The sequence below is a fragment of the Lissotriton helveticus genome, chromosome 1_1 (genome assembly GCF_964261635.1).
Source record: "Lissotriton helveticus chromosome 1_1, aLisHel1.1, whole genome shotgun sequence".
Classification (NCBI taxonomy): Eukaryota; Metazoa; Chordata; class Amphibia; order Caudata; family Salamandridae; genus Lissotriton; species Lissotriton helveticus.
This window is the reverse complement of record NC_136057.1, coordinates 126,031,167-126,296,652: the sequence shown is the minus strand read 5'-3', so window position 1 is coordinate 126,296,652 and position 265,486 is coordinate 126,031,167. Positions and strand designations below refer to the sequence as shown.

The following is a 265,486-nucleotide window of genomic DNA, read 5'->3' as shown; positions in this document are numbered from 1 at the left end:
ACAATGCCCACCCAGATCCACCAGGTACAATCTTCGACCCAGAAAAAAAGACTGAAGAGACAAATGTCTCTGCCCTCTACCTCACCTGGCCTGACATTCGCTGCAGGGCTGTGATATTTGCTGGCAGATATATGAGGTGGTACTTCCCTGGGGGATTCACACTGTCACATACGCGGATGACACTCAATTAGTGGTGGGCCTTAACCGGCAAGATATTTCAAACTCAGGTTTGGAGGGCTGCCTTGTGAAGGTCGCTGAGTGGATGGATCTTTACCCCACAATCTGGATTCTTTGTGGCCTGCCTGCCTCGGCACGCCTCCGGTCCCTAAGGCACAAATTAAGAGTCTTGGGGTGTGGTTGGACTGTAAATTGAATCTCAAAGTGCAGGCAAGTAAGGTGGCTGCTAATTGTTATGGCCTGATCAGGACAATGCGGAAGATTCTTCCCCTTCTGCCATCTGAAGCCAGGCGCATGGTGGTTCAATCCCTGGTTCTTTCATGGACTACACAAATGTAGTCTACCTGGGTGCGCCACAGGGAACTATTGGGAAATTGCAGATAGCACAGAATTGTGCGGCTCGTCTTTTGACGGGTATCCCTAGGCATAAGTCAGTTAAACTAGCCCTCAGATGACTTCATTGGCTGCCCGTTGTGGATAGGGTTAGGTTCAAAGCACTGTGTATCGTCCATAAGTGTATCTCGGGTAAAGGGCCAGCTTTGTTGCAGCCCTTGGTGCAGCTATGTGACACAAAGAGGACTTTGAGATCGAGCAATAAACAACTGCTGTCAGTTCCAAAGGTTAAACGGTCTCGGACCGGAGGACGGCTGTTCTCCTAAAACGCATCCGGGCTTTGGAATCAGCTTCCTGATCCAATTCGCCTGGAAGGTGATCATCTTAGGTTTAGGAAACAGTAGAAGACATTTCTTTTTGCTTGATTACTGTTGAATGAGTATGGTGACAAGATGCGCTGGGATGCCCTATGGGTAGCCATGCGCTATATAAGTGCGTATTCATTCATTCATTCATTCATATATCTGACCGGTGCCGGTGCAGCGGACCAGAGTGTGTCAATAGGACTGCTGGAATCACTGTCCAGTGAAGCAACCACCAATCACAGGCAGCAACTAGGGAAGACTGGGTGAGGCATGACAGTGACAAAAATGAACGCAGGATTTTATAACAATACTTTCATTCAGATGTTACACCAGCACCAGCTTGTGGTGAATACAACAAACTGTTGAGTATGTGGATTGCTGCCCCATACTGTGGGCACAGGGATGCCCCTGATACCTGCTCCCTTTTCTTGAGCCGGTTCAGCCTATGGATGGTATACAGTATTCTTTGACGCCATCTATTCAGGTAACACATCTACACGATCCCCAGGGAAGAATAGTAGCAAGCAAGCATTTACCCACATTATGGCTAAGGAGTGGCCAAATATGAATAAGGCTTCATCCGAAAAGGATGAATATGAGAACAACCACGGTTCTTTCTATCCGCTGAGCCTCATCAACAGTGGAGGAAGACGATGGCTGCCGCCCCTTAGGGACCTCCCTGTCTACCCACATTCTGGACGATACTGCATCGAGAGCAGTGGAACAGTATGGGTGGGGGAGAGTGACTGCGCCTACACGCTCCAGCTTAATGGCTCGACTCACCCAGGTCTGGTGGCTTCGCTCAATACCTATGTTGTGTGCGGGAGCAAGGCCTACACCTGGCTGCCCAAGTCATGGGCTGGCACCTGGTATATCACTTGGTTGCTTCCCCCAAACTACACAGCCAATGCAACACACCACATCCAGAAGAGAGGTGTAATTGATGCTGAAGACACAGCTGGCTAAGAATTTGGAGACTTTGCTAAAGGGTTCCTCCCCTTTTGGGGCCCTATGGTCAATAGTCGCAATATTCAACATCTTACAAGAGTGGTAGAGGCCACCATCAACGTGACTGCTGGTGCTCTCAGTAACATCACTGCTGAACTTCAAGCGGACCGCCTCATGACTTTGCAGAGCCGGATGGTTCTTGACATAATCCTAGCGGACCGTGGGGGAGTCTGTAGATTGATTGGAACCAGCTGCTGTGTATATATACCTGATAATGCAGCAAAGGTTTATCAAGCAATCCAGAATATCCATAAGATTACTTCCGACATCCATCAGGATGAGGGTTCATGGTCCCTAACCGGTTGGTTTTGGGGCCTGGTCTCTCAGTGGGGATGGAAGATATTAATTTTCGTTGCCATCATTGCAGCCGCATTCTTTTCTTGCTGCCTCTGTGTTCAATGTATACCCGCGCTATGTGGCCTCTGTAACACCTCTTTAGCACCCAAACCAGTGAATGCACACCACCAGAATGCCATGATGATGCTTCAGAAGGAGGTCCAGAATATGATGGACATTGACCTAGGTGATGACTGATAGTTGCCTCTGCATGGCAAAAGGAGGGACTGCTGAACTGTGCTTAAAATGGCCGCTGAGACTCATTGTCTCTGCAACCTGGTGAAGGATTGCTTTCTGTGTCCCAGTTAGAACTTGCTTAGCCTTTCCCGCTCCTTGTGGTTGAGCCGATTCCAAGAAGCTGCTTGTGCACCTAGCCCCCGGTTGTGCCAGAGACTTAGCCACATCCTGTGAACTGTCGGTAAATCAGCCTCTGTCACAACCCGGCTCACCTTAGTATCCTGACAGTTCTGGTGAAGTCTGAAGACAGTCCGTACCCACCCTGAAACTGCTTTCTCCAGCACACTAGTTGTACACAATGTGCAAAGAACCAAAAGCTCCAGGGAAGGGGGAAGTGGATAAAATATAAAAAGAGAGAGACAACACTGCTCTTGTGTTCTCCACGGCTGCTGAATTGCTATAACCTGTAGCTCAGTCAGACTACTCGTGAAACTCGTGCCTAATGAAACATAAACAAAGAACAGGTAAGTACATCCTATCCCTAACCTTGTACCTAACTTTCCCTTGAGCTACTAGACTCTTACTCTACTAAGTACCTCTCTATTCCTGGTCTCTGGCTTCCAGGCTGGGCTGTTTCTGTTTAATGTGATGTGCCTCTCTACTAGCGTGAGCGTTTCTAAAGAGATAGAAAAGATACCGCTGTCAGGATTACGAATGTCATGCATAAACAATAAACTAACTGAATACTGGATGTTTGCATTCACCAACTCACTTATGCCCAGAATCTTCATAAAAAGTGTACTATACTCTTAAGTCAAAATACAGTAATGTACTTAGTGCAAGTCTTTGTTTAACTGCATGCCTTGCAGTTACCAGTTCCACAGTTCGACAATGAACTGCTTGCAAAACAATGTTCAATTCACAAAGTTCCACAATGCACTGCTTGCAAATCAATGTTCGATTCACAACGTTTCTTAAAGAAATACCTGAAAACTATGTCCGTACAAATCCTTGGGCCGTCGTCAGGAATGGCCTTGAAGAGTATAAATGATTACACACTTACTTGTTGAGCGGGGGGGGGGGGTTCATGCTCAGTCTAACCTTTGTCCTTTTCCTATTTTGCAGATCGTTCCAGCAGGGCAGGAGAGGGGCCGGGATCAAGATGCACCGGAAACAGGAAGGAGGGAGTGCTACCGGCTGCGCTCCTGAAGCAGATGCAGGTCCGGGGAAGAGCGAGGTCCGGAGAGGAGAGCCAGCACCGAACACCAGGTGGGAAGCAGAGGATCGGATCTCAGGTAAGCGGGTGAAAGACGAGCACAAGCACCGGGTGGCGCTCAGGGCTGCCTTTTATAGACAGTACTGGGTGTGGTTCTTATGCGCTGCACGTTGTTCTTGGAAGACGTGCAGCGCTTCAGTTATTATGTAAATGGAGAGGAGAACACGGGAGGAAATAGCACGTGGTAAAGGAAAGATAGACAAGAAGGAAGCCTTGGTAAAAGCAAACTCCAGCATTCATGACAAAACAATACTAATGCCTAATAAAGCAAACTCCAGTATTCCTAACAGTATACAAAGAGTATCTAGGGGCTGAGACAGTGTACCTATAACACAGTGTAGTGCAAAGCAGAGCTATCAAGGAGGCTACTACTGCAATGAGAGGGGACAAGCTCTTTGCTGTGCACAAACCCTAACAGCCTCCCACGACCAACGGCTGTGCTCCGTGACCACACCATCTCGGCACGGAAGCCAGAGTCTGTGTACATTGTGCAATCAGAGACAGACGCTCCCTGGCCACGATTACGCCACCTGAGACTGGTAAGGAACTTGTATTCTGATTGGATGTGTAAATGGTATGGCTAGTGCTATAATTGTGTGTGCGCTGCGGAGTGAAGCAGCAGTCTCTGTAGAATTGTCTTTGTACCATTCTGGGACCCTGTCCTTAGTTCGAGCTAATAAAGTAACTAACTTTCCTCCACAACTAAGTTGTCCTGGTCTCTTTGGTAATGTATGAGTAAGGAAGGTGAACCCGTAGATTCTAGGTGTCCCCTGCCCCACTGGCTTTGATCCTCCAGTGGGGAGGGGTCTCCAAAAGCTGGTTCTACATCTCCACAGCTAGCCTCTCTTTCACTTCACTGACTCAAAAGCATACGTTTTAAAATATATCTTTTTATTAAATGTTTAAACATTTCTCCATATACAAGAAAAGTACAAGAAAAAACTAAATAGTGGCAGTTCCATTTATAAATGTAAATATAAGGAGTGACAGCCAAAGTTTTAAGAAAGGTATCCAACTTTTCATCCCACTTAATACATCTGTCAGTTTCCCAAGTCAGCCTGGAGTATCAGGTTGGTAGTTTTCTTCTTCAGGGACAGGTGTGGAGCAGCAGCCAGAGCAGCTGACTCCGGCGCGCAGGGTTTACTGCTCGAGCCCCAGCATTGGCCGCAGCTCAGCATCATGTGACTCTGGGCAACAGCTCACTTCATCTCCCCGACGGCCCCAGCGCCTGGATACCCTTTGGGGTGATAAGTCACACTTTATAAATCTGCAATTTATGGACATGCTTGAGTAAAGTAGGAGTTTACTGAATTCTTTCATTTTTAGACGCTTTTATTTAATCTTGAGCGAAATTGCTTCTGTATTTAATGTTACTGGTGTTTCTTTTTCCTAGGCTGTTGATCTTTATAGGGAGTGGGTGCTGATGGATTCTTCCACTTATCTTCTAGGGATCAGAGAGTTTGCCTTTCTGTATTTAAAGTAGTTGAAATATATTGTTTGTTGATTCTGTTTTTCACTTTCGTTTTGAATTTAGGTGAAAGACTTTTCATGATGTTGCACCAGGGAGGAGGCATTTTCAAGTATCAGCCGTGCCAAGTGCCACGCACCAGGTGTTAGTACCTATTGATGGTCTTCCGACGGATAGAGTGGTGCCTCCTATCCCCTGAGCCACTGCCAGGTGAGGTGAAGTATTCTCCTCATGCATGTCAGATACCGTCAGCTGTACGGGTATTGCCGAGGAAGGATTGTACATTCCTGATTACAGGTGATCCGGTTGTATAGTTTCCAATCGTTTCAAGTGTACTTGTATCTATTTACTTTTTCACTTTTTCACTGTTGTCACATTTGCAGTAGCAATTTTATAGTGGTCCTGAAGAAGGCATAAGATAGAAAGTTGTCCGGATGTGCTGAAACATGTTGACCTTTTTTACTAACACCAGACAGTTATTTGGTACACACTCTCATTTGTACTGTTTTTAGTTTGGACTGTGTGAGACATTAAAAAAGTAGGGTTTCTCATGGTTCAATTTTAGATTCACATATCACATTGTCCTTTTGCACTGCATCTACTTCCCACATAATTCATTTGCTCTCTTCTGGTGAGGTAGACTTGATTATAGTTGCTTCTTCTGTCTATTAATAAAACATCCTCGGGCTCCCGATCCTGCTGATGGGGTTGTAGCCCTTAGTGTCACTAGAGTGACGTCAAGAGGATACCCAGATGATGAAGCTTGTCACCATTTTGTGAGTGATGGGAATCCGTTTATTCAATTAGGATTTTTGATTGTAGTAGTCTTACTTGAGAGATTGGGCACACACATTAATATTCATGCTCCATAGTTCACAATGTTCAGAACTGTATTGTTATAGATTTCAGACCCTTGAATATTTATGGTATATAAGTCCTGACAGTTGGGGCAAGATATCCAGGAAGGTCTTTAAAGCTTGCCTCAGACCCTATCTAAAATTGTGTATGTTCTGATATATTTTTACCCCCGTCATACCGAAGTGCATGTAGAAAGACCAAACACCCCTGGTTTAAGGACAGCTGTCGGATTGCTAAGTGAGCATTGATAGGGCCAATCAAAACAAGAGATAGGCCCCTAATCAGAGACAAGAGGGCACTGTACGGAGCTAACATCACCAAAGCAGAAAAACTGTGGGAGCTGGACAAGTGGGATTCTTTGAAACAGGCCCTATCCACCCATGACATGAAGGCTGTAGCAGGTAAAGGGAAGCAGGCCATCGAACCAAACATTGCAGCCGATGTCTGGAAACAACAGTTTTAGGCCCTGTATCTTATTATTTAAATTGCCCCTTCCAAAGCTCCAGGTCCTGACAAGATCCCAGGAGAACTTTTTCACACCGAGCCTACTATCTGGGGCCCCTATTTGTGGACCTTGTTTAACACCGTACTGCAGGGAATGGCAATCCCAGCAACGTGGACTGGCGAGGAAGTTTTGCCAGTTCACAAGAAGGGCTCACCACTCCCCCCCACCCAACTACAGACCAATAAGTTTAATTAACGTTAGCCAGAAAATCTTTCCCCGGGGACTGTTGGATCGTCTCCAGACCTGGATGGACGAATTTAAAATATTGAGCCCATTACAAGCTGGCTTTAGGAAAACACGTCCACAATAGACCAAATGTTCAGGCTCTAACTCCAATACTGGAAAACAATGACCATAGGGGCATCTATCTGATCTTTGTAGACCTAAAATCCACGTTCGATCTGGTACCACAAAATAAACTGTGGGCTGTCTTAAGGGATCTGAGAGTGGCGTCCTATCTTTGTTATATGCTTAGGTGTTTGCACAAAGGTAATTAAGCCCAAATCAAGTTCAGCAAACATGGTGAACTTACCGCTCCCATAGCTATCGATGGAGGGGTAAGACAGGGATGTGTGCTAGCGCCCACCCATTTTTGTCTATTTATAAATGCACTTGTAAAATCCATTGAATGCGAGGAAGGATAATGCTTCACCCAAGATAGCGAACTACAAAGTACCTTCCATGATGTTTGCCGACGCCACTCTCCTGCTCTCAAAGTCACCGTTGGGTACACAGATTCCTCGACAACTTCAAGGCTTTCTGTGACAGTAGAGGTCTTGTGATTAACTGCCAAAAGACCAAACTTATGGTCTTTAATCCCATTAGCTCAACTTGCACTAATTCCAGCTTGCACAGTATCCCACTGGATAGGGCCTCTGTATTTGAGTAACTTGGGGTCACTTTAACGGAAAAAATGGACTGGGGGCCCTAATCGATAAAAGAAGTCTGAAGCTAGCGCAGAACACAGGAGGGTTGATGAAGATATTCAGGAGCTCCTTCCATAAGCCTATAGGACCACTTTTGGAAATTTATAAAGTGAAAACAAGAGGCGCTGCAATGTACGGGCTGAACTCTGGAGATATAGTTCTCTCAGAAATATCACCAAGCCCGAGAACACTTTTATCAGGCACTCATTTGGACTACCCCTCAGCTCTCCCCTTACACCGCTTCGTTTGGACTTGGGGGTTAAGCCAATTGCAGACAAAATTGCCCTTAGACCCCTGATATATTGGCGCCACATATGGGTAAACCTGGAATTGGCTGTGTATAGGGACGAGTTAAAGGAGATACTGTGCCTGCAGGGCGCAGGGAAACTACAGTGGCTAGCGTATGTCAGTAACTCATTTTTGGAGCTGGGCGGAGCGAGGTTAAGGCATAACTCTGAGGAAGCTTGTACTACAATCGCTAGAAAGGAACTGGTTTGGAGCTACAGGGAGGGCAAACTTGCCTGTTTACAGGGGCGTGGCTTAGCAATCCATCATGGCGGACATGTGCTGAGCGAGCTCAATCTAGCACGCTTTTCATCCTGCAATTATCCTGGTTCCTCTGACCCGCCTCGTGAGGGATACGGCCTGGTTGCCGGCAGAGGAGCCGGGGAGTTGCGTGGTGATCTCCAGGGGGTGCTGAGTGCCGTCTGCCTATCTGGGTACCACCTGCAGGCGGAGTCGACTATCTTGCGGGCCTAAAGACATCGGGGGACGGCGGCGGTGGTGGGAAGATTGCCTGCCATCCTGTGGCCTTGAAGTGAGGCCGGCGGCCAGACTACGGGGAAACGGACGGCGGCCGGATCGGGCCGTGCTGGTGAGGAGAGCCGTAGCGAGGTCGGACCAGCAGCTGTGGCCTGGACCCCTGATTTTCGGAGCACTTTTCAGCGGTTGGCACCTTATTCCGCAGCGACCCTCATAGGCACCAAACGAGGATTCAGATCGGACTGCGTGGCCTGCCCTGAAGAAGATTTTCGTGTTTGTTCCTGGCCAGGCTCTTCCCAGGTCTGCGAGAGGACCCATGGGGCAGCTATGACAAGGGACAAGTGTGGCAGCGGCTCGACCAAACATGGGCCCATTGACAAATTCACCGTTCTGGGAGCGGCGGCTGGTGCTGCCGGGGGGGGGTTCAACCGGAGGCTGTTCCGGACAATGCAGCCCTCAAGGCGGCTATCACCCAATCCAGGGAAATGCTGGATGCTAAAATCGGGGCAGTAGGGTCGGATGTTATGCTGCTGTGACAGGACTTGCGTTATGCAGTGTCCCGTATCACTGAAACTGACACTCGCATCTCGGAAGTGGAAGACGAAGTTACGATTCTAAAGCAGAAATTGGCGAATATGGAGACGGCTCAGAAGGGTCTAGCGCTCCGCATCGAGGAACCAAAGGGGTGGGCCCGGCGTAATAACCTGAGATTTGTGGGATTTCTGTAGGGCTGTGAAGACGGCAATATGGAACGCTTCCTCACACAGTGGTTGGAAAGTTGGCTCCCTCCAGAAGTTATGTCACTGTGTTTTGTCGTGGAGCGGGCCCACAGAGCACTCATGCAGAGAAGTCCACCGAGGGCTCACCCACGGCCAGTGATAGCAAAGCTCCTGAACTATCTTGACTGTGATGCCATACTGAAGCAGGCCCGGGCCAAGGACCCTCCGCTCTATGAAAATGTGCACATTTTAATTTTTCCTGACTACATGTGGTAAGTGCAACAACAGCGCCAATCGTTCATGGCCGCGAAGGCCCGCTTAAGAGACCTTAAGTTCCCATACACCCTTTTGTTTCCTGCTCGCCTGCGGGTGGTATACCGTTCTCGCACCCACTTCTTTGACACCCCGGAGGAAGTCTTCAAATTGACGGAGGAAACAGTACGAGTGAGGGCGCACATGCCGCCCGGGAGAGAGTCAGATTACTCCTCCAGGGAGGTTGCCCGGAGGGGTCCCTGGGGACAGCAGCAGAGGGGCATTAGACGGAAGCGATCCCTGAGGCGCTCCTTGTCCTGCGGGGGCTCCTCTAGGGGGGCCCTACTCCTGGGCGCCAGACATTGGAACCCTGACATCCGGGGCCGATGTAGTGCTGTGGAGGGACAGAGGCTCTGCTGATTGACTTTGGGATCATTGGGTTCCGTCTGGGGTGTCTCCCAGTTGTACTCCCTATGTGGAACGGGACAAACAGGAGAACAAATGTAACCGAATGGTATGGGGTATCCATTTCATAATCACCATGGAGGGGGGAGAGATGAAAGAGAGTGTACCCCCTATTTTCTTCGGTTAGTCTAGGTTAAAGGGCGACAAGCACTCTGCTTAGTTGGTAACAAGGGCAGTTAGGAGCCCTGGGTGCAGGAGAGCAGGGAGTGGGGCAGTTGGGCGGGGTTCATGTTTAGTTATTTGTTTTTAAGGAATCATCCAGGCACCGCAATCCGGCGACTTAAACACATAGGTGATATGTGAATGTCAGGAATGGCGCAATGGGATAAAGGGTTCAGAATGATGAGCTGGAATTTTAACGGCTTAGGGGACAAAGTCAAGAGAACGGTGGTGCTACAACACATCAAAAGGCACGCCCCTGACATAGTACTCCTACAGGAGACACACTTGGTGGGTAATTCCTGCAAGGCCCTCAACAGGTGGGGTATAACCTGGCAGCACACGCGGGCTTCACCTCAGGATCGAGAGGCACGGGCATACTATTGAGAAACTCCTTTCCCCTCACGATCAAATCGACATGGGTGGACACGGGGGAGATACGCAGGCATCACGGGCCAATGGGAGGGGAAAGTACTCACTCTCATGTCGGTCTACGTACCGCCAGCCCTCCAGGAACTAGCATTCAAGGACCTAGGATCTATCCTGATGACGATCCCGGAGGGACTGTTGAGAGTGGGAGGGGACCTGAACGCAGTGGTAGATGGCACACAAGACAGACACCCGCCTAGAAGACTTCGCCCATCTAACAGCTGGTTGCCTAACTTTTTGGGGGCGCTGGAGCTACAGGATGCATGGCGCTCACTTCACCCAAGCACCACCCAGTACACTTTTTATTCAGGTGCCCACAACTCACAATCCAGATTGGACTACATGTTGGTCCCCCCTGACCAGATAAAATATGTCCAAGAGGTCAAACACAAGGCGAGAGGCATATCTGACCATTCCCCGTTGTGGATGCAACTAGTGGTGGGCCAACAGAGAGTGGGTAGAGTGGCACCCATCAACCCCTGGCATCTCCGTAACCCAGTAGTTCCTAAAGCGGTCCATGCCTCCATCAAGCACTACTTGAGAATGAGGGATCGGTAAGTTCACACCGACACTGTGGGAGGCGTTTAAGACTGTGGTCCCAAATAGCCGGGGTGATGAAGGAAAGGGTCAAGGAGGTGGAAGCACTAGAAACGGAAATCTGCAGACTAGAGGAAGAACAGGCGGATCGACCTAAACCAGACACCTTATACACCTTTCAATTAAAACAGGATAGCTACAGGGCCCTGGTAACTGATAGGGCCAAAGATCTGGGGAGAGACATGTTGGGTAGAATCTACGATCAAGGAGACAAAGCCGGGAAACTACTTGCTTGGCTCGAAAAACAAAAACTGGCAAATAGACTGGTTCCAGAGCTAATAGATAAAGACGAACACATAATTACAGACCCCCAAGACATAGCAAACACATTTGCCCTACACTTCTAGGAGATATATGCTTCCCACAACCCATACTCAACGCCGGACTCTATTACCCTTCTACGAGATGTAACACTTCCTAAACTCTTGGAGTCAGAGCTTGAGTATCTGGAGGGGGTACTCACACCAGATGAGGTAGCGTTAGCAATCAGAGGTTTCAACTCAGGGAAAGCGTCGGAGCCCAACGGGCTACCGATTGAGCTCTACAAAATTGGGACAGATATTGTCGTCCCCCCACCTCTGCAATATGTTCAAGGAGAGTAGGGAAATAGGGGAAATGCCAAGGGACCAAAGACTAGCCACTCTGGTGATGTTCCACAAAGAAGGTAAAAGCCGGACAGATTGCTCCTCCTATAGGCCGATCTCCCTATTGAACGCCGAACCAAAGATCCGAGCAAAACTCCTTGCTAATAGGTTAATTAAGGTCATCAATTACCTCGTACACCCAGATCAATCGGGCTTCATGCCTCAGCGCAACACGGCGCTGAATTTGCGCAGGGTACATGGAGCAATGGGGAGGACGACTACAATCCAAGAAGGGGCGGTCCTGGTCTCGCTGGACGCCTCTATGGCGTTCGACATGCTTGAAAGGAAATACCTATTTGCAGTGCTAGAGAAAATGGGTCTTGGACCCCAATTTATCCAGTGGGTGCGACTCCTTTACACGAAACCACTAGCCCAGACATGTTTGAACTAGGCAGAGGCACGAGGCAGGGTTGCCAGCTCTCCCCCCTCCTGTTCGCCTTAGCCCTGGAGCCCCTGGCGTCCTGAAACGGAGGGATCCGATGATCCGCAGATTCAGATGGGCAGAATCCTGGAGGTCCTGCTCATGGCAGTACTTGACATCTTTGCCACCTTTGGCAGATACTCAGGTTACACCCTAAACTGGCTCAAGTTAGTTCTATGTGTCCTCAAGGGGCCCCTCACAGGCTTATCCAGGGGCTTCCGATACAAATCAGCACTCAAGGCTTCAAATACCTTAGCATCTATATCACCACCAACCTTGTGGAAAGATACACGAGGAATCTGCTCCCACCTCTGCTGCGACTTAAAAGAGACTCTCACTCTCACTGCTAGGTAGAGCCTCCCTGTTCAAAATGAGGTCCCTGCCCCGATTCCTATATGGCCTACAAAACTTGCTAGATTTGGTTCCCACCAGCTATTTTAAGGAGATCGAAACCCTACAACGCCGTCTGCTATGGAATAGGAAACCGCGCATTATGCTATTCAAACTCAACCTCACCTGATACGACGGAGGGATCGCTCTCCCTGATCTCAAAAAGTACTATTGGGCTGCCCATATGGCAGCTATCAAGCATGGCACATATAGGCAAGCTGGTGACCCAGGCTATTCAATGGATCGCTGGATGCTACCGGGAGGGAAATATACCCGGGCGCTTTATTCAAAGACCGGGGGGCACCTTCTAACCGGGCCGACTATCAGTACTGGTGTGGAGAGAAGCCTCCAGGAGCATGGGATGGGACAATAAAGTAACCCTTGCAACGCCACTGTGGGACTTCCAAAGACTGGGGAACCTATGGTCCACTAAAGGCTTTGACAAATGGGACCTCATAGGCATCTCGAAAGTAGGCGACCCATGGGTGAAAGGGGAGGTCAAGTAATTTTCCACGTTACAGCGAGAGTATGAGCTTGCCGCCACAGAACATTTTAGGTACGTGCAAGTCCGCCATGCCCTGTACTCCTGTCTTCAGAGGGGAGATGCCCCTCCAGATGCGGCACCCCTCGAAGATAGGCTCCTTGATGGATACTAACCGACAAAGGCAATCTCGCTCACATACAAAAAGCTTGCGAATCACACAGGAGACCCCTTAGTGAAATTGCGAGAGAAATGTGAAGGGGACGGCACAATTCTAGATGATGAGGACTGGGTGACGGCACTGTCTTCGCCAAAAGAGGTAGCCATCGCAGCAAAGTTGAGGCTAGTACAACTTAAAATATTGCACCACATCTACATCACGGGAACTGGGCTGGTGCTCATGGGTAGGGCAGCTGATGGTAAATGCAGAAGGGGTTGTGGAGGCGAAGGTACGTTCCTTCATATACTATGGGACTGCCCGTACGTCCAGAGGTACTGGAAGTCAATGCATGAGACTCTGAGAGAAGTGTTAGATCAGACACTTACTGCACATGTTACTGTTGACTAAAAATATCAGAAAATTGCGGTACACTTTGATTTGGCTGTGTGAATGCTGCACTTGTCACTTGGATGTTGTTGGTTTGCGAGCTTATGTTCGCATTGATAAAAAATATGCTCATGGTTGTCATTTATATATGAATGGATAGCGGCCAGCCTCCGGGTTGTAGGCGTGACGCTGTGTAATCCTGACAGTGCTGAATAAATGTTTTGCAAAAAAAAAAAAAAAAGTGTTAGATCAGACACTCCCCCTGGAGGCCAAGAGATGTCTGCTGAACATGTGGGAACCAACAGACCTGAACAACTATCGTGTCACCTGGGTTACATTGGGGCTTATGATCTCTAAACATAACATAGCCCAGAAGTTGGGGGCAGCGCGGACACCGGCTGTGATTGGAAAAGGATATGGACTGGTGCATGTTTCGAGAGAAATATGTCTATGGGGCCAGGGGATGTCCCAGGAAGTGGTCCAGAATCTGGGAGGGCTGGAATGAATATAGGGGGAATCTCTGTACCCCACCGCTGGTGACAGCTCAAGATAAATCATTGTAGATATGACATGTATCACCAATAACTACATTGGGTATTTGTAAACGTCAGAAAACCTTGATTCAGATAAGCAAAGCCATTGTACTATATATACTGCCTAGTGATTGATTCCTATGGTTAAAATAAAAGAATAAAAAATAAAAAAACTGCACTACGTATGTGCTGTTATGTACCGTGCTTATTTATTGGGGTGCGGGATAACTTGCAATAGTAATATAGGACCCTGGGACATTGAGTTTAGGCCCTGGTGGATAATTGTATGTATTATCATTTTTATGCACTTGCGTTTTTATGGTCTAATGACCGCAATGAAATATTTGAATGGAATTGAATAGCAAGTTTCTACTAATTCACCGAATGTTTCACCAACGTTCTGTTTTTCTTGCCTGAAAATATATTGCTCATAATAAAAAATTTGGCATTGGATTGAATTTTATATTTAGCCCCTCTTTGATTTGATGGTACGAAGCCTCTTTAGTTTGTAGTATTTTCTTTATCAGTTGCTTCACTCCTTCACCTGCAAGGTTCTTGAGGTATTTGATTATCCTTTTGTTATCTACTTCTTCCAGCGCATCAATGAAATCATCAAACGTTTCATTGCAGGCAGTCCACAATGCGCCAATATTTTGTTTCTTGGCTGTATGAAATGGAAGCAGTGGTTTTAGGAATGCAGATGCTGTTCAGTGTAACCTGGGACTGCCGGATAAACTAATAATAAACATTGAGGTTGGAGGTAGACGGATATGGAACCAAGATGATGAAAATCACACAAGTACCAGTCAAAATGACAATGTATGGTTGTGGTTACCAAACAATTTAAATGGACGCACACAAGAAAAGACTGCCAAGCTTCCTTTTTTTTTTTTTTTTATATTTATTTTCACAGTAGTACAGTGAACACAGCTTGGCGCCTACAACCATTGGGGCCGGCAGCATTTTAAAGCATCTTCAAACTCGTCGTACACAGCCGTTTTGCCGACATCCCTGAGGCTCAGCGGCAGTTCAGCCCTCCTAACATTTGAGGATCTACATAACATGCAATTTAATAGTTTCTCTGAGTCACTTCCACTGTAACTAACTTATTATCTCAACAACCCCATAGTAACCTACCTTACCCTGTCCTCCTGATATTTCAAATTTCCTACTGATGCTACCTGCCCACCTATCAATCTCCATACGTGCACTGTAAACTTCCTGTATATGTCAGTGTATAGTCCTCTGCCCTCACAGTTAACTGGGTCAGTTTGGCCATTCCCCCTGCGATCATCCTGTCCACCCCCAATTTGTGTACTTTGTTTTTAAATAGCGTTCTATAGGTCTGCGCCCCCGGATTGCAACCACCTTGCAAACGGTTCCCATATATCTACCGGTCTAGATCTTACTGGCGTTAGTTCCCAATAATTCGTCTGCTGATCTCTGCAGTACATGGCTGCATGTAGCCATCCCGCTATCGTGGGGAACCGGTGCCTCTTCCAGTGCATAGCCACCTGCATTTTGCCAGCAACAGCAACACCGCAAGCTTTTTGGTGTTTCCGCTACAAAGCCCAACAATGCAATCAATGGGGTGAGGTGTAATTGTGTCTCAGTTATCTCTCCAATGTGCCTGCCAACCTCCTCCCAATAATTCGCAATCGGCACGCACATCCAGGCTAGATGGAGGAACGTAGCCTCCTGCACCCCACATCTCCAGCATCTTGTGGCAGCCTGTAAACCCATTCGGTGTAGCTGTATCGGTGTTCTGTATATCCTGTTTAAAAACTTGAAGTGTATAAGTCGCAACCTGTAATTTGGTGATAAATGTTATAGTTGCGAGCAACAAAATTGCAACTGTTTTTCGGTTATAGGGGTCTCCGTGTCAGCCTACCCCTTCCCTTTAGATGTGCTCGTAGTGATAGGGGACGAATTCTGGGTGGTACTATATATACAGGTCATCAATTTGTAAGGAGATGCATTTGATAGTACGTCTTCTAGTGCTGCCAGAGTGGGGGGCGCCTGCGGAAAGCTTTCATATCTGGCTCTACTTGCCGCCCTTAGTTGATAATATAACAGCATGTCTGATGCCGATGGTGTCTGTTGTTTGCACATCTGTTGTAGCTCAAGAAATGCATTGTCTGTATATAGGCCCCCCCCCCTTCGTCAAGTCATGTGCCTTTGCTCTTAGTGTGGTGGCTCGGTCAGTTAGTGGCGCCAATAGTGGGTTGCCTATCCAGCGGCATTGATGGTGCGTACAGTTCGCTATAACTTGCCCTTTTAGCTATGTTTCTCCAGGCCCATCTCGTTACTTCTACCATGTTAATTTCATCATGAGGCCTCTTGTATGGCTGGTATACCGCCGTGTTTAGCGGGGTAGGCGCAACTCTGTCAAGTTCTATCGATACATGTGGTTGGTATGGGGTAGGACGTTGCCAAAAATGGAGGTATTGTGCCTGTGCTCTAAATGCATAAAGCTCAAATTCCGGTGCCGCCAGACCCCCCTGAGCAAATGGCAATGTCAACAAGTTCCACGATACCCCGAGTTGTCTACCCGCCCAGATTAGCTCGATGTTATTGGTATGCAGCCTTTTAAAAAAGTGTACATTTAGCGGCATACGTATGTTTACAAAGAGGTATAGGAGTTTGGGGAGTATTATCATTTTCGCTATAGCTATGCGGCCCATTAATGACAGTGGGAGTCCCTTCCAACACTGGACTCTTCTTTCGTTCCAGTCTATCACCTTCCCATAGTTAGCCAACCATATCTCCTGTATGGATCTACTTATCCATATGCCGAGATACATTGTAGTGCCTTCCGCCCACTGAATGGGTAATTCCGTCTCACACGGGGTAGTGCCGTCAGTGAGTGGTAACATTACCAACTTCTCTCAGTTTATCCGTATTTCCGTTAAGCCTCCAAATCGCACCAGTTCTCTCATAATTACATCAAAGTTTTCACTTGGGTTCACGAGATATATCGTCGTATCATCAGCGTACATAGAAATTAGTAAGCCCTGAGACATAAACCCTATGCTCCGTTGGGTGTGATGTTGGCGGAGTCTGGCAGCCAGTGGCTCAGTGGCGATCGCAAATAATAGTGGCGAGAGTGGGCACCCCTGACGTGTCTCTCTCGTGATATCAAATGAGCCCGACATTCACCCATTCACCTTTACGCCTGCCATCGGGTTGCAGTAAATTACCTGTATCTGCTTTACAAACGTAGGGCTGAACCCTAACCGGGGCAACAGAGTGAAAAGATACTTCCACTCCAGTGAGTCGAACGCTTTGGTTGCGTCCAGTAAAGCAGCCACTGCCTTCACATGGGGGGCCAGGTAGTGCAATAAACCAAATATAGTTCGTAAGTTGTGCGCCGTTGACCGGCCTGTGATAAAACCGGATTGATCTGGCTACGCTATTTGTGGCAGCATTGGCTGTAGTCTGTTTGCAAGCAATTTGGCGTATATTTTGGCATCTATATTAATCAATGATAGTGGCCTGTAGGAGTCCGGTCTAGTGCGGTCTTTGCCAGGTTTCAATATCGTAACTATTGTGGCTTCCCTAAGGGTGGATGGCAGCACACCTGTTTCCATTGCCTCCATATATACCCGCAATAGATGCGGGGCCAGTACCTCTGCGTATTCCTTATAAAAGGCTGCTGTCAATCCGTCTGCCCCAGGGGATTTATCTGCTGGCATTCCACTTATCACCTGCCTCACATCTTCAACCATTATCGATAAATCCATATATTCCCGGGCTCCCCTATTAAACCATGCTAGCGCCACTGTATCTAGGTATTCTACAATGGTGGAGTGGGCGGGATTCGTCTGCGAAGTGTACAGTTGTTTATAGAATGTGGTCTGCTCTCCGTCTGCAGCTCAGTGATATAGTTAACTCCTCTTGGGCCTCTTAGCAGACAAGCCAAGGTTTTGCCTGCCCTTTCTCCCTCACTATATCATCTCACTTGTGTATATTTACACATGTACGCGGTTTCTCGTTCTGCCTCTGTCTGATATTCTGTTAGTTTGGTTCTCAGGTGAGCGAGGGCGCCGGGAGACGGGGCTTGTCGGATTAATTTCTCAGTTTTGCCTATGTTTCGCTCTAGCCTATGCATTGTGTTGCGTATGTCCCTAAGTACACCTGTTTTAAGTGCCATACAGTTCTCTCTGATAACCACCTTAAATGCCTCCCGCAGGGTACCCGGAGCATCTACTGTTCCCTCTTTCAGTGTGAAGTATTTGTGTATTTTCTCTCTTAGCTCCTCACGAAAAAACCTGATCAAGGAGCGCTCTTGAAAGGGAAACGCAAGCTAAAGGGTTGGCGATATGGTGTTGGTATTTGCAGTGTTATCAGTGTGGGTGTATGATCAGAGAGAGTTCGGGGGCAGTGTACAGCATCCAGTAACCATGCGTGTATGTCTCTTGACGCAAGCCAGAAATCCAGTCTAGACCAGGCATTACGATGATACGCCATGCACGTGCCTTCCCTATCTGTCGGATGTAACCTTCTCCAGACGTCCACTAAACAGTGTTCTTCTATAAGTCCCAACAGAACTTCAGTTGCTTTCGGGTGATGTTCCCGCAGTGCTCCCTGCCTGTCCACACCCGGTGAGAGTACCAGGTTAAAGTCACCTCCCCATAGGATCGCCGTGTCGCCTAAAATCCTTATCTTTTGTCCCAGCTCGTTAAAGAAAAGTGGATCGTCTGTGTTTGGCCCATAGGTATTTATCATCACTACTGGGGTGTTATACAGTGTGCCTTGTAATAATATCTACCTCCATTCTCTGTCAATATATTTGTGATGTGTCCGCCACTGTAGCCCTCTGCGAATCAGTATCACCACCCCCCTTGAATAATTTGAATACCCAGCTTCCACTACCTCCCCCATCTTGTGGGTTTAAGTGCAGTAGCTGCTGTAGTCGTCAGATGGGTCTATTGCAGCAGGCATATGTCTTTTTCGTGTCTTACTAAGTATGAGTGGACCAGCCTGACCTTTCTACAGTCATTCAGACCCCGCACATTCCAGGAGAGGCATTTTAACACTGACATATTAAACCCCTGATATCAATATCTAACCAACAGGAGGCATGCATCATACATTTGTGTTCCATTAGCAGTGACAGTTGTCTATGCAGGAAGAAATTGTCGAACGTTACCCCCGTACTCCCCCCAACCCACACCAACCCCCCAAACAGGTTGTGTACTACCCTCCCCCTTCCCCCAAAACTGTAAACAAATGGTCCACAGTAGTGAACACACAGGAATCATCCCAGTGGGGTGCATGAGTGTGCCGGTAATACTCCCCTGTACTCATGACAGGGTTGCCGGTGTAACACGGTCCTAATATGTACACTATTGTATACAATGATTATCGACCGTCAGGGAACCTATATTGTACAATAGTGTCCCAGCCATTCTGCCGATCTTCCAAGTCTACCTTCGTTATCAACACCCCGCCACTGCCTAACCTTTGCCCCAGAGTTCAGGACTCAATACTTATCTACGTGATCTGCTCCAGTTGTCCGCTCTCAGTCGTTATTGCTCATATTGTTCACAGTCTGCAGGCAGCTCGTCCCTTCCTGTTGCTTGTGGTCTTTTGCCATTTGCTTAGCATACTGTAGCGCTGCTTTTGCATCTGTAAAAAAGGTGGGGTTTCCCGGCCCCTGGACTCTCAGTTCTGCAAGGTAAATTAAAGAGTATTTAGTATCAATTTGTTGGAAGATCTTCCTGGCCGGTACAAATTCCCTCCGTGCCGCCTGAACCTGCAATGTGAAGTCTGGGTATAGCGCGATGTTGTTGCCTTGGTATTGTATTTCTCCTCTTTCCCTTGCCTTTCGCAAAATAGTGTCTCGATCCCTGTAGTTTAACACGCGCGCCACGATGGGCCGTGACGGCGCTCCTGGTCTTGGTCGTGGTCCCAGAGTGCGATGGGCACGTTCTATAAGAAACATAGGAGATAGATCTTGTCCAAATAAGTCCTTCCTCATCAACTCTATATATTGCTACATATTTTGAATGTCCGTGGTTTCCGCAATCCCTGTAATTCGTACGTTGTTGTGCCTAGACCTGGCTTCCAAATCCTCATTCTTCTGTTGCATCGCGTACAAGACTCCGTCCATACTTCGAATCGTCTTGTCCATTTCTGTTTGGCCCTCTTCCGTTTCAGTGACCCTTGTCTCTAACACGCTCACGTGGCTCTTCTGCTTGTCCATACTTTGTGTGATCCTGTCTATCCTGTCCGCCAATGAGTCCATCTTAGTGTCGAGGCCCTGGAGGTTGGATTTGAGATCCCAAAACATTTCACGGATGTCTTCGTACGGAGGTTGCTGCGACGCGGTGTCCCCCGCTTGGTCTTGATGGCTAATATCCATATCCATTCCCTTAGCGTTTCTTTTAGCAAATGAAATCTTTGGTTGTCTAGTGTCCGGCTTTCCCATCTTGCTGTTTCAGCTCTGTGAAGTATCTACGTCACCAAAAAACTAGCTTATACTTAATGACCCAGTCGAAGCACTCTTCTATGTGCACTGACCCGGATCTGCAACAGGACACAGCTCACTCCATGTCACGACTCCCAAGGGCTGTATCTTGTCGTATGCCTCTGATGGATTTTCCGCTGCCTCCGTAGGCTGCCCACTTGTCACTTCTGTGAAGTCCAATGTGGCCGCTCTGCATCTGTATATAGATTTCCAGTGTACTTCCGTGCTCCGCGAGGTGTTGTAGCCTGGGCAGTTGTCGCGTCCTAGAGTGCTTCTACAGGTGAGCAGCCCGCAATCCGGCTCTCTACCACTATGCTGCTTTCTTTACACGGTGTTCTGCACTGCCGCCTCCTCCTCCCTGTCACAACCACAGGGCGAGTGCATAACTGTCCTCTCTGGCCACTTCTCAATGCCTCAAAGTTACAGGAATGGCTCACGCACTCCCTCACCTTCCGCTTGAGTCACCCACTTCTCTCTGCGCGGAGGCTTCCTAGTCCTGCCTTCACAACTCTGTGCCTCCCAGGTTGCAGATCGCCCTCCAGTGCTCCCCGCTGTACTCCTCCTCGAACACCGCGTTTGGTCCAAGGGTGCTGCCACCAATAGCCAATATTCTACCCCCGGTGGCCATCTATCGTTCAAAACACTTATGGGGGTATCACCAACATCAAATGTTCTATCTCCGGTGACCGTCTGTTGTACCAAATACTCAGGAGGGTGTTTCCCACAGCCAATATTTTACCCCCTGTCTCCTTCTGCCGTCCCAAACACTCAGGTGGGGGTGTTCTGTGTCCAGACTGCCGGTAGGGGGCGCCGCACACCGCCAGCGCCCCAAATAACTGAAAATGGCGGCCCCCACTCCTTAATTGCCTCGTCTCTCTCCCACAGACCGCCGCGCCTCGGGGGGCTCCGCACAACTCCACTGTCTCCCGGAGCACTTCCACCTCTCCCACGTATCCCCGCAGCTCACCTCTACTCAGCCGGGACCGCCTGGGCACCTCCGATCACAATCTCGCGGCTCCAGCGGCGGTCTCTCCAGTCAGCGCTGCCTCCGATATGCCTTCAATTAGCGAGTCTCACAAGGAGCCGATCCAGTCTCCTGGTCTCCGGCGTCTCTCTCCAGCAGTGCCACCAGCTCCCACCTTCCAATGCTCCGATGCGCCCTCTCACAGATGCGCCACATGGGCGGCATAGGAATCCAGTCCCTGGCCTCAAGCAAGCACATCGCGTCCAGGCCCCACAGCAAAGCGCGAGTCAGCCAGTCTTCGTTCGGCCGTTTCTCCCGGCAGTCGGGTCACCAATTACTGCTGGGCAGGTCCCGAGACGGTTCACAGCTGGCGGACGTCATTTGCATGTGTTCTTACGGATGGTGTAGCACATTAATTGACTCGGCCGGCGGAGCCACTCTTCAATGCGGCCATTCCGCTGCTCGGCCAAGCCACGACCCCCGCAAGCTTCCTTTTTAGCAACAGCTCCACTATCGTCTCGTGGAACATAACCAGTTTAAAATTTGATAAAATATCTTGGTTGCTAGGTATCCAACCTTCAGTAGTATGCCTACAGGAAACTTGGTTAGTCGATAATTTTGACCAAAAAAAAAATACTTCGTCTTCAGACGAGGACATGCAAAGGGAGGCCTTGCTATCCTGTTATCAGAAGAATTAAGCTGGGGCCAAGAAATAATTCACCTAACTAGCCCTAATGTACAATGACTTAACCTAAAGCACTTAGATAAAAATGCTCGTACTAAGTCAATATTTCTGTTTAACATTTTTGTTCCTCCTGGGTTTGAACATGATACAATACTCAAACATATTCAACCAAATAAATATCACCCTAGATTTAAAAGAGAATGCACAGATACTCCTAACGGGTGATTTTAAAGCAAAAATATCTAGTTCTTTACTGCATGCATTTTGGAATTCCGTCCTGCTCTATCCCAGCGGCAGTTTTCCCAGACCATATCAAAACAAATAAAAGAAGGAAAATCATATTGGAACGAATCAATGAAATCAACCGGATAATTTTAAACGGAAGAACGAGAGGAGATGTGCCAGGTTCATATATGCGGAAGGGTCCATCAGGGCTATCTAGACTGGACTATATTATCTGCAGTTACGACGTATTCAATACATTTTTCAGTTTATCAACACAATTTGTCCAAAGCAGTGACCACGCAATACTTTGTCTGGAAATAGACCTCCGTCTTCAGCCATTTTCTAAATGGTCTCTAATACATGGTAAAGGAGAGGTATTAGTTAAAGCCAGCCCGAATATTTTGGAGCAGCGAGAATTTGAACCAAATTAGCAAAGAAATGAATAGGATAATTGAGTTCCTGTCGCTTGAGCAAACCAACAAGAGAGCCAAATCAATCTCCTAGTTTGAAAGCACTAAAATCTTTATATCAAGTACTATGCGGAGGAAGACTCTTCCCATTAAAAATAGTCCCTTAAAAAGAAAGACTGTATGTTCGGGAACCAGGCAAGAATCTTACGCCTATGCTAAGAGAAGTGGTACAATTTGGGAGTCTTTCAGGACTGAAGGTTAACTGGGATAAGTCCATCATTTTTCCACTTACCCCATCCACAACGCCACCAGTATTGGAATTCCCCTTGCGATGGAACACAGAAGCAGAACGATATTTGGGAATACAGATTCATACAGATCCAGCAATAGTCATACTTGAGAATTACGGTAAGGCAATACAAATGTTAGAAGATGTGAAGCACTGGGTCTAACCACCACTCTCTCTCATTGGGCGCATAGCTCTTATGAAAATGGTAGTCCTCCCTAGGTTTCTGTTTCTGAACATTCCTATTCTCCTGCCTAAAGGAATTTTTGCGACATTATGCAGTTTTCTGACAAAATTAGCATGGGCCTGAAAGCAGCCAAAGGTTCGGTGGGAGGTCCTCACTCTACCTTATGATAGGGGGGTCTTAATGCACCAGAACTAGAATTGTACTATAAAGTGGTGCAAAGCTCCTTCGCCTACTACTGGATTCATGGCCCACACGATCTGCCTAATCAGTGCTTGGAGAGAGACGCCGCACACCCCCACACACTCCCACAGAAACTTTCAAGGCTCCAACCCGCCAAATTGGAGTCTTTGATCTACTGAACACTACATCACATGCAAGGTGGAGCTTGTGAGATAAACAAGGGGCACACTCTTGTATTCCCACATGTGAAACTGGAGCGGTGCACCTGGCTCTCCTTAGTACTGGTAAGAAATATGAGAACTGCCCTGCAAACGCAAGGGGTAACAAAGATGGGAGGTCTTTTTCACAAAGTAAAGGTTGGGAATTTTAGGAATATCCCTGAGCAAGGTACCCACCATCAGCCCTGACTCGATATCACTGCCATGAATTGAGAGAACTATTAGGACAAGACTTGCAAGAGCCACCAGACATGCCGGCACGTTCTGCCGTGATACAGAAGAAGCCCCAGACAAGTTAGTAAGAGTGCTCTATGCTTACGCACAGGCAGGCGCAGACCTAGTGTGACTAAAGCATTCATTCAAGCAAGATTTATTCGACAAATGTCATAAAGGCATAAAATATTTAAATTCATCTCAAATGTTAAAAAGCTTAAAATACATAATATCTAAAGTGCAATTCATCTTAAAATTCGGCATATAATTCATAATAGCTAAAATATACAATATACCACAAAATACCACATAAGCACAATATGGCCAAATTACCCCTTCAACATTTTACTCCTAATAGTCCAAGACCACCCTAGAAACTTTGCCACTGCTATATATACAGGAGGGTTAGTACTTGCACAAATAATCCTAGTAGCTGCCATACCACTCCTGGTACCCAATAGTTTACACATTGGGCGCAGCCATGCCCTGCGTGGGGCAGAATACGCAGGGCACCCAAATAGCATGTGGCCGATTGACTCCAAGGGGTCCGGACAACAGGGACAAGATGCCTTTCCACCATTTGACCACCTAGATGTGAATGCTCTGATTGGTAAACTACCAATTCTAAGCTGGAAATAGAGCTTTCTATTCAGTGGTTTGGTTATGTCATCCCAGAATGTTTCTAAAATATTCTCATCTTTGAAATCCCGGAAGATCCCTGTGAGCGAAAGTGAAGCAGTAGTCCTAAAAGCTTTTGAGACCACTAACTCCCAGTACATACCCTTTAAGATCTTCTTCGGTGGAAACCTAGCATTGAGCGGATCCTCCCACGGCTCTTGCATTCCTTACTCTACAAGGATCCCACCAACGCCAGATAACCATTTAATTTTGTGAAAGGTATCAGTTTTAATTATATCCATGAGTCCTGCAGCAAATATTCTTAGTTCAGGGGTTGACCATAAGCGCCTCCAATACAATATTGGTCCCAAGTTAGCAATAAGTTCAATTGGTCTCATTCCTAAATCATAAAAACGAGGACACATAGGGGTACTCTGGGGTAAATTAATAAGATTGCGTAGGAACCTATTTTCAGATATAGTAATTTTACCTAAATTCTCAAATCCCCAGATCTCTACGCCGTAAAGGGCTGAGCTAACCACCTTTGCGTCGTAAACACGTAGAGTAGGGGCAACTGGTTTTGTTAATGACTTAGCATGCTCCAAGCTCAAGGCTCCAGCCAGTTGGCGATGCTTGAGCCTTGCCAACTCAACCTGTTGGTTCCATCGCAAATCATGGTGAATACTAACACCCAAATAGTTAAATGCCTTGACTTGCTCAAGGGGTAATACATTCATGAATATTTTGCCCTTATAGGATTTATGTTGATTAAAAGTCATAAATTTGTATTTTAAAACATTTACTTCTAGACCTCGGTTGGTGCAAACGTTTTCAAAAATACCTAGAGCTTTTTGCAATCCACTCAGGGACTTAGCAATAATTAGACAATCGTCAGCAAACATTAAAATGGGTACTTTCGCACCTGCTAGAGTTGAGGCATCAACATTAGCTTCAATCAGTAGTTTGGCCACATCATTAATGTATAGACAAAACAGGGTTGGCGCTAGCACACAGCCTTGTCGCACCCCTCTCTCTACTGGAAACTGGCTGGTAATGCTTCCAGGAGAACCCCATCTTATCTGCGCATAATTATGCTCATGGAGTCTCATAATTAGCGAAAGAAGGGCACGAGGCATACCCATATCATGTAGAACAGACCACAGAATCGAGCGTGGAACAAGATCAAGGCTGCCCTTAGATCAATGAAGGCAGCATATAAACTACCCCAACCTAATTGCACAGTCTTCCAATGAAGCATTGCAAAATGCAATATTTGGTCGACTGTGCTAATACAGGCTCTAAGTCCTGCTTAGAGGTGGGATAAAATATTCTGCTCGCGCTCCCATTCTTGCACATTGTTCAAAATCAGTCTACCAAAGATCTTTTGCATGGTATCAATCAGACTGATTGGGCGGTAATTACCGGGGAGTGACTTATCCCCCTTCGTAAAAACTGGTATAATTTCCGCACCATTCCACGATTCGGGTATAGGTGCTCCGTTTGCTATTAGATTTGCCAACAATAATATATACCTCCCCCAAGATTCTCTATCATGCAAAAAGGTATCAGCTGGTACACCGTCTATACCTGGCGCCCTACTAGGTACCACAGAATCTAGGGCCAATTTATATCCCCAATAGTGAATGGATGTTCCGAAAAGGGTGTGCGTATAACCTCTACACTTGTACTTGGTTCCACACTTTTTGCATATTGCGGCTTAAAATAAGCCACCCACTCTTCTTGGGCTACCCCGTTTTGTGGCTTTTCAGGTTGGTCCTAACAACCCCACTTAAGTATATTCCAAAAACATTTGGAATTCTTTGTGGCGCTAGCTTCCTTGAGCTCTTGCCACCTCTTCTCATCCCAGGCTCGCTTTGATTTGGATATTACACTTTTATAGGCTGCCCTTGCAAGGCGTACAGCGATACTAGATCCAAACTTTATAGCCTGACCCAAATAATGACGTGCTTGCCTACATTCTTTGGAATACCAGCATGGAGAGCGGTTAGTTTGTGCCTTATTCACCTAGCATGGTCTAACAAACAAACCCTTTAATTGGTTAAACAATGTTTTGTGTGTCCTAGTACCAGATTCTAAATCTAAGTCCGTACCACCACTACTGGCATGTACCCCCAACTCCCTTGTTGCTTGCTCTAGCTAGCTTGAAATAAAATCTATATCCTCCTGGCATTCTAGCAATTTTGCCCATTTTATGTGGCGCATATCATTCGCAAGAACTATATTTGGGGGGGGGGGACACTTCATTCGATCCCCTGGCAGCCGTAGGCGCCTTCCAATAAGACAAGAACATACATAGAGGATTGTGATCATTCTCCAACCGATCAACAACCATCATATCCTCTATGTATTCCCACATTCCAAGACTCACTAAAATGTAGTCAATTCTACTTTCCCGTAGGCCGCTCTTGAAAGTAGTAGCACCCAGCTTATCCTGTGATGTCCTGCCATTGGTTGCCCTCAACCCCTTATTCATGCAAATTTAATTAATCTGAATTGCCAACTCAGACCACCTCTTTACAGGCTACAATTCTAATTTAGGAACTCCTCACTGCTTATCTTCTTCATCTGTGAGGTTCCAGTCGGCACTTAACAACGGCTCAAAAGTCGTATTAAAATCGCCTGCTACAATTATATATGATTGCGTGGAGTATCTTTCTATAAGTTCTTCTAGGGCGGCAATGGTCTCTGATTTTTTGCCCCATGTACTCCTCGCATATACATTGTAGATATCTACAGGTTTAGCCTGTCTATACTTAAGGGTAACAATCTGTATATCCCTGTGGTTTGAGGGGAGCACTTTTACACTAACTTCTAAGTCCTGCCTAATTCAGATAACTAAACCCCCAGAAGGTCACCCTCTTTCGCCCTTTTCTGCGGGTACGATAAAATTTAAAAAAAACGGGAAATACTGTGCTTCAAGTAGCCAGGTTTCTTGGAATAGACAGATTTTATACACATTAATAAACGAGACCCATTCCAGGGTTTGAATCTTCGTGTTTAATCCTGCGACGTTCCAAGATAAGATTGAACCAAATTTCTCAAGGCCATCAGGGAGGTTAGGGTTCATATTTAAATTTGGGCCTTCTAGGACGCGACCTGACATGGGGTTATTGAGATCTTCCAACAACCACGAGGTTACTGGTGTGCAAAGAATGCCTGGATTAAGATCTACATGCAGGCTCGGACTTTCCGCTACGATAGAGACTGAGAGGCCTGATTGGTCACCTTTATCTGGTAGTCAATCATTAGACTCTAAGCCCGAACAGCCTTGTTCACTTTTGAGTGCTCGCTTTCCTGTTTCAGCCAAGCAATGTTGGGGGGGGGGAAGATCTCATTTGTATGGCAGAATAATCCGGGGAGCAACTTCTAAATTCCAACAGTATTAAATTCTCTGCCATATTTGCCTGTTTAAAAACTAGTTCAATACAGTCGGTTTTTCCCCCTTGGGTAGAAAGCCTTTGTGCCCTAACAATATCATCGCTTCTCACTGATTGACAACCCCTGGTGTGCCTAATCCAATGAATAGCCTTGTTAGTTAGAGATTCGCTTGATTCTCGATCCCTGCCAGGGCCCAATTTTGGAACATTCACCAAATAAACTTTTGGTGTTTCATTCATATCGGCATGGTGTTGTTGTTTACCTCTGTCCATTGGTAGGAATTTTATTGTTAATTTGTTTGGACATGCTAGCTTGGTCACGATGTCTACTGCTCACTTTGGAATCACCACTTCTTTCCCTTTGCTGTGTTTCCCCTAACGTTGCAATTGTTTGTTTGCCAACATTAGTGTAAGGGACTTGCGACAACCCTTTCCTTGCCCTAGCCGCTTCGCTATACAAAGCACCAGCCTGGATCAAAACACTATCTCTGCTTGGGTGAGACACAATGCGTTGAGTTGCCACATTGCCCTGATCTATAGGCATACCATTTGTTTTCTTATTTGCTATGCAAGTAGAACAGGGACCTCAGCCTAATATAGTTTTATTTACTGAAGCGGTAAGGCTTTCGATCTTACCCTGCATGCCCTCAACCAGTTTCCATAATTGTTTGACAACAATGGTCAGGGCGGTGCTGTCTTCCTTAGTGGGAACGAGAAAGTCAAGAAGCCCCCCCAGTGTTGATTCACTAGCTCCTTGGGGAACAACAATCTCACATGTACTGGGTTGGGCTCCTTTACCATCAATCGTAGAACTACAGCTATCAGTATTTGCTAGGGCTGAAAACCTATTTTTACAAATGATAATTGGATCAACCACAAGGGGGCATATTGCCCTATGTTCTATACCAGAATTACTGATCTCATTTCCCCCCTCAGAATTCCCTTGATCTAGAACTCTGTCACCTTGTTTTCTCCCTAGGAACATGTCGCGGACCACTATTGGGCCTTGTTTAATCCCCCACGTAGTACTTCCATGGGGCTCTTACATCCACTTTCTGGCTTCTGATTAGGGAGGTGGTTGGTTGTAAGTAGTGCTTCACATTCCTCGATTAGCTCGTCAATACGGTCCATAACACAGTTCCCCCCTGCATGCGTTGTTACTTTCTTAGACTTTTTTGACTTCTTCCTCTTTGTCAGTACACTTGGGCCCTCACCCCCTCCCTCCATAAATTTTCTCTTCCCCATTACTTAGGTTCTCATGCTATTAAGGCACTTATACGTCAACAGTACCTTCTTGAGGCGATAACAAGGGGGGTGGCCCAGCCCAGCCTCCTTCGACCCCCGACGGCCACAGACAGTCCGCCCTTTGCCCGGGCTTAGCCCGGCGCCCGCCCGCGCGCTTCCCGCGCAGTGGGAGGGACCAGACGCTTATGTCCTTCCGATGGCTAGGGGGAGGGGCAAGCTGTCCTCCGGTGTGTCCACTGCCTTCTGGACCTCGCAGTTCCCGGCTGGAGCCTTCTGCAGTCGCGAGCGTCTCGGCGGAGCGGGAGACGCGAGAGGTCTATGTAGCCCTCGGTGGCTAGGGGGAGGGGCAAGCTGTCCTCCGGTGTGCCCACTGCCTTCTGGACCTCACAGTTCTCAGCTGGAGCCTTCTGCAGTCGCGAGTGTCTCCCGCGGGAGACGCGAGAGGTCAATGTAGCCCCCGGTGGCTAGGGGGAGGGGCAAGCTGTCCTCCGGTGTGCCCACTGCCTTCTGGGCCTCGCAGTTCCCAGCTGGAGCCTTCTGCAGTCGCGAGCGTCTCCCGCGGAGAGGGAGACACGAGAGGTCTATGTAGCTCCCGGTGGCTAGGGGGAGGGGCAAGCTGTCCTCCGGTGTGCCCACTGCCTTCTGGACCTCACAGTTCTCAGCTGGAGCCTTCTGCAGTCGCGAGCGTCTCCCGCGGAGAGGGAGACGCGAGAGGTCTATGTGGCCCCTGGTGGCTAAGGGGAGGGGCAAGCTGTCCTCCGGTGTGCCCACTGTCTTCTGGGCCTCGCAGTTCCCAGCTGGAGCCTTCTGCAGACGCGAGAGGTCTATGTAGCCCCCGGTGGCTAAGGAGAGGGGCAAGCTGTCCTCCGGTGTGCCCACTGCCTTCTGGGCCTCGCAGTTCCCAGCTGGAGCATTCTGCAGTCGCGAGCGTCTCCCGCGGAGCGGAAGGCGCGAGAGGTCTATGTAGCCCCCGGTGGCTAGGGGGAGGGGCAATCTGTCCTCCGGTGTGCCCACTGCCTTCAGGGCCTCGCAGTTCCCAGCTGGAGCCTTCTGCAGTCGCGAGCGTGTGACTAAAGCAAGATCGGACTAGCCGAGAGACTTGGGTAGGCCCGTAGAAGATAAGGTACGGCAGTCCTGCTGCGCTAGAACTAAGGAGGGATCTGTAAATGGGGACACCAGTTGATACACTTTAAGTACATAAACCGTGTGTATTATACGCTGGAAAGATTGAACCGATATGGCCTACGGGAATCTGCAAACTGCCTGCGATGCAGTGAGCAGGAAGAAGGGTTTATACATGCTGCTTGGTACTGTCCAGCGATACTTCAATTCTGGGAGGGAGTTTTTGAGGCATTGACGGCTAGAACAGCCTCACAATACAGATGGAACCAATGCTAGCTTTATTGTGATACGATAAGGACCTAGGAAAATCGGTCAGGAAGCTAGTAGTTATTGGACTACTATTAGCTAAGCACAGAGTAGCGATGCTCTGAGCAAGGGGCCCTGCCCCAAAATTGGGGGATCGGCACTCGGACATGGCATACTGTAATGAGTAGTTGGACACTTCTAATGATCTTCAGTCTGTGCAGAACCACCCTAGGGACTACTGGGCCCTTTATAAGGCATACTTAGTGGAAAATTGCAAAATGCCGAGGAGGAAGGGCACGCAGAGGGGCGATGCTGGACACAGGATACTAAAAGAGGATTGCAGGCTGCAGCGTGGTGGGCTATGGAATGGGGCTGCGGTAACACCAGACCCCTGCAAAAGACTAAGAATGTATGCAGTTGAAGAATGTACGGACGACAGGTCCTCTGGGGCAGATGTGTGGGGAGAGGTCTATCAAATGACTGTCAGCAGCAGAAAGGTATACTGAAGGAAGCTAGTAGCTATTGGACTACTATTAGCTAAGCGCAGAGAAATTGCCCTGCCCCAAAATTGGGGGATCGGCACTCGGACATGGCATACTGTAATGAGTAGTTGGACACTTCTAATGAGCTTCAGTCTGTGCAGAACCGCCCTAGGGACTACTGGCCCCTTTATAAGGCATACTTAGTGGACAAAGGCGAAAATGCCGAGGAGGAAGGACACGCAGAGGGGCGATGCTGGACACAGGATACTAAAAGAGGATTGCAGGCTGCAGCGTGGTGGGCTATGGAATGGGGCTGCGGTAACACCAGACATCTGCAAAGGACGAACAAATGTATGCAGTTGAAGAATGTACGGGCAACAGGTCCTCTGGGGCAGATGTGTGGGGAGAGGTCTATAGAATGTCTGTCAGCAGTAGAAAGGTATACTGAAGAGCGCCACTTACCACTGAATGCTTTGTGCTACTTTCTGTATGATACAAGAACTATGTTGTACAGTGGGACTACGAGGTGGTCAAATGTGCACGTGTGATCTTTAAAATGTTAATAAAAAAAGAATTTAAAAAAACCAGCAGAGAGGAGTTGGACAAGAAAAGAAAGGAATCCCCTGAGAGTGTGAAAGATGTTTCTGGACTATACAGCTATTTCTGATATTTCAGGAATTGCCTTAAATAAATGGAAGATCCAAACTACCTGCTTGTGGAACGGTGGAGGATGAGTGGAGCCTGCAACCCGCAACCTGCAACCAATTATCAATTGCATTTTGTTTTCGGTGGACTGGTAATTGTGAGCCGCAGCACAGTGAACATGAAATGCAAAGTGACACAGAAAGAAAGTGATTGTAGCTACGAAACAAAAAGGTTTAGGCGATCCTCTAAACCAAAATGCTTGTTGATCCTCAATTACAATTGACATACATACACAGTTGTTCCTGTGTCTTAGTAAGCATGTAAGGTAGCGCAGATGGTTAAGGCATCTACTGCGGACATCTGCAGCACGCAGAGCACAGGCTTGAAGCCTTTCAATATGCAACACGTCCTCGACCCTTCTTTTTTGAAGGCGTCCCCTCCCTATGATGGGGAATGCTATACAACACGTGGATTGGAGTATAATGGACATAAGGTGTGGATATTCTTAAAAGGGTTGATGCGTGTGTGTGTGTCTGTTTTGTATTTCCAAAATGCTTGCAGGTATAATCCTATGTACTGTTCATCCCACTAAAATGTAAGGGGCAGATTTACAATAACTGGCGCAACCCCAGGGATGCGCCAGTTATTGTGCGCCACAGCTCCGCCACCCATGGTGCGCCGCATTTACAATGCGGCACTCCATGGGGCAAAAACGGCACAGATGCATGACACATCTGTGCCGTAAAGGCGGCACATTGCTGGAGTTGCGTCGCAAGCAAGACGCAACTTCAGCAATGCTCTGGGGGGCCCTATCTGTCCAATGCTGCGTCAAGCCTTATGCCTGCTTCATGCAGGCTCAGGGTTTTGACGCAGCATTGGCCTAAAAGTGACTGAGTGAAATCTTGTAGATTTCACTCAGCCACTTTTAGGAGGCGTTCCTGCGCAGGAACGACCTCCCCTACGCCGGAACGCCTCCTTATGGCGCAGGGCTTTACAACGTGACGCATCTCCCAGATGCGTCACGTTGTAAATACCCCGCACCATGGCGCATCTTTTGCGCCACCGCTGCGTCACAAAAGTAACGCAATGACGGCGTAAAAGAGGCGCATGGGGCTTGTAAATCTGCCCCGATCGTTTCAGTTGCATTTAGGAACCAAACTGTGTTGTTAAATGAAACATACGGGAACCTTACTTAGGTAGAATGAAGTCATGCATGAACCAAGAAGAGGTAGACGAAGGGTTCGCTGCTGCTCAGGCGTCGGCAGTGCAGTGACTCGTAATAATGATCATTTTATCTGAGCATGGTCCTGGAGAGATCGACTCTCCTTCCAAAGCGTACAGCCGTCCTGCTCGGGTTTATGCATATTTGTGAAAAGACCAGGATGCCATGAGCTCAGGTGCAAGCAAAGGAAATCAGCAATTTGACTGTTGTTGGGCTGCTAATATACAGTAATTTACAGGGTCAACGGGCCCTCACAGTCCTGGGACCCTGTGCCACTGCACCTGCTGCACCATTGATAAAGTGCACAGAAGCATGAAGAGTCAGCACGCACCAGCAGGAGTGTGTGATGAATGGACCGAGAACAGCAGGAGCTTCTGCCGTCCGCTGGGAAAACACGAACATGGACTTCAAACAAAATATTAGCTCCAATCCTAAGGCTGAAAGAGATATCTGCAATCACGAGGAGCACAAATAAATGAATGCTTGCAGTGATTCATTTGTTTTAAAAAAAACAACATGTACCGGGACTCAGGCCACTGCTGTTGCTGCACACGTGCAAAGCTGGCGCTGCACCATTAGTGTAGTGCCCTATTGACTAGTTCTCCTGCTGGGGGAGTAAATCATTAGGGGCCACTTGTACAAAGCATTTTTGCAGTCGGAAACGCCCAACCACAAAAATGCTTTTACAAATGCACCAAATACAAATTGTGATTCAGTAACACGCTACATACTTGCAATTAGTGTTTGTGATTTGGTATTTAAAAGGGGCGTGCTAACGGCATTTATTCCAATTACTGAATCTGAATGGGCTGTATGAATGTTTTGCGACCGAATTAAGGTCACATTTTACTGACTCCCTGAAGGAGGTGGTAACCCATTTGCAAATAGGTACGGGTCCTTTGAAGAATGGAAAACAAATATTTTTAAGAGCAGCTGCTGTCCCACGGACCCCACTGTCTACTCTTAAAAAATTAAACGAAAAAGCTTATTTTCTTTCTTTTTAAATGCATCCCATTATCCTTTCAGGAAAACGGGCTGCATAAAAAAAAAACAGACTGCTTTATTAAAAACCAATCATATACATGGTGGTCTGCTGTCCTCAGCAGGCTGCCATCTCTGTGATGGCTATGATTCCTAATGGGTCTCAAATTGCGACCTACCACAATAATATGCATGAGGTAGGTCTATTTGAATCTCGCTAGCAATCGCTAATGAAACTCAAAAGAGTTTCATACATTAGGAATTCCGATTTCCAAATTACAACTCAGAGAGAATTACAATTAGGAAATCGGTATTCCTGATGCTAGTACATCCTGCCCTAAGTCTTGTTGTATTTTGCATTCTTCGAATGAGGAAAGCAAAAAAGGGCTGGGATGAAAAAAATCAATTAAAAAATCAGTCTGGACACAGTACTAACTCCTTACAAGAGGTAAATCAAGTTATACCTGGCGGCACACATAGATACGAGCTGCTTGGTGGGTTCGCTGCTTTCCAGTTGGTTGCGGCAGCACTCTTCACTACCGAAGCCTGAGTGCTGTAGAGCTTACAGAGCGACAAAAAAAGAAATGTGCGCCCTATAGGAGGGGATCTTAAATGAACAGAATGCTGACTCGAACCCATTGAAATGAAAGATACAGCAGGATTTATTTAGGAAAAGATGTCTACATACATCTGCAATAAACACAGTTCAACTACTAACTCTTAAACATATGTGGTAAAAGGTATGATGGGAAGGGAAAAGAGCCCACGTTTCTTTCTGCAGCTCCAACGTTAATCACGCACCACAAAGAGCGAACAGCACCTGGGCTGAAGATGGAAGCAAGTCCGTTCCATGAGGCGAGTACCTCTGTGCGCTGCAGAGGGGCTACGGGCTTCGATTTGTTAGGACTTTGGCATCTGCAAATAGGGGGCTGTGCTGAGAGCCCTAGCTGGGAGCTCAAAGTTGTTGTGACGTGTAAGTAGTAGTTTAGTGTGTGTTTTGTAAGGCAGTGTGAGAGCGTTGAGGCTGTGCCCTCATGTAATGCATGAGAGAGGTGGTAAATGAATCCTATATTCGATTGGTACAATAGAATCAACTAGCAGTGAGAAACGCTCAGCACATTTATAAAGAAATTAGATTAGTTGGTGCGTTTGTAGATTTGCCTTTTGATTGAAGCTCTTCTCGCACACAGTACAGCGCAAAGGCTTTTCTCCTGTGTGTGTTCCCTTATAAGCAAAGCGCTGGGAACACTCAATGCAGTGATAAAGCTTCTTTCCTGTGTGTACGATTTGATGCCGTACAAGGGATCCCTTATCAGCATAGCGCTTGGAACACAGAGTGCAGTGATAAGGCCACTCTCCTGTGTGTGCTCTTTGATGCCGTACGAGGCCTCCCTTTTGCGAAAAGCGCTTTGAACACACAGTGCAATGATAAGGTTTCTCCCTGGTGTGTTTTGTTTGGTGCTGTAGTAGATCTGCCTTTTGATTGAAGCTCTTCTCACACATGGTGAAGTGATGAGGTCTCTCTCTGGTGTGTATTAGTTTGTGCTTTAGTAGAGTTGTCCTTCGCTTGAAGCTCTTCTCACACAAGGTGCAGCGATAAGGCTTTTCTCCTGTGTGTATGCGTTGATGCTCTACAAGGCTTCCCTTATAAGCAAAGCGCTTTGAACACACAGTGCAGTGATACGGCTTCTCTCCTGTGTGTGTTCTTTGATGCAACACAAGGTGTGCCTTCTGAGAAAAGCGCTTTGAACACACAGTGCAGTGATACGGCTTCTCTCCAGTGTGTGTTCTTTGATGCACCACAAGGCTTTCCTTATAAGCAAAGTGCTTTGAACACACAATGCAGTGATACGGCTTCTCTCCTGTGTGTGTTCTTTGATGCAACACAAGGGTTGCCTTCCGAGAAAAGCACTTTGAACACACAGTGCAATGATAAGGTTTCTCCCCTGTGTGTTTTCTTTGGTGCCGAGGTAGATTTGCCTTTTGATTGAAGCTCTTCTCACACATGGTGCAGCGATAATGCTTTTCTCCTGTGTGTGTGCGTTGATGCTCATGGAGAATTTGCTTTTGAGTGAAGCTCTTTGCACATACAGTACAGTGATAAGGTCTCTCTCCTGTGTGAACGCGTTGATGCCGTACAAGGGTTGCCTTCTGAGAAAAGCGCTTGGAACACACTGTACAGTGATGAGGCATCTCTCCTGTGTGTACGCTTTGATGAGGCATCTCTCCTGAGTGTACGCTTTGATGAGGTCTCTCTCCTGTGTGTACGCTTTGATGCCGTACAAGGCCTTTCTTTTGAGCAAAGCGCTTGGAACACACAGTGCAGTGATACGGCCTCTCTCCAGTGTGTGTTCTTTGATGCTGTAAAAAAGTTGCCTTTTGAGTATAACACTTTTTACACGTTTCGCAGGGATATGGCCTGAGGCTGGTGTGTCCTTTTTTGTGTCTCACAAGAAGTGTCTCATTGATAAATCCTTTGTCACACACATTACAAGCAAAGCATCTCTCCCTCCTGTGCATTCTGTGACGTTTATTTAAGTAGATATGTTGAGTAAAATTAATCTTGCCTCCGGAACCTTTATGGCTTTCTTTCCCATTCATATTTTCTAGATGTGATTGTTGTTCTGCAAAATAGAAAAACATTGAAAATTGCATGAAGAAAATATTTCTTGAAAAAGCTGCATTGTTATAATATGGAGAGGTGAACAGTTACAATGCAGAGAAAATAATGTATGTTCTAAGAAGAAGAGTCACACTTCCCTTTGAGACACAAATGGAGGCTAGTCCTCCTACACAAAGTGTGTTGACCTGGTCCTGCAGCAGGAGCATGCTGGGAAATCAAGTGATTCACAAAAACCACTGTTCGACATGGGGTTTCTGGTTGGCTAGGGTAGGCACCTAAGCCAGGCAGAATCCACCACTCTAGTCAGGGTAAGCCAGATACACACCTAAGATAACCTGCGCTCACCCTCTGGTAGCTTGGGGCAGAGCAGTCAGGCTAGTTTAAAGAGGCAATGTGCAAAGCATTTGAGCAACACACTCGCGCAGCAACACAGTGAGTAAACCACAAAAGGGAATCCACGCAGGATTAAGTAAAAATAGATTCTATATTGTACATCAAACAAGACCATAATGACTTAAATCACACCCTTAGTGCAAATAAGACAGGTTTGACAGAGAAAAACACACATTACTATGAAAACATAGGTCACAGCGAACCTGTGCTCCTATTACACGTCATATGGTAACTGTAGTAAACGTGGTTGAAGTGACTGCATTTAGAAACCAAACTTAGGGCGCAGGAGCACCTACTAAACGCTAAACAGTAACTGAGCTTGAGTCTTACAGCTGTTCTCCTCTATGGACGGCCTGCGCCATTCTTGAGGTCATCTCCAGAGCAGAGACAATGCTGTGAAGGAGAGCAGGGCGGCTTTACCACTCTTCTGGACCCAACCCACCTCACAGTACCTTTGTGGGTGCAGGGTCACTGTCCTCAGGGCATCTGTAACTTGCTAAAAATGTTGTCATGTCTCGGGAGTGGGACCCGATGTTGTGAGCTTCGTGCCGTATACACGTTAAAACCAGAGGGCGAGGCCGGCTGGAATTTGCCTCAGAATGCAGGCCCGCCAAATGTTACAGAACAACGTGCCGTTGAAAGGCCTGCCTTGAAGGCTTTGTGCAGCTCCAGTAGCTCTGCAGCCTTAGACTCTGCACTGTACCACCTCAGAGCAGTACAAGTCTTCAGGACCACGACCAGAGGGGCCACACTAGTTTGTTCTTGGTGGCATCTGACGATGGCGATATCTTGCCAGACTCCGGGGGTGAGGTTCACAATACAATTCAGCTGCAGTGAGCACGCTGGCTCAAGGACGTGTTTGTTTCTATGGTAATGCCTCCAGGGGAAACAACGCTGTGCTCACTGGAGAAAAAACGCTCACCACATGCTGGTTTGTAAAATATGGAGCACTTCCCTAGAATGCACAAAGGCACTCCCCTGGTCAGAGCGCTGCACTGTAGGCCCATGGTGCACTGTCCTGTAATGCACAAAGTTTTACCTTGTGCAGAAGGGAGCAATATATACTATTCAGTTTGTGTCTATCCTTACCTTGATCCCCCAAACTACTAGGGTCCACTGTTTTTTGTAATAAGTTAACGCCCAAGGTCCCTAGTGTACTACCTTTGGGACCCTTGTTTCTCATAACTATATGTAGCGCAATCCCACGATTGCAAGGGATTGTGAATCCTCACCCCTGTCTCAAGGGGTTTTTCCCAGCACCACCCTTTTGTTCCCTCCTTCCGCCCTTCACACACACTCTTGCGTTTCTTGTTGCTTAGGCTAGGCATGTCTGACCACCCACCTCTTTACACTCTTGACTATATTAACAAAATCCTAGAGGGCCCCTCCCTTCTGACAGACTCAGTAGATACCCCAAACGAACCCATGTACCTCACTGGTTGAAGAACTGAAAAAAATAATAAAAAAAGAAATAAGACTATCTCTCCTGATAAAACTCTTGACAGATTACCTAAAGGCTAATACCATCCCAGTTGGCCTGCAAGTTCGCAATATTCTGGGTGTCTTCACAGATAACTTGAAATACCTTCACGGCTTCAGCTATATCAGCACAACATGCTCCCGGCACTGGATGGTGCTGTAGTGTAGTTCCTATATTCCCAATAGGCTCTGCGCATTGGAATAACATAAACGATAGTTTAGATCTAGGACTGAGGTCGACTAGGTCTCTATTGAATATGTTAGACTTAATTATGAATGCCAGCTAGCTCGGAGGTCACTAGAAACTTTCTCGGGTGAACAGGAGGAGTTAACTTTCCTGAATAGACAAGAAGGGATTAGTTTCTGACAACCGCATACACATGACAACTTTGCTCCCTCCAGAATAAGGAGTATATCTCCAGAATCGTGTGAAAACAATAGACAGCTATTTCACTCAGTCAATCGTGCATGCTTAGTTTCACCAGAGTGCAGAGAAATAGAGAGACAGGCGTTTTCAATACAAGGTGTTATTTATTGAGCAGTCTTCTTTCTCATGCAAGAGAAATGAATTGCCACAATTGCAATACTTTTCATAAAGTAAAGTGCGTTCAGTAAAAAGAGTATTATGAAATAATACTGTAAAAGCATTGATATGGTTTCTGAGCCATATGATACTTAAAATGGATAAAATGCATAAATTACATACAATGATAAAAGGTTGACTAAACGTGCTCAACTGGTGTTTCTAAAATACGCCTACCTCGGTGTACCTGACCTAAGCCTAATACGTGGGAAGGAGTAAGTAAGTTAAGATAGTTTTGCCAAGAATCTGCATCAAGAATTCTCTAAGGATCTAATGAGCTCCGTACCTTGTTTATAGAATGAAGGAGGTCTTGCATCTCTTTCTCAGGACTCGATCTCCCAGCAACCCGCAAGGGTGACTGGAAACACTGGAGCTAAATTTCTCGGCAGGAGAAAAGACAGCGCCTCTCTCAGTGAGTCAAATGGGAGGGTCGGCTTCCTTGAGCACTCGCATCAGCTGGGCGTCGGGCAAGTAGATACCCGCTCTGCTCCAAACCACCGTGTGTTTGCTTAAGGCAAATGCTGGTATATTTATACCTGAAAGGTGCAGAGTTTGACGTAAGGTTGGACATAAGACGTCACTAAGAACTTACAGTTCTTTCTGGACTCCAGGAGTTCTTGCACAAATCAAAACAAAAGCAGGGGGAATTCCCGGGCTGCTGGAGGCTTGGTTTGTTTATAGAACGCGTTGTACTTTCTAGGAGTCTATGGGAGTAGCCTTGCCGTATTTGGACTGCATTGGCTATGGCTAAATATGGATATGATTCTTATGCCTTTATAAGGATATTATTTGTTATAACCACATAAGGGCATGAATCGGAAATATTTAATTAGGGTCCTAGATACGTTTACAACATTGCTGGGGATTGATATTGCCACAGAAGAGCTACAAAAAGTAATTACTGAAATACGCGAACTTGAGAAACAACTCAAGGATAAAACCACTAACACTGAGGCCAAAAAACTTCTTGAACAAATACAGAAAAACTATTGAGGACTTCCATAAATTTGAACTCAATAAAAAAACTATAAAAGTTCAAAAGGATATTAAAAGCTTCTCCCAAGAGAGAACATATCCATACCTCAGTAAAGACTATTACATCAACCGCTCCTACAGTGGACCTCAGAACCAAAGACCCTGGGATCGGTTCAACCGACGCCAAAACTTTGTGGGACTCTCCGATAGCTCGGTAGATTCATCTGACCAGAGCGATAGCCCAGGCCCTTCCCACAGGAATTTTTTAGGCCGAGGCAGAGTCCAGCACAAACCTCTAGGAGTCGGGAGAGGAAAACAACCACAGAGATGGCCAAACCCTCCCAACCCCCCAGGCGAACGCTTTACCCGTCGGCAACACTACCGATGGTAACCAATGAACCTGTCAGTCTCAGTAATATAACTGAACAAGATAATGCACTTCTCCCTATTTTCAATCTTACCCAGCACACACTGTCCAGTGGTGAAATGTCACTGCTCAACAAAGGACTCTCATTTGTTCCTACCATTCGCCCGAACTACCTTGATACCCAAACCGAGCTACTTAGATTTTTCAGAAAAATCAGGCTTCACAGCTTTTTTCTTCTGAACCCATCACACTTGAAGCATGCCAACACTCCCTTCAAACCACCCTCGAAATTTTCTCCCACTGGAGGAATGATTCCACCTGAAATTCCCACCTTCGAGAAACTGGTTCTGAATGACTTCACCACCCTGGAAAAACAGAAATCATTCATTCCATATAACATTTCCATGAATGACAAAAACGCCCTTGCATCTCTTAAAAACAACCCATCCCTTGTTATTAAAGCGGCTGACAAGGGGGGTGGAATTGTGATCCAAGAACTAGACAACTACCGGAACGAAATCTTCCGTCAGCTCAAGAACACCAAACATTACTGTAAACTTCCAAGCAACCCGACAGAGGAAATACAAAAGATGATTCATGATGTCACTAACGAGGCACTCGAATCAGGATATCTATCCAAAAAGGAACATGAATTCCATAACACAAGAGCCCCCAGAATACAGGTGATTTACTGCCTCCCCAAAATTCATTAAAATTCCGACAGTCCACCTGGTCGTCCGATTGTCTCGGGGTGTGGCTCCGTGTTAGAGCCCCTCGGACATTACATTGACTTCTTCATTAAACAGTTTGTCCCGGACACCCAATGCTACATAAAAGATAGCATGTCCATGATAAACATGATTGAGGACCATCCGTTTGACCCCACACCCAGCACCATGTGCACGCTGGATGTGGAGTCATTATATACCAACATCCCTCAATTTGAGTCTCTTCGGGTAATTGAAAAAGTTCTGAATACACGACCGCGCCCACATAATAACCCCTCACTATTCATTTTGCAACTACTGGAAATGTGTTTAACTAAGAATTTCTTTCTTTTTGAGGGACAATTCTATGGCCAGGTACGTGGAACTTCTATGGGAGCTATTTTTGCTCCCAACCTGGCCATTCTGCACATGGACCACATCGAAACATCATGTATCCTGACCCCTCGAATCCTTTCCACAGTGGCATAGCCCTGTGGAAACGGTACATAGACGATATCTTTCTACTATGGATAGATTCTACAGATTATCTCATCCACCTACTACACTGGCTCAACGACAGTGGTGGGCTAAAATACATGCTCTCCATGAGTAAAGACTCGATACCATTCCTTGATCTTGACATTAAACACACAGATTGCCGCCTGACCACTACTCTCCATCGTAAACCGACTGAGCGTAATAATCTGTTAACCTACAACAGCCATCATCCCCGTGCCTTGAGAGACTCCCAACCTTACTCTCAGTTCCTGCGTATCCGAAGGAATTGTTACTTTAAGGAAGATTATTTTAAGAAGGCTAACATTCTCAGCAATAAACTCAGGAACAGAGGGTACTTGCTAGAAGCCCAAGCCCAAAAAGATCCAAGACAGACTCATTTGCGTAACTACTTTCTCACCAGCCTCAAACTCTCTAAGGAACAGCATACTGAAGCACTGGCCAGTACTGAATGCAGGGGAACTACAATTAGAACGCCCCATGTTCGCTTTTAAACGGGCCAAAAATATCAAAGACCACCTGGTACGAGCGTCCCTCCCACAACCCACACCCAAAGTTACATTAAATGATGTATGGGGACAACCCGCACTAACTGGCCACACGAAATGTGGCAACTGTGTAGCCTGTGACTCCACTATTGAAGGCAAAACCTTTTCATTTGACTCAATCAAGTTCGAAAGAAAACAATTTACTAATTGTAATTCATCAAATGTTGTGTATGCAATCTTTTGCCCATGTATGAAAATATATATAGGTCGAACCACCCAGAAAATAAAGCTTCACATTGGGCAGCACCGGAGCAGAATAAGATGCAACACGGAAAACGCCCCCTTGGTGGAACACTTTATGGAAAAGGCACACAATGAAAGAGACTTGACTTGGACAATTATCACACAGATCAAACCACCACCACGTGTTGCGGATGTGTCACAACTTCTAAACAAGGAGGAGCTCCATTGGATACTAAGGACTAACAGTATCCGCATGGGACTCAACCGCCTTGAGGATTGGACAACACTCCTCTAACTGAATGTGCAAACATCCCCACGATATGTCTGGTTAGAAATCACTGTGTCAAAGAAATGTTCTGTCTCCATCTATGGATAGAAAATATTCTCTCAATGCGATCATCTGTCTCCATTTCCTAATAGTTGAATTGCTTTTGAATGTACATTGTTAATACATTTTTGAATTTTTCACTGTAACTCACGTCACCACCACTACCACTTCACAACCTCTTATTTCTCCACTCCAAGATGGCCACTGTGTCCTAGGTACCCGATTCCCAATCCAAAATGGCCGCCACACAGTTATCGTGAGTCCCTCCTCTATTTTCCTAGACCACATGCCCAGTGCTAGCTTTTTTAACCGGCTCTCCCAGTACAGTTTAACAGCGATCCCCGCCAGAGATGCCGTGCCCTGCGATCCTGCAACCGGTACAACTGTGCAACATGCTAGCCCTTGTAAAATGGGCTCACCCAGCAGAAGTCTTGGAGAAAAGAGGCAACAAGGTCTTTGATGGCGCTGAGATCTCGAAAGAACAGGGGGCAAGCAAACAAGCCCTTGGAGAGCACTTCGGGGCACAAAATGAGGTGGCAGGGAGCAGACAGCACATACAGTTAGGTTGCAAATTGGCAGTCCCTTCTGCAGCCCAGCAGCAGCAGGCCAACACAACAAGGCAGTTAGTCGTAATGGTGGTTGCTCCTGACAGCACAGCAGTCCTCATGGCAATGAGCAGTTTGTAGAGCCAACAGTGTCTGTCTACAAGTCCCAAGCAGCGTCTAAAAACATGGGATCAGAGCTCCAGTACATATACTCAAAAATTTCTTTGATGAACGGGTGTTTTCAAATGAACCCTCAGAAGTGTGCAACAGTCCCTTGCAGCCCATTCCTGGCTCCGGACGGTCTGTAGGGGGTAAATCAGCACTTTGAGTGAGGGCAGGACACAACCCATTCAAATGAAAGTGTGAATCACCTCTCCCCCAGCCCAAGAAGACTATCAGCATGCAGATGAATGCAGATATATCCCCTGTCACACCCAGCTCCTCCCATTTGGAAACCTTGGTTGTCATGACTCTTCCAAACATGATAGTTGCAGGGGTTTCTTTGTGGTTGAGCACTTTATACTCCTTTTCATCTATTGCATCTATGAACTCTTCAAAAGTCTCTATCCATCCATCTATCGCCAATATTCTGTTTTTTTGCAATATCAAACGCAGTTGGCGGTTTTAAGAATGCAGTAGCCGTGTATACATTAGAGGACAGTAGTGGTCTCTCAGGCACCTTCTGTGGAACTTGATCAGACAGAGTTTCTCTAGCGCCTCGTGATGCGCTGGCTTCGGGGTCAGCCTCAATGACTTTTGGAGCTTGGATCTCGTCCTGGATCTCCATCGGAGCTGTGTATGTTATGGCTTTCTAAGGAGTTGTTCTGGGCCCCTTATGCAGCAGCTTTGGTGGTGGGCCGCTTCGTCTGGGGAAACTCGGCAAACCCAACCCGGCCCTCTTTCTGGGACTGCTCTCCAGCATGTTGAGAGACAATGATTTGTTGATGGTTTCGGGAAGGAGATAAATCTTTGTACTTTACAAGTACATGAAAGCAGATAACGTTGGTAGATTGTGTGCTTAAATATTTTTTCCCAAACACTTGGTTAATCTCGGCTTCATAGCATGTGAATTTCAGTGTAATGTGTACTGAACTATTTCTGTGTGCTTTCCTTGTCCACCTTTAGTTTTCTTACTCCGCATAGCATAATAGTATTACTTTGCGTAATGTCGCCATATATTCCATTAGAAGCTGTTTCATTCAGTTCCTGTCCAGCGATATGTAGACTTTCAGTATCGCTGTCATTATCTTTAAACATTTTAAGCAGGCTGGCACTGCGCTGAGACTCCACCAGTGCCAGCATCGATTCGGCACTTAAACTGAGGCACACGTGGCACGCACGAGCAGTGTGCTGGCCCACAGCAAACTTTCTGGAAGAGCGCTTTCAGTGTACGGGCTTCGTATCCCCTATCTTGTCACCAGTTATAGCTTCCAGCCAGCCCAAGTACTCGCCAATAACCAAGCCACACATGGATAGTAGTTGAACACGTCTTGATTACACTGCGTGTACGTCAGAACTCTACATTCTACGCCGGCATTTATCTCATCTCTACAGGGCTTACGTGCTTACCGATGATATACCTTGGAAGTCACTCATGAAGGATCGAATTTGTTTCAGTTAGGACACCAACCTGTTCTACGCCACTGTGAACCCATGTGGTACCCTTTGTAAAAGCTTTCAGGACCAACTAAGCTACCCCACTGGTACTCCATAGCTGTCTAACTAGGCTACCCCACTGGTACTCCATAGCTGTCTAACTAGGCTACCCCACTGGTACTCCCCAGCAGTCCGCGGCCAGGACCAGGCCCTAGACCACCCAGATGCCACTGGTCCTTGCCCATCCAGAGAGTGGGGGTAGTTACCCCTGGCACATAGTAGCCATTCTCCACTCTTCCCCTCATCAGGGCAGTTCTGGACAGCCACTGATCCTCCAGCCTAGGGCCCGCACCCTCAGACTGACCAGAAGTCACGGGCGAGGCTCTTCCCCCATACCTCTCTTCCTAGGGTTCAGCACTCTCCTCCTTTGAGAGGCCCCCCAGAACACAACTCTCCCACCAGTTCAGGAACTCTCTACAGCAACTGGTCTCCCAACCTAGGGTCTAAACCCTCAGGTTGCACCGGGGTCAGAGGTGAGGGCTCCCTCCCTCTGCACCCCCTTCCAGAGTTCTGCACCCTCCCACCTGAAGTGGTACCCCTGGAAGCCAAACTGGTCAGGACACTGGTTACAGATGTCCCTCCCTCCAGGTCAGGCAGATCCTGAACCTGTTCTCCCAACCCAGGGACCAACCCCTGCGGTTGAACACTTGTTGTGTACGCAAGGACTTCTGGGGATGCACACAGCCTCAACCCCATGAGGGTAACACATGACTCATGGGTCATGTGAAAGTCTGCCTGGCGCAGATCTCCCGACCCCTGTTCATCTGACAGCACGTGAAGATCCCCCGGGACAGTAGTGGTGTCACCATTGCCATTCATCGGTTACTCAGCCCTTTTGACTGGCCCCTGACCCACTGGTTCTTCCACTGGAGAACACATCCTTTTCTCAACCCTCAATCCAGACTTCTGCACCCTCCCAACTGGAGCGGGACTGCCAGACACGAGAACCAATGGAGCTCCGTTTACAGACGCTCCAGGGTCTCCTGACACTAGGAGATCCCCCTCAAATGGCTTCCTAGTACAGCCTAGGTCCTCAACCTGGTGTTCCCTTAGGGATCCCTCCAGGCCCTGAGACTGGGTTTCGGGCACCTGGGGACACACAGTCCCACACTCACTCCTACTCCACTGAGACAGGATGTGAGCCCCTACACCCCTCCCACTACACTGGGTCCTAGCTGGGTTTACACTGAACCTCTTCCCCCACACAGGACGGGAAGATACGCAAGCCACTACTTTTGGAATAACTCTCCAATGCCTTGGCAGAACTTCGGGCCCTTACCCAGAAGTCTTCCTCCTGTGCAAGTTCCCAAGGATTAATGGACTCACACTCCAACAGGTGTTGGCACAACCTCGGCAAACAACGACTGAGCATGTGCTCTTTGATAATTATATTGATCAGTCCCTCAAAATCATGTTCCGGGTAAACCGTCGCCCAATCAACCAGTGCATCATAACATTCATCCGCAAACTCCCCCCAAGACTGGTGAGACAGTTTTCTTACTGCCCCTGAACTTAAACCTGTACTCCTCTTCTTGGGAACAAGGTACTATACTTTGGGAACTGGGAATGGGGTTTCCTGCACTGGACTCCATATCGCTGCCACCACTGGATCCCACCCTCACTGGTGAATCCAGAAAACCACAGCTGCCCTCGGGATAATCTACCCTCCAGAGCTAATCTCTCCCTGGTGAAGGCCCTCTCAGCCTCCGCCATCTTCTCCTGCGCTAAGACCCTTTCAGTCTCTAGTTTTTTCTCCTCCACCCTAAGCTGCGCTATCTCCTTGGCATGCTCTAACCTGAGCTTCTCCAAAGCCAGCTGATGATCCATTTCTTCCTTCCTATCTACCCACTCCTCTGGGGATAGGGAAAGGGATGGGGCACTGCCCCCGACACTGGACCCAGCTAGAGACTCCCTATCTATGGGGTCCTCACTTTCTACTAGCGTCCTTGTGCTGTCATTTTCTTCCTCCCCTTCAGACTCCACAGGGCCCCCCTCAGACCCACCACCCTCTTAGTGTGCGGCCAGGGTCCTCATCTCCTCATTGCTCTCACGTTCCCATTCGTCCTTTTGCCATTGGATCCGGTTTTCCCGAAGTTTTGACGTGGTGTCTGACCCATTCACTGCTATGTCTCTCTCCTCACAGAACCCCACCAACTCCCACATACTGTATCTAACCAGACCATAGATATTAAAGGCAGACTCCATTTTGGCAGGACGCTCAGAGACACATGCAACACAGGAGACCTAGGTGCAAGAGCTGCAACAGGGGTACGTAATTCAAAAATGACACTTTTAGGAGAAAAAATCAAATAAAACTCGGAAACAATAATCCCCAAACACGTGATTATCTAAATGCAGGGATTGTAGTGCAACCAGTTGTCGCTGTGGTACTGCGCAAATGCAAATCCTATCCTCAACGCTGATCACCAATGTTAGAAATGGGATCTCTTGTTGGCTAAGGCTTGCGCCAAAGCCAGGCAGAGACCACCACTCTAGTCAGGGCAAGGGAGTTACACGCCAAAGATAACCTCTGCTCATCCCCTTGGTAGCTTGGCACGAGCAGTCAGGCTTATCCCAGAGGCAATGTGTAAAGCGTTTGCGCAACACACATACACACAGCAGCAACACCCTAGGCACACCACAAAAGGAACTCCACACAAGGTTATATAATAAATATCGTTTGTATTGTCATAAACACATTAGAAGCATAATCACATAATATACACTGTGCCAACTGGCACTAGGCAATATTCACAGGGGATTATATACAGGACCATGCCAATCAGGCCCTGGTCATAACCATCAGTACAGGTAAGTAAACCACAAGTAATGAAACAACCAGTAACTACTGATACCATGATGATCTCAGCATTATCACCTGTAGTAAGCACATTATGTCTGCATCACTTTGGGCATTCACACATTACACTATCTCATTAGGCATAAACACATTAGGATAGACCTCATACTCATTAATCACCTTAGGGTCTGGCACCCTACAAACCTATTAGTCCCCCTGGCCAACTGGCCTTCTCAGGGGCTCAAATGCCCTATGTCCCAAATGTCAGGGCAGAGGAATGCATCTCACTCCTACCTCACTCAGAAATGCCCCCAAAGGAATGCTGGCCTAAACGTGGCAGCTGCCCACTACTTGCTGGGCAGCTGTGAAATCCAAAAAGATGGGCACTGGCACCCTCTGTCCTCCACTAGGACTCTAACAAAATAAATGGGCCCAAACATTGCAGCTGCCTGCACTTCGCAGGGCAGCTGTGGGAATGCACTGGCAGTCCTGGCACTCACTGTGCCTCTGGCGCCCAAAACATTGCCCCACAAGCAATGAGGATGGGCACTGTGCACATAGGAGTCCCGCCCTGGGACCCAAATGTTGCAGTTGCCCACTGTCACGCGGGGCAACTGTAATGAAATCTTGCCAACACGGGAAATAGCACGGGTCTCTTATTGGAGATTAGACTGGAGAAGGGCCCAAAATGTTGCAGCTGCCTTTTTCTGCAGCGCAGCTGAGAAAATGCCACAAGCACCGACAATGTGCCTCGAGCAGCATCAACAAGGCGGTGCATTCAGCTTCCCCTCAATCACTGGGGGCGCACCGGCAGTTTTCTCTGGGTTCTGGCGGGTGGGGGCAGGCACCAACAATGTTCATCGTCTCTCTCCCACCCCTGGGCCCCTCCTCACCTGGCGGTCTCTTCCTTCTTTTGGTCCAAGGAGCGCGGGGTAGGCTCCCGTCTGCTTCCTTTCTCCTTTTTCTACAGGAGCACGGGGTAGGCTCTCGTCTGCTTCCGTGTTCTTGCGGAGCGCCACGCCCACAACCAGGCTGCTCTGCCTGGCATCCAGGTCCACGAAGGGCAGCGCGGCGGCCCCTCTTGTAGATCCTCTGTGTTCTCGGCAGCGGCCTCACGCGGGGGCCAGAACTGGCAGGGTGGGCTCCCGCTTCGGTTTTAAAAAAAAGTACTGGGTTGGAGGAGCTTCGCGAGCATACAAGATGGTCGTGTGAGCGAGGAGCTCCCGAGACCCGCGCCGCCCTTGGTATTTATCCTTACTATATCCTGACTTTGAAGATGGGCTTTTGAAGGCGAACTTTGGCTGACTTCAACATTCTTTGAAAAATCGAAATCGGATTCTTGGGTCCACTTTTACATCGTCTGTAACTTTCACGGCCCGCCCCGAGGTGAGACCGGGGGCTCAGTTGATTTGCAGGCCGGGGAGTAGTTGAACAACAACGGCCTAAGGGGGTTCTCCCCCTGGACGGCCCCTGCCTAACTTTCGGTTTCGCTTCCTACTCCCGGCGCAGATGGACTGAAACACCGCTCAGATCGACTCCTGATCCTGCTTTGTTTCGCTACACTGCGGATTGCCATCTCATCTGATCACCGTGTCTTCAACATTGTTGGCATTTGCGTTCATTTGGTCCAGTTTCGTTGCTTTTTGCCCACAACACGCCCGGCCATTTTCACCAGGTCGTGTCGACCCCTCCGGGGTCCCTATTCCAATATGGCCGCCAGACACGAGATGGAGAAACGCAAGACCAAGACACCTCTCCGTGGAGGCCCATCCCAGACTAACATTATGGACCACTATTCTCAACTAAAGGGATCCCCCAGCAGTGCTTGCCGTTCGCCTGACGATCCTAAGGCTGCTTCTGCCGCAACAGAATTATCGTTGCAGGATGTCATGAGTGCCATCACCGGTCTGAAGACCTCCATGGGACAGCAATATGAGGCTCTTGCCTCCAAGATAGACACGGTGGCCGTGGACGTCACGCTGATTAGAGCTGACCTGGCGAAGACTAATGAGAGGGTTAAGGAGTTGGATCTGAAGGCTTCCAGCCTGACTGCTGATGTTACGGAAGTCCAAACTGAGGTTGGGAACCTGCGCTCCTCACATGATATGATGGCCCGTGGGCTGGAGGATTATGAAAATCGGTCCCAAAGCAATAACGTGCGCATTATTGGTGTTCCTGAAAATCCCGACCTCTCTGCTACTGACCTCCTAGTGGAAGATCTGGTCTCGAACTATCTTGCTCCCCCCGGGCTTACCAAATTCTTCGCGGTTGAGCGAGCACATCGGGTTCCTGGAGAAAAGGCTAAGCCCCCCCCCCGAGACCCATCGTTGCTAGGTTGTTCCACTTTAGGGACAGGGACGCTATCCTACAAGCTTCCCGGGACAAAGGCCCTGTGAAGTTCGAAAATACCTCTGTGAACTTTTATCCCGACTTTACCCCTTTCGTTCAAAGGCAGAGGATGGGATTTCAGGGAGTCAAGAGACGGCTGCGGGACCTGGGACTCAAGTATGCCATGCTGTTTCCGGCCAGACTTCGTATAGAATATGGAGAACGAACGTTTTTCTTTGATCGCCCGGACAGTGTTAGTGACTGGTTTGAGTCATTGCCAAAAAGGGATGATCGAACTGAGCACCCCGGCGGTGCCGACGGTCGCTTGTGGGAGCAGGAATGACACTGTGGATCCTGATGTCTGAACTTTCCTTCTTTCTCAGCTGAGTCTGGACATTGGTTCTCTCGTTCTTATTTTGATTGGGCCTGAGGGTGGCGGGGGTTACTGGGGACTCTTTCTCCTCCTGGGTTCTTTGTGTAGAGTAGTTTCACTATGGGGCGACAGGCACACTGCAAGTTGGGGTGGCTTCTAAGTCTTACGCAGGGGTGCAGGGTGGGGGGTGTTGTAACGGGTGTCTGTTGGGGGGCGGTGGGGGGGATTGTGTGTGGTTTTTTCTTTTCAAAAGGCTTCGTATTGTTCTTACTTCCTGCTCATGTCGTTTGGGTTCGTGTGTGGGGTGCTCTGCTTCCCTCTTGGGGATGGGGGTGGTGAGTTGAGACTGATGTCCTGGAATGTTAATGGGTTGGGAGACAGGATAATGCGAGGGGTGGTGCTGCAGTTCCTCAGACGCCATTCTCCCGATATCGCTCTCCTACAGGAGACACATCTGATCGGTAACGTATGTCATGCTTTGAACAGACGCGGATACCGATTAGTCGCTCACTCTGGTTTCACTTCTGGCTCTCGGGGGTGGGCATCCTCATCCGGTCATCTCTCCCCTTTGAGATCGATGAGGTGATACTCGACGATAGAGGGTGCTATGCTGCCCTCACAGGTAGATGGGAGGGGAAGACGCTCTCCATACTCTCGATATATGTCCCTCCGGGCCTACGGGCCCCCACTTATGCTGATCTGGGTAGGGTTATACTGGGGCTACCTGAGGGACTTTAACTCTGTTGTTTCTGGTACTGCTGACCGTTTTCCCCCCCCCGGGATTTGGTCCAATCTCAAATGTAGCTGAGTGATCTACTGGAAACTTTTGGGTTCATAGATAGCTGGAGATTGATGCACCCAACGCAGCGTCAATACACCTTCCATTCCGGGGCGCATGGCAGCCTCTCCCGGCTAGACTATTTCTTATTGCCATCAGCCCAATCCTCCTTCATTAGTGAGGTTCATCATTTTCCATGGGGTATTTCTGACCATTCTCCTTTGTGGCTCCGGTTTCGGGTTGGTGTGGGCAGTGCGGGTAGAGTGGCCCCCATCAACCCTTGGTATTTCTGTAATCCTAAGACCCTTTCCGAACTTGTGAAAGCTATTGACCATTATTTCAATGACAATGTGGGGACGGTTTCTTCTTCTGTCTCTCTGTGGGAGGCTTTCAAGGCGGTCATCCGTGGGCAGTCACTGTCACTTATTGCTGCTGCCAAGAAGGCTAAAAATGAGGAACTTGTGCGCATTGAAACTGATATAACTGCACTTGAGAACGATCTCGATTCTGGAGTGCCACGTTTAGCATTGCATTCCCTCAGCTTGAAGCAGGCTGATTACAGAGCCCTCGTCACCGATGCGGCGAAGGGGATGTACAGAGAGCAACAGGGCCGGTTGTATGATGTGGGGGACAAGGCTGGTAAATTGATTGCGTGGCTGGACAAGAAAGAGAGAGAGAATCGTGTTGTCCCTGTGATTGAGAGGCCGGATGGCGAGTGTGTTACTGATCCAGTTGGGATTGTTGATTGTTTCGTCGACCACTTTCAAACAGTGTATGCCTCGGTCTCTGCTAGAGACGAGGATGACTCCCGGTTACTGCTTCGGGACATCGCGTTGCCCTGCCTCTCAGCGGACGACAGAGACCTCATGGACGCGCCCATTACGGTAGACGAAGTCGCGGTTGCCATACGTTCTCTCCGCTCTGGCAAAGCAATGGGCCCCAATGGCTTACCCATTGAACTGTATAAGCTGCGGCCCGACGAAATAGCGCCCTATTTAAAGGGGATGTTCCTGGAGGCTTTGGATTCTGGTTCCCTTCCCGCTGATCAGCGGCTCGCCACCATCGTGGTTATACACAAGGAGGGTAAGCCGCGTGATCGCTGTGCCTCGTATAGACCCATTTCATTGCTTAATGCCGAACCCAAAATTCTAGCTAAGTTGTTGGCTAATCGCATGATTTAGGTGATCGGGGACTTGGTCCATCCGGACCAGTCCGGTTTCATTCCCCATCGGAACACCGCCCTTAATCTTCGGAGACTCCACAGAGTTCTCGCGACGGCTGCGACTCTCACTGAGTCAGCCATTTTAGTTTCCCTTGACGCTACTATGGCTTTGGATACCATTGAATGGCCCTACCTTTGGGCGGCCCTCTCAAAGTTTGGATTCGGCCTGGGATTCATCGCTTGGGTTAAACTTCTTTATGAGAAGCCCCTGGCTCAGGTGGTGGTTAATGGGAAGGTGTCCGGTACCTTTACTCTTGGGCGGGGCACCCGGGAGGGCTGCCCGCTGTCTCCGTTGCTCTTTGCCTTCGCTTTGGAACCCCTGGCTGAATGGCTCCGTTGGGAGCCTTCTATGAAGGGCATTCGGTGGACTCCCGATTTTGAGGATCGTATCTCGCTTTACGCGGATGACATCCTCCTGTACTTTACTTCCCCTCAGAAATCTCTTAATGTGCTCTTCGATGTTCTGACCTCCTTCGGAAGGAACTCGGGTCTCATTATAAATTGGACTAAATCCTGTGTCTACGTTTTGGCTGGAGGTCTTCCCCCTTTGCCTTGTAGATTTCCAATTCAAGTGACTGAGACCGGCTTTAAATATCTGGGGATCTATGTCTCCTTGGAATCCACCGTTCGCTATGAACGTAATCTGCTGCCTCCTCTTCAAAGGCTGAAGCTTGATGTCGCACGATGGCGTCAGTTGCCATTGTCACCGCTCGGTCGTGCGGCTCTTTTCAAAATGATGTCGCTGCCCAGATTTTTGTACGCTCTCCAGAACTCACTTGACCCTGTTCCCTCTAGATACTTTCGGGAGGTGGAGAGTCTACAGAGGCGACTAGTCTGGGATGGACGTGTGCGCATCGCTCTGTCTAAACTCACGCTTCCGTGGTACGACGGAGGCATCGCCCTCCCTGACATTAGGCGCTACTATTGGGCTTCTCAATTGAGTGCGGTTAACCACGCAACATATGCTCCAGGTCCGACCCCAATGGATAAACACCTTCTGCCGGGAGGAAATTTCAATAGGGCACTTTACTCCAAGAGGCTCTGTGAAACACTAACAGGACCCACTAAGATTGCTGTACGAGTGTGGCGCGATGCGACTGCGGCTCTTGGATGGAATGACAGACTTACCCGTGCAACCCCCTTGTATGACTCTGAATGTTTGGGGAATCTGTGGCGAACGAAAGGGTTTGATAAATGGAATATGATTGGTATTAGCACGGTGGGGGATCTCTGGTCTAAAGGCAACGTTAAGTCCTTTGCGGTGCTAAAGACTGAGTACGAACTCGGGGATAGAGAATACTTCAGGTATGTCCAAGTCCGACATGCCCTATTGTCGGTTTTCGCTGTGGGTACAGACATTCCTGAGTCCTCACCTCTTGAGGATCGTATCCTTGACGGACATGTTCCCGATAGCACGATTTTCTTGATTTATAAGAAGCTAATAAATAATAGAGCTGATCTGCTTGTGCACCTACGGGCCTCGTGGACCGCTGATGGTCTAGAACTGGATGATGAGGACTGGCAATCCGCCTTGTCCTCGCCCAAGGAAGTCGCCATACCAGCTCGCCTTCGATTCGTTCAACTCAAGATCCTCCATCGTGTGTATGTCACTGGTCCGAGTCTGGTTCGCATGGGCTACTCTATGGATGATCAGTGTAAGCGCGGCTGCGGCATGATTGGTTCCTTCCTTCATATTCTGTGGGAATGCCCGGTGGTGTGTGAGTTTTGGTCCCGTGTGCATGTTGTGATGGAAAGGGTTACTGGTGTTCCGCTACTGCCCGAAGCCAGGCTTTGTCTCCTTAATGTCTGGGAACCCAATGATTATAGCACGGCACAGATCATCTGGGCGACCCTGGGCAATATGATTGCAAAGAGAGATATTGAACAGCTGTGGGGTTCCAATAGGCCGCCCACGGTATCATCATGGAAGGAAAACATGGACTGGTGCATGTTCAGGGAGAAAACTGTCTATCTGTCACGGGGTCGACCCAAGAAATGGAGTAGAATTTGGTCACAATGGAACTCCTATCGTGGCAATATCTGCACCCCCCCCACATGCTTTGCTTCCCGATGTTGCTTTGTCCCCATGATTGACGTTCCACGCATTGACTTTTCATGTGTTATTGCTGGTCTCCTCGCTACCCCCCCTCACTATTGATATTGAATATATTGTATATTCTGTTACGATGGAGCGCCGTCCGCATGGACCAATGACCACCTGTTTGATCGTCATTATGCCTTGTGATGTTTGTTGTGTTTCTTGTTATTATTTCAATAAAAAAAATTTAAATAAATAAAAAAAGTACTAATACGTGGAAACAGCGGCAATGCGGGGTGGGCACCGCTCTTTCTACAAAGATTATTGTGGGGTGGGCACCCGCTGGCAGCACACACAAATGCGGGGCTGCGCCCGCTTCAATAAGGAGCTCAGGAGGGAATCCCACATGCCCTGATTCCCTCGCAGTCTTGCGCTGCAGCAGGGCCTGCTCCTCTCCCCTTAGGCAACCCACAAACAGCGCTCACGAGGTGCTAGACCACAAAAGTCCTCAGAAAGGCAGAAATAAGAGAGTCCTTGGTGCTGGGGAGACCCCAGCAAAGTGCGGCCAGGCAGGCCAGCACAGAGGGACCCCCAGGAAACAGCAGCTAGGTCCCGTTGCGGTTCCTCCTGGCAGAGTGTCCTCCCAAAGTAAGAACAAGCACAACACTTTCATGGGGTCACAGCCCCTACATTTATAGGACAATTTCCTTTGTGTTACAGCACTGGGCTTGGGAAACCAGATGCAACTGGTTTTGGAGCACTCTGTTTACCAGGCTCCTCTTCCCTATTGTTAGGTGGGGGCTCAGTGATCAGACGCACCACATGAGGCGGAGCCAGCAATGTGGAGGGAAGGCACAGCCCTATTCAGGTCCCAGGTGCAACTCCTCCCTCCCATCTGCATGCAGATCTCTCTATTCATCACTGGGCTGACTCACCCTGTCTCCTGGAGCCACCCACACCATCCAGCCCCTGTCACTCACAAGCCAGACATGCAATTCACATCAGGCAGGCAGACACACACAACACAGAAATGCCAATTTCTAAAGCGGTTTTTCTCCACAAGTCATCATAAATCTGTGCATGCCATTGCGCAGCATTTATTCTCACGAGTTCATACATACTAAACTCGACCCTGCACTCCTCTCCTACCAGGAATTACCATGGACACACATTTCCCCCATGCATTCCTATGGGAGGGCAGGCCAATTTCACCACACGCACTCCGAGAGCGCACTTACTCTACACTGGGCCACAGTGCTAAAGTGCACAGGGGTCTAAAATCACTACCACCATGTCAGAGCTTAAGGCAAAAAGTTCAGGGGTGAACTTGCCAAAAGGGCCAAGTCCAACACAGATGAAAAGTGGGTGGAATCTATGGAAGAGCGAGCGCCGCACTCAGCTTTAAAGTTACAAAATAAACATTAAATGGCATGGCTGAAGGGGCGAAAGGAGAGGGGGTTATTTGTAGTGTAGCCTCTGGAGTATGCGGCAGAAGGGGTAGGGTTGATGAAGCAATTAGAAAAAATGTAGACTGACAGCAACATACTGGTTACCTTGGACTTCTGCACATTATATACTAGTATCCCCAAATCTGGGGAGATCGCCGCCACACAGCATTTTTTGGAAATCGGAGACGCCAATCTACTTGAGCATTTTGAAATGCTAATAGATTTGATTACTGTTGTTTTGGCTAACAATGACTTTATCCGGGGAGTAGTATGATTTTATAGCAAGTTGCAATAACTTAGCATGGTCAGATTAACAGGCAGAATCTGTTTTAGGATTTCACCCGATGCACTTGGCTCTTCACCGGGTATCGTTCAGGATCACAACGGTGTTCTTCTTGTTCTATCTGGTGGCGGTGAGTTAACTGAAGCATTTCTTATCCCTATGTCATAGTTAGAATTGTGTAAGATACTTTGTATATCCTCTTGCAGCCTTGAAAAAGTCTCCATGACAAAACACGTGACGGCTGCCTGTCTGTAATGGATTTTACGTCTCCAACGCAAGAAAGGTGAATAATTGTGGAAACAATAAATCACGACAAACATCTCTGATCTTGCAGTACTTCTTTACGGGCCACAAGGCATGGCCATTGGACTTCGCTGAGTGCTTCAGTATTCCTCTGCTCATTTGGAAGCGAGGTGTTGGCAGGATAGGCCTCTTTGACTTAACGAGGGGGAGAAGCTGTCACTTATCACTGTTTCACATATCAAAGGCTCTGTATGAGCACTCTCACAAAGGAGTTATCACTGGTCTTTTGTGACTCCAGACAATCTGGACCCAGGGCAAGGAGGAAGCGGATGCCTGACAGGTTATGGCGGTGGAAGCCTCTAGAAACTCCAGGTGTAAATATTGGACTCCAGACCGCAGAAGAATAAATGAGGTCCCAGTGTCATCTACTGTCCCTTCTAATACTTCATGCCAGTAAAAACAACTCTCAACAAAGTCCCACAAAATTATAGTGTCAAAAACAATTTGCATCACTGACACCTAGTGACCCCTCCTAACATATCTCACCATTAAAATGAACTATCAACGAACTCCCACAATGCTCAAGTGCAAGATGTTCTCTTGTGAGTATACTGTGTCTTTATAACTACACTGTTATTCTAAGCCTACATGGTGATTGTTTTGTGCATATACTGTTATCTGAAGTTGATGCTGCTTCCTATCCTACCATGTGCCTATAGCAGTGACCCATCATTTGTGATGCCTACTAGTCTATGCTGATCTTTATTTATTTTATTTATTTATGACGTTTTCTATAGCGCTGTCAAGACCCAGAGGTAACAGAGCACTTTACAGTAGAGAATAGCATATAATCAACAAAAGCATGACATATGAAGGGTTTTCGACAATCCACGAGTGTCACAATGAGCGCTGCATATGTGTACTGCAGAGCTTCTTTGGTATCAAGGGTTCAATACACTTTACAGAGGCATATAATCACCAAAGGCATGACATAGGAAAGGTATTGACAATCCACGAGTAATAGTAGGAGCTGCATAAATGTACTGCAGAGCTTCTTTGGTATCAAGGTTCCATGCGGGCAAAAAGTTTTGGTGTTGCACTCTGTTACATCTTATCCACAGCCAAGAGAACGGATGAGGAACAAGGACTTGAGTTGTGTTTTAAATTCAACAAAGGACGGTATGGTTCTGATGTGCGCGGGGATGGAGTTCTAAATTTTATGGGCGCTTCCCGTGAAAGAGCAGTCCGCTGTTCTTTTCTTTCTGGTTTTAGGTATGATGAGCAGGAACGAGTTAGAGCTTCTCAGGATCCTGGCTTGACCAGCTTTTTTAAAAAAATTTGCCAGGTATTCGGGTTTGCCGGTATGGAGGGCTTTGTGGGTTAGGCAGGCCGTCCTGAAGCTACTTCGCATTTCTACTGGTAGCTGTTAGACGGGGACCCTGAGGGTCGGCCGGATACCGAGGGAGAGATCCCCGAGGGGGACCGTCTCCAGCGATCGTACAGACAAGTACCCTCCCTCCCCACAAACAGGCACCACACCAAGTCGAGTTCAAGGCTTTATATAAGGTTCTTAAGGCAAGGATATCAGCGATACAGGATAACTTGGACCCGGGGGTCCTCTCACTTCTAGTCTCTGTAGGGAAAGGGGGTAGCGGGACAGTCTTAGTACCGGATCGGTACAGGTAGTGGTAAAAGGCGAGCTCACAATCCTCGAGCTGGAGGGTCTGTGGATCGGGCCGCGGCAGCGCCAGCAGGCCAAGGTGATAGTCTCATAAAGCAGAGGGCCGCGGCAGCGCCAGCAGGCCAAGTCGATGGTTTCACGAGGCAGAGGGCCGCGGCAGCGCCAGCAGGCCAAGACGATGGTTTCACGAGGCAGAGGGCCGCGGCAGCGCCAGCAGGCCAAGACGATGGTTTCACGAGGCAGAGGGCCGCGGCAGCGCCAGCAGGCCAAGACGATGGTTTCACGAGGCAGAGGGCCGCGGCAGCGCCAGCAGGCCAAGACGATGGTTTCACGAGGCAGAGGGCCGCGGCAGCGCCAGCAGGCCAAGACGATGGTTTCACGAATGAGTTCTTCTCGGGTCTCTCGACTCCAGGATACAACTGCCTTCCTGGTCTGGCCCTGCCCCAGTTATAGGTCTGGTCCCCTTTGATGTCCGGACCCTCGCGCCTGGGGGCCGGGAGGTCCGGGATGAGGGAGTCCAGACACCCAGCAGGGGGGTGGAGCCAGCGCCCAGGCGGCCTGGGGTGATCGACACCTGGCGGAGGAGAGCCGTTGACGATTCCTTCTCCCATTGACTCGCCAAGTGGTCACTCTGCCTCCTGGGAGGATGGTGGGGCCTCGATGTCGGGGCCGGCCGGGCCCGGGGTTAGGGTCGAGTTGAGGCCACGCGGCCTCGTGCTGCAGTGCCCCAAGATGGCGGCCGGGTCGATGTCGTGGGGTAGATGGTGACCCGGGCCAGCTGGGTCCGGAGCTGGTGTCTTGTAGTGGAGGGATTGCAGGGTACTTCGGGTGGTCGTTTGTGGACTCTGGCTGGGGATGCAGGGAGAGCCAGGGTCCTGGTCCCATTGCGGGGAGGGGGGACAGCTCGAACATGCGGCCTGTCCAACATGCGTCCCCCCCAGCTGAAGGCGGGGAGAGTCAGCCATCTTCCTGGGGACTCTCCTCGCTGAGGCGGAAAAAGCGTGACAGGCCGTCGGCGTTGGCGTGGTCCTGGCCTAGACGATGTTCCACCGTGAAGTCCATCCCCTGCAGGGAGATGGACCAGCGCAACAGCTTCGGGTTCTCCCCCCGCATTTGCATCAGCCATTGCAGGGGTCGGTGGTCTGTTTGCACCCGGAAGTGGGTGCCGAAGAGGTATGGCCGGAGCTTCTTGAGTGCCCAGACTACGGCGAAGGCCTCCCTCTCAATGGTGCTCCAGCGCTGTTCTCGGGGCAAGAGGCGTCTGCTGATGAAGACCACCGGATGGTCGACCCCTTCGGTGTTGAGTTGGGAGAGGACGGCCCCCACACCATGATCGGAGGCGTCCGTCTGCACAATGAATTCCCGGCTGTAGTCGGGAGCCTGGAGCACGGGGGCCGTGCACATGGCGGTCTTTAGCTTCTCGAAGGCTGATTGGCAGTCCGGGGTCCAGTTGACGGTTTTGGGGCTCTTTTTGGAGGTGAGCTCTGTGAGGGGCCCCACGATGCTGCCATAGTCCTTCACGAACCGCCGGTAGTATCCGGTGAGCCCCAGGAAGGCCCGGACCTCCGTTTGGCTCGTAGGGGGTTGCCAGGCCTGGATGGCAGCAATCTTGAGTTGGAGAGGGGCCACCAGCCCGCTTCCCACTTGGTGTCCCAGGTAGGTCACGGACCCTTGGCCAACTTGGCACTTGCTGGCCTTGATGGTGAGCCCGGCTTGCTGGAGGGCGTGTAGAACCTCCCGCAGGTGGCGGAGGTGGTCGGTCCACTGGTGGCTGTACACAGCAATGTCGTCCAGGTAGGCGGCGCTGAAGTCTTCCAGGCCCGCCAGTACCTGGTTTACCAGCCGTTGGAACGTTGCCGGGGCGTTTTTCATGCCGAAGGGCATGACTTTAAAGTGGTAGTGCCCGTCTGGGGTAGAGAAGGCGGATCGTTCTTGGGCCCTAGGGGTGAGGCCGATCTGCCAGTAACCCGCTGTTAGGTCGAAGATGCTCAGGTAGCGGGCGGCCCCCATCCGGTCAATTAGCTCGTCTGCCCGGGGGATGGGATGAGCGTCGGTCCGGGTAACTGCATTCAGCCCTCGATAGTCCACGCAGAACCGGAGCTCAGGGGCAACGCCCGGGGCAGCTGCCTTGGGAACCAGGACGACCGGGCTCGCCCAGGGACTGTCTGAGGGTTCGATCACTCCTAGGGTCAGCATCTTGGACACCTCGGTCTGGATGCAGGCTCGTACCCGGTCTGGTACGCGGTATGCTCGGTGTCGAATAGGAGGGCTGTCCCCGGTGTCCACATCGTGGAGGCACCAGGGGGTGACTCCGGGGGTGAGAGAGAACAGGGAGGCGAACTGCCTCAGGAGCGTTTGGCAGTCTTGGCGTTGCTCCGGGGACAGGGCCTCGGAGAGCTGGACCCCTTCCACTGAGCCATCCTGCTCGAGGGCCCTCAGTAAGTCCGGAAGGGGTTCGGAGTCTTCTTCTGTCCCAGTATCGGTAGCCATCAGGAGGCTGAGTTCGGATCGCACAAAATGGGGTTTGAGCCTGTTGGCATGGAGGACCCGTAGGGGGTTCCGGGCAGTCTCCATGTCGATTAAATAGGTGACGGGCCCCTTGCGTTCGATTACCTTGAAGGGCCCGGACCATCTGTCTTGGAGGGCACAGGGCTCAACCGGGGACATCACCCAGACCTGTTGTCCAGGTTCGAACTCAATGGAGGACGTGTGCTGATCGTACCACCTCTTCATGTCCTCCTGACTGGCCTCGAGGTTGGCTTTGGCGGTGTCTCGGAACCGCCGGGTCTGGTTGCGGAGAGCCAGGAGATACCGGTAGATGTCCGGGGGAGTTTTCTGGGGAGGCTGCTCCCAACCTTCCTTGACTAGGCTGAGGGGGCCCCGGACGGGGTGCCCGTACAGTAGTTCAAAGGGGCTGAAGCCGAGGGACTTCTGCGGGACCTCCCGATAGGCAAACAGGAGGCATGGAAGCAGTACGTCCCACTGGCGTCGAAGGGGTTCTTCTAGACCCATAATCATCCCCTTGAGGGTGCGGTTGAATCTCTCGACCAGTCCGTTTCCTTGCGGGTGATAGGGGGTCGTGAATTTGTAGGTGACCCCGCATTGCTGCCAGAGGGACTTCATATATCTGGAGATAAAGTTCGTGCCCCTGTCACTGACGACCTCCCGGGGGAACCCCACCCGGGAGAAGATCCCCATCAGGGCCCGGCCCACCACGGGGGCCGTCACAGTCCGAAGAGGGATGGCCTCGGGATAGCGGGTGGCGTGGTCTACAAGGACCAGGATGAACCGGTGTCCTTGGGCTGTTCGAGGGTCGAGGGGCCCCACAATGTCTATTCCCACTCGTTCAAACGGGGTGGTGACGACAGGAAAGGGTTGTAATGGTGCTTTGATTTTTCGGCCACTTTTTCCGCTGGCCTGGCAGGTGGGGCAGGCCTTGCAGTGGTTGGTGACATCCTTCCGCATGTGGGGCCAGAAAAAATGGGTCACCAGGCGGTCGTAGGTTTTATCCTGCCCCAGGTGTCCGGCAAGGGGGACATCGTGGGCTAAGTTCAGGAGGAAGTCTCGGAAGCGAAGGGGCACCACCAGCACCCGACTGGCCCCTAGTTCTGCAATTTTCTGCTCGCTGTAGAGCAGGTCTTGGTCCCAGTAGATCCAGTGGGCCCCCGAGGTATCCCCGGTGCTCTGGGCCAGGGCTTGCTGCCGGAGTCCTTCGAGAGAGGGACATGTTTTCTGTTCGGCCCGGAATTGTTCCTGCGTGGGGCCTCCCTCCTGCCGCCATTGTGCCAGGTCAGGGACGTCCCGAAGCTGGTCGGGTCCTTCTTCGGTTTGGGTCAAGGGAATGGCTTCTGGGGCGGCCTCCTCTGGGATGAGCGCGGGAGGAGGTTCTGGCCACTCGGGCTCTTCTGGGCTGGGGACCGCGCGGGCGGTCATGGACCGGGTCGTGACGCAGACCCATTCGGGGAGGCCAAGCATCCCCAGGTGCTCCCTCCGTTCGACAGCTGCCCAGGGAGAGCTTTCAAGGTCGTTTCCTAGGAGGCAGTCCACGGGGGCATCATCGCGGACAGTTACTTTTAACATCCCTGTTACTCCTCCCCACTCGAAGGGGACGCAGGCCATGTGGCATAGGCTTTCGGAGTTGTCGGCTGATCGAACAGGGCAAAGAATGTTCGGCAAGATTTGGTCTGGAGTGACGAGGTGGCGTCGGACCGCCGTTACACTGGCCCCGGTGTCGCGGAGGGCTTCCGCCCGGCGACCATTGATGTTAACCCATTGACCGTACTTCTGTGTGTTGGCGGGAAGGGGGGCCCGCGGAATCATGTCTCTCTCCCCTAAGCAGACCAGTGCCATGGCGGCGGGTGCCCATTCCGAGGGATCGGTCTCGTACTCCTCTTGGTCTTCCGGGATTATTTCTTCCCCTAGGGCCGCCGCTGCAACTTGGCGGGGAGTCGTGTTCGGATTCTTTGGGCAGTTGGGATCACTGGCGTAGTGGCCGGGTCGCTGGCACCTGTGGCACGTAATGTTGGCCCGGAAACCGGCCCGGACGGCAGGGCTTCCCCGGCCAACCGGGGTCGAGGGGTTTCTGGGGGGTGACGAGGGGCCGGGGTCTCTCCCCCGACCCTGACTTCCTCCTCCCCCTCGGGGGCGATACGATCTGGATACTTCGCTGGGTGCGCTCCGGCCAACTCGGGTGCTTTCCCACCGGTCGGCTTCGACGGCGAGTTGTCGAGGGTCGGTTAGCTTGCTGTCCAGGAGGTGTTGCCGGAGCTCCACGAAGCAGTTGTTCGACAGGTGTTCCCATACGATAAGGTCAAAGAGTTGTTCGTAGGTGGTTACTTTGTTGCCCTTGATCCACCCCTCGAAGGCTCGGCTAAAAAAGTTCACGTACTCCACCCAAGTTGTACCCGGAATCCGTTTGCAGTCGCGGAACCGTTGGCGGTACATCTCAGGTGTGAGCCCGTATCGAGTGAGGAGGGCGGCCTTCATGTGGTCGTAGGAGGTCATTAGCTGGTCCGGGAGTTGCAGCAGGGCGTCCCGCCCTTCGTTGACAAACCTCCCCCATAATCCGGCTCCCCAATCGCTTCGGGGAATCCGGTGGGAGGTCATTGCCACCTCATAGGCTTTAAACCACTGCTGGATATCATCGTTCTTGTGGTATTCCCGGATGACATCTTTGGGGATGTGAACCTTGGGCTCGGTCGAGGCAGACGGGGTCGGTCGTTCGGGGAGCCCGAGGTCTTTATTCTGTTTCTGAATCTCCAGTGCTTTGAGATTGCGCTCATGTTCGTACTCTAGTCTCTTTTCCTCTAGCTCCCTCTGTCTTTGCTTGTCTTCCCGCTCTTCCCTGAGCCGTAAGTGTTCCAGGGTTATTTTTTGTTCTGCCAGCTTGAGTTCCCCATCCAAGCGAAGTCGGGCAAGTTCTAATTCGTGGAGTCTGGTTTTTTCTCTTTCTCGGATCTCTTCCAGGGAGAGATCCGCTCTTTCTTTAGTTGGTGCGGGGCTCGTTTCGGTTGTTTGTGTTCGGGGTACGGCCGTACCCGTTTCTGCCCAAGCTTCTAGGGCTCGTTTGAAGTCTTCCTTTGTGCTAAGACCTGTGGTTGGAAGTCCAAGTTCTATGCAATATTGCTTCAGTTCCCGGTGGTTGTAGTCTTCCAATTTTTCCATCTGAAATTTTTCCGTTGTTCCGCTCTCTATTGACATGGTTGTTGTGTGTGGTGGGGCGAGTGACTTTCTGTACGATTATGCGTAGGTTCGGATCCCGTCGCTGGCCACCAATGTTAGACGGGGACCCTGAGGGTCGGCCGGATACCGAGGGAGAGATCCCCGAGGGGGACCGTCTCCAGCGATCGTACAGACAAGTACCCTCCCTCCCCACAAACAGGCACCACACCAAGTCGAGTTCAAGGCTTTATATAAGGTTCTTAAGGCAAGGATATCAGCGATACAGGATAACTTGGACCCGGGGGTCCTCTCACTTCTAGTCTCTGTAGGGAAAGGGGGTAGCGGGACAGTCTTGGTACCGGATCGGTACAGGTAGTGGTAAAAGGCGAGCTCACAATCCTCGAGCTGGAGGGTCTGTGGATCGGGCCGCGGCAGCGCCAGCAGGCCAAGGTGATAGTCTCATAAAGCAGAGGGCCGCGGCAGCGCCAGCAGGCCAAGTCGATGGTTTCACGAGGCAGAGGGCCGCGGCAGCGCCAGCAGGCCAAGACGATGGTTTCACGAGGCAGAGGGCCGCGGCAGCGCCAGCAGGCCAAGACGATGGTTTCACGAGGCAGAGGGCCGCGGCAGCGCCAGCAGGCCAAGACGATGGTTTCACGAGGCAGAGGGCCGCGGCAGCGCCAGCAGGCCAAGACGATGGTTTCACGAGGCAGAGGGCCGCGGCAGCGCCAGCAGGCCAAGACGATGGTTTCACGAGGCAGAGGGCCGCGGCAGCGCCAGCAGGCCAAGACGATGGTTTCACGAATGAGTTCTTCTCGGGTCTCTCGACTCCAGGATACAACTGCCTTCCTGGTCTGGCCCTGCCCCAGTTATAGGTCTGGTCCCCTTTGATGTCCGGACCCTCGCGCCTGGGGGCCGGGAGGTCCGGGATGAGGGAGTCCAGACACCCAGCAGGGGGGTGGAGCCAGCGCCCAGGCGGCCTGGGGTGATCGACACCTGGCGGAGGAGAGCCGTTGACGATTCCTTCTCCCATTGACTCGCCAAGTGGTCACTCTGCCTCCTGGGAGGATGGTGGGGCCTCGATGTCGGGGCCGGCCGGGCCCGGGGTTAGGGTCGAGTTGAGGCCACGCGGCCTCGTGCTGCAGTGCCCCAAGATGGCGGCCGGGTCGATGTCGTGGGGTAGATGGTGACCCGGGCCAGCTGGGTCCGGAGCTGGTGTCTTGTAGTGGAGGGATTGCAGGGTACTTCGGGTGGTCGTTTGTGGACTCTGGCTGGGGATGCAGGGAGAGCCAGGGTCCTGGTCCCATTGCGGGGAGGGGGGACAGCTCGAACATGCGGCCTGTCCAACAGTAGCCATTTGAGTTCTTTGAGTGCCGGGGAGATGTGATCAGATTTTTTGATGCCAGTGATCATTCTGGCTTCCGCATGTAATGTTCTTTTGATCGGTGTCAGGTGTGATTTAGGAATACCTGTTAGAATTGCGTTCCCATAGTCCAGTCTTGATAGTACCAGGGATTGAGTGGCCAGTTTGAGATGCTTGTTATGAATGTAGGGTTTGATTGTAGAAGACCGACTTAGATGGCACACAGAAGTGGTGGGAATTTGGGGAGGGGCGATGGGGGTGGGGAAGCCTCACTGAGAGCACTAAGAGACTATACATCATATAGCACTGCCCCTCATGCACATTGTAGAATGTAACCCTTAGACCACGACACATGACTTTATGAGATCGACGAGGGACACTCTTCCGAAGTGTTACGAACGTTGTTCCACTTGACCGGGAGGAGGGAGTTTCATATAGGGCATAGCCACCTGCTGAAGGGCACGCAAGATTAGGGGGCGAAGTGCCAGGGCAAGCTGCATTAAGGCGCATACAGCTGCTTATGATGGTTTCCTAAAGTTGCTAAAGAGTGGGGAGTTGTTGGGAGGGGGGGTAGTTTTCTGAAGAGGGGTTGTTCATAAATAGAAAAGCGGACTTGAGATATTTCCACTGGATGGCTGCGATCGACTCTTACTTTGAGCCCTTTATTTTCTCATGGTTAACGCCGCCCGACCTCCGGGATGTGGGCACACGGGCTGTGTAACGAGATTCTGGAAGAGGGGTAATTGGCAACCACTAGGTTTGGAAACGTAAAAAGTGGTTACATGTAACTTTCTATTGTCTGCAATAAAAACAAAATTAAAAAATAAATAAATAAATAAATGTAGGGTTTGATTTTGTTCAGAAGTTTGAGGTTAAAGAATGCGCTTTTGGCAGAGCTCTTAATGTGTTTCATCATGTTTAGTTTTGGGTCCAGGGTGACACCAAGAGATTTAACAGAGTCTGCTAGAGTAAGATTCCCTTTGAGCGCATCGATTGCCTTTAGCCATTCAGTGATTTGAGGGTTGTCATCCTTGTTCGAGATGAGGAGTGTCTCGGTCTTGGCTGGATTTAGTTTCAGATGGTTGTTTGTTAGCCATTCTTGAACATCTTTCAGGACATCATTTAGTCTTTGGATGTCAGTGGAGAGGAGGTTTCCAGGTAGATCTGCGTGTCATCCACGTAGAAGTGGAAGCGGATGTTGGTTTTATTGAGTAGTTTGGCGAGCGGTTCCATATAGATGTTAAAAAGCTGTGGCGAGAGCACCGATCCTTGGGGGACGCCCTTGTTAACTTGCTGGGTTTCGGAGGTGAAGTTCTTGATTTTTATTAATTTTTATTTATGCGGTTGTGTATAAAGGAGGAGAACCACTTAAGAACTACCTCGCCATGGGGTTCTTCGTTACTGTTATACCGTTATATAGTGTGGAAATGTAACATAAGAAAATTGGCGTAGACATTGATACTGTTTTTCTGATATTTGAAGCACAAATGCAATTTTCTCTACTCGTACATGGGTTCACTCTGACGCCGCCCTGCCTCCGGGATGTGGGCCGTAATTGGCTGTGTATTTACTTTGGGGCTAACCTCCCTGTTCTCTACATATCAACTGGCTTGATAACTGTACAATTTGTGCCTTTTTACTATCTTCGCCGTAATAAACATATTAAAAAAAAAAAAGAACTACCTCGCCGACGCCAGCTCTTGATGAGGAGTTTGTGGTCCACTGTGTCAAATGCTGCCGAGAGGTCAAGGAGAATGAGGAGGCAGCATTTGTCTGAGTCTAGAGAACCATGGATGTCATCTATGATGTTCAGCATCGCGGTTTCTGTGCTGCAGCCCTTTCTAAAGCCAGACTGGTGGGGGTCTAGAAGGTTGATGTTGTCCAGGTGCTGTGTCAGTTGATGAAGAACGCAGCGTTCAAGTGTTTTTGAGAGCCAGGGGAGGTTGGATATAGGTCTGAAATTGTTCAGATCTGTCGAGTCTAGACCGGGTTTTTCAGCAGGGGGGTGACTTGTCCCATTTTTAGGCAATCAGGGACCACTCCATTTTTTAAGGAGCTGTTTATGATTTTGCCCCAAATAGGTGCAAAAGCGTGTTTCAATTTCTTGATTAGTAGGGGAGGAATGGGATCAGAGATGTGGGCTGATTTTTTGGAGGACGCGATCAGCGAGATTATCTTTGTTTCTAGAACGGGACGAAAGCTGAGCCAGTGGGTGAGAGAAGAGCCAGGAGAGAGGGCATGGGGTACAGCCGAGCTGCTCTTCTTAGGGAGTGATTCATTGATGTCTAGTGATAGTTCAATTCTTGCTATCTTATCGTTGAAGAAATGAGCAAAGTTATCACAGAGTTCTTTGGACGCCTGTACAGAAGAGGACACTGGTTTGGAGGTTTGTTGTCTGATGATGCTGTAGAGTTCCTTCGGTCTGTTTTTGGCCTTGTCCAGTGCCTCGCGGAAGAAGTTGGATTTCTTATTTTTGATGTGGTTGTTGTACTTCCTACGGGCTGATTTCAGTTGGTCACGAAGGATGGCAGTCAGGTTATTTCTCCATTTTCTTTCTTTGGCTCATAGGATTCTCCTTTCTGTGTTGAGGTCATCGTTGAACCAAGTTCTAGAAGGAGTGGTTCTGCTTCTTTTGAGCTTTAGTGGAGCTAGCTTGTCGAGAATGGACCCTAGCTCGGAATTGTACCGATCAGTGAGATCTTTGGTGGAGAGGTGGGCTTTGTTGTCCGGGAGGAGTGAGCTTAACTGCACTGCCAGGGTATCCAGGGGTACATGGGAGATGTTTCTCATCCATTTTGGGGGGTCGTGTGGAGGTTGGTATGAGATAGTGGGGTGATTGATATGAAATAGGATCATGTGGTGGTCTGACCAGTCGACGGGAAGTATGTGGTTGATCGTGATAGAGTTCTTTTGCGAAATGATGGCATCTAATGTGGCTCCTTTGTAATGAGTTTCCTCAATGCAGTGTTGTTTAAGGTTGTTATCCTCGAGGAGGCTAGATAGCGATTGGATTAGAGGGTTGTGTGTCTCGTTCCATCGTAGATTCAGGTCCCCAAGAATTAGGCTATTGGAGTCGCCGAGTGCACCTTGTGTTATCAGGTCGGATAGTTGTTCTCCAAAAGCGTTGTTTCTGCCTGGGGGGTGGTAGAGCAGGTGACATGGTAGAGAATCATTGTCTTTAGTCTTGAAGATGGTGGATAGACATTCAAAGGAATCGTAGTCGAACGAGGTGGTTTCCGAGATGGCCTAACTATCCTTGTGGATGATAGCTACCCCTCCTCCTCACTGCTCTATCCTGTCTTTGGTGATGAGGGACAAGCCAGGTGGTACGAGCATGTCTAGACAGGGAGAAGATAACTTATTCAACCAGGTCTCCATGAGGAACGCAATGTCAATATCATCAATGAGGATAGCCTCGGCTAGTTCCATTCCATGTAGTGAGGCCGATCTGCAGTTGATTAGTACGCAGTTAGTGAAAGGTATCCGATTTCTGGTAGTTCTATCTTTAGTCGCCCTCGGTATGGCGGTCAGGACAGGATGTCTCAGTGGTTTGGTGCAGGGAAGGTCTTTCCGGTGTCCTGTGATCACTTGAATTTCGGATTTAGGAGAGTCTGAGGCGGGAGTGTGGTATGCAGCAGCTAGAAGGGCTGCTTCACAGTCTGACATTGGTGCTTCTGTTCTGGAGGGCCTTGAGGTCGGGAGTTTTGTATCTGATAGAGTATGGATCTTGGTCTTAGGGAAGGGGGCTCCATCGCACTCCACTTGCTACCACTGACCGAACCGCCACTCAACTGATCCCTACAACAGCCCAGCTTGAACTCACAATCAACACTATTCTGGATCAAATCTCGTCACTGCGTAAGAACGCAAAGATTACCTACTTCCTGCCCCAGCTTCACGCATCTATAGCGAACACTGATCCTGCCACAAACTATCCCCTATATCCATCACCAACTCAATCATATATGCACCATGACTGAAATTATGCAACGGGAAGCTGAAATGCTGAGCAACACGTATGACAATGCCCCGAGCAAGCCTTGCCGCCGCAAGACCCCGGTCATCCTTGCCACGAACACCACTCACCCTCCCAGGCGGCCTACCCAAATAACAACCATCTAACCCTGTCAGCCTGGTCCAAGATCACTACCTAGGCGTTGATGCATGCTACTAAACTGTCAGTCAGCAGTCAAGCATGCCACTCAAATAGCCAAAACCATCCTAGGACGCAAAATTGACTTCTGCTTTCCAACTGAAACCCGGCTGAACGAACACTCATCCTCTTTTATCAATTATCTCAACCCACAGGGCTTCTCAATCATCCGCACGACCGCTAGGATTGTATTGGCCGTGGATTAACCATTATACACAAAAACTATCTGTGCTTAGCTCCATTCCTCAACACGAAATACCCTACCTTTGAATATGTAGGAGTTCAACTCTCGTCCAAAGACCCGAACTATATCAAAATTCATGTCATCTATCACCCTCCAGGTGAAAAATGACAAATCTTTGGAGGACTAAACAAACCTATTAACGCAAAACTACCTTAAAGTCAGCGCAGACGTTCTACTAAGAGACCTGAACCTGCACTTGAACAATGCCGATGATCAGTACAAGCCCTATCCACCCTCCTGGAAGCGAACGATCTCACCCAACACTGCAATAAACAAACTCATACCAAGGGCTCTACCCTTGATGCAATCATCTCTAAGCAGAATACCTTATTCCTCCGTTCTATCCTACCCACCGGCTGGACACCTCACCACCTAATTCTTTTCAATCTCAATGCCATCCAACCAAAGGCCCACCCCCAATGTTCCCAGCCCAAGCACTGGGCGGGGAACATAAATTGAATCTCCCAGGCAGAGTTAGAAACGTTAGTCAGTTCCCAAATTCCAAGGTGATGATCTCACCACCCACTACACAGAAAAATGGGAGAACTACTTGACATAGACGCCCCTTTGAAACTCAAGAAATCAAGAAGTAACCCTTCCAGATCTTGGTTTAACAAAGACCATAACAAAGAGGCAACAACTCCGGTTGGCTGAAAGAAACTGGAGAGAACAACTCTTGTTAACACATCTTGCGATACCGGGAGCTAGACGCATAAAATACAAAAAAAATATCTTCAGAGAAGAATCCCCCTTCTTCTGAGCCCAACTTGACCCTTCTAGGAACCTAAAGGCCTTCTCAACATCATCAAACAGCAAACCTACTCTTTCCATCAACAATTAATAAATGACTCTACCATGCGCTGCGAAGAGTTTGCAACATTCTTCTCTGAAAAAATATCTAATATTAAAATCTCTCTTGACCCACTCATCTCTCCGTCCTCCACCAAAGATGTCCCCCCTAGCAAAGAGGGTCTACCCAAGGACCTACCTCACACTAATGGTTGTCTCACCAAACTCACCCTATGCCAGATGGACTGAATTCGACTATGTATTTTAAGAAGAAGTGCTCCAATTACTAGCTTGCATGAAACCAACATCGCACATTTCCGATCCCCTCCCTCCTGAGCGTGTCAAGAATCTCAGTCACATCATATCTCGCCTGCATGGACCAAAATCATCAACTTCTCCTTTTCGAGAAGCTCCATGCCAACCTTCCTCATACTCAGCCAAGTCACCCCCCTCATCAAACAACACAGACGCCGACTAGAACAACCTTAACAATTACAGACCTATATTTATTCTCATTTACCTTCAAAAGCATGTCTCATCAAAGCACAAGAGTGCCTGACGAACTTAGAAGTCCATACGCTGGTACTTTTCAGACTGGATTATTGGAACTCTTTCCTGTCTGGCCTTCCCAGAGAAAATTAGCATCACTGAGAGAAATGCTTCATACAGTTATCCACTTTGTGACAGGTCACAACATTTTTTAATCACGTTTCTTCTATACTTCGCATCCTACAATGGCTTCCAATTGAAGCAACAGACCAATGTAACACTGAATGCATCACCCACAAAGCCCTCCACAACTCCACACCCTCCTACTTGGTAGAAAAAGTCAAAATCTCTGGATCTGAACAAGATCGAGAATTCGTAAAGTCCTCCTGCTGGAACAAGCGACATTCAGGCAAGAACGCTTTATAAAGCTCGCCTTCTCTGCCAGCGCTACAAGGATCTGGAACTCCCTCTGAGGAAAATTGAATTTTGCCTTATCATGTGTGCCTACGTGTTCCCCATCCTATGTTATATGTGCAGGATTAATATGCATATGTTCCCCCTATGATCTAATAAAGACGCACTTATAGTTGTGTCCAACGTTTAGTATGCCAGTTATCCAGTCCTCCTGAAAGCAACAAGTATTAGGCCTATGTTGCCAACGTTTTACATTGTGCACGTTAATTTATCGAATTGTCCCCGTTTCTAGGCCTCATGAGGGCCCGGACACCAGATTCGAGTCTCAAAGCCTCCTGAACCACTCCGAGGAGCGATGCAGCCCCTCCCGCATCCCTGACCCTTCACTTACTTCCTGCCGAGCAGCGCGGTGCCCGGCCTGGCTCTGCCTGCCTGCCAAAATTATGTTATGTCCACAGTTATCAGTTCAGCTGCTCGTCTTCACATTCCTAAGCTAACGAACCGCATAAACATCTTCAGCCATAGTCTAGTCTTTCTGTCTCCATGCAAGTGAATTACTGTATTAATATCCATAGAAGATTCATAGCACACGCAATACATGAAGAATATATGCATGCACCAGTCTTAGTGTCAAGTAGCCTTTGCTCTGATGACTTTTAGATTCTATCAACATGTACTCCAAACACAAGATACCAGATATGCTATAGGTACATGTCGTCCTGACATCCCAGACTTTAGTCTCCTCTTCTAGTGCAGAAGTCAGAGCCCCCAGCTCTCCCTGGTTACACGACATGGCCCGTTTGCGCGCACCACTAGGTTAAAGGTTCCGGCTGCCCAGGTAGCCCCCTCCATGTATCCACCCATTTCATGACACTTCTGTGACGTCTACATCACATGTCTTCGTGCACGCCCTGTGCACGCCTTCTTTTCACGGCCATGTGTTCTTATCTTACGTTTGTCACTTGTTACGCCTACTGTATTCAATGCAATTGTAATGTTTTCCTATATATACCATGTACTGTTAATAAGACGTTGCAGCTGCCATTCCATTCTGTTCCAGGCTATTCTGATCCTGTCCCTTCCCTTGTGCCTGATTAAAGCCTGTTCAACTCAGATACCTCGAATCCTGCCTCTTATTTATTGAGCTATCTGTTTTATTTAATGCATAGAAAAATAGTACCGGTAATTAATTATTTATTTACCACATAATGGCGCCCGAACAGGGACTTACCTCTTCCCCACGCGCCGGCGATGTAACGCAGGCCCCCTGACCCTTCTACAGCCGTGACGGAACATTACAGTGCACGTGCAGATATTTCTGCTTCAAGTCTCCCTCAGGCCCACGGAGGAGACGGAGACTGCGGTCCGGCATCCAGACGAGGCGGTGAGGAAGGCGGTTCGTCCCGACCAGAGCCCAAGCCGAGAGAGCAAGGTCCGAGGTATCCGGAGGCCCACCTGTAACTGAAGCCCGAAGTTCGAAGCGCATGCGTAGTAACCAGACGTCGTAGCAGTCCAGTCCAGTCCGAGGCCTTCAGTTTCTGCTTCCCGGTGAGTACCGTTGCGGGGGAAGTATCTAGACAGGTTCATTAGTTTGTCCCTGGTCCGATGGGTTTGGGTACACAGATCCAGTCCGAAGTATTCACCTAGGTGGATACGGTATGACGTGTCTCTTTATGAGACCTGTATGTTCTGTACTGTTTTAACAGTGCATCTAGTAATTCTAGTAAGTCTGTTCTCGAGAAATTCAAGTGTTATGTTTTCAGTGTATCAGGTAGTATTCTGTTCGAACTGTTATTAGTGTGTATTTTTATGTCGTGGTATGAGTGATTTGTTTGCCGTTTCATTACTGTGTTTATTATGTATTGTGTTTAAGTTCAAGTACAAGTTCAAGATGCCGCTGTTTTCGAAATTGCGTCAGATAAAGACCAGAAAAGGGTTACTCGAAGAATCAGTTCCTGTCCCTCCCAGGGACAGTCCTGGACATTTCATGTATCATAAGCATGGCTTAGATGCCATATTGTATCTAGACTTATGGGTGGATTATACAAAGAATCTTGAAGAGAAATATAGATGGCCTGTATCAGGAACATGGAAGTATTATGGAAAAAGAAAGCCAGACAGTCCCAGAAAGATGCCATAGAATTATGGCGTAAAGAATCGCATAGGAGATCAGAAAAATAATTCAGAAAAGCAGAATTAAGTAGGGAATCCTCAGAAAAAGCCCAAGAAAGGGAACTTCTAGAAGAAGGTGAACGAGTTAGAGCAGAACAGTCAGACAGACAGAGAAATGCCCTTATTAAAGGTATGTATCCTCTTCTTGCCGAGGGCTTGCCGAAGGCAACCCCGGAAGCATCCCGTAATTTACCGCCACCCTTGGTCCCGATTAAGCTGCGTCACAAACCGACTGCAGCTGAAATTTTCCTTTCTTCCTATTTAGACGACACTGTCCCCGAATATGCTAATGCAAATCCTATTCCGCCTGCTCAACCTCAGCACCCTGTTAATAATGTAATTCCTGTTCCTCCAGTCACTGGTCCCGGGAACCCTGTCCATGTGCCAGTACCCCCGGACCAGTCCGCACCACGTGTTTTGCCAGTCACTTTACCAGCACATTCAGTATTAATTGACGATTCTAGTTCAGGAGGAGCGGGAGGAGGTGCTCCTACCACCCTGCCTCAAGTAAAACGACTGACGCTGAGAGACGCAGCGTTACAGCGCACGCCAAAACTGACTACATACGCAGACCTCAAGAGACACCTTACTGACTGCATATATGATTCAGTGCCAGGCGAAGATCATATGATATTATATTCAGTACGTTTAAGACGAGTTGCCAACTTTTTGGCCACCCTGCCTGACATGAAAGAACATCTAGACAGAATATATCATTTTATCCGTACAGGGGAGAATTCAGAAAGTATTCACGAAGCTATGGCACACAGAAAGGTCGAGATTCAAAGTATGATTTTACAGTTCCTGATTAACTGTTTAATAAGAGAACAAGATCAACCTGATAAAGACAAAGACGAGATGAAAGTCCTGACAAGATGGAGTGACAATATAGCCGAGGGAAAACACAAGACACAGAACAGTATAGAAAGTATGTACAGGAAAATCCGTAAAGAAATTCTAAGTATACACGAGAAGGAGAAAGCAATAAGAGGAGCCGAGAAAGAGAATGACTCTTCAAGTGAAGAGGTAGACAGCGAGAATCCCGACAGAATAGCGTATGTAGGTAGAACTAGACTTTCCGACAGACATTCACGTCTAGATTACAAGAAAGTTTTTCCTCCTCCCGTACCAGAACAGTGTTCTTTGGAACAAATATTCCAGGCTACAGATAAAATTCTGAAACTACGAATAGGTTATAGTGAGCTTAGTACCATGCATGAACAAGAACTAGCCCGATCAGCAGTCCGATGGACTAGTGATTCTACCACGTTTCCAGACGAAATAGTGGCCCAAATGTTCCTGAAGCTGCCCCCAGCCGAACAGCGTCTGGTGGGTATGTATATGATCCAGCACCTCATCACACTGTATGAGGATCAGCATTCTGATCCAGGTCCCTTGTATGATGTACTGAACGAGTTACTCCTAAACAGATGGAAAGGTCTAGGTACCGATTTAATTAGTGTCGTTTTAGAACAACGCCATAAATACAGAACGTTCCTGAATCCGCATTTTGTTCCTGTTCCACCCCCAGTAAGAAAATCATTCTACATAGACAGACAGAATCCGTTGCGAGAAGTACATCCAGTTAAGGGAGAGGGGGGTGATCTAGAACGAGTATTTGTTTACACCCCTATCACGAAAATAGAACTCTTAGAAATTAAAAAGTTGATACCCTGTCACGATAAAGACCCAGCAGGGTTCCATCGAGAATTAAAGGACATGCTCCGTATGGGAGAGTATACGTATCCTGATATCATCAAAATGTTAAAGGTCCTGTTGCCTGCAGGCATATATGAAAAACTCAAAGAAAAAGAATGGGAGGTGGGAGAGAAAAAGATAGATTGGACCGCATTAGAGACTGAAGATAACACACGAGTCCCAGGTACCGGTCTTGGGGAAAAAGCTAAAGCATTGCCCGAATTATTAATACAAGTCTTGCCAAGATTACTAGCCACGAAAAAGGAAGACTGGGATGCCATCTCAGCCTGTAAACAGAAACAAGATGAAGACACTAGTGATTTTTATTCTAGATTTGAGAAATGTTTCATTATTAATAGCGGTCTGAAAACAAGTAGTGAATCGTATCCACATCTTTTTGTTACTAAACTAGTTGAGAATTCTTTGCCGCAAGTTAAAAATCGAGTATTGAAAGTCGAGAGTACTTGGCAAGCTAATTCTCCGTCACAAATGCTCCAGATGCTACAGTACCACCAGAACAGAATCAGGGAAGAGCAAGAACACGAAAGGAGACGTATGAAAGACACGAAAATGAAAGTACTAGTTGCACAGTCTGTTCCACAAGATAGTCAGAAGAGGGGTACGAATCAAACCAGTCATCCTGCAGCTCCCGTTAAAGGGACATGCAATTACTGTAAGCAGCCAGGTCATTATATAAACGAATGTGCAGTTCTGAAACATAACATAGCTACTGGTAAGACGAAAGAGAGACCACGTCCTCCTAGACAAGAACATGTTCCGCAGAACACGCAAGCACCGCAGAACGCACAACAGACAGTAACAGTACCGCAGCCTATAGCTGCCACACAACACGTTACACAACAGATGTATCAGTATGCACAGTCAGATTATCCAGAATATCAGCAGTATTCATGAAACAGCCTAGAGAGGGAGGTTGGCTTGCCTCTCATCGAGATTCCTGTAGATCAAGAGGGTCCCTATGTACACAGTCAAGTATTAGGGAAAGACAGAAAGTTTCTGATTGATACAGGGGCAAGTAGGACTACCATCAGTCATGACGAGGTTCCAGGGGCTCCACTCTCAGGCTCAAGAAATGTTTCCCTTGGATTTTCAGGAAAGCCTATTGTTAATGAAATATCGAAACCAGTTTCCCTAGAAGTTGGTCCATTGTCCCGAACTACAGACTTGTTACTCACGAAATCATGTCCTGAAAATGTATTAGGTATTAAGACCCTGAAAGAATTAGGAGCAGTAATATGTTGCTCCCCAGAAGGAGTAAGACTGTTTTTACGAGATTTTAAAGGTCATTATGTGTTGCGAGATTTTGATCCAAGATTACTGAATGTACCACAGCATTTATGGGCGCAAGGTCCAACTGATGTAGGTTGTATGCACATTACACCCTATCGTGTCACTCTGAAACAAGGTGTTGTATTACCACGAATCCGACAGTACAAATTGCCACCTGAGGCTGTAGCAGCCTTATCCAAAATCATTGACGAGCTCATTGCTCAGGGAGTAGTTGTAGAAACTGACTCCAATGTATGTAATTCTCCTATCATTCCAATTCTTAAACGTACTGATCCAAATGCACCTCCAGTTTATCGATTAGTGATTGATCTCCGAGAACTTAATAAATGTATCATACCCCAGTACCCAGTGGTTCCAGATATCTCTTCCCTATTGACAGCCATTGATTCCGAAGCTACGTTCTTTACTGTTATTGATCTCAAGAACGCATTCTTTAGTGTCCCCATTCATCCAGACAGTCAGTTCCTTTTCGGTTTCTGTTTAAATGGAAAAAGCTATAAATTCACACGAGCTCCTCAAGGTTTCACAGAAAGTCCTAGTATTTACAGTCAAGCACTTAAGAGACAACTAGACAGTATTCACATGCCAACTGACACTGCCCTGCTCCAGTATGTCGATGATCTGTTGATCACAGCCCGTTCTGAACGTGACTGCGAACGTGCGTCACTGACAGTCTTGTATTTTCTGGCCGAATGGGGCACAAGGTGTCCCCTTCGAAACTGCAATTTTGTGTCCAGCAAGTGGTATACCTTGGACACTTACTGTCCAAGAGGGGTAGGCAGTTGACACCAGACCGTATCCAGTTAATAGCACATCTTCCCCAGCCCAAGACTCAGAAGGAGGTACGAGCTTTTATCGGCCTCACTTCTTACTGCAGACAATGGATCCCTCAGTACGCATATCTAGCCAAGCCACTGATACAGTTAACGACACAGGAGGCAGCCACATTGACTGTCCTCCCTTGGACCCAAGAACATACACTTGTTTTCAATGAGTTAAAGAAAGCCTTATGCCAAGCACCTGTGTTAGCAACACCGAACTACAGTAAGCCTTTTACACTTTTTGTTACTGAACGCGATGGTACAGCATTATCTGTTCTTACACAAGATCAAGCAGGACAATACAAGCCCTGTGCTTATTTTTCTAGCACATTAGATCCAGTAGCCCAGGCTTTGCCTGCGTGCCTCAAGTCAGTTGCAGCCACAGCTCTAGCTATCAGACAAAGTGATTCCATAGTGTTAGGACACTCCCTGACAGTACAAGTTCCACACTCCGTGGAAGTTCTTTTAAACCGAACACAGACTCAGCACTTGACAATTGCACGTTTAACAGGATATGAACTGACACTGTTTCAGCCACACATAGAAATCAGACGCTGCAACATTTTAAATCCCGCTACACTGTTACCCTCAGTTACTTCAAATCCTGCCACACATGATTGTGTGGAAGTTGTTAACACCATGACGAAGCCAAGACAAGACTTGACTGACATTGCATTACCTGACCCAGACCTGACACTTTACGTGGATGGTTCATGTATGAGAACAAGTACAGGAGAACTAGTAGCTGCGTATGCAGTGACTAATGAGACTGAAGTTATAGAAACACATCGTATTGACACCCTGTCTGCTCAAGCAGCAGAGCTCATCGCTCTGACCCAAGCCTGCATACGAGCCAAGAACCTGAAAGTAAACATATATACAGATTCACGTTATGCATTCGGAGTCGTACACGACTTTGGAGTACTCTGGCAAGAGAGAGGTTTCATGACTTCTCATGGAACCAAGATTCAGCATGGCCCCCTCATTCAAGCTCTGTTAGATGCAATACATTTACCGACAGCTATCGCTATCATGAAGTGCAAGGCACATACGAAAGTCACTGACATCATTTCCCAAGGTAACGATCTAGCAGATCGAACAGCCAAGCTTACAGCTCAGACTCCAGACATTCCAGTTAACACGACACAGACAGACGTTCTAGTCCCGACAACTTGTATGACAGTTAGGGACCCTACACAAGACGTACTAGATATACAGTCACATGCTACCCCCGACGAAATCAAGAAATGGTCTGAACAAGGAGGGGTCCAGACAGATCAGGGATGGTTGACGAAGGGAAAAGCCACATGGTTTCTCCCCGACTCTGTGGTTCAAGTCATTATTAACACCGCACATAGTCCAGCACACTTAGGAGAAAAAGCCATGTTAGACAGTATTCAGAACCTCTGGTTTAACAAGCATTTATGAGCAGCAGCCAAGCAGAAAGTACGTACCTGCATGATATGTTGTCAGTTCAATCCAGGTAAAGGTGTCCCGGTGGAACAAGGTGGATTCCATCCTCCTGACCACCCTTTTGAAGTCCTCCAGATGGATTATATTCAGATGGATCGATGTCGAGGTTTCAAGTATGTTCTCGTAGTTGTATGCGCTTTGTCCAGATGGACAGAAGCATATCCAGTCCCAGATTACACTGCCGCGACCACTGCCAGGCAGTTGGTTCGTGAGTATTTTCCCCGCTATGGTTTGCCGAGGGTCGTGTATTCAGACAACGGCCAGCCATTCTCATCCGAACTCATGAAACAAGTATCTCTTCTGTTAGGGTACCAGTGGAAGTTCCACTGTGTACGGCATCCCGAGGCAGCTGGCCTCGTCGAGAGACACAATCAGACTTTAAAAATCCGCATTGCCAAGGTTTGCGCAGAGAAAGGCGTAGATTGGTTGGTAGCTCTGCCAGTCGCCCTTTTTTACATGAGAATGGTCGCTCACTCCCGTTCAGGTCTGTCCTCTTTTGAGGTAGTTTTCGGTCGTCCCCCAAACATGTGGGGTACACCTCGGCCCCGTAAATTAACAGATGTTGACAGTAATATGCTGACAGATTACCTAGCTTCCTTGATGTCTGCACTACTCTCTTGTCGTTCAGAGGTCGCTGCTGCCTTTCCAGACAACACCCAGGTGAAACCGCACGAGGTCGTTCCAGGTGACTTCGTCCTCGTGAGAAATTTTGATCGTTCAAGTCCGCTGGAGCCCCGCTGGCGAGAACCAAAACTCGTCCTGATGACCACAAAGACCGCCGTCAAGATTGAGGGCCGAAAAGGCTGGTTGCATTCCAGTCACGTGAAGCGATTTCATGGACTCCGTCCAAAGACTTTTTTCAAAGACTGCCCCGTTCTCAAGGACTGCCCAGATACTGACTCTAAACTTCCCCTGTTAGAGAAAACTCCACAGCAGGAGTATAAAGAAAAATTAAGGTCTAGTAAGTCAGCCAGTTTAATTGTCTAAGTCCCTCTCGGGTGAAGCGGTTAGACAGGTTTCTGACATGTATAAGATAGACCCACATAGTGAGAGAGTTAGTCGAAACTCTCAGAAAATACGTTATCACAAAGCTCTCCGAAGCCGATGCATTGTTACTCTTTTAATTTTATTATTTCTGAGTTTTACGATTACAGGCATAAGTTATGTTTTACACATGTATTTTCCTCCTATTGTTTCACATGTACATTTTTCTTCTAATGTTACAGTAGAGCACACGTTTAGTGAACTGCCTCCTCACGAGTTATCCTATCGTCTTGCCATGCGCAATAATACTTTTATCCGAATGTTACACTATTCACACCAGACCAGCAATGCCACTAATTGTTGGGTGTGTGGTCGACTCCCCCCTTTCCAGACACCGAAGGGAGTTCTGCCACTCTTTCCCTATCCATTTTCACACAGTGGTTCGTGTGGAGCATGGTCCACGTTAACGTCATCCTCAAACGATATGTCCCTTCTGAATAGAACATGTTTCCCAGACAAGGAAGGTCTTTCCCATAGAATAGGGTTAGATCTAGAAAATGAAGTATATGATCTAGGTAATTACTCCTCGAATTTCATGGTTTTGAATGTTCAGTCCGAGACTACTCCAGATTTGCCTGCTATTACAGTTCTACCAGTGAAAGGCGAACTATGTGTCAGAAAGAATGGTTCAGTACACCTAGGACACAGTGATTGTACTACTGTGATCGAGTATAGTGACAGTGGGAAATCTAATTTCAAAGCCTCACGTCATTCTTATTTTATATGTGGTCAGACCGCATATGTACGTCTGCCCCTCGATTGGGATGGAACATGTTACATTGCTTTCCTACTGCCACCAGTTTTCCTAGCCCCATCCGATTATCACAGAAACACACATCTAGTACACTTCAGACATAGAAGGGAGATCGAGTCCCCAATTGTCGATCAAACTGAAACTGCCTTAGAACAGTATCAAGACTTCAATAAAGGTTTCTTTTTCTTCATAGGTCCTGTTCAGAATAGTAAGCTAATACGTAGGCTAACCAGAACCCTTGAAGCAGTAGTGAATGAGACTACTTCCGCTCTAGGTAACTTAACTGAAGAACAATCTGCTATTAGATTTGTCGTGCTTCAAAATCGCCTCGTCCTTGACGTCATACTGGCCGATAGGGGCGGAGCTTGTAGAGTCATCGGATCTAGTTGCTGCATTTTCATTCCTAATAACGCGCCGTCTGTATATTCAGCTATAACTAGACTTCATAAAATAGCCCATCAGTTGCACCAGAATCCAGGCACCTGGACATGGTCCGGTTGGCTCTGGAGTATAATATCTGCCTGGGGATGGAAAGTATTGTCATTCCTGGGTATAGCAGTAATGATCATATTCAGTTGCTGTCTCTGTTTACAATGTGGCCCTGCGATTTGCGGCTTGTGCGCTACATCCTGTATTCCAAGTCCAAAGTCCCGTTCCAAGAAGATTCGAGACGAGCAAATGATGCTATATGAAATGATAGATGGTATCATGAATATTGATGTTTCCTGATGGAAACGTAGGGCACAAGGAGGGAATGAGGAAAATTGAATTTTGCCTTATCATGTGTGCCTACGTGTTCCCCATCCTATGTTATATGTGCATGATTAATATGCATATGTTCCCCCTATGATCTAATAAAGACGCACTTATAGTTGTGTCCAACGTTTAGTATGCCAGTTATCCAGTCCTCCTGAAAGCAACAAGTATTAGGCCTATGTTGCCAACGTTTTACATTGTGCACGTTAATTTATCGAATTGTCCCCGTTTCTAGGCCTCATGAGGGCCCGGACACCAGATTCGAGTCTCAAAGCCTCCTGAACCACTCCGAGGAGCGATGCAGCCCCTCCCGCATCCCTGACCCTTCACTTACTTCCTGCCGAGCAGCGCGGTGCCCGGCCTGGCTCTGCCTGCCTGCCAAAATTATGTTATGTCCACAGTTATCAGTTCAGCTCCTCGTCTTCACATTCCTAAGCTAACGAACCGCATAAACATCTTCAGCCATAGTCTAGTCTTTCTGTCTCCATGCAAGTGAATTACTGTATTAATATCCATAGAAGATTCATAGCACACGCAATACATGAAGAATATATGCATGCACCAGTCTTAGTGTCAAGTAGCCTTTGCTCTGATGACTTTTAGATTCTATCAACATGTACTCCAAACACAAGATACCAGATATGCTATAGGTACATGTCGTCCTGACATCCCAGACTTTAGTCTCCTCTTCTAGTGCAGAAGTCAGAGCCCCCAGCTCTCCCTGGTTACACGTCATGGCCCGTTTGCGCGCACCACTAGGTTAAAGGTTCCGGCTGCCCAGGTAGCCCCCTCCATGTATCCACCCATTTCATGACACTTCTGTGACGTCTACATCACATGTCTTCGTGCACGCCCTGTGCACGCCTTCTTTTCACGCCCATGTGTTCTTATCTTACGTTTGTCACTTGTTACGCCTACTGTATTCAATGCAATTGTAATGTTTTCCTATATATACCATGTACTGTTAATAAGACGTTGCAGCTGCCATTCCATTCTGTTCCAGGCTATTCTGATCCTGTCCCTTCCCTTGTGCCTGATTAAAGCCTGTTCAACTCAGATAGCTCAATAAATAAGAGGCAGGATTCGAGGTATCTGTTTTATTTAATGCATAGAAAAATAGTACCGGTAATTAATTATTTATTTACCACAACCACCTTGAACAACCACAAGTCTTGCCACAATTAAAAAGGAACTCAAAATCCTCCTATTTGAGAGAAGCTCTAAATAATAAATCTGTGATCGCTTTTCTGCATCCACTTTTCCCCTATGGGGATTCAAAGGACGCTGGACAACTTTAGTGCCTTCTGCAAGCATCAGGGCCTGGAAATTAATCTGCAAAAGACCAAATATATGTCCTTCAGTCCTGGCAATACTACTCGCCCAAATCCGAGTTTAGATGGGCAGTTACTAGAAAAGGTGAACATCTTTGATTATTTGGGTATTACATTAACAGAGGGAATGGATTGGGGTTCCTAGATTACTATAGCTAGCTTGAAATTTTCCCAGGTAGCCGGAGGCATTCAAAATTTTTACAGGAGTGCTGCAAATCAAGTTGTCAGCCCTGCATTAGAGTTATATAAAGTACAGGCAAGGAGTGCCTCTTTACATGGGGCAGAAATATGGGCCCATTGTGTGTTAAATAGGTTAACGTGTACCGAAAATAGCTTTATTAGACAACCCTTGATGCTTCCATCCAGCACCCCTTTAGTTCCTCTGCGTATGGACCTTGGTGTTAGACCCATCGCAGAGGAAGCTTCCTTACGATCATTATTGTATTGGCGACGTTTGTGGAGCTCCTTAGAGTTAGTGCATTATAGGGAGGAGCTTTCAGAACTAATGGGGCTTCTGGGTGCTCAAAAACTTGCTTGGCTCAAACACATAAAAACCATGTGTGAGGCACTCGGTAGGTCCATCCTCTGCAGCAACCCTGAAGTAAGTTCCATGATGATAACCAAGAAGGGTTTGGCTAAGAGTTTTATAGATTTTAAGCTTATGGTTCTTTACACAAGCACCTCTCTGGGCCGATTAACATCTGAATTCTTATTAGTGAAGGATGTTTATTCCACAGAATTGGTGTTAGATGACATCCAGCCATTCCTGGCAAATAAACTTTATTTACAGTTCAGATATGGGGTACTGCCATTACGTACATTTACAAAGAAATGGGCAAGCTCTGAATCAGAGAATTGCCCTTTATGTAATACTGCAGTAGAAACGGTCCTACATGTAAATTGTAAATGTAAATGTGGGTGTACTTGTAAAGCGCACTACGACTCCAAGGAGTATCTAGGCGCTGAAGACCGCTGGGGAACCCGTCCTGGTTTTCCCTGTGAGATTGTCCCTTTCTGGGTGTCTCCAAGGTGAAACCAAGCATCCCCGGCGTCTGTGGGGGGCCGTTGTAGAGATGAGGCAAGCTTAATGCCCAGAGTTGCCGAGTGTGTTCCCTGGTTAGAGTAGGCACCGAGGCGAGAATTATCGAGTCGCTGACCCTGGTCCACCCTGGTCCTGTGCTATTCTTTTGTCAAGCTTACAAACGCCATAGATCCCGTTGGTTAAAACAACTTATAATAAATTTGGGATCTGGCCATTGCGAGGTATTTAGGATTCTCAAATCTGATACACAATTACCGATTGTTTTCTCTGTATCCCGATTTTTGTTCTCCATGTGGTGTACCCGTAATGCTATTCTCAAAAAGGGCCTCTGATAAGTTCAAACTAATGATATTGTATTTTAGTTAATCAATTTTTTAACTCCCCAGTGACCAAAATTGGATTGGTTCTCTTTGTGTCCATAGAAAGGATAGGGATTCCTGTGATCTGCTTTTATTTGTAAGTAAATTTGTTAGAACTTATATATGATCAATGCATTGTATTTGTATTTTAACTCAACGGCCAATCAGGCATTGCCTTTTTTATCTGTGTTTTTATATGGAAGTTATGATGTATTTTATACAGAATGCAACTATTTATTTTATTTGTATTTAAACAATTTTATGCTGTATTCTAAACAATGCTTTTATGGCTGTTCGCCGAAATACAGTTTTTCAAGCAAGCAAGCATCCACTTTTCCAATGTATCCGGATAGTGACTTTTGAACTCTCTCCCCTGGCGTGATCTGTGGGATTAGTCTATTGCTTATCTGTTATTTTATGGCACATCTAATCTGCATTTTGGTCTTTCTTCTTTAGAAAAGTACTTCAATGCCCTTTAGCCAAGATTGTACTATGTAAAACCATAAAAATAAACACATTTGGTATGACAAAGAGAAACCAGAACAAACATCTTTTTGAAAAGTTTGTGCAGATTTGTCAAAAGATTCCAAAGTTATTAGCAAAGAAATAATTGCTTTTCAATAGAAACTCTTATAACCACAAACTACGTGGGAGTGAAGGACTGGAGAGCGGGAGGGAGAGAGAGAGAGAGAGAGAGAGAGAGAGAAAGAGAAATAGAAAGAGAAAAATAAAGAAAGAAAGAGAAAGTGAAAGAGAGAGAGAGAGAGAGAGAGAGTGAGAGTGAGAGTGAGAGAGAGAGAGAATATGGTTTAAGTGAGTTTCAAATAATTTTTAAACATAAATTAAGATGTTAAAAGCAATCCCAATAATAACTTCATTGTGACCTTTGCGTTTTTGATCCAAGACTACCAGACAGCACTAAAGACATCGTGGGGATATTCAGAAAACATCCCTGGGAATACATTCCTCACATCCGCCCCTCCCGCTGCCCAAACCTAGTTTACTGTATTCTTCCACAAACACGCTTTATGTAAAAAGGCCTTTAAATCTTGTTTTTATCTGGTCATATTTGCTATGCATTCAAAGACAGGGGTTAAATGTCAAGCTCTCTCTTTGAGGGAGCTTGATGTTTACTTTTCTTCCTATGACTTCAAAATTAGAGAATTTATGTGACAATTCTGCTGATTATCCATACAAGAGGAGAAGGTGTAAGATTGTTTTCCTAGCACACAACATAAAAACAAGCACTGGCAAAGCCAATTGGTCTTGCCTTGCGAACCTACTGACTTTGCAAATGACTTTTAGAAGTGTCCCACACCATCAGTTGAAAAATAAATATCATACTGCATTTTGCCGGGTTACAAAGATTGACACGTAGTTACTGAGGCCTAACCCTTTAAATTTCAATCAAATGTGGTGGATATGATAAATAAAAATAGAATGCCGGGAACGGAGAGTTATTACTGTGCCATCAATAAGCTTCTTAGGTGCTGCACCTAAAAATGTTGATTTTTTTTTCTTCTAAACCCCGGGAAAGGGGACTATTAGTCTCATAAGAAGCTAGATATGGTTGCTCTCTGTTGCAGGAAATGCCAGCCCACAATCAGAGCCTGAGAAGTCTCTCCCCAGTGTAAGTATGTTATTTTTTAAAAGTAGTTTGGCCACGCCGCCGTACTTTATTTGACTATTTTCCTCAAGATACCACTAGCAAAGCGCCCAATAATTTCTAAATCAGCCTACGGGCTTGCCGTCTTTCACGGTATTGGGTGTAAATGCCTGAGATGTCCTGATGGTGTTCTGCTTCAATATGGCCACCACGCAGGCAGCATCGAGGGCGCTGGCCTTGCAGGGTGTGAAGGTAATTTTTCTGCCCTCACACACCTTCTTCACAGAAGGCACCAGGTGTGTGTGTGGGGGGTCTCCCTGCACTCAGGTGTTTTATTCATTTATTAATTCGGTGTTTTATATAGCGTGAACATGACCCAACTGGGTATCAGAGTGCATCACAATTCTATAGCACTGTACTTCTGACATTTGGTTTGATTAGTCCTTTAAACAAACTACCAAGTATATATATTCAATTTTAAGTGAAAGCATTTCTACTTTACAAATAATACATGTCCTAAACACTACTAGAGATCAACTTCCATTACAATAGTATGTGTCCTAAATATTACAACATGTGACATTTTAGAAATACATGTACTAAGAATACCTCATATCATTTAGTACAGTGGATTGTATGTAGCAAACAGACTGTGTAGGAAGGTGGCTACCTGACTATGGTTACCCCAGATGTTTTGCCTAGTGTTTAGCTGGTTTTTTACTTAGTTGGCCTGGTTCCCTGCTAATCAGGGCCCCAGGCTATCTGCTCTCTCTGTAAAATGGATTCCATGTACCCTAGGTACATACCACAATTGGAAATGGACTCCTTGTCAGCCCCTGTACCATGCACTATAGGTGCCCAGGGCATAGGAGCCACCAAGGCCTACCAGGGGCTGCAGCATTTCTTTTGCCACCCCTGGCTGGTTCTTAAATTGACACAGCTGGCTGATCACTCAGCTGGGGTAAGGTGGTGTAATCACCCCTTACTTAGATATAGTATACCTATATCTAAACCTATATCTGGACACATATAAACCTGTGAGCCACTCCTATGGAAGGCCTCATCAATCTTGGAGGCAGAGTGCGTGATTTAATGTGAGATGGAGCTCTAGCATGAGCTGAGCCTGTCTGCAGCTGTCGGGAACAACTCCCTAAGCTGTTTCAGGATAATGCCATACCATATACTCTTAAGTGCATTATAATCCTCGCGGTTATATAGCAACTTTGGTTTGGCTTTATCAAAACATGTCGTGTAAGGTGTCATGCGATCTGGAATACTATCCCCTCGCCAGTCCTGGTGACGGGGATAGCATTCCACCCCTCTAGAGGGAGAAGACATGTTACTTTACTGAAATGCGGTTAATTTTAAAAGAGCCTCAGATCCACAAAATGGATGCTTCTGCCACAGACACAGGTCTGACCCCCTGCAGCTGACCGAAACTCAGCCAAGGGGGCCTGGACAAAGGGTTTCCTGTCGCAGGGAGGTGTCACACCCCCCCAGACAGGAGATAGTGGATTGTAGCAGGGAGGTTTGAAAGAAACCAGACAGTGCTGGGGGCGCACAAGTCTGCCCCTTGCATAATCCGGCCAAACCGGTTCTGGGACACTCCAGCCCTCGTGCCAGCGCGGCCTGGATCAAAGGAAGGGGGTGTATCCACCCACTTCCTGGGTCCCACCCATAGGAGGGGACCTAGCAGGTAATCCAGCCCCCTAGATTGGTATAAGAATGGGAGCAGTGCCAATGCACTTCAGATTATCCTGATGAAACATAAGAAACGAAACTCTGGACCCTTCGACATCCTACTCGACGTAGAAGACTGAAGAATCTCCCTTGTGGTCAAGGAGTGACCACCCTGTGCAAACAGGCACCATCCAGCCCTCGACGTCTACTTTGTTGCAGTTCCCGCCGGAACACGAGCGACAGAGATCGACGAGATCAAGCTTGCCTGCCTTCTAACAGCCCGATCCACAGTCCCTGCAGAGCTGAGACCCGTGGAGGCGACCGGAAGCGTGGGGCACGCCATCTTGAAAAGACCACGAGACGCTGACCGTGCAGCCCACGAGTGACCCTCGAAACTGTACACCGGGGTTTGAGAAGCCCCAACCCTGAGCCACTCTTGCACCGAAGCTCAACCCTCTACACTCACCGAGTGCTGCGTGGGGCCCTTCTGCTTCTTTTGGCTCAACAGGATGGCCCGGTCACTTGCCAGCTGGCTGGTGGCCCCTGTGCCGACGAAACTTGAAAATCGACTTGTGATTCTGGTTGCTCCAGACTTACACCAGCTCCCCTGAAAAGGAGCCCCCACTCTGACCCTCCTGGTTCGAGTGAGAAGCAATCTCCCGGTTCCGCGTGGATTGCTCTTGCCAAGTGTTGTTTGCTCCAATCTTGAAGCCGACAGCGCCGACGGTGAGAGCCTTCGTGGGACAGATCGTGACCCGCTCCTGGACGTCGCAGATGCCCCAGAGCCCACGTGACAGCGGAGAGAAGCTCCTCGACAACCACCTGATTGCGCCCGACATTGCCTGGTTCCGTCCTGGTTCCACCCTGGTCACTGCTGAGTGACCCAGACTCTGTCCCCTCTGCTTTCAGGTACTTTTCGACATGAGTCCACCCTTGGACTCCACCGGACACTTCTCCTTCACCTCTCCTGCAGCCCTTTCAGCTTCAAGCACCAAGAACCTGCGTGACGAAACCCGACTCAACTTCGACTCTGTGCACCCGCTTCCTGTGGGTGAGGTAACATTGCAACGCCGGTGTTCCCATACTGGTACACACCTCTAGGGTCTGTGTCTTAAGTTTTGTTCCTCTAGGTTCAGCGGAAGTGTCCTTAAATTCTATTTGTGTAACTTTTACGCACCATTGACTTACCATTGATGCATGCTTGTGCTTTCAGCACTGCACCCGAATCCCGCGGGCTTTTCCCGACTTCAGCATTGCTTGTCCCGACTGCTCCCAGCGATTCCCTAGGCCCTAGGCCTAACCACTGATCGAATGGTCTCTCTTATACCATTTTTTTTAGTTTATGGTTTGAGTGGCCCCTCGGCCTCATCCAAAATTGTGCAACTTTGTATGTTATACTGTGCTTTTGGTTTAACGCTTGTGCCCCTTTCTTCATAATGAATACTGGGGATTGTTTTTAGTAATAAATACATATATTTTTATAATATATACTTGTGTGGTGTCCTTTCATTTGATATTACAGGATTGTAGTGGAGAAGTGTGGCTCACTGGTTAGAGGAGGCAGACCTGGAAGCAGAGGTCAGCCCGGGACCAGGGTTCAATTCCCTGCTCGGCGGGGTCTTGAGTCCTAAAATGTCCATGGACTTGACAATTCTCGCTCCGGTGCCTACTCGATTCACGGGTTCACTCTCTGCGACCCTGGGCAATAGCTTGCTTAATCTCCACAACGGCCCCTCGCGGCGGGATGCCTGGCTTTCACCTTGCGGATACCCTGCCGGGGTTATCTCACAGGGGAATACCAGGACGGGTTCCCTAAGCAAGCTCTTAGAAACCGCTTGGTGATTTGCGCTATATAAATTCCTGTACATTTACATTTACATTGTATGTGGTAAAACAGCTCGCTTAACACGACCTCTTAAGTTAAGCCTTTAGGCTGCTTAGTCCATGCTACCCCTAGGATAGCTTGTCTAATAAGGTTGACTTACAACCAGACACCATAAGGGTTGTTTGGACTGATACAAGGTGGTTCCAGAATTGGAAACATCATATATCAGGCCAACTTCTCACAGACTGGTTACAGAATATATAACTATTATCCTATACTGCTTTCGGCCCGGAAACGTTGTACAGATGTGGCATGGTCGCGTCATAATGCTGCTGGTGAGAGCTGCCAGAAGAAGCTTCAATAAGAAAATAAGGTGCCAGGGCTCGGGTTTGAACCACCAAAGCTTGTTTATTCAGCTGGTGTAAGCCTTCCTTTCAATGATTCAAGAAGGTATGCGTTTGTCATATATTAAACATTTCAAAACATATTTACATTTTCATTCAATCCTCATAGGAAGAAACCTTCCTTAAGCTGTGGATGCAGTTTAAGGGCTTTTTACATACATTACAATGTTTTCAAAGCATTTAAAACGAAAAAACAAATAGAAAGAATTCACAAACAGTTGTACTTTGACTTTCAAATGTAAACAACATCTGTGAGTTATGTACACCTAAGCTTGTTCAGGTACATATGTTCTTAAATACATTGCCCTATGCTATTATGCGTCTCTTTCCAACAGCCAAATAGCCGACGCGTTTCCAAACCCTTCTCTTAATCAATGGGGTTCTTCATCAGGGCTGGGCTGTGTACCTATGGTGCAAAATTAAGGGACATTTAGTATCTCCTTTTCCCTATACTTTGTGAAAATTGGTATACAGGCTAAACCTCTAGAAAGTTTTACCTTGTTTCACGTTAATGCAGGACGCTGTTTTCAGAACGGGGCATCGAGTAAACTTGGGTTTTCACCACTATCTAAATGAGGGTGAAGAATAACGAATCTTGTAAGTATTTCCGCATTGATGTTTGCTTATTATTAAGTTCCGGTTAATAAGGGGCGCTGACACTTACTTGTATGTTATTTTCATCTAGTTCTTCACTACATCAGTGCGATCTTGGTTAAAAGACTGCAGCGTGTTCCGCGGTGGTTGTTGTTCTGAGCAATTAAAAAATTAAATGTCAGTTCGTGTGCAGTGTTCTTGCTCAAATTTTATGTGCGTTAGAATTATAACATGCTTACTTGTGCGAGGTGCGGCGGGGGACCCAGGTGCTGCTACAATTATTTCAGCTGCCACACTATTTCCAATTGTGCGAACGAGTTATTCAGGGATGAATCGATATTCTGTTAGGGAAGATTCACAACGGAAAATTCCGTTACCTGTTTAGTCACGTTCTTTCTTTGACTGGCGCTTAGATTCATTTCCAGGGCCCAACCTTACCTTGCTCTGTTACTTCAGAGGCCGTCCTCGGGGGTCTGTCTACCGCATGACTCTCACTCCGTTTGGCAATGTTCTGGGCGAGTTTCTACACCAGCGGAGTACGATCTCCTATTTAAATATGCCGCTCGGCATTGTGGGATTTGTAGTTTGAAGCATGATTTGCGCTTAACCAAAACATATCTGACAATTTGTGATTTTAAGTGCAGCGCTATGGTTCACATATCCGTAGTATATATATTCTGCAACAGTGGTGGGGGTCACAGGGGGCTCAATAGTTCAATCTTTGTAATTCGGACATTTCGTTCAGGCCATCCATCACGCAATTAAATTTGAGAATTAAATAAGATTCTTTTTGAAGTAGCATGGCATCGATGTTTCCTCCTCTAGGGGGAACTTTCATGGCTTGTAATATTGTCCACATGAAATCTGTCTCATTATGTTTGTGTTCAACAAAGTGCTGTACCATGGGCGCAGACAGCACTTTGTTTTTGATCCTAGATCTGTGTTGAGCTATTCGTTGATTAGCTCTTTGTGTGGTTTTCCCTATATACAACTTGGGACAAGGGCACATGATTGCATATATGACGTTAGTCGTTTTACAATTTGAGAATCCTTTGTGCGTCCATCTCACAGTATTGAATACAAATTCATCACCTTCTATTGTATTTGGGCAGGAAGCACACGTGCCGCATTTGTGATGGCCTATTATGGGTGGTAATTTCCATAATGTGCGTAAGTCAGTTCTTGCTTGGCTGATACCTAGATCAGCTCTTACTATCTGCTGTGCTATGCTTCTGTTCTTCTTTAGGGCAAACAATGGCTCCTCCATTGGAACATCTGAATTCTTAATCAAATGCCAGTTCTTTCGAATGATGGCTTTCAACTTATTCGTGTATGGCCCGAATGTGGTGACACATACCGGCCTTTCGAGGGGTTTAGTTTCTTTTTTCGAGGCCAACAGTTCCTCTCTTGGGGTGTGCCATGCCCGTATGGTGGAATGTTTTAGTAGTTTATGAGGGTATCCTCTCTGTCGCAATTGGTCACTTAGTATTTGGGAATGGATCAAAAAGTCTTCCTTCCTGGAGCAATTCCGTCGGATTCTCAACATTTGTCCGTACGGCAAGTTAGATTTTAAGCTTTTGGGGTGGTAGCTTGCGTAGTGCAAGATCGTATTCTTGTCTGTATCTTTGCGGTGTAAAGTGGTTGTTAATTTGTTTTCATAGGGAAAAACCACCACATCAAGAAAAGTGAGAGATATTCTACTAGATGTTATTGTGAATTTTATATCTGGGTGTCTGGTGTTGAGCCACTGATGGAATTGGGCAAGCATTTCTTCAGACCCTTTCCATTGACACCAGATATCGTCAATGAAACGATACCATTTTGTAATGTTCTGCAAAAATGGATTGTTGTGGTAGATGAAACGCTCCTCGTACAGGGCCATGAAAAGCACCGCCATTTCTGGGGCATAAGGACACCCCATGGCGGTGCCCTTCACCTGCACGTAGAAGGTGTCCATGAACCGAAAATAGTTCCTTTGGAGTGCTATTCTCGCCAAGTCAATAATAAAGTCTGTGGGGACTCTGTGTGGTCTGGGTCGTGTATTGAGGTAATATTCCATTGCTTCTAAACTCTCCTGTTGGGGAATTTGGGTGTATAGAGAGGTGACATCAAAGGATACCATCAACTCTTGTTCTCCATCAAATGGGATCCCTTCGATCTTATTAATAAAATCCCTTGTATCTTTGAGGTATGATGTTACTTCGGGTAGAAAGGGTTTTAAAAACACGTCCACATACTTTGCTAGTGGTTCCAACAGTGAATCACACCCGGAGACTATGGGTCTTCCGGGGGGTTCAGTCAAGCTTTTATGAATTTTCGGTAGAAAATAAATCACGGGGATGCGTGGACTCTTTTTGTCTAAATATTGAAACTCTTTAGTTCCTAATATCCCCATGTCACGACCCTCCGCGAGTTTTATCTGGATCTCAGCTTTTATCTGTGGAGTTGGATCCTCTTTGACTTCTCTGTACCATTCCGTGTTTTTAATCTGGCTATTGGCCTCATCAATATATTTTTGTCTATCCCAGACCACCAGTGCACCCCCTTTGTCAGCGGGTTTTAACACTATGGAATCATCTTTGCATAAGTTGTTGAGAGCCATTTGTTGATCTCTACTAATGTTCCTCTTGAGGAACATTTTTTGTTTGCTTAATTGCGTGATGGAGGATAGAACGACCTGTTCAAAGGCTATTATTTCCTTAGGGATTGTGTATGTAGGAGGAACAAATGTGGATTTATTGGATAGGTTAGAGGGTTCGTCAGCTCTATTATCTTCTCTATTGTGAAAAAAGGCCTTGAGTCTTAATTTTCGACAAAACTCCAAAGCTTCAATTTTTAGATTAGTAAGGTCAGTATGTGCTGTTGGCACGAATTTTAATCCTAATTCCAATACAGATCTTTCATGGGCAGTTAATTCCTTATTGGAAATATTCACTATTGAGGTCGGGCTTACGTTTTGTACTGGGTTCTTCGTGTTCGCATTTCCCATGGTTGGGGCTGTGGTTTGAACCTTACTCTTCCTCTGCCTTCGCCCTTTTCTAAAAAAGGATTCTGATGATGAACTCTCTGAAAAGGTTGTAAACCTGTTTTTAGACCTCCCCTGATATTGTGATAACACTCGTCGGGATTCTGTTTGAGTATAGTAATCCTCCTTGAGGTATGGGTAAACTGATTCTATCTTGAATGCTTTGACGTCTTTGTCGAATTTGTTGGACCTAAAGTTGATGGTGTTATCTCTAAATGTTGCAATTTCTTTGTTGATTTTTTCTAGTAGAGCTTTCGCTTCGTCTACAGTATGATTGTCCTCTATGGCCTTGATCAACGCCTCTATCTCTTCCTTTTCTTTTTCACAAATTCTCTTAGCAGTTTCAACAGTGTGGACCATAAGGTCTCTACTGCATTTTGTTGCTATGTAACTAAAGCCCTTTTTGTATAGAGGGTCCTCTGTGAACACCACCGGAACGTTTTTAACTTGAAGGCCCCAAGGGATGGTGCCTGCCTTGAGGTGTTCAAACAAAAAATGCCCGTGCAATTCAGTGCGTGTATGTTTCTTGTGTAGTCTTAACAGTTTATCGCTTTCGTTCTGTTGTTGTGCATTTGTACTGAGTTTTATTGCGGAAAACGGAGATGGTCCCGAAATCAAATTTTTGATGTGTGCCTCAGAAAAGGACAGGGTTTCATCCTCTGACATGTTACAACAGGTTATATTCAATAACCCGTTGCCGAAGTTACTGAGGAAGAAGCTTCAATGGCACTGCCCTCTGTACATGCCAATGTCCCCTCCACCCCAAGCCATCCTTCCATTACCTTAGCTGCCAACTTTACAGTCGACAGTGAAGTTTCTGGTCGGCAGCAGTAGACATGAGCACTTTAGTTGAAACGGCTGCTACCATTATGCGAAGGGGAGGTGGGGAAGACAAGAAAATGAAGTAATTTGCTTTTATAAATAACTAGCAAGGAGAGGCAAGCAGCGATGAGTGAGACGGTGAGGAACTGGCTCTCTTACTTCGAAGTCAGAGAAAGAACAGGCTGTTTAGGGGAAACAGCATTTGACATTTGATCTCGGTCTGTGAATGAACAGTAAATGTGACGCGATATGAACAAGAATTACAGCCATTTACAAAAAAGCTTCGAGCGAGTGAAAAAAGTGCGCATAGTAAGTGCTCTCAGAATATATAAGAATTAGTACAAATGAAGCACATTTGTTTTGTATTACTGAAGTGTGGAGAAAAATATTTGAATAAGATTGAAACACATTAATACACTAGGGGATGACATCTGCAAACATTATCATTTATGTTCAGTAAAACCATATTAAGGTGTAAATGTAATGATCATTTCAATTGAAAATGTTTTGTCTGTAATGGCAGTGCGCTACCACACCAAGAATACTCCACACTACGCCACTCAACTCCACACCACTCCACTCCAATCTATGCCACTCACTCCATGAAACAACACTCCACTCCACACTCCTCTACTCCACACCACTTACCCCACACCAATCTATCCCACTCCGCTCCAAAGTACCCCAATCCATCCCACTCCAATTCACCCCATTCCAATCTATCCATTCCAAATTTACCCACCGCAATCTAGCCCACTCTAACTCAATCTACCCCATCCCACTCCAATCTACCCTAATACACTCAATCTACCCCACTCCACTTGATTTACCCCACTCTGCTTCAATATACCCGTCTACCCCACTCCACTTCAATCTACCCCAACTGTAATCTACTCCAATCTAACTGACTTCACACCAATCTACCTCACTCTACTTCAGTCCAATTTACCCAACTCCATTTCAATTTACCCCACTGCAATCTATCCAACTCATTTACACTCCTACCACAATCTACCCACTCCACACTACCTCAATCTACTCACTCCAAACTACCACAATCTACCCAAATCCAATCTACTACACTCCACTGTAATCTACCCCACTCCACCCAAACTATCCCTCTCCGCTTCATCCAAACCACCCCACTACAATCTGCCCAATCTACCCCATTTCACTCCAACCTAATCTACCCCACAACACTCCACTCCAATCTATCTAATTCCACTCCACCCCACTCTACCCAAACCTACCTCATTCCAGTCGAATCTAATCCATTCCACCCTACTCCAATCCACCCTACCCCACTCCACCCCAAACGTACCTATCCCAATCTACCCCATCCAAACTACCCCACTCAAATCTACTCCAATCAATTCCACCACACTCTACCCCACCCCAAGCCAATCTACCCTACACCACTCTATATAACTCCACCCCATTCTACTCCAGTCCAATGCACAGCAATCCAAACTACCCCAATATATTGTACTCTAATCTACTCCACTCCAGTCTTCCCCACTCTACTCCAATCTATCCCACTCCAATCCACCCTAATCCATCCTACTCCAGCTCAATCTACTCCATTCCACCCAAATCCACCCCAATTCCACTTGACTCCAACCTACCCCATTCCACTCTACCCCAATTTATCCCCTTCTATCTACCCCACCCGGCCCCGTGCCACTAACTTTTAGCCATGCCGAACAGCAGTCACACTGGTGTACATAATGGTTAAAACTTGTTGCCAAAGCCAATAGCTTTCGGATAGGAGACACCTATTTGTTTTGCCAATGCTTGTTTTCAGTGGGTTTTTCTTCATCATATACACACGCAACAGTTACCTGCAGCCAATTCCAAGGAGGCACAGGTGTTCAACGGTGCCTGGGCACAGCAGGGGATTCCCTAAAGGGCCTGGCTTATGTTTTTTTATTTTTTATTTTTAAGGGTTCCTGGACACTTTCTTGGGGTTCTCGGACCCCTGCAAACTTGTGTATCCTTATTGGACATCGATAGAGTTTCAGACAGAGCAGCAGGTCTCCGAACATCACAAATGTCCACCAACGTACAAGGCCAATTACGGTGCCTGCGCAGACTCCTGCCTAAGGTTTGCGGACCTCAAGGGTCATGATGTGGAATCCAACCTCTGTCTCAAAATCAGCAATTTCATTCTACATTTTAACATTAGGCAGCCCCTGTGCCAGGGAGAGACAGGATGGCACCACGGCTCTTTATGGCTTCTTTAGTATTCTTACAGGATGCGGGGAACAAGTCTCTTCATCATGTAATGGTTCAAGATGTAGCCAGCCAATCAGGGAGCTTCAGGTCCGCAGACCCAACTTTGGGTTTACGTATATATATATATATATATATATATATATATATATATATATATATATATATATATATATATATATATATATATATATATATATATATATATATATATATATATATATATATATATATATATATATATAAATATAAATATAAATATATATATATATATACATATGTAATTATATTACGTGGGATTCTGTAATCCCTGTATATATGGCGGTCTCTAATTTCTTTATAATCAGGAATTTGCGACACACCAAGTCAGTCATTATGAAGAAAAGACGTCAGAACTCGGCTTTTATAAGTTATTACAGTCGAGTCCTGAGGGCACAATGCCTGCTGCCAGAGCCAGCAGCTGATGTGAAAGGAAGGTCAAGTCACGAAGCATAATTGAAGCAGCTGTTTAAAGCAACAGACAGAACTTTGCTTTTATTACTTCTGCTGTGTGTTACTAGCTTACTATGAGAAGCAGAGGGAATATGTTTATTAGTTTCCTTAGATAAAGGAAGGGTGGAATCTTTCTGCAAGTTTCTACACGTTCCGAGCTACTGCAGCTTTTTTTTTTAAATGGACTTTTATGAACTGTTTCTAACATCTTTTTGCAACAAATATATAACAGTTTTTATTTTTACTTTTGCACAAGAGGTTGTAAATTCATTTTTCATGTTGGCAAACATGTTAGCTGCTGCATATGTCGGAGCTATGCACCAAGGTTTGTGAGAAAGGTGATGGTGTGACCATGTATTATACAGGATAAAGTACCACCTGGTGCATATAATAAGATTATTGCAAGTAACCTCAGAGTTCCAAAACCTTTGTGTATCTGTCTATCATGAGATGGTGTGCACTCCTGGAGAACCCTGTAGTGACAGCAACATCCCTGGTCAGCCCTGCTGTTGAGGCCGAATACAGACTAGGATTTTTATATCAGGAACTGGGGACGACTGTGTCTTACCCAATGTAACTGTGCAACTAGAAAAACAGTTCCCTCTCTAGACTGCGCATGTCTGCTATTCTCAATGAACACCACATCACTTGCATCTGACTATTACGTGTGGTTTTGGCCAGTAATTCCTCCAATGAATAGTGCTATTTACAGTTCCTCAGCCTGGAATGAGGACGAACAAGGAACGACAAGAGCTACTGGCCTATTTGTCTCATTCAACATCCCATTACCAGGCTTGTTTCTGCACAGGAAGGATGCAGTCCTGTGTGGAACCTGAGGAGGGGAAAGCAGGGAAACATCTCCACTATGTGTACTTGTACTCTGGGGGTCAGTATTGCTCAGTGGGTTCCATACAAACCATAATCCTCCCCTCAGAGATTTTCTCAAATCTGCCCATACGCATTTTGAAGAGTTACATGTGTTAGTATGCACTCCGAGAGTCCATTTATACTGAAACACATACCTGGGGTAGCTTCGAACAGCAATAAATGTGATTTTGTATTTCCTCTCTCCATTGAGTCTTCATCTGCAGTATTTGTATCCAGTCCTAGGAATGATGGAGGCACACACTGACCCCGCTCATCAGGACAGTGCAGTTCTGTCTTGCAGTTCTGATGTTGATGCTGTGAATCAGGGTGCAGTGGTTCGAGTATGTAGTTCTGATCTGAACCCTCTGCATCAGTACAGGGAGGTTCTAGCTTGTACTTTTGATCTGAACCATGTGCATCTGCACAGGTCTGTTCTAGCTTGTCGTTCTGATCTGGTTCCTGTGCTTCAGGGCGCATGGATTCCAGCTCGTAGTTCACGTTTGGATCCGGTGCATAAGGAAGTTCCTGCTTCAGGCATAGGTGCTGCTGTAGGCCCTGGGTTTGTTGTGACCCCAATTCATCAAAGGACAACAGCCCAGACTCTAAGTTTTCATCTGGTGCCTTCCCATCAGGTGACACGGGTTGTAGGAACTGGCTCTCCTGGGGATCTTGGAAATCAAAACACATCAATTCTTCCTCCAAAGGATCACCAGCTTCCTTCCCATCTGGCAGCGCGGGTTGTATACAGTGGTTTTGCTGTCGTTCGTGTCCTTCAGGAAATAGTGGGTGTGGGCAGAGGGTCTGCTGCTGGTCCCATCTATTAGCAGACAATGGGGATGGTTCTTGCTTCAGGGGCTCATCTGGCTCCCACTCTTCTGGGAACGCCGTCTGTCCGTTCTGGTCTTGCTGTGGTGTCTGCCCATCAACAAATTCTGAGGGAAGACACAGGTTTGCCTCCAGTGATCTGCCTGGAGGATCCGTCTGAGGGCACCGGGATAGAGGACAATCCTGCTGTACTCCATTTCCATCTGGAAACCCAGGATGCATGCACTCATCCTGCTGCGACTTGTTTACATCTGGAAACCCAGGTTGCATGCACTGGTCCTGCTGCGACTTGTTTACATCTGGAAACCCAGGTTCCACGCACTGGTCCTGCTGTGGGTCACATCGATGTAGAAACATTGGCTGTAGACAAAGGTTTGGCTCCTCTGGACGCCCTTGAACATCAGTTGGTGAGGAGAGCGTACAGTCCTGCTTTGGTGCATGCCCATCAAAAAACACTGTCTGAAGACACAAGCTCGGTTCCTCTGACCTGTCCAGTTGAGGTGTCAGAGGAGACCGGCTAACAGCACAATCTCTAATGCTCGCAGGACAGACCACTTTCAACGTCACTCCAGCATTATCTAGGGAACCTTGATCCTTTTCTATCCAGATTTTCTTAATCAGCTCTGTGACTCTAGAAGGTACGTCCTCCACAGTGTTCAGCAAGTTCTCCAGTTTGGCTTCCAACTCCTCCAGCATGGATAGAAGGATAATGTGAGGCAGGTTCTCTGAAAGTGGTTCCAGGTCCTGGTCCCTCTGAGCATCATTTTGAGATCCCGAAGCGGAGACGTTATGAAGAGGTAAAGATGGGGCTGTGGCTCTTACGGATTCACATGAACACTGCGCTGTCACTTTCTTTCCTGGAGCCCGTCTTCTGCCCATTCCGGTAAATTGATGTTCACGTCTCAAGTGTCTGCAGAGGAGAGGAAAAGAGAAAAGACAACACGTTATCACAGGACAGTTGGGTCAAAATACTCATTCCTATCACACTAACCCCAGTGTGATCAGAGAACATCGCTCATTTCTAAAACCAGAAAAAAATTAATCATTAAAATGTCACAATACCCACAACATAGTTCATATATTATGAAAGGCACGGATTTGAAACGTGTTTCCAACACTATGTCTGTTCCTTGGTCTGCTCAAATTGTACACTGTGCTACCACAAAAAGAGAATATTGTAACTGCCTTGCAGCAATCGAAGGATTATACTACCCTGGCAGACAAGACTGCGCTATCATCCTCACTTGCACTGTACAGCTCTCTTTTGCAATATTCAGTTCAGTGACTGAAGGACGCGCCAACATACCAAACCTCTACAGGATCTACAAAACGCTTGTTATGTCATTGCATATATAGAGAGCATGTTCAACATGGGGTTTCTTGGAACTGAATCAGAAATACATAAAAGAGGAGATAACAAATCAGACCAGGGAAGAATCTAGTCTGAATAGGCTTGTGGGCTGTCAGATTTCTGGATGAAAGGAGCTTGTACCAAAGCTGCGTCCACCTGATCTGATCTTCTATAATTTTGCAATAGCAAGTAAATTCTAGTGAGGCGATCTCTGGTTTTGTACGGGTGTACGCATTTCCACCTGGTTTGCAATGAAGTGAGTGGCAAGACCTCTCGAACCTTTAGGGCTGAGGCAGAGGGTCTGATAGTGGATTTGTTATTTCTATATAGGTGTGACGCGTGCCCACCTGTGAAGATGATGAGGTAAACAAGCTGCGTCGCTGTGAATTACTTGTAGTCCATGAATGGTGATACTGGGTATTCTTACATATACTCGGTTGGCATGATGAGATCTAGATAGGAATGCGGCCACCACTATTGCTTTTCTTGTCTAAAGTGGGAGGAGTGGGGTTAGTTTCTGAAGCAGTTTCAGCAGAAATCTGTATTTAGATCCTACTGCTCCAGCAGCTGGGTCTTTCTAAGATTGCTATCGATTATCACTCAGAGGCTTTTAGCTGTGGGTTTAGACTCCGGTAACAATCTCATTTTTGTAGGAGAGTAAAGTTGGTTCTAAAGATTGGTCTTATTCTTTCGAATTATTATTATTATTATTATAGACATTTGTAAAGCGCGACTGTCACCGTTGCAGGCATCCTGGCGCTGAAAGATCAGAGGAGATGGAAGAGAAACACACAGGGAGTGAGAGCGGGCTAACCAGGGAATAGCCAAGTTTTAATCTTTTTTCTGAACAAGAGGAGTTCATTGATGTGCCTAATCTCGCTAGGGAGAGTGTTCCATAATCTGGCAGCTGCCACCTCGAAAGATCTACCTCCGGCTCTGACTTTCCTGAATCTAGGTACGACTACCAGTTTGGCATCAGAGGATCGGAGCTGTCTGGTTGGAGTGTACCATGCAAATTTAGATTGTAAGGGAGCTGGGCCAGATCCATGGAGAGCCCTAAAGACTATACAAAGGGCCTTGAATTGAATCCTCTGTTTTATGGGAAGCCAGTGCAATTTTGTCAAAGCGAACGCACCATGAGATCTTCTCGGCAGCCCCAGAGCCAGTTTAGCAGCTGCTGATTGGACCCTCTGGAGCCTGTCCAGCAGGAACTCAGGGGACCCGAGCAGGAGGGCATTACAATAGTCCAACCTGCTAAGTATGGTACATCTAACCACTTGGGCGCGGGCATGGGTAGGTAAGAGGGGCAAAACTTTCCTTAGGGAGTGAAGGATGGCAAAGCAACAGGCAGACGTTTTTAGAACATGCATCTCCATGCTCAGTCTATGATCCAACATGACCCCTAGGTTGCGGACTGATTCCACCGGCTGTACATTGGACCCTGTTTCCGGGGGCCAAAAATTGATTGGAAATGGTTGGGGAATCCTAGTACCGGCACTGAAGAGCACCTCCGTCTTCCCTGCGTTAAACTGAAGGGAGTTATCCTTCAGCCACCGAGACGTGTCACGCAAACAATTGTGTAGGATCTCCACAGAAGTTGAGTCCTCTCCTTCCAGGGAGGGGATCATCTGCGTGTCGTCGGCGTAGTTAATAATCCTGATGCCGAAGCTTTTGATGAGGGAGATCAGAGGTCTGAGGTATAAATTAAAGAGTATAGGGCTGATTGCCAAGCCCTGAGGGACTCCATGTGTTACCCGGGAAAAAGCTGACTGGAACGGTGGCATGGATACTGCCTGCTGCCTATCCTGCAGAAATAAATGAAACCATTGCAGCGCGGTGTCTCTCACTCCCGCCTCCCAGAGCCGCCTCATTAGAATCTTATGGTTCACTGTGTCAAAGGCGGCAGACATGTCGAGCAGGATCAGGAACGCTGCCTGTCTTCTGTCACAGTTTGGTCAATATTCAGTTTTAGCTGATTCAACCTCATCAAGAAATTATCAAATTGCATCATTTTTTGAACCTGGAGTGGTGAGGCTGACATTCCATTGATAAGAATTATCTGAGAGCTGGTGTATTTATAAAGCCTGTATTAATGTATCGCCATGTGTGTATGGTTTCATTTCCTGCTTGTGGATCAAGTTAGAAAAATCTACTGGAATACAAACGCTGATCAAATACTGATTGGACCGTATGCAAGGAAGGATGATTATATTCAGTCAATTTGAATTATACGCCCAGATCAGATCTTTGGGATTTCATTGTATGTGATCTGAGCATGTAATGTGTTAGTGTAAATTCAACATCATTAAATCAGCAAATTCATTATCTTTAGGGACCGAGTTGTCGTCATCAATTCGAAACTTGAGAAAGGAAAGCAGATCTACCCCTTCAGTTTGAGTAATTTGTAAAAGAGATGTGTGGATCCACAGGAGAATAATTGCTGATATCTCATCTCCTTTCTCTGAGTTTGTTCTCTTTTGGTTATCTTCGGGTACGGCTTCTGGAGATCTGGAGTAGATTTCCCTGACAACCAGGTTTCAGTTAAGAACAGGATATCCGGCTTAGGAGATTCTAATAACTTGAGTATTTCCACCTTATCTTTGTCTAGGGAGGGTGGGTTTAGTAAAGCCGCTTTTAATGACTCCTCAGTCTGAGGATGTAGAAGAGTCTTATTGTTTGTTGGTCCAAAGTGAGGGCTGTTGAATACTAGATTACTCTATATATGTGGCTGGCATGCACACCATTTGCCTCTAAAAACGAGACAAACATGGGGGAGATACTAAAATCTGTGTAGCTGAAAGACTTTAGATCTTATGCAGAATATGAGAATTATTGAGTATACTACCTGACTTCTGGTCCCAGCGGTGGCGGCCAGGTGTGCCTGGGAGCAGACAGGCTTGTCTTTGGCAAAATGCTTGCAACACACACACCAAATGTTTGCAACAAACACGCACACAAAAAAAATTGCTCTTTAAAAAGTCCATTCAATTCTGTACTCACGGATGTGACACAAACTCCAGCTCTCACTTGTACAGTCACACACCTCATGTATAAATGGATTAATGTAACAAACCAGATATCTCATAACCACATCTTCAATGCTGCACAATTACACAGGCATTGTGCTCTCCTGCGCGCACACACACGTGAAACACAATTCATCCCCAGGAACAAAGACCTACACACTGGAAATAAGTAATCAGACGGATCAGTCACTTACACGCTCATATATAATGTATCCACCCAAGATGACCAATCACAAACAAGCACATACACAATGTCTCACACACACAAATCACTTCCATACATTTTGAAGTGAAAGGTTAGGCTTTGTCCAAGCCATTCACGGGCATCAACTACTCCAAGAGACCTACACACAGGGTGGGCACAGATCTGCACAATCACATGTAAGACCTCAAATAATCACGGCTCACTCTTCACACAAATTCTTGCAGTCTCTTCAACAGAGCTGTGACATCCCAGAGTCTCTGAGGCAACACTGCATGTGGAATGATGTTGAGGGAGTTGGAAGGTATCAGTATCTGAGGAGGAAGCAGATCTGTGGGTGGAGCATTCTGTGAGAAATAAACTCCTCCTTTCTATCACCTCCATGGACACGCAATAATTCATATATTAGCGACACGCGGAAATATGGAAAAATGTATAACGCTTCAATATCGCATTGTGAGAGTACTGAGGATCTGTGAATTTTAGGTTAAAAAACCCTTGAATCAGGTGATAACACAGAGAAACGTCACTTCTTCAAACACTCCACACATTGCATGTGTGCTGCACTTTACAGCACAAACACAACCTGCCCTGCACTTCACAGCACAAACACAACCTTCCCTGCACATCACAACACAAACACAACCTGACCTGCACTCCACAGCACAAACACAACCTGCCCTGCACTCCACAGCACAAACACAACCTGCCCTGCACTTTACAACACAAACACAACCTGAGCAGCACTTTACAGCACAAACACAACCTGTGCAGCACTTTACAGCACAAACACAAACTCTGGAGTGTTTAAGAATTACTCTATGTATAGGATTTTATACTTGAATGGTGTGCTTCCAGTACGAATCCTATGCTAGACAGCACACGCACCTCTGGCCTATGGTGTAAAGGTTTTGTGTGGCACTAGGTAGACTGTGTTCTAGTGCAGGGGTAGTGAGCAGCAGCGTGCTGTATTTCATAAATCTGGCTCAGCACGGCTCTCTCCCCCTCGCACATCACAGCGCTGCACCTAACTGCTGAACTATGCTGCACTAAAAAATAATAAATCTGCTCCGTAGTGTGCATGCTTGGTCTGCTCAGCCTCAACCCTCACATTCTCTTGTGCATGCTTGGTCTGCCAGCCTAAACCCTCACACTGTCTTGTGCATGCTTGGTCTGCTCAGCCTCAACCCTCAAATTCTCTTGTGCATGCTTGGTCTGCCCAGTCTCAACCCTCACATTCTCTTGTGCATGCTTGGTCTGCCCAGTCTCAACCCTCACATTCTCTTGTGCATGCTTGGTCTGCCCAGTCTCAACCCTCACATTCTCTTGTGCACGCTTGGTCTGCCCAGATTTAACCCTCACATTCTCTTGCGCATTCTTGATCTGCCCATCCTCAACCCTCAAATTCTCTTGTGCATGATTGGTCTGCCCAGCCTCAACCCTCACATTCTCTTGTGCAGGCTTGGTCTGCCCATCCTCAACCCTCACATTCTCTTGTGCATGCTTGGTCTGCCCATCCACAACCCTCAAATTCTCTTGTGCATTCTTGGTCTGCCCATCCTCAACCTTCACATTCTCTTGTACATGCTTGGTGTGCCCAGTCTCAACCCTCACATTCAACTGTGTATGCTTGGCCTACCCAGCCTCAACTCAGAGTTGAGTTCTGTGTGATTACAAGATAAAGACGTCATCTGTAATTCTACATGCTTGGCCATGAGCACTAATGATTGAATGTGTTTAATACCAAGCGCGTAGAATTACAGATGACGTAGTTTATCTTATAATCACAGTGAGCTTTCGCCAGCACTTATTTGGTTGGAAATGACAAGGTGCCGCACATGATGATGCGGAATTAATGCTTTTTGCAACGGCACGTAAAAAACTGAAGAAAAATGTTTAGGTTTACAGCAATGACCTAATGTTTAATTTACATACTGCATGATGATTTTAATGCAATGTCTCACGATGTATCTCCCAACATTGACTAAACAAGTCTTTTTTCCCAGCTCCGAGGACGTTCAAACACCTTGAATCTGTTGTCACTGTCTATTACGTAGAGGTGTGTCACATGATATTGTATAAACACTGTGATTTGCACTCGTACTCGTGAACAAGGAGGTTGCCACCGAAACGCGCCGAGTGAATTGATTTAAAATAAAAACACGCTGAAAATGAATACTTGTGGCCCTGGCACCGTTTGTGGAAAACCGGCGAAATGATTGTTGTTGAGATTTGGGGTACCCGACCTCACCAAGGCCCGCCACTGAAAGCGGCTTGGGTTTCTGCGCGAACATTTAGCTGTAGGTTTACACATATATAGAAGTTGAAATGGACAATGCAGGGGAAGAGAAATAAAGAGAAAGTTATTCGATTTTCACAAATGCGATAGCGAAAATCCTCAGAGCAGTGCTTTGATTTTTCATTGCTGCAGCAGGAATGCCAATGGTGAAAGGGGATTTATTTGTAATTACAAATATTCAGCAACTAAAGCTACACTTTCAAGTGCTCTATGTATGTCTTTTTTTGTAATATTATGCACTAGTCCACTAAATTTAGAACACATAACGCATAACAGGATTTCCTGCAATGGGAGTAACAGCCACATAAAACCTTTTTGCATGAAAAAATCTAGACTCAAACGCAAAAAGAATATTTATCAATGTCTGTTCAAGCTTCTTTGATAGTACTTGGCTGGTGGACTCTAGTCAGCTTGGGCTTTTAGATCCTTTTGCCGGCCCCGGTTTCTGAAGGTTTAACACGATTAAATATTTTTTGGACAACAGTCTGACAACTTGCTTGGAACAGGTCAAGAATTGGATGACAAAGTCGTGCCTTAAGCTCAATGGGGACAAAACCGAGCTTATGCTCCTCGGCCCACCAGCTTCCCCCACCATGGATTTTTTATGGCCTAACAGCTTGGGCGCACCTCCCACACCCAGAGACAACATAAAAAGTCTGGGGGTGTGGTTGGACAAATCCCTGCCCTTCAACACCCATGCAACTAAACTGTCAGCGACTTGCTTTGGTCTCATCAGGATGATGAAGAAAATCCTTCCGCTGCTACCTTTTGAGGCCAAGCTAGTAGTTATGCAAGGTCTAATCCAATCCCGCCTCGACTTCAGTATCGCCCTATATTTAGGGGCGCCTGAATATTGCCTGCAAAAACTTCAGCGGATTCAGAACTGTGCAGTACGCACATTGCTCAGTCTTCCACGCAGAAATTCGGCGGAGCTGGGCTGAGAACTTTGCACTGGCTCCCTGTCAGGGAGAGAATTAAATTCAAGTCCATGTGCATCTCCCATCAAGCATACTGGAAATCTGGCCCAGCAATCAATAATTTTCTGATTACCTCTTACCGCCCTAACAAACAGCTTCGTTCCTCTCATGCCTTCTTGGCGACAGTCCCCCGGATTAGGAGATCCAGAGCTGGAGGCTGGTCTTTTTCTTACAACGCAGCCAAGTTATGGAACTCACTCCCCCTCCATTTAAGATCTAATCCTAACTTGATGACCTTCCACAAACAACTCAAAACCTTTCTTTTCAATAAATCAGACTAATTCCCGGGCTGACCACACTGGGAGGCACTAACCTAGCTCTTAGCGCCTGGACGGCTCAGGGCAGCAGTTGCGCTTAATAAAACCCCTTTTCATTTAATTTCATTTAATTTCATCACACGGACTTCAATGACCCTAAAAGCGGTAATAAATTCAAATGTATTCCAAATAGGGGGCCCCAAATATGTGTTGCCCGGGCCCCACAAATCATTAAGTATATCAATGAACTAGAAGTCAGCTTCAAATGCTAGTTATGAATAAAACAACCACCTAACTTTAGGGAACAAACTGCGGATATCAAAGGGTTCAATGTACAGAACTGTGGATAAAGGTGCTTAATAAAGACATGTATTCTGAGAGAAGAAACTAATATTGTTCTGTAAAAATATGCTTTTGTTCCCTCCTAGCATAACTCTTTATCGATTGCAGAGATAACCTCCCACTGAATACAAACATCAAAAAACAAGGTCTGAGCAGGTATTCGTGAAAATGAGTAACAACACCAAACAGACCCATTGTGGACGAATGTATGATGTTACAACGCATACATTTACAACGCATGCACTTACAACGCAGTTTTTACATCACAACATTAACTACAACACATTCCATTACATCGCATGACACTACATCGCATTTTAAAAACTACCTTTACAGCGCATTCCAATCATCGCATACTACCTTTACAACGCATACCATTACAATGCATACCGTCACATTGCATTTAAGGTAAGTATTGGATAGTATGGGGATACAAATTACTAATCTAACTACAGGGGGTGCATCAGTAGGATACGTGTTGGATAGTGTAGGGGTAAAAATTACTATTCTAACTCCAATGGTATGCGTTGTAATGCCTGCATAGTAGTGAATTGCGATGTAGTATCATGCGTTGTAATGTCGGAATTGTAGTGTCATGCCTTGTAAAGGATGTTGCGATGTAATGCCTGCGTTGTAAGTGTATAAAGGAGTTAAGACCACACACTGAGGCCACACTAAATCTTTGATGTATTATAACAAGGTCACAAAGTGACCCCCTTGCACAGTACACCTCAAGTCCTGAATTTCAGCAAGTATACATAGCATTCTGGGACATGTAGCTTGGATCTAAACACTGTTAATATGGGTGTTTAAATTTCATAATGCAATGTTCTTTAAAGAGCCATGGCTAAATGAAGGGATTCATATATAACAGTGAGTCATGTAGTCTCACAATTATTAAACATTAAACATGCACCTGCCGGCTGCATCCCCTGATGATAGTGTGAGACCTGTACATCTGCAGGCTGCATCCCCTGATGATGGTGTGAGGTCAGTACACCTCAGGCTGCACCCCCTGATGATGGTGTGAGGCCAGTACACCTGCCCCCTGCACCCCCTGATGATGGTGTGAGGCCAGTACACCTGCCCCCTGCACCCCTGATGATGGTGTGAGGCCAGTACACCTGCCCCCGGCACCCCTTGATGATGGTGTGAGGTCAGTACACCTGCAGGCTGCACCCCCTGATGATGGTGTGAGGTCAGTACACCTGCCCCCTCTCCCCTGATGATGGTGTGAGGCCAGTACACCTCCCCCTGCACTCCCTGATGATGGTGTGAGGCCAGTGCACCTGCCCCCTGCACCCCCTGATGATTTTGTGAGGTCAGTACACCTGCCCCCCCAATGATAGCATGAGGTCAGTACACCTGCCCCCTGCACTCCCTGATGATGGTGAGAGGTCAGTACACCTGCCCCTGCACCCCCTGATGATGGTGTGAGGTGAGTACACCTGCCCCCCAATGATAGTGTGAGGCCAGTACACCTGCCCTCTGCAACCTCTGATGATGGTGTGAGGTCATTACACCTGCCACCCCTGATGGTGTGGGGCTAGTACACCTGCCCTCCGATGATGGTGTGAGGCCAGTACACCTGCCCCCTGCAACCCTGATGATGGTGTGAGGTCAGTACACCTGCACCCCCTGATGATGGTGTGAGGTCAGTACACCTCAGGCTGCACCCCCTGATGATAGTGTGAGGCTAGTACACCTGCCCTCTGTACCCCTTGATGATGGTGTAAGGCCAGTACACCTCCCCCCTGCACCCCCTGATGATGGTGTGAGGCCAGTACACCTGCCCCCTGCACCCCCTGATGAAGGTGTGAGGCCAGTACACCTGCCCCCTGCACCCCCTGATGAAGGTGTGAGGCCAGTACACCTGCCCCCTGCACCCCCTGATGATGGTGTGAGGTCAGTACACCTCAGGCTGCACCCCCTGATGATGGTGTGAGGTTAGTACACCTGCCCCCTGCACCCCCTGATGAAGGTGTGAGGCCAGTACACCTGCCCCCTGCACCCCCTGATGATGGTGTGAGGTCAGTACACCTGCCCCTCCCCCGATGATGGTGTGAGGCCACTACATCTGTTGAAAATTAGTACGGTTTGGTGAACATTATCTGCGCCATCTTGCCTCTTCCCCTGATGCCACACTTTTGTCGTGCGCACCCGCCATTTTAGAATGCCCTGATCAGAACGAACCCTTTCTCATGTCGCTGGCCCCTGACATAGCCCTTCGCCTTCACTAAGCCTGCACGCTGACCAAACCCCCTGCTTGCACCTGCCTCGAGTCATAAACTCCTCTTCGGCGCTGCTCTGCCCCAGGCCCTCATCCTGTTCCCAGCGCGACACCTCCCTTCTTCCCTTTCATGATCCCCGGCCCTTAGATGCAAACCCCCTTTTTCCCCGTGTGCCCGTTTGTCTTCCCCGTTCCCAGGCCGACACTCAGCTCTGCCGATACTATTCCTTGCCCCTCCCCGTACAATAGAAAGCTTCCCCCATCAAAGGATCCCCGGGTTGATCAAAGCCCCCACTCCATGAGATCCGATCAAACCCCCCACATTCCGTGAATCGGCGGAATATCCAGCTGCGCGATACTCATCACCTGTTGTGACTAGGGTGGGGACTTCAACTGTAAATGTGTGTGGGAACGGGCCCAAAGGGGAGTTCCGGGAATGTCTTTTCCATACATCAAAACTTTAACATGAATGTGTAATCTGCAATAAAGTCATAAAACAGTGTATAAGAGGCCAGGCCTCAGAAATGTAGCTAGAGCACCTCAGAACGATACTTTCTGCCCGTTTTGTTGTGTTCTCCTCCGGAGAGAATAAAAACCTTGTTTCCTGCCTTCCAGTCTCCAGCGCCTGCCTCTTCATTGATTAAATAACTAGAGGGTCACAGAGGCAATACCGCCGGGCAAATACCGATTGTCCCCGACCCGACTCAGGTTTAACAATTGGCGTCCCAAGCGTGGGGCCCATCAGCGACTCGTGGATCCAGTGGGAGAGGTCCCGACGACAGAGTGAACGACTGCAACGATCGGGAGAGCTCTTGCCCAATAGACCCTCGTCTGGCAGCCGATCATCCGAACTTCACTAGTTCCGAACAGACCTCTCTCGAGTGATCTACGGTCCTGACTGGGAACCATTAGGAGTGCCGTGAGAAATACGAGAAAAAGAGGACGAACGGGCGCTGGATTCGGAAGACAAGAAACTGTCCACACGGTCCGGGTAAGGTCGTGTAATCACGACAAGTTGCGAAATGATTGCTTGATTGCTTGATTGCTTGATTATTTATAAAATACTAGTATTACTCTTTGTTTGACCTATTTGGAGATTCACTGTCTGCACACGGAGAAACAGTAGGCTCCTTCTCTTTTGCAAACGGTGAAGGATAGGTAACGTAACCGTCGCGCCTATCTTTCTCCCCCACTGACTCTATTATTTCTTAACGGTTTTTGGGAGACTCCCCACTCCCTCACTGATTAACTGGGTTCTTTAACCCCGAACTACTGTTCACAGATTGTCTTCTGGAGATTCTCTGTCTGCAAACCGGAAACAACAGCTTCCTCTTTGCGGTTAGTGAAAGGGTAGAGGACGCAGACTTTTGCGCCCTACTTACTCTCCCCATTGTCCTTTCTCTATCTTATTTATTTATTTATTATTTGCTTGATTGTTCCGCGTTCTTGGTTACTCTTTTTTATTTTTGTTCATGAGGTATTCACTGCCTGCAAACAACGTAGAATAGGAATATTCTGTCTAGTCTTTGCACCTAGTGATAAGATAGGCACTGCTGACTTATTAGTCCCTCGTTACGAGCCGTCATGTCTGTCTTCTCCCCATTGATTGATAATTGGTTCAGCCCGGACCGTGTATTAGAGGTGGACCATATAGCTCCACTAGAAGGCACCCCTAATAAGGACATGTTCATAAACTATGGATTAGTTACCATAGCCTATAATAAATTGTGGCACAGGTATACCAAAGAAAGTCAAGACAAACAGTGGCCACTGGCAGGATCCTTTGACCTTGATAAAATAGAAACGTTAGAAATAGCCCTTCGAAATAATAAGACAATGCCTATTATGCTCGACAGTCTCGGTATGTGGCGCAGAGAGGCTATGCAACGACAGAGAAAAGACGAGGACAAACCAAGTAGAGAAATATACCGACAGGACAACCCCGGGACACCGCTACCCAAAAGTTATCCCCCGACACTACGCAAAAGACGACCAGACTTAGGACCAGACCAATGCGCTTTTTGTAGATATGTCGGACACTGGAAAGCCCAATGCCCGACTCTACTGAGCGTGAGTAAAGGCAAAGGGCCGACAGGAACGACAGACCGGCAGTACGAGAAAAAGCGCGAGACAAAGAAGAACCCGACTTACATAGACAGACCAGATAGAACCACCACGTTTGATTATGCCCGATGGCACAGATTTCGCCAGGACAATTTCAGCGGCATGCTCAAGTTCTCCTAGGTCGGGCAACGTCAAGACGGGAACCCAGCCTCGTTTTAAATTCACAGACGGAAAGAGATAATTATGACCAATAACTGTTTTATATTCGTCTTGGGTCTTTGTATGTCGTACTTGTACTGTCCCCCGTCTGAGTTTGCCTGTATGTAATGTACGAATCTGCGTCATCCCTCTACACGTGTTTCCGTGTCACTCAACCTCTGTTAGCAGAAACTTAGCATAAAAGCAACCTGGAAAGAAAGAAATGGTAAAACAAAATCCGTAGACCATTGATGAACTTGAACTTTTAATTTAACTCAACAAACAAGAAATAATAACGGTAAACTGTAGAAAATGAAAGTCAAACAGAACATTCGTCCCCCCCCATTCTGGAACCTTCCAAAGTAGGGCAGGGTTACGGCTACGCCCAACCAGCGGCAACCCATATAAGGCGGGCCCCGCTGCCAACTCTTGGTCAGGAAATCTTAACATATGGGGAAGCCGGAGGAGAGGCAGGGGCCAGCGGAGTCCAGCCGCAACGGCCCTAGGTAGTTGCCGGTAGTCCCGCCGCATGCCTCCTCGGCCCAGCCGCAACGGGCCTGGATAGACTTAAGTAGTCCCGCCACATGTCCGGAGAAGAACGAGGCACCTCTTCCTTTTCTCCTCCGCGACAGCCGCAGCAGCTCTGGGCGGCGGATGCCCTGTCCATACCTCTGCAGGAATGCGTCCAGGTCGGGCTGGGAGGGAGAGGCGACGCGGACGAGCCTCTCCCACCTCCACCGATAGGAGGTCTCCCAGCCCCCGGCCCAACGCCGAACACCCCCAGTCAGGCGTTGGTGCCAATACTTGCACAGCACCGAACACACCATGGTGGCACCCCAGTACTTGCGCAGCACCGAACGTGCAACGGTGCCCATATTTTCGGAGCACCGAATATGCAATGGCTGCACCGATACTCGTGCAGCTCCGAATGTGCACCGCAGGTGGCTGTACCTCCGTAGCCCTGGGCAGGGGCCTCGTGGAGCACAGGGTGCGGAGGGACCGTCGTGCAGGGCCATGAAAGAGGGCGGCATGGAATGCACTAGGAGAGGGAGGCGGCGCGAACGAGTCTCCCTCGCCCCCCCCGGTGGGGGCATCACAGCTGCACCCCAGCAGAACGTCCCGCTCTCACAAAACAGAGCCCTTTTTCTTTCACTCCGAAGGGTCTCTTCCACTCTTACAGACCCGGCGAAGGGTGACTGCTGCAGGACCTCGAAATGGCGTCTGGGCCTGCTGGAAGGCGGGCCCCGGCCGCTAGAGTAACTTTGACCAGCAATATGACTCGGACACTTGCCCACTGGGGCACGAGCCCCCATCTCCGACAGCATCTCCGCAGCCTTGAAGATTGTACAAAGATCCCCGGCAGGAGCCTTCGGCCCCTGCAGGTTTCCGGTAAGGGACGGCTGCCTTGATCGCCAACGAAACAAACATGACATTGCCACTCCTTCTGTTAGCATGAATTCTAGAACTGCCGAAAAGGACTCTGGTCCAACTGCCAGTAATGGGAAACATTTCCCCCTGATGCTACTTCCGGACTGAGCCGGCCCCGCCCAAAATGGCGCTGGTATCAATCGGAACTTACGAACACCTCGTGGTGTTCCTTCGCACTAATACAAACTTGATGTTCTGAGACTTATATGATCCTTCGTACACTTGGCTAGAAAGGACAAGGAGAGCTCGCTCGACGAACATTGTAAAAGGATCCCGTTAAAAATGTTGATTACAAATGTACGGTGTATTATATTTTTATAGCTGATGTATAACCTCATCTACGCCGCACACATACGGTATACATATAGGAAATCTGATTGCAACTATTATGATTATGCTTCTAAATTATGAAAATAAATGCCCCCGAACCCCCAGCCAATTAATAGACGTTTTAGTTTCTTACAAATGAATGAATAAAACTTTCCGATGTTTTTATTGCTGCAAACGACACCCCCCACTGTACGCACTTTAGCCATTGTCACGTCCGGCCAAATACGACCGCACCCTCATAATCCACGTGCTGAAATGATTTTGCAAAATAAAGTTTTTTTGAAACTATGGACGGGTATTGCATGCTTTATTTTAAAAATGTGGGATCGGTGGGAAAGTTCTTTTCTGTGCACCCTACTCTGCTCTCTCTTTAAGGTTGAAAGAAGATGGTTGCCCAGCCCTGGAGGACGGATCGGATCGACAACACGACACTCTGCCTTCAAAGTACGCGACTGACTCATGAACTCTCGCGTGGAGGAAGACCTTGACTTCCAAGGATGGGTAAAACGAACGGTGTAAATGAGGGAATGTAAAAGAAGGGTGAAATGAAATGATGTAAATGTTATAAAGTACGACGTTCCAAGGTATTAGGGAACGGAGCTGACCCAAGAACCGAAGAACCTTAGAACGCCACAGCGTTGAAGGAGGTTTAAGGATCCCGATAGTGAGATACATCTTTTGACTAGATACCTCGCACTAGGCACCTCTGGTTTCCTTTTTTCGTTTTCCCCGCACACGACCTATAAGGGCACACTGCCCCTCTCCCCTCCCGACCCCAGAAACCATACCCCCGGGACCCTGCCCCGAGGAGGAAAGACGAGTAAGAGGTAAGTAAAGGATTTAAGAATCCATGTATTTGAATATGCGCGAATGCTGTCTCCCCCACCCCCTTTTTTCCTCCCTCTGCAGGTTACATCAGAGATTACAGCCGAGGTGTGGCGAAGACCTGAAGCCTGGCCGTATCTAATATACGAAGCAGACTAGCGCTGCAAGGTGGTGCCTAAGCACGCCTACTAACTACTCACGTATCGAACATACCAATAAAATTAGTATGACCTGATAAAAAGGGATCACCCTTAAACCAGACCACACGAATGAACCCATGTCACGTATGATGCGAAACTATGAAAGAATGTGTGTGTGTGACTGAGGCGTTGACCCAACTGGTCGAAGGACCGAGAATGCGAGAAAGTGCGACAAAATGGTACCTCCTTTCTTCTTTCCTTTTTCTCAAGGCACGTCCCCTCTACCCTGACTAATGCTCAAACTACATGATTACAAAATTCTAACGCAGACCCGTGAATGTCCTTTACTGTGTAATGCACTAAATAGCCTTTCTTGAATACACTGCCACCCTCTCTGTTGCACGTGTACTATTTAGCCTGCCGTTGCACTCTCTCTCTCTCTCTCTCTCTCTCTCTCTCTCTCTCTCTCTCTCCCTCTATTTTTGCACTCCCACTCTTCCGAGCGATTAGCCCCGAAATTGGCAGACTGCCACCCCTAGCACACCACCTAATTGGCTTCAAATACCGTCAGTATTTGCACAAAAACCTGTCTTTAATACAATCACCCTGAGACCGTGTCATTACCTCTCCTTTTCCGCTAGAAGTCAATGAACCGAGGTTGGGCCGTAAGGGAAAGGACAGGTAAGACGACAGAGGTTCCCTAATCTGGCCCGTAATAAGGGAACTACATGTCAACGGCTCCTATGGTATAAGAAAGGACCTCAGAATACGCGACCCTCCCCACCCCGAATTGTCGCAATACCCAAACAGGAAAAATGATCACCCCTGTTACATCCCCTGTATCAGCCGCTCCAAACTGGAGTTATGAAACTACCCCTCATTCCCGGTTGTGAGAGATGGGTCGATTTACGCCCTTACCATAAGTTTTCTATGTCCCTAGGTGTCTTCCGATGAGACCCCTGTCTTCTCTAATTTAGTAATCCGGCCGCGAGAGGCTGCATAGGGACCAGAATGATGTTTTGCAAAGTTAAAGATTAGACCGGAGCAAAGAAAACCATTACACTGTACCATGCCGAAAGCGAAAATGTTTAGTTGAAAAGCAGGAGGCATTGATAGAAAATAAATGTTTAACCTATGATCGTCCCTCAGAAAAATACTTGTTTAGTACCATGTCGATAGCACACAGCACCCTTGGTAAATGTAAAACCCTAGAGAACGGCATACCTTTGTCAGGCTCGCCTTACAATGGTGGGTCTCCATCAGATGAACTGTCGAAACTGTAATAAATAATTGTGAAGGAAAGTCATAGTAAACCCAACAGGCCCGTCATCGGTCATTTATATGTTAATTGTGAACCCTAATATAACGGACATTTTTCGTTTCTGCCTGGAGCTGGGAGAGAAATAGACTTTTGTGACTACCTTCCTCTGCAAATTCTCTAAAAAACTGTCTTTCCAAACTCCTTTAAGGGTACGACAGAAAAGAGCTGCAGGACGAGGCACTGTTTTCGACAACATGAGAAGAAAGGGCCGACCTGATGCCCCTGCTCGATGTCCAGTGTTTGCCGACAAGTCCCCGCTCTCTGAATTCGGTCACACGCCCGCCTATCTGAAGTCTCTCGTTCCCCTAGTTTGTTCCTAATTTGGCCTTGCTCCATCCCCCTTTTCCTCCGACCTACCCTATGGACTGTTTTGTACGCTCTTCTTCCATCTGAACTTTCTGACAATCACCTCAAAGGACACAGGGCGAAAAGGACCTTTCCGACCAGGAATACGAGGGAAAGGTCGTGCCCTGCAACGCGAGACCTAGAATAGAGCTGGACCCGTAGCTCCATCGCCGGTGCTCCACAGCGCCAACGAAAGACAACAAAGAATAATGAGAACTCGTTTAACTTCGAACATTTGACATCCTCAATCACCGTTTCTGCTATGCCTCATTTCTCTCCCAGCCGCCGTTGTATTGATTATGCTCCAATCCGAATCCGATATATGTAATAACCTACCAGTTCACATTACGAAATGTACTCGCTGCTCACGCTACAGAATCGTTTTTGTATTGCATTTCTATGACTTTCCTGCTGAACAAGTTTATCAAAGTTTATCAAATAGGTCCACCTCCTAAAAACTAGAAATCTCAAAATGTATTGTTTACAACTCTTTCATCTAGGGTTCCTACCGTTTTCTTTCTCATGCCCACCACAATAGAACCGAGTAGAAAATGAACCAGCAAGATGTCTTGAATATGTTAAAGGGAGGACTGTTGAAAATTAGTACGGTTTGGTGAACATTATCTGCGCCATCTTGCCTCTTCCCCTGATGCCACACTTTTGTCGTGCGCACCCGCCATTTTAGAATGCCCTGATCAGAACGAACCCTTTCTCATGTCGCTGGCCCCTGACATAGCCCTTCGCCTTCACTAAGCCTGCACGCTGACCAAACCCCCTGCTTGCACCTGCCTCGAGTCATAAACTCCTCTTCGGCGCTGCTCTGCCCCAGGCCCTCATCCTGTTCCCAGCGCGACACCTCCCTTCTTCCCTTTCATGATCCCCGGCCCTTAGATGCAAACCCCCTTTTTCCCCGTGTGCCCGTTTGTCTTCCCCGTTCCCAGGCCGACACTCAGCTCTGCCGATACTATTCCTTGCCCCTCCCCGTACAATAGAAAGCTTCCCCCATCAAAGGATCCCCGGGTTGATCAAAGCCCCCACTCCATGAGATCCGATCAAACCCCCCACATTCCGTGAATCGGCGGAATATCCAGCTGCGCGATACTCATCACCTGTTGTGACTAGGGTGGGGACTTCAACTGTAAATGTGTGTGGGAACGGGCCCAAAGGGGAGTTCCGGGAATGTCTTTTCCATACATCAAAGCTTTAACATGAATGTGTAATCTGCAATAAAGTCATAAAACAGTGTATAAGAGGCCAGGCCTCAGAAATGTAGCTAGAGCACCTCAGAACGATACTTTCTGCCCGTTTTGTTGTGTTCTCCTCCGGAGAGAATAAAAACCTTGTTTCCTGCCTTCCAGTCTCCAGCGCCTGCCTCTTCATTGATTAAATAACTAGAGGGTCACAGAGGCAATACCGCCGGGCAAATACCGATTGTCCCCGACCCGACTCAGGTTTAACACATCTGCCCCTTGCATCCCGCGATGATGGTGTGAGGCCGATATACCTGCCCCCTGCACTCCCTGATGATGGTGTGAGGTCAGTACACCTGCCCCTGCACCCCCTGATGATGGTGTGAGGTCAGTACACCTGCCCCCTGCACCCCTGATGATGGTGTGGGGTCAGTACACATGCCCCCTACACCGCCTGATGATGGTGCGAGGCCAGTACACCTGCTTGCGGCATCCCCTGATGATGGTGTGAGGCCAGTACACCTCAGGCTGCACCCCCTGATGATAGTGTGAGGCTAGTACACCTCCCCCCCTGCACCCCTTGATGATGGTGTGAGGTTAGTACACCTGCCCCCTCTCCCCTGATGATGGTGTAAGGCCAGTACACCTGCCCCCTGCACCCCCTGATGATGGTGTGAGGCCAGTACACCTGCCCCCTGCACCACCTGAAGATGGTGTGAGGCCAGTACACCTGCCCCCTGCACCCCTGATGATAGTGTGAGGCCAATATACCTGCCCCCTGCACCCCCTGATGATGGTGTGTGGTCAGTACATCTGCCCCCGATGATGGTGTGAGGTAAGTACACCTGCCCCCTGTACTCCCTGATGATGGTGTGAGGTCAGTACACATGCCCCCGATGATGGTGTGAGGCCAGCACACCTGTCCCCTGCACCCCCAGATGATGGTGTGAGGTCAGTACAACTTCCCCCGATGATGGTGTGAAGACAGTACACCTGTCCCCTGCATCCCTCGATGATTGTGTGAGGTCAGTACACCTGCCCCCTGATGATGGTGTGAGGCCAGTACATATGCCCCCTGCACCTCCTGATGATGGTGTGACGTCAGTGCCCCCAAGGCTGCACCCCCTGATGATGGTGTGAGCTCAGTGCACCTCAGGCTGTATTCACACCTCTTGGTTGTGAGAGGTCTCACTTACCCCTGATGAAATTAAGGTAACTGCAGCCAGTGCTCCTCCTTCCACCGGACAGACAGACAGACACTGGGGGCTCCTCTCCTCTGCAGCTGGCTGGGGCTTACTGCTGGTGCTGGCTCTGCCCTCGCTGACCCGGATACTATCACACTCACAAGCCTGAGGAGAGCTCAGCCGCATCCGGTACTGACGCTGACTCTGCCGCCGCTAACCCGGAAGCAGACATTACTGAGAGGGCGGGGACGGGGTAAAGGTATCCTGAGAGGAGGCTTCATTCCGCCTCCGCTGCTGGTGCTGACGCTGCCCCTGGTGACCCGGACACTGTTCCCCTCAAAGGCCTGAAGAGAGCTCCATCGGCTCCGTTGCTTGTTGAAGAGACCCTTGAAGGAGGAGAGAGGGTGAGACTGAGAGGGGGGCGAGGGACAGAAGAGGGGGGAGGGGGCAGAGGAGAGGGAGAGAGGAGGGGGAGAGGAGGAGGAGAGGAGGAGAGGAGGAGAGGAGGGGAGGAGGGGAGGAGGGGGGAGGGGAGTCCAGGGGTGTATAGAGGAGGTGAGTCCAGAGGGAGGGGAGGTGAGTCCAGTGGTGTAGAGGGGAGGTGAGTCCAGGGGGGAGAGGGGAGGTGAGTCCAGGGGGTAGAGGGGAGGTGATTCCTGGAGTGTAGAGGGGAGGTGAGTCCAGGGGTGTAGAGGGGAGGTGAGTCCAGGGGGGAGAGGGGAGGTGAGTCCAGGGGGTAGAGGGGAGGTGATTCCTGGAGTGTAGAGGGGAGGTGAGTCCAGGGGTGTAGAGGGGAGGTGAGTCCAGGGGTGTAGAGAGGAGGTGAGTCCAGGGGTGTAGAGGGGAGGTGAGTCCAGGGGTGTAGAGGGGAGGTGAGTCCAAGGGTGTAGAGGCGAGGTGAGTCCAGGGGTGTAGAGGCGAGGTGAGTCCAGGGGTGTAGAGAGGAGGTGAGTCCAGGGGGGAGAGGGGAGGTGAGTCCAGGGGTGTAGAGGGGAGGTGATTCCTGGAGTGTAGAGGGGAGGTGAGTCCAGGGGTGTAGAGGGGAGGTGAGTCCAGGGGTGTAGAGGGGAGGTGAGTCCAGGGGTGTAGAGGGGAGGTGAGTACAGGGGTGAGAGGGGAGGTGAGTCCAGGGATGTAGAGGGGAGGTGAGTCCAGGGATGTAGAGGGGAGGTGAGTCCAGGGATGTAGAGGGGAGGTGAGTCCAGGGATGTAGAGGGGAGGTGAGTCCAGGGGGGAGAGGGGAGGTGAGTCCAGGGGTGTAGAGGGGAGGTGAGTCCAGGGGTGTAGAGGGGAGGTGAGTCCAGGGGTGTAGAGGGGAGGTGAGTCCAGGAGTGTAGAGGGGAGGTGAGTCCAGGAGTGTAGAGGGGAGGTGAGTCCAGGAGTGTAGAGGGGAGGTGAGTCCAGGAGTGTAGAGGGGAGGTGAGTCCAGGGGTGTAGAGGGGAGGTGAGTCCAGGGGTGTAGAGGGGAGGTGAGTCCAGGGGTGTAGAGGGGAGGTGAGTCCAGGGGTGTAGAGGGGAGGTGAGTCCAGGGGTGTAGAGGGGAGGTGAGTCCAGGGGTGTAGAGGGGAGGTGAGTCCAGGGGTGTAGAGGCGAGGTGAGTCCAGGGGTGTAGAGGGGAGGTGAGTCCAGGGGTGTAGAGGCGAGGTGAGTCCAGGGGGGTGTAGAGGCGAGGTGAGTCCAGGGGTGTAGAGAGGAGGTGAGTCCAGGGTGTAGAGAGGGGGTGAGTCCAGGGGTCTAGAGGGGAGGGGAGTCCAAGGGTCTAGAGGGGAGGTGAGGAACAATAAAAGCATTATAATGCTCCACTCCATGGGAGAAGACTCTCAGGGCGAAAGGAGCATTATATTTTTTACAAAAAGAAAATCTAGTTTCAGGATTTTCTTTTTGCAAACAAAAAACAATTACTCCATGCTACAGGGCTGCGCCATACACATTGCCAGGAACCGCCGTCATATTTTGATAAATGCTTGGCAGTCATTTATAAATTATGTGGACGGCTCTCCACCATGGGTATGAAGTAATATATTCTGTTCCATTGGCAAAACTGCAGGCCATCCTTCAAGTAATGAATCAAGCCCATAATATCATATTCCATAAGTGTGTCTTGTTTGAATATGTTTGTTTGAAGCCCCTCTCAATTATTTGAATGTTCTGTTTTGGGTTGGACGTTACCTTGTTTGATGTACTGAGCAAAAGCGCAGGAAAGGCCTCTTTAGGAAGTGGCCAGGTCTTATAGGCATTGCTCCATTAACCGGTTGGATCTGTGATTCATCTGGAGTTGCTGTCTTTAGTGACAAAAGTTTCACTTCCATGACCTCCTGGAGGGTTCTGCTCTATTGTGGAAATCCGGATTGTTACAATTCTGTTTAATTACAGTGACTTTTTGTTCTTCTGGAAGTGAAGTTCCAAGTTGCTGATATTTTGGTTAATTGAGCAAAGAGAGAGGAATAGTTTTGGTGCCTCTGATTGATAAAGGGACATGTATGCTCTGATTAGTCACTGAATTGATGGTAAATGTAGTTTTTTGTGTTTGACTGTTCTTAATGGCGGCTGCGAATATTGCAGCAAAGATTGAGTAGCATAATCCTCACCTTCGTATGGTTAATAGAATTGATAGTGCTTGACACAAAACTCGCTAAACCTTTTATCCTTCAAAATCTTCTGTTACGTTGTACACTCCAGTGCACAGGAACAGTATTCATTTCACAGAAAGCACTTTAAATGTTCAATTATGGCATCCACTCCAGTGCACAGGAACAGTATCCAGCTCACAGAAAGCACTTTAAATGTTCAATTATGGCATACACTCCAGTGCACAGGAACAGTATCCAGCTCACAGAAAGCCCTTTAAATGTTCAATTATGGCATACACTCCAGTGTGCATGAACAGCTTCCTCTTTAATATGCATGTATGATACCCCTCCATCTCTAGGATTCTCTGAGGCCACATATCATGTGTTGCTATGTACTGCAGGAAAGGAATTAGTTTATAACATTCTTCAGCCAGACAACCGTCATCGCAAATGTACTATCAAAAATTCCCATGCTTCTCTGTTTTAAAAAAACATATTTTATTAATTTTTATGCTTAACAATCCAGCGTGACAGCGAATCATATGTAACAAAATACATATAGGAGTTTCCTACTAGAATCAGAGGGCGATCATTTCAATGTACTTATATTCTGTAAAGCGGTGTTACCACCGTAGAAGATGCAGTGACAGTGCTGTAACTCGTTGTAGCAGTGCTGGTGTCACTGGTATATTCATTCGTTCTACGTCATCTTAACCTAGCCCCGCCTTCCTATAACTTACAACAAAAACATTCCCACCCCCTCCCTTCCCTAGACTCCCTCCTGTCCTCCCATGAGGCGATAAATAATTGGTTTAGTCCCTGTTCGTATGTATATTTCCAATTAATTGGTTTAAAGCTGTGCGTGTATCTGGTTTGTTAATGTCTGGGGGGATCTGCTTTTGGTTTTCTACGTTTTGTATTGGTGGGTGAGTATCTAAACGACAGCGTCCTAATGTAATGAAGCTTCAGAGGATATAAAGAGTTCACGCACTGCGGCCCATTCTAGTGAAATAGGGGTCTTTCTTAATCCCATGGTTTCCTCCCTCCTTATTGCTATGCTTTCGGCCCTTCCCCATCTGACTCCTTCTCCATGCCAGGTGAGCACTGCAGGGGGCAATGCGGATTTCCACCTCATAGTAATTGAGGGTTTTTCCAATATTAAAGCTAAGTTCGTAAATCGGGTTGCTCTGTTTGTTTCTTGCGTTTACGGCGCAGTCCTAGTATACAGTATTCTGCGGTGTGTCCCTATTATGTTCGTAACAGTTCCTTAGACCTTCATCACATTTGCCCAGAAGGGGACCAATCGAGGACAAGCCCATAACATATGTAGCAGATCAGCAGCCTGTGCAAGCATTGGGGACAGTGATCTCCCACCTCCGGGTACATCTTTTTTTAATCGGTGCGGTGTAAGGTAGGCCCTTTGTAACACCATGTGTTGAATACGTTTTAATTTGGCATTGCAGGACCTCTTTGTGGTATTGTAATGTGATGTCCCATTCTTTGTCAATTGTTTCTTTACCTATATCAGTGCTCCACTTTTCTCTGAGCGCCTCCAGTGAAACTGCTGTGTGGGAGTGAATTCCCTTGTGCAGCCATAGGGTTAAATGCCTTCCATTGCCCATACGGTGTAATGTATGTACTAAACTGTGTGTGGGGGGCTCTCTGCTATCTGGTGCCCAGTTCCGTCTAATGTACCTACTGATGCCGCATGTAGAATGTATAGGGAATTTGGTACCCCTTGCTTTCTAACAAAGTTCTCATGGTCTAATAAACCACTGTCAGTGGAACAGCATCACAACCGTGTTCACACCTTCTCCTGTCCATCTGGAGATGCTTCTAGTTTTTATTAGGTCTCGGCTAGCCGCGCGAAGCGCGTCTCTGCTGAGAACCTTTTCTCGGCGTGTGTGCTTCCCAGGAGACAATCCTGGCCACGTGCATGGCGATTTGAAACTGCCACGTGCACGCAAACGCGCGCTGTGGCCAGGCGCTGTCTCCTGGGAAGCTCGAAACACCACACACGCATGCGCATACACACAGACACACACACACAAGCGCCCATGCACGCACGCACGCACATACATACATACAGAGACACACCCCCCCCCCACACATACACACACACACAAGTGCACCAAGGCCCCCCCCTCCCCTCCCCTCCCTCCTCCCCCCCCTCCCTCCTCCCCCGCCGCCGTCACTGTCGCACACATACATACACACACGAGCATACACACACACACACGAGTGCACCAAGCCCCCCCAGCCCTTTTGAACTTACCTGGCCAATCTCGGGGGACTCTGCTGTCAGCACGCGGCGCGCAACCTCCTGCTGGCGCGGCCCCGGGGCTCTCCACCGCTCACAGGAGCCCCGGGGCGCGAGACGCATTGACTCCGCCTGCCTCCTCTTCCGGTCCGGATGCGGCCCCGCCCCCGTCACAGGGGACCTTGCCTGACTTCCGGTGCGGCCGCGGCGGGATTCCGGGGGGCATTTTCTGTTGCTCTCCCTCCCTAGTCACCACATAGACTGAAATCCATATTTTACACAAAAATGATCTTCCATGTTTCATGAAAAACATTTTACGAGAATTACATTTACTGTGGCATCTGAGTTTTGAAGTCACATTGTTTTGTGTGATAACAATAGCTAAACATCTAATACAATGATTAAGTGCATTAGTATAAATATACAGCTAATGACTCCTCTTCTGTGGAAATAATGATATCCTACAAGTAAAATTCGTATCGCCAAAAAAGAAGATATTAGTTCCCATACAGATACGATTGTATCCCAGCAAAAACAGTGTGGATGTATTAAAACAGCAGTTTAAATATGAGTGCAAGCCCGTGTTGGATGTGACTATGAGTGTGTGGGTGGCCAGTGGCTAAAATATCATTTGAATTGCTTGACACAGGAAAAGTGCAGACTGAGTGTGCAGAGCAGTGAGTGCAGAGTGAGTGTGCAGAGTGAGTGTGCAGAGTGAGTGTGCAGAGTAGTGAGTGCAGAGTGCAGAGTAGTGAGTGCAGAGTAGTGAGTGCAGAGTAGTGAGTGCAGAGTAGTGAGTGCAGAGTGCAGAGTAGCGAGTGCAGAGTAGCGAGTGCAGAGTAGTGAGTGCAGAGTAGTGAGTAGTCAGTGCAGAGTAGTGAGTGCAGAGTGCAGAGTAGTGAGTGCAGAGTGCAGAGTAGTGAGTGCAGAGTAGTGAGTGCAGAGTAGTGAGTGCAGAGTAGTGAGTGCAGAGTAGTGGGTGCAGAGTAGTGGGTGCAGAGTAGTGAGTGCAGAGTAGTGAGTGCAGAGTAGTGAGTGCAGAGTAGTGAGTGCAGAGTAGTGAGTGCAGAGTAGTGAGTGCAGAGTGCAGAGTAGTGAGTGCAGAGTGCAGAGTAGTGAGTGCAGAGTGCAGAGTAGTGAGTGCAGAGTAGTGAGTAGTGAGTGCAGAGTGTGCAGAGTAGTGAGTAGTGAGTGCAGAGTAGTGAGTAGTGAGTGCAGAGTAGTGAGTGCAGAGTAGTGAGTGCATAGTAGTGAGTGCAGAGTAGTGAGTAGTGAGTGCAGAGTAGTGAGTGCAGAGTAGTGAGTGCATAGTAGTGAGTAGTGAGTGCAGAGTGAGTGTGCAGAGTAGTGAGTAGTGAGTGCAGAGTAGTGCGTGCAGATTAGTGAGTGCAGAGTAGTGAGTGCAGAGTAGTGAGTGCAGAGTAGTGAGTAGTGAGTGCAGAGTAGTGAGTGCAGAGTAGTGAGTGCAGAGTAGTGAGTGCAGAGTAGTGAGTGCAGAGTAGTGAGTGCAGAGTAGTGAGTGCAGAGTAGTGAGTGCAGAGTAGTGAGTAGTGAGTGCAGAGTAGTGAGTGCAGAGTGCAGAGTAGTGAGTGCTGAGTAGTGAGTAGTGAGTGCAGAGTAGTGAGTGCAGAGTAGTGAGTGCAGAGTAGTGAGTGCAGAGTAGTGAGTGCAGAGTAGTGAGTGCAGAGTAGTGAGTAGTGAGTGCAGAGTAGTGAGTGCAGAGTAGTGAGTGCAGAGTAGTGAGTGCAGAGTAGTGAGTGCAGAGTAGTGAGTGCAGAGTAGTGAGTAGTGAGTGCAGAGTAGTGAGTGCAGAGTGCAGAGTAGTGAGTGCTGAGTAGTGAGTAGTGAGTGCAGAGTAGTGAGTGCAGAGTAGTGAGTAGTGAGTGCAGAGTGGTGAGTAGTGAGTGGTGAGTAGTGAGTGGTGAGTAGTGAGTGCAGAGTAGTGAGTGCAGAGTAGTGAGTGCAAAGTAGTGAGTGCAGAGTAGTGAGTGCAAAGTAGTGAGTGCAGAGTAGTGAGTAGTGAGTGCAGAGTGGTGAGTAGTGAGTGCAGAGTAGTGAGTGCAAAGTAGTGAGTGCAGAGTAGTGAGTGCAAAGTAGTGAGTGCAGAGAAGTGAGTGCAGAGTAGTGAGTAGTGGGTGCAGAGTAGTGAGTAGTGGGTGCAGAGTAGTGAGTAGTGAGTGCAGAGTAGTGAGTAGTGAGTGCAGAGTAGTGAGTAGTGAGTGCAGAGTAGCGAGTGCAGAGTAGTGGGTGCAGAGTAGTGAGTAGTGAGTGCAGAGTAGTGAGTAGATTAGTGAGTAGAGTAGTGAGTAGAGTAGTGAGTAGAGTAGTGAGTAGTGAGTAGAGTAGTGAGTAGTGAGTAGAGTAGTGAGTAGTGAGTGCAGAGTAGTGAGTAGTGAGTAGAGTAGTGAGTAGTGAGTAGAGTAGTGAGTAGAGTAGTGAGTAGAGTAGTGAGTAGTGAGTAGAGTAGTGAGTAGAATAGTGAGTAGTAAGTAGAGTAGTGAGTAGTGAGTAGAGTAGTGAGTGCAGAGTAGTGAGTAGAGTAGTGAGTAGTGAGTAGTGAGTAGAGTAGAGTAGTGAGGTGAGTAGTGAGTGCAGAGTAGTGAGTAGAGTAGTGAGTAATGAGTAGAGTAGTGAGGTGAGTAGAGTAGAGTAGTGAGTAAAGTAGTGAGCGCAGAATAGTGAGTAGTGAGTAGAGTAGTGGGTAGTGAGTAGAGTAATGAGTAGTGAGTAGAGTAGTGAGTAGTAAGTAGTGAGTAGAGTAGTGAGTAGTGAGTAGAGTAGTGAGTGGAGAGTAGTGAGTAGTGAGTAGAGTAGTGAGTAGTGAGCAGAGTAGTGAGTGCAGAGTAGTGAGTAGAGTAGTGAGTAGTGAGTAGAGTAGTGAGTAGTGAGCAGAGTAGTGAGTAGTGAGCAGAGTAGTGAGTAGTGAGTGCAGAGTAGTGAGTAGAGTAGTGAGTAGTGAGTAGAGTAGAGTAGTGAGGTGAGTAGTGAGTAGTGAGTGCAGAGTAGTGAGTAGAGTAGTGAGTAATGAGTAGAGTAGTGAGGTGAGTAGAGTAGAGTAGTGAGTAAAGTAGTGAGCGCAGAATAGTGAGTAGTGAGTAGAGTAGTGAGTAGTGAGTAGAGTAATGAGTAGTGAGTAGAGTAGTGAGTAGTAAGTAGTGAGTAGAGTAGTGAGTAGTGAGTAGAGTAGTGAGTGGAGAGTAGTGAGTAGAGTAGTGAGTAGTGAGCAGAGTAGTGAGTGCAGAGTAGTGAGTAGTGAGTAGAGTAGTGAGTAGTGAGTAGAGTAGTGAGTAGAGTAGTGAGTAGTGAGTAAAGTAGTGAGTAGTGAGCAGAGTAGTGAGTGCAGAGTAGTGAGTAGTGAGTAGAGTAGTGAGTAGTGAGCAGAGTAGTGAGTGCAGAGTAGTGAGTAGTGAGTAGAGTAGTGAGTAGTGAGTAGAGTAGTGAGTAGTGAGTGCAGAGTAGTGAGTAGTGAGTGCAAAGTAGTGAGTTGAGTAGTGAGTAGTGAGTAGAGTAGTGAGTGCAGAGTAGTGAGTAGTGAGTAGAGTAGTGAGTAGTGAGTAGAGTAGTGAGTAGTGATTGCAGAGTAGTGAGTAGTGAGTAGAGAAGTGAGTAGTGAGTAGAGTAATGAGTAGTGAGTAGAGTAGTGAGTAGTGAGTAGTGAGTGCAGAGTAGTGAGTAGTGAGTAGAGTAGTGAGTAGAGTAGTGAGTAGAGTAGTGAGTAGAGTAGTGAGTAGAGTAGTGAGTAGAGTAGTGAGTAGAGTAGTGAGTAGTGAGTGCTGAGTAGTGAGTAGAGTAGTGAGTAGAGTAGTGAGTAGCGTAGTGAGTAGCGTAGTGAGTAGAGTAGTGAGTAGTGAGTAGAGTAGTGAGTAGTGAGTAGAGTACTGAGTAGTGAGTAGAGTAGTGAGTAGTGAGTTGAGTAGTGAGTAGTGAGTAGAGTAGTGAGTAGTGAGTAGTGAGTATAGTAGTGAGTAGTGAGTAGAGTAGTGAGTAGTGAGTGCAGAGTAGTGAGTAGTGAGTAGAGTAGTGAGTTGAGTAGTGAGTAGTGAGTAGAGTAGTGAGTAGTGAGTAGTGAGTATAGTAGTGAGTAGTGAGTAGAGTAGTGAGTAGTGAGTGCAGAGTAGTGAGTAGAGTAGTGAGTAGAGTAGAGTAGTGAGGTGAGTAGTGAGTAGTGAGTGCAGAGTAGTGAGTAGAGTAGTGAGTGCAGAGTAGTGAGTAGAGTAGTGAGTAATGAGTAGAGTAGTGAGGTGAGTAGAGTAGTGAGTAAAGTAGTGAGCGCAGAGTAGTGAGTAGTGAGTAGAGTAGTGAGTAGTGAGTAGAGTAATGAGTAGTGAGTAGAGTAGTGAGTAGTGAGTAGAGTAGTGAGTAGTGAGTAGAGTAGTGAGTGGAGAGTAGTGAGTAGTGAGTAGAGTAGTGAGTAGTGAGCAGAGTAGTGAGTAGTGAGCAGAGTAGTGAGTAGTGAGTGCAGAGTAGTGAGTAGTGAGTAGAGTAGTATGTAGTGAGTAGAGTAGTGAGTAGAGTAGTGAGTAGAGTAGTGAGTAGAGTAGTGAGTAGTGAGTAGAGTAGTGAGTGCAGAGTAGTGAGTAGAGTAGTGAGTAGAGTAGTGAGTAGTGAGTGCAGAGTAGTGAGTAGTGAGTAGAGTAGTGAGTAGAGTAGTGAGTAGAGTAGTGAGTAGAGTAGTGAGTAGTGAGTGCAGAGTAGTGAGTAGAGTAGTGAGTAGTGAGTGCAGAGTAGTGAGTAGTGAGTAGTGAGTCCAGAGTAGTGAGTAGTGAGTAGTAAGTGCAGAGTAGTGAGTAGAGTAGTGAGTAGTGAGTAGTGAGTAGAGTAGTGAGTAGTGAGTAAAGTAGTGAGTAGTGAGTAGAGTAGTGAGTAGTGAGTAGAGTAGTGAGTAGAGTATTGAGTAGAGTAGTGAGTAGAGTAGTGAGTAGTGAGTGCTGAGTAGTGAGTAGAGTAGTGAGTAGAGTATTGAGTAGAGTAGTGAGTAGTGAGTGCTGAGTAGTGAGTAGAGTAGTGAGTAGTGAGTGCAGAGTAGTGAGTAGTGAGTGCAGAGTAGTGAGTGCAGAGTAGTGAGTAGTGATTGCAGATTAGTGAGTGGCTGGCCCTGTTTCTAGCTCAAGCGGCACCGGTACCTGTAGTCTAAAGATAATACCTCTGCCTCAAGTGAAGTACTCTGGTACCCAAGGATGACTAGCAAACAATATTATTCACAACGTTGCTTACTATTCAGCAACATTTGACAGTTTGCAAATCATCTTTATAAAACAATTCAGAGTTTGATAACAAATTAATGCAACACATTGTAATATACAATGCCAATAGCTCAAACTTTAATGCTGCGAGACCTATTGCATTGTAAATGCTTGTTACTCTTGTTTGTGTGGGGATCCCTAACCATGGAACATTAGGGGTGCAGGGGAGTAACCTCTTAGTGTATTGGATTGTTTTTTTTCAATACCTGAGGGCTGTTTGGGGTCCTTCCTCCAGGCAATAACAGGGCATGGAGGGTCCTCTGCCCTGGTGTCTGTTGCGTCATCCCTGTCTCATGGAGGGTCCTCTGCTCAGGTGTCTGTTGCGTCATCCCTGTCTCATGGAGGGTCCTCTGCTCTGGTGTCTGTTGCATCATCCCCGACTCATGGAGGGTCCTCTGCTCTGGTGTCTGTTGCGTCGTCCCCGTCTCATGGAGGGTCCTCTGCTCTGGTGTCTGTTGCGTCATCCCTGTCTCATGGAGGGTCCTCTGCTCTGGTGTCTGTTGCGTCATCCCTGTCTCATGGAGGGTCCTCTGCTCTGGTGTCTGTTGCGTCATCCCTGTCTCATGGAGGGTCCTCTGCTCTGGTGTCTGTTGCGTCATCCCTGTCTCATGGAGGGTCCTTTGCTCTGGTGTCTGTTGCGTCATCCCTGTCTCATGGAGGGTCCTCTCCTCTGGTGTCTGTTGCGTTGTCCCCGTCTCATGGAGGGTCCTCTGCTCTGGTGTCTGTTGCATCGTCCCTATCTCATGGAGGGTCCTCTGCTCTGGTGTCTGTTGCGTCATCCCTGTCTCATGGAGGGTCCTCTGTGGAGAAGTGTGGCTCAGGGGTTAGAGGCAGCAGACCCGGAAGCTGAGATCGGTCCTGGACCAGGGTTCAATTCCCCGCCTCGGCGGGTCTTGGGCTAAAAATTCCACGGACTCGATAATTCTCGCCCCGGTGCCTCCTCGACTCTGGGGTGCACACTCTGCGACTCTGGGCAAAAGCTTGCTTAATCTCCACAACGGCCCCTCGCGGCGGGATGCCTGACTTTCACCTTGCGGATACCCTGATATCTCACAGGGGAATACCAGGACGGGTTCCCTAAGCAAGCGCCGGGACACCCACTGCGGGTAGCTGTGCGCTATATAAGCTCAACTACATTTACATTTACTCTGCTCTGGTGTCTGTTGCGTCATCCCCGTCTCATGGAGGGTCCTCTGCTCTGGTGTTGGTTGTGTCGTCCCCGTCTCATGGAGGGTCCTCTGGTCTGGTGTCTGTTGCGTCATCCCTGTCTCATGGAGGGTCCTCTGCTCTGGTGTCTGTTGCGTCATCCCCGTCTCATGGAGGGTCCTCTGCTCTGGTGTCTGTTGCGTCATCCCTGTCTCATGGAGGGTCCTCTGCTCTGGTGTCTGTTGCGTCGTCCCCGTCTCATGGAGGGTCCTCTGCTCTGGTGTCTGTTGCTTCATCCCTGTCTCATGGAGGGTCCTCTGCTCTGGTGTCTGTTGCGTTATCCCTGTCTCATGGAGGGTCCTCTGCTCTGGTGTCTGTTGCGTCATCCATGTCTCATGGAGGGTCCTCTGCTCTGGTGTCTGTTGCGTCATCCCTGTCTCATGGAGGGTCCGCTGCTCTGGTGTCTGTTGCGTTATCCCTGTCTCATGGAGGGTCCTCTGCTCTGGTGTCTGTTGCGTCATCCATGTCTCATGGAGGGTCCTCTGCTCTGGTGTCTGTTGCGTCATCCCTGTCTCATGGAGGGTCCTCTGCTCTGGTGTCCGTTGCGTCATCCCTGTCTCATGGAGGGTCCTCTGCTCTAGTGTCCGTTGCGGCATCCCTGTCTCATGGAGGGTCCTCTGCTCTGGTGTCTGTTGCATCGTCCCCGTCTCATGGAGGGTCCTCTGCTCTGGTGTCTGTTGCGTCATCCCCGTCTCATGGAGGGTCCTCTGCTCTGGTGTCTGTTGCGTCATCCATGTCTCATGGAGGGTCCTCTGCTCTGGTGTCTGTTGCGTCATCCCTGTCTCATGGAGGGTCCTCTCCTCTGGTGTCTGTTGCGTTATCCCTGTCTCATGGAGGGTCCTCTACTCTGGTGTCTGTTGCGTCATCCCTGTCTCACGGAGGGTCCTCTGCTCTGGTGTCTGTTGTGTCGTCCCTGTCTCAGGGAGGGTCCTCTGCTCTGGTGTCTGTTGCGTCATCCCTGTCTCATGGAGGGTCCTCTGCTCTGGTGTCTGTTGCGTCATCCCTGTCTCATGGAGGGTCCTCTGCTCTGGTGTCTGTTGCGTCATCCCTGTCTCATGGAGGGTCCTCTGCTCTGGTGTCTGTTGCGTCGTCTCTATCTCATGGAGGGTCCTCTGCTCTGGTGTATGTTGCATCGTCCCCGTCTCATGGAGGGTCCTCTGCTCTGGTGTCTGTTGCGTCATCCCTGTCTCATGGAGGGTCCTCTGCTCTGGTGTCTGTTGCGTCATCCCTGTCTCATGGAGGGTCCAGTGCTCTGGTGTCTGTTGCGTCATCCCTGTCTCATGGAGGGTCCTCTGCTCTGGTGTCTGTTGCGTCATCCCTGTCTCATGGAGGGTCCTCTGCTCTGGTGTCTGTTGTGTCATCCCTGTCTCATGGAGGGTCCTCTGCTCTGGTGTCTGTTGCGTTATCCCTATCTCATGGAGGGTCCTCTGCTCTGGTGTCTGTTGCGTCATCCCTGTCTCATGGAGGGTCCTCTGCTCTGGTGTCTGTTGCGTCATCCCTGTCTCATGGAGGGTCCTCTGCTCTGGTGTCTGTTGCGTCATCCCCGTCTCATGGAGGGTCCTCTGCTCTGGTGTCTGTTGCGTCGTCCCTGTCTCATGGAGGGTCCTCTGCTCTGGTGTCTGTTGCGTCATCCCTGTCTCATGAAGGGTCCTCTGCTCTGGTGTCTGTTGCGTCATCCCTGTCTCATGGAGGGTCCTCTGCTCTGGTGTCTGTTGCGTCATCCCTGTCTCATGGAGGGTCCTCTGCTCTGGTGTCTGTTGCGTCATCCCTCTCAAGGAGGGTCCTCTGCTCTGGTGTCTGTTACATCATCCCTGTCTCATGGAGGGTCCAGTGCTCTGGTGTCTGTTGCGTCATCCCTGTCTCATGGAGGGTCCTCTGCTCTGGTGTCTGTTGCGTCATCCCTGTCTCATGGAGGGTTCTCTGCTCTGGTGTCTGTTGCGTCATCCCCGTCTAATGGAGGGTCCTCTACTCTGGTGTCTGTTGCGTCATCCCTGTCTCATGGAGGTTATGACCTGCAGTCCAGTATGATAGCCATTGAAGTTGACTCGCATAGCAGTGTGCCTTAAAGTCCGGGACCCCCAAGCCTCCCCGGTCAGTACTCAGCTGAATTTTCAAGAGCCCCACTCTCCTGTGGCCCCACCCCATATTAATTCTAAAAGCAGCATGTTCAATGTCTTGAAGATGGTTTTTGGTACTACTATGACCGATTTGTGAAATAATATAGCAGTCTTGAGAGCATATCCATTTTTGAAATGGCAGCTCTCCCGCCACCGAAAGTGGAAATGAGGTCCAGAATGCAATCTGATTTTAAGTGCCTTGGTTGCACGTAATAGGTTACCGTCCAATAGTTCCTGCGTTCCACTATATATTTGTATGCCGAGGTATTTGAAAGTAGTAGGCTCAACTGGGAATGCCCAGGGGCCAAAGTGGATCGGCTCTACCCGTGCTGTGTCATTGAAATAGTAGGCATACGATTTGGACTCATTCATGGAAAGGCCTGAAAGACTTTGGAAGGGAACACATATACTTGAGATGGGCTCGAGATCACCCTGTAGGTTGTTTAAATAAAGAATAATATCATCTGCGTATGATGAGATAATATGGTTGGTGTTTCCGATCTTAATACCCTTTTCTGTTGCAACTGAGCGTAGTTTGTTGACTAATGGTTCGAGTGCTAATATGAACAAAAGCGGAGACAGCGGGCATCCCTGACGCGTGCCACAGGCTACCGCATAAGCGTGTGAAATGTGGGCACCCGTGCGGGCCCGTGCAGTAGGTGCCGTGTATAATAAGTTAACCCATCTCACAAACTCCCGCTGGATAACAAATTTCGAAAGGGCAGTTAGCATGTATTTCTAGCTTAGTGTGTCAAAAGCTTGCCTCAGGTCTAGGGAGATTTAACCAACTCCAGTGTTATCCGCAGTTGTAGAAGTCAATACGCGGTATAGTCGCCTAATACTGAGGGAGGTGTTATGGGCAGGCATGAAACAGCATTGATCTATGTTTGTTAGTTTTGGCAAATATTGAAGTAGTCTACGGGATAATATTTTTCTTAATATTTTATAGTCAGTGTTTAATAAGAAGGTAGGTCGGTATCTGGACATGTCCCTGGGGTTCCTGCCTAGTTTTGGGAGGGAAGTGACCAGTGCCTGCCGTGAAGTAGGAGGGAGGGACCCTGTGTCTAGTGATTCCTGGTACAGGCGCCCTAATTGGGGGACCAGTGCCGCTGAGAATATCTCATAAAGCTCCACCGGGGTTTTGTTTCTTGGGATGTTCTTTTATCGCTTCTGTAATTTACATTTTTGAAATGGGTGCTGCTAACTCTTTTTGGTGCGCTTCTAGTAATTGGGGTAATACGAGACTATATAGGAACGCCTCCAATGCATCTTCCTTGGGATCGCTAGGTGAAGCATATCATTTCATGGTTTCATAATACTTCATAAATGCTGTATTTATGTCCAATTGCGAGTTTACTGTGGTTCCCTCAATCATATTGCTCTCTTGTATGGGGGTTGGAGCATCTTTCAAAGTCCTGGCCAGGAGAGAGCCAGCCTGATCTGCCTCTGCGTGTTGTTTTTGTGTACATGTTCGATAATCTATGACTCGCAGTCACTTTAAGAGTTCGGCATGTGTGATGCGAGCCTCTTGTAGGGCCGGTTCCTATGAGGTCTCAGTGATTGTTGTCTGCTCCAGGCTACTTTCTATTTCTTTTAGCTCTCTATTAATCGTTTGTCGGGTTCCCACTATTGTACTGATAGCTACCCCTCTAATAACTGTCTCAAATGCCTCCCATTCTACTTGACGTGATTCTGCAGTATCTGCATTTTCGGAGAAATAATTAGAAAGAGCTGTGGCTAGAGTGTTGCGAAATACAGAGTCTTCTAGTGTTTGGGGCTGCAGTTTCCATTTTGGGATTGAAGTAGGAATTTTCCCCCAGGAAAATGTTACCTCTAGAGGGTTGTGGTCCGACAGCGTTTTCCCAAAGTATGTGGTTTGGTCAATTTATGCAACTAAGTGCAAAGAGCAAAATATCCTATCTATTCGTGTATGTAACAAATGTGGGGGAGATAAAATGAATACTCTCAGCCGCTCGGGTTTTTAGTGCGCCAAGCATCCGTTAGTGCCCATCCCTTCACCCATCTATGCAGAGAGGCTGCTTGTTTCTTGGCGCCTGCTCCCTGCAATGGAGGGTGAGAGCGATCGAGGTCTATATCAAGGACTGCATTGTAATCCCCTCCCAGAAGCCAGGGGGATTCTACCCAATCAGCTAGGCTATTGTTATGGGTACCTAAGAATGTATCCTGCCCCGTATTTGGGGCACATATGCTTCCAATCACTATATGCATATCGTCTAGTCTACCGTGGATCAATACATATCTACCGTTCACATCCACTCTTTAGGCTAATGCTACAAAGGGAGTGCCGTTTCCGATCCATATAGCAGCTCCCCTTGCAAAGGCAGAGTATGTTGTATGGTATATTTGACCCCTCCATTTTCTCTGTAGCTTGGTGGCCTCTGAGTTAGTGAGGTGTGTCTCCTGCATTAAAACAATATGTGACTTCCACCTATTCAATTGGGCATATATTCTGTGACGCTTATCCACAGATCCCTTTCATCTAACATTCCAGGTTGGTATTGTGTACTTTCTTAGCATAGCCATATGTTTCTGTATATATTGTCTTACGACTTGTCATTCCGTGACAGCTTGTATACATAGCGGACATACCTTGGAGTGATCTAACTGTTTAAGTACCGTTAACATTACCCAATAGAAGGTCTGTCCAAAGAACTATGCTGGACCAAACTACAAAACAAGGTTGATTATAATACAACTTGAACTTTGGTGCAGTCTCAGTGGGTGAGATGGGTACCATAGTCTGCCATATTTCTATGGGCGGAGTTCTCTCAGCTGCCATACAGCTGGCTAGGCGCAGGCCTTTTGTAATGTTGTGAATGTATTGCAAGGCCAAAAGGGCATATAGTCAAAAAGAACAGAAGAGAACCCTGCCAGAATTTATTTGCACACGGCCCTATATGTTTGCCGGCAACAAGATTGTTTTTTCCATCTCCAATCCCTTTTGTATGCGCTGCCTTCACCTTTGCTTTACTGGATGATCTGCTAGTACATCTATCAACCTATTAGAGTTTATGTAATATTGTGACTATATGTAGAATTGTGAATGAGATTTGTTGTATGTGTATGAATGAAGATTGTGTTTTTATGAATGTGAGCTTGAATGGTAGATGTGGGACTGTATATGTTTAATATTTGATGTATGTTTTATTTGATGTTTATATAATGAAATGATTCTAATGTCTACTTAATGAAATGATTCATAAACCTTTGTAGCATTTTTGCACTTAATCTTGAATCCAAAGAAAAATGAAAAAAAAAATGATTAAATAAATAATAAAAGTAATTGTTCATATATTATGGTTTTTGCTCCTTGACTCTTGTTTGGGTTGTTCCATTTTCATTGAACAAAATCAAGGACCCTTTATAGAGCCGTGTGCAAATAAATTCTGGCAGGTTTCTCTTCTGTTCTTTTTGATTATGTAGGTTTTCCCCCGCGAACCTGCCTATATCCCTTTTTTGGGGGACCCCTTCTGTTTGGACAAAAGGGCATACAGCTCAGTGTATTGTCTATCTTACGGTATTTTTCTAAGGCCTGATTGACCTCGAGTCAAGGTATTCATCCAAGGTAATCGTTTAGTAATTGTGGGGTGATGGACGGGAAAAGAGCCATACTGTTCTCAGAGTCTGAATGCAGGTTAGTATCTTCGGATGATTCGATAGACTGGCCCAGGGAGAGAGTATCTTGGTCGTCAAGTGCTGCCATTAGTGCTGATTTTTGGCTTTCTATTACTTGTTCTGGAGATTGCCTTGTCTTTTGTCTGTACGGAATGGTTTTCTGCAGCCTGATCTTTCTTAACGTGATGTAGTCAACTTTTGTGATTTCTGTTTAGGGGACTGTGCTGACCCCTGCAATGTGTCGGGAACCAGTATGACCTACGTCCATTCCACAGCCTCCTCTGTGTTTTCAAAGAAATAAGAATTCTGTTTGTATATCACTTTTAATCGGCCCGGAAATAGGAGGGCATATTTGAGATTGTGAGCTCTGAGTGTCTTTTTGACCTCCTGGAAGGAGGCTCTTTGGTTCTTAACTGCCAACGTTAAGTCCGGGTATAGCAAGATTTGTTTGTTCTCAAATTGAATTGAGGCCTTCTCAAATTGAATTGAGGCCAGGTCTAAGTAAAGTGTCCCGATATTTATTATTAAGTATTCGTACTATTATTGGCCTGGGTTGTGCCCCAGCTAGTTGTAGTATCTTGGAGACTCTGTGTGCCCTTTCCACGTTGAAGGATTTGGTTAGTCGCTCCAGGCGATCGTGTCTTGTAGCCACTGTTCCACGAATTGCATTGGATTTGTTTCTTTGCTTCGTTCTGGAAGACCCACTATTCTCACATTGTTCTGCCGTGAACGGCCTTCGGCGTCGTCCACCCTATCTTGCAGGCTGGACACCTGGCACCGCAGTTGTTCTATCTGTTCTGCGCGGGTTTTGTGTTGTAGTACCATTTCAGTGAGGAACATTTTATTGTTTTTCAATGTCGTAGCTGTTTTGTCATGATTCACCATTAGGAGCGCGAAGCCTGTTGTTAGTGTGCTCATTTGTTACTCAATCACCTTCCTTGATTCCCGGATTTTCTGTAGGATAATATCTAGTTTATCTTCAGGGTCTTCAGCGGCAGTTGGCGGAAGGCAGTCTGGATCAGGTACTTGGACTGCGCCGTCCTGCTCGTTATGATCTGCTCCCCCCGATGCGAGTGGGTCTGGTTGTTTCCCCCCTGTACGGCCTATCTTTGGTTATGCAAGGATGTGATTTAAGAGGTGATTATCTTTTAGTTCAGTGTCACCTTTTTTCACATGTAAAGGTATACAATCAAACAAAGTATCACATACATATACAATAGGAAAAAATGATTATCAGCCCAAGACCTATGTAAGTGATATTGAACCAGGTGGGGAGACGGTAACTAGTAAAGAGTCCTTGGAGTTGATAGGGAACACCAGAGGCCCAGAGTATACTCAACAAAGCACAATGAAAGAGAGTCACGAACCCCAAGGCTCTGCCAATGACATAGTTGAGAACTTAAAAATAATCAACCTGGTCTCCTGGAACATAGCGGGTCTCTCTAAAAAACTAGACAGCCCAGAATGGAACCAATTCATTGGGAGGTTTGAGATTTGCTTGTTCCAAGAGACATGTTATGTTAAGGGAATTTTGTATAGCGCACTGTCACCGGAGGTATCATGGCGCTGAAAGGGTGCTGAGGAAAAAGAGGGGATTTAGCAGGATTGTGGGAAGAGCCAGGTTTTTAGTGATTTACGAAATTGGAAGAGAGTGCCGGAGGTCCTAACTGGGAGAGGGAGAGAGTTCCAGAGTTTGGGGCCGAGGAAGGCGAATCTTCGACCCCCAGATCTACAGAGTTTAAAGGAGGGGACCACCAAAAGATGTAAGTGAAGTGATCTAAGGTTACGTGAGGGACAGTAGGGTCGGATAAGGGATTTCAGAAAAGCGGGGCAAGAACCAGAGAGAGACTTAAAGATAAGATAGCCAACCTTAAAGGCGGCCCTTAGGCTGACCGGGAGCCAATGTAGTTTGACAAGGAGGGGTTTGGCGGACTGCCACTTCGGAATCCCAAAGGCCAGTCTCGCCGCCTGGTTTTGAATGATTTGCAGCCTGTTGATGGAACATTTGGGCAAACCATAATAGATGGAATTTGAAAAATCCAGGCGGGAGAGAACAAGGGCCATGATGACTTGTAATAAGGCATCGGGAGTGAGGAGGTAGGCCACCTTCCTAATCCTGCGTAGCTGGAACATGCAGGAGGAAACCACCGTCCCCACCTGCGGCCCGAGAGAGAGCTCAGCGTCAATAGTGACCCCAAGGCTTTTCACCGAGGCTACCGGGATGGGAGGGGAGCCAAGCTCTGCCGGCCAGAAGTGTGGACCCCAGTGGACGGAGCTCTTACCCGGCAGGAGGAGCTCCGTCTTTCCTGGGTTCAATTTCAATTGGTTCTGACACATCCACTGAAAAATGTGGGACATAACTGCCTGGAAGGTAGGAATAGCAGAGGGAGAGTTTAGAGAGAAAATGAGTTGTAGGTCGTCCGCGTAATTAAAGACGCGGACGTCCCACTGCCTCAAAGAAGAAAGAAGAGGGTGAAGATAAAGATTGAAAAGAAGAGGGGATAGAGAGGAGCCCTGGGGGACCCCACAAGGCAGATGTTCCCTAGGGGCCCTGAATGTACCTAGGCTGAGAGACTGAGATCTCCCCATAAGGAAAGATTTCACCCATGCCAACGCCAGGCCCTGGATGCCGGCCTGTTCGACACGGTGGAGAAGGATGTTGTGGTCCACCGTGTCGAAAGCGGCCGACAGATCTAATAATACCAGGGCCTGGGAGGTACCCTTGTCAGCTCCGTCTCTCAAGGTATCTAGGACAGCCAGGATCACAGCCTCCGTAGAATGACAAGGACGGAAGCCGGCCTGGTTGGCCTCGAGAAAGGTGGAACTCTCGATGAACCCCGAGAGGCAGGCAGTGACATGGGCTTCCAGGATTTTTGAAAGAAAGGGTAGGAGAGAGATGGGACGATAGTTTGCCGGGACGGCAGGGTCGGCTCCAGGCTTCTTCAACAGGGGCACTAGGACGGTCTCCTTGAAGGAGCTGGGTACCGTCCCGGAAAGAAGAGAAGAATTAAGCAAGGAAAGGATGCAGTCAGGTAAGGAATGGCAGATGTCACGAAGTATGGAAGGTGGACAGTGGTCGTCAGGAGAGCCAGACTTGATCCGGACAGCCAGGTTGGCTAAAGATATGGAGTCTAGTAGAGGGAGCTGAGTAATAGAGGAAGCATTATGAGGGGATGTGACGGAATCAGCACCCAATGAGGTGACCGGGATAGTGCCCTTAATCAAAACAATCTTCTGTAAAAAAAAGGTACTAAGTGCATTGCAAGATTCATGAGTAGGGGCCTGAGACAGGAGCGTTCTGGAGTCAGACGTGAATTCGTCCAGAACTCTGAAGGTCTCCTTCGACTTACAGGGGGCTGACAGGATGCGCTCGGAGACATAGGCTTTCTTGGCTGCAGAGATAGCGGATTTATACCTATTGCGAGCTGCCACATAAGTATCTCTGCTTGACAGGCAGTAGTCTCTTCTCCATCTGCGTTCAGATTGACAAAGTTCTAACTGTAAAGTTTTGAGATGAGGAGTGAACCATTTATGTGAATGGTTATGGCGAGAGCGAGGGAACTTAGTTAGTGGGGCAAAGATGTCGCTGGCTGATATAAGCCAGCTGGAAACTTGCCCATCTAGCTCATTAATGTCAGAGTTATTGAGGGAAGGGGGACGTGTGTGAGACAGGTGAGCTAACAGTTTGGAGGAATCAACGGCCTTCCACTTGCGAGCCATGCCACCCTCCCGCGGAGGGATCCTAATCTGACCAGCCACAGAGATGATGGTGTCGATAAGGCGGTGGTCCGACCACACGCAAGGTGTGATAAGCGGGTGGGAGGGCTTCACCCCATAGACCCAGATGTGGTCGAGTATATGGCCACCACTGTGAGTGGGAGAGGTGACTAATTGGCTGAAGTTTAGGCTCGAGAGACCTTCAAACAATTCAAGAGCGTGGGGACCAGCGTCCCTGTGCTGAAACCAATAGTTAAAATCCCCGGCAATAACTATGCGTGGAGAGGAAGTAGCAATGCTAGCAAGCTGTTCAATAAACAGCGCAGGGAAAGAAGGCATGGACTGGGGGGGGGGGCGGTAGAGTACCATAAAGGTAACTGCGCCCACCTCGGTTCCAAGACTGAAGACCAGGTTATCTACATCAGGAAAAGGCATAGAGGTGGGAGTGATAACCTGAATATCCATTCGTATTACCGCTGCGACCCCCCCTCCAGGGCGACCCCCATGGCGGTTGGTGTTGAGCAGGCAGTAGTCAGGAGGTAGCGCTGCCAATATGTCCGGGAGGGAGTCGTCCGTAAGCCAGGTCTCAGAAAGTAAAAGGACGTCAGGCCTGTCAGTCATGAGTAGATGGAAGATGTCAGTTTGATGCCTGACTAAAGAGCGGGTATTCAAATAAAGTAGGCGGATCTGTGACTCAGGAATAGTGGAAGAAGTGGGGGGAGTGAGAGGACCCAGGTGGGGGGGTAGGTTACCAGTGATTCCGAGTGAAGTAATCCGCGTCCAGGTGTCGAACGATAGGGGACAAGCAGCAGCTCGAAGGTGCATGAGGGCGGGGGATGAGTAGGAGATGGTAGTGTCCACATCCCTGGGCCCTGGTCCCGTCCTGGCGCGGACGGGCGCAGACGGGCTTGACTCTGGTGCGACTCCGGCGCGCCTACGTCGCGCCCGCTGCGCTCGTCCGCTGCGCTGACACATGAGGCCCGTCTAAATAGGTGATGACGCCGAGGTGGGAGGAGTCAGGAGGGCGGGGTGGGGGAGGAAAGTAAAAGACACTAAGTGTGCCGCTCACCGCTCGTGGTCAGCGGGAGAAGTGGAGTCCAGAGCTGCTAGCACTCAGCAGCAGAAACACAGGCAAGACAAGATTAAAATAACGCTTTACAGCGCTCAGCGCGTTAGACCTCAGCCCTCTGCCACAGGGCTTCGGTCAGACGTGAGGCAGAAGTGGGCGGAGCCTAAATAGGCGATGACGCCGAGGTGGGAGGAGTCAGGAGGGCGGGGTGGGGGAGGAAAGTAAAAGACACTAAGTGTGCCGCTCACCGCTCGTGGTCAGCGGGAGAAGTGGAGTCCAGAGCTGCTAGCACTCAGCAGCAGAAACACAGGCAAGACAAGATTAAAATAACGCTCTACAGCGCTCAGCGCGTTAGACCTCAGCCCTCTGCCACAGGGCTTCGGTCAGACGCGAGGCAGAAGTGGGCGGAGCCTAAATAGGCGATGACGCCGAGGTGGGAGGAGTCAGGAGGGCGGGGTGGGGGAGGAAAGTAAAAGACACTAAGTGTGCCGCTCACCGCTCGTGGTCAGCGGGAGAAGTGGAGTCCAGAGCTGCTAGCACTCAGCAGCAGAAACACAGGCAAGACAAGATTAAAATAACGCTCTACAGCGCTCAGCGCGTTAGACCTCAGCCCTCTGCCACAGGGCTTCGGTCATGGAGTCTGATCCCCCTACATAAAAATGGCTACGCTACCTATTTTATTCCAGCAACTACGATAGGGAGAGGCCGCCCATCGGGAGGTCTTCACATATGGGTCAGTGTGGCACTAAATTGGACTGTTCTGATGCACAAGTTACCAACAGATGATATATTACACATCTCTCTTAAAGGTCCTCACATTGCAACATCGATAGAATTGTTTTGTGTATATGCTAGGGGCATTTCGGGTGGGCAATCTTCCCCTACAATAGCATTACTTGACACAGCATTAGCAGGTGTCAACCCATTGTCAAATATCATTGTGGGTGGAGACCTTAATTGCACATTCGAACCCCTAGCGGAAGAAGATTTGGTGGGTTCCAATGATGAGGATACGAGACACTCTATTCCCTTATTAAATCTGGAGCCCATCAAGAAATGGTCTGCAAGAGCGATAGAACTAAACGCTCTAACATTGGAACACAACTTACGTGCTCTAAACGGGAGGACTTTCTCTGATGAAAAGGGGGCAATGACGTATAATAGACTTAGTTGCCCATCGTGCATTGACTATATCTTACTGGACACCAAATCGTGGGGATTACTAGTGGACATGGAGGTTATACAATCCCAGGATAGCGACCATAATCCGCTTTGCATGAAAATTAATGGGGAGAAGGAGGTTACAGTGATGAATGGCCCAATAATGATCGCCAAAGAAGTAATCCTGTCACATTGCAAACGGAAGCTAAAATGGAATAGAGTTATGTGTCAAGAGGACAAACTAACCAGTATCAAGGAGTTTGTCCAAATAGAAACCAGAGTTTTGGCGTCCTCCATGTCTTTGCAGGTTACTGATCCAAGTCCTAATCCAGTTGACGTGTATAAAAATTTAATAGAAAAGATCGGTGCATTTTTCATCATCGAGACCAGAGGGCCCACAAGAAATAAATTCTATAATAAGGGAACCCCCTGGTATACGGCAGGCTGTAGAGCAAAGAGAAAGGCCATCTCATTTTCTATTGGGTGTAATGATCCAATAGCAGTGAGGCTAGCCCGTAAGGACTATCAAAACAGCATCAAACAGGCCAAAAAGGAATGGGAGGAAGAGCACTGGCAGCAACTCAAACAAGCTGCTGTCTTAAAAGACTCAACTATGTTCTGGAACCTGGTAAACAATTTCGAGAGAAGGGGTGCAGAGCCCATACCAAATCATATTACTGAAGACCAGTGGCACACCCATTTTTCTAACCTGTATTGCGATCCAGTAATTTCGGGGAGTCACCAAGAGCAACCTACTCCAATTATATCTGAGATACATAGTGATGCCGAAACCTTTCTCTCCAGGGAAGTATACGACGCTATTCTAAATATATCTCCTGGTAAGGCGGCAGGCCCGGATGGGCTTCCTGGCGACTTATTACTATACACACCTGAATTATGTTCGAACTTCATCGCCCTCCTAATGAATTTGATTCTCCAGGAACATTCTGTACCTGAGTCATGGAAGGGCGCTGAAGTAGTGACCATATATAAGAAAGGCAACAGGGAGGACCCTGCCAACTACAGACCAATAAGTCTAATTGACACTATCCAGAAAGTAGTTGGCAGGGTCATCGTCACTAGAATAGGGTCCTGGATAGAAGAAGGCAATATACTTACCCACTTCCAGGCAGGCTTCAGACGAAATGTGGGAACAATAGATCAAGACTTTAGGCTGTACGCTATCTATTGGAAGTCGGTGTCTGTGGCAAAGGGCAGCCTATATCTGGCCTTTGTAGATTTAAAAATGGCTTTCGATTTGGTTCCTCGAGACAAACTCTGGAAGGTGCTGCTGGATATGGGGTTCCCGAGTTATCTTCTAGAGATGATTGTAAGGCTCCATCAGGGAAACTACGCCAGAATTAGGTAGGGGGCCCAGGGACAATTAACTGGGAGAGTGCCTGTACAGAGGGGGGTCCGCCAGGGATGTGCGATGGCTCCGACATTGTTCTCCCTCTTCATCAATGGGGTGGTAGACTTGCATAATCAGAGTCTACGGTCTTAAGAAGGAATGCCATTATTGCTCGCAGCATGTAACTGACGTGTAGGACTGCCTGGTTGCAGGAAGCTGTTCTGTTTTAACTTGTGTGTGTGTGTGTGAGACCTTGAGCGCTTTTTAAATCTTTGGCATCAGAGTCTGTCCTTGACCTGTATTTTCTCGCTGCCATAATCTGTCTTTTAAAAACGTATGCAAATTGCACAAATTACTCGCTGCTTTCTCCCTATCTGCACTCACCGTATCTGGGACTTAAAATCTGCCAATCCTTCCCCGGTCCACCACCAACCATGAGCGGGCTGTTTGTGTGGAGGGAGTTGAGAGTGGCGGAGACCCACTTCCAGTATGCCACGCTCCTCTGCCATTTTGGGTGAGGAGACGGTCTAGTTGCTCAAAACTCAGCACAAGCCCAGTAAAAAGGGACCGATGTCGCGGAAGCACGCAGCGGGCACACCAATGGCGCGCCAAAGGCAAGGCTGTCTGCGCCCGTCCAAGCCAGCTCGACGCCAGACATGCTGCCTCCCCCACTAGAGATAGGCTCTTCTACGCTCGGAATGACCTCCAAAGAATCAGGAACTCGGTGAGCAATTGTAGACAGTCCTCTGGGGATGCCATTGAGGATCTATTCTGCTGTATACAGTGCCGCTTCAGTACTGTACTAGCCCCGTCCCCACGCTGCTACCTCCCCATCCCAGTAAGCATCTTAGCATCCTCAATCTGAACTGTCGCTCCTTAGCCAAACACTTCGCTGATGTACACGACCTATTAGAGGACACCTCCCCTGACGTGCTCTTCCTTGCCGAGAGGTGGCTCTCTGATGCTATGATAGCCGAGCCAGGCCTTGCGCTCCCTTCTGGCTACTCCATCCTTACTTTAAATAGGGAGTCCAGAGGTGGGGGCATCGCAATTATTTTTAAATCTTGCTATGCATGTACTTTTGTAAAACAGGTGTCACCGGATGCGAATGTGCACACTTTAAGATCTCATTGAACCTCAACTACATGATGTCGGGGCTCCTGGTATACCGGCCCCCAGGCCATCTACTGACTTCAGGACTGCCCTCATGGAGACGGTCAACGTATTAGCAGTTAACGCCACTAACTTTACCATCACTGGGGATTTGAACCTCCATCTGGATAATTATGATGACATAGACACAGCTAACTTTGTAGCTGTTCTCGCGGCTTGTCAGCTCGTGCAATTGGTATCGGGTCCGACGCACATTGCTGGACACCTGTTAGACCCTGTCTTTACGAACATACCCACACTTACAGTGCACACGCCCATCCCCATGGGATGGTCAGACCACTACCTAGTCCATATGTCACTTCAGGGTATAACTCCGGTACGGAGTACGGATCGTTCAGTCTCCCTCAAACATCCATGGCACAAATTGAACTGGGAACAATTCGACGCATGCCTCTCGGTTACCTGGCCGAGGCTGCCGGTTGACGCCAACAAGGCATACAGGGTATTCTCGGACTGGATCAGGTATCCGTTAGACGGCCTAATCCCTGAAAATGGTCTATTAACCACAAAACTAAAACTAGACCATGGTACCAAGGTGACTTGGCCAATATGCGCAAGAGCTGCAAGAGGCTGGTGCGTATATGGAGAAGGGATTTCAATCCCGCCGTGAAGGGCATTTACCGGGCGGCGATTAAGAGGTACCACAAGGCCATTCAATTGGCCCGAGCAGCATTTTACGCCAATAAAATCAGCTAAAGTGATAACCCTGCAAAGAGCGTGTTCTCAATACTCTCTAGCCTTCAATCCCAGCAGACTGCCGCTGGGCCAATTATCAAGTCCAATGAGCAGTGTGAGGACCTTGCCACCTTCGTTGTTAGGAAGGTGGATAACATCTATAGGTCCTTCCCAACAGCACATAGTAGCAAGCAAGTGGCACGGGGCCCTAAAAAGGCAAATACCTCTTTCCGCCTATCCCCACTGACCAGCTGCGAATACTGTGTAATAAAGTCAAGTCTGGACCTCCAGCAGACTCGCTCAAATCAGACCAATTCAGGAAAGTGCTTCCTACTATCTTATCCTCCATGGGTCAGGTGATAAATGGGTCACTTGCCACGGCCACTGTGCCAAGGGAATGGAAACAGGCCAAAGTGATACCCCTGCTTAAAAAACCTTCCCTCGACCCTGCCAAGCCAGAGAACTATCGTCCTATTTCCTTGCTCCCATGGGTGGCAAAGATCACTGAGGCCTATGTTAACTCCCTCCTATCTGACTTTCTGACCAGGAATAACATGCTGGACCTCTCCCAGAACAGCTTCCGACCAGGTCAGAGCATGGAGTCTGCTCTGCTGGCTGTGACAGAACAACTCTGGTCCGCACTAGACACTGGTCAAACGTCAGCGCTGTTCCTGCTGGATCTGAGCGCCGCGTTTGACACGGTGTCCCATGCCATACTGCTGTGCCACCTGGAGGAGGCAGGAATCACTGGTCCGGCACTGGAGTGGCTTGCCTCTTTTCTTCATGAGAGGTCATTTGTGGTAACAGTCCCTGCATATACCTCAGGTGAACACCTCATCAAACAAGGGCTGCCATTGTGAAAAGCAACAATTTCTCTTAAGGTTACCAATGCTGCTCGGCGGAAACACCTCTGATTCACTTTCTTTTATCTACTCAAATAATGAGGCAGGCGCTGGGATCTGGAAGGCAAGAAACAGGTTTATTTCTCCAGAGGAGAACATATCAACTCGGACACCGGAATGTCTTTGGGAGGTGCTCTAACTGCATCTCTAACAGGTGATCGCTATCTCGCAGCTGGATATTTCGGCAGGATCAAAATGCATGTGGGATCGGTCAGGTCTAATGGTTTGCGCCATTGATTAAATCAGGCCTCTCTGTCAGTGAAATAAGTCCTGCTGTGTGTGGGCAATAAACTTATATCAGCAAGGGCCGGTTAGCAACTGGGATCAGATTGAGCAGCCAGGTGCGGTGAGTGAGGTTATCAGAGGTTATCAGAAGGGCTTGCCCGTTGTAGTAAGCTGTCACTTTAATTCATGCCATGTTGTTATTAGAATGCATTTACTGGTGCTTGGTTACCTTAGAATGTCTTATGGTCATTCTTGAGATGATGTCTGTTAGAGCCAGTTGATTGTTACACTGGCTCTCTTTCCATGTAACATAATAAATCTACTCAAGACATCAATATTTGTTTATTGCACATTACTACATTTTTGTGGCGACGATTGTTACATGGAGAACCCACATGTGCAGCAATTTCATCAAGAAGCGGATTCATCTTCCTATCAAGTCTGGATTCCTTTGAACTGACTCTCGATCTACATTTTCATTTTATAATTCAGAGTCGACTTTCATCCATCTCATGGACTTTCATCCATTAACTGCAGCTGTCACGGTAGGGCGTCTTTATTTTTTTCTTTTTCATCGCACGCTCCTGCTGCTGTGTTTCTGAATTTTCTACCTTGTCCGTGTACACCAATTACTCTGTTTCGGTTGGAAGATTTATTTCATCCACCAGGTGTCACTATCGCATTTGGAATTGCCTTGATTAAGACTGTCTCCGCTTTATTATTCTTTTGGACTGTGCGCTGAATATTTCTATCTTAAATGATAATTCTCGCCGAGCGCAGACGGATCTTTGATGAAAGAATCCTTTATTTTAAGACTTCCTCCAAAAGATATTAATCTGTGAAAATAACAAGTAGTGAAAGGCTTTTAATTCACTTTATGTTGCCAAGCGTGAAGGGAGGCTCGTGCTGAGAGTGCCAAGCTTATTTAATATCTTTAAATAAACAGCTTTTGAAGCGTCTGCAGTGGGATAATGGATCCCTTATCTGTGTTCAGCCGAGCGTGAAGGGAACCTGTCAGCAAGTGATTTATGCTGTACTCAGCCTACAATGTTAAAACTGTTTTTAAAAAAACGACAGTGTGTATGTACTCTACATTGAACAGCATTGTATGACTGTACTTGCATTTTTTGAAAACATCTGCTCCTACGTTCTGAAGTTTCTCGAGGACTGTCTTCCATCTCCATTTTCAAGCCTCGACCTCTGACGCATGACGCTCTTGAGACTGTGTCGTCATCGTGCTTCCAGGAATTCTGTTGCTTGGCAACTTACACAACTTATCAGTGCGCTGATGCGCACAGCTCCATTCCTGATATTCTACGGAGGTTATCAGTACGCTGATGCGCACAGCTTTATTTCTGAAATCCTACAGAGGTTATCAGTGTGCTGATGCGCACAGCTTTATTTTTGGGCAACCCACGGAGTTACTCAGTGCACTGATGTGCACAGCTTATCCAGTATTTACTTCTACTTTGGTCTGAAGAATACAACACTGGCACAGCTGGTTTTATGAATTCATTCACACAGATTGGTATTTTGTTGTTTTGTGTGCACACTGATGCACACAGCTCTTGCCTCATGCTTTGATACTCCTTATTATTAATATTATATGTGTGTATACATTATTTGATTTTGTGGTTATTTATTATATATTAATCTAGCCTGCATTTTTTTTCTTTATTGGGAAAATGTGTACCTAACAATCAGTCAATTCTCCTCCATCTTTCTTAGACACTCTTGGTGAGCCTGCTATTAGGTGGGAGGTGTGGCATGATAACTTTGAAACATATTTAGGGGCTATAGGTGCATCCAGGTTTGCTGCTGAAAGAAAAAAATGCTTATTGCTACATTCTTTGGAATTTGAAGGAAGGTCAGTGTTTAAACATCTTCCTGATCTTCCTGTAGAAGATCCTCCCTTAAACGATGTTTATTTAGAGACTGTACAAAAACTTAAATTGCGTTTTGACAAGCAACCTAGCCTCATGGTCCTTAGGCATAAGTTTTTTAAGAGGAAACAGTTAGATGGTGAAGATGTTGATTCCTATATATCTGCTTTGAGGAAATTAGCTGGGGATTGTAGGTTTGAAAATTTTTCTGACCAGCTTATCAGAGACCAATTTGCATGTCATTGAAGAGAGAAAAGCATCCGACAAAAGTTACTCTCTTTAGGTGACCCTTCTTTAGATGAAACTATAAAGATCGCTAAGAGCATCGAAATCTCTATGGTTTCTTTAAAGGAGTTGGAGGAAAAGATTATTGAACCAGTGAATGCCATCAATTTTAGCCCTTCTTCTAAATCATCTAAGAAATCAGTTAGGGGTGGTTATACCATTCCTGGGAAGTCGTTTAAACCTTCCAAGTCTAACACTACAGTTGCCAATACGTGTATAAGATGTGGTAATGTATCTCACCCCAAGGGTTCTCATTGTCCAGCTTCTAATGTCACTTGTAATTATTGTAAGAGGGTTGGACATTTCGCTAAGGTTTGCCTCAAATTAAAGGGGCAAGGACAAAAGAGTTTTAAAAAACCCACTGTTTGTGTAATTGATTCAGATTCTTCTTCTGATGCCGAAGTTGTTTCTGTTGTTACTGAAGATGTTTTTGTGGGAGACCCTAATGATTGTGTGGATCCGATAGCCGATTTTAAAATTGGTTCAAAATCTGTAAAACTTTTAGTAGACTCTGGTGCAAAAGTAACTATGATAACGCAAAAACTTTTCGATGAAACTTTGGAAGGTACACAACCTCTTCTTCCTCCTGACCGTGCGCTAGTGTCTTATGAAGGCCGGAAGATTGATCTTCTTGGTTATTTTGAAGATGAGTTGTGCTTCAAAGGAAGGGACATAAGGGGCAAATTTTATGTAGCTGTCAAGGGTCTTGATATCTTGGGCTGGTTCCATCAGGGTTTATTTAAGATGATTTTGAGGCCTGGTGCTAAAGACCAAATTCTTGTTGTTGATTGTGCTGATGATGTTTTGTCTCTTCAAAAAGCTTTCCCATCAGTTTTTGATGGGGAACTTGGGAAAATAAAGGGATTTAAGCACAAAATAATTGTCAAAGATGGTTCTCTGCCAGTTAAACATAAACTAAGGGGTGTACCCTATAGTGTAAAGAGAGATTTAGACAAAGAATTGCGACTGCTCTGTGAAAAAGGTGTTATCGAGCCTACAGAGTCATCTCTTTGGCTTAATCCTTTAGTCGTAGCCAGAAAAAGGGATGGCCAACTTCATGTATGTGTAGATTTAAGGTCAGTGAATAAAGAAATTTGGGTCGATTCACATCCTTTACCTAAGATCCAAGATCTCTTTGCTTCTACGAAGGGTGCTAAGATTTTTACTAAGCTTGATCTGGCCAGTGCCTATCACCAGATCGAGCTGCACCCAGAGTCGCGTGATCTTACAGCTTTTGTCTCTCCACTGGGAACGTTTCAATATCGATGTATGCCGTTTGGTTTGGCATCCGCTGCGTCGGTATTTCAGCGTGTAATGTCTAACATTCTCAGTGGAGTAGAGGGAGTTTTGGTTTTCCAAGATGACGTGCTTATTTTTGCTAAAGATTCTTATTCACATGACAAGATTTTGCATAAGGTTTTGGGGCTTTTTCAAGAACATGGGGTTGTTCTTAAACTAGAAAAATGTAAATTTTGTTGTACAGAAGTGGAATATTTAGGGCATATTCTCACCCAAGATGGAATCAAGCCAAGACCAGGACTATTAGAGGCCATTTCTAATGCTGCTACTCCCACAGATAAGACAGGTGTGAAATCTCTCTTGGGTCTCTGTGAATACTATTCGAGATTCATACCACATTATGCCACCATTGTTTGCCCCATCAGCAATTTGTTAAAGAAGGGAATTAAATTTGAATGGGGTGAGGAGTGTGTTTCTGCTTTTAAGATGGTCCAAGACAGTCTAAGTGTAAGTTCCATCTTGAAGCCTTTTGATCCTAGTTTGCCGTGTTGTTTGACGGTTGATGCAAGTCAGGTGGGTTTGGGTGCCACTTTGACGCAAGTAGAGAATGGTGTTGAAAGGACAATTGGATTTGCTTCTAGAGTTTTGCGTGCTCCCGAATTGCAATATTCGGTCACAGAAAAGGAACTTTTAGCGATTGCATGGGCTATCGATACATTTTTTTCTTATGTATGGGGTAAACGATTTTTATTGCAAACGGATCATAAGCCGCTTGTAAACATTTTGAGTGGGATAATAACTAAGTGTTCTACCCCCAGGATTATGCGCATGGTGAGCAGGTTGTTACAATATCATTTTGATGTTAAGCATATCCCCGGTGGCAAAAACGGAAGAGCAGATTTCTTTTCACGGTTTCCTGCTTCAAACTCACTTGATGATAATGTTTCTTTTGCTGATCTTATTGATGAGGATTGCGAGGACTGTCTTGTTGCTAGTGTTGATATCCCTGAACTTAAATTTTGTTCTGAGGAGGAGTGGATGCAAGCTTTTGCTAATGACTTTGTTCTTCAAGAAGTTTGTAATTTTATTAGGTCTGGATGGCCAAGAGAGAAAGTTCTTTCAACTTCTTTTCAACCTTTCTCTAAAGTCGAGGACGAGTTGTCCGTGGAAGATGATATTCTTCTACGCAATGACAAATTAATTCCACCACAAGTTTTTAGAAAAGGTATTATAATCAGGGTTAATGAGGGACATTTAGGGTGTTCATTTACCAAACGTCGTATTCGTGATACCTTTTGGTGGCCAGGTATGGATGCTGAGGTCGATGAGTTTGTTTTGGATTGCAGTATTTGCAAATCTTCTGACAAAGCTCTCAAAACTTGTGTTCCTCCACTAATTCCAGTGGAGTGTCCAGATCATTCTTGGCAAATAGTAGGTGTTGATGTGATGGGACCCTATATGACCCTCAGTGGTGGTGCTAGGTTCATTTTAGTGATGATTGATTATGCGTCAAAATGGCCGGAATTTAAGTTAGTCAAGGATGTTGATTCTAAAGTTGTTATTGATTTCTTGAGTGATGTATGGAGTAGAGAAGGTTTTCCGGAAATACTTGTTTCTGATAATGGGAAACAGTTTGTTTCTAAAGAATTGGAAGATTTTTTGTCTATTTCTGGGGTCAAACACAGTAAGAGTTCTTTATATTATCCTCAAGGAAATGGTCTTGTGGAGAGAATGAATAGGGTGGTTGGTGATTGCGTGACATGGGCAAAGGATAGGAATTGTAATGTTGTCAAATCCCTTAGGAGCATGTTTTGGTTTTATAGAACCACTCCTCATTCCTCCACAAAAATGTCCCCTTTTGAATTAATGAGGGGAAGGAAACCTAACACTTCTTTTCGTCCAGGGTGGATGTCAAAGTGGGTTAAAAATTAATCTGATGTGGAAAAGTTGATGACTTTTGCAAAAGAAAGTGCAACTATTACTCAAGAGAAACAAAAATCAACCTTTGACATTAAGAAAGGCGCAAAATTGTGCACCTTGAATGTTGAAGATCGTGTCAGAATTAGGAAATCTACTCATGTTAATAAAGGGGAGTGTAAATTTGGTCCTCCCGTCCAGGTTCTCAAGATAAGTGGGAATGCTGTTAAAGTTGAAGGAGGGTTTTGGTGGAACTTGAGTAAAGTTGCTAAAGTTAATTGTTCTTTTCAGGAGCAACCTGGTAAGAGTAATTATCAGTCTGCTTCCAATATTGTTCTTAGGAAGAGTTCTTGTTGGATTGTTAGGCCTTTCAGATATATAGAATAATTTATGTATGTTGTGGATGTTTGGGGGTGGGTAGATTTAACATTGGGGTTTTTTTCACTGTTTTTTTTTTTTTTAGATTTTTGAGAAGGGAAGGTAATGTAGTGTAATGTAATGTAGGAACTCACTCCCGACCGACCTACGCCTGACCCAAGACCACCTCTCCTTCAGGAGGAAGCTCAAGACCTGGCTGTTCAAGCAGTAACGGCACCCCCCCCCCAACCCAGCGCCTTGAGACCCTACGGGTGAGTAGTGCGCTCTACAAATGACCTGATTGATTGTAGTAAGCTGTCACTTTAATTCATTTCATGTTGTTATTATATTGCATTTACTGGTGCTTGGTTAACTTAGAATGTCTTATGGCCATTCTTGAGATGATGTCTGTTAGAGCCAGTTGATTGTTACACTGGCTCTCTTTCCATGTAACATAATAAATCTACTCAAGACATCAATATTTGTTTATTGCAAATTACTACACCCGTGTAAGGAGGATGAAAGGACGAGCGGGTTTAGGGCGGAAAGTGACTCAGGGGCTTTGTCATGATGACTAGGTTTTTAAAAATTTTTTTTATTTTACAGAGTTTTATATAGCGCGAACTTGACCATAATCGGGTATCACAGCGATTTACATAGCACCAGTTGCATTACATGAGGACACATTCATTTTTGTTAGGCACTGGGAGATTAAATGATTTGCCCAGAATCACAGGATGTTCAGCGTCATTGCCGAGACTCAAACCCAGTTGTCCAGATTCGAGGTCGACCGCCCTAGCCGTTAGGCCAACCCCAGTATATTTATCCGTGCTTCGTCAGGGCGCTGGGGAGGACAGCGGGGTCAGGGTGAAACATAGGTGACCAGCAGAGTATAAAATGGCCGCGATGTCTAAGATGATTGCCGCTTACGCGCACGCAGAGGCTCTCGCTAAGCAAGATGGCACCGGTAATGTTCATGTATGTCGCTTTACATTTTTACACCACAGGGTTCCTCCCTCAGCCCCCTGCTATTCAATCTTTACGTCCAACCCCTGGCTGCAGTAGCTAAGAGCAGAGGACTGACCATGGTCTCCTACGCCGACGATACACAGTTAGTGGTGGCGCTCTCGAATAACACCGAGCAAGACGCCCTCAAGTTTCAGGGCGACCTAGCAACAGTTGCTGAATGGATGACCGCCAACAGTCTCCAGTCGAATGCCAGCAAGTCGGAGGTGCTGCTGGTCGGCAAGGACCATGGTTAGTAGTGTGAATGCTGGTAGTGCCCCCCCCCCAAGCAGGTTGTGAAAAATCTAGGGGTGTGGATAGACTCATCTCTCAACTTCCGAGCCCAAACCAAAAAGTGGCAGGGACCTGCTTTCGACTACTTCGGGGGCTTCAACCCCTATTGGGTTTCTTCGATGCACCCACACGACAGATCATCATTCAGGCGTCTGTAATGTCAAGACTGGCCTAAGCCTGCTCTCTGTATCTAGGGTCCAATAAGGCTGAAATTCTGAGGCTACAAAGGGCACAGAACGCGGCAGCAAGGACCCTGCTAGGTCTACACAGGTCCTGCCCGGTTTCTAACGCCATCCTGCGCCTTCACTGGTTGCCTATAGCCAGGCGAATTGAATTCAAGTTTTTATGCATCGCCTTTAAAGCCTTGAAACTGTCGTCCCCTAACATCTTGGCCAGCCTCTTCTTGCCTTATGTTCCCTCATGCCATTTTTGCTCACAGAGTCAACACCTGGTAGTGGTCCCCCGAAAAACAGAAAGTCTGCGCTGGAGGCTGCTCTTTTCGTAGCAGAGCAGCCCTCCTCTGGAATGCACTTCCAGCTCACATCTGGGAAGAGGTGACTTTTAACCCCATCCGCGCTAAGCGTTTTCCCGCTGTGCGCTAAAGATTCGCAAATCCCGCGTTACATGACGAGCTCAGCTCGTCATGAGCGTACGACAGGCGTACCTCATGACGAGCTGAGCTCGTCATGAGCGTGGAAGGGGTTAATGGCCTTCCTGAATTCTACAGGATGGCCATTAAAACTCACCTTTTCCCTGCACCACAGTCCTTCCCTCAGTTCCACTCTTACATGTCAGTTGCTCTGCTGTCAGCGCCGGGACGCCCCATCTCTGGGGCAGCTGTTGCGCTTCACAAGATGTGGTAACATAACATAACCATATTTCCGACCTGTCAAGAAAGAAAATTAAACTCTATTAATGTCATGGAGGCGAGGATTTACCGACCCTACGTACAACTAATACTGCACCCACTCAAGAAGGAGAATGGAAGCTCATTGAGGATAGGCCTTCTTTAGTATTGAACGATCTTGACAAATCTGCTCCAATTCTATTGATGAGTGTAAGAAATACTTTGAGCAATGTTGACGATTCCACGGTGGCACAGGTTCAACGAATTACGTGACTCACAAGGGGTTTTCCTTTCAAGCTCTGATCAGCAACATTATTACCAGTGGAGGAATGACAAAGGAGAGGGGATTTTGCACAAATAAAGAGGAAGTGCTTCACCTTGTGCCTGTTTTACGTGGAAAGCAGGGGCTGTTTTTTTCTAAGCATGGGACTCATTGGATAATACGAAGAGAAAAAAGCGTACTCCTTACATCTGTGTCCTTAATAGGATAGAAACCTTTCCGCACAATAGCTAAGAAATCTCTGCTCTTTCTATTAGGGTTCCGTTAAAAGGTCCTTTCCGCATGATGATAAGCAGTTGTCTTCAGCCGTTCATAGTGTCATTACCTCGTCATTCCCAGGCCTTTTCATCTCTGGTTGATGATTGTATGAAACATTTCTCTAAGATGTTTACTTGTCTTCCCCTTCTTCGCGCATATATACTCCTCGATCCTGATGTTATTCCTTCAGGACCTCTTCTCTTAGTCCTCCTCCTTTACTGAAATATTATATTTATTTTCCCCAACTAAGTTATGTGGCGGGGTTATTGCTCTAGCTCAGAGAATCTGTTTGTCGCCTCCTACAATGACTTCATCTTGTCATCCAACTCATCCGTGTCCCTTTGTATGTCAGCTTCACAGATACTTTCAATTTACAATTCACTCTCACACTGTTGCACCAACTGTGTGACACAACAAAATTAAAACCTTAATGGAGGAGATTGATTCATATACCTTCCCCCTGGTAGAGACCACTTCAGCACCTGGTATTATTTGACACAGGGAGTTCACCACTTTATACCCTGAGACTTCTGCAACTTCCTTTTGGGTTGGCTAGATCTGGTTAGCTGAACAACGTCAGTCCAGTAACAAATTTCAAACAACTGAATCTCTAAGTTGGTCCAGTGCCTCTGCCATTACTCCCCACTTAGTAGTTAGTGGTATGGTTCCTGCCGCTCTTAAAGACACCACAGCGAATCCCTTGTTCTTGAAGCCAGGAGCAGATTCCTTGGTTTTAAAAACGTTATTGCCGATATTGTTACTTTCTTTTGCTCTTAGCTGGTGTCAAAGTTTGTAGCAAAACCAATATCCCAAGGACACTAGGGCATGATTTTGGCCATCACATAATACAGAGACAGTGCTTCTCCCTAATATGGATGAGCTGAAATGGGAGCCGGAGCCAACGCTTTGTTCTCATTAGATCTCTCTGCTGTCTTCGCACAGTTGAGTACTCCAACTTGGTGAACCATGTTGAGGCTTTGGCATCGGGTGCTAGGCCCTAAAGAGGTTCATATCATTCTTTACAGGCTGAACATGTATCGCCAGATTGGGCAACTTTTCGTCCAACACATTACATGCAATTCCAGACTGACTCGTGGGTCCTCCATCTCGCCCCATTTGTTCACCAGCTATGTAATCCCACTTGCTGAAGCTTTACTTGAGAAAGGTGTTAGAGCATTTTGAGGTGTTACATTTGATTGTGCAAATCTGTGCCCTCGCTGTGTGTAGGTATTTCGGAGTAGTTGATGCCCGTGAATGGCTTGGACGAAGCCTAACCTTTCACTACAAAATGTATTGAATGGATTTGTGTGTGCGAGACAGTGTGTATGTGTTTGTTTGCGATTGGTCGTCTTGGGTGGATACATTATATATATATGAGCATGTAAGCGACTGATCCGTCTGATTACTTATTTCCAGTGTGTAGGTCTTTGTGCCTGGGGATGAATTGTGTTTCACGTGTGTGTGTGTGCACTTCAGAGCACAATGCCTGTGTAATTGTGCAGCATTGAAGATGTGGTTAAGAGATATCTGGTTTGTTCCATTAATCCATTTATAAATGAGGTGTGAGGCTGTACAAGTGAGAGTTGGAGTTTGTGTCACATCTGTGAGTACACAATTGAATGGACTTTTTAAAGAGGAATTTGTTTTGTGTGCGTGATTGTTGCAAACATTTGGCGTGTGTGTTGCAAGCATTTTGCCAAAGACAAGCCTGTCTGCTCCCAGGCACACCTGGCCGCCACTGCTGGGACCAGAAGTCAGGTAGTATACTCAATATTTCTCATATTCTGCATAAGATCTAAAGTCTTTCAGTTACACAGATTTTAGAATCTCCCCCATGTTTGTCTCGTTTTTAGAGGCAAATGGCGTGTATGCCAGCCACACATATAGAGTAATCTAGTACTAAACAGCCCTCATTTCGGACCAACAAACAATAAACCTCTTCTACATGCTTAGTTTGAGGAGTCATTAAAAGCGGCTTTACTAAACCCACCCACCCTAGGCAAAGATGAGGTGGAAATACTCAAATTATTAGAATCTTCTAAGATGGATATCCTGTTCTCAACTGAAACCTGGTTGTCAGAGGGATCTACTCCAGATCTCCAGAAGCATTACCTGAAGATAACCAAAAGAGAACAAGCTCAGAGGAAGGAGTGAGATAGCAGCAATTATTCACCAGTGGATCCACACATCTCTGAAACAAATTACTCAAACTGAAGGGGTAGATCTGCTTTCCTTTTTCAAGTTTCGAGTTGATGACGACAACTCGGTCCCTAAAGATAATGAATTTGCTGATTTAATGATGTTGAATTTACACCAACACATTACATGCTCAGGTCACATAAAATGAAATCCCTTAGATCTGATCTGGGCGTATAATTCGAATTGACTGAATATAATCATCCGTCCTTGCATATGGTCCAATCAGTATTTGATCAGCGTTTATATTCCGGTAGATCTTTCTAACTTGATCCTCAAGCAGGAAATGAAACCATACACACCTGGCGATACATTAATACAGAGCCAGTGTTATCAACACTTTAAACCCCTCCCCCCTCTTCCCATCAATTGAAGACATTCTCTCCAAAGAAAAATAACCCACTCTGTGGCTCGGGCATGCTAGTGACCAACACCCCTCAAATCCAACAGCGTGTTATAAACCGCACCAGACCATTGCCCTGGTACAAGCCAGAGTTAAAGGAGGCGAAACCTGCATTGCGTCAACACTGGCAGGAAAGTGATGCTGAAGACAGCAAAATCACATTTTAAATTGAGCTTGCAGAATTTAAAGGCAAACCCGTTGCATGCAAAGTCCTCTTAATAGACAAATAATAAAAAATACTTTTTTTATATCCTGAATGATTTGTCTCCCCCAGATGAAATGAGAACTTCCCTGACTCCTATCGAGGCATTCTGTGACAATCTAAATACTTAACAAAAACATTCTTTAAAGATAGTATAAACTATTACAGCAGCAGTAATTCTGAAGTTGAGTCTGAAAAGAACTCCTTATCCTTGTTTTAAAAAAAAAAAAATATATATATTTTGTATTCCTGCATCCTAAGAAATAAACAAGCTCCATGAATTTGTGATCAAGGTCAAATCCGGGTCACCAACTGACCCTTGCCCTCCAGCAGTCATGGAATCTCTGACCTCATCATTCAATCAATCAGCATTTATAAAGTGCACCCCAAGGATATCTGGGCGCTGAGGGTGCTGCGTCTCTGTCGAAAAGCCAGGTCTTGAGCAATCCCCTGCAGAGCGTTTTCATCAATTCAGCAGGCCAAGCTGTCGCTCCAAGCGCGTTTCATAATGTTGTAGAGCTCACGTTACTGAAAAACCAGGGAGAAGTCCCGGATCTAACCAGGAATTATAGGCCAATACCTCTGCTCCCTTAACCTGCAAAAACTATTGGTCAGAGAACTATCTTCAAGAGGTTCGAGGCTTTATAACTACTCCAGCTCTCAGTTAATTCTTATCGATGGAATGTCCGCCTCACCATTGCAGATTCAAAATATGATGCAATTTGATGATTACTTCATGAGGTTGAATCAGCTAAAACTGGGTATTGACCAAACTGAGATTGTAATTCTAAAGAATAAGACCAATCTTTGGAACCAACTTTACTCTCCAACAAAAATGAGATTGTTACCTGAGCCTAAACCCACAGCTAAAAGCCTCTGAGTGATAATCAATAGTAATCTTAGCAAGAACCAGCAGGCTGGAGCAGTAGGATCTAAATACAGATTTATACTGAAACTACTTAAGAGAATAACCCCACTCCTCCCACGTAATGCAAGAAAAGCAATAGTGGTGGCCGCAGTCCTATCTAGATCTCATCATGCCAACCGAGTATGTGTAAGAATGCCCAGTATCACCATTCATGGACTACAAGTAATTCACAGCGACGCAGCTTGTTTACTACATGATCTACAGAGGTGGGCACAACACGCCACACCTATATTGAAATAACAAATCCACTCTAAGACCCTCTGACTCAGCCCTAAAGGGTCGAGAGGTCTAGCCCCTCACTGCATTGCAAACCAGGCGGAAATGCATACACCCGTACAAAACCAGAGATCGCCTCACTTGAATTTACTTTCTATTCCAAAATTACAGAGGATCAGATCAGGTGGACGCAGCTTTCGTACAAGCTCCTTCCATTCGGATCTCTCTCCCGGCGAAATCCATTTGAATCTAACTTCAAGTGTTTTCCCAGAAATCTGACAACCCACAAACCTATTCATGCTCGATTCTTCCCTGGTCTGATTGGTTGTCTCCTCTTTTATGTATTTCTGATTCAGTTCCAAGAAACCCTTGGTTGAACATTCTCTCTATATATGCAATGACATAACATGTGTTTTGTAGATCCTGTAGAGGTTTGGTGTGATGGAATGTGCTTCAGTCACTGAACTGAATATTGCAAAAGAGAGGTGTACAGTTCAAGTGAGGATGTTAGCGCAGTCTTGTCTGCCAGGGTATTATAAACCTTCGATTGCTGCAAGGCTGTTACAGTGTTCAATTTTTGTGGTAGCACAGTGTACAATTTGAGCAGACCAAGGAACAGACATAGTGTTGGAAACATTTCAAATCCGTGCCTTTCATAATATATGAACTATTTTGCGGGTGTTGTGACAATTTAATGATTAATATTTTTCTGGTTTTACAAATGAGCAATGTTCTCTGATCACACTGGGGTTGGTGAGACAGGAAGGAGTATTTTGACCTAAATGTCCTGTGATAACGTGTTGTCTTTTCTCTTTTCCTCTCCTCTGCAGACATTGAGACTTGAACATCAATTTACCAGAATGGGGAGAAGACGGGCTCCAGGAAAGAAAGTGACAGCGCAGTGTTCACGTGAATCCGTAAGAGCCACAGTCCCATCTTATCCTATTCATGACGTCTCAGCTTCAAGATCTCGAAAAGATACTCAGAGGGACAATGAGCTGGAACCGCTTTCGGAGAACCTGCCGCACATTATCCTTCTATCCATGCTGGAGGAGTTGGAAGCCAAACTGGATAACTTGCTGAATACTGTGGAGGACGTACCTTCTAAAGTCGCTGGGATGATTAAGAAAATCTGGATAGAAAAGGATCAAGGTTCCCTAGATAATGCTGGAGTGTGTTTGGAGATGATCTGTCCGGCGAGCATTAGAGATCGTGTTATTAGCCGGTCTCCTGCGACACCTCATCTGGACAGGTCAGAGGCACCGAGCTTGTGTCTTTAGCCGGTGTTCTCTGATGGGCATGCACCAAAGAAGGACTGTACGATCTCCTCGCCAACTGATGTTCAAGTGCGTCCAGAGGAGCCAAACCTTTGTCTACAGCCAATGTTTCCAGATCGACATCACCCACAGCAGGACCAGTGCATGCAACCTGGGTTTCCAGATAGAAATGGAGTACAGCAGGATTGTACTATATCCAGGTGCCCCCAGACAGATCCTCCAGGCAGATCACAGGAGGCAAAGCTGTGTCTTCACTTAGAATTTGTTGATGGGCAGACACCACAGCAAGACCACAGCATACAATCAGCGTTCCCAGAAGAGTGGGAGCCAGATGAGCCCATGAAGCAAGAACCATCCCCATTGTCTACTAATAGCTGGGACCAACAACAGAACCTCTGCCCACACCCACTATTTCCTGAAGGACACGAACCACAGCAAAACCACTGTATACAACCCGCTCTACCAGATGGGAAGGAACCTGATGATCCTTTGGAGGAAGAATTGATGTGTTTTGATTTCCAAGATCCCCAGGAGAACCAGTGCCTACAACCCGTGTCACCTGATGGGATGTCATCAGACCAACACTTAGAGTCTGGGCTGTTGTCCTTTGATGAGTTGGGGTCACAACAAACCCATGGTCTACAGCAACACCTATGCTTGAAGCAGGAACTTCCTTATGCGCAGGATCCAAATGTGAACTACGAGCTAGAATCTATGCGCCCTGAAGCACAGGAACCAGATCAAAATGACAATCTAGAACCGGCCTGTACTGATGCACATGGTTCAGATCAGAAGTACAAGCTAGGACTACTGCACACTGCGGCACATGACCGAGAGCTAGAGTCAGTGCTTCCTGAAGCACAGAAACCAGATCAGAACGACGAGCAAGAACAGACCTGTGCAGATGCACATGGTTCAGATCAAAAGTACAAACTAGAACCTCCCTGTACTGATGCAGAGGGTTCAGATCAGAACTACATACTCGAACCACTGCACCCTGAATCACAGCATAAACATCAGAACTGCAAGGCAGAACTGCTCTGTCCTGATGAGCGGGGTCAGTGTGTGCCTCCATCATTCCTAGGACTGCATACAAATACTGCAGATGAAGACTCAATGGAGAGAGGAAATACAAAATCACATTTATTGCTGTTCGAAGCTACCCCAGGTATGTGTTTCACTATAAATGGACTCTCGGAGTGCATTCTAACACACGTAACCTCTTCAAAATGCGTATGGGGAGATTTTAGGAAGTTTCCAAAGGGGATCATTTGGGATTGGGTGGAATCCCCTGAGCGATTCTGATCCCCAGAGTATGAGTACACAGAGTGCAGATGTTTCCCTGCATTCTCCTCCTCTGGCTCCACACAGGACTGTATCCTTCCTGTGCAGAAACAGGCCTGGTAATGGGACTCTGCCTGAGACAAATAAGCCAGTAGCTCCTGTCGTTCCTTGTTCGTCCCCATTCCAGGCTGAGGAACTGGAAATAGCGCCAGTCATGGGAGGTTTTACTGGCCAGAATCACACGTAATAGTCGGATGCAAGTGATGTGGTGTTCATTGAGAATAGCAGACATGCGCAGTCTGGAGAGGGAACTGTGTTTCCAGTTGCACAGTTACGTTGGGTAAGACGCAGTCGTCTCCAGTTCCTGATATAAAAATCAGAGTCTGTATTCTGCCTCAACAGCAGGGCCGACCAGGGATGTTGTTGTCACCGGAGGGTACTCCAGGAGTGCTCACCTCCTCATGGTAGACAGATACACAAAGGTTATGGAACTCTGAGGTGACTTGCAATAATCTTATTATATGCACCAGGTGCTACTTTATCCCGGATAATACATGGTCACACCATCATCTTTCCCACAAACCTTGGTACGTAGCTCCTACATATGCAGCAGCAAAAGTAAAAATAAAAATTGTTAGATATTTGTTGCAAAAAGATGTTAGAAACAGTTCAATGAAAGTCAGTTGGAAAAAAAAAGCTGCAGTAGCTCGGAACGTGGAGAAACATGCAGAAAGATTCAACCCTTTCTTTATCTAAGGAAACTAATAAACATATTCCCTCTGCTTCTCATAGTAAGCTAGTAACATACAGCAGAAGTGATAAAAGTAAAGTTCTGTTTGTTGCTTTAAACAGCTACTTCAATTATGCTTCGTGACTTGACCTTCTTTTCACATCAGCTGCTGGCTCTGGCAGCAGGCAATGTGCCCTCAGGACCTGACTGTAATAACTTATAAAAGCCGAGTTCTGACGTCTCTTCTTCATAATCACTGACTTGGTGCATCACAAATTCCTGATTATAAATAAATTAGACACTGCCATTTATACAGGGATTACAGAATCTCACATAATATAATTATATATATATATATACACATATAATACCGTTGGCACAGTCCAATGAATCTGCACAAAAGTATTTGGGATTGGCATGGCTAGTTTCATGCAGTGTTTTTTTGTGGTCCTCAAATTAAGCCACTAGTCATTTAAGATCGAGCTAGCTGGACCTTTAGCCCATGAATGGTCAGTGCATCTGGACTCGCGAACCCAAATGTAACAATATATTGGATCTGATTGGATGAGGGAGCTTTTTCGCCCATCCCTTTCGGATACGTAAACCCAAAGTTGGGTCTGCAGACCTGAAGCTCCCTGATTGGCTGGCTATATCTTGAACCATTACCTGATGAAGAGACTTGTTCCCCGCATCCTGTAAAAATACTAAAGAAGCCATAAAGAGCTGTGGTGCCGTCCTGTCTCTCCTTGGTACAGGTGCTGCCTAATGTTAAAATGTAGAAAGAAATTGCTGATTTTGAACAGAGGTTGGATTCCTCATCATGACCCTTGAGTTCCGCAAACCTTAGGCAGGTGTCTGCGCAGGCACAGTAATTGGCCTTGTACCCTGGTGGACATTTGTGATGTTCGGAGACCTGCTGCTCGGTCTGAAAACCTATTGATGTCCAATAAGGATACACAAGTTTGCAAGGGTCCGAGAACCCCAAGAAAGTGTCCGGGAACCCTTAAAAATAAAAAATAAAAAAACATAAGCCAGGCTGAAAACTGAAAACTGAAAACAAGCATTGGCAAAACAAATAGGTGTCTCCTATCCGAAAGCTACTGGCTTTGGCAACGAGTTTTAGCCATTATGTACCCCAGTGTGACTGCTGTTCGGCATGGCTAAAAGTTAGTGGCACAAGGTCGGGTGGGGTAGATAGAAGGGGGATAGATTGGGGTATAGTGGAATGGGGTAGATTGGAGTCAAGTGGGGTAGATTGAATTGAGGTAGATTTGGGTGGAGTGGAGTAGATTGAGGTGGAGTAGGATGGATTGGGGTGGATTGGAGTGGGATAGATCGGGAAAGAGTGGGGTGGAATGAGGTAGATTGGAGTAGAGTGGGGAAGACTGGAGTGGAGTAGATTAGAGTGCAGTATATTGGGGTAGTTTGGATTGCGGTACATTGGACTGGAGTAGAATGGAGTGGAGTTATATAGAGTGGTGTAGGGTAGATTGGGCTGGGGTGTGGTAGAGTGTGGCGGAATTGATTGGAGTAGATTTGAGTAGGGTAGATTGAATGGGGTAGATTGGGATAGGTAAGTCTGAGATGGAGTGGGGTAGGGTAGATTGGAGTAGGGTGGAGTGGATTAGATTAACCTGGAATGAGGTAGGTTTGGGTAGAGTGGGGTGGAGTGGAATTGGATAGATTGGAGTGGAGTGTTGTGGGGTAGATTAGGGTGTAGTGGAATGGGGTAGAGTGGGTGGATTGTAGTGGGGTGGTTTGGATGGAGTGGGGTAGATTGGATTGAGTGGGGTAGATTGGATGAAGTGGAGAGGGATAGATTGGGTGGAGTAGGGTAGAGTACAGTGGAGTACAGTAGATTATGGTAGATTAGAGTTGGGTAGATTGTGGTAGTTTGGAGTGGGTAGATTGTGGTAGGAGTGTAGATGAGTTGGATAGATTGCAGTTGGATAAATTGAAATGGAGTTGGGTAAATTGGACTGAAGTAGAGTGAGGTAGATTGGGGTGAAGTAAATTAGATTGGAGTAGATTAGAGTTGGGGTAGATTGAAGTGGAGTGGGGTAGACTGGGGTATAATGGAGCAGAATGGGGTAAATCTGAGTGGAGTGCGGTAGATTGGGGTGGAGTCACGTAGATTGGGTTAGATTGAGTGTATTAGGGTAGATTGGAGTGGAATAGGGTAGATTGAGTTAGAGTGGGGTAGATTGCGGTGGGTAAATTGGGAATGGATAGATTGGAATGGGGTGAATAGGAGTGGGATGGATTGGGGTACTTTGGAGTGGATTGGGATACTTTGGAGTGGAGTGGAGCGGAGTGGAGTGGAGTGGGGTGGATTGGAGTGGGGTAAGTGGTGTGGAGTAGAGGAGCGTGGAGTAGAGTGTTGATTCATGGAGTGAGTGGCATAGATTGGAGTGGAGTGGTGTGGAGTTGAGTGGCGTAGTGTGGAGTATACTTGGTGTGGTAGCGCACTGCCATTACAGACAACACATTTTCAATTGAAATGATCATTACATTTACACCGAAATATGGTTTTACTGCACATAAATGATAATATTTGCAAATGTCATCCCCTAGTGTATTAATGTGTTTCAATCCTATTCAAATATTTTTCTCCACACTTCAGTAATTCAAAACAAATGTGCTTCATTTTTACAAATTCTGATATATTCTGAAACATCAGCACAGTTCTTTTCTTTAGGTCTTGCCACAACAGCGCTTAACTTTGTGGGCTTACTGCCCACCCATTGCTTTTTATTTGTTTCTTTGAATCTCCTTTAAACAGCCTTGCTTCCAAATGGCTAATCTTTCCTACTTGTCCCTCCTTTTCATAGATTGTTCCCTCCCATGGAGCATCGTCCCGTTACTTGTATCCTTGCAATGGTCCCATATTATCAACTGCTTTACGCACTTTTTTTTCTTTGTCTAAGAGCACTTCATATGCGCACTTTTTTCACTCACTCCAAGCTTTTTTGTAAATGGCTGTAATTCTTGTTCATATCTCGTCACATTTGCTGTTCATTCACAGACTGAGATCAAATGTCAGATGATGTTTCCCCTAAACAGCCTGTTCTTTCTCTGACTTCAAAGTAAGAGAGACAGTTCCTCACCGTCTCACTCATCGCTGCTTGCCTCTCCTTGCTTGTTATTTATAAAAGCAAATTACTTCATTTTCTTGCCTTCACCACCTCTCCTTCACATAATGGTAGCAGCCGTTTCAACTAAAGTGCTAGTGTCTACTGCTGCCGACCAGAAACTTCACTGTCGACTGTAAAGTTGGCACCTAAGGTACTGGAAGGACGGCTTGGGGTGGAGGGGACATTGGCATGTACAGAGGGCCGTGCCATTGAAGCATCTTCTGGCAGCCCTCACCAGCTGCATCATGACACGACCCTACCCCATCTGTACAACGTTTCCGGGCCGAAAGCAGTATAGGATAATAGCTTTATATTCTGTGACCAGTCTGTTTACTATGTATAATCCACTGTACTAAATGATATGAGGTATTCTTAGTACATGTATTTCTAAAATGTCAATTGTTGTAATATTTAGGACACATACTATTGTAATGCAAGTTGATCTCTAGTAATCTTTAGGACATGTATTATTTGTAAAGTAGAAATGCTTTCCACTTAAAATTGAATATATATACTTGGTAGTTTGTTTAAAGGACTAATCAAACCAAATGTCAGAAGTACAGTGCTATAAAATTGTGAAGCACTCTGATACCCAGTTGGGTCATGTTTGCGCTATATAAAATAACACACCTGGGTGCGGGGAGATCCCCTCCACACACACCTGGTGCCTGCTGTGAAGAAGGTGTGTGAGGGCTGAAAAATTACCTTCATGCCCTGCAAGGCCAGCGCCCTCGATGCTGCCTGCGTGGTGGCCATATTGAAGCAGAAAACCATCAGGACATCTCAGGCATTTACACCCAATACCGTGAAAGACGGCAGGCCCGTAGGCGGATTTAGGAAATTATTAGGCACTTTGCTAGTGGTATCTTGAGGAAAATAATCAAATACCGGCGGCGAGGCCAAACTACTTTTCAAAAATAACATACTCACACTGGGGAGAGACTTCTCAGGCTCTGATTGTGGGCTGGGATTCCCTGCAACAGAGAGCAACCATTTGTAGCTTCTTCTCAGACTAATAGTCCCCTTTCCCGGCATTCAGAAAAAAATGTAATATCCGCATTTTTAGGTGCAGCACCTAAGGAGCTTATTGATGGCACAGTAATAACTCTCCGTTCCCGGCATTCTATTTTCATTAATCATATCCACCACATTTGATTGAAATTCAAAGGGTAGGCCTGAGTAACTACGTTTCAATCTTTGTAACCCGGCAAAATGCAGTAGAATATTTCTTTTTCGACTGATGGTGTGGGACACTGCTAAAAGTCATTTGCAGAGTCAGTAGGATTTCAAGGCAAGACCAATTGGCTTTGCCAGTGCTTGTTTTTTGTTGTGTGCTAGGAAAACAATCTTACACTTTCTCCTCTTGTATGGATACTCAGCAGAATTGTCACATAAATTCTCTCATTTTGAAGTCATAGGAAGAAAAGTAAACACCAAGCTCCCTCAAAGAGAGAGCTTGACATTTGACCTCTGTCTTTGAATGCACAGCAAATGATAAAAACAAGATGTAAAGGCCTTTTTACAGAAAGCGTGTTTGTGGAAGAATACAGTAAACAAGGTTTGGGCAGCGGGAGGGACGGATGTGAGTTACAAACCACAAATCCAATGGTAAGGAATGGGTGGAATGTACTCCCACTGATGCTTTCTGAATATCCCCAATATGTCTTTAGCTCTGTCTGGTGGTCTTGGATCAAAAACAAAAAGGTCACAATGAAGTTATTATTGGGATTGCTTTTAACATCTTAATTTATGTTCATTTGAAACTCACTTAAACCATAGTCTCTCTCTCTCTCTCTCTCTTTCTTTCTATCTTTCTCTCTTTCTTTCTCTCTCTTTCTTTCTATCTTTCTCTCTCTCTTTCCCTTTCTTTCTTTCTTTCTTTCTTTCTTTCTTTCTTTCTTTCTATCTTTCTTTCTATCTTTTTCTCTCTCTCCCTCTCTCTCTCCCTCTCTCTCACTCTCTCTCTCCCGCTCTTCCTTCCTTCCCTCCCACGTAATTTGTGGTTATAAGAGTTTCTATTGAAAAGCAATTATTTCTTTGCTAATAACCTTGGAATCGGGGGGCAGAGCTAGCTCGCAACCAAGATGGCTTCACGAACCGAGAGCTCCGCTGTCTCACTAAACTATCCGGCAAAAATCGTGGGAGCTGCACAATTATCGGCGGTCCTAAGCACACGGACTGGGTCCTCCGATTGTTGCTGATCACAAACACCGAAGGTGCGGATCTCTGGCTTTCCCCCTTCTTGCTGCCCGGACAGCGGTGGCCTGGTGAACTGGTAGCCATTGGAACGGCGGGGCTACGTCCGCCCCTGGGGATTGCGGTTCAGATTCGACCATTGGCCTGGTCGTTCGGTGGTTGCGGAGGCCGGCCCTGAGATTGGAGAGGGGAGTGGAGTGCATGATCCTCCAACCCCGGATACCGCTGGACTGCCCGTCCGGAGTGCGGAGTTAGCGGCAGCCTGCGAGACGGCGGCGTCCCGCGTGAAGCTGGGTGCGGTCCCTACAGAGCCTGGGGAGCGGCGTCCTGCGGGGCCTGGCCCCTGGGGCGCGAGCGCTGACATCGCGGCCTCGGGCTGGAGCGATTGGGTAAGAAGTAAGATGCGGAGCGAGACCCCAGTGGCGGCGGAGCCCCGGAGGAGGGCACAATTTGAATCGACCCGAGAAGGGCTTCCCAGTCCCCTTCCCCCAGCGGTGATCAGAGGTGTAGGTGCCATCTGGAGGTGAGAAGTAACAGTGAGGAGCACAGCCCTTGAGAAGTGTTGAAGGAGAGGAGGGCACGGTATTCCTATAATGGTGGCTGGACATTACTCGGGCCCAGGGTCCATGGGAGGTCCCCTTCCGCCAGCGGTGATCAGAGGTGTAGGTGCCATTTGGAGGTGAGGAGTAACAGTGAGGAGCACAGCCCTTGATAAGTATTGAAGAGGAGGAGGGCGTGGTATTCCTATAACGGTGGCTGGACATTACTCGGTTCTAGGGTCCATGGGAGGGCCCATCTAACCCCTCTCTGCCAGCAGGAGCGACTGGAGGTGCTGCCACTAGGTTTACAGTGCAATTGGGAGCCAACATTGTGGTTGCATAGTGCTCTGCGCCAGTCGCCTTACACCACGAGTACAGGAACTGCCCGGGGCCCTGCTCAGCTGCCGCGGTGAGCTACGTGGAAGGGACCCAACTGGGTGGAGAGTGAAGTGATTGACTGCGGGCGTATTTGAAAGCACAGTGGGCCCAATAACGGTGTTTAGTGACGCGGGGGTCCTGATTATATTCCTGCAGATACACATGTATGCATGTCCTGCTGAGGGGTGGTGCCTGGCTCTGGGGTATCGCGGCGCCCAACCCCGGCGCTACGAGTGGCGGTAATCGCGGACTGAGTTCTGCTGGAAGGGACCATTGCCCCCGTACGTAGAGACTTACCTCGTGGTGGGGGTCGCAACGACACCTGCAATTGGAAACTACCGTCTGTGTTGCTCTTCCCCTGGTATGGAGTCACACAGCAACATCACGATGGGTCGGGTGGACAGGAATCAACCTAAGCTTTCGTTTGATCCTAAGAGACCCAAGCCTAGCGAGGCCACACCGGAGGGAGGGCCATGCGGGTAAGAGCCAACTGAAGAGAGTCCACAGCAGGATATTCACGGCCTATTGATCGCCATGAAGAAGAGCCTGCAGGGAGGGATCGCCTCCCTGGGAACTAAGATGGACGCACTCACATACAGAAAGGATCGCATGGCAGAGAGCTCGATAAACATGCGGAACGCATTGACATGTCCGAACAACGCCTGATGGAGGTGGAGGAGGCTCATACCACCCTGGATACGGAGCACAAATAGCTGGGCAGGGTTATCCAGATCTTACAGGACAAGACGGAGGACTTGGAGGCCCGCTCTCGGAGGTGCAATCTCCTCATCACTGGACTTCCGGAAACCACCAAACCACCAAAACCGGGAATATGGAGCTGTTCATAGAAAATCTTTTGAAGACCTTGCTAGGGGACACACCTTTCTCTGGAATGTTCGTGGTCGAGAAGGCTCACTGGTCCCTGGGCCCGAGGCCAAAGCCTGGGGCTCCTCTCCGGCCTCTAACTGCGAGGCTGTTAAACTACAGGGATCGTGACGTTGCGCTCAAACTGGTCAGAGAGAAACAACTGCTACAATACAAAGGGTCTACGATCTCATTATTCCCGGATTTTACGGCAAAAGTTCAGGAAACGAGACGTCAGTTTATACCAATGAAGTGGTAGCTCCGTGATATGGGGACTGACTACGCAATGCTGTACCCCGCGAAACTGCGGGCCAACCGTCAGGAGAGGTCCATGATTTTCACAGACCCTAAGGTGCTCCAGAAGGCCCTTAGGGAATGGCGCAAGGAACAACGGTCTTCCCTGGACAGAGCACTGTTGGATGAGGCGGCGGGTGGTGCCATGGATGAACAGGACTAGTCCCGGTACACGGCTTCAAATGGCTGAGTTTATATGTGGACTGCTGGGGGACCCTGGGCAATAATACAGATGATGTGTGGTGTGTGCTGGCCCTTGCATAGCTCAGTGATAGGGGGCGGACGAGATTCGAAGGGGGGGTAGAAAAAACTTGACTTGATATTCAGTGGGTTACAGATTTGACACTCATGTTGCACTAAAGTTATGATGTACTATCTCACAGTGAGGTGGCCCTATGTGCGATTATATGACTTGCGGGTCCCAGAGGGTGGAGGGGGCAATTGGTCGAGGGGGTTGAAGTTACCGCAGAACCTAAAGCACTGTAGGAGCGCTCATAGGTAGGCGCGGGTTAAGGTACACACATGTTTAGGGGTGTGGCCCACGATTCCTATTTGCTGTGAGGCAGGGGGGGGGTAGTTAACCACTGGACAAAGAAACAAATTGTGTTCTTTCTGTCAGCTACTCCCACCCCAGTGTGAATTACACTACTCTAATGTTTTTATTTGCTGTTCCAGAGGGATGTGGTGGGGAGGGTTCCGGGTATTGTCGGGGAGGGTGGGTTTCTGCGGCCAAGTTGGGTTGGGCAGGCGTGGGAGTGTACTGGGAGGGAAGTATTGCAACAACTTCATGTCACACTTGAGGGGAGAGGGGGGAAATTGTGTTCTTTTTGGGGTTTTTTGTTGGCTTTTTGGCACAGACGCGACAGGGCATGATGCAATTACATATGTACATGACACCTTACCACGGCTCATTTACATGCTGCTAACCCAGCGATGACACCGCCTGGGGAGCCCCTGGACACACTGGTGCTGTTGACCTGGAACGTTAGAGGTTTTAACAATCACCGTAAGGTTACGAAGGTTCTACATTACCTTTCCAGACATAGAATTGACGTTGTGCTCTTGCAGGAGACGCACCTTCACCCGGACAGCCCTATATTGCGTACCAGGGTTTTTTTGGGTAATGTCCACTCGGCGGGAATTACCTCGCATGCTAGGGGTGTACTGACGTGGGTTAACCCGAAGGCCTCATTGACACTGACGCCGCTGGAGACGGACAGGGAGGGACGTTCTACTATCTCTAAATGCTGAGGGAAAGGAAGTGAGATCTGTATAGTGAATACTTACGGCCCTAAATACGACCACCTTGCCTTCTATACCGCTTTGACGGCTAAAGTTCAGGCGCACTCATGGGGTTCTGTCCTATGGGGCGGGGGGGTGATTTTAATATGACAAGACATCCCAGTATAGACAGATCGGACAGCTCTGATAGACGCCCTCGGCCTCGGCCAGGGTGCTAGAGACGTCAGTGACACGACTGGACCTGCCCAACGTGTGGAGACACCGAAATCCAACTCAGGGAGGCGATACTCCTTACTCGGCACCACATAATCATCACCTTGGAATTTGGGAACTGACTAATGTTTCTAACTCTGCCTGGGAGATTCCATGTATGTTCCTTGCCCAGTGCTTGTGCCTGGTATTTTGGGGGTGGGCCTTTGGTTGGATGGCATTGAGATTGAAAAGAATTAGGTGATGGTGAGTCCAGTCGGTGGGTAGGATAGAACCGAGGGATACGGTGTTCTGCTTAGAGATGATTGCATCAAGGGTAGAGCCAGTTTAAGCCAGTGACAAATGTGAATTATAAAAGATACATATTCAGCCAAGAATGCCAGAGACCAGGTAAGACCATTGATGAGTTTGTTGAAAGAATGGATGTTTGGTAAAGCACAGTAAATTCAATTAATTTATGATGAGGAGGCTACCCTCCTCGGAGTAATCAATGGATGTCTGTCGTATGCATTTTAACGACAAATGCTGATGGAAACTGAGCTTGTATCAAGTCCTCAAGGCTGCTTGCACTGACAAGCATGCTTATCGTCAAATGACTGACTTGGAGGCCGTAGGCGCCCAAAGTGCATCGGTCATGAGCACAAAAAGTAAGCCACAGTTCCAGGCTGAGGGACACAATGTCCTGTCTCCACAGAAAAAGAAAATGTGTTACAGATATAGACTGTCATTTCCACACAAAGGTAAATGTCCCGCCATTGGACAGATATGCATAGACTGTGGTAAAGCGAATCATTTTGTGACGACTTGTAGCGCAAAGATAAAAGTAAGTGCGTTGCAGCCTAAAGACAAAATGGCTGACCAAACGCTACATCAGTGACATTCAATGTACTCCCACAAGGCTAAGCGGTCACACAAATTGAGGCAAATCGACGCAAAATGAAGTTGATAATCGTCTAAATAGTCGAGAAAGAATTCCTCCGTGTCTGTTTACAATGAAAGGGACAATGACAATTGTGCAATATTGATGTTTACTGCAAAAACGCATGCACATATGGGGCTAGTCGAATGTGAGAAAAAATCCAAAGTGAAGACATTTCAACATGAAGGCAGCTGTGCGTCGATAAATATTATGCCGCTGGAGATGTATCACAAATTATCTCCGGTACCACAACTTACGAATTCAAAGACTAAAGTATACTCATGGACTGCCTCAACGCCCTTCAAAAAGTAAAATAAAAAATTTGCAGCCATGATGAAACATAAGAAAACTGTGGTGAATGTGCCTATTCATGTAATTCAAGGAACAGCTTCAAGTGTTTGCTGAGTTTCCATAGTGCTACTGATATGGGACTGATATCAGTGAACTACACTATGAATGCTCATCATGAAATTGTAAGTCAATTTATTTGATTATTTCATGGGTCTGGAAAAGTCAAATAATTAAAGTAAGGTTACACATAAATGAGAATTTTCATCAAAGACACAGACGAGTTGCGTTTCATTTGCAAGAAGCTGTTAAAAAGGAACTTCATTTTTTACTTATACATGGCATCATTGAGTGCTCCATTGGTCCAACACCATGGCTTTCTCCCATTGTAACAGTGCCTAAAAGAGACAGCGAAGGACCTGTACGCATAAGTGTTGACTTGCGTCAGGCAAACAGGGCAACTGAGCAAGAGAAACCTCACAGTCCGCACATTGCTGATATTATAACTCAATTGAATGGCGCAGAGTTCTTCTCTCGACTCAACCTAAATAAAGGATCTCACCAATTGGAACTTGTAGAAAAATCCAGATACGTTGCAACCTTTTCTACGCATATTGGTTTGTTTTGCTAAAGGCGATTGAGTTTTGGTATCCTCTGCTGTAGAACTTTTCCAAGACGTCATTTGACTTATCATATAGCCTGTAGTAAATGCATTTAACTATAGTGATATATTGGTATTGTGGGGCTGCACAGAAAGAGAATTTCAAAACTCTCACAAGGCATTTCTATCTTACGATTATTTATTGGAACGGTCAATTACTGTTCTAGATACATACAAGACTTTGCTATGGTGATTGCACTAGAACTAACCAAAAAGTATGTGTGTTTTCATTGGTCACATGAGTGTGAGAAGAATGAATGAATTTAAGTTTATATGGCGCGTAGCTACCCTGAGGCCTCCTATCGCTGACCGAGCGGCAGAGTAACAGCAATGTTAGGTCGATGCCTTGAAAAGATGGGTTTTCAGGAGCTTGTGGAAGGCCAACAGAGCTTCCAAAAACTCGAGCAAACCATTGAGAGCGCCATTGAAACACCCAACTTTGATCCCAAACTCCATACAGAGGTTGTAATTGATGCTAGCCCTGTAGAGTTGGGCGCAATCCTTGCACAGCAAAAGGGACTGCCAAATTCACTGAGACATATCGTGGTACATGCCAATAAGAGCCTGTAACAAACTGAACGTGCATACTCGCACCCTGAGAAAGAAAGTTTGGCACTGGTTTGAGCTTGTGAATAATTTCCATGTGTTTGTGTATGGAAAGCCCTTCACATTAGTGGCTGATCACCAAGCATTGCTGATGGTATTCGGCAATCCCACAGCAAAAATGCCTCCTAGAATTGAGCCTTGGGGTTTGAGGTCACAAGAATTACAACTAAATGATTCTTCATCGTCCAGGGAAAGATCAGAAACTGGCTGATTATGCCCTGGTACCCCATCTTTTAATAGTCGAGAATTTAAAAACTTTCTAAATCAGAGCTGAGCGCTGCAGTTAGGAGCTGTGGAGACGAAGAGCAGTTTCTGGGGAGTCCTGGAAGTCTTTCAGGACTTTTCCTCCCCCGAGCAGCAGTGAGGATGATGATGACACGGTCTTCGACAGGCGAGGAGGACTTGTCTTCAGACGAGGAGGGCAGCCCGGTCCCAGCGACCCCCAGCGCGAACAAGGTGCAGGTCTCCAGCTTACCCTTCTCTGTGGAGGCGCTGATGGTGGACACAAGGTGCTCTCCACGGGGGGCGCCCCCACCGTAGCCGCCGCACCCCACCTTCAGAGGGGCACGGGACAGCCCCAGTCCCCTGGGGAGCTCGGCCTCCATGGACACCGCCTCGGTCAAGTCGGAGAACTCTGAGGACAGGGGCGGCCTGGGCCAAGTACTGGTGCAGATACTCTCTGCTGCCAAGAGTCAACCCCCCACTCCTCTGTCCCCTGTCTGGGATATGCCAACTTGCCTGCTGGCGATGCGATCCTTGAGTGGAAGATGCGGCGCTGACTTCACAAGGTGCCGCCGCTGTGATCACTCACCGTGGGAAAACAGACAGAGAGCGAGGACACTGCTAACGACCCTGACCGCCCGGATGACCCATACCAATACGGGTGGTGGCGGGCTCTGGTGACCTGTGCCCCTTTCCTCCGATATAATTTCAGTAGTGCTCTAGAGGAGCCCCGGGACCGTTGCCTGACCCCAAAATGGCTCCCGCAGTCGGCATCACCGGGAGTCTTAACGGCGCACCCTGGTGGGCCCCCATGCACTATACAGCGAAGATCTCATCTCTCCCATCGAAGAGCAGGAGCACTGTACGAATTAGTGGGGCTCTCCCAACTCAGAAGAAATTCAAAAACAATGTAGTGGACCTGGGGGACCGATGCCTGACCCCAACATGGTGCACGCAACCAGACGGACCAGGCGGCCGAACACATCGGATCTCGCGGTGCCTGACCCGAAAATGGCGCCCACAAAGGTTTTTTCCTCCAGTGAGAGATAGTGTCTCAGTTGACAAGGGGGCCCGATGGGCTCCCAGGACAGAAGCATAGCTTAGTTAACTATCCAAAGAACTAGGGGCAAGCCCACCTGCTGAGTCATGAAAATAAACAATCTGGACTTGCCTGAATATAAGATGGCAGCCAAGCTTCATCCCCTTTCCTATCCTGCCACGTGGTTATAACTTCGCAGAATAAGCGCCTGCCACATAATGCACCATCTCATGATGTTAACCATGGTAGGATGAGCTCATTAACGACAAGTGGCGATTTTAAATTTGCAAAGTAAAAAAAACTGACTTCAACCAGACCTCAAACACATCTCCCATCCGGTCTAAATGGCAGCTCCAGCTCCTTCTCTGGTTGGTTTAATCCCCCGCCTCCCTTCTTCTACCACTATCCTCTGGTGGGGACATGCTCTTCCACTACTTGATTATGCTACTGTAGCCTTTGTATCTATTCAAAACGTTATTTTCCTGATCGCTGAGACCTGAGCAACATGGCGGATGCCTGGTGGAGCTGCTAGACATCTATAGAGGAGATTGGCCCTGGCTCCCCCCTTGACCGCCACCTACCCAGCCGGATATTGGGCACAGTTCCTCCTCGTCTCCTCGCTATGACTCCTTCCTCCCCTCCCTCCTACGAACTCTTGCAACATTGTTTTTGTGTACTGTACCCTACTATGCTCTTGTAACTGATGTAACTCTTGATGGAATGATCCTAAATGTAAAGCGCTCTGATACTCTCTTGGGTCTAGTTGCGCTATATAAAACTTTAAAAATAAATAGCTCAATATAAAGCATAAAAAAAGCACTCCTCTTTGACCCCAGGCAATGGTCTGATAGAACGCCTCATGAGTACTTTAAAGAAAGCTGTTCAGCATTCTGCATTGGGGAAGCTCGACCTCGAAGGTTTTGAACATTATTCTTTGAGGTTACCGTTTGACCCCCTCACTCAACCTCAGAGGATACTCCTGCAACTATCATGTTTGGAAGGGTCATGACAAACTATGCTTTCCTAATGGAAGGCGCTGGGTGTGACAGGGGATACATCTGCATTCATCTGCTTGCTGATAGTCTTCTTGAGCTGGGAGAGAGGTCATTCACACTTTCATTTGAATAGGTTGTGTCCTGCCCTCACTCAAAGGACTGATTTACCCCCTACTGATCGTCTGGAGCCAGGACTGGGCTGCAAGGGACTGTTGCACACTTCTGAGGATTCATTTGAAGTCACCCGTTCATCAAAGACATTTTTTTTAATTGTTTTTATTTGAATTTTTAAAACCATATGAACATTTTAAGCATGTCACATAAGAGCACCCACTATCCCCTGCCCCGCCCACCACCACCACCCTCCTTCCCAATAGTTTCACAGGACAAAGAATATCCAACAAAAACAATAATATACCCCCCAGCAGTGTGTCCCGCAGCATCTTCCACGCCCCCCTCATGTGTCGGGACACAAGGAGGTCATCCCCCATCCCCTCAGAGCCCCCCATCCAGGCCATAGTATCGTCTTCATTTCCTCCACACTCTACTGAACTTCTTGGGGCAACCCCGGGCTTTATATGTGACCCTTTCGGCTGCCATGTAAATGTCCATACCCCTCTTCCATTCATCCAGTCTCGGAGGGATAGGCGCGCCCCAAGCCCGGGCCACGTCTCTCTTGGCAACCACCAACGCCAACTGCAAGAAAATCACTAATGGGCAAGCCAAATCCACCTTGTGTGCTATATCCAATAGCACCAATTTAGGCTCGACTGGGAGGGCCGCTTCCAGAATGGCACTGAGGTCCTTCAGTACCTCGGCCCAGTATCCCTGTATGACCCTGCATTCCCAGAGAATGTGATAAAAATTCCCCTCCTCACAACCGCAGCGCAGGCAATTCGGGTCGCTCGCCCGCCCCATCTGATGTAAGCGATACCTGTCGTAGTATACTCTATGCAGGATTTTATATTGTATGAGACGAAGTCTGGACTTTATCGCAACCTCCCTAGGGTGCATCAGGGCCGTCTCCCACTCCAGCGTGTCCATCTCTCCCAGGTTTGACTCCCATGTGTCCTTTAACTTTACTAGCCCGTCCAGCATACTGTTAAGTAGGGTTTTATACGTATGGGAAACTATTTGAACAGGGACATGCTCTTGCAGCAAGCGCCCCTCCAGTGGTGCGTATTCCGGTAAAGGCCCTACAAGCACCACCTCCGCCCTCCAGGCGTGTTGAAGCTGTGCATATTTCAGGTACTGTGTATGATGTAACCCAAACTCCAAACTCAGGGCCTGGAAGGACTTCAATGCCCCCTGTCTTATCAGGTCGCCCAAGACAGAAATCCCAATGGCATCCCACCCCTGAAACCCCTTCAGTTTATGTAGCTCCTTAAGCCACGCACAATGCCATAACGGGGTCTTGCCCACATCTCTACCATCACGGGCTTGGCCGATAGCAGCCCGTCTTTCCCCCTGCCACCATAAAGGTAGTGTAAACTCGTCCGATGCGCCATAGTCACCCTCTCCAGTCTGTATGTGGGGTGGTCTGCCGGGGCGTGAAGCCAGTCGTTTATTGGCCCTAAATGTTCAGCCCAGTAATATGCCTCGACGTTAGGTAGGGAAATCCCCCCATTGCATTGGTTTCTCTGCAGTGTCTCTAGTGCTATCCTGGGCTGTTTCCCCAGCCAAAGCAGTGCCCGCAACCCCTCGTTTATCTCTTTGAAAACCTGGCGGGGGAGGGGGAAGTACTCGTTCTTCAGCGCGTACAGAAACCGCGGCAGCGTTATCATCTTATACATTGCCGCGCGCCCCAGAATCGTGAGGGGGAGGGATCTCCATCTGGTCGCATCGTGAGTGAAGTTAGCAAGGGCCTGCTGGATATTTTTCTGATACGAGGTTAACCGGTCCCTCGTCATGTAGATCCCCGATACAGAAACCCCTCGTCCGTTACCCGGAGCGTGGCAGGCAAGGCAGGACCTCTGGCCTCCCGTAGGGGGCTGTATAATACCGACTTGTGACAATACACTGTGTATCCTGATCGCGCTCCGTAGTGACCTAACAAGGCAAACAGGCATGGGACCGAAACTTCTGGCTGGGTGACGTACAGAAGGATGTCGTCCGCGTAAAGCGAGATATTTTCCTCAGCCGCATCGTTCTGGTCAATTCTAAATCCTTTATCCCACTGTCCTGACGTATTCCACATGACGCTATCTCTATAGTGAGGGCAAACAGAAGCGGGGACAAGGGGCACCCCTGCCGGGTCCCCCTCCGTATGGGGAAAGTCCCTAGACAGCACCCCATTGACCTTAACCCTCGCTCGCGAGTCTGTGTACACGCTCTTCTAGCGGCTTACCCTGTTTATAAATTGGCACCAGTGTGGCCATACAAAGATCCGTCGGGACCGAGCCCTCCTGAGGCGCATCGGTGTACAAGGCCAGCAGATGAGTGGAGAGTAGATCGGCCGTTTAAAAAAAGAAATTCTGCAGGCAACCCATTCGGGCCCAGAGATTTCCCCGGACGGAGTCTAGCTATAGCCTCCCGAACTTCCGTGATTGTTATCTCCTCTTCCAGACACTTTTGGGCCTCCTCATCTAAGGTAGGGGTCTCAATGCTAACCAAATACTGTTCCACCTCCTCCGCCGAGCCCAAGTCCCTGGCCTTGTAGAACTCCTCATAATACTCTGCGAACGCCTGCACTATCTGGACATCCGTCTGTCTGGTACTGCCCGGGGCATCCGTCACCTTCTCCTCCCACCTCGCCTCCTGTTCTCTACGACTCAGCCATGCCAGAAGTTTTCCCAACTTATCCCCTACATCATATAACCTATGCAGGGTCGCCTGCGCCTGTGTTTTGGCCTCGTCAGTCATCTGGGCCCTATATTGCTGCTGCGTGTCTAGTAATTGTCTAAGTGAGTGTGTCATCCCATCCGCCACATAGCGGCGCTCCAACTCCAAGATACGGGTCGCAAGGTCATTCAGATCTCCCTGCACCTTCCGTTTTTCCCCTGCGATTCTATTATGCGCCCTGTCTCTCACAACTGTTTTAAAAGGTTCCCAGAGCGTAACCCTTGACTGCACTGTGTTCAGGTTTTCGGCAAAGTACACCTTCACATCTGCCCGCAACCCCCGCAACAAATCCTTGTCCTGCAGGTCCCATGCTGCCAATCGCCAAGTCCCGCCCAGTGGTCCGCGCTTCGTCCCTATTGTCACTCGCAGTGGTGAGTGATCTGATTCTCCCCGGGTCAGGTATTCTGCTCGATTCTCAGCTCTAAGAGCATGACGTGCACCTTCTGGGCACCTGAAAAGTAAGAGTAAGTAAGTCCATCTCCAGACATCTGTCAGTCCCATCATGTCACTGAACTGCTTCAGAGGGGAAGGTTCCAGAGTGTCCGCCCGCAACCCCGATCTATCCGGGGGGGGACATAACGTCATTAAAGTCCCCTCCTATCACTTGTAGTGTGGCTGGAGTATTTAAAAGGATATCAGCTACTCCCGCTAGGGTTCGGGCCTGTAGCTTGGGAGGTGCATAGACAGAAACTATTGTGACCTTCTGGTGTCTCCAAGTGCCCGTAACCCCAACGTAAGTACCCTGGGGGTCAGTCCACGTTCTCGTTACGGCGAAGGGAGGGGACTTCCTAATCAGAATGGCCACCCCCTGGATCCCGAAGTGTATCCCGCAGGTGCCAACACCTTATAGGGCCCCCGGGCCAAAAACCCACATCGCGTACCACGTAGGTGAGTCTCCTGGAGCAGGACTATGTCCGGTGCAGACTTTTTTTACATAGGCCAGGACCAACCCCCAGTTGATCTTATTGCCCAGTCCGTTCACATTCCATGTAAGGATTTGGGCAGTACCATTATCCTGTGCCTCATTTCCAAGGCCACCCACTACGCCAGGCAACATCAGTCCCAGTCAGTTTTTGTGCCGGAGAGCATCGGGCGTACAATGTGCAGGTATGTGTGGCAATTCCGTCTGTGACATGCTTTAAAACAATAACAACACCCAAAGATCATCCCCCCAAGAACCACCCCCTCCCCACCTCCCTCCCCCCACCAGACCCATCGCCATCCTAGTGATAGAGATACAGCTGATCAGGTGAAGGAGGTCTGTCGCCCACCCAACCTCAGCCTCAGATCACGTTAACTCACTCCAACCCTCTAGAGGAGCAACCAGTAAAGGCGGAGACCAACTAAATAGAAATGAGAAAGAAAGAACAAATCAATAAAAACAAAGCAAGCAAACAAAGAAAAAGAGGGGGTGTCCAACTTGCGTGCTCCTGGCCACCAAGTCCAAGGTCGACCAGCCATTACTGTCCCATCGTCACGAATTAGAGTCTGGTGGGTCCCCCTGTGAGGCCCTGGTCCCCGACACGCTGTCCTGTTCCATATCATGGATTGCCGCCACTAGGGGATGCAATGAGTATTCCTCCGATTCTTCTTCCTCGGATGAAGTGCTGCCAGGTTCCTCCTCCCCCTCCGACTGTGCCCTCTCTGCTAAACAGGAGAACAGGGAACCCGGCGATGGATTAGTGTCTACCAGGATCGCCTTGCGTCGCCTCCTCCACGCCGATCCTGTCTTGAGATATGGGGAACCTCCACTCCATGGCTGACACACCTCTGGCACCGCCTCTGCGGCTTTGGCGGCCCATCCGCAGGTCGGTCCCCAGCCGATGACTCCCGGGTCCCAGACTGTTGTCGTGGCAGGGGGGATGCTCTTCCAGCCACTGCCACGCCTCCTCCGGCGATTGAAAAAAATTAGTTTTCTCGTTGTACAGAACCTTCAGCTTTGCCGGGAACAACAGCATATACTGGATTCTGAGGTCTCGCAGCTTGGCCTTGACTGAATCAAAGGAGCGCCTCTGTTTCTGTACCTCCTGGCTGTAATCCAGGAACATCATTATGTGGGCATTTTCGTGGCGGATCTCCCTGAGGATCATGTCCCTATCCAAAAAATTGAGGAAGCGAGCAATGATCGGCCGCTGTCTTGCTCCCTCCGGTGGTTTCGCCAGCAGTGCTCTATGCGCCCGTTCTATGACACAACACGTGGAAAATGTGTCCTTCGGGAAAGTGCGGAGCAGTCACGAATGTAAGAACTCTGACATGTTCGCCCCTTTGAGACCTTCCCTAAAGCCCACGAATCGCAGGTTGTTGCGTCGTGCCCTGTTTTCGCCGTCATCCACCTTCCAGAGACATTGCTTATGGGAGGCCTGTAGTTCCGCCATACCTTTCTGTAGGTCTGTTATGGTATCTTCAGTCTCCCCTATCCGAGTCTCCGAGACCGTCACTCGTTCTGCTAGGTTGTGAAGGTCCTGTCGTAGGAGTGCCACATCCGCACCAACCTCTCTGACCTGTTTCTGTAGGGCCTCTCGGGACGCCTGTATAGAATCCATCAGCATGGCCGTATCCGACCTCGCCCCGGTTTGGTCAACGTTCGGGGAGGAGGGGTTGTGGCAAATCGGTCCAGCGTACCCTGTCCAGGGGGCTTGGGGTCTAAGCTTTTCCTGCCCATGGCTGTGCGTGAGTTGGCCGTGCTCCCTCCGAACCCCCCGACTTCCAGGGGCCAGCCGCTATCTCCTGCCGTGCACTAGAAGACATTATCCACAGGATATCAAGAGCCCCAGTTCCGGTCCCTCTATAGACCCATCAGGTACTGTCTCCACATGCGCCACCGCCAGAGGCGCCCACCGCCGGTATCTTGGGTGCAGGCAGCGACCCCAGTCACTCTTCACTCTTCAGGCCGTCCGAGTATGGGCCCCAATAGTGGCCCTGAATCGGGATACAGGCCCCCCACGCACTTTCGCACCGGGCCCCAGTCTTTCCCGCGCCTGTACCTCTGTAACGGCAGGTCCCTTCTGTCTCCCGGCAGTCACCAGGCGAGTCTCCAGAGGTGAATCCACACGTCTCTCCTTGCTCCCTGGGGCCACGCTAGCAGGCCCTGCCTCGTCCAGGACTTGCTCCTCTTCAGTTTTCCAGCCCCCTCTACCAGTCTCTACAGGGTAGGGGGGCCAGCTGTGCGTCAGAAAGTTCCAGCGCGTGGGGGGGGGGCAAAGAAGAGGAGCAGGCAGCGCTACAGCTCCCAGGCGATGCAGGCACACAACAGCCTCCTCTCGTCCGAGAGCTGCAGGGGGCTCCCCCCCACCACTCAGCTCCAGGCGTTTTTCGCCCAGCAGTATGCTGGTGCCAGGCAGATGTTCAGGCCCTCACCTCCGTGGCGACACAGCTCGGGGATCCAGCTCCACGGTCCAGGCCAGCCTCCACCACCGCTCCGCGCCGTCCTCCCGGTCGTACGTCACTCACCCCTGCCAGCCGCCAAGCTCCACATCAGTGCAGGTCACGCCGAGGCCCGCGAGCAGCAGCCCACGTCTGTTCTCTCTCCGGGTCTCCTTCGGTCCCCGGGGGTTGCGCTGTCCCTCGCCCTACACCGCTGCCAAACCTCGCAACCCAGCGGCGTGGGGTCCAGCGCGCCGCGTCCGTCTCAGTCGGTCCCGGCAGTCAGTAACTCCCCGGCGGCGCCATCTTGGAACCCGGGCCAGGCGCAGGGCTGAAGGATCGCCTCCGTAATTAAGGGCCACCGGAGACCCGGTACAGCGCTCACAGCACTCCAGGAGGGGCAGGGGCCCCCACAGTCCAAAACACAGCGGGGTACAGGACTCCCGGCTGGCCTCAGGTATGTCGGATCAAAACGAGTAGCCGGAGCAGCCTAGGCTCACGTCTCACCCAGCCATGCTGCTGGCTACGCCCCCCCATCAAAGACATTTTTGAGTATATGTACTGGAGCTCTGATCCCATGCTTTTAGAGGCTGCTTGGGACTTGTAGCCAGACACTGTTGGCTTTACAAACTGCTCCTTGCCATGAGGACTGCTGTGCTGCCAGGAGCAACCACCATTTCGACTAACTGCCTGGTTGTGTTGACCTGCTGCTGCTGGGCTGCAGGAGGGGCTGCCAATTTTCAACCTAAATGTATGTGCTGTCTGTTGCCTGCAACCTCCTTTTGTACCCCGAAGTGCTCTCCAAAGGCTTGTTTGCTTGCCCCCTGTTCTCTTGAGATCTCAGGGCCATCAAAGATCATGTTGCCTCTTTTCTCCAAGACTTCTGCTGGGTGAGCCCATTTTACAAGGGCTAGCATGTCGCCAGTGCTCCTTTCTGCACTAAGGTAAAGCTTTGTGCATTACAGGACAGTGCACCATGGGCCTGCAGTGCTGCGCTCTGACCAGGGGAGTGCCTTTGTGCATTCTAGGGAAGTGCTCCATGTTTTACAAACCAGCATGTGGTGAGCGTTTTTCTCAAGCGAGAACAGCGTTGTTTTGTCTGGAGGCATTACCAGAGAAACAAACACGTCCTTGAGCCGGCGTGCTCACTGCAGCTGCATTGGATTGTGAATCTCAACCCCGGAGTCTGGCAAGATATCGCCACCGTCCGATGCCACCAAGAACAAACTAGTGTGGCCCCTGTGGCCGTGAGACTTGAGAAACAGCCCCCTGAAGACTTATACTGCTCTGAGGTGGTTCAGTGCAGCGCCTAAGGCTGCAGAGCTACAGGAGCTGCACAAAGCCTTCAAGCCAGGCCTTTCGATGACACATTGTTCTGTAACATGTGACGGGCCAGCATTCTGAGGCTGATTCCAGCCAGCCTCGCCCTTTGGTTTTAACGAGTATACTGCACGAAGCTCTCAACGTCGGGTCCCACTCCCGAAACATGACAACATTGTTAGCAAGTTACAGATGCCCTGAGGACAGTGACCCTGCACCCACAAAGGTACTGTAAGACGGGTTGAGTCCAGAAGAGTGGTAAAGCCGCCCTGCTCTCCTTCACGGATGGCTTGGATTTCCTTGGGCAAAGAGACGCGATTCAAGCGGCCCCGGCGGGCTTCAAATTCGCAACAGCGTGAGGTGCATTTCTTGTTCAGCATTGTCTCTGCTCTGGAGATAACCTCAAAAATGGCGCAGGCCCGTCCATAGAGGTGAACTGCTGGAAGACTCGAGCTCAATTACTGTTTATCATTTAGTAGGTGCTCCTGCGCCCTACATTTGGTTTCTAAATGCAATCACTTCAACTACGTTCATTACAGTTACCATATGTAGTGTAATAGGAGCGCATGTGTGCTGTGACCTATGTTTTCATAGTAATTTGTGTTTTTCTCTGTCAAACCTGCATTATTTGGCTAAAGGTGTGATTTTAGTCATTTTGGTCTTGTTTGATGTACAATATAGAATCTATTTTTACATAATCCTGCGTGGATTCCCTTTTGTGGTTTACTCACTGTGTTGCTGCGCGAGTGTGTTGCACAAATGCTCTGCACATTGCCTCTTTAAACTAGCCTGACTGCTCTGCGCCAAGCTACCAGAGGATGAGCGCAGGTTATATTGGGTGTGTATCTGGCTTACCCTGACTAGAGTGGTGGATTCTGCCTGGCTTAGGTGCCTACCCTAGCCAACCAGAAACCCCATGTCCAATAGTGGTTCTTGTGAATCACTTGATTTCCCAGCATACTCCTGCTGCAGAACTAAGTCTCCCCTCTTTGTGTAGGAGGACTAGCCTCCATCTGTCCCTCAAAGGGAAGTGTGACTCTTTTCCTTAAAACATACACTTTTTTTCCCTGAATTGTAACTGTTCACTTCTCCATATTATACCAATGCAGCTTTTTCAAGAAATATTTTCTTCATGTAATTTTCAATGTTTTTTCTATTTTGCAGCACAACAATCACATCTAGAAAGTATGAATGGGAAAGAAAGCCATAAAGGTTCCGGAGGCAAGATTAATTTTACTCAAAATATCTACTTAAATAAACGGCGCAGAATGCACATGATGGAGAGACGCTTTGCTTGTAATGTGTGTGACAAAGGATTTATCAATGAGACACTTCTTGTGAGGCACAAAAAAGGACACACCAGCCTCAGGCCATATCCCTGCGAAACGTGTAAAAAGTGTTTCACTCAAAAGGCAACTTTTTTACAGCATCAAAGAACACACACTGGAGAGAGGCCTTATCACTGCACAATGTGTTCCAAGCGCTTTGCTAATAAGAAAGGTCTTGTACGGCATCAAAGTGTACACACAGGAGAGGAGCCTTATTACTGCACTCTGTGTTCAAAGCGTTTTTCTCATAAGGCAACCCTTGTTCTGCATCAAAGAACACATACCGGAGAGCGACCTTATCACTGCACTGCGTGTTCAAAGCAATTTTCTCAGAAGGCAACCCTTGTGCTGCATCAAAGAACACACACAGGGGAGAAGCCGTATCACTGCACAGTGTGTTCCAAGCGCTTTGCTGATAAGGGAAACCTTGTACAGCATCAAAGAACACACACCGGAGAGAGACCTTATCACTGCACCATGTGTGAGAAGAGCTTCAGTCAAAATTCAAATCTACTAAAGCACGGACTAATACACACCGGAGAGAGACCTTATAACTGCACTGTGTGTTCAAAACGCTTTTCTCATAAGGCGACCTTTGTACGGCATCAAAGTGTACACACAGGAGAGAGACTTCATCATTGCACTGTGTGTTCAAAGCGCTTTTCTCGTAAGGGGACCCTTGTACGGCATCAAAGTGTACACACTGGAGAGAAGCCGTATCACTGCACAGTATGTTCCAAGCGTTTTGCTGATAAGGGAAACCTTGTACAGCATCAAAGAACACACAGTGGAGAGAGGCCTTATCACTGCTCTGTATGTACAAAGAGCTTCACTCGAAAGAAAATTCTTCATCAGCATCAACGCATACACACAGTAGAAAAGCCTTATCGCTGAACCTTGTGTGAGAAGAGCTTCAGTCAAAAGGCAAATCTACTACAGCACCAAAGAAAACACACCGGAGAGACCCCTTATCATTGCACTGTGTGTTCAAAGCGCTTTTCCCAGAACGGAGGCCTTGTACGGCATCAAAGCGTACACACATGAGAGAAGCCTTATTGCTGCACTGTGTGCGAGAAGAGCTTAATTGATTTAACAGTCAAGTCTCGTAACACCAAACACACAGGAGAGAAACCTCTGCAAAGTGTCTTCCAAGCGCTTTTCTCAGAAAGAAAGGCCATGTACGGCATCACAGTGCAAACACAGGAAAGAGGCCTTATCACTGCACTGTGTGTGAGAAGAGCCTTACTGGTAAGGCACATCTTCTACGGCTCCGAAGTTTACACTCCAGTGAGAGGCCTCATCGCTGCACTGTGTGTGAGAAGAGCTTTACTCAAAAGGCACATATGCAACGGCACCAAATAATACACTCTAAACTGAACCCTATCACTGCACAGTTTATGCCAGAAACTTCACTCAAAACGAAAGTTTCTACAACACCAGTTAATACAAACAAGATAGATCCATTTTCACTGTAACAACCTTATGTCCTGCTTACCCCAAAGTAAGATTTACTGGAATGTTGTAACTTAGCGAGGGCTTATAGTCATAAATTCCTAATGGCCAGTGTTCCCTGTAGGGTACGTGCATTTAGTGTAATAACCCTGAGTGCGCAAACTCCGTTGCGAAGCGCATACACTTCACACATCACTGAGGCACCATTTGCAGCTCTTGCTATTAAAAAGCGAGCAGCGTGGAAAAAAAGACCTCTTGCGTGAAGGAGCACAGAGAGCAGATCTTGGGCCTAGCAACATACCACCGTGGAAGAGGGGAGAACGAACAGCGTGCCTCTTAAACGGCAGTGTATCGGGTTGCCGAGGGTCACAAGTTGTGCAGCATCTTTCTTCTTCGCATGCTATTTGCAGCACTAGTTTCGGAGAGAGGCTGCAGGGCTTTACAGGCAGCTGTGGCTCTCTGGGTGTGATCCGCACCTCGCAGATGAATTTATTTTAAAAGGCCATGCACTAATTAGCATTGTTCGGTATTTAAGAGCATGATGTACGGCATACTAATGTTTAAGTCCCAGCTAAAAGTGTTCAAAGGCAAGCACTCCGTGCGTAATGGTATGGCTGTGCTAAACTTATTTAGAGAAGTCATTTCTGACCCTACCGCAAGCATGCTAAGGCATATGTGCCCCCAGTGAGACAGCATTATTAAGATGTGTTATTTTCCCGGCCTAGACCTGGGCTCTGTAACTGAAGCTCTGGTCACCTGTGAAGCGTGATTGTGAGCAGCAGTACAAGAATATAAGGAGACTATGATCGTTAACCAATCACATCCTTGTGTTATTTCTTTATAAATGTGCTCAGTCTTTCTCACTGCTAGTTGATTCTATTGTACCAACCAAATATAGGATTTATTTACCACCTCGCTCACGCCATTACATGAGGGCACAGCCGCAACGCTCTCAGGTCATCTTACAAAACACACACTAAACTACTACTTACACATCACAACAACTTTGAGCTCACAGCGAGGGCTCTCAGCACTGCCCCCTATTCGCAGATGCCAAAGTCCCAACAAATATAAGCCCATAGCCACTCTGCAGCCCACAGAGGTACTCGCCTCCTCTCATAACAAACTTGCTTCCATCTTCAGCCCAGGTGCTGCTCGATCTTTGTGGTGCGTGATTACCGTTGGATCTGCAGAAAGAAACGTGGGCTCTTTTACCTTCCCATCATACCTTTTACCACATATGTTTAAGATTTAATAGTTGAACTGTGTTTATTGCAGATGTATGTAGACATCTTTTCCTAAATAAATCCTGCTGTATCTTGCATTACAATGGGTTTGAGTCAGCATTCTGTGCATTTAAGATCCCCTCCTATAGGGCGCACATTTATTTTTTGGTCACTCTGTAAGCTCTATAGCGCTCAGGCTTCGGTAGTGAAGAGCGCTGCCGCAACCAACTGGAAAGCAGCTTACCCACTGAGCAGCCCTGTATCTATGTGTGCCGCCAGGTATAACTTGTTTACCTCTTGTAAGGAGTAAGTAATGTGTCCAGACTTATTTTTTTTATTTCTTTTTTTCATCCCAGCCCTTTTTTGCTTTTCTCATTCGAAAAATGCAAAATACAACAAGACTTAGGGCAGGATGTACTAGCAACAGGAATACCGATTTCCTATTTGTGATTCTCGATGAGTCGCAATTTGGAAATCGGAATTCCTAATGTATGAGACTCTTTTGAGTGTCATTAGCGATTGTTAGCGAGTGACAAATAGACCTACCTCATGCATATTAGTGTGGTAGGTCGCAATTTGAGACCCATTACGAATCACAGCCATCACAGAGATGGCAGCCTGTTGAGGTCAGCAGACCACCATGTCTATGATTGGTTTTTAATAAAGCAGTCTGTTTTATTTTTTTTTATTTTTTATGCAGACCATTTTCCTTAAAGGATAATGGGATGCATTTAAAAAAATAAGCTTTTTCGTTTAATTTTTGTAAGAGTAGACAGTGGGGTCCGTGGGACAGCCGCCTGCTCTTAAAAATATTTGAATTCCATTCTTCAAAGGATCCCTACCTATTTGCAAATGGGTTACCTCCTTCAGGGAGTCAGTAAAATTTGACTGTAATTCGGTTGCAAAACTTTCATACAGCCCATTCAGATTCAGTTATTGGAAGAAGAGATGCCGTATGTAGGAGAGTATGGTCTGCTTCCTATGGTCACCCCACTTTTTGCTGTGATTTATTGGTTTTTTGACTTTAGTGTGGCTGTGGGCCTGCTAATCAGACCCACAGCCCAGCTGTTCTCTCTCTAAATTGATACCATGTACTTTAGGTACATACCTGATTGGGTATTGGGTCACCTCTGTGAGCCCCTGTATAGTGTTCCATAGGTACCCAGGGCATAGGTGCATTCAAGGCCTACCAGGGGCTGCAGCATGTATTATGCCACCCCTGGCTGGCCATCCAAACTGACACGACAGGCTGATCACTCAGCTTGAGTAAGGTGGTGTAATCACCCCTTACTTAGATATAGTATTCCTATATCTAACCTTATATATAGACACATATTCACCTATAAGTCACTCCTATGGTAGGCCGCGACAATCCTGGAGGCAGAGAGCTTGGTTTTATGTGAGAGGGTGCTCTAGCATGAGCTGAGCCCTTCTGCTGTATTCGGAACCATGTCCTTATAGCTGTTCTATGATATAGCCATACCATATACTCTTAAGTGCATTATAGTCCTCGCGGTTAAATGCTAACTTTGGTTTGGCTTTATTAAAACATGTTGCGTAAGGTGTCAAACGCTTTGGAATACTATCCCCCCGCCAATTCTGGTGGCGGGGGTAGCATTCCACCCTTCTAGAGGGAAAAGAAATGTATGTTACTGCTTTACCCGGTTAAAGTTAAACAGAGCCTCAGCATCACAAAATGGATGCTGCTGCCACAGACACGAGTCTGACCTCCTGCAGCTGGACGAAACTCCAGCAAGGGAGGCCTGGACAATAGGTTTCCTGTTGAGGGAGCAAGCACCTCCCCAGACAGCCTGTAGTGTATTGGGGCAGGATGGGATGAATGGAGAGATGCTTTTCCAGACACTGCCTGGGGCACACAAGGTTCAAACCAGATGATGGGGCACTCCAGCCCCAGCTCTGGCACGAAACTGGACAAAGAGAAAGGGCTGTAACCACCCCCTTCTCAGGCCCACCCATAGGAGGGACATAGCAGGTAATCCAGCCCCTTAGTTTAGTATAAAGATAGGAGCTGTGTCTAGAGACATTAGATTATCCTGGAACGAAACTCTGAAACGAAACTCTCTGACTTCGACATTCTATACCGACTAGAAGACAGAAGATATCTCCCTTGTGGTCAAGGAGTGACCACCCTGTTCAAACGGGCACCACCAGTAACTTGCCGGTTTGCTTTGTCGACGCTCCTGCCGGAACCCGATGACTCAGCGACTCAGAAACTGGACTTCCAGACTTCTCCAACTTTGATCAACATCCACAGCACAGCTGAGACCCGTGTCGGACACGAGAGACGTGGGACCGGTTACCCTGGACTACCTGCACTTTGCTGATAGTGCAACGACCGAGGGACCCTCGCAGTTGTGCATTGGGGTAAGAGAAGCCCCAGACCCGAGCATCATTTGCACTAGAGCTCAGCCCTCCTCACTCCACCAGTGCCGGTGAAGCCCGCTCCTGCATTTCAGCTTGACGCTTTTTCACGGTTGCTAGCCCGTTGGCTAGTGAGCCCTCTGAAGACGATCCTTTGCATTTCCAATGCTTGCCTTGTTGCTCTGGGCTTGCTCCAGCTTCCTTCCAAAAGAGAAGTGCCTCAGACCTTGCTGGTCTGACCTGCAGTCAATCTTCACTTCCTGCGTGGGTTGCGATGACCAAGGCTTGTTGGGTCCAATCCGGATACAGACACCACAGTCAACTAGATCCTTCGTGGTACAGCTAGAATCCAGCTCCTGGTCGTCGCCGACGCCTCCTGGTCCTCGTGGATGCAGAGACAAGCTTCACCTCTTCACCTGTTTGCATCGTGACATCGCCTGGTTCCTTCCTGGTTCCATCCTGGTCACTGGCTAGTCACCCAGACTCTGTCCCCTCTGCTTTCAGGTTCTTCTGTTCTTCGATCCACCCTTGGATCCACCCGGACACTCTTCCTTCGGCCGCCTGCAGCACTTCTTTTGCAGGTCTCCATTGAAAGCATCGACAAAACCCGACACGAAAAGACACCTATGCACCCGGCTTCGCTGGGTGAGGTAACTCGAGTACTCCGGTGCTCCCGTGGGTATTGACTATCCAAGTGTCCTAGGGGTTTTGTCGTAGTCCACTCGGAAGTTCCCTTAATCAGTAACTTTGTGACTTCTTCGTTCTCCATTGAAAGTCAATGAGAACCCGCGCCTGTGTTTAGACACGGCAGGCCCCGCCCGTGGGTCTCCTACTTTCTAACCTTTGGTTCTGTAGTGTAGCCCCAGTGATTCCCTATGCCCTAGGACTATTCACTATTCTTGAAGTGGTTCTTATACCACTTACTTAGTATATGGTTCGTGAGGCCCCTAGGGCAGAATTGTATTTGTGCAACTTAAAATATGCTAAATGAGTAATTTGTAATGTATTTCGATCTCTGACCTCATAAAGAGTTCAGAGGGGTTGTGTTAGTAATAAATACATATATATTTGATATATACCTTGTGTGGTGTCCTTTCATTTGGTATTCAAGGGATTATATATGGTAAAAAAACTGGCTTCACATGCTCTCTGAAGTTTTAGCCTCAGACTGCTGGTCCATGCTACCACTAGGATAGCTTGTCTATAAGGTTGACTTTACAACCACCATCAATAATGGTCGTTTAGACTGGTGCAAGGTGCCCACTAGAATAGTGGACATCATATACCAGGCTAACTTATAACACCGTAAACACACCCCTTTTAAATACCCAATCGCAAACCCTAATTGCGAGTAGGTAGCGTGTTACCGAATCACAATTTGTATTTGGTACATTTGTAAAAGCATTTTTGCGGTTGGACGTTTCCGACTGCAAAAATGCTTTGTACAAGTGACCCCTAATGATTTACTCCCCCAGCAGGAGAACTAGCCAATAGGGCACTAAACTAATGGTGAAATATATGCATGCACCAGCCTTAGTGTCAAGTAGCCTTTGCCCTGATGACTTTTAGATTCAATCAACATGTACTCCAAACACCAGATACCAGATATACTATAGGTACATGTCGTCCTGACATCCCAGACTTTAGTCTCCTCTTCTAGTGCTAGAAGTCAGAGCCCCCAGCTTTCCCCAGTTACACGTCATGGCCCGTTTGCGCGCACCAGTAGGTTAAAGGTTCCAGCTGCCCAAGTAGCCCCTCCATGTATCCACCCATTCATGACACTTCTGTGACGTTTTCATCACATGTCTCCGTGCACGCCCTGTGCACGCCTTCTTTGTACGCCCATATGTTCTTATCTTACGTTTGTCACTTGTTACGCCTACTGTATGCAATGCAATTATACTGTTTTACTATATATACTGTATAATGTTAATGAGACGTTGCAGCTGCCATTCCATTCCATTGCATGCCACTTCATGGTCTTTAGGCTCGAGCCATCTGATTAAAGCCCATTCTGACTCAGATATCACAGATCCTGCCTCTTATTTATTGAGCTATCTGTTTTAGTTAATGCATAGAAAAATAGTACCGGTAATTAATTATTTATTTACCACAGTAGTCCCACTGCACAACATAGTTCTTGTGGTGCAGCACCAGCTTTGCACATGTGCAGCAACAGCGGTGGCATGAGCACCGGCACAGGGTTTTAAAAATACAAATTAATCACTGCAAGCATTCATTTATTTGTGCTCCTAATGATCGAAGATATCTATTTCATTCTTAGGCTTGGAGATAATATTTTGTTTGAAGTCCATGTTCGTGTTTTCCCAGCGGACGGCAGATGCTCCTGCTGTTCTTGGTCCATTCATCGCACACTCTTGCTGGTGCTTGCTGACTCTTCATGCTTCTGTGCACTTTACCATTGGTGCAGCAGGTGCAGTGGCACCGGGCCCAGGACTGTGAGGGGCCCATTGACCCTGTAAATTACTGTATATTAGCCGCCCAACAACAGTCAAATAGGTAATTTTCTTTGCTTGCACCTGAGCTCATGGCATCCTGGTCTTTCCGCAAATATGCAAAACCCGAGCAGGACGTTCCTGCCAGCACTGATGGAGGGCTTTACGTTTTGGAAGGAGAGTCGATCTCTCAGGACCATGCTCAGATAAAATGATCATTATTACAAGTCTCTGCACTGCCGATGCCTGAACAGCAGGAACCCTTCGTCTACCTCTTCCTGGTTCATGCAGGACTTCATTCTACCTAAAAGAATTTTCCTGTATGTTTCATTTATCAACACAGTTTGCTTCCTAAATGCAACGGCAAAGTTAGATTTTAGTGGGATGAACAACACATAGGATTATACCTGCAAGTGTTTTGGAAATACAAAACAGACACACACACACATCAACCTTTTTAAGAATATCCACACCTTATGTCCATTATACTCCACTACATGTGTTTTATAGGATTCCCCATCATAGGGAGGGGACGCCTTCATAAAAGAAGGGCCTAGGACGTGTTGCATCTTAAAAGGCTTCAAGCCTGTGCTCTGCATGCTGCAGATGTCTGCAGTGGATGCGTTAACCATCTACGCTACCTTACATGCTTACTACGACACAGGAACAACGGTGTATGTGTGGAAATTGTAATTGAGGATCAACAAACGTTTTGGTTTAGAGGATCGTCTAAACCTTTTTGTTTAGTAGCTACAAGCACTTTCTTTAGCACTTTTCATTTCATGTTCACTGTTCTGCGGCTCACCATTACCAGTCCACCGAAAACAAAATGCAATTGAGAATTGGTTGCAGGCACCACTCATCCTCCACCGTTCCACAAGCAGGTAGTTTGGAGCTTCCATTTATTTAAGGCAATTCCTGAAATATCAGAAATGGCTGTATAGTCCAGAAACATCTTTCACACTCTCAGGGGCTTCCTTTCTTTTCTTGCCCAACTCCCTCGCTGCTGTTTTTTTATTTTTATTCTTTTTTTATTAACATTTTAAAGATCACACATGCACATTTGACCACCTCGTAGTGAGGAAAATTGAATTTTGCCTTGTCATGTGTCCCTACGTGTTCCCCATTATATGGTATATGTGCATGATCGATATGCATATGTTCCCCTTGACCGAATAAAGACGCAATTATAGCTGTGTCCAACGTTAGTATGCCAGTTATCCAGTCCTCGTGAAAGCAATGAGTATTAGGCCTATGTTGCCAACGTTTTACATTGTGCACGTTAATTCATCGAGTTGTCCCCGTTTCTAGGCCTCATGGGGCCCGGACACCAGATTCGAGCTACAGTCTCCTGAAACCACTCCGAGGAGCGATGCAGCCCCTCCCGTATCCCTGACCCTTCGCTTACTTTCTGCCAAGCAGCGCGGTGCCCGGCCTGGCCTGCCTGCCTGTCTGCCAAGAATATGTTATGCCTCCAGTTATCAGTTCAGCTCCCCGGCTTCACATTCCTAAGCTAACAAACTGCATAAACATCTTCAGCTATAGTCTAGTCCTCCTGTCTCCTTGCAAGAGAATTACTGAATTAGTATCCATAGAAGATTCATAGCACACGCAATACATTAGGAAATATATGCATGCACCAGCCTTAGTGTCAAGTAGCCTTTGCCCTGATGACTTTTAGATTCAATCAACATGTACTCCAAACACCAGATACCAGATATACTATAGGTACATGTCGTCCTGACATCCCAGACTTTAGTCTCCTCTTCTAGTGCTAGAAGTCAGAGCCCCCAGCTTTCCCCAGTTACACGTCATGGCCCGTTTGCGCGCACCAGTAGGTTAAAGGTTCCAGCTGCCCAAGTAGCCCCTCCATGTATCCACCCATTCATGACACTTCTGTGACGTTTTCATCACATGTCTCCGTGCACGCCCTGTGCACGCCTTCTTTGTACGCCCATATGTTCTTATCTTACGTTTGTCACTTGTTACGCCTACTGTATGCAATGCAATTATACTGTTTTACTATATATACTGTATAATGTTAATGAGACGTTGCAGCTGCCATTCCATTCCATTGCATGCCACTTCATGGTCTTTAGGCTCGAGCCATCTGATTAAAGCCCATTCTGACTCAGATATCACAGATCCTGCCTCTTATTTATTGAGCTATCTGTTTTAGTTAATGCATAGAAAAATAGTACCGGTAATTAATTATTTATTTACCACAGTAGTCCCACTGCACAACATAGTTCTTGTATGATACATAAAGTAGTACAAAGCATGCAGTGGTAAGTGGCACTCTTCAGTATACCTTTCTGCTGCTGACAGTCATTCGATAGACCTCTCAGCAAACATCTGCCCCAGAGGACCTGTTGTCCGTACATTCTTCAACTGCATACATTCGTTCGTCCTTTGCAGGGGTCTGGTGTTAACGCAGTCCCATTCCATAGCCCACCACGCTGTAGCCTGCAATCCTCTTTTAGTATCCTGTGTCCAGCATCGCCCCTCTGCGTGCCCTTCCTCCTCGGCATTTTCGCCTTTGTCCACTACCTATGCCTTATAAAGGGCCCAGTAGTCCCTAGGGCGGTTCTGCACAGACTGAAGCTCATTAGAAGTGTCCAACTACTCATTACAGTGTGCCATGTCCGAGTGCCGATCCCCCAATTTTGGGGCAGGGCCCCTTGCCCAGCGCATCGCTACTCTGCGCTTAGCTAATAGTAGTCCAATAGCGAGTAGCTTTCTTTTTTGTTTGTGTTGAAATGGTTTATTAGCATTTATTAAATATAAGACAATAAAAGCAATAAAATACAGAAATGTGCAATATGATAACATAAATTACATTGGAAGTAATACATAAAGGTAAATATATATGAATTCATAAGGATGAAGACTGTATCTTATTTTAATACAAGTAATACAATAATAAGATGAAAGGAGGATAAAATAATTGAGTTGTGAATAAAACAATAAGATATTTGATTGAAAAACTCTAATGACTTATGGTGAGATAAAAAGTAATTTTTAAGCAAATGTGGGTAGAAAGAAAATGAAGAATAATAAAGGAAAGGTATCAATGCAGAAAATTATAAAAGAATAGAATGTATAGTATAGAAAATTATACAGGGAAATTAACCAACGATAAAAAGGAAGAAATTGGAGGAAATAAGCTGAGAGCATTGGTTCCATCTGTATAGTGAGGCTGTTCTAGCCGTCAATTCCTGGAAAACTCCCTCCCAGAATTGAAGTATCGCTGGACAGTACCAAGCAGCATGTATAACCCCTTCTTCCTGCTCACTGCATCGCGGGCAGTTTGTAGATTCCCGTAGGTCAGTGTTTCCCAAACTGGGGTCCTCGGACCCCCAGGGGTCTGTGACACATTCCCAGGGGGTCCACCGGTAGCAGTTTTAAAAGCTCTGCCAAGTTCCTTGTATAATTAGCAGTTTTTAGGCAACAATAAAAGTGTCAAGAGAACGCCAGTGATTAATGTACCTGCTGGAGAGAGATTAGCAGGGGTGTGGAATTTAATGAAATATGTACTTGTCCATGGGACAAGTAGCTTCAAAAATCTACTTGTCCTGTAACAAAATCCACTTGTCCCTTTGGTGCCATGTAGTGCACCGTCAAATAATGGCTGCAATCTCTTTATAGAAGAACTCTGACAATAGCCTCTCTAGTTATGTCAGGCTATTACTGTAGAAGGATTTGAATTTTGGAGGTTTTCACCAGCTCTTCTCTAATCTTTTCCCATACAGAGAAAGGTCGGAAATTTACCCCTGACAACGGCAGGAGTAAAGTTTCTTCCAGGGCTGGGAAAAATGGGGTTGGAGAAAAAGTGAACTTGTAAACACGCAACAGATTTCCGCTGGGGCATATTCATATTTGATCATGCTAAGATGCAATTCACAAATATTTTCTGGACTACGGTTTCCTGGCCTACTTAAGGGAATTCATGTGAATTCATGAAAAACGTAAATCTGCATTAATACAAGGACATATATAATGGGTGCACTTTTGTGACTTTAACATTTGAGCCCCTAATTAAATTTGAGTTAACCAAGACCTTTTGTTTTTATTAAAATGCTATCTCTTCCTATCTGTGAGCTGGCTTCATTGTGTGTGACAGCATTCTGCTCTTTTACAAAGTAGTTGTATTCAGTGCCAGGAATTTCAATGGCAATGTGGCCTTTATGAGACCAAATACTAGCTGTCTAGTAAGAACGCGCTGGCAAACAGCACCATGCCTACCTGATAATTCCAAGGTAGAGAAAGGAGCATAGTGTAGGCCAAATGAGTAACCAGGAAATGTAAATACCCCCACGTGATTCAAAGTTCTTATGGCACCAAGCAAGCAAAAAAAAGTCATTGGAATCCTCTCCAGAATAGCTCTCTTGTCTCTTCCATCTAAGCATCTATCCATTGATCCTTTCACCCACTGATATCTAGCATTTCACCTTTACGTTGGCATCCATTCATTCTTTTATCCATTAGCCTTTCACCAATCTGTTCGTCCATCTGTTCATCCGTCAGTCCATCCACTCATCCACATCCAAACCTACCCATCCATCTCCAAACCTATCCATCCCTCTCCAAACCTATCCATTTCAACCATCCATCCATCCGCTCATCCATACACCCTCCCTTTCACTCCATCTATCCACTCTCCCTTTCACTCATCCTTCCACCCACCCTTCGACCCATCCATCAATCCATCCTTCCACTCATCCATCCATTTATCCTTTACACTCATCCATCCTTTCGCTCTCTAATCCTTACACCCTGTAACCCACTCACTCATTCACCCTTTCCTTCATTATAACATCCTTTATCAATCCACCATCCTCGTCACTCAACCGTCCCGGTCACTCATTCATCCATCCATCTAGCCAGCCACACTTCTACTCACTCATCCTTTCACCCACACATCCATTCATCCCTTCAAATTAATTACGAGTCTTTTTCTGCCTGAGCTGCAGACAGAAGAGGCCCATCAAGAGCTCCACCTCTACTTTAGCTGCTAAAGCCTATCCTGCCATCTCCAAACCTATCGATCCAACTGATCCATCCCGCCTTCCTTTCACTCATCCCTCCTTTTGCTCATCCATCCATCCACCTTTTCACTCATCTATCAAGCTACCCTTTCACTTGATCCATTTATGCTTTTGCTCATCCATCCACCCTTTCGTTCATATACCCATCCACCCTTTCACTAATCCCTCCATCCACCTTTACACTTAACTGTCCACCCACCTATCCATCCATCCATCAACCCATCCACCCATCCACCCACCCTCCATCCATCCCCACCCACTCAGCCATCTATTCATCTACTCTCTCACCCATTAATCCACCCTTTCAATAAGCCGTCCATCCTTTCACTCATCAATCCACTTTCAACCTATACATCCACTCAACCATCCCTTCATTCACCCTTGCACTTATCCTCCCATTCTTTCACACATCCATCCTTACATCCATCCACTCATTCATCCATGCATCTATCCATTCACCCTTTCACTCCACTCATTCATCCATCTATCCATCCATCCAGCCTTTCACTCATTCATCCATGCATCCATCGATTCACCCTTTCGCTCATTAATGTATGCATCTATCATCCACTCTTGCACATATTCATCCATGCATCTATACATTCACCCTTTCACTTATTCATACATGCACCTATCCATCCACTCATTCATCCAGGCACCTATCCATCCACCCTTTCACTCATTCGTTCATTTATGGATCTAAACATCCACCCTTACACTCATTCAACCATCCACCTACCCATCCACCCTTTTACTCATTCATCCATGCATCTATCCATTCACCCTTTCACTCATTAATGTATGCATCTATCATCCACTCTTGCAAGTATTCATACATGCACCTATCATCCACTTATTCATCCAGGCACCTATCCATCCACCCTTTCACTCATTCGTTCATTTATGGATCTAAACATCCACCCTTACACTCATTCATCCATTCACCTATCCATCCAGCCTTTCACTCATTCATCCATGCATCTATCCATTCACCCTTTCACTCATTAATTTATGCAACTATCATCCACTCTTGCACGTATTCATCCATGCATCTGTACATCCACCCTTCCACTTATTCATACATACATCAATCCATCCACCCTTTCACTCACTCATCCACCCACCCTTTCAAGTTCATTATGGGCCTTTGTCTGCGGATTTGCAGACTGAAGAGGCCGATCAAAAACTCTACAGCTGCTTTAATGTAAGCCCTCTATGTGTAAGATATGAGAGGCCAAGGGGAGCGGGTCAGGGATGTCAGACAGGGCGGTGTAGGGTGGTGGGGTGGGGTTAGAAGGTTCAGGCACCGGGTGTAACATAAGGTGTACAGGAAAGGCAACGTGAAAAGGAGGGGGTGCATGAGAAGGGAAATCAAAGTGAGTTGAAGATGAGGCCCAGGAGTGGAGCAGAGAATACAAAACAGGGGTCATACAGTTCAAGTTAGAGCATGGGCCAAAAGGCAGATAAGGCAGCCTCTTACATGCCAGTGCTGCAAGTGTACTGGAGCTGCAGAAGCTCGTTGTGTGTCTCATGCTTGAAGAAAATAAAAGGACCAGGGGAGGGCCTGGAAGTCACACGAGATTATCGAGCTGGCTCCAACTTTGAGCTCTGCTTTATCATTTTGTTGTTCTGCTCTGGGGAAATTAAAGTGCAGGCCCCAGCTTTTGAATTCACCCGTTCCATGCCAATGAACTGCTCAGAGCAACTTATTAACTGGCTGTGACCTACAGGATTGAACAGCTGTGTATCAGATTACCATAAAACTGTCTACTTGTCCTTTGGACAAAATACAAATTAAAACCTCTTGCCCTCCTAAGAAATCTAGATGTCTCGGGCGTCGGGAGATAGGAATTCCCCACCCCTGATCATTGCAGACCACTAGCCTGTAGCAATCTATTGTATCTTCCCTCCCACATTCTCAAAGTCACCAGCTGTGATGTGAGTTCCAGGGTGAATTTTAGGACTTCTGAAATCCAGCCACCCACCACCCTCCAGAAACCCTGAAGCCTGGGGCAGTTCCTGAGCATGTAGAGTAGGGTACTGTTCTGCCGAAACCCTCTATGGCTGGGGTCATTGTCAATTCGCCCGATACAGTAAAGCCGGGTCCTTGTAATGTATGCCCTGTGAGGGATTTTTAAAAAAAAAATCTTTTTATTAACAATTGACAAAACAGGTGGCAATCATCACAGTATAGCATTAAATCGGTTACCTTTGTAGCGCAAGGAGTCTCTGGACATATACAGTAATCACAGTGCATAGGGATAAAAAACAGTGTATTAAGTAGGGTTCATAGTTCAAGTGGTTCGTCAATCAGGGTGGTTCGGGGGGGCTCACAGATATTCCCTCTATAATCGTTCCAGGCTGACCAAATCTATGTCCATTTCCCCGGGCAGCCCCTTGCCTCGTACACAGTCCTCTCCTGGAGCATGCACCAGTCCATATCAGATTTCCATTGTTCAATCTTAGGGGGTTGAGTCGCCCCCCACATCCTTGCCATGTTCCTTTTAGCGACCACAAAACCTATAGTGGCCCAAACTTTCCCACTAAGCGATAGGTCTGTAGGTTCCCAGATATTCAGCAGGCATTTCTTGGCTTCAGGCCTAACCTCCACCTCCCAGATCTCCAGACCTCCTCCGAGACCCACAGGGGGGTCGCCATCGTGAGGGTATCCGCCCAGCCTAGTGTGCGCTGCGCGATATGCCAGATCTGTACCGAATGGTGCGTAGGCCCCATAAGTGGGTATCCTCCCGGCTTGGAGTAGAGTGCCGCCTCGAAGTTTTCACCCTCCAGTAGCCATCGGTCCATTCCGAACGCCGGGTCATTCCCATCGCTGTAGGTGTATTGGTTAATAGCCGAGAGATGCGCAGCCCAGTAGTATTTGCGGATGTCAGGGAGTGCTATGTGTGATTCAGGTAACAGTGGGATTGTTGTATGACAGGAGCGAGCGGTCTTAGTTGCTGAGACATGAATCTCTGACGGGTGCATCTTTAGCTCTTTCAACGGTTTGAGAGAGGGTGGCAGTCTAAAATTCTGGGGGCACAGATACCAACAGCTTCCCTCATAATCTTTGATTTTTGCATCTACAGTTGGTGCAGATGTCACCTAAGAGAGTAACCTTTCCAGCTAGGTAGTGTGCTTTCTAGAGTCAGCCTGCTTTGCTTTTCCCAAACTTTGGTCAGCAAAGCTAAATGTGTATTCTACTAAAGTGTTCTTAGCTCGCTTTTGGTAACGTGGCTTGGGCAGTATGGCCTAAGGCACACTTGAAGGTAAAGCAAAACAGTGGAAGTCACACATTTCAATACAGTTTATTAAAAATAGACAAGGAACTTTAAGATTCAAACCAAGTTTAGAACAAAAAGAATATTTAATAATTATTCAGAAGCAAAATCTAAAGGTGGGCTGTGATTTAAGGATTATTAATTAGCAAAAACAACTGTCAAAGCCAAACAAAAAGGTAAATGAATAAAAAACAAGCAGTTCCACTGAATCAATCAGGAAGTCACCTACAAAATTGTAGCTGACTTTGGTAGCTATGCTCGAAAGGAGAAAGATAAGTTTAGTCTCTGGTGATGATTAACACTGAAATTTGATGCAAGGTTTTTGGATGAATCAGTCTCAGAAGGTGACGAACTGCACAGAAGTGGCTTGAAGTGCAAAATTCCCAAAAAGTAGAGTTGGGTCATAAAGTTGAACCTGAATCCACGGCCATCCAAATGTGTGAACATTCAAGCAGTTGCAACAGCTGCGAAGTCTTCGGAGCTTCCAAGTTATGGAGATGGTTCAAGGTTGATGATAAGAGCCAAAGCATGGAACGAGGCAGGCCAGAGGCATGGTTAAGGGGATAGCAGGTCCCATTTGAAACAAAAAGAAGATGGAAAGAGGCCACTCGTGTGGATCTTTGTAATACGTGGCTGTGTCCTTTTGGAACAGAAGTCATTAGGACTATTTAGGATGGGGCCAAGAGTGGTTTGCATATGGCTGGCCTCGTCTGTAGTTACACAAAGACTAGAGAATGATGTGGCGGGAAGTTGCCGAGATTAACTACCAGTTCATCCATCACCTTTAGTTTTTCTCAATGATCAGCCCTACGTGGCACAGAACAGATGTTTCTCCCATAGAGACCTACGACTAAGGGACTCCTGCTGCAGCCCCCTGGTGAGGCTCATTAAGGCTGGAAACAGTTCGAGGTTACAAGCATTCCTGAATCTAGAAGCGTCGCCTCAAAGTTCAGGATCCAATGGCCTTTGTGGGTCAGTCATTGCTTATAAACACTCAGGGAGCAAAACACACTGAATGGAATGAGGCCACAAATAGTTACAAAAGAATGAGGTTAATTCAAGCATTTCCATTCCACGCTGTGCGCTTTTCTCCATAGACAGTTTGTAGAACAATCAATGGATCGATGTCTTTGTGGCTGCTTCATGTAAAGGTTTTGCGATGCTGAAAGCTCCTCCGCGGGGTTGACAGTGAGCACCTTTTATTCTCCCACATTGTCTCGCTTATGTAAAAAGGTTACATTTACAACTGAAGTTTTAGTCACTTTGAGAGCTTGGATCATTTTCTTTCTCATTGTGAGTTCTCTCATGTTGAATGAAACTGAATCTCCAGCAGACCCTTCCCTGGCATTTAGAACAATTACAAGGTTTTTCCAGGTAAGTTCCCGCAGGTTGAGTGAGACCAGATTTCCGACTGAAACTTTTCCAGCATTTAGAGAGCTAAAAAAGTTTATCCCCAGTGTCAGTTCTCTCGTGTCTAGTGAGAGTTGTTTTCAATCGGAAGCTTTTGTGGCATTCAGGGCACTGATATGGTTTATGCCCAGTGTGGGTCCTTTCATGCACAGTAAGGTTGGATTTCTGACCAAAGCTGTTTTGGCATTCAGAGCACTGATACTGTTTGAGCCCAGTATGGATTCTCTCATGTAGAGTTAAACCGGATTTGTGATAGAAACCTTTTTGGCATTCAGAACACTGATACCGTTTTTGCCCAGTGTGGTTTCTTTCATGCACAGTAAGGTTGTATTTCTGATTGAAGCTTTTACAGCATTCGGAGCACTGATACGGTTTTTGTCCAGTGTGGGTCCTTTCATGTGCAGTAAGGCTGGATTTATGACTGAAGCTTTTACAGCATTCAGAGCACTGATAAGGTTTTACCCCAGTGTGAGTTCTCTCATGGTGAGTGAGAGTTATTTTCCGACTGAAGCTTTTCTGGCATTTAGAGCACTGATAGGGTTTGAGCCCAGTATGGATTCTCTCATGTTGAGTTAAACCGGATTTGTGATAGAAACCTTTTTGGCATTCAGAACACTGATACGGTTTCTGCCCAGTGTGGGTTCTTTCATGTGCAGTAAGGCTGGATTTATGACTGAAGCTTTTACAGCATTCAGAGCACTGATACGGTTTCTGCCCAGTGTGGGTCCTTTCATGTACAGTAAGGCTGGATTTATGACTGAAGCTTTTACAGCATTCAGAGCACTGATAAGGTTTTTGTCCAGTGTGGGTTCTTTCATGTGCAGTAAGTCTGGATTTACGATTAAAGCTTTTCTGGCACTCAGAGCACTGATAAGGTTTTTGGCCAGTGTGAGTTCCCTGATGGTGAATCAGACTGCAACTAAAACTGAAGCTTTTTTGGCACGTGGAGCACTGATACGGTTTATGCCCAGTGTGGGTTCTTTCATGTGAAGTGAGATTGGATTTGGTACTGAAGCTTTTACAGCATTCAGAGCACTGATACGGTTTAAGCCCAGTGTGGGTTCTTTCATATACCGTAAGCCTGGATTTGTGATTGAAGACTTTCTGGCATTCGGGACACTGATAGGGTTTTCGTCCAACGATAGTTTTCTCATGTTTAGTGAGGTGGGGTTGATGACTAAAGCTGTTCTCAAATTCATTGCTCTTATTAGAGTTTGTTTCTCCAAGTTGGGTTTGTTCCTGGGTACATGCCATCTTAAGACTAAATTTGATTTCTGATTGTGTACTTGTTTATGTTCCAACTCAGCATTAACTTCTAAAATACATTTCAGATGCTCTTCTTAACACATGTATTTTAACTAATGATAGTTTTTACCTGGAGATCATTTTCCTACCTTTAAAGGCACCTATCTAACTTGTCTTATTAACTTTCACTGAGGAGCCCCTTGTATTGATTAAGAGGCCCCTCATGGATTCATTTTCTCCAAGTTATGCCCGGGTGAATTTTCTCTTGTTTAATTAGTCTCATTTAGTGATTCTAGTTTATCACATTTGATTTAGGAGTTTTAAAAGCACTGATAATGTCTTTGGGCTTTAGTGTTTGCCTGTTAGGTATGTTTGTTCATACAAGTAATGACAGATGCTTAGGGCTTTCTGCGCCAGTATATGCTTTTTTGCTCAGTGGCTAAGACAGGTACATGATCCACTTTGGAGTTACAGGACACTTTGAAACCACTCGGATCAACCCAAGAGACAGAGCTGCTGGGGAAAAAGCTTCCTATATTGGAATTGATAATTCAGCATCTTTGCTGTAACGACATCTGAGAAAGCGTATTTACAATTACTTTCTTATAAATAATCTTTTCCTTCCTCTTGTCTCCAAGAGACGGAGTCAAAAGCTTGCACTTATAAACCGAGGATATTAGTATTTTTGACGGTTTTGTCACATCACAACACGTCTACGGGTGCTGATCTGTTGGGGAGGGTTTGGTCTCCAAAGCATTTCTCATAAACCATCAAACAGAATTTACAGCACTGAGTTTTTTCAAGTGCACTACGTGGGGATCAGTTGTGGCCAATGATCTCCTCAATCTCAGTTACTGATACTTGGTAAACATTTATAGTCATTTTACTTTAGGGATTTGACAACTTGCACATTCACCAGTTTCTTCCACTCCAACATCCTCACCATTCCTGGCACATAGAATGTGTTTCTTCTCTAGAGCTCCAGAATGTTTTAACTTTCCTTGAGATAATCCTTTTCGATGTGTTTCACTAAATTTAAACCTTCTTTTTTCAGTTCATGCTTCAATCACCTGTAGAAATGGAGTCAAAAATTGTAAATGAACTCAAAGAAAAAACATTTGTGACTTTATACTTTATACAAAAACAAGCTAGGAAATCAGTTTAGTATCATTTCTGATAGTGGTGAAACAGCTCTGGGACACTGTATAGATCGGGAGCTTCAGGTTACTGGAGCTCATGGATGTGAGCGAAAACGTAATTAATATTTAAGAAAGAAACACAAGTTGCACATATATTGTGACACATATTCTCAGAAGCAGCCAACACTATCAATTGTCAATTTCTGTGGCAAAGGCTGGCATCACAATGAGATATTTGTAATACTTTTAATGAATTATCAGATGTTATTTACTCCCCTGCCCACCTAGACTGTTAATCTATTCCTTTTTCCAGTGATCTAGGAAGGGACATTTGAGTGAACGAAGGGAATCACCTTGTTGTAATCACTTCTTTAAATACCACTGTAGAATGACGCTGTGTCCAGTTAGCTCAGTGGAATTCACTATTTCAAATTGTGCAGATGAAAAGGACTTACTTGGTGGCCCAGAACTCATCACACTCCTCCGACAGGACCCACGTACTGCAACACCTGAAAAAGAGAAAAAAACAGCACAACAGTAAAGGAAACTAAAAAGGGTCTAGAATAGAAAAACACAAAAGAGAAAAAAGGCTATCTTCTACTCTCACCACATGTTCCAGCACAGGAAACTGTGCAGCAGATGCTAGTGAACCCATAAGTTATTTCTAAACACAGTGCCCCCAAGGTCAGCACCAGGTGCAGCTCCACCGGTTGCACCACCCTAAAGCAAGCCTTGTGTGCATGTGTGTCCACACACATATACTGTGTCTTTTGCTTGTAGTAGATAAGACAGAAAAGAATAGTTTAGGAGCACGTAAAGAGATGGAAGTCAGATCAAGAGAGAAAAGATGCCGAAAGAACAGTCAGAGGGAAGAGAGTATCACGTGGTGTAGAGGAGAAGACAAATGTGCCAATAGTTAAGGAACTGCTGGGCAAAACTGACCTGAAAAGAAACTGGACCTGCACTACACCACCCAACATTTCCAAGAGGAATGTGGCTCCATCATATTATTATCAGAAGTTTGATAACAACAAGAATAGTGTCAAATGTTGAAGCCGAAGAGACAAAAACAAAACAGAGATCAAGAAAGGGAATAGAGAAAAGAGAAACAGGGGAAAAGGAAACTTAAGAGTTATAGGAATCCTTACCTGACAGTTATATTATATATTGTTCCTCCAAGGGGGGCAGCCATGCTGCACTGCCTGGTCATCCCAGAATACCTTGAAAGGAAGTAAAGAAATAGTTTTGCGTCAGACGACTATTACACTTCTTCACATTTTACAAATAACCGTCCTGAACTTACAAAACAAAATAATCTCTTGTTCTCTGGAGGCCTTTGTGAAGCAACTATGGTTAATGAATGAATACTTTTTTGGTTCAAGAGCCATGATCCCTTGCTGGAGAAAGTCTCTGTGAATATAGAGTGCACCCACAGTCTCAGAGAACAAACCCTAACAACCCAGTCCACTTCTTCATAACCCCCATCTTTCCATTTACAGACCATGAAACTTGGGAATCAAAACAATCTGGTTTGCAAAGGTACGTTAAACTCCTTGTACATAATTCTGTCCACACTTCATAAATCAGTCAACCAGACTCTTATATTTATAGAAACCATGCTCTCTGAGCAACTGCAATACAAGCCAAGCTGAGGCAGAGTTCGAATGCTGAGCAATGAAAGCAACAAGGCATCAATGTGTTGGCGCTTTTTATCTATAAATGATCTGAAGGGATGATGCGGCGAGTCAGTGTCTTGTGAGCCCTATAGGACGGCGACCCAAGGACTGGAATTCAGAATAAATACTTTGCGAGACAAAGCTTAGAACATTGAAATGTTGAGACCTCCATTGAAGACAATGGAGTAGCAGCAGCCTATACAACCTGATATAGGCCCGCTGCTCTCAACATTACAATGTCCTAATACACAGCCTCTGCCTTTCTCTTTCCACTGCCTCTCCGAGTTATATGGATTGAGCAGGAGAAGGCAGAAGATAGAGCCTGCTGCAGGTCACAGGAGCCTCCACCCTTCCTCTTCCCATAGCTCGCAGTGTTACTGGTGTCTCGGGAAGGAAGGGGGGTTCTGCTCATCTCCTATATCTCACTAGCTCACTAGGAAAAGCAGTTTAGCCGAGCCCAGGGAGAGCCAGTGGCTGACTTCAGCCTCCTTTCACAGTTATTGCTGTGAATGTTCAACAATTAACCACTGTGGTCCTACATGGTAACTCAGTCAGAGAAATAATTATCATAATATTTGCAGGAGGATCACATAAAGGTAACCTCTAAAGTATATCAAAAGCCAGAATCAGAAATAACTCTAGCTGTAAAGTCAATAGTCAAACCACCACAACAAATGTGTGCTAAGAAATAAGAAATCGTTTATCTATAATATCATATAGCAAACTGCCATAGAATCTGCTTAATTAACCCGTTTAGTGCTGCCGTCGGCCGTGGAACGTCACCAGCACTCCCTGCCTAGTGCTGTGTATGTTCATTGGCCGACGCTGCCCCGCCTGCGCAACAAAACGCCCGCACCGCGGTGGAATTACCGCTGCGGTTAACGGGTTAAAAATCAAGGAAAAGTTCTTAAGTACAAAATCAATAAAACAATCCCAGCAAATATCCTGAAACCGTACATTTTATACGTTTTTAGACAGAGAGAACACATTATTGACATGGTTCATGATGAGGTAAAAATGACAGCATCAATGAATGTTCAAGAAAACATGGCAGAACAAAATGTAATTTAAAAAACCACACCTACAAAATGAATAATAAATTGTGACTCTTCCCCAAAAAGCCTCAAGTCATTTTACAAGGTTATTCCCTAACAAATTAACTGGATCTTAATCACGGTTTAAGTTTGTGGCCTTTCATCATTGACCCAATTTTTACGGGAACATTTGCTGACAGCTCAGCAGTTGTTTATTAGAAATGCCTACAACTTGGACTCCTTTCCCAAGGGGGGTGGGTTGGGTGCTCCCGTCAGTCTGACTGTGGAACGGGTAGCACATGTATTGATTAAAAGAGATACTGGATTCTCATTTACTTCGTCTACAAAAGAGCCACTCTGGGTGACCTCTAGGACTGCACCAAGCACGCAATCCTTCTCCCGTCTCAGGCACCGTCACTGAGTCTGATTCAGTCCAGTAGAAACTCCAAGTGGAGAGGAAAGTCATGGAAAATCATTATTAATTAAAAAAGGATTTTGTTGAAATCTTAAATGTGTTGAGAATTTGGCATTCTATTCTGTACTTGGCTGTGGGACCATCGGGACTGATGGCATGTTCCAATTTACCTGCCTTTGATTTTGCATGCTCGGCACAGAGGCCAGTTGGGCTGGGACCATTGGCTGTGACATCCCATTCTGTGCCATCTGATTCATGTTCCAGTTTCCCAGGTTCCTGCAAACATCGCAAGGATCATGTCTTATTCTGCACTTTATTAGTGTTTGAGGCATTTAAATTGCCACTGTCAGTAAAACCGATACCCTAAGCAGGGCCGCACTGGCCGTAAAGGGCTTTGCGTGTTTCCCGGGAGGCTGGAAGAGTGGAGGCTGATTCTTCAGTGCTGGGAAACGTATTTGTTACTGGGGCGGTTTTGCTGTGGTGCTGCTATATCACCCCCAGCAACAAAAGAGGCAGGGGGCTGGTCCGTCAAAATTGTCAGGCCTGGTTTGGGTTCCCAGTCCGGCCCTGACCCAGAGGAATAACATTTCCTCCTTGCACCTACTGAACATCATTACTCTGCACACCAACGCCGTGCAAATCCAAATTCACACCAGCAACAAACCCAGAATCAAAACGAGAATACAATCCGTGAGAACCCCTTTCGTCACCTGTCTGGAAAATTATTGTCTGAGCCATCATTATTTTTTCTCTGATATTTTTCTGCTTAGCAACAAAATTGTCACTAAAGTACTTTGGTTACAACAAAATCTCATCCAGAATGTTAGTCTGCAGCCCCTCACATTTTGCACTAACCTCTGGAGGCAACGCTAAAAGATGCGTCCTCTTTTACTGGGTCTTTGCCTTTGCAATATTGTCTATAAATCTGCATTAATCTAAAGTAATGGCTGCACAAATTATTCCAACCTTGTCTTACGGGCTAATTGGATGGCTCGGAAGCGAATCAACGATACTAAATAACCTACAAAATAAAATATATAAAGGTGTGTTTGGGTTGCCATTTGCAGCATCGCCAGCCCAAGTTCGATTAGAATTCGGCTTACAAAACCAAGAAATTAGGTCGAAGTCCACATTTGTAAAATTCTGCCACAAGCTCTGAACCGCCCCTAGTAAGTCACTGGACAATCTATGCTGGGAGGATATAAACTTTTTGGTAGGCAGGCCCAACACCACCCAATGGGGTAAATTTCTCAGCCAGAGTTTGACCACATTGGGCCTACACGAAGTGTGGAAAAAAACATGAACCACAAGCAGTTCTGTAAAATAGCAAAAGGATCAGCAAAAAGGATCTCCTTGCTCACAGACAAAAGAACTCCAACTAAACGGAGACATGCCTGGACAGTAATTAATTCATATACCACCCAAAAACCGCAAGTCTTCCTAGCCCTACACTACTGCCAACATCTAAAAAAATCGCTGATAGCGTACCGTCTGGGCATGCACTATTCAAAAGATCTAAGGCCTTCTTGGAAACAACAAATAGAAAGTGCTAACTGCAGATTATGCGGATATAAGAACGAAACAGTGTCACACTTATTATGTGTATGCCCAGCGCTGCAGGTCTTAAGAAGAAGATATCTTCGGGCAATCTTCAACACACTGAACATCCGCACCTGCAGGCAGGCTGTGATATGTTGGCTAAGCGGTGTTTCACCAATTTTTTCATGTCGGGGAATCAAATTTATGGCGAAGACAACAAAGCTGTTACAAGAAATGGATCAGATATAAGGTATTTTGCCGCCCTGAAAAAAAAGAAGAACAGGGACAGAATACCAGGTGACAAAGGTGACACAGACAGACTTAGGACGTTTTTTACCAAGACATACAACCACTGAGAGAACATTTTCTGAAACAGATCACTCTGATTTCACTTCAATTTTAAAAGCCTTTTGTATTTGTTGTTGCACTGTTTTTATTTCTTGTAAATATTGTAATGATTTTAATTAATCACACTATAAAATGATTGTGATGATGATGATGCATTAATCTCTTGTAATATATAATAAAATATTTTGAGGTGCTTCACTCTGTGGCTCTTCAATTGGCCAGTTTCCAAGCAACTTACACTCATTCCACAAATCTCTTGGGACAACAACTAACAAACTTAAACTCATCTCTCGACCACCCCGCCTGGACGAACAGGCCTCAAGCACAGGACAGGCTTCATCTCCTCTGCAGCTCCCTGGACAGAAGTGGCCTCACCGCCTCTGCACCCGCCTGGAGAGGCCTCACCTCCTCTGCACAAATGGACAGGCCTCTCCTCCTCTGCACCCATGTGGACAGACCTCACCTTCTCTGCCCCTCCCCCCTCTGGAAATGACCTCCTCGCCTCTGCATCCAACTGGACAGGCCTCACCTCTTTAGCACACCCCGCCCCCTTCATACAGGCCACGCCTCCTCTGCACCCACTCTGCACAGGCCCCACATTGTCTGCACCACCCAGTAAAGGACAAGCCTCACCTCCTCTGCCCTCACTGGACAGGCATCAACAATTCTGCAACACCCTGGACAGGCCTCACCTACACTGCAGCCCCCTGGACATTCCTAACCTCCTCTGCACCCCATTAAACAGGCCTCACTTCCTCTGCAACCCGCTGGACAGGCCTCATCTATTCTGCACCCCCCACCCCTGGACAGGCCTCTCCTCCTCTGCACCCCTGGACAGGTCTCACCACCTCTGCACCACCTGGACAGGTCTCACCTCCTCTTCAACTCTGGATAGGCCTCACCTCCTCTGCACCCCTGGACCAGCCCCACCTCGTCTGTCCCCCTGGACAGGCCTCACCTCTTTTGCACTCGAAGGAGAGGCCTCATCTTTTCTGCAACTCCCTGGACAGACCTCACCTCCTCGGCACCTCACTGGACAGGCGTCAACTCCTCTGCACTCCCATAGACAGGTCTCACCTCCTGGACAAGTCTCGCCTCCTTTGCACTCCCAAGTACAGGACAGGCCTCCCCTCATCTGCACCCCTGGACAGGCCTCTCCTCCTCTGTACCCCTGGACTGGCCTCACCTCCTCTGCACCCCTGGACCGACCTCTCCTCCTCTGCACCCGTGGACAGGCCTCACCTCCTCTGCATATATTTAGAAACAACAAGGGGCCCAATTAGATCACAGGGGACCTTTGGGGTAACGTTATTCAGACAACAGTGGTCCCATCTCAAAGAAATGCATGAAGAATAAATATAGACACAATCGTAACTATATTGAATTGTGGACTTGTCCAGCCGGACAGTGGTCCAATATTTTTACTTCTGAGGAATAGAGAGAAATATTACACAACAGTACACAATATGGGACACAAGCCTGTACCAAACTTGCAATTGTGCAACTGACACACACTAATGACGAAGGAACAAAAGGGCTTGTAGGCACAAGTGTGAGGTTCGAAGTACTAGAATTTACACAATGTCATAGTACATCACAACATAGTTTACACCTTTACATCAATTTATAGCAGTGCAGTTTTGAATAAGGTGTCCTTTAAGTCGACGGCGTTTCGATCTGTTAACTAGATACACAGATCATTATCAGGACATAATTCTTATGCCTAATATTTGGAAGCCTCTGAAGCCGAGAGCCGATTAGATGCGGCTCGGAGTCAGTCATTAGTGCGTAATGGCACTCGGCGGACCACCCAACAGCGTGGTAGTCGAATACAGGGCGATTACAGCGTCTCAATCGTGGCGTCTGTCTAGGTGTTCTGGACAGGACAGGCCTCACCTCCTCTGCACCACTGGACAGGCCTTAATCTTCTCTGCACCTCTCTCAGACAGGCCTCACCTCTTCTACATCCCCCTAAACAGGCCTCAACTCCTCTGCACTCCATGGACAGGCCTCACCTCCACTGCACCCACCACAGAACAGACTTCTTTTCACCTTACCTCTTCTGCACCCCCTCCCCCTCTACCCCCTACCCCCATCAGAAAGGCAACACCTACTCTGCACCCCCTCTGTACAGGCACCACATATTCTGCACCTCCAGCAAAAGACAGGCCTCACCTCCTCTGCACCACCATGGACAGGCCTCACCTCCTCTGCACCACCATGGACAGGCCTCGTCTCCTCTGCACCCTCAGGACAGGCCTCACCTCGTCTGCACCACCATGGACAGGCCTCGTCTCCTCTGCACCCACGTGGACAGGCATCACTTCCTCTGCACCCCGCTCAGGGCAGACCTCACCTTCTCTGCACCCTCAACAACTGACAGGCCTCATCTCCTCTGCACCCCTGGACAGGCCTCACCTCCTCTGCACCCCTGGACAGGCCTCAAATCCTCTGCACTCCTGGACCGGCCTTTCCTCCTCTGCACCCCTGGAAATGCCTCTCCTCCTCTATCCCCCTGGACAGGCCTCACCTCCTCTGCACCCCTGGACAGGCCTCACCTTCTCTGCACCCTTGGACATGCCTCTCCTCCTCTGCACCCCTGGACAGGCCTCACCGTTGCACCCCTGGACAGGCATCACCTCCTCTGCACCCTTGGACAGGCCTCTCCTCCCCTGCACCTCTGGACAGGCCTCACCTCCTCTGCACCCCCTGGACAGGCCTTGCCTCCTCTGCGCCTCTGGACAGGTCTCACCTCTGCACCCCTCTCCTCCTCTGCACCCCTGGACAGGCTTCACCTCCTCTGCATCCCTGGACAGGCCTCTCCTCCTCTGCACCCCTGGACAGGCCTCACCTCCTCTGTACCCCTGGACAGGCATCTCCTCCTCTGCACCCCTGGACATGCCTCACCTCTGCACCCCTGGACAGGACTCTCGCTGAAGGATTCTCATTAAGGACAGAGGAGCCCAGAGTTCATTCCACTCCATACAGCGCCTCTGACTCGTCCTGAGCCTCGGGGCGCCATGCACAGGCCCTGAAGAGAGACACTGCTTCCCTGGACAGGCCTCTCCTCCTCTGCCCCCTGGACAGGCATCACCTCCTCTGCACCCCTGGAAAGGCCTCTCCTCCCCTGCACCCCTGGACAGGCCTCACCTCCTCTGCACCCCCTTCACAGGCCTCGCCTCCTCTGCGCCTCTGGACAGGTCTCACCTCTGCACCCCTCTCCTCCTCTGCACCCCTGGACAGGCTTCACCTCCTCTGCATCCCTGGACAGGCTTCACCTCCTCTGCACCCCTGGACAGGCCTCACCTCCTCTACACCCCTGGACAGGCCTCTCCTCCTCTGCCCCCGGACAGGGCTCTATTCCTCTGCACCCCTGGACAGGCCTCTCCTCCTCTGCACCCCTGGACAGGCCTCTCCTCCTCTGGACCCCCGGACAGGCCTCTCCTCCTCTGACCCTGGACAGGCCTCTTCTCCTCTGCACCTCTGGACAGGCCTCTCCTCCTCTCCTCCTCTGGACAGGCCTATCCTCCTCTGCACCCCTGGACAGGCCTCACCTCCTCTGCACCCCTGGACAGGCCTCTCCTCCTCTTGTCAGGCTTCACCTCCTCTGCCCCTCCCCTGGACAGGCCTCTCGGTGACGGATTCTCATTAAGGACAGAGGAACCCAGAGTTCATTCCACCCCATGCAGCGCCTCTGACTCCACCCTGAGCCTCGGGCGCTATGCACAGGCCCTGAAGAGAGACACTGCTTCCCTGGACCTGCCCAGAGGCACCCTCTGGGGACAGGACTGTGGCTCGGACCGAGGCACTTTAATACCACACACCAGACTCGAGGCGCTACACCCGAGGCACGTGTTCATCCCTCAGTGATGCTGCTCCGCCCCACCCCCATATGATCCGTCTCCAAAAAGTGACCTTTAGCCCTGAAGTGTCCTCTCTGGGGTGGGGCAGATCTCTGGGGGTATTTCTGTCTTGTAGTGATGATCTGTCTTGTGCAGCTGACATTGCCCCCCATGGACAGGCCTCACCTCCACTGCACCCACCACAGAACAGACTTCTTTTCACCTTACTTCTTCTGCACCCCCTCTCCCTCCACCCCCCCACCAGAAAGGCATCACCTACTCTGCACCCCCTCTGTACAGGCACCACATATTCTGCACCTCCAGCAAAAGACAGGCCTCACCTCCTCTGCACCACTGGACAGGCCTCACCTCCTCTGCACCACTGGACAGGCCTCACCTCCTCTACACCCCTGGACAGGCCTCACCTCCTCTACACCCCTGGACAGGCCTCGCCTCCTCTGCCCCCTGGACAGGCCTCTACTCCTCTGCGCCTCTGGACAGGTCTCACCTCTGCACCCCTCTCCTCCTCTGCACCCCTGGACAGGCTTCACCTCCTCTGCATCCCTGGACAGGCCTCTCCTCCTCTGCACCCCTGGACAGGCCTCACCTCCTCTGTACCTCTGGACAGGCGTCTCCTCCTCTGCACCCCTGGACATGCCTCACCTCTGCACCCCTGGACAGGACTCTCGGTGAAGGATTCTCATTAAGGACAGAGGAGCCCAGAGTTCATTCCACCCCATACAGCGCCTCTGACTAGTCCTGAGCCTCGGGGCGCTATGCACAGGCCCTGAAGAGAGACACTGCTCCCCTGGACAGGCCTCACATCCTCTGCACCCCTGGACAGGGCTCTCCTCCTCTGCACCCCTTCGACAGGCCTCACCTCCTCTGCACCCCTGGACAGGCCTCACCTCCTCTACACCCCTGGCCAGGCCTCGCCTCCTCTGCCCCCTGGACAGGCCTCTCCTCCTCTGCACCCCTGGACAGGCCTCACCTCCTCTACACCCCTGGACAGGCCTCGCCTCCTCTGCCCCCTGGACAGGCCTCTACTCCTCTTTACCCCTGGTCAGGCCTCTCCTCCTCTGGACCCCTGGACAGGCCTCTCCTCCTCTGACCCTGGACAGGCCTCTTCTCCTCTGCACCTCTGGACAGGCCTCTCCTCCTGTGCACCCCTGGACAGGCCTCTCCTCTGCACCCCTGGACCGGCCTCACCTCCTCTGCCCCCCTGGACCGGCCTCACCTCCTCTGCCCCCCTGGATAGGCCTCACCTCCTCTGCACCTCTGGACAGGCCTCTCCTCCTTTGCACCCCTGGACAGGCCTCTCCTCCTCTGCCCCCCCTGGACTGGCCTCTCCTCCTCTGGACAGTCCTCTCCTCCTGTGCACCTCTGGACAGGCCTCTCCTCCTCTGCACCACTGGACAGGCCTCTCCTCCTCTGCACCCCTGGACAGGCCTCACCTCCTCTGCACCCCTGGACAGGCCTCTCCTCCTCTTGTCAGGCTTCACCTCCTCTGCCCCTCCCCTGGACAGGCCTCTTGGTGATGGATTCTCATTAAGGACAGAGGAGCCCAGAGTTAATTCCACCCCATACAGCGCCTCTGACTCCACCCTGAGCCTCGGGGCGCTATGCACAGGCCCCGAAGAGAGACACTGCTCCTCTGGACCTGCCCAGAGGCACCCCCCGGGGACAGGACTGTGGCTCGGACCGAGGCGCTTTAATACCACACACCAGACTCGAGGCGCTACACACGAGGCACGTGTTCATCCCTCAGTGATGCTGCTCCCCCCCACCCCCATATGATCCGTCTCCAAAAAGTGACCTTTAGCCCTGAAGTGTCCTCTCTGGGGTGGGGCAGATCTCTGGGGGTATTTCTGTCTTGTGGTGATGATCTGTCTTGTGCAGCTGACATTGCCCCCCATGGACAGGCCTCACCTCCACTGCACCAACCACAGAACAGACTTCTTTTCACCTTACCTCTTCTGCACCCCCACCCCCTCCACCCCCCCACCAGAAAGGCATCACCTACTCTGCACCCCCTCTGTACAGGCACCACATATTCTGCACCTCCAGCAAAAGACAGGTCTCACCTACTCTGTACCACCATGGACAGGCCTCGTCTCCTCTGCACCCTCAGGACAGGCCTCACCTCCTCTGCATTCCCTTGGTCAGACCTCACCTCGTCTGCAGCCCCCTCCTTCCCTGACAGGTCTCACATCTTCTGCACCTCGTGGACTGGCCTCACCTCCTATGCACCTCCTCTGCATGCCCTGGGGAGGCCTCAATTCTGCTGCACACCTGGCCAGGTCTCACCTCCTCTGCACCCCTGGACAGGCCTCTCCTCCTCTGCACCCCTGGAAAGGTCTCACCACCTCTGCACCACCTGGACAGGTCTCACCTCCTCTTCAACTCTGGATAGGCCTCACCTCCTCTGCACCCCTGGACCAGCCCCACCTCCTCTGTCCCCCTGGACAGGCCTCACCTCTTTTGCACCCGAAGGAGAGGCCTCATCTTTTCTGCAACTCCCTGGACAGACCTCACCTCCTCGGCACCCCACTGGACAGGCGTCAACTCCTCTGCACTCCCATAGACAGGTCTCACCTCCTGGACAAGTCTCGCCTCCTTTGGACTCCCAAGTACAGGACAGGCCTCCCCTCCTCTGCATCCGCCTGGACAGTCCTCTCCTCATCTGCACCCCTGGACAGGCCTCTCCTCCTCTGTACACCTGGACTGGCCTCACCTCCTCTGCACCCAAGGACCGACCTCTCCTCCTCTGCACCCGTGGACAGGCCTCACCTACTCTGCATATATTTAGAAACAACAAGGGGCCCAATTAGATCAGAGGGGACCTTTGGGGTAACGTTATTCAGACAACAGTGGTCCCATCTCAAAGAAATGCATGAAGAATAAATATAGACACAATCGTAACTATATTGAATTGTGGATTTGTCCAGCTGGACAGTGGTCCAATATTTTTACTTCTGAGGAATAGAGAGAAATATTACACAACAGTACACAATATGGGGCACAAGCCTGTACCAAACTTGCAATTGTGCAACTGACACACACTAATGACGAAAGAACAAAAGGGCTTGTAGGCACAAGTGTGAGGTTCAAAGTACTAGAATTTACACAATGTCATAGTACATCACAACATAGTTTACACCTTTACATCAATTTATAGCAGTGCAGTTTTGTATAAGGTGTCCTTTAAGTCGACAGCGTTTCGATCTGTTAACTAGATACACAGATCATCATCAGGACATAATTCTTATGCCTAATATTTGGAAGCCTCTGAAGCCGAGAACCGATTAGATGCGGCTCGGAGTCAGTCATTAGTGCGTAATGACACTCGGCGGACCACCCGTCAGCGTGGTAGCCGAATACAGGGCGATTACAGCTTCTCAATTGTGACGTCTGTCTAGGTGTTCTGGACAGAACAGGCCTCACCTCCTCTGCACCACTGGACAGGCCTTAATCTTCTCTGCACCTCTCTCAGACAGGCCTCACCTCTTCTACATCCCCCTAAACAGGCCTCAACTCCTCTGCACTCCATGGACAGGCCTCACCTCCACTGCACCCACCACAGAACAGACTTCTTTTCACCTTACCTCTTCTGCACCCCCTCCCCCTCCACCCCCCCTCCCACCAGAATGGCATCACCTACTCTGCACCCCCTCTGTACAGGCACCACATATTCTGCACCTCCAGCAAAAGACAGGCCTCACCTCCTCTGCACCCCCTGGACAGGCCTCGCCTCCTCTGCGCCTCTGGACAGGTCTCACCTCTGCACCCCTCTCCTCCTCTGCACCCCTGGACAGGCCTCACCTCCTCTGTACCCCTGGACAGGCCTCACCTCCTCTGTACCCCTGGACAGGGGTCTCCTCCTCTGCACCCCTGGACATGCCTCACCTCTGCACCCCTGGACAGGACTCTCGGTGAAGGATTCTCATTAAGGACAGAGGAGCCCAGAGTTCATTCCACCCCATACAGCGCCTCTGACTCGTCCTGAGCCTCGGGGTGCTATGCACAGGCCCTGAAAAGAGACACTGCTCCCCTGGACAGGCCTCACATCCTCTGCACCCCTGGACAGGGCTCTCCTCCTCTGCACCCCTTCGACAGGCCTCACTTCCTCTGCACTCCTGGACAGGCCTCACCTCCTCTACACCCCTGGACAGGCCTCTCCTCCTCTGCCCCCTGGACAGGCCTCTACTCCTCTGCACCCCTGGACAGGCCTCTCCTCCTCTGCACCCCTGGGCAGGCCTCTCCTCCTCTGGACCCCTGGACAGGCCTCTCCTCCTCTGACCCTGGACAGGCCTCTTCTCCTCTGCACCTCTGGACAGGCCTCTCCTCCTGTGCACCCCTGGACAGGCCTCTCCTCTGCACCCCTGGACCGGCCTCACCTCCTCTGCCCCCCTGGACAGGCCCCACCTCCTCTGCACCTCTGGACAGGCCTCTCCTCCTTTGCACCCCTGGACAGGCCTCTCCTCCTCTGCCCCCCCTGGACTGGCCTCTCCTCCTCTGGACAGGCCTCTCCTCCTGTGCACCTCTGGACAGGCCTCTCCTCCTCTGCACCACTGGACAGGCCTCTCCTCCTCTCCTCCTCTGCACCCCTGGACAGGCCTCACCTCCTCTGCACCCCTGGACAGGCCTCTCCTCCTCTTGTCAGGCTTCACCTCCTCTGCCCTCCCCTGGACAGGCCTCTCGGTGATGGATTCTAATTAAGGACAGAGGAGCCCAGAGTTCATTCCACCCCATACAACGCCTCTGACTCCACCCTGAGCCTCGGGGCGCTATGCACAGGCCCCGAAGAGAGACACTGCTCCCCTGGACCTGCCCAGAGGCACCCCCCGGGGACAGGACTGTGGCTCGGACCGAGGCACTTTAATACCACACACCAGACTCGAGGCGCTACACACGAGGCACGTGTTCATCCCTCAGTGATGCTGCTCCCCCCCCACTCCCATATGATCCGGCTCCAAAAAGTGACCTTTAGCCCTGAAGTGTCCTCTCTGGGGTGGGGCAGATATCCGGGGGTATTTCTGTCTTGTGGTGATGATCTGTCTTGTGCAGCTGACATTGCCCCCCATGGACAGGCCTCACCTCCACTGCACCCACCACAGAACAGACCCCCCTCCCCCTCCACCCCCCCCGGAAAGGCATCACCTACTCTGCACCCCCTCTGTACAGGCACCACATATTCTGCACCTCCAGCAAAAGACAGGCCTCACCTCCTCTGCACCACCATGGACAGGCCTCGTCTCCTCTGCACCCTCAGGACAGGCATCACCTCGTCTGCACCACCAGGGACAGGCCTCGTCTCTTCGGCACCCACATGGACAGGCCTCACTTCCTCTGCACCCCGCTCAGGGCAGACCACACCTTCTCTGCACCCTCAACACCTGACAGGACTCTCGGTGAAGGATTCTCATTAAGGACAGAGGAGCCCAGAGTTCATTCCACGCCATATCGCGCCTCTGACTCGTCCTGAGCCTCGGGCGCTATGCACAGGCCCTGAAGAGAGACACTGCTCCCCTGGACAGGCCTCACATCCTCTGCACCCCTGGACAGGGCTCTCCTCCTCTGCACCCCTTCGACAGGCCTCACCTCCTCTGCACCCCTGGACAGGCCTCACCTCCTCTACACCCCTGGACAGGCCTCTCCTACTCTGCCCCCTGGACAGGCCTCTACTCCTCTGCACCCCTGGACAGGCCTCACCTCCTCTGCCCCTTGGACAGGCCTCACCTCCTCTGCACCCCTGGACAGGCCTCTCCTCCTCTGCCCCCTGGACAGGCCTCTCCTCCTCTGCCCCCCTGGACAGGCCTCACCTCCTCTGCCCCTTGGACAGGCCTCACCTCCTCTGCACCCCTGGACAGGCCTCTCCTCCTCTGCCCCCTGGACAGGCCTCTCCTCCTCTGCCCCCCTGGACAGGCCTCTCCTCCTCTGCCCCCCTGGACAGGCCTCACCTCCTCTGCACCCCTGGACAGGCCTCTCCTCCTCTGCACCCCTGGACAGGCCTCTCCTCCTCTGGACCCCTAGACAGGCCTCTTCTCCTCTGACCCTGGACAGGCCTCTTCTCCTCTGCACCTCTGGACAGGCCTCTCCTCCTGTGCATCCCTGGACAGGCCTCTCCTCCTCTGCACCCCTGGACCGGCCTCACCTCCTCTGCCCCCCTGGATAGGCCTCACCTCCTCTGCACCTCTGCAAAGGCCACTCCTCCTTTGCACCCCTGGACAGGCCTCCCCTCCTTTGCCCCCTGGACTGGCCTCTCCTCCTCTCCTCCTCTGGACAGGCCTCTCCCCCTGTGCACCTCTGGACAGGCCTCTCCTCCTCTGCACCACTGAACAGGCCTCTCCTCCTCTCCTCCTCTGGACAGGCCTCTCCTCCTCTGCACCCCTGGACAGGCCTCACCTCCTCTGCACCCCTGGACAGGCCTCTCCTCCTCTTGTCAGGCTTCACCTCCTCTGCCCCTCCCCTCGACAGGCCTCTCGGTGATGGATTCTCATTAAGGACAGAGGTGCCCGGAGTTCATTCCACCCCATACAGCGCCTCTGACTCCACCCTGAGCCTCGGGGTGCTATGCACAGGCCCCGAAGAGAGACACTGCTCCCCTGGACCTGCCCAGAGGCACCCCCCGGGGACAGGACTGTGGCTCGGACCGAGGCGCTTTAATACCACACACCACACTCGAGGCGCTACACACGAGGCACGTGTTCATCCCTCAGTGATGCTGCTCCCCCACCCCCCAATGATCCGTCTCCAAAAAGTGACCTTTAGCCCTGAAGTGTCCTCTCTGGGGTGGGGCAGATCTCCGGGGGTATTTCTGTCTTGTGGTGATGATTGTGTCTTGTGCAGCTGACATTGCCCCCCACTGTACCCCACTCCTGATGTCTGTCCCTCTGGGGGTGTTATACTGGCAGGGTCGCTGCTGGTTCCCAGTCCCACCCGGGTAGCAAGGACCACGCGGAGGCACAGAGTCCTATATCGCTACCACTGGAGCGGGGTGTCACTTCTTCTTGCCCTAAAAATCCCCCTGCTTTCTGCTCCCCCATCAGCAGAAGTAATGTCACGGTGTTGAAGAGGGACAACTCTCTTTTGCTGCAGGTACTTGCTGCCCAGCGCTGTACACTACAACGTCCGGTGCTTAATTTGTAAAATAATGAGAGCCGGGTCCTCCTGTGCATCCCTGGACAGGCCTCTCCTCCTCTGCACCCCTAGACCGGCCTCACCTCCTCTGCCCCACTGGATAGGCCTCACCTCCTCTGCACCTCTGGAAAGGCCACTCCTCCTTTGCACCCCTGGACAGGCCTCTCCTCCTTTGCCCCCTCGACTGGCCTCTCCTCCTCTCCTCTCCTCCTCTGGACAGGCCTCTCCTCCTGTGCACCTCTGGACAGGCCTCTCCTCCTCTTCGCCACTGAACAGGCCTCTCCTCCTCTCCTCCTCTGGACAGGCCTCTCCTCCTCTGAACCCCTGGACAGGCCTCAACTCCTCTGCACCCCTGGACAGGCCTCAACTCCTCTGCACCCCTGGACAGGCCTCTCCTCCTCTTGTCAGGCTTCACCTCCTCTGCCCCTCCCTTGGACAGGCCTCTCGATGATGGATTCTCATTAAGGACAGAGGAACCCAGAGTTCATTCCACCCCATACAGCGCCTCTGACTCCACCCTGAGCCTCGGGGTGCTATGCACAGACCCCGAAGAGAGACACTGCTCCCCTGGACCTGCCCAGAGGCACCCCCCGGGGACAGGACTGTGGCTCGGACCGAGGCGCTTTAATACCACACACCAGACTCGAGGCGCTACACACGAGGCACGTGTTCATCCCACAGTGATGCTGCTCCCCCACCCCCCAATGATCCGTCTCCAAAAAGTGACCTTTAGCCCTGAAGTGTCTTCTCTGGGGTGGGGCAGATCTCTGGGGGTATTTCTGTCTTGTGGTGATGATCGTGTCTTGTGCAGCTGACATTGCCCCCCACTGTACCCCACTCCTTATGTCTGTCCCTCTGGGGGTGTTATACTGGCAGGGTCGCTGCTGGTTCCCAGTCCCGCCCGGGTAGCAAGGACCACGCGGAGGCACAGAGTCCTATATCGCTACCACTGGAGCGGGGTGTCACTTCTTCTTGCCCTAAAAATCCCCCTGCTTTCTGCTCCCCCATCAGCAGAAGTAATGTCACGGTGTTGAAGAGGGACAACTCTCTTTTGCTGCAGGGACTTGCTGCCCTGCGCTGTACACTACGACGTCAGGTGCTTAATTTGTAAAAGAATGAGAGCCGGGCCCACAGTTGTGCTCAGAAACCCACAGCAGGCGCTATTGAATGTCAGGTGCTGAATACCAAGGCTGTGCAGTCTGGATTCCAAATTGTGGCTCTTTAATTCCCCACCAGCCACTCCCGGCTCCTTTATCTCACTCTTCATTCCACCTCATGACTCTTTAATCCACCTTCGACACTCCCAACTCCATTATCTCACTCTTGATTCCACCTCGTGGCTCTTTAATCCACCCCCAGACACTATCAGCTCCTTTATCTCACTCTTGATTCCACCTCATGGCTCTTTAATTCGCCCCAGACACTCTCAGCTCCTTTATCTCACTCTTGATTCCACCTCATGGATCTTTAATCCACCCCCCAGACACTCTCTGCTCCCTTATCTCACTCTTGATTTCACCTCATGACTCTTTAATCCACCACCAGCCACTCCCTGCTCCTTTATCTCACTCTTGATTCCACCTCATAGCTCTTTAATCCACCCCCCAGACACTCTCTGCTCCTTTATCTCACTCTTTTTTTTAAAAATCTTTTTATTAAAGAATAAAACCAAGTACAATAAACAATAGACGCAGCACATCATGGCATAAGCAACTTCTCATACGTGAAACTTTCCGGCAAGGGCCGGGGGCCACTCAACTTAGCAAGAATACTTGATCTGACGAAACATGGCAGTCCACAATTCAAGTCATCCACACAGTCGGTCAGTGCGACACAAAATAAAACAGGATTCTAGAGACGAGCGAAGAAAGTCATCGTCAGAGGCAACTATTAAAAATGAGGAGGGGAACTCCAACCATCAACATCTTATTCAAGGCATAGTAGTACTAAGAATGTAAGATGGCGTCGACACCCCGAGCCCCACGCCCACCAATAAGGATAGTACCATGAGTAGCGTCCATCATACAATTCAACCAGGAGATAAGGACATAAAACTCTATCTAAGACAATACGACACACACCCAACCCCCCTCCCTGCACCTCTGCATAAGGCTTGCGCCCCACCCCAACTAGCAGCGTGCCTGTCGCCCCCTAAAACTAAATACCAAACATGGAAAGTGGAGGAGGATTTACAAAAAACACACTCCCGGACCCCCTTTCCCCCGCCCAAGCAGCGACCCCTACAGATAAAAGTTAAACGAAGGAGAAATTACTGGTAGACTAGTAGGGGAAGCCATAACGACCACCCAACCCCCGCTTCGGCAAAGACTGTAGAATCCGTGTGACCATTAAAGCCTGTAAGTCGAACCCAGAATATATCGCTCACCCCTGCCCCTTACGATCTTTCATGTGAACTCCCGCTAATAAAACCACATCGCTGACAGAAGAATAAACATAGCTAAGAAAAGTCACAGAAATACAATAAAGACAATTCAAGGAGATGAAATCTTCCGATGTAGCAAGTTCACCGAAATGTTTCCCCACCGACAATGAGGCTCGGATGCAGTCTTTCGGGAAGTGCAAAGAAGAGACACGGTGGGAAATGGAGAAAACAGCAGTCCAGGAAACAGCGGAAAAGTCTTCCAAACACGGAACACGAAGTGGGTCCATCACAAGCATCGATGGTGTTGGGAGTGAAGAATTAGGCGAGTTCTCCTGCCCGCAGGCCGTTACTCGAGCGTCATGCAGGGACGTCAGCTCGGTTTCCTGCCCGAGGCCGATCTCCGCGGTTAAGCTTCGTGCGGCGGGAAATTCAGCTCGTGGCAAGGCTGGCAAAAGGGCAGAGTCCGGTCTCGGTCCTACGGTCTCTGCCACTGCGTTAAGTTTGTGGATGATAAAATCCAATTGACCATGGATCGTACCGATGGCGGCCATTACCGTTCGTAGCGACAACGCACTCTCTGTCTGATCCATCCCCTCATGCTCGATCACAATCAGGAGTTCAGATCCCGGAGGGCCCGGTACTCCGGGAAATCAAGCAAGAGCGGAGCGGACGGTCACAGAAGTCGGCCGATTGTCAAGCTGCGTTGCAAGGCGAGCGGGGATCCCAGCCCGACAGACCCGGGCGCAAGGCCTCCGGGAACAGGGCCCCCACCCCCGGTCGACCTGCAATTGTTGCCAGTGCTTCAGCGCCAATCAGACCACGTGACCGCCGTCAGCGTAAGCGAAAGATAACATCCACTCCGGAAGACCGGACTCTGCCTAAGTCCCACGGCCGATGTTGTTCAACTGAGACCCGGCTGGGTCCACACTCGAGGCCCCGGCTCACACTCTGGGCTAGGCCGAAAGATGAAGCACGGTATAACTCCACCGTTCGAGCCCGCAAAAAGTTCAAAAGGCCACCGTCAGGATCCACACGTCCTCAGCCACACGGGGGTCGGGTGCAAAATCAGGATAGATGACAGGATATTATAGCTAGCGACGGAGGTCGGCGGAGCCGGGAGCTTATGCGGCCATCTTAGTTGCTGACGTAGCTCCTCTCCTTTATCTCACTCTTGATTTTACCTCATGACTCTTTAATCCACCACCAGCCACTCTCGGCTCCTTTATCTCACTCTTGATTTCACCTCATGACTCTTTAATCCACCACCAGCCACTCTTGGCTCTTTTATCTCACTCCTGTAGGTCCCTGCTTTCTCTCTTTGGCACTTTTTTCATCATTCTCCCCCCTTGTGTGAAAAAGAAGTGCGGCCCCCAAGAAGAGAGTGCAGATGTGCCCCACCTGCGACCACCGGCTCGAATTATGCGGTACCAAAGTTTGGCAGGTCCAGGGTACTGAGTCATTACATCGTGCTTGTTTAATTCCATCACAGTTGATACTTTTGAATGACATGGTGCAACAGACTACATGTCTTGGTTTAGCTACTACTAAAAATGTGAATGCTCCCTCACTTCCGCAATTGGCTGCGTAAGGCGCATGGCCACACTACAAACATTATTCTACTGCCTCCCTATATGACATGGTTCTAAATGGTACTATTAACTCCTCACAGTAATCTATTTGGCTGATGGATGTGGCCAATAAGTACCAATGTGTGTCAATTATGCTTTTCTAATTCTTCCACCGGGTTTACGCTCAGTATACCTGACCCTCGCTTCCCTCAATCACATATCGGCACTAAGTACTCAGTAGGTAAATTATGCCTGCAGTGGTTGGGAAACTCCACATTGTCATCTGTCAAACAACATTTGTCTCTTTTAAATGGGGACACAGATTTGCCTGACTTCCTTTTAGGGCCAAAATCCCCTTGTAAGAAACAATTTATGTATGTTGCATATAATGAATTTTGTAAATTGTCCCAAATGGAAGCTGCTTTCTGCTTATGAAAATTTGATCAGGACAGGATTGTGATCGGTAATTTTCTAGGCGGAGAACATGGTGGCCGGCTGAGCAGTCTGGTCGTGAGTGCCGTCCGTCTCTAGGCGAGGAAACAACATGAATATCAGAAGGACATTATTAATGAAAAAAGAAGAAAATGAATCTACCTCTAAACACTGTGCATTCTTCAGAGGCAGGTGAGTGGGGGCGCGGGCTCCCCATGGTGTGGACGGCGGCGTCGGGCTCGTAGTGCACGCTCAGACCCGGCGCGAGGGTGGAGGCAGCCAGAGAGCAGCGTTGGTGCCGGGAGACTCAGGGATATTCAAAGAGTCACTGGAGGGGATCCGGCTTACGGCAACAATCTAGTGATGATTAACATGTGATGATTAAAGGGGGGAAGAGAGGGATGTGACTGTGTGGTAGTCACCAGTGCAATTCCCACAGATTTGGGATTAGCAGCGGTGTCCCCCATTTCCCTACTTACTTTGTCACAGCTCAATGCCAATAGCTTAAACTCTCGCAAATGCAAGACCTATTGTATTGCAAAAGTTTTTTTGTTTTTTTTGAAAATCTGGTCACCCTACAATAGAGTGAAAAAGCTGTGCCAGGACGAACTCCGGGCTCTCTTCCTCTCTCTCAAAGGCTGCTATATATGTAGTCCCTCCCAGTGTCATATGTTAAACAGTAGTGAACTGTCAAACTGATTGCTCAGCATGAGAGGCATGCGGGTCTGCGTCAAGTGCGCCCACTTGAAGTAGAAAACTGCTCCGCAGAAGTATCCTCGCTGACAAGGAGGGCGATTTCTTCACAAAGACAGCAAGCGCTAATGAGGAGAGGGAGTCGCGAACCTCCACAGACAGCGCGCCCCAATGAGGAGAGGGAGTCGCGAAGCTCCACAGACAGCCAGCGCCAATGAGGAGAGGGAGTCGCGAAGCTCCCCAGACAGTAATTAGGACGCCGGGCGCACGCTTGGAACGGATGTGATGAAGGAAGACACAGAGGATTCCAGAATGCTTCTGATAAATACTTGAGGGACGAGAGGCATGTTAAAGTAAACATGAACTGTACAGAAGTACAGAAATCATTACTCATACGGTTAAAAAACCCAATGGGCCTACGGCTCCCAGCGAAGCATGCATGTGACGCGGGAATGAAAAGAAAGGATTTCACTGAAAGGGAAGCTACAGTTTGAGCTTCACGTGCATGCAGCTGTTCATCTGTTTAGCGCATCTGCTGCTTCCAAAGCTGAACAGGTGTGCTGTGAAACTAAGGATGAGGATTCAGTATACACTAGACAGGGAGGGGTCAATATGGCAACCACCCTTCCCACGTCCACTACTTGATACGTGAAAAACAATGTTTACAAGTTGGCAAAGTAGGTTTCCTGTGCTAAACCGGGATTAATGCGGTTTATGTTGTGATATCATTTGGCTGATGGCGGTTTTAAGTGGCAGGCAGTGGCAAGGTTCCAAACAGGCGGATTTGCGGCATGGAAAACAACTTCTCAAAATAGAATGAATAGCCGGGGATATCCTCTTGCGCTGCCGCCTTTTAAGCCACTGTGCTGGGCTAATGCCTCCTGAGAAGAAAAAGTGAAAGCGCGCTGAAGCGCCGTGTCCACACAGCAAAGATATTGCACTGCCGGAGGACTTGGCTGCACAAGCGGGACACAGCGGTGAATGTGCGGCGGCCTGGGGAGGCTGCAGGCGTGAGGGCGGACTGTGTTAGGAGACTGCCTGAAGGTCCTGTGCTGCGCGGATGCCGTGCACAAGCAGAATCTCCAGTCAGGGTGGGCGGGGCCTTAAGGAGACAGGTTGGACACAAACCCCGCTTCCAAAGAACACAGACAGAAAACCAACGACTATAGATCTCGCCATGGTGAACAGCGCAAGTGCTGCAATGCAGGCAAGACTTAAAAAGTTTAAAACATAAATAAAAGGATAAATAAATAAAAGTAAACAAGCACTGGCGTTGCCAATAGGTCTCGCATTTACGCGAGTTTGAGCTATTGGCATTGTAAATGACAATTACTTTTATTTATGTTTTTGTTTTTAAAACTTAAATAAAAGACCTTGTCATTTACAATGCCAATAGATCTAAATCTCGCAATTGCGAGACCTATTGCATTGCAAATGCTTTTTGTTTCTGGCTTCTTTATGGTGTTATCAGTCGTTGGTACAGAAATACAAAAATACCCCCGGAGATCTGCCCCACCCCAGAGAAGACACGTCAGTGCGACACAAAATAAAACAGGATTCTAGAGACGAGCGAAGAAAGTCATCGTCAGAGGCAACTATTAACAAGCATTTACAATGCAATGGTTTCGCCTTTGGAAAAGTTAGAGCTATTGGCATTGTAAATGTTAAAATTTGTATTTATGATTTGGTTTTGAATACAGATAAATAAATGTCATTTGCATTTACATTGTCATTAGCTTAATCTTTCGCAAATGTGAGACCTATTGTACCCTACGGACGAGCTCAGCAGACAGCAATTACTACCACACACACACACCCAGAGCCACACACACACACACACACCCAGAGCCACACACACACACACACACACCCAGAGCGCCACACACACACACACCCAGAGCGCCACACACACACACACCCAGAGCCACACACACACCCAGAGCCCCAGAGCAACACACACCCCCAGAGCCACACACACACCCAGAGCCACACACACACACCCACCCAGAGCCACACACACACACACTCCTAGAGCTACACACACACAGCCACACACACACCCAGAGCCACACACACACCCAGAGCCACACACACACCCACCCAGAGCCACACACACACCCATCCGGTGCCCCACACACACACACCCAGAGCCCCACACACACCCACCCAGAGCCACACACACCCACCCAGAGACATACACAGAACATGAACTGCCTCTGGTTCCATATTCAGATCTGTCCTTCCAGAGTTGGGCGGTTTCATGGCGCTGTGGTCACTGTTTCAAATGCACAAGTTAGAGCTTGAAGCCTCGAGTCTGATGGTGGGGGAGGGGATGGGAGGGATGGATGTTTCTTCTTAGACTAAGAAGCCCGTGTGTGTGTAAGCGGGCGGCTGGAGTGCTAGGCACTTGATTCCAGCTGCAGCTGCGAGCGCCCCTTGGCCTGGACTCCATTTCCCGAGCTGCTCGATAATAGATGCAGTGTGGAGTGTGCCTGTCCGTGTGAGCTGCCAGGAGTCTCCTGAGACTAGTGCAGCAGCTCAGTCACTGATCACAGCCAGCAGCACCGACAGGCAGAGCTGCTTCCTCACTCTCTGGCGCACACGCAAGTTTTTTTCCTGTTGTTTTTTTCCCCTTTTGGAATCTGGTCCCTGGTGAAGCTTTTCTGCAAAATCGGCATCCAGTGGGACGAGCACCTTGCACCCAGGAGGAGGACTGTGCATGCCTGGACTCCCTCCCGCGGCGACGGCAGCGCACGAAGTGCAGGCACAAGAGGACTCGCAGCAGTAAGTAGCGCTCTCCACTGGAGTGCACGTGTGTCTTTTTAACGGGGTAGAGGGCTTGTGGTGATGTCCTGCTCAGGAAGTCAGTGCTGAACTTTTTTACGGCAGTGCACATCTGCAGCGTTGCTGCAGCTTCCTGGCCGAGCATGACCGGGGGCTCCGCGTGTGTACCTGCGGGCTGTGCCGGGCCCGGCTGTGCTGCCCCTGCCAGTTGTGGGGGTCTGCAGGCACCGCACCCCTGCCGCCCCGGAACTCTTCGCCCATTGATGACAGCTCCTGCCTGGCGCTGCTTGTCACGGTCCGACTCGGAACTGAGGCCGCTCATTCAGAGATCTCACCGGGCGAAAACATAATTTAGGTCCTGAAGGCAGATCAATGTTAAAAACCTTGCCTTTGTTGGATTTCAATTTTCAAGTACTTCAAGATGGGGTTTCAGGAAAGGTAGTACCTATGGAAGTAATGGAATGAGTGGGCCGCGGTCATCAAATGTTTGGATATGGGTGGTTTTGCTGAATAAGACACAAGTTCTTACAAAGAAGTCAAGAACAGAGAGAATCTATAGCTGACTTTACATCTGCCTGAAGGAGACCAGCTTTTACTTGCAATTATTGTGAGTTTAAAGATGAAACCACATGGGATCAATGAATTGAAAGAACCAGCAACAGAAAGATTGCTGTCAGCTGTAGACGCAGATCTTGAGTATGGAGTAAGTCTTTCTAGGGCTATCGAAAAGTTGGATGCCCATTTTAAGGAACTATCGACTCCTGGGGAATTATCTCCTGAGAACGAAGGGAATGTGCTTTGTGGAAAAGAAGAAAGCGAGGAAGAGCGCAAGGATGTAATAAAATGGACATTGGAGCAAATCTGAACGTCCCTGTGAAGTGAAGTAGGACATTGTGATTCACACATGTTTCAGACGTGGTAACAAGGCTCGTGCAGCTTCTGCTAAGCCTTGGCCTGCCTAATCTCAGGCCTGTTTTAAGTGCAGTCGTCAGGGACATTTTGTGAGAAGGAGTCGCAGTGTACGAAAAACCACTGTAGCTCAGCTTGATGGATGTGAATTCAAGGTGCATGATGATGCTGTGGTTTCAGTGAGTACTGCCAGGAATTTGGAAACTTGGCAAAGGTTTCTGAGAAGAGTTTTGAAAACCGGCAGCAGGAGTGTGTTTTTATCTTGTTCTTGGAAGAGGTTGTGTATTCCTACTCACTTGCACCTGGACGGCTTTCACGTGCATAACTTGCCAAAGTGTACAGTCCTGTGTGCGAAACACCTGTGCTGGAGCGCAACGGAACTTACTCTCATTATGAAGAGAAGGAAACATTTTTCCCCATGGAGTAACCCCTTGTAGTCTATATGAGGAAAAGGTACCCCCTGAGTTAAATATAAGGTCCAAGAGTAAAGGGGGGAAATAGCAATTATCAAAAAGAGACACTCTTATCTGACCTATATTTCTTAACTAAATGGCCTCCATTGGGCTCATACTAGAGGCAGGTACACCATGCAACAATCAGGCAGACTGATCATTCAAAAATTATATATATATATCTTTTTTATTTTCTTGAATATACAAAATAATGTTTAAGCTATTTTTTTTTATACGTCTGAAAACTTTTTTTTATATAAATTCATATCAATACAATTTGGGCAAACCTAATACAATGATTCCTTGTTATTAAAGTAACCCCTTGTGGTCTCCATCACCATTTTTTAGTACTTTCTCTGCCAGTTCCCGGCCTGAAAATAGATTTACTCCATTCCTTGGCAGGAGTAAATCTGCAGCAACTTCCAGGATGGAAATGAGTTGGGAAAAAGTGCGTGAACCCAAACTTGCAAGGCATTCCCGGGCTGCTTCCTCGTGCCGCAGCAGAGATGTGTGTGGGTGCCTGGAAGTCCCCAGGAGTCAGTGTTCTCCAGAGGCTGGTGGCCGAGGCGAGGATGGGGTTCAAACCCACGTGCATAAGACTCAGGTGAATTTATGGGGCGCCTCGTGGAGTCCTCGGACAGTAACACCCCGCCCTCTAGTGCTCTGCGGTCCACGCGGCTCAGGGGCCGAGGTTTATTGCACCAACAAGAGGGGTGAATGTTCACTGCCTTTGTATCTCAGACATTAGAATCCTCCGCCCACCTCTTTGAGGTCAATGTCTGACTTTCTGTTCTTTAGGAGCGAACTGCAAACGGGCCTGTTGCGCAAATGCTTTTGAGAATTTTTGCGGCCTTCGCCTTTAAGTGTTAGGGTTCCGAACTCTTAGCGCCAAGACGCCCTTTGAAGCGTATGTGCGCTATGTAAGCAATCTTAAACCACATTAACATTGAGGTAAGGGCACTCTGCTTCTACAGCTGGCCCTGTCAGGAAAGCCACCCACAGAAGGGCGGCCCGACTCCAGGCCGGGTTTTGTGTGTACCCCTTGCACGAGTGACAAATCTCATTCATGGCTTGAGTGCGAGTCAAGCAGCCCTAAGTAAAGCCCACCACCTTCTTAAGCACCCCCAGCCCCGCCCCAGAATACTCCGACCCAGCAGGTTTTAGACCGACCCCTCCCCGGTGACCCCCACCCCTTTTAATAATTCAGTCTGGGGGAGCCTTTATTTGCCCGCTCCGCCGCAGCCCCCGCTTCCTCGTGGATTCTGGTTTGGGTTTCGGGATTAGGTGAAACTAGAGCGCTTTAAACCGCTTTTGGGAGCTGAGATTAGGCGCGGCTCAGGTGAAGGCGGCTATTTTATGCATGCTTATATTAAACCGCAGGGATGAGGTGCGCTGGCATCCGCAGGTGCTTGGAAGGAAAGCAGGCCACGGAGACCCCCCCCCCAAAAGACCCGCAGACTAATCCGTGGAAACAGGAGCGGGTCTCAGGAGCGCCGTATCCATTGCAACGAGAGCCCTTTGATAACGCGCATTTAAGAGGCTGAAGGGTGACGTGTACCCCGATGCCGTGCACACCCCTGGCTCGGAGCACCGCCTCTGTAATGGATACAGGGATGGCATTCGAGGATTACCTGCGCCCAGGAGCTCCCTGGGTATCCGAGCTTTAAACCGCTCGGACAGGTGACCCCTGCTTCAGTGGCCATCTATGGAAACAGACCCTTTAAACCCCCCATGTCACGAGGTGCACGTGTGTGTTTCACCACCGCATATCACAGTTCACTAGGGTGGAGCTCTGGTGACCAGACAGGCATCGATAGAGCGACAGAAAGACAGAGGGGGCAGGTCGTCAGACAGACACAGACAGATCAAAACAGAGATACACGAACAGATCTAGAAACATAACTTGATGTTTATTGTATTGCACATGGAGGTGTAGGGGCCACACCCAAGCCTGGTGCCAAGCCAGCCACAATTCGGGTTAACTTTATTGGCCGCAGTCATGACGTCAGTCTATGAACCGTTAGGGCAGAGGTACTTCTCTCATACCCAACAAGTGTGTTTTGTCCTACACCAAATCACTGCACGTGTTCTCCCCTCCCTCCGCTACAGTTTTCCTGCACCAATGCTACTCTGAGGCGCGAGCGGCGGAAATTGTTCTTTGCAAAGTAACTGCTGAAAATACACGGAGAGCGGGAGGGGGGCGGGAAACAGACAGGGGGAAGAAGGCACGGAGGGAAACAAAATACACGGAGAGCGGGAGTGGGCGGGAAATGGACAGGGGCGGGAAACAGACAGGGGGAAGAAGGCACGGAGGGAAACAAACAAAATACACGGAGAGCGGGAGGGGGGCAGGAAACAGACAGGGGGAAGAAGGCACGGAGGGAAACAAACACAGGCTTACCTTCACTGCAAGGAGAGAAAATGGCGGACACAAGCTTCCGGATTTTGAGGATTTGTGGGCGTGGAGGGGGGCGGGAGAGGACACGAACGGCGGGAGGGGGGCGGGAGAGGACAGGGGGGGCGGGAGAGGACACGGACGGCGGGAGGGGACACGGACGGCGGGAGGGAGGCGGGAAACGTGCACAGGACAGCGAGGGGGGGGCGGGGGCGGGGAGGCACACGGAGGGGGGCGGGAATGCACAGCGCATCTGAAATCACTTTCAGTGAAAGGGGAGGGAACGGGGAAAAAACGAAACTCCGCCCAGGGAAAAAATCTCGGGAACGCCCCAGAATCTGGTCCGGCCTTGACGGACAGATCCGGCACCCAATGGCTAGCCTCCATTTATGGAGCTAGCCAATGAGAGCCGGGGGACGTTCCCGAAGTCCTTATTGTTAACAAAGGATTTCACCTGCGCCGAAAAGCTGCGCAGAGCGCAGCCTTCGGCAGGCGAAACCCAAAAATGAGGAGGGGAAATCCAACCATCAACAATCAGCATCTTATTCAAGGCATAGTAGTACGAAGAATGTAAGATGGCGTCGACACCCCGAGCCCCACGCCCACCAATAAGGATAGTACCATGAGTAGCGTCCATCATACAATTCAACCAGGAGATAAGGACATAAAACTCTATCTAAGACAATACGACACACACCCAACCCCCCCTCCCTGCACCTCTGCATAAGGCTTGCGCCCCACCCCAACTAGCAGCGTGCCTGTCGCTCCCTAAAACTAAATACCAAACATGGAAAGTGGAGGAGGATTTACAAAAAACACACTCCCGGACCCCCCCTTCCCCCGCCCAAGCAGCGACCCCTACAGATAAAAGTTATACGAAGGAGAAATTACTGGTAGACTAGTAGGGGAAGCCATAACGACCACCCAACCCCCGCTTCGGCAAAGACGGTAGAATCCGTGTGACCATTAAAGCCTGTAAGTCGAACCCAGAATATATCGCTCACCCCTGCCCCTTACGATCTTTCATGTGAACTCCCGCTAATAAAACCACATCGCTGACAGAAGAATAAACATAGCTAAGAAAAGTCACAGAAATACAATAAAGACAATTCAAGGAGATGAAATCTTCCGATGTAGCAAGTTCACCGAAATGTTTCCCCACCGACAATGAGGCTCGGATGCAGTCTTTCGGGAAGTGCAAAGAAGAGACACGGTGGGAAATGGAGAAAACAGCAGTCCAGGAAACAGCGGAAAAGTCTTCCAAACACGGAACACGAAGTGGGTCCATCACAAGCATCGATGGTGTTGGGAGTGAAGAATGAGGCGAGTTCTCCTGCTCGCAGGCCGTTACTCGAGCGTCATGCAGGGGCGTCAGCTCGGTTTCCTGCCCGTGGCCGATCTCCGCGGTTAAGCTTCGTGCGGCGGGAAATTCAGCTCGTGGCAAGGCTGGCAAAAGGGCAGAATCCGGTCTCGGTCCTACGGTCTCTGCCACTGCGTAAGTTTGTGGATGATAAAATCCAATTAACCATGGATCGTACCGATGGCGGCCATTACCGTTCGTAGCGACAACGCACTCTCCGTCTGATCCATCCCCTCATGCTCGATCACAATCAGGAGTTCAGATCCCGGAGGGCCCGGTACTCCGGGAAATCAAGCAAGAGCGGAGCGGACGGTCACAGAAGTCGGCTGATCGTCAAGCTGCGTTACAAGGCGGAGGCGAGCGGGGATCCCAGCCCGACAGACCCGGGCGCAAGGCCTCCGGGAACAGGGCCCCCACCCCCGGTCGACCTGCAATTGTTGCCAGTGCTTCAGCGCCAATCAGACCACGTGACCGCCGTCAGCGTAAGCGAAAGATAACATCCACTCCGGAAGACCGGACTCTGCCTAAGTCCCACGGCCGATGTTGTTCAACTGAGACCCGGCTGGGTCCACACTCGAGGCCCCGGCTCACACTCTGGGCTAGGCCGAAAGATGAAGCACGGTATAACTCCACCGTTCGAGCCCGCAAAAAGTTCAAAAGGCCACCGTCAGGATCCACACGTCCTCAGCCACACGGGGGTCGGGTGCAAAATCAGGATAGATGACAGGATATTATAGCTAGCGACGGAGGTCGGCGGAGCCGGGAGCTTATGCGGCCATCTTAGTTGCTGACGTAGCTCCTCTCCTTTATCTCACTCTTGATTTCACCTCATGACTCTTTAATCCACCACCAGCCACTCTCGGCTCCTTTATCTCACTCTTGATTTCACCTCATGACTCTTTAATCCACCACCAGCCACTCTTGGCTCCTTTATCTCACTCCTGTAGGTCCCTGCTTTCTCTCTTTGGCACTTTTTTCATCATTCTCCCCCCTTGGGTGAAAAAGAAGTGCGGCCCCCAAAAAGAGAGTGCAGATGTGCCCCACCTGCGACCACCGGCTCGAATTATGCGGTACCAAAGTTTGGCAGGTCCAGGGTACTGAGTCATTACATCGTGCTTGTTTAATTCCATCACAGTTGATACTTTTGAATGACATGGTGCAACAGACTACATGTCTTGGTTTAGCTACTACTAAAAATGTGAATGCTCCCTCACTTCCGCAATTGGCTGCGTAAGGCGCATGGCCACACTACAAAAATTATTCTACTGCCTCCCTATATGACATGGTTCTAAATGGTGACGAAACAACAACTTTCAGAGGAGGGTCAGAGGGAAATGTTTAGCGACCATTCAGGTGAATACCCCCAGTGGAACTAAGTAAACAACAAAGACACCTGAAGGTCGGAAATGGCTGAAATGCTTAGACTAACACTGGACTTAGCACGCCAAGGAGCAATACATCAGTTATCACAAGATAAAGTGGCACTCAACATGACAATTTGAGTCCTATCAGCCCACCCACATGGCGGAGCCTCATCATGTAGGACATCTTGAACTAGGTCTGTGTACTGAAGCCCTGTTGTATTTTGGCTTCGTATCACTAGGCCATAGTCCGGTCACCGTAAGTGTCCTTACCAGTGGTGGAGCTGATGAGTGCAGTGCAAAAAAATAAAGTGATGTGTGTTAAAATGACTATCGAGGCAAACGAAGAAAATGTATTAGTGTTCACCTAGACGTCAGTCTAAAAAACAGTGTGAGGACAGTGTGAAAGAATCACTGTCTAATTTGCTTGGTAGTAAATAGGGCCAACATGTTTCTGCCGTAAGGTGGATGTTCACCGGCATTCGTCAGGGCCAAGCTCATATATATGCTACTGCAAATTACACTATCATTAGTGCACAATAAGAAACAACAAAGAATCTAACAGACCATACTTAGGTTATCAAGAGTCATACGAGTGGTCACTGGGACCATCCTACCATATCCTCCTGATTGGTGCAGGTGTTAGAAGAAGTCTTCCCTGTGAAAAGTTACAAAAAGAAGGAAAAACTGTTGGTCAACTCATTGACATTCTACTAGTTTAAAATAAAGAGTGCAATAAATCTACGGCTCGCACTTAATGGGAAGTATTTAATGTGCGAGGCCAGTGATAGTCTAACAAGTCAAAAACCTCAGCTTTGCCATTCACAAATAATGATGGCCACTTGAAATGTGCGCTATGCTAAGTCGCCAACAGATAATCTGTGCATCGTTTAACAACATTATGAAACACTTACCCAACTCTGCGTGGGAAGATAGCCTCGCCTCACCCGGCAACTGCTCGGAGAATGAGGCCCCACTCTAAACATGTAAACAAGGACACTTTCAGGATTTGATAACTGTCACACTCCATGTCTATATACAAGCTTATGAACAAGTATTCAACAAACCAACAGTTTTCTGGAATTGCCCCTCATGCTCGCCACACCCCTGGGACCAAGATGGGAGCGCTTAACAAATTAGATCTAAAAAACAATCCTCTAGCATTTTGTGTCAAGTGACTGCGCTTTGGTGAATATCGCAGATCTGTCTCTACTCAACAAGCCAATTGCCTTGCTGGTCAGAGACACTTGTCTCTATATCAAAATTGGTGGCAAATGAAGAAACAGGTCTCTGGCATAGTCAGACCTCCCCTGATACTCAAGAGTGTTGCTGATGTAGTATAACTGCACTCATGGTTAGGGAGCTGGGTAATGTAACAAGAAGAAGAACCCTGATTTGGTGAGACACTAGTCTCCGTGTTTAAATTAAGTAAGTAAGAAAATGCAGAGCAGGTCTCAAAAGAGCGCGATCAAAAGCTGCTCTTCAGTGATAGTATAGCGCTCATAAGGTGCAGCCATGCTCTCGTGGTTTGGAATATAATGTCAACAATCACCTCACCCACGAGTGGTCGAATTATTCTGTTAACCAGGGGTAGACAGAAAAAGTACTAGAAAGGTGCTCGTACTCTAAAAGTTAGATAAAGGAATGCAAGAAGCCCCAAAGCGCCCTTGGAAACCCATGTGTAGCCCTCTTACCTGTCCGTCGGTACCTCGCGGCGTGGTCTCGAGCCGAAGGGGAGGCACCGACGGTCAGGCGGGGCCTTGTTTATATGCTGTCACCCCGGGGCGTAATAGTCAACAGCTGGTGCGTTAGCTACTGTTGAACGCATGCGTGCATGTCCTACTGCTAGTCGAATTGTGATGTATTCCTATAGGTTCTGTATCGATCCCCCTATTCCTGACCCTGTTCTGGTTAACAATTAACTAGCAGCCATCCCACGGTGCAAAAACCGTTATCTGATTAAGCCACACCACGGCACAGGAACGCGTTATCTAATTAGGTCATAACGCTTGCCATCTAATAAGGCAAGCATTATTCCTTCAGCCCCTGATAAGGCATACGGAGTTCTCAAAACAAATCAAACCTATGACAACCTGGGAAAATCCCTGCGGCCATTGTTTTGATTTCACCAAGAACTTCAGTAAAGAATGTGCTAACGACTAGTTCGTATGACATCCTTATTGACGTATCTATGTCCATCCTAACGTCAATCTCGGCACCTTACAGGTATAAATATTACCGACATTGCCTTAAGCAAACACACGCGGTGGTGACGAGATCGGAGCAGCGAGACTTGCCGAAGAGGCCAGCACAGAGCGGACCCCGCTGGCGCTGCCCCGCCTTCCTGACGCGCTGAGAACGAGACGCTGCTTTCTCCTGCCAAGAAATCCAGCTCCGGCGCTTCCAAGCAGCCCTTGCAGGCAGCCTGGAATATCGAGACCAAAGGCGAGAGATACCAGCCCTCAACCATTCTAGATCTCAGGTACAGAACTGAATAACCCCTTACAGAGAATTCTTGAGTCAGTCACTTGGCAAAACAAACTTAACTTAAACTGCTACTTATCTACTCCCGCCCAAGTATTAGGCTTAGGTCAGGTACACTGGGGTAGGCGTAGTTAGAAGCACCAGTTGAGTACGATTAGTCAAATGTATATATATATGTATCTATTTCATCCATTTTAAATACCATATGGCTTAGAAACCATATCAATGTTTTTACAGTATTATTTTCTACTTCTGCTTTTATTGTATGCACTTTACTTAACCATAAGTATTGCAATAATATCGATTCATTTCTCTTGTACGAGAAAAGAGACTGATCAATAAATAACATCTTTTATTGAACACGCCCGTCTCTTCCTTTTCTCTACAATCTGGTGAAACTAAGAATGCACTGAACTGACTGAGTAAAATAAGTTGTCTTTTGTTTTCACACGACTCTAGAGATACACTCTTGATTAGGGGAAAGCAAAGTTGTCATGTTCTATGGTTGTCAGAAACTAAATCCCTTCTTGTCTATCCAGGGAGGTTCAACTCCTCCTTGCCTATTCGAGAAAGTTTCTAGTGAACTCTGAGCTAGCTGGCAAACCCAAAACTTTAAGTCTAATATCGTCAGTAGAAGACCTAGTTAACCTCCGTCCTAGGTCTATACTATTGAAGGTATTATTCCAATGCGCAGAGCCTATTGGGATAATAGGAACTACACTACATGGCGCCCAACGTTTGGAAAGGCGATAAAACTAACGCAAGACATTAGAGTAACTCAGTCGTGCTTTTTCACACAGAACCCCTTTTTTCCCATAATACTCCAAAGACGTCTGGAGTGGGTGAAAGGTCATATCCGCCAAACCTCGCAGGAGGAGACTCCTATGTATGGTTTTTGGTTTAGTCAACGTTGAAGGATACACTGTTCCAAAATATTGTGCATCTAATCTTTGTTTCCATAAGAAACCTGATCTGCAAACAAACAGAATAACCTTCCTGTCGGTAAAATGGTAGACAGTGAAGAAGAAAGAGAGACAGCTAGAACAGCAGCTGATCTAGAAGCAGCTGATAATACTATGCAAGAAGCAGACCCGGATATAATACTCATCCCGGTCAACAAAAGGAAATCTGTAACTTTAAAACTTATAGAAAATGGACTGACACCTAGAGGTGGCACAGTCATATTCGTAATTGAGGCACACGAATATCGGCAGACAGAGGTATTCTATTCATGGATAAACTTTCCAGCAGCTAATGCTGTAACAAAGGTCTTCCACTATTACAAAACAGAGGAACCTCCTGAAGAGTACATTCCTTTCGAGGAGGTGGAAGTACCACTCAAATTCCAAGAGCACCTGCTCTTGTTTAATGGCGCCCTAAAACATAATAATCACATCACCAGGCTCGGTCCACTAGGTAGACCAGGAGCAACGTGGCCGGTCCTAGCCGGATACATACCACATCCAGACATCGAAGGGATGTCTGCAGCAGCTCTTTTAGTACAACTAAAACAATTAATAAAAGTACATAGACAATTAGTCCAATATGTAATGCGGACTTCAGCAATCCAACCGGCAATCAAAATTCCACAGCTGACCCCACATCAGGGGAACACAAATAAAATTACACCACAGAACATACAGTCCTGTCTAGGTAAAGTACCCGCAAAACGGGAACAAATACCTTTCTGGCTAGCACAAAAAATCACTCAAATAGAGGCGGTGTTTCCAGACACCACTCCTCTTGAGAAACACAGGATTCTGACTATCTGTCTTCCAATGGGAATCGCACCACACATAGAGGACTGTGACACTTGGGGTACAGTCTTTGCTTACATCTACACAAAAACACATGGTGTACCATCCATGTCAGTAATACCAGATGTGCTAAAACAAATTCAAGATGAATATTGTCCAGAACCCGCTTTAACTCTTGGTATGAAATTACTGAAAGACTTCAAGCAGGTCTCGGCTATATTATTAGCAAACATAAAGGGAGAAGCAGCAAACGTGGCGATCCGCCAAAGGTTAAAAGAAACAGATATAGCAGACCAACCAGCTGAAATTGCCAGAATCATAGAAAAATGGTATGAAGAACTAGGAAGAGATAGTCTGGGTGGAATACCGGTGAAACCCCAACTAATTGAAAGTCCAGAAAAAATATTTATTAGAAATAATTTAACAACACAAAAAAAGAGCTGGGAAGGAAATAAACAATCCTATCCTAAAGAAAAAAGATTCCAGACCAGAGGAAGGTCTCCTCGGCGGAGAGAAAGATCTCCTGACCAAGGACGCAAGTCTCCCCAAAGGGAGCCCTCTGTGAAAAAATACAACCTTAGAAATAGGGATAATATAAAGAAACCTGATAGATATCAAGATAATGATACACGTCCCTCTCAATCTTTTCAGACTTCCTCGCAGAAATCGGAAAGAAGAGGACGATCAGAACACAGGGAAGAGCACGTCAAGTCCAAAGACAAGGAACCTGCTCATCCAAATAAAAAATTACAATTTCCAAAAAAGAAGGTAGCCAGCATTAAAGTAATCAAAAATGCCGAGAATACTGAGGACACAACTGAAAAACAGAGAATGGGCTCAGACAATGCTAGACAGCGCAGCAGAAGTGAGCATAGCTCGCAAAGTCCTTATGAATCATCTGGAGACAGTGGACACGAATGAATATACTCAAGTGGAAACTGCAGACACCAGAGTTAGCAAACCTCACAAAATATATGAAATAACATTACGTATAGAGGGGGATAAGACTAGAAAAATAAGGGGTCTATTTTGGGATAATCTCTCCCAGGGCTATGACATCCTTCTAGCTGAACGAGACTGGCCACCCGAGTTTGTCAGGGAGTGCCCTCATGGCGAAGAAATAATTATGCCTGCCTTCTCAAATCACATTCCAATTCATAAAAAATATACACTTGCAAGAAAGTGGGCAGTAGCTCTAGCTCCTGCTTTATATAAAAATCATGTAGGATGGGATAAAGAATCTCCTCCTCATAAAATCCAGTTAAAATCACAACCTACTGCACAAAGGCAGTACCCAATTAAGCAAGAAGCTAAAAAACAGGTAAAACAGATCCTAGATCAACTTGAATACCAGGGGGTGATTGAAACTTGCACCTCACAAATGAACAACCCTTTGTTTCCTGTCTCCAAACCAGAAAACTCATATCGTCTAGTTTTGGATTACAGACACCTTAACTCATGTTGCAAAACTTTTGCAGTGCAAAACTCGCATAGTGCTGCACTAATGAATAACATAGTGCGCAAAAAATACAAAACAACATTAGACATCTCTAATGGATTCTTTTGTCAAAATATAGCACCAGAGAGCAGATATTTGACTGCGTTCTCGGTAAATGGCTCGCAAAAAAGTTTCTGCCGTTTACCCCAGGGGTGATTAGGTCATAACGCTTGCCATCTAATTAGGCAAGCATTATTCCTTTAGCCCCTGATAAGGCATACGGAGTTCTCAAAACAAATCAAACCTATGACAACCTGGGAAAATCCCTGCGGCCATTGTTTTGATTTCACCAAGAACTTCAGTAAAGAATGTGCTAACGACTAGTTCGTATGACATCCTTATTGACGTATCTATGTCCATCCTTCCGTCAATCTCGGCACCTTACAGGTATAAATATTACCGACATTGCCTTAAGCAAACACACGCGGTGGTGACGAGATCGGAGCAGCGAGACTTGACGAAGAGGCCAGCACAGAGCGGACCCCGCTGGCGCTGCCCCGCCTTCCTGACGCGCTGAGAACGAGACGCTGCTTTCTCCTGCCGAGAAATCCAGCTCCGGCGCTTCCAAGCAGCCCTTGCAGGCAGCCTGGAATATCGAGACCAAAGACGAGAGATACCAGCCCTCAACCATTCTAGATCTCAGGTACAGAACTGAATAACCCCTTACAGAGAATTCTTGAGTCAGTCACTTGGCAAAACAAACTTAACTTAAACTGCTACTTATCTACTCCCGCCCAAGTATTAGGCTTAGGTCAGGTACACTGGGGTAGGCGTAGTTAGAAGCACCAGTTGAGTACGATTAGTCAAATGTATATATATATGTATCTATTTCATCCATTTTAAATACCATATGGCTTAGAAACCATATCAATGTTTTTACAGTATTATTTTCTACTTCTGCTTTTATTGTATGCACTTTACTTAACCATAAGTATTGCAATAATATCGATTCATTTCTCTTGTACGAGAAAAGAGACTGATCAATAAATAACATCTTTTATTGAACACGCCCGTCTCTTCCTTTTCTCTACAATCTGGTGAAACTAAGAATGCACTGAACTGACTGAGTAAAATAAGTTGTCTTTTGTTTTCACACGACTCTAGAGATACACTCTTGATTAGGGGAGAGCAAAGTTGTCATGTTCTATGGTTGTCAGAAACTAAATCCCTTCTTGTCTATCCAGGGAGGTTCAACTCCTCCTTGCCTATTCGAGAAAGTTTCTAGTGAACTCTGAGCTAGCTGGCAAACCCAAAACTTTAAGTCTAATATCGTCAGTAGAAGACCTAGTTAACCTCCGTCCTAGGTCTATACTATTGAAGGTATTATTCCAATGCGCAGAGCCTATTGGGATAATAGGAACTACACTACAGAATAGAGGGGCGGTGTGTCAGTTTAGACAACGCGCGCGCTTGCTACAGAGACTATACATTCGCGCACCCAGCCTTGCGAATCTTTATATGCATCAGTTCGAACAAGATCACGTCCTGAACCATAGCAACCCATTTGTCCATCAGGTGGTGCTGTGGAGAAGATATATTGATGACATCATATTGATTTGGAGAGGTTCATCTGCTGAGGTGTCGGTTTTCCACAACTAGCTAAACTCAAGAAACCAGTATCTGAAGTTTACAATGGAAAGCAGTAAAGAAAAACTTGCTTACCTCGACCTCCTCATATTCCCTGGAGAAGGAGGCTTACAAAGTGAACTTTACAAAGAAGCCTATGGCGCGAAACTCTCTGTTATCCTTTCAAAGTTTCCACCCCCAATCACTTCGTGAGAACTTACCGGTGGGTCAATATCTCAGGGTGAGAAGAAATTGCTCCTCCAACAGTCTGTTTGAACATCATGCCAGGGAGCTGTCATCGAACCTGAAGGAACGACACTATCCCAACCAATTAGTACGCCGTGCATGTAAGAGAGCGTTTAACAATAATCGAGAGGCGCTCATACAACATAACAAAACAGATGCTACTAATGATCGGATGACGATGGTGCAAACCTTCAGTACATTATCAAATGGAGTGAAGAAGACCATACTAAAACATTGGAAGATCCTCAACACAGGAGCGGGAGAAATCCCTCGGCCACTCTTTGCTTTCAAAAGAGGACCATCCATCAGGGATAGTCTGGTACATACCAGACCGCGAAATCAAAAGAAGTCAACTACGAACACCCTCTGGAGTACTAGCCCAGTACGGGATCACTATCCGTGTGGGGGCTGTGCGGCCTGCCCACAGACACAAAAGACCCTGACAATAGACATTGGCACAGCAAGACCTTGGCGGTTAACCAATCATACCAACTGCAACTCAGAGAAATTGATCTACATGATCACCTGTCCTTGTATGAAGAAGTACGTGGGCCACACCACAGGAAAGATCAAGTCACGTATCAGCGAACATAAGAGCACGATTCGTTGTAACAAACAATCTACATGTTTAACGAATCACTTCTTAGACATGAAACACAAAGCTGAGGACTTAACATGGGTGGTATTAGAACAGCCGTACATTCCGCCACACATTACAGATGTCTCACGTTTTCTCTTTGTCAAAGAACAACGCTGGATTTTTAAATTGAAGACCGATATAACTGGGCTTAATAACAACATACCATGGGTCTCGATCTGATGATCATACTTACCATCTTGTACTCAATTGACTGACAGTCTGTGACGGTTCAATATCTGACCGACACGAGGTTCTGGTTGCCTAGATTGCCACCAAAACCCTTAGAGTTAAGATACAGGTATATCCCTTGCCAGGTCTTTGTCGAGTGGTCTTGGTCAGACCTGAGCTACTTGGGTGATCATAGTGCTCATCCGGTGTGTATATTGACCACAGATTGTTCTACCAGCTCCGAGGCATTGGCAAGTCCTTAACCAGTGATTTGCCTGACTGTTGACTAAATTTAGCAAACTATGTAGTTCTGGTGCAGATATGTTCCAGTTTCTAAAGATATGAGCATATTTTGCTTTGGGGTATCTGCCTTAATAAATGTGACCAGACCATATATCCTTGCTATAGCCGCCCTGGTCTAGAGGTCTATTATGATGAGCCTATGATATAGATTTGATGCTATGTACCACATATGCAACATAGGTTCATGGTTTCGATCCTGGAGATGTAATACTCCCTCCTTGTAAGAGTCGCCCCATCGATATAAAGCAATCAAATAAAATTCTGGTTTCCGAGGGCGAGTTGTATGGAATCTTTAATGATCCTAATTTGCCCTCCTTGGATGCCATCTGTAAACATCAACCACCTGGCCAATCCAAGGATATGTCGAATGCCATCATACCAGAGATGTATTCAATAATGCTGCACACTGCTTGACTCGCTCCGGTCGATGGCTTTGTTAATGTCTGGTTCCGGTGATCCAGACCCTGTAATGATTGCCTTTCAGTATATTACGGAGCTGGCAGAAACTGTCTTCTGTCTGTGAGCGCTGTCTCCGAGCAGCGCTCCAGACGGAGAGAAGGATCGCGGAAATCTGACCGTAAGCGCATATACGCATGCGCGAATGTATAGTCTCTGTAGCAAGCGCGCGCGTTGTCTAAACTGACACACCGCCCCTCTATTCGACTAGCAGTAGGACATGCACGCATGCGTTCAACAGTAGCTAACGCACCAGCTGTTGACTATTACGCCCCGGGGTGACAGCATATAAACGAGGCCCGCCTGACCGTCGGTGCCTCCCCTTCGGCTCGAGACCACGCCGCGAGGTACCGACGGACAGGTAAGAGGGCTGCACATGGGTTGCCAAGGGCGCTTTGGGGCTTCTTGCATTCCTTTATCTAACTTTTAGAGTACGAGCACCTTTCTAGTACTTTTTCTGTCTACCCCTGGTTAACAGAATAATTCGACCACTCGTGGGTGAGGTGATTGTTGACATTATATTCCAAACCACGAGAGCATGGCTGCACCTTATGAGCGCTATACTATCACTGAAGAGCAGCTTTTGATCGCGCTCTTTTGAGACCTGCTCTGCATTTTCTTACTTACTTAATTTAAACACGGAGACTAGTGTCTCACCAAATCAGGGTTCTTCTTCTTGTTACATTACCCAGCTCCCTAACCATGAGTGCAGTTATACTACATCAGCAACACTCTTGAGTATCAGGGGAGGTCTGACTATGCCAGAGACCTGTTTCTTCATTTGCCACCAATTTTGATATAGAGACAAGTGTCTCTGACCAGCAAGGCAATTGGCTTGTTGAGTAGAGACAGATCTGCGATATTCACCAAAGCGCAGTCACTTGACACAAAATGCTAGAGGATTGTTTTTTAGATCTAATTTGTTAAGCGCTCCCATCTTGGTCCCAGGGGTGTGGCGAGCATGAGGGGCAATTCCAGAAAACTGTTGGTTTGTGGAATACTTGTTCATAAGCTTGTATATAGACATGGAGTGTGACAGTTATCAAATCCTGAAAGTGTCCTTGTTTACATGTTTAGAGCGGGGCCTCATTCTCCGAGCAGTTGCCGGGTGAGGTGAGGCTATCTTCCCACGCAGAGTTGGGTAAGTGTTTCATAATGTTGTTAAACGATGCACAGATTATCTGTTGGCGACTTAGCATAGCGCACATTTCAAGTGGCCATCATTATTTGTGAATGGCAAAGCTGAGGTTTTTGACTTGTTAGACTATCACTGGCCTCGCACATTAAATACTTCCCATTAAGTGCGAGCCGTAGATTTATTGCACTCTTTCTTTTAAACTAGTAGAATGTCAATGAGTTGACCAACAGTTTTTTCTTCTTTTTGTAACTTTTCACAGGGAAGACTTCTTCTAACACCTGCACCAATCAGGAGGATATGGTAGGATGGTCCCAGTGACCACTCGTATGACTCTTGATAACCTAAGTATGGTCTGTTAGATTCTTTGTTGTTTCTTATTGTGCACTAATGATAGTGTAATTTGCAGTAGCATATATATGAGCTTGGCCCTGACGAATGCCGGTGAACATCCACCTTACGGCAGAAACATGTTGGCCCTATTTACTACCAAGCAAATTAGACAGTGATTCTTTCACACTGTCCTCACACTGTTTTTTAGACGGACGTCTAGGTGAACACTAATACATTTTCTTCGTTTGCCTCGATAGTCATTTTAACACACATCACTTTAATTTTTTTGCACTGCACTCATCAGCTCCACCACTGGTAAGGACACTTACGGTGACCGGACTATGGCCTAGTGATACGAAGCCAAAATACATCAGGGCTTCAGTACACAGACCTAGTTCAAGATGTCCTACATGATGAGGCTCCGCCATGTGGGTGGGCTGATAGGACTCAAACTGTCATGTTGAGTGCCACTTTATCTTGTGATAACTGGTGTATTGCTCCTTGGTGTGCTAAGTCCAATGTTAGTCTAAGCATTTCAGCCATTTCCGACCTTTGTTTTTAAAACGTAAATAGAAGACCTTGTCATTTACAATGCCAATAGATCTAAATCTCGCAATTGCGAGACCTATTGCATTGCAAATGCTTTTTGTGTCTGGCTTCTTTATGGTGTTATCAGTCGTTGGTAGGAGTGCCCCCTTACCTCCGAGATGAGCGAGTACTTAAGATGGCCATGATGTATGCCTATGAATATGCTGACTTACTGCAATGTCAATTGAGATGTTATTGGTGCAACTATGTGGAGGTTACAATGTGACAGAACGCTCTGACCCAGCTGGGTAAATATTATAACCTACAACAGTGACAAGATGTGGATTATATCTGCAAGACGAGAGCAGTCTCCTACAATTCGTGGGTTAAAAAAAACAAGCGCCAAAGAAAGCATGAAACAATTAACAAGGGGGATTGCCTGTTACAATGTGACAGAACGCTCTGACCCAGCTGGGTAAATATTATAACCTACAACAGTGACAAGATGTGGATTATATATGCAAGACGAGAGCAGTCTCCTACAATTCGTGGGTTAAAAAAAAAACAAGCGCCAAAGAAAGTAGGAAACAATTAACAAGGGGGATTGCCTGTTGTGAGCAGAGCCTGGTGGGGGGCGGGAATGCGAGCGAGGGGAGGAGAATGGAGGGGGAGGCAAGACAGAGGCAAGGAGTGTGGCAAATGGCCAGAGGGAAGCCGGAGAGACATGGGAGAAGCTGCTAATTAGGGGAGGAGAAGCCGCAGAGCGCACGCTGGGCGAAGCCCTTTGATGTGCTGTGCGGCCGTGAATGCGCGTGCTTGTTTGCTCACGTAAACTTAATGAAAACCGCACGAACGAAACCCTTGGTTTCACGAGTTTTTTGAGCACTTGAATTCTCGCTCCCTCAATGCGCTTGCGCGCATCGATAGGTCGCGAGACCTAATAAATGACAGTATTTTTAGGAACTCGCTTCCTCCATTTCTCCGTGCCATCACCTCCATCCAGATCTTCAAAGCAGACCTCAAATCTCTTTTATTCCAAAGACACTTTCAGAACTAATTCCCTCCTTCTCAGACCCCACCAGGAAGTTCTTTAGTAATTGTATAATTGTCATATTTATTCTTAGTTTTGCTTGTACAGTCTGTGCTTGCTGCGTTTGATATTGCGTTCCTTTTGCCTGCGTCGCTCCTATTCTATGGCCTGCTATTTTTGTTTGCTCTACTCCTGCAACAGTTCTCTCATGTAACGTAACTGGTTCTATTGTACAGCGCTCTGACACCTTCGGGTAAAGTCCGCGCTTTATAAAAATGCATTAAATAAATAAAATAAAAAATGGACCTCAGATGCAGCATTTTCTACCCCTTGTTGCGTGGTCGTCACTCTCCCAACGGTGCTGCGGTGATCTGCTCTGCCTACTGCCAGTCATCCCGCTGCGTCAGGGTTCGAGCCTCCCCTCTGCTCGCTCCCGCCCATCTTAGCTGCTTGAATGTTTAATTTAATTCTCTCCCTGCATACTTCCCTGCTCTTAATTTAATTCTCTCCCTGCATACTTCCCCGCTCTTAATTTAATTCTCTCCCTGCAAACTTCCCTGCTCTTAATTTCATTCTCTCCCTGCATACTTCCCTGCCCTTAATTTAATTCTCTCCCTGCATACTTCCCCGCTCTTAATTTCATTTTCTCCCTGCATACTTCCCCGCTCTTAATTTCATTTTCTCCCTGCATACTTCCCCGCTCTTAATTTCATTTTCTCCCTGCATACTTCCCCGCTCTTAATTTCATTCTCTCCCTGCATACTTCCCCGCTCTTAATTTCATTCTCTCCCTGCATACTTCCCCGCTCTTAATTTAATTCTCTCCCTGCATACTTCTCCGCTCTTAATTTCATTCTCTCCCTGCATACTTCCCCGCTCTTAATTTAATTCTCTCCCTGCATGCTTCCCCGCTCTTAATTTAACTCTCTCCCTGCATACTTCCCCGCTCTTAATTTAATTCTCTTCCTGCATACTTCCCAGCTCTTAATTTAATTCTCTCCCTAGATACTTCCCCGCTCTTAATTTAATTCTCTCCCTGCATACTTCCCCGCTCTTAATTTAATTCTCTCCCTGCATACTTTCCCGCTCTTCATTTAATTTTTTCCCTGCATACTTCCCCCCCTCTTCTTTTAATTCTCTCCCTGCATACTTCCCCGCTCTTCATTTAATTCTCTCCCTGCATACTTCCCCGCTCTTTATTTAATTCTCTCCCAGCATACTTCCCAGCTCTTCATTTAATTCTCTCCCTGCATATTTCCCCGCTCTTAATTTAATTCTCTCCCTGCATACTTCCCCGCTCTTCATTTAATTCTCTCCCTGCATACTTCCCCGCTCTTCATTTAATTCTCTCCCAGCATACTTCCCAGCTCTTCATTTAATTCTCTCCCTGCATACTTCCCCGCTCTTAATTTAATTCTCTCCCTGCATACTTCCCCGCTCTTCATTTAATTCTCTCCCTGAATACTTCCCCGCTCTTCATTTAATTCTCTCCCTGCATACTTCCCCCCTCTTCATTTAATTCTCTCCCTGAATACTTCCCCGCTCTTCATTTAATTCTCTCCCTGCATACTTCCCCCCTCTTCATTTAATTCTCTCCCTGCATACTTCCCCGCTCTTAATTTAATTCTCTCCCTGCATACTTCCCCGCTCTTCATTTAATTCTCTCCCTGAATACTTCCCCGCTCTTCATTTAATTCTCTCCCTGCATACTTCCCCCCTCTTCATTTAATTCTCTCCCTGCATACTTCCCCGCTCTTAATTTAATTCTCTCCCTGCATACTTCCCCGCTCTTCATTTAATTCTCTCCCTGAATACTTCCCCGCTCTTCATTTAATTCTCTCCCTGAATACTTCCCCGCTCTTAATTTCATTCTCTCCCTGCATATTTCCCCGCTCTTCATTTAATTCTCTCCCTGCATACTTCCCCGCTCTTCATTTAATTCTCTCCCTCAATACTTCCCCCCCTCTTCACTTAATTCTCTCCCTGCATACTTCCCTGCTCTTCATTTAATTCTCTCCCTGCATACTTCCCCGCTCTTCATTTAATTCTCTCCCTGCATACTTCCCTGCTCTTCATTTAATTCTCTCCCTGCATACTTCCCCGCTCTTCATTTAATTCTCTCCCTGCATACTTCCCCGCTCTTCATTTAATTCTCTCCCTGCATACTTCCCCGCTCTTCATTTAATTCTCTCCCTGCATACTTCCCCGCTCTTAATTTAATTCTCTCCCTGCATACTTCCCCGCTCTTCATTTAATTCTCTCCCTACATACTTCCCCGCTCTTAATTTTAATTCTCTCCCTGCATACTTCCCAGCTCTTCATCTAATTCTCTCCCTGCATACTTCCCCGCTCTTCATTTAATTCTCTCCCTGAATACTTCCCCGCTCTTCATTTAATTCTCTCCCTGAATACTTCCCCGCTCTTCATTTAATTCTCTCCCTGCATACTTCCCCGCTCTTCATTTAATTCTCTCCCTGCATACTTCCCCGCTCTTAATTTCATTCTCTCCCTGCATATTTCCCCGCTCTTCATTTAATTCTCTCCCTGCATACTTCCCCGCTCTTCATTTAATTCTCTCCCTCAATACTTCCCCCCCTCTTCACTTAATTCTCTCCCTGCATACTTCCCTGCTCTTCATTTAATTCTCTCCCTGCATACTTCCCCGCTCTTCATTTAATTCTCTCCCTGCATACTTCCCCGCTCTTCATTTAATTCTCTCCCTGCATACTTCCCCGCTCTTAATTTTAATTCTCTCCCTGCATACTTCCCCGCTCTTCATCTAATTCTCTCCCTGCATACTTCCCCGCTCTTCATTTAATTCTCTCCCTGCATACTTCCCCGCTCTCAATTTCATTCTCTCCCAGCATACTTCCCAGCTCTTCATTTAATTCTCTCCCTGCATACTTCCCCGCTCTTAATTTAATTCTCTCCCTGCATACTTCCCCGCTCTTCATTTAATTCTCTCCCTGAATACTTCCCCGCTCTTCATTTAATTCTCTCCCTGCATACTTCCCCGCTCTTAATTTAATTCTCTCCCTGCAAACTTCCCCGCTCTTAATTTAATTCTCTCCCTGCATACTTCCCGCCTCTTCATTTAATTCTCTCCCTGCATACTTCCCCGCTCTTCATTTAATTCTCTCCCTGCATACTTTCCCGCTCTTAATTTCATTCTCTCCCTGCATACTTCCCTGCTCTTCATTTAATTCTCTCCCTGCATACTTCCCCGCTCTTCATTTAATTCTCTCCCTGCATACTTCCCCGCTCTTCATTTAATTCTCTCCCTGCATACTTCCCCGCTCTTCATTTAATTCTCTCCCTGCATACTTCCCCGCTCTTAATTTCATTCTCTCCCTGCATATTTCCCCGCTCTTCATTTAATTCTCTCCCTGCATACTTCCCCGCTCTTCATTTAATTCTCTCCCTGCATACTTCCCCCCTCTTCATTTAATTCTCTCCCTGCATACTTCCCTGCTCTTCATTTAATTCTCTCCCTGCATACTTCCCCGCTCTTCATTTAATTCTCTCCCTGCATACTTCCCCGCTCTTCATTTAATTCTCTCCCTGCATACTTCCCCGCTCTTCATTTAATTCTCTCCCTGCATACTTCCCCGCTCTTCATTTAATTCTCTCCCTGCATACTTCCCTGCTCTTCATTTAATTCTCTCCCTGCATACTTCCCCGCTCTTCATTTAATTCTCTCCCTGCATACTTCCCCGCTCTTCATTTAATTCTCTCCCTGCATACTTCCCTGCTCTTCATTTAATTCTCTCCCTGCATACTTCCCCGCTCTTCATTTAATTCTCTCCCTCCATACTTCCCCGCTCTTCATTTAATTCTCTCCCTGCATACTTCCCCGCTCTTCATTTAATTCTCTCCCTGCATACTTCCCTGCTCTTCATTTAATTCTCTCCCTGCATACTTCCCCGCTCTTCATTTAATTCTCTCCCTGCATACTTCCCCGCTCTTCATTTAATTCTCTCCCTGCAAACTTCCCCGCTCTTAATTTAATTCTCTCCCTGCATACTTCCCGCCTCTTAATTTAATTCTCTCCCTGCATACTTCCCGCCTCTTCATTTAATTCTCTCCCTGCATACTTTCCCGCTCTTCATTTAATTCTCTCCCTGCATACTTCCCCGCTCTTAATTTCATTCTCTCCCTGCATACTTCCCCGCTCTTCATTTAATTCTCTCCCTGCATACTTCCCTGCTCTTCATTTAATTCTCTCCCTGCATACTTCCCCGCTCTTCATTTAATTCTCTCCCTGCATACTTCCCCGCTCTTCATTTAATTCTCTCCCTGCATACTTCCCCGCTCTTCATTTAATTCTCTCCCTGCATACTTCCCTGCTCTTCATTTAATTCTCTCCCTGCATACTTCCCCGCTCTTCATTTAATTCTCTCCCTGCATACTTCCCCGCTCTTCATTTAATTCTCTCCCTGCATACTTCCCCGCTCTTAATTTCATTCTCTCCCTGCATATTTCCCCGCTCTTCATTTAATTCTCTCCCTGCATACTTCCCCGCTCTTCATTTAATTCTCTCCCTGCATACTTCCCCCTCTTCATTTAATTCTCTCCCTGCATACTTCCCTGCTCTTCATTTAATTCTCTCCCTGCATACTTCCCCGCTCTTCATTTAATTCTCTCCCTGCATACTTCCCCGCTCTTCATTTAATTCTCTCCCTGCATACTTCCCCGCTCTTCATTTAATTCTCTCCCTGCATACTTCCCCGCTCTTCATTTAATTCTCTCCCTGCATACTTCCCCGCTCTTCATTTAATTCTCTCCCTGCATACTTCCCCGCTCTTCATTTAATTCTCTCCCTGCATACTTCCCCGCTCTTCATTTAATTCTCTCCCTGCATACTTCCCGCCTCTTAATTTAATTCTCTCCCTGCATACTTCCCGCCTCTTCATTTAATTCTCTCCCTGCATACTTTCCCGCTCTTCATTTAATTCTCTCCCTGCATACTTCCCCGCTCTTAATTTCATTCTCTCCCTGCATACTTCCCCGCTCTTAATTTCATTCTCTCCCTGCATATTTCCCCGCTCTTCATTTAATTCTCTCCCTGCATACTTCCCCGCTCTTCATTTAATTCTCTCCCTGCATACTTCCCCGCTCTTAATTTCATTCTCTCCCTGCATACTTCCCCGCTCTTCATTTAATTCTCTCCCTGCATACTTCCCCGCTCTTCATTTAATTCTCTCCCTGCATACTTCCCCCCTCTTCATTTAATTCTCTCCCTGCATACTTCCCTGCTCTTCATTTAATTCTCTCCCTGCATACTTCCCCGCTCTTCATTTAATTCTCTCCCTGCATACTTCCCCGCTCTTCATTTAATTCTCTCCCTGCATACTTCCCCGCTCTTCATTTAATTCTCTCCCTGCATACTTCCCCGCTCTTTATTTAATTCTCTCCCTGCATACTTCCCCGCTCTTCATTTAATTCTCTTCCTGCATACTTCCCCGCTCTTCATTTAATTCTCTCCCTGCATACTTCCCCGCTCTTCATTTAATTCTCTCCCTGCATACTTCCCCGCTCTTCATTTAATTCTCTCCCTGCATACTTCCCTGCTCTTCATTTAATTCTCTCCCTGCATACTTCCCCGCTCTTCATTTAATTCTCTCCCTGCATACTTCCCTGCTCTTCATTTAATTCTCTCCCTGCATACTTCCCCGCTCTTCATTTAATTCTCTCCCTGCATACTTCCCCGCTCTTCATTTAATTCTCTCCCTGCATACTTCCCCGCTCTTCATTTAATTCTCTCCCTGCATACTTCCCCGCTCTTAATTTAATTCTCTCCCTGCATACTTCCCCGCTCTTCATTTAATTCTCTCCCTACATACTTCCCCGCTCTTAATTTTAATTCTCTCCCTGCATACTTCCCAGCTCTTCATCTAATTCTCTCCCTGCATACTTCCCCGCTCTTCATTTAATTCTCTCCCTGAATACTTCCCCGCTCTTCATTTAATTCTCTCCCTGAATACTTCCCCGCTCTTCATTTAATTCTCTCCCTGCATACTTCCCCGCTCTTCATTTAATTCTCTCCCTGCATACTTCCCCGCTCTTAATTTCATTCTCTCCCTGCATATTTCCCCGCTCTTCATTTAATTCTCTCCCTGCATACTTCCCCGCTCTTCATTTAATTCTCTCCCTCAATACTTCCCCCCCTCTTCACTTAATTCTCTCCCTGCATACTTCCCTGCTCTTCATTTAATTCTCTCCCTGCATACTTCCCCGCTCTTCATTTAATTCTCTCCCTGCATACTTCCCCGCTCTTCATTTAATTCTCTCCCTGCATACTTCCCCGCTCTTAATTTTAATTCTCTCCCTGCATACTTCCCCGCTCTTCATCTAATTCTCTCCCTGCATACTTCCCCGCTCTTCATTTAATTCTCTCCCTGCATACTTCCCCGCTCTCAATTTCATTCTCTCCCAGCATACTTCCCAGCTCTTCATTTAATTCTCTCCCTGCATACTTCCCCGCTCTTAATTTAATTCTCTCCCTGCATACTTCCCCGCTCTTCATTTAATTCTCTCCCTGAATACTTCCCCGCTCTTCATTTAATTCTCTCCCTGCATACTTCCCCGCTCTTAATTTAATTCTCTCCCTGCAAACTTCCCCGCTCTTAATTTAATTCTCTCCCTGCATACTTCCCGCCTCTTCATTTAATTCTCTCCCTGCATACTTCCCCGCTCTTCATTTAATTCTCTCCCTGCATACTTTCCCGCTCTTAATTTCATTCTCTCCCTGCATACTTCCCTGCTCTTCATTTAATTCTCTCCCTGCATACTTCCCCGCTCTTCATTTAATTCTCTCCCTGCATACTTCCCCGCTCTTCATTTAATTCTCTCCCTGCATACTTCCCCGCTCTTCATTTAATTCTCTCCCTGCATACTTCCCCGCTCTTAATTTCATTCTCTCCCTGCATATTTCCCCGCTCTTCATTTAATTCTCTCCCTGCATACTTCCCCGCTCTTCATTTAATTCTCTCCCTGCATACTTCCCCCCTCTTCATTTAATTCTCTCCCTGCATACTTCCCTGCTCTTCATTTAATTCTCTCCCTGCATACTTCCCCGCTCTTCATTTAATTCTCTCCCTGCATACTTCCCCGCTCTTCATTTAATTCTCTCCCTGCATACTTCCCCGCTCTTCATTTAATTCTCTCCCTGCATACTTCCCCGCTCTTCATTTAATTCTCTCCCTGCATACTTCCCTGCTCTTCATTTAATTCTCTCCCTGCATACTTCCCCGCTCTTCATTTAATTCTCTCCCTGCATACTTCCCCGCTCTTCATTTAATTCTCTCCCTGCATACTTCCCTGCTCTTCATTTAATTCTCTCCCTGCATACTTCCCCGCTCTTCATTTAATTCTCTCCCTCCATACTTCCCCGCTCTTCATTTAATTCTCTCCCTGCATACTTCCCCGCTCTTCATTTAATTCTCTCCCTGCATACTTCCCTGCTCTTCATTTAATTCTCTCCCTGCATACTTCCCCGCTCTTCATTTAATTCTCTCCCTGCATACTTCCCCGCTCTTCATTTAATTCTCTCCCTGCAAACTTCCCCGCTCTTAATTTAATTCTCTCCCTGCATACTTCCCGCCTCTTAATTTAATTCTCTCCCTGCATACTTCCCGCCTCTTCATTTAATTCTCTCCCTGCATACTTTCCCGCTCTTCATTTAATTCTCTCCCTGCATACTTCCCCGCTCTTAATTTCATTCTCTCCCTGCATACTTCCCCGCTCTTCATTTAATTCTCTCCCTGCATACTTCCCTGCTCTTCATTTAATTCTCTCCCTGCATACTTCCCCGCTCTTCATTTAATTCTCTCCCTGCATACTTCCCCGCTCTTCATTTAATTCTCTCCCTGCATACTTCCCCGCTCTTCATTTAATTCTCTCCCTGCATACTTCCCTGCTCTTCATTTAATTCTCTCCCTGCATACTTCCCCGCTCTTCATTTAATTCTCTCCCTGCATACTTCCCCGCTCTTCATTTAATTCTCTCCCTGCATACTTCCCCGCTCTTAATTTCATTCTCTCCCTGCATATTTCCCCGCTCTTCATTTAATTCTCTCCCTGCATACTTCCCCGCTCTTCATTTAATTCTCTCCCTGCATACTTCCCCCCTCTTCATTTAATTCTCTCCCTGCATACTTCCCTGCTCTTCATTTAATTCTCTCCCTGCATACTTCCCCGCTCTTCATTTAATTCTCTCCCTGCATACTTCCCCGCTCTTCATTTAATTCTCTCCCTGCATACTTCCCCGCTCTTCATTTAATTCTCTCCCTGCATACTTCCCCGCTCTTCATTTAATTCTCTCCCTGCATACTTCCCCGCTCTTCATTTAATTCTCTCCCTGCATACTTCCCCGCTCTTCATTTAATTCTCTCCCTGCATACTTCCCCGCTCTTCATTTAATTCTCTCCCTGCATACTTCCCGCCTCTTAATTTAATTCTCTCCCTGCATACTTCCCGCCTCTTCATTTAATTCTCTCCCTGCATACTTTCCCGCTCTTCATTTAATTCTCTCCTGCATACTTCCCCGCTCTTAATTTCATTCTCTCCCTGCATACTTCCCCGCTCTTAATTTCATTCTCTCCCTGCATATTTCCCCGCTCTTCATTTAATTCTCTCCCTGCATACTTCCCCGCTCTTCATTTAATTCTCTCCCTGCATACTTCCCCGCTCTTAATTTCATTCTCTCCCTGCATACTTCCCCGCTCTTCATTTAATTCTCTCCCTGCATACTTCCCCGCTCTTCATTTAATTCTCTCCCTGCATACTTCCCCCCTCTTCATTTAATTCTCTCCCTGCATACTTCCCTGCTCTTCATTTAATTCTCTCCCTGCATACTTCCCCGCTCTTCATTTAATTCTCTCCCTGCATACTTCCCCGCTCTTCATTTAATTCTCTCCCTGCATACTTCCCCGCTCTTCATTTAATTCTCTCCCTGCATACTTCCCCGCTCTTCATTTAATTCTCTCCCTGCATACTTCCCCGCTCTTCATTTAATTCTCTTCCTGCATACTTCCCCGCTCTTCATTTAATTCTCTCCCTGCATACTTCCCCGCTCTTCATTTAATTCTCTCCCTGCATACTTCCCCGCTCTTCATTTAATTCTCTCCCTGCATACTTCCCCGCTCTTCATTTAATTCTCTCCCTGCATACTTCCCCGCTCTTCATTTAATTCTCTCCCTGCATACTTCCCCGCTCTTCATTTAATTCTCTCCCTGCATACTTCCCTGCTCTTCCTTTAATTCTCTCCCTGCATACTTCCCCCCTCTTCATTTAATTCACTCCCTGCATACTTCCCCGCTCTTTATTTAATTCTCTCCCAGCATACTTCCCCGCTCTTAATTTAATTCTCTCCCTGCATACTTCCCCGCTCTTCATTTAATTCTCTCCCTGCATACTTCCCTGCTCTTCATTTAATTCTCTCCCTGCATACTTCCCTGCTCTTCATTTAATTCTCTCCCTGCATACTTCCCCGCTCTTCATTTCATTCTCTCCCTGCATACTTCCCTGCTCTTCATTTAATTCTCTCCCTGCATACTTCCCTGCTCTTCATTTAATTCTCTCCCTGCATACTTCCCTGCTCTTCCTTTAATTCTCTCCCTGCATACTTCCCCCCTCTTCATTTAATTCACTCCCTGCATACTTCCCCGCTCTTCATTTAATTCTCTCCCTGCATACTTCCCCGCTCTTCATTTAATTCTCTCCCTGCATACTTCCCCGCTCTTCATTTAATTCTCTCCCTGCATACTTCCCCGCTCTTCATTTCATTCTCTCCCTGCATACTTCCCTGCTCTTCATTTAATTCTCTCCCTGCATACTTCCCAGCTCTTCATTTAATTCTCTCCCAGCATACTTCCCCGCTCTTAATTTAATTCTCTCCCTGCATACTTCCCCGCTCTTCATTTAATTCTCTCCCTGCATACTTCCCCGCTCTTCATTTAATTCTCTCCCTGCATACTTCCCTGCTCTTCATTTAATTCTCTCCCTGCATACTTCCCTGCTCTTCATTTAATTCTCTCCCTGCATACTTCCCCGCTCTTCATTTAATTCTCTCCCTGCATACTTCCCTGCTCTTCATTTAATTCTCTCCCTGCATACTTCCCCGCTCTTCATTTCATTCTCTCCCTGCATACTTCCCTGCTCTTCATTTAATTCTCTCCCTGCATACTTCCCTGCTCTTCATTTAATTCTCTCCCAGCATACTTCCCCGCTCTTCATTTAATTCTCTCCCTGCATACTTCCCCCCTCTTCATTTAATTCTCTCCCTGCATACTTCCCTGCTCTTCATTTAATTCTCTCCCTGCATACTTCCCTGCTCTTCATTTAATTCTCTCCCTGCATACTTCCCTGCTCTTCATTTAATTCTCTCCCTGCATACTTCCCCGCTCTTCCTTTAATTCTCTCCCTGCATACTTCCCCGCTCTTCATTTCATTCTCTCCCTGCATACTTCCCTGCTCTTCATTTAATTCTCTCCCTGCATACTTCCCCCCTCTTCATTTAATTCTCTCCCTGCATACTTCCCCGCTCTTCATTTAATTCTCTCCCAGCATACTTCCCCGCTCTTCATTTAATTCTCTCCCTGCATACTTCCCCCCTCTTCATTTAATTCTCTCCCTGCATACTTCCCCCCTCTTCATTTAATTCTCTCCCTGCATACTTCCCCGCTCTTCATTTAATTCTCTCCCTGCATACTTCCCCGCTCTTCATTTAATTCTCTCCCAGCATACTTCCCCGCTCTTCATTTAATTCTCTCCCTGCATACTTCCCCCTCTTCATTTAATTCTCTCCCTGCATACTTCCCCCCTCTTCATTTAAATCTCTCCCTGCATACTTCCCCGCTCTTCATTTAATTCTCTCCCTGCATACTTCCCGCTCTTCATTTAATTCTCTCCCTGCATACTTCCCCGCTCTTCATTTAATTCTCTCCCTGCATACTTCCCCGCTCTTCATTTAATTCTCTCCCTGCATACTTCCCCGCTCTTCATTTAATTCTCTCCCTGCATACTTCCCCGCTCTTCATTTAATTCTCTCCCTGCATACTTCCCCCCTCTTCATTTAATTCTCTCCCTGCATACTTCCCCCCTCTTCATTTAATTCTCTCCCTGCATACTTCCCCGCTCTTCATTTAATTCTCTCCCTGCATACTTCCCCGCTCTTCATTTAATTCTCTCCCAGCATACTTCCCCGCTCTTCATTTAATTCTCTCCCTGCATACTTCCCCCCTCTTCATTTAATTCTCTCCCTGCATACTTCCCCGCTCTTCATTTAATTCTCTCCCTGCATACTTCCCCGCTCTTCATTTAATTCTCTCCCAGCATACTTCCCCGCTCTTCATTTAATTCTCTCCCTGCATACTTCCCCCCTCTTCATTTAATTCTCTCCCTGCATACTTCCCCCCTCTTCATTTAATTCTCTCCCTGCATACTTCCCCGCTCTTCATTTAATTCTCTCCCTGCATACTTCCCCGCTCTTCATTTAATTCTCTCCCTGCATACTTCCCCGCTCTTCATTTAATTCTCTCCCTGCATACTTCCCCGCTCTTCATTTAATTCTCTCCTGCATACTTCCCCGCTCTTCATTTAATTCTCTCCCTGCATACTTCCCCGCTCTTCATTTAATTCTCTCCCTGCATACTTCCCCCCTCTTCATTTAATTCTCTCCCTGCATACTTCCCCGCTCTTCATTTAATTCTCTCCCTGCATACTTCCCCCTCTTCATTTAATTCTCTCCCTGCATACTTCCCCGCTCTTCATTTAATTCTCTCCCTGCATACTTCCCCGCTCTTCATTTAATTCTCTCCCTGCATACTTCCCCGCTCTTCATTTAATTCTCTCCCTGCATACTTCCCCGCTCTTCATTTAATTCTCTCCCTGCATACTTCCCCGCTCTTCATTTAATTCTCTCCCTGCATACTTCCCCGCTCTTCATTTAATTCTCTCCCTGCATACTTCCCCGCTCTTCATTTAATTCTCTCCCTGCATACTTCCCCGCTCTTCATTTAATTCTCTCCCTGCATACTTCCCCGCTCTTCATTTAATTCTCTCCCTGCATACTTCCCCGCTCTTCATTTAATTCTCTCCCTGCATACTTCCCCGCTCTTCATTTAATTCTCTCCCTGCATACTTCCCCGCTCTTCATTTAATTCTCTCCCTGCATACTTCCCCGCTCTTCATTTAATTCTCTCCCTGCATACTTCCCCGCTCTTCATTTAATTCTCTCCCTGCATACTTCCCCGCTCTTCATTTAATTCTCTCCCTGCATACTTCCCCGCTCTTCATTTAATTCTCTCCCTGCATACTTCCCCGCTCTTCATTTAATTCTCTCCCTGCATACTTCCCCGCTCTTCATTTAATTCTCTCCCTGCATACTTCCCCGCTCTTCATTTAATTCTCTCCCTGCATACTTCCCCGCTCTTCATTTAATTCTCTCCCTGCATACTTCCCCGCTCTTCATTTAATTCTCTCCCTGCATACTTCCCCGCTCTTCATTTAATTCTCTCCCTGCATACTTCCCCGCTCTTCATTTAATTCTCTCCCTGCATACTTCCCCGCTCTTCCTTTAATTCTCTCCCTGCATACTTCCCCGCTCTTCATTTAATTCTCTCCCTGCATACTTCCCCGCTCTTCATTTAATTCTCTCCCTGCATACTTCCCCGCTCTTCCTTTAATTCTCTCCCTGCATACTTCCCCGCTCTTCATTTAATTCTCTCCCTGCATACTTCCCCGCTCTTCATTTAATTCTCTCCCTGCATACTTCCCCCCTCTTCATTTAATTCTCTCCCTGCATACTTCCCCGCTCTTCATTTAATTCTCTCCCTGCATACTTCCCCGCTCTTCCTTTAATTCTCTCCCTGCATACTTCCCCGCTCTTCATTTAATTCTCTCCCTGCATACTTCCCCGCTCTTCATTTAATTCTCTCCCTGCATACTTCCCCGCTCTTCATTTAATTCTCTCCCTGCATACTTCCCTGCTCTTCATTTAATTCTCTCCCTGCATACTTCCCTGCTCTTCATTTAATTCTCTCCCTGCATACTTCCCTGCTCTTCATTTAATTCTCTCCCTGCATACTTCCCCGCTCTTCATTTAATTCTCTCCCTGCATACTTCCCCGCTCTTCATTTAATTCTCTCCCTGCATACTTCCCCGCTCTTCCTTTAATTCTCTCCCTGCATACTTCCCCGCTCTTCATTTAATTCTCTCCCTGCATACTTCCCCGCTCTTCATTTAATTCTCTCCCTGCATACTTCCCCGCTCTTCATTTAATTCTCTCCCTGCATACTTCCCCGCTCTTCATTTAATTCTCTCCCTGCATACTTCCCCGCTCTTCATTTAATTCTCTCCCTGCATACTTCCCCGCTCTTCCTTTAATTCTCTCCCTGCATACTTCCCCGCTCTTCATTTAATTCTCTCCCTGCATACTTCCCCGCTCTTCCTTTAATTCTCTCCCTGCATACTTCCCCGCTCTTCATTTAATTCTCTCCCTGCATACTTCCCCGCTCTTCATTTAATTCTCTCCCTGCATACTTCCCCGCTCTTCATTTAATTCTCTCCCTGCATACTTCCCCGCTCTTCATTTAATTCTCTCCCTGCATACTTCCCCGCTCTTCATTTAATTCTCTCCCTGCATACTTCCCCGCTCTTCATTTAATTCTCTCCCTGCATACTTCCCCGCTCTTCATTTAATTCTCTCCCTGCATACTTCCCCGCTCTTCATTTAATTCTCTCCCTGCATACTTCCCCGCTCTTCATTTAATTCTCTCCCTGCATACTTCCCCGCTCTTCATTTAATTCTCTCCCTGCATACTTCCCCGCTCTTCATTTAATTCTCTCCCTGCATACTTCCCCGCTCTTCATTTAATTCTCTCCCTGCATACTTCCCCGCTCTTCATTTAATTCTCTCCCTGCATACTTCCCCGCTCTTCATTTAATTCTCTCCCTGCATACTTCCCCGCTCTTCATTTAATTCTCTCCCTGCATACTTTCCCCGCTCTTCATTTAATTCTCTCCCTGCATACTTCCCCGCTCTTCATTTAATTCTCTCCCTGCATACTTCCCCGCTCTTCATTTAATTCTCTCCCTGCATACTTCCCTGCTCTTCCTTTAATTCTCTCCCTGCATACTTCCCTGCTCTTCATTTAATTCTCTCCCTGCATACTTCCCTGCTCTTCATTTAATTCTCTCCCTGCATACTTCCCCGCTCTTCCTTTAATTCTCTCCCTGCATACTTCCCTGCTCTTCATTTAATTCTCTCCCTGCATACTTCCCCGCTCTTCATTTAATTCTCTCCCTGCATACTTCCCCGCTCTTCATTTAATTCTCTTCCTGCATACTTCCCCGCTCTTCATTTAATTCTCTCCCTGCATACTTCCCCGCTCTTCATTTAATTCTCTCCCTGCATACTTCCCCGCTCTTCATTTAATTCTCTCCCTGCATACTTCCCCGCTCTTCATTTAATTCTCTCCCTGCATACTTCCCCGCTCTTCATTTAATTCTCTCCCTGCATACTTCCCCGCTCTTCATTTAATTCTCTCCCTGCATACTTCCCTGCTCTTCCTTTAATTCTCTCCCTGCATACTTCCCCCCTCTTCATTTAATTCACTCCCTGCATACTTCCCCGCTCTTTATTTAATTCTCTCCCAGCATACTTCCCCGCTCTTAATTTAATTCTCTCCCTGCATACTTCCCCGCTCTTCATTTAATTCTCTCCCTGCATACTTCCCTGCTCTTCATTTAATTCTCTCCCTGCATACTTCCCTGCTCTTCATTTAATTCTCTCCCTGCATACTTCCCCGCTCTTCATTTCATTCTCTCCCTGCATACTTCCCTGCTCTTCATTTAATTCTCTCCCTGCATACTTCCCTGCTCTTCATTTAATTCTCTCCCTGCATACTTCCCTGCTCTTCCTTTAATTCTCTCCCTGCATACTTCCCCCCTCTTCATTTAATTCACTCCCTGCATACTTCCCCGCTCTTCATTTAATTCTCTCCCTGCATACTTCCCCGCTCTTCATTTAATTCTCTCCCTGCATACTTCCCCGCTCTTCATTTAATTCTCTCCCTGCATACTTCCCCGCTCTTCATTTCATTCTCTCCCTGCATACTTCCCTGCTCTTCATTTAATTCTCTCCCTGCATACTTCCCAGCTCTTCATTTAATTCTCTCCCAGCATACTTCCCCGCTCTTAATTTAATTCTCTCCCTGCATACTTCCCCGCTCTTCATTTAATTCTCTCCCTGCATACTTCCCCGCTCTTCATTTAATTCTCTCCCTGCATACTTCCCTGCTCTTCATTTAATTCTCTCCCTGCATACTTCCCTGCTCTTCATTTAATTCTCTCCCTGCATACTTCCCCGCTCTTCATTTAATTCTCTCCCTGCATACTTCCCTGCTCTTCATTTAATTCTCTCCCTGCATACTTCCCCGCTCTTCATTTCATTCTCTCCCTGCATACTTCCCTGCTCTTCATTTAATTCTCTCCCTGCATACTTCCCTGCTCTTCATTTAATTCTCTCCCAGCATACTTCCCCGCTCTTCATTTAATTCTCTCCCTGCATACTTCCCCCCTCTTCATTTAATTCTCTCCCTGCATACTTCCCTGCTCTTCATTTAATTCTCTCCCTGCATACTTCCCTGCTCTTCATTTAATTCTCTCCCTGCATACTTCCCTGCTCTTCATTTAATTCTCTCCCTGCATACTTCCCCGCTCTTCCTTTAATTCTCTCCCTGCATACTTCCCCGCTCTTCATTTCATTCTCTCCCTGCATACTTCCCCGCTCTTCATTTAATTCTCTCCCTGCATACTTCCCCCCTCTTCATTTAATTCTCTCCCTGCATACTTCCCCGCTCTTCATTTAATTCTCTCCCAGCATACTTCCCCGCTCTTCATTTAATTCTCTCCCTGCATACTTCCCCCCTCTTCATTTAATTCTCTCCCTGCATACTTCCCCCCTCTTCATTTAATTCTCTCCCTGCATACTTCCCCGCTCTTCATTTAATTCTCTCCCTGCATACTTCCCCGCTCTTCATTTAATTCTCTCCCAGCATACTTCCCCCCTCTTCATTTAATTCTCTCCCTGCATACTTCCCCCCTCTTCATTTAATTCTCTCCCTGCATACTTCCCCCCTCTTCATTTAATTCTCTCCCTGCATACTTCCCCGCTCTTCATTTAATTCTCTCCCTGCATACTTCCCCGCTCTTCATTTAATTCTCTCCCTGCATACTTCCCCGCTCTTCATTTAATTCTCTCCCTGCATACTTCCCCGCTCTTCATTTAATTCTCTCCCTGCATACTTCCCCGCTCTTCATTTAATTCTCTCCCTGCATACTTCCCCGCTCTTCATTTAATTCTCTCCCTGCATACTTCCCCCCTCTTCATTTAATTCTCTCCCTGCATACTTCCCCCCTCTTCATTTAATTCTCTCCCTGCATACTTCCCCGCTCTTCATTTAATTCTCTCCCTGCATACTTCCCCGCTCTTCATTTAATTCTCTCCCAGCATACTTCCCCGCTCTTCATTTAATTCTCTCCCTGCATACTTCCCCCCTCTTCATTTAATTCTCTCCCTGCATACTTCCCCGCTCTTCATTTAATTCTCTCCCTGCATACTTCCCCGCTCTTCATTTAATTCTCTCCCAGCATACTTCCCCGCTCTTCATTTAATTCTCTCCCTGCATACTTCCCCCCTCTTCATTTAATTCTCTCCCTGCATACTTCCCCCCTCTTCATTTAATTCTCTCCCTGCATACTTCCCCGCTCTTCATTTAATTCTCTCCCTGCATACTTCCCCGCTCTTCATTTAATTCTCTCCCTGCATACTTCCCCGCTCTTCATTTAATTCTCTCCCTGCATACTTCCCCGCTCTTCATTTAATTCTCTCCCTGCATACTTCCCCGCTCTTCATTTAATTCTCTCCCTGCATACTTCCCCGCTCTTCATTTAATTCTCTCCCTGCATACTTCCCCCCTCTTCATTTAATTCTCTCCCTGCATACTTCCCCGCTCTTCATTTAATTCTCTCCCTGCATACTTCCCCCCTCTTCATTTAATTCTCTCCCTGCATACTTCCCCGCTCTTCATTTAATTCTCTCCCTGCATACTTCCCCGCTCTTCATTTAATTCTCTCCCTGCATACTTCCCCGCTCTTAATTTAATTCTCTCCCTGCATACTTCCCCGCTCTTCATTTAATTCTCTCCCTGCATACTTCCCCGCTCTTCATTTAATTCTCTCCCTGCATACTTCCCCGCTCTTCATTTAATTCTCTCCCTGCATACTTCCCCGCTCTTCATTTAATTCTCTCCCTGCATACTTCCCCGCTCTTCATTTAATTCTCTCCCTGCATACTTCCCCGCTCTTCATTTAATTCTCTCCCTGCATACTTCCCCGCTCTTCATTTAATTCTCTCCCTGCATACTTCCCCGCTCTTCATTTAATTCTCTCCCTGCATACTTCCCCGCTCTTCATTTAATTCTCTCCCTGCATACTTCCCCGCTCTTCATTTAATTCTCTCCCTGCATACTTCCCCGCTCTTCATTTAATTCTCTCCCTGCATACTTCCCCGCTCTTCATTTAATTCTCTCCCTGCATACTTCCCCGCTCTTCATTTAATTCTCTCCCTGCATACTTCCCCGCTCTTCATTTAATTCTCTCCCTGCATACTTCCCCGCTCTTCATTTAATTCTCTCCCTGCATACTTCCCCGCTCTTCATTTAATTCTCTCCCTGCATACTTCCCCGCTCTTCATTTAATTCTCTCCCTGCATACTTCCCCGCTCTTCATTTAATTCTCTCCCTGCATACTTCCCCGCTCTTCATTTAATTCTCTCCCTGCATACTTCCCCGCTCTTCCTTTAATTCTCTCCCTGCATACTTCCCCGCTCTTCATTTAATTCTCTCCCTGCATACTTCCCCGCTCTTCATTTAATTCTCTCCCTGCATACTTCCCCGCTCTTCCTTTAATTCTCTCCCTGCATACTTCCCCGCTCTTCATTTAATTCTCTCCCTGCATACTTCCCCGCTCTTCATTTAATTCTCTCCCTGCATACTTCCCCCCTCTTCATTTAATTCTCTCCCTGCATACTTCCCCGCTCTTCATTTAATTCTCTCCCTGCATACTTCCCCGCTCTTCCTTTAATTCTCTCCCTGCATACTTCCCCGCTCTTCATTTAATTCTCTCCCTGCATACTTCCCCGCTCTTCATTTAATTCTCTCCCTGCATACTTCCCCGCTCTTCCTTTAATTCTCTCCCTGCATACTTCCCCGCTCTTCATTTAATTCTCTCCCTGCATACTTCCCCGCTCTTCATTTAATTCTCTCCCTGCATACTTCCCCGCTCTTCATTTAATTCTCTCCCTGCATACTTCCCCGCTCTTCATTTAATTCTCTCCCTGCATACTTCCCCGCTCTTCCTTTAATTCTCTCCCTGCATACTTCCCCGCTCTTCATTTAATTCTCTCCCTGCATACTTCCCCGCTCTTCATTTAATTCTCTCCCTGCATACTTCCCCGCTCTTCATTTAATTCTCTCCCTGCATACTTCCCCGCTCTTCATTTAATTCTCTCCCTGCATACTTCCCCGCTCTTCATTTAATTCTCTCCCTGCATACTTCCCCGCTCTTCCTTTAATTCTCTCCCTGCATACTTCCCCGCTCTTCATTTAATTCTCTCCCTGCATACTTCCCCGCTCTTCCTTTAATTCTCTCCCTGCATACTTCCCCGCTCTTCATTTAATTCTCTCCCTGCATACTTCCCCGCTCTTCATTTAATTCTCTCCCTGCATACTTCCCCGCTCTTCATTTAATTCTCTCCCTGCATACTTCCCCGCTCTTCATTTAATTCTCTCCCTGCATACTTCCCCGCTCTTCCTTTAATTCTCTCCCTGCATACTTCCCCGCTCTTCATTTAATTCTCTCCCTGCATACTTCCCCGCTCTTCATTTAATTCTCTCCCTGCATACTTCCCCGCTCTTCATTTAATTCTCTCCCTGCATACTTCCCCGCTCTTCATTTAATTCTCTCCCTGCATACTTCCCCGCTCTTCATTTAATTCTCTCCCTGCATACTTCCCCGCTCTTCATTTAATTCTCTCCCTGCATACTTCCCCGCTCTTCATTTAATTCTCTCCCTGCATACTTCCCCGCTCTTCATTTAATTCTCTCCCTGCATACTTCCCCGCTCTTCATTTAATTCTCTCCCTGCATACTTCCCCGCTCTTCATTTAATTCTCTCCCTGCATACTTTCCCGCTCTTCATTTAATTCTCTCCCTGCATACTTCCCCGCTCTTCATTTAATTCTCTCCCTGCATACTTCCCCGCTCTTCATTTAATTCTCTCCCTGCATACTTCCCTGCTCTTCCTTTAATTCTCTCCCTGCATACTTCCCCGCTCTTCATTTAATTCTCTCCCTGCATACTTCCCTGCTCTTCATTTAATTCTCTCCCTGCATACTTCCCCGCTCTTCCTTTAATTCTCTCCCTGCATACTTCCCCGCTCTTCATTTAATTCTCTCCCTGCATACTTCCCTGCTCTTCATTTAATTCTCTCCCTGCATACTTCCCCGCTCTTCATTTAATTCTCTCCCTGCATACTTCCCCGCTCTTAATTTAATTCTCTCCCTGCATACTTCCCCGCTCTTCATTTAATTCTCTCCCTGCATACTTCCCCGCTCTTCATTTAATTCTCTCCCAGCATACTTCCCCGCTCTTCATTTAATTCTCTCCCTGCATACTTCCCCGCTCTTCATTTAATTCTCTCCCAGCATACTTCCCCGCTCTTCATTTAATTCTCTCCCTGCATACTTCCCCCCTCTTCATTTAATTCTCTCCCTGCATACTTCCCTGCTCTTCCTTTAATTCTCTCCCTGCATACTTCCCTGCTCTTCATTTAATTCTCTCCCTGCATACTTCCCCGCTCTTCATTTAATTCTCTCCCTGCATACTTCCCCGCTCTTCATTTAATTCTCTCCCTGCATACTTCCCCGCTCTTAATTTAATTCTCTCCCTGCATACTTCCCCGCTCTTCATTTAATTCTCTCCCTGCATACTTCCCCGCTCTTCATTTAATTCTCTCCCTGCATACTTCCCCGCTCTTCATTTAATTCTCTCCCTGCCTGCTTTCCCTCCGTTTCTTCCCCTCCCGCCCCGCCTCTCAGCTGCGCTTCGAGGTCTCCTCACCTCTCCTCGTGCACCGGTCCGTGGGGGCTGCAGGGCATGGGGACTCCATAACGTGAAGTGACCGGCAGTTGCAGTGGCCGCCGAGGCCAACCCGTCACTAATTGGAGCAGCAGACTTTAGGACAGCCGGCCCCTGAACTAAGGAGGCGGGCGGTAAACCTGAACTGCCGCGGT

At 47.6% G+C, this 265,486-nt stretch overlaps 2 protein-coding genes and 1 long non-coding RNA gene across 3 annotated transcripts; 1 reads left to right on the top strand and 2 right to left on the bottom strand.

Moving 5' to 3' along the window:
* Positions 1–34,267: 34,267 nt before the first annotated feature.
* LOC144767502 (uncharacterized) lies at positions 34,268–117,863 on the bottom strand. Its single transcript, XM_078650954.1, has 3 exons — positions 117,689–117,863; positions 97,298–98,877; positions 34,268–36,251 (listed from the first exon to the last, which is right to left on the bottom strand). Exons 2-3 carry the CDS (start codon positions 98,844–98,846, stop codon positions 34,759–34,761), a joined length of 3,042 nt encoding a protein of 1,013 aa, XP_078507080.1. The 5' UTR covers positions 98,847–98,877; positions 117,689–117,863; the 3' UTR covers positions 34,268–34,758.
* Positions 117,864–117,945: 82 nt separating this feature from the next.
* Positions 117,946–185,755, top strand: LOC144767774 (uncharacterized). Its single transcript, XM_078651187.1, is given in 4 exon segments — positions 117,946–118,080; positions 150,769–150,934; positions 158,122–159,736; positions 182,858–185,755. Coding segments are annotated over 2 exon segments (2,643 nt in total). The 5' UTR covers positions 117,946–118,080; positions 150,769–150,934; positions 158,122–158,151; the 3' UTR covers positions 183,916–185,755.
* Positions 185,756–202,013: 16,258 nt separating this feature from the next.
* On the bottom strand, positions 202,014–203,911 carry LOC144768347 (uncharacterized). Its single transcript, XR_013598535.1, has 3 exons — positions 203,806–203,911; positions 203,113–203,166; positions 202,014–202,588 (listed from the first exon to the last, which is right to left on the bottom strand). It is a non-coding gene; the product is annotated as an uncharacterized LOC144768347 (long non-coding RNA).
* Positions 203,912–265,486: the final 61,575 nt, after the last annotated feature.

Coding starts and splice junctions, on each gene's coding strand:
- LOC144767502 (XM_078650954.1), bottom strand. CDS start 98,846: ATGGGCAGAAGACGGGCTCCAGGAAAGAAAGTGACAGCGCAGTGTTCA. Junction 36,252..97,297: donor GCTGTTCGAAGCTACCCCAG/GTATGTGTTTCA, acceptor TCTATTTTGCAG/AACAACAATCACATCTAGAA.